Raw genomic sequence first — 288,358 nt, 5'->3', positions numbered from 1 at the left:
TCGAGTGGCCGTGTGACCGGAGGGACGCGCGAGAAAGACGGATTGGAAGCAGGAATGTGAACGAAGAGGAAAAAATCGCAGATTGGAGGCAAACGGAAGTTATCCGATAAACATGCGGGTAATGGGTGAATGTGGATTCGACCCAGGCCTTAGAAGCCCCCCAAATTATTTCCCTCTGGCTCCTCCGTTGAGCAGCAGAGTTTTTATAGCATTTTTGACATCACAGTATCAGTGTACTTAATTACAATATGATTGATTCATAGTATATGTCGCAGTTAGAAATTTCAGTACTCATGTCACCTTTTTAGTGCAACTAAAACAAGGGGCTCATACCACGTTTGCACATGTGTGTCACTACAGAATAAGCAATGAGTATGTCACCTTTTAAGAATTCCTTTCTGACAGAATGTATCTGGCAAAAAAATGCTATTATACCATTATCTTCTGAGACAAAGCTCTGAATTCTTGCTTTCAATACTCAATGTAACTAAACACAGTTTCTCAAAGTTACTAAGTGTACGCCTGTACTGGAAAAAGGGTTTGGGCCCTAGGATCTAGGTCTGATTAATAGACTGCAGATACATAGATTGACCAGACTAGCAGATAACTGAGCTGTACCTAGGGTTGTGTGAATTTGCAAGTTTTGCAAAGGCTCATGGGACATGTGTCTGAAAAAGAGGTCACCATGACTGGGAGAGGTGGTATAATACAGGACTGGGCTAGCTGAAAAGACTGGAGAGAGAAGAGCTGCTGCTGCTGCTTGGAAAGCAAAGCTTGTTTCCAGGCTTTGGAGCTAAGAACATCATAGAGCTGAATTCTTCTCCCTGGAAGGTCTGCAGTAGCTGGGAAGAGCTGAAGAAGCAAGAGCAGGAATTGCTGGCAGCTGAACTCATTGACTGCTCGAGACCAGCACCCTAGCACAGAGCTGCCCCACTTCATCTTGCTAGGAGAAAAGGGGAACTGCTACTAGGGCAACAAGCAAGCCCCAGGATTCAGACAGCAACTTCACAAGGAGAGTCCTGCTGTGGCAAGGCCTTCTAGATATTTCGGACGCTGTTCCAGGCAAAGCCTCTGGCCAAATCTACAGAACTGCCTGCACACTTTACCCAGGGAGTGTGAGTAGGACTGTACTCCGGGGTCGCTGGTTACTTATCCAGTATTGATAACTTTGGGAATGTTTTCATAGTTGTGTTAAAATAAATTGCATTTGTATTTGAATTGGTAAACATATTGAACCTGGTCCCTGGGACTCTGGGGGTTACATAAGCAATTGTGGCCTGCTTATAACAAACCCACAAGAAATCACTGCTTGTATTAGGTCCATCAGTATACAATTAATTGTTATTATAGGCCCGATTCCAGACGGTCCTCTGCAATCCAAAACGTTGCACGGTGTCGTGCGTCATCGCGCGGAAAATGTGAAATATCGCGTTTTCTCGCACGAGTTTTGCGCGAGGTCACGCAAAACTCGCGTGAGAAAACGCGATATTTCGCGTTTTCTGCGCGATGACGCGCGACAACGCGCAACGTTTTGGATTGCAGAGGACCGTCAGGAATCGGCCTAGGTGAGCTTGGCCATGGTATCACTCGGGAGGGGGTTCATGCACACATAGACAAGAGATTGAAAACATATTAATCAGAGTTTAAAATAAACTGAAAATACAGATGATGGTCTGTATCTAATTAAAAGTTCTTTTGAATAAGCCTGTTCCATATGCTGCTGTCAGGCTAAAGAGAAACTAGAACCTTTTGAGAGAGCTGAACTTGGCTTGGAAAAGAAACAAATGTTTATAGTGTTTTCCTTTTTATCTTGATAAACAACTTTTGCAGATTTCTCATATTGTTTCAAAAACCTGCAAACCCTGATAGGTTATGCGGGACAGTGGTACAAAGGAAATATCAGCCGTTTTCACACTGCTTACCGGCCACGGAACATCGTGCCAAGCTCCTGGAATGACAGCGTCTTCCTGGCGCGATTTTGCACGAGAACTGCCATTCTCGCGCGAAATCGCGCCAGGAAGACGCTGTCATTCCAGGAGCTTGGCATGATGTTCCATGGCTGGTAAGCAGTGTGAAAACAGCCATCAGGGAAGTAAAACAGCTATCAAATCGCTCTCTTAAGAACTATTGCCTGTCTCTTGCCTAACATAAGCAAAACAGGCAGAGATTGATCTCTGCCTCAAGAAAGTTCCAAATTAAATGTCAACGGCAGGAGAGAAGACAGAAGGAACAGAGAGAGAAGAGAAGGGGGAAATGTGAAGAAATCACACTTATAGCTTCTCGCTGCTATTATCCGTCAACATTTATTTAGCGTCAACAGTTCTGGGACCTGCTCAGAGCCCTAAATTGACAGTCTCAGAACAAAGAAGTGATGCTGCAAGTTAACGAAAGAAACTTTAATTTGGAGCGAGGAAAAACAGTTGGCCCTCAAAGCAATTTTGCCTTAACACTGAGTCAGCCCTTTGTGCATCTAGCAGAGCACGGATTGATTGACCGGTCTCATTTCTCGCCAGCCTTTCTCATTGAGACTCAGTGCAGATGAGAGTCAGAAAAGTATGCCATAAACAGGGCTTTTTTTCAGGGGGAACGTGGGGGAACGGAGTTCCGGAACCTCTTGAAAATGGTCACATGGCTGGTGGCCCCGCCCCCCTGATCTCCAGACAGAGGGGAGTTGAGATTGCCGAGCGGCGTGGAGGGCAATCTAAACTCCCCTCTGTCTGGAGATCGGGGCGGGGCCACCAGCCATGTGACCATTTTCTCCGAGGGCAACCCACTTAGCTCCACCACCTCTTTTCCCAGAAAAAAAGCCCTGGCCATAAAAATAGTGTAACATATATTACAAAAGTAGAATCCAACACACTAAAAAAATCTGCCTAAAACATTTCACAGACATTCCATCTATGACTCTAGGCCCTTTATAAAAATGCCCTCTGGAACAATTCCACCTTATGCATTTTGCAGAAAGAAAGAAGTATAGGGCACATATAACACCAGTTCTGTGCCAGCTGCATTGGCTCCCAGTAGCGTTCTGGATTAGGTTCAAGGTTTTGGTTTTAACCTATAAAGCCCTTAGCGGACTGGGACCAGCATACCTGAGGGAGTGTCCCTCCTGTATGTACCCTGGGGAATGCTTAGATCAGCAGGAAAACATCTACTGGTGGTCCCTGGTCCCAAGGAGGCTTGGCTGGCCTCAACCAAGGCCAGGGCTTTTTCGGTGCTGGCACCAACCTGGTGGAACTCTCTGCCCACTGAAAAAAGGATTGGCAGAACTTACTGTCCTTCCACTGGGCCTGCAAGACGGAGATGTTCCGCCAGGCATATGGCTGAGGCTGAGGTACAGGAGGGCTTCCTTGCTTGTCTCCAGTTGGGGCAAGATAAAAAAAAATCCTCACCCCGGTATTCCACTGAAATATTAATATATTCTGCCCATTCTCACCCCATGGAATGTTTTGTTTGGGGGCTGAGCAACTCGGTTTGCCACCCAAATATATTGCTATTGTATTTTATGGTTTTAATGCTGTTTTTATTGTAATTTATTTATGTTGTAATTCACTCTGAGCCAGTTTGCAGGGAGAGCAGAAAATAAATCTAAGGAAGGAAGGAAGGAAGAGCAGCAGCAGCAGCAGCAGCAGCAGTAGCAGTAGTAGTAGTATTAGTAGCAGTAGTAGTAGTAGCAGTAGTAGTAGTAGCAGTAGTAGTAGTGTGGGGATAGGTGGCAGCTTCAGAAGACTGTTCAAATGAGCAAAGCTGCTGCAGAGGAGCATAACAGTAGAAGTGGTTCTGCAGTGTAAGTGGGTCCTACTCCATGAAGGTCTTTGTAGGTGATAACTAGAACCTTGAATGAACCCAGGAACTAACCAGTAACCCCAGGAGTGACTGCAGAGTAGAGGTAATATTTATACTCTGCCTAACTCCTTATAGCAATCAAGGTGTAACTGCAGCAGCTTAATTTTAATCATGTTTTTGTTTATTCCGTTCTATCTGATGGCGGTGATTTAGGCCTGCTCTTTGAAGTCTTTTTTTTTTTTTTTGCAGGAGGGATTGAACTTAGGCACCTTCTGCACACAAAGGATGCCCTCAGCCACTGATTTATGTTCCTACCCACCTGGCCGCTAAAACGCTTTCTGTATTTCAATTGCTGTGGCAGGAAGTTTTCCCCATAATCTCACCTATAGGGAGGATAAGAAGCATTTTCCCCTCTGTTGTTTTCAGATATTCCACACCTTAATGTCATGGTGACTCAGTTTGGAGTTTGGATGCGGGGCCCGCTTGTGTTACTTGGTGCCCTGTAATTGTGAAGCTCTTTACCGCTCCATGGGGCCAGCTTTATTACAGTGCTGGAGCATGCATTGAAGATGCCAATTTGTGTGGCAAAACACGTTTGCCACTAGAGGGAAAACAAGAATACCAAAGTATACAAGGATCTATTTTTTAGCACAGCAGTTGGCTACAAGGCAACAGTTCTGATTGGCCGTGTCGGCACCCAAACACCAATAGCTTTGTAGGCCTCAGGAGCCTTCATTCTACTCAGGGCTCATTTCAAGGGGGAATGCACAGGAATGCAGTTCCAGCAGTTCCATGACAGGTGGCCCTGCGCACCTGACTCAGCCATTTGGGCCCGTTTCGGCCTGGATTAGGCCCGAAACGGCCCGGATCGGGCCTCTGACGGGTGGTGGATCATTCTCCCGCTCAGCAGCGGCCTGATCCTGACCATTTCGGGCCCCTTTTCAGCCATTTTCAGGCCCTTTTTGCCATTTTGGGTCCAATTTTGGCCCTGAATGGCCAAGATTGGGTCCAAAACAGCCAGGATAGGTGATGTCAGGGGGTGTGGCATATGCAAATCAGTTATGCTAATGACACAATTCCGGTGATGGCAAGGAGCATGACATATACTAGTGAGTTATGCTAAGGAGTTCCTCCAGCTCTTTTTCTACGAAATGACCCCTGGTTCTATTCAAGCAATACATAACAATAAGATTGCTAAAATGCAAAAAAAATCTAAAATTTTCTTCCGGTATAGGAACTAGTTAACAGCCCAGAGATAATTCAACTAGATTTTATTTATTAGGGCACTTCTCTGCGACTTTTCTCCCCCAAAGACACCTGAAGACAGCTTACAGAAATTTCCAAAGCAAACCCAATTAATAATATAATTTAAGCAAGGGAGACAAACAAATCCAACACATCCCTGCTGTGTCCTCATTCACTGGACCGTGATTTCCCCACAGTCCTAAACCCAGACCCTGACCCAAACCCGGGGAGGCCGGGGAAAGTGGGCTCAGTTCTCAGGTGACCCTGCCTGTACGCTTCTCCGGGGGCACCTCCTCAATCCTCTTGTGACTTGTTGCCAGTAACTTGCAGCCTCCTTGCCTGGTTGCAATTCACTGGCATTGGTGGGGTTGACCTTGGCAGCGGTCCTGGGCCAGGCCATGACAAACTGGTGGCCCGGCTGCATCTGGGCGTTCTGCTGGGATCTCCATTGGCTTAGCTCTGCTCTACTCCATTGGCTAATGCAGCAGTGGCTCCTCCCCGCTTTTCCCTATTATCTCCCCTGGCAGCAGCAGGGCTTCAGAATGGTGGCAGAGATCTCCCAACATCATGTCATGATAGCTTGGTTTTCCCGATACACGTTACAATGTTTAAAGTATTTTTGTTATCATGCAAACTTCAGGACAGACCCAGGTTTGTTCCAACAAACTCGCAGTCTGTACCTAAATCCAGTGTGCAGATTTAATGATCCACACACTGAAGTCCCTGTTTAAAATTAGATCTCGGTAGGGTTCCCAGGTCTCCTTACCCTCGCGGTGGGAGGGGGAACCCAGGACTCCCCTTTTTCCTCCTTGCGCACACGCAAAGTGCATGAGTGCTCCCGGTGTGGTGTGATGACATCACTTCCTGGAGTGATGTCATTATGCAGGCCCCAGGAGGGCTGCTCTGGGCTGAATTGGACCCCAAATGGGCTGATTCTTTAGGAATACTGGGAGCACACCCGGGAGGCCTGTTCGCCTTGCCAGCCAGATGAGTGGCGGGGGGCAGAGGTTGGGAGTGGGGGTTCCCTCGCCCCCACCAGGGACCGGGCAGCCCTACATAATGTCATTTAAGGTCTCTCTCATCCTAGCATCCTACCATAAACAAAAATCTCTCCAAACCCAAGATGCTTAATTCATGTTCCATCTCTTTGTCTTTTATCAAGCAGTCCAAAGGGCACTGGGCTGGAACTCAGCATAAGTGGATCCTATTACTCTAAATGCCATTATAGTTAATGGTGCCGCTTCTCATACAAACATAGCAGCTACGACAGAAGGCAGATGCTGAGAACAGTGAGGGGGGAAGGGACTTTCATGGCCTGGGGGAGAGAACTATAGTTTCAATACCGCCCCCCCCCCCCACCACCACCAGATTCAGAGCAGATATGAGGTTGCTGAATCATTGCTGCTCCTTCAGCAGGATGTAGGAGGGTCTGAAACAGGCAGTGAGGGTTTCAGGTCGGGAGCCATGGTCTGCGGCGGAACAGCAGGATTTGAGTCCAGTAGCACCACAAGATTCTCAGGGTATGAGTTTCCGAGAGCCAAAGCTCCCTTCTTCAGATGGAATCTAAGAGCCAAACTACAAGTGACGCCTTACACAGGTTGGACACTTGTCAGCTTGCCTCAAGTTTTGATGGGAAATGTAGGCGCCCTGGTTTTACAGCTTGGCTCTCCATTACAGCTGCAAGACCAGGATGCCTACATTTCCCATCAAAACTTGAGGGAAGCCGACTAGTGTCCAACCTGTGTAAGACGTCACTTGTAGTTTGGCTCTAAGGTGCCACTGGACTCAAATCCTGCGCTAAAGGTTACACCCAAGGGAGAGCTGGAAACATGAAACTGCTGCTGCCGGCCACATCTGTGCAATTCCCTCTTCTACACAAGTATTATGGATACTAAACTCTCTTTTGTACCTCGTGCTTCCCGCCCCCCCCCCACATTTCCATGCCAATAGGTAGGCATGTCTATGACAGTAATCCCTCACCTTTTGAGAACAGGGAATGGGTGTCATCACAAAATGGCTGCCATGAAAAATGCTAGTTATATCTGTGTGTGTGGTGCCCTCAAGTCATAGGTGACTTACGCCAACCCCTGGTGGGATTTTCATGGCAAGAGACTAACAGAGGTGGCTTGCCATTGCCTGCCTCTGCAATCCTGGTCTTCGTTGGAGGTCTCCCATCCAATTACTAACCAAGGCCGACCCTGCTTAGCTTCTGAGATCTGGGCTATCCAGGTCATGGGACTTGTTATATCTGCTGCCTGCTATTCTAAAGCATGTCAAGGCTTTTCCAAAGCACCTCCTATTACAACCAAGTGGAGAAAAGCTAGGATTGGCTCTTTGCCGTAGGAAAGAGATGCTTTGGCAGAGAAGCATGTGAGCACAAAAACACACTGATGAGTGCTACATTGCTGTCAGTTCTCTCTCTCTCTCTCTCTCTCTCTCTCTCTCTCTCACACACACACACAGCAGAGCTTTCCTTATTTTTTCAATGTCACATTCATGTTGCGATTACATTTCCCTTTTTTTTCTGCAAATATAAAGACAACGGAAGAGAGATGGGGTTGATTAACAGCTGAAGAATTTACAGCATTTCATTGCCAAATATAGAAATATTCTGAACTGTTTAATACATCCATGTACAAAACAACATCCCAAACACTGGTGTTATTTGTTTAAAAAACAGCCTACCTCTGTCTATCTTTATTTTAAGACCAGACACACATATGCAGTCAGCCAAAAGGAGCTCATGGCAGCCATTAGAGAATAAATGAAATCCAGCCCAAAGTGAGAACAATGAGGCAAGTCGATCATGACTAATTTAAGTCCCATTAATCTCGACAGGACCTCCATCGCATCCCCTTTATTGAGATCAGGGCCACAAAATTCAATAAAACAAACAGGCATTTTAAAACCACACAAAAGAGCCCCTGACAAAGATCAGAAAAGCAGCAACAGAAACTGCCAGAAGCCTTCCTTAGGAAGCTCAGGGCCTGGTATGAAACCAGGGATAGACCAGGGAACCATGTATCGTGTAGTTAGGCCCCGAGGCCAAACAGACCCCTCTAGGCAGAACATTCCGTAAAGAGAGTACCATTATTGAAAAGACCTGATCCTCGCCATCTCGGAGCAGTGGCTTTCTGGAAGATCTCAAAGAGGGAGAAATAGTTGCATGACTAGGGTTGGCAATCGGTAGGAGATCGGAGGAGACAGGAACTTAGCAGTTTGGGGGGGGGGCATGAGCATCATTCCTGCGTGATGATGTCACTTCTTCCAGGCTGTGCCAGAAGAAGTGACGTTATCATGCAGGGATGAAGATCGCACATGCAGACCCCCTCCTCTGGCCACCTCCCCGCCGATCAGCTGAGGATCAGCAGGCAGACGCAGGAATTCCTGGGAGATTGCCTGCCAGAAGCAGGCACCTGGGAACCCAAATTGTACCTCCTTCAATGGCCATCCCAAAAATCACACTTTCCAACCATGTGCCTTTTGTACTTTTTCAGTGGGTCCCCCTAAACTAAAGTCTATGTTCTGTTTGGTGCATGTAATAAAACAATGGCATTTTACAATTCATCTGAGAACCTGTAAGCATGCTGACCCATGCATTATATAAGTCGAGTTGCTAGGCATCCAGTTTTCACCCAGACACTCCGGTATTTTGGGGGACTGTCTGGGGAAAATGTCCCCCAAATACTGGATGCCTGGCCCGGCCTCACCGCCACCCCCCCCCCGATCACCTAGCCTGGTTGCTCAGCCTCCTGCAGCTATGCACTGCCACTGGGCTAGGGAAGTGGCCTGTGGCTGTGTGGCACCACCCAGGAATGGCTGGCCAGCCGGGGGAACCCAGAAGTAGGTTGGCAGATGACATCATTTCCAGTAGTGATGTCATTGCGCCGAATGGAAGTGCGCACATGCTATGTGCATGAATCTTAAACAAACAAACAAAAAGCTTGGTGCCACTCTCCCCCCCCCCCCCCGGACTCTGGTATAATGTCAGACCCCATCTGGCAACCCTAATTATAAAGTCCATGAGGCCGTAAAGTTGGCAACTCTGAGCTGGGCAGTTCCTGGAGGTTTGGGGGAGAAGGCTGGGGAGGGCAGGGAGCTCAGCAGGGAGGCGATGCCCTTCACTCCATCCTCTGAAGATGCCATTTTCTCCCGCTGGAAGTGATCTTGGTCACCTGAAGATGAGTTGTAATTCTCAGAGAAATCCAGGCCCCACCGGGAACTTAGGCAAAACCAAGGGGACACAAGTCCACCGCGAGCTCCAGTGAATCACGCGTCAATTTCAGCATACAGATACTCCTTTTGTAATTCTTAAAGCGCTCAGTGCTAATAGGAATCACATACCATCTAACCACAAATGATCCGAATTATTTCATAAGCGGCATACCCCACTCAATGTACACACCCGTAAAGCCTATATGGATGCTCGTAACACAAAGAGAATGCAATTCACAGGCATCATTGTGCTAAATTAATGCATTACAAAACCTAAAATGTGCAAATACGTTGGCACACCCGATGGAACTACCAGTGGAGGAATTGTTGATGAGGTTCATAAGTGTCTACGTAAGACTGTTCATCTCTGAGGAATCCTGTGTAAAGTGCTCACCTGCGTCAAAGGTAAGTAATTACCTTTATTTGCATTATTTGCATATCCATTCTTGACCAGTCTGCGTTGTTTCCACAGGTATCCATTAGTGCTGGGCACACAGCTCTCCGAGTCCTGTTCCTCTAGCCACACCCCATATAGGGGTCCCACCTGGAATTTATGCATGCATCTGATGAAGAGAGCCGTGGTTCTCGAAAGCTTATCCTACAATTAAGTTGGTTAGTCTTAAAGGTGCTACTGGACTCTTTTTACTACCCGGAACTTAGCAACCCTATGTGGCAGATACATGGCTGCTATGAGGACTTTGATCAGATGTGCACCTGAAATTCTGGGAACTCAAGGTAAGCTGAGAAAAGAGGCTTAAGTCTCCTTCATCTGCACTGCTTTCCCAACCCCAAGTAGTTCTGGGGAGCCACTACTTACCCCATTGGCAATTTGAAGCTCCCAGGAGCTATTTTAGTTCTGGAAAATATTGAGGGGGGGGAGACTTAAGTTCCATCTCCCTCTCTATTGTGGTGCCAATCTGAATGAGGTCAAAGTGCGCTCGGGAATTAAGATTTAGACGATCGGAAGAGAAACCAAAGTATACTCAAATTAAATTCCCAGCAGGAATGGTTGGTTACAGGAATTCCCAGCAGGAATGGTTGCTAAGAGCCAAGCCACAAGTGATGAATGACACTTGCCTGGCAAGTGAACAGACACACGTGTATTCCTCCTTGTTCACTTGCACTCCACTTGCACTCCACTCGATCATGTATGTATTCCTCCCTGTTCACTTGCGCTCCACTTGCACTCCAACTTGATCACTACGTGATCAAGTTGAGCGCAAGTGGAGGGCAAGGGAATAGGGAGGAATACACGTGAGTCTGTTCACTTACCGGGCAAGTGTCATTCGTCACTTGTGGCTTGGCTCTAAGTTCCAGGTAGTAAAGAGTCCAGTAGCACCTTTAAGACTAACCAACCAGAGCACATCTGTAAAAAGTCTGCATAGAGGACAGGTGGATCTTGCAGTGCTGAAACCATCCCAAGGTCACAAGTAAGCAGCTGGCACTTGGCAGGAAAATGGGGGGGGCAGGAACATTGGGGGGGGGCTCTGTCACTTAACCCATTAATTCTCACTGCCATTAGCAAAGCCTAAGTATGAACAGAACAATAATGTTTGAGCTGACCCCCTTCCACACACACACAATTTCTTTTTTGTCTCCCATTCTTCTTTCTCCCCTTTTCTCCACTGTCCAAATTTGGATTGTAAATGCTTTGGGGCAGGGGCAGTGTATGTTATTCTGTAAGGTTCTGTGTATACTGATGGCATTACAGGTTAGATAGATAAATAGATCTAATGTTTTTTTTAAAAAGGACGAGGTTTACAGCATGTTAAATGACCCTCCCCTTATTATTGTTCTCTCTATTGCTCCTGGGTGAGGTCTAAGATTGTGATTATCAGCCTTAGCACATCAAGAAAGAGGTCAGCATAAAACAATGTTTAAGACCCTGGTTGGCAACCAGTTTTTTTTTTTAAATAGAGGCCATATTTTGAATTGAGAAAGGACAGAAAGTCCAGCATGATTGGTTCCAGCAATGGGCTTGCTCCTAGGCAAAGGCCTCTTGAATATAAACATCGTTCTTCTGTGCAACTTTGTAGAGGCTTTGGCAGGGTTGTTAGTTTAGGCACCTTAGCTGTTCACTCATTATACTACTTGCCTGCATTTTGGCTTTCACACTGCTGTGAATAGGTTCCCTTGCAAAGGCAAAGGGCTATTTAACCACCAAGTTCCTGCATGGCAAAGAGCCCTTTGCCAGTGCGCCTGTTTGTGTGGAAGTATCCCAGGTGAATAATATTGGGATCAGGTCGGGGGGAGGTCTTTGATATCTGAGTCTATGCTGAGAGCCAGTGTAATGCTTTGAGGGGCTGGCTATTAATTCACTTCATTTATACCCCATCATTCTCCCTAGCGGAGACCCAAAGCAGTTTATATCGTTCTCTTCACCTCCATTTTATCCTCACAACTACCCTGTGAGGTAGATTGACCAAAGAGTGTGTGACTGGCTCAATATCTGAACTCGGATCTCCCAGATCCTTGTTGAGAAGGCTAACCACTACACAACACTGCCTCTCACTTGCCTATCCCCAGGGGTTATTTTGTAGAAAAAAAGCTGGAGGAACTCATTAGCATAACTCATTAGCATAACTCATCAGCATATGCCACGCCTCTTGCCATCACCGGAAGTGTGTCATTAGTATAACTGATTTGCATGTGCCACACCCCCTGACATCTCCTATTCCGGCTGTTTTGGACCCAATCCTGGCCATTCAGGGCCAAAATTGGGCCCAAAATGGCAAAAGGGGGCTGAAAATGGCTGAAAAGGGGCCCAAAATGGTCAGGATCGGGAGCGGGAGAGTGAACCACCACCCGTCAGAGGCCCGATCCAGGCTGTTTCAGCCCCAATTCAGGCCGAAACGGGCCCAAAATAGCCGAGAGTCAGAGGGACAGGGACACCTGACATGTGACCTCTTTGGGGAACTGCCAGAACTGCGTTCCTTTGCATTCCCCCTCGAAATGATTCCTGCCTATCCCTATGGTAATAACTCTCATCTCATGATACTAAAGTGTTCTTATCCTTTTGGAAAACAGAACATCTCCCAAAGAAAGACTCTGGAGCTGATTCTTTTGTGCTTTTTTTTACACACATACACAGCTCTCTCTCTTTTTTAATGATTCTGAGCTTAACATTCTTTTCAAGGAACGAATGAGAGAGCTGCAGCGCTCTCTGAATCCGAGTCCTGAGTCAGAGGTTTTTGCTGAACCCCTTGCTTCATCTCTCTTTATTTGGTTAAGCAGTGAGCGAGCAGAAAAGCCAGCCGGCTTCAAAGCCTCCCGGCAGGCCATCCATCAGGCAGGTATTGATTAGTGCCAGGGAAGCAGCCATTTTGCGCAGTAAGCTGTTATTCTTTACCCTGAGAAACCCTTACGTAGATGTAAATTGGCTAAGGGTACCTTTTGTATGCTGTGGGACTAAGTCAAGAGCGGGCGTTCGCCTGCCTAATCACAGAGGAGTGGGGGAGGAGAGAGACTGAACATTACTTAATATTCCTATAGAACACACACAGGCTGGTTGCGTATGCCGTGTTTGCCTCTCCCCACCAGCTGGCCAAAAGCATCAACCGTTCTCGTGCCAAACAGATTTTGTAGATAGAATTTATTGGACCCTGTACAAAAATGGAGATTCGGTGTCCTTCCTTTTGCCCGCAGGAGTACCTGTCTCAAGCCCATAAGAGATTTTCCCTGGGATGGCATGTGGTGATTAACAACACCGGCCCAAGCAGGGCTGCCCCCTTCTGAGCCTGCCGGCTTCTAAAGACCTAGGATGCAGTTCTCCTCAGGACGGCACTATTTTTCTGTGCACCTGAAAGTGCGAAAAGACCTACCACAACCCAGTTGTGGTACAACCCAGAAGTGACAAAGGTAAGACCAGAGTCTTTGATAATTCCTAGAGATACTCTTTGAGCTGAAACAGATGTGACGAGTTACCTCAATTCAACCTGGGTTTCCTTGCCTCAAGGTTTGACGGGAAGTGTAGGCATCCTTGCAGGTGCATCACTGCATTTCTCCTTCCCCTGCTTGCGTGGCCTGGAGCTACATAGCCGCACGTGCTCTGCCTCCCCCCCCCCCCGTCACACTGAGCGTCACTTCATCTCCCCCCCCTCCCTCATCTGGCCCAGTCCCCGCAGTTCTGGGCTGCGCGGCTTCTGGTGGGGGCCAGGTGAGTGAGGGGGAGATGCAGCATGCTCCAGGAGCCTTTCCTCCCACTCTCCCAGTGCAGCCCGGTGTCACTCTGTGGGGGCTGGGCCAGGTGAGGGGGTGGAGTTGCCTCCCCCCGTCGCACTGAGCGTCACTTCATCTCCCCCCCCCCCTCGCCTGGCCCAGCCCCCACAGAGCAACACCAGGCTGCACCGGGAGAGCAGGAGGAAAGGCTCCCGGAGCATGCTGCATCTCCCCCTCACTCACCTGGCCCCCACCAGAAGCCGCGCAGCCCAGAACTGCGGGGACTGGGCCAGAGGGAGGGAGGGGGGGAGATGAAGTGACGCTCAGTGCGACGGGGGGGGAGGCAGAGCACATGCGGCTATGTAGCTCCGGGCCACACAAGCAGGGGAAGGAGAAATGCAGTGATGCATCTGCAAGGACGCCTACACTTCCCGTCAAACCTTGAGGCAAGGAAACCCAGGTTGAATTGAGGTAACTCATCACGTCTGTTTCGGGTCTTTGTTACTTCCAGTTTGTACCCAGTGTCAGGCTCTGGATGACAGAATACAGCAGACAGATCCCTGGTTCATCGTAACAAGACACAGGTCCTTGGTTAAATGACTTTTATTCAGAAATCAGATCTTTTCCATATTCAGGTCCAAAGGTTTACTTAGGAGTAAGGTAAGCAACTAAGTAGTTCTAGTAGAAGTTTGACAAGAATGGCAACATGGGAGAAACACATCTCTTTTCTACCCAACTTTCCTTCCCCCTCCCAATGCCCAAACAAATCATTGTTGTTCTTTTCTGTGTGAGAACATTTTGCATGTTTGTGCTATCATGCCATGAAGAGGGAAGACATATCACAGTCCAGAGGAAAAGTTCAAAGTTGTAAACAGACAGCCACCTGTGAACATTTGAGAATCCACTATAATACTAGCAACAAGGAATTGAGTTACACCAGGCTTATGATTACAATAACTGGCAGTAGAACATAATTGTTACAACTGGCATTAACTGGCACCTAAGCATATAGGCATCAGAATTCATATTGGCATGGATGAATGGGTACAGTCAAACATGACACCCAGAAGTGACTTAGTGACATCGGCATGCCACTGTTTTTTAATCTAATTTTTCTCCCAATGCTACTCCAAGTAGCAATAGGCAACGGAGCTTGCTGGAAGAAGAATTCCTGTCATCACAGGAGTCCTGGCAAACCGAAAAATCAGGCACAAGAGAGATTGTGTGTGTTGTGTTAAAGAAGCAAGGACTCAAAAAGGAATCCCAACCTAAAAGTCCCACCTTTTACTAGGTTCTTCCTATCAGGCATGATGAACTGCAATCACTCCAGCCCTCCAGTCATGGGTCCTGGTATGCACTTGGCTGCAAAGATTCCATTATGTGCTCTAGTGGTACTGGTCTGCACTCTGGATATGCTCAGAAGGATGCCTCTTGGAGCCAGAGGATGAACATGGGAGACCATTTGGATAACAGGAAACTGAATTGATTGATAACACCTTCTCAGAAGGGGCTTCTTGCTTGAGACCTGCTTATGTTTGGGGTGGGATTCTTTCACGGACTCGTGTAATTCCTCTCCTTTAATTAGCTATGTAAGAATGAATAAATTAAATCTGGCCCTCAAGTCAGAGTTGACTTATGGCGACCCCTGGTGGGGTTTTCATGGCAAGAGACTAACAGGTGGTTTGCCATTGCCTGCCTCTGCAACCCTGGTCTTTGTTGGAGGTCTCCCATCCAATTATTAACCAAGGCCAATCCTGCTTAGCTTCTGAGATCTGACAAGATCAGGCTCTCCTGGCCTGGTATAATATTTTGTTGACTTAATCTATGTTTAAAATGTAATAGCTATGCTTTAATAAAGGATTAAAGTGGAAGCAGAGGTTCCCTAATATGATCACTTGTATACAGACCCATAAGGAGACTAAAACGTTGTTAAGGCATGCCTTTTGACAGGAATTAAATGATCTGATATAGGAAAGCTAATTGTCTCAGGCTTCTAAAGTGCATGTTTATATCTGAACCAGGTGTGTGACCAGAGTCATCCAGAACAATTACAAGAGGGTGGGAGAGAGACAGAGGCTTCTCTTATGAATTGCACACAAAGGGAATTCCTGATTCACATATCAGCAAACAGAAAATGGATTGTTTGGCACTGGATGTATGGAGCTGGTCTAGATTGTTAATCAAATCTTAAAAACCTAACCAATAAACATCCTGGTATGCCCTGATCTTGTTATACCCAGATTGTCTCTGAGAACTAAACCACACGAGATGAATTACACAAGGACGCTCAAATGAAGGGAGACGCAATGTTAGTTGGGAAGTATAGTTTGTATTTCACCTCTCTCTACAGAGCCACAAAGTTTGCTCTTTGGAGGGTTTGTTAATTTCCTCTTTGCCTCCCCGAAGACTCTGTCAATTACTAACAAACCTCTGAGGAGCAATCTCTGCTGGCTCTGTGGAGAGAGGTGAAATTCAAACTACACTTCCCCGCTAACATTGCATCTCCCTTCACCTGAGTGTCCTCGTGTAATTTGTCTCATGTGGTTTAGCTCTGACCCACCCACCCTCCAGTAAAATAGCTGCCTTTGGAGAACCTTCTATTCAGCTCATCATTTGGGTAGCCTTGGTCATGTTACCTTACCAAACATATCAAATCCAAAAATTTTGAGCACCTTCTGATCTCCAAAGGTCATCCCTGACCTAAGACCTTAATGGCACTCACTGAACATGGAGTCACCAAGATGAAAGGGGCTTCTTAATAACAGAAGAGTCTAAAGATGCTTCTAGTTATGTGGGAACAGATTGAATCTCGGCTCCGGAACTATAGAGGGAGTTACATACACAGAACTCAGCAGTGAGTCTTTTCCCATCTGGGAATCCCTGAATTTATAAAAAAGATTAGGATACTCCCTTTCTTTCAGTCCAGTATAAGACCAGTGCCCTAGGCCTAATTTATACATCCAAGGTCCATGCCCTGTGTAATGTGTAACAACCAGGTGTGTGTGTGTGTGTGGTAGGGTTGCCAGGTCCCTTGAGTCCCCCGGTGGCGGGGACTGGGAACCTTGCACTCACCCTCCAAAGTCATTGTGTGCATGTGCAGCATATGCACTTGTTCCTGGTCTGTGTGATGATGTCACTTCTGGGAAGTGATGTCATCACGCAGGTCAAAGGGCATGCGCTCCCGTTGTGGGGCATGCGAGCATGCTGTGGGGGTGCCAGGTAAGTGGGATTGGGGGGATGAGGTGGGAGCATGGGATCCCCCACCCCAGGTGGGGGAATGGCAGCCCTAGTGTGTGGTGTGCCCCCAGAGGGCCAAATAGAGCCCTCAGAACCATTTATCATTAGGAGAACAAAACTAGGTGGAAGGCTGAAGCCATTTCTGCACATCTTTAAAGGGACAGCCAACTCACCAAACGTGGGCGACTTTTCAACTTCACTCCAGACATCTATGTTTTCAGAATGGTTGCAGGCTGTTTGGCTTCCGTTTTCTTCAGCACCTTTTCTGGCCTGCAACTGTTTTGAAAACATAGACGTCTGGAGAGAAGTGGAAAAGCCACCTGTGTTCAATGAGTGGGCTGTTTCTTTAAGGACATGCGGAAACGGCCTATGTCTGCCAAAAGCCTGCTTCAGATCAGGCACCATGCACGTGGGAACTGAGGAGAACTCAGTGATGCGCCCCTGAGACAGAATAATACCAAGCAACTGACTCAAATTATAAAGGGGATATGCACCCTCCACCCATTTTCAGTACAGCTTTTGGACAAACTATGGCCCTTTTCACACTGCTTTCAGGCCACAGAGCATCGCGCCAAGCTCCCGGAACGACAGCGTCTTCCTGGTGCAATTTTGCGAGAGAGCTACCGTTCTTGTGCGAAAACATGCCAGGAAGACGCTGTCGTTCCAGGAGCTTGCCGTGATGTTCCGTGGCTGGTAAGCAGTGTGAAAATGGCCTATGATGTTTTTTGGACTGCATGACAACCAAAACATCCCTAATGCTCTGAGAGGCAGTGAACTGTGTTAACAAATCCCTATTTCCATTTTTGAAGATCACACAAAACAACTTCAAAGATCAAATGGTGAATAATGACATTTTTGAAAATCCCTCCCACCCTGCATATTCTGCCTGCTGGAATTTGTTTGTCCCGGGACTGGCCTAATCTCAATAGCTAAAATGTTCTTCCTCTTGTCGCCCTCTTACTGTTTTTCAGTTTCCAGATCTCCCCCCACCCCCATCTCCTGTGGGCAGACTGAGGGCCAAGCTACAAGTGACAAATGGCACTTGAACGGCAAGTGAACAAACTTACGTGTATTCCTCCCTGTTCATTTGTGCTCTACTTGCACTCCACTTGATCACGTAGTGGAGTGCAAGTGAACAGGGAGGAGTACATGTGAGTCTGTTCACTTGCCCTTCAAGTGCCATTCGTCACTTGTAGCTTGGCCCTGAGATGCATTTGGCACCATGAACAGGAAACCAGAGCTGATCTGTTTGCCAGTCCCATCTTGCCCTCCCCCCTGTATCTTGCCCCCACTGTGGTGGCTAGCACAAGGCCATCTTCTCCCACACACAACTTGAACCTGACAAACGCATTGAGTTGTAGCCATGCGCACAAAATGGCATCTTCGTTGGAAGGAAGGTGATGGTGTCACAACAAAGGAAACAAGGTCGTTGCTTAATGGCACTAAATTTCAGGAGAGAAATAAAACCATCAGTTTGTGTAATGTCTGAACTGAGCTCCCGTTTGTCCTTGGGCCTACCCTAAACTCCTGTATCTCTAGGGAGATGAAGCAACAGCTAAAGGGATTTTCAGACATTACAAACAATGAGTACCAAAAGCTCATCAACCTTATGGAAACAAGTGTGCTCTACCTGTGAGTCTTACAATACACATGGTCATCATGTTGTGTGAACAAGAGCAATGTGCATATTTACTATTTATTTATTTAGTATTTACCCAAACACAAGACTATCCCACCCACCCCTGATGTGCCATCAAAAGAAAGAGGTCATCTTACATTTGTATAGAAGTTACAGTTTTGTTGTATGTGTGCATATAAAACTGTTAAGGTCTTATATTCTCGGTTGTCTTCCTTTTGAGTAAATACTGAACTTAATACCATGGAAGTATGTGTAGACTGAGGCACTGTGCTTGAAAACATACCACTGGATGGTGGTGGGGAACCAGTAAGATACCAAAATGTCATGTCCTGTTCTATTGTCTCACTCACCCCCTCCTTTCAGGCGGGTTATAGCTAGTGCAAGGGCCAAGAAGTGCAGCATAGAATTCAAGAAATGATTGCCATTATAGCACAAATATGGGTAAGACAAAGATGGAGAGGAGACTGTGAAAAGTCATGGGGCGGGCAGCGTGAACATGAGTCACTCTAACAAGGACAGTGGCGCCCTACCTTGCCATTGGGGTCAACCAAAATGTCAAGCAATAGTGAGTAGTGCCTTGAACTGGTTCCCTAGAACCAGTTCCCTAGAACACTTAGATTGGGTGTGCAAGTGGAGCGCAAGTGAACAGGGAGGAATACATGTGAGTCTGTTCACTTGCCATTCAAGTGTAATTCGTCATGTCTAGCTTGGCCCTCAATCTGTAACCATTCTGGATGTTACCTATGGTTCCAGTGCTGGGTCAGATGTGGTACCAGTTTGTGATAAACAGCAAAGCTAGAATGGGTGCTCACTGGCTAGAGCAGAGAGTCTGGCAGTGAGTGCCATTTTTACTTTGGCAGACCTGCCGATACCAGAAGTCATTCTAATCAGGACACAAGTATCTGTGCAGTGCTGGCTCAGCTGTGTGATCTCCTGTGAAGGTCATATCCGCAGCAAGTGATGTGCTTAATAACTGCTGGAGCATATCCTATGCAGGTCTTGTTCGGGAGGGAATCCGCTGCCTGCTGTGACAGGTACACAGTAGAAGGAGCTGCTGATGGCGTTGACACGGATGCTGTTGATGGGAGCTTGGAGGACGTGCTGAGAACCAGGGATGAAATATTCATGGGCCGTATCCAGTTCAAGGCACTGCCTGACGGTTTGGTCGGTGGACAAAAGCCCTGATTCAGTCAAGCACACCACAACGCAATCAGCATCTGGAAGAGGCTGAGCAGGATCATTTGCGCTGGTTCTGACCCCATCCTCCATGATCCAGTTCTTCTACACAGCATCCAAGTGGTACACATCAGATTTATATGCATGATCTAGAACTCAGAACTGCAGAAAATCTGGACAAATGCAGGGACATCAAGGGTGGGGCCAATGGCTTGACTCCTCTCTTCTCCCTATGTTGACTGCCCCCCGTTTTGTTCAGTTGCACCTGTGAGACTAACAAAATTAGTGGTAGGCAGGGCTTTTTTCTGGGAAAAGAGGTGGCAGAACTCAGTGGTGGAACTCAGGACTGCACAATGACGTCACTTTGGGTCAGCTGGAACCAGGGGGGAGTTTTTTAAAGATTAAATCACCCTAGGTGAAAATGGTCACATGGCGGGTGGCCCCGCCCCCCGATCTCCAGACAGAGGGGAGTTGAGATTGCCCTCCACGCTGTGGCACAGAGGGCAATCTCAACTCCCCTCTGTCTGGAGATCGGGGGGGCGGGGCCACCAGCCATGTGACCATTTTCAAGAGGCGCCGGAACTCCATTTCACCGCGTTCCAGCTGAAAAAAAGCCCTGCTCCTGTCCAATTACTAACTGAGACTGATTCTGCTCAGCTTCTGAGATCTGATGAGATCAGGCTCAACAGACCAGATTCTAAAGGAAAGCCAGCCTAAGGGCTGGATGGACCTTTTGGTAGCACTGCAGGACTGCTACAAATAAGTCACTTTAATTTCAGTGACATGACGAAACTGCATCAGCTGAGAACGAGAAACCATTTTTTTTCTTTAGTGTGAAAATGCCTTTCACTGGGATTCTACATAATCTGTTAAAATGTCATATATTACAACTGTGATGAGTCTCAAACCTTGTAGAGGTGAAAGAAGAATCATCAAGTCAGAATGAATGACCTCTATTTCTTTAGGAAATAGTATTAAATTCATATAGTTTTCACTTTCCTGTCCCCAAACCCTACCATCCCTTGAATAATTCTGACCTCGTTCTCGAACTCCATGACCTTGTGCTCAAGGGGTCTCTGTCGTCCCACTGGAAACATTTTAATCTTCCGTGTCTTCTTGTTTCTTTTCTAAACTGGGCATTTCTGCTCTTAATGGCATTGGTGTTATTACATTTATCTTTAAATTATGCATGAAGCCTTTCAGAAATAATCATGGTGGAATCTGAATATTTCATACAGAGTCTAAATGTTTCATGTCTGCTTACAAAGTCAAACTAATAAGGAGAACGGGCAAACTTGGTTGTCTTTGGTATGTGGTGCTCCTCTGCCGGGATAAGAGCTGTCTCTCACATTTCATCAGCCATGTTTCAGACTCCTTCTTCAGAGTTGTTTGGGGCGGTCATCTTTTTTTTTTTTAATTTTATTGGGTGAGTAAAAATTAATATTACAGATTTGCAATGAAAACCCTCACTTCCATATTCTCCCACCCTTTTCCCTCCCCCCTTAATCTAAGACTTCCAACAGTTTCCCAACCCACTGTCTAAATCTACTACTTATATCCCCTTTTCTATTCTTAACTATCTTAACACACTAGTAAAATAGATAATATATATTAGATTAAACAAAACCTAACATCAAACTATCAGTCACATTATGTTTCTAACTTATCTCCTCTCTTCTCTTGTAAAGATCAGAATCTCCTCCTTTCTGCAAAATTAATAGTTATCTAACAACCATAATTGTCCCTTTATGTCCCACTTCTTTTCCAAATACTGTTTTAGTTTACCCCAGTCATTAAGAAATTCTTCTGGATTCTGTTCTCTCAACTTTCTCGTCATTTTATCCATTTCTGCCATGTACAGCAATTTTTGTATCCAATTTTCAATAGATAGTACTTGGGGCGGTCATCTTTTTGTCACTTTCCTTACCCACCCTTAGAAGTCAAAAAACCACTGGGCAGAAAACAAAATGACCCAGCAAGAAAAGATAACATGTATAGACGTTCCAATCCTATCACATTTACTCGGAACTGAGTCCCATTGATTTCAAGGAGATGTTCTTCTAAGTACGCTAGGACTGCAGCCATCATTTTATAGACGGAGAAACAATTCAGGTTATAATAACAGGCTATGATGATTATGATGAAGCTATTAGCTATTACTCCTCAGAGGCAGAGGGGCAGGGGTCATTTTGTAGAAAAAGAGCTAGAGGAACTCATTAGCATAACTCATTAGCATATGCCATGCCCCTTACCATCCCTGGAAGTGTTTCATTAACATGACTGATTTGCATATGCCACACCCCCTGGCATCACCTATCCCGGCTGTTTTGGACCCAATCCTGACCATTCAGGGCCGAAATTGGGCCCAAAATGGCAAAAGGGGTGAAAAGGGGCCCAAAATGGTCAGGATCGGGCCACTGCTGAGCAGGAGAGTGATCCACCACCCATCAGAGGCTCGATCTGGGCCATTTTGGCCCCAATCCAGGCCAAAACGGGCCCAAAATGGCTGAGAGTCAGATGGGCAGGGCCACCTGTCATGTGACCTCTTTGGGGAACTGCCGGAACTGCGTTCTTGCATGTTCCCCCCCAAAATGAGCCCTGCAGAGGAGTATATAACATATCTTACAGTGCAATTCTAAGGAGACTTTCCTGGGAGTAATCCACATTGAACAGACTTGAGTAAACCTGCTTAGGATTGCTCTGTTCCTTTCACTTGTTTGTCCATGATTAACAAAGCCTTGGGAACAGGGTTGCTTGCCTCTAGGTGGTGGCTGGAGATCTCCCGGAATTACAACCAATCTCCAAGCAACAGCGATCAGTTGCCCTGGCTGGAGAAAATGGCTGCTATGAAGGATGAACTCTATGGCATTATAATCCACTGCGGCCCCTCTCCAGGCTTCACCCCCAAAATCTCCAGGAATTTCCCAACCTGGATCTGGCAACCCTGCTTGGGAAGCTACTCACTGTGTTGGTATTACAACCATGTTACAGGAGGAAAACCTAGAAGAAAACGTGCAGACTGTTTTAAAAATAATTTTGTACTGTTGAGTTCAAGAAAATATTGACCCACTGATGGGTCATTCTTCTTCTAAAAGACCCTTCCAGTTAAATTCCACAGACCTCCTTGACGGTTTTGCTGTTTCACCCTTCTCCAAGAATTTAGCTCTTTCTAGGCAGACATCTTGAATTACTGCAGCAGAATTTGCTGACTAAATCTTTAGCTTGAGGTTCTTGGCTTGGCCAAAGCAACACATGAGTCTTTTATTTATTCATTTATTAGCATCCAGGGGGAAAAAAGAATCTGTAGAATGATATATGTTGGTTGCTCCATGTTGCGTTTCTCTTTATTTCTGCTCCCACTCTTCATCTGTTTTGTCTGGTAAGACTCATGTGTTGCCAAGATCCAGTTCATATGTTACTTAGACTGCAGTTGGGTACAGGAGATGGAGAATGCCAGCAAGGTTTGTTGGTTAGATTAAAAACATTTAGATCAAGTTTAAAAGGTGCCTATCCCCAATAAATTAGGCAGCATGTTTTTTAAAAAGTTGAGCTTAATTTTAATGCAAGCACATTTTTAAAAAAAACTAAGGGTGCTACATTTCATTTTCAAAGAGACATTCCTCCTTCACTTGTGTAGTCAGGAACACTTCTGCTAAGACTGCATTGTGATATTCATCAATCAGCATCTAAAAAACAACAGTACACTTATTTCCAAAGCTACAAAACCATCAACCATTCCATTTGCACTTCACAATGCAGAATAACAACAACAACAACAACATTCGATTTATATACCGCCCTTCAGGACAATTTAATGCCCACTCAGAGCAGTTTACAAAGTAGGTCATTATTATCCCCACAACAAAACACCCTGTGAGGTGGGTGGGGCTCAGACAGCTCCAGAGAGCTGTGACTCGCCCAAGGTCACCCAGCTGGCTTCAAGCGGAGGAGTGGGGAATCAAACCCGGCTCTCCAGGTTAGAGTCCCGCTCTCTTAACCACTACACCAAACTGGCTCTCAATAGAGAAATGGCTTGTATTTTTTGTCACTTTCTCCTGTCCCTGGAAGTAAATCACCATCTTGTTAAGTCTATGGACACTTTTAGAACTTTGACAATGGACTAATGGGCCATCACAAAATGGCTGCCATGGGAGGGGGGTCATGGCCCATTACAAAATGGCTGCTGTGGGAGCTGGGGCCAATCACAAAATGTTGAGAGGATCCAACCCAAGCATCTTCCTATGATGGAGGCAGCAGTGGGGAAGAAGGAAGAAAGCACCAAAAACACATCAGGAGCACCCTGTTGAGGCTCACAGCTCTATGTAATATATAAAGTGACCAAGTAACATAATGTATAAAAGGAACTGAATTTCAGTTGACACCTCAATGGTAGAAAATGGGTTGTATCAGAGAGAGAATGGAGATAGGAAAATGACTTAACGTTGGCAGAAGACAACCTCATGGCCACATAGACAAAAAAGAACCATTTCAAATGAGTTTTGATTTCACATTTGTTTGTAAGGTAAAGCATCAGTTGCAACTAGAGATGGGCATGAACCAAAATACGAACCAAAATTAAACATGAACCAGGCCGGTTCATGGTTCGCAAACCACAGTTCGTCAGATCTCATTTCTGATGAACCGCCATTAACTTTTAGGCTGGTTCGTTTGGTTCATTTTTTGTTTCGTCGCTGCAGACAGCCTGGTGCCAATCAATCAGTTTCCTAGGCAACAGGGGATGGACTTCCTGCAGACCTTCTGCTGACCCAGAAGTGATGGTTTTCTGACCTGGATGTGACACTTCCACAAACCAAACGGACCGGTTCGCGAACCAGGGGCAGGTTCATGAAAGTTCGTGGTTCGTGAAATTTGACGAACCACAAACCACATGGTTCAGTTTTTTTCTGGTTCATGCCCAACTCTAGTTGCAACTATTCCAGATCAACTGCTTCTCATGGAAGAAAATCCAGCTACAAAATAATAGGTTGGCTGTATCTCTTCTGCAGGAAGGTGTGGGACGGAAGAGTCTGTCAATGGGGCCTGCAATGCGATAATAAGATAAGCATGTACTTCATGCCGTCTCACTGCTTGCCCTGGTGCATATTAGCCATGCGTTCTTCTCTCTCGGCAAGGCATAGATTCCAAGAAGTGGTATAAATTTTGATTGACCTTTGCGTTAGAGCGAGCCTTAATGAGAATTCATGCCACAGCGAAGCTCAATCTAGACCTGCGGCTTGAAACCCTTTTACAAAGTCCAGTGAAACATTGCTGCATGCTGGGATTTTAATAGCTGCTTAGGCTATTTGAACATTCAGTCACTTTTTAAAGGGAAGGCACATATTAGAAAGGCAACTGGGGGTGGGATGAGGACTCGAAGTCTCAGATTTAATTCCCTAGGGAAATGAGAACGATTGATGCATGAAGTTGATGCGTGGCCAATGATGTCCTGATCAGATGGAAGACTGCCGTTTTTACAAAACCAGTAAACAGAGTAATCCAATTTTCCTGCTTGTTCCCATAAAAGGCATCTTGGCAAAACCACAAAAAATGATATCAATCCTCTAATGAGAGAGAGAGATGAAAAAAAATTATATGGAATCACAAACTGGGCAGCGGAGTGTTTAACGGAAATATTCAGAATGGCAACCACAAAATGTTCAGGAATAGGAAAAGCGCCCCCTTCCAAACCCTGGATAAGTACATTGGTAATTCACTGGAGAAAGGCTCCTCAGGATGGGACCAGATGAATTCCCTTAATCGCATGTTCTTTCTGTCTTTTAATGTAAGGCTTGGCTGTAGACAATAGACCGAGTGGTATGTTTAGGGTGGTAGCTGGAGGCATGTAGATATGAGTATCGGTCTGTTGGTTTCCGGTATAAGGTGGTATTTATTCTTGCATTATGTAGTTGTACAGTGGTGTCCAGGAAGTGTACCTGTTGTGTAGAGTGGTCCAGGCTTAGGTTGATAGTAGGGTGAAAGTTATTGAAGTCCTGATGAAATCTCTCAAGAGCTTCCTTCCCATGGGTCCAAATGATGAAGATGTCATCCAGGAATCTTAAGTACAGTAGTGGTTCCAGTGGATGGTTCTCTCTTTTCCAAGGGACCTGGAGTTACAGAGACATAAGATGAACCACGGGCGTTTATATTTCTAGTTGAAGTCTGCCATGATCTGACCTTCTCCCCAGGAGGCCCGAGGTGGAACCTGGCACCATCTCTGCCAAATGCCTTTAACAATACAATCTGATGAACACTTTCCTGGGAGTAAGTCCCACAAAACAGACCCAAGTTAGGATTCAGAGGGCTGAACTCAACATTATCTCTGACCCAAGTCTGGTACACATTACATCAGGGGACTCTTGTTTCTGCAGGGCCAGTTTCTGCTCTCAAGCAGGGGCAAAGAGGCTGCTGTCTCTCTCCCATCCCGTGCCATTTGCTGGACGTGGGAGACCCTGTTTGCCTGCTCAGGAGTCCACATGTTGGAGTCACGGATGATGTTTAGTTGAGCCCTGAGTAGATCGGCTCAGGATGGCACCATAAGCCTGCAAGGCGTTCTAGCGAGAATGCTGGAAAAAAAGGCCTCAAAAACCATTTTTCCTTCCCTCTTTTCAAAACATTTTTTTTAACTTATGGAGCAATGGAATGTACAACAGATGGTTCACATGATTCCATTTCAGTTTTCAAGAAATACCTTGTGCTATGCCTTGCGCACCCGTAAAAGATTGCAGGAATATATAATCACTTTCACTTAATGTAGGCAGGAGTAATTTTAGCACTTCTGCTTGCTCAAGGATCGTTGTGTGTGTCGAAATCTTCCAGGGGATCCAACCCAATATAACTGAGGTCCAAAATGTTGGCTTGCCTCCAGTTTCAGGGATCATGTACCCCTAATATCAGTCACTGAGCGCCTTTCTTGAGGAATCTTGTTGTCCACTGTGGAAATCGTGGTACTGGGCTAAATAGAGCATTGGTGTGCCCCAGCAGGACTGTTCTTATGTTCTCAAGATAAACTCCTGTACGTTGGTTTTTTTCCCCTCCTGGTTTAGTATATAGCAAGCCATTGTAACGTAGCCATTGTAACGTAGTGCCATTGTAACGTAGTGGTTAGTGTGCCATTGTAACGTAGAGGTTAGTGCGTCAAACTAGGATTTGAGAAAACCAGGGCTGTTTCCACACGGCTCCCTACTGCTCGTAACAACCCGGAAGATCGCGCAAAAAACACGGAAGATCGCGTTTTCTCGCGCGAGAAAATGCGATCTTCCACGTTTTTCTTGTGATATTCCGGGTTGTTACGAGCAGCGGGGAGCCGTGTGGAAATGGCCATAGTTCAAATCCTCACTCTGCCATGGAAGCTCGGGCCAGTCATACGCTTTCAGCCTGATCTACCTCACCGAGTTGTTGTGGGGATAAAATAGAGGAGATGGGAAAGATGTAACCCACTCTGAGTCCCTGCTGGGAAGAAAGGTGGAGTATAAATAAAGTAAATATATTAATAAGCTACTTTACTTCAATGAGCATGTGCAAAAAAAAGAGCTCATGCTTCATCCATGTGCCTGTCCCCTTTTGTGTTCACGCTTCTGTCCTGCAGTTCCCAGATCTGCCCACCGTACACAGTTATTAAATAAGTCCAGACCCATTAACCCACAAAATTGTAATGTATCTGTGGGGTATTCTCTATTCTTCTGTGTATTCAATTGGAAATCATGCCAAGATTTTGGAAGAGCTGACTTCTGGAGCGTAATATGTGGGTACAACTATCTGCTGCTTTTCAATTACTTAAACCCAGGCACATTTCTGCATTCTTCTCTCCAGCACAAAAGAACAAAAATAATTCCCTCAGCAAGAGTCTTTGTTCATGCTTCTCCTCAGAACTAGCCTTAAATCAATATGGGATTGAATCATTAAAAAAAACCCCAACCTAGAAAACAAACTTCTGCTAAAAGGATAAGCAAAATAAATGTTTTTTTCCACCTCAGACAGATTTTGAAAAAAAAAAAATATGAAAAGTTCAGGGGCTGACTAGGGTTTCACACGCACCTGAAAATGGCCCTTTTTTGCCCAGCGATCTTGGGAAAGATGGTGAGAATCTACAGCTGCTTGAAGCTGCTCCCATTAAACTGTGAAGGAACAAGGGGAACGCCAAGTCCCTTTTTGGCACTGGATGCTAGAGATTACACATCAGACAGGTCAATTAAAAAGAATAGGCACCTCTCCTTCCTTAATATTGTGTCCTGTGGATTCTATACTCTGGGGAGAGCAATGGCCGGTAAGACAAGCCATTTACGAAATGCGGAGAGCCAGGCCGTTTCCACACCACTTACCTTCATCTGGAACGCCGTGGAACGTTGTGAAAAAACACAGAAGATAGCATTTTCTCACACGAGTTTTGTGCGACATTGCGCAAAACTCGTGCGAGAAGACACTATCTTCCATTTTTTTTCGCGACGTCCCGGATGAAGGTAAGTAGTGTGGAAACGGCCCCGGTGTGGTGCAGAGTATAGCATATAGAAACTCCAGTTTAATGCCCCATAATACCCTGATTTCAGCCCAGTGGCACCTTAAAGGCCAACAAGATTTTCAGGGTGTAAGCTTTCGATAGTCGAAACTCCTTTGGCTAAGGGAGGGGTGGGGATCTCCATTCCAGCCGTTAGGGGGAGCACTAGAACTGTCTGCCCAGGCATGATTTTCTCACAGCCCTCCCTGCCTCTCTGGGCATGGGCAAAGAGCATAAAAAGGAGGCCTGCGCTGTTGCTTGCTTGACTCCATTTCAGGGCTGGATTTTGTTTTTTTATTTTAGTCTTGTGTCTGCTGCTGCTTCGATTTCTGCTGCCTGCTGTAGCTTGCCTGGGAAGACTTTCTTCTTGTTCTGTGCCTGGATATCTTCAAGATTGGTTTGTCCACAGGGAGGTTTGATTTAAAAACTTATTGCAAGTTTTTCTTTGGTTTTGTTGAGGTATGGATAGCCCAGGCAAGCCCGAGCTTGTCAGATCTCAGAAGCTAAGCAGGGTCGGCCTTGGTTAGAAATTGGATGGGAGGCCTCCAACAAAGACCAGGGTTACAGAGGCAGGCAATGGCAAACCCCCTCTGTTAGTCGCTTGCCATGGAAACCCCACCAGGGGTCACCATAAGCCAGCTATGACTTGAGGGCACTCTCCACCACCAAGCCTCTATTAAAACGACAAGAGCCTGACCTAGCTAGTCCAGGTGAGCCTGATCCTGTCAGATCTCAGAAGCTAAGCAGAGTTGACCTTGGTTAGTAATTGGATGGGAGACCTCCACTGAAGACCCAGGTTGCAGAGGCAACCCACCTCTATCAGACTCTTGCCATGAAAACCGTCAGGGGTTGCCATAAGTCAACTATGACTTAACAGCACTCTCCACCATCACCAGGCCTCCTTTCTTTCTTTAAAAAATCAGTTAAACAAATAGATAAAGAAAACACAAAAAACCCTGCAGTTGCTCCAGGTGTGCCAAGCTGACTCCCATAAAGTCCAGGCTTCAAGCCACAAACCAATAGCCATTTGGCTTGTACCCAAGGCTATGAGCCACAGGCCGAAAGCTATTTGGCTCATGTCTCTAACGCTGCCCAGACTACCTAATTGCAGGAAGAGGAGCGGGGAGTCAGGCTGGAGGGACCGTAGGTCCTCTGAGCTAGCTGCCAGTAAGCCTGTAGGATGTTTCTCTGACCACGTTTCTGCCTCTTTGTCACAGAGCAAGATAGAGTCGCCAGCTCCAGGTTGGGGAACTCCTGGAGATTTTGGGGGTGGAGCCTAGACAGGGTGGGGTTTGCAGAGGGGACAGGCCTCAGTGGGGTATAATGTCATAGAGTTCACCCTTCACAGCAGCCATTTTCTCCAGGGGAACTGGTCTCTGTTGCCTGGAGATCAGTTGTAATTCCGGGAGATCTCCAGCTACCACCTGGAGGCTGGCAACCCCTCCCACCCTCCTCCTGATTATTCATTAACCTAACCCAGCGTGAAATTATTTTTGTGTCCAGATATGTCATTGTAAAGCCTGAATATAAAGCAAAACCCATTCTTTCACGGAAAAATAAATCTCAATCCTGTCGCACAAACTCATTTAACAATCTGGGTGTTCAAAAGAAGTTTCACTATATAGCATTTTCTAATTTTTTTTAATCATAAATATTAGCTCTGAAAATTCATCCACAGACTTCAGTTCAAGTATTGGTCTATTCTAACGTCTTCCAGAGTTACTACCGATGTTTTTTTAATATTATTTACAGTTAAATGACATTTATGCAATCTGAGCCATATACTGCCTTTCTCTATATAGCATTATGATTTTAATCTGGATTTTTTTAACCAAGCGTAACAGGACCTCACTAAACAGTATGCTGGAGTTCAGGAATTCCCAGCATTTAAAAATATATATATTTATAGACACATGGGGCCCAGATTTGGGACTGTGGCACAAGGGGCAGGGAAGTCTTTGCACCTTTCTCAAACAATTGTGGGGTACACTATTTGACCCACTGTGAAAACTTATGCCCACAGGTATCAATAGACATGTTTTCACAACAAAGCAAAGAGTTTTCCCTGGGACATTTTATTTTTTCCTTATTTTATATTTTATTTATTTAAAAATTCTAACAACAACAATTGCCCTTCAGGACGGCACTGCCGACTCAGAGCAGTTTACAAAGTATGCCATTATTATCCCCACAACAAAACACCCTGTGAGGTGGGTGGGGCTGAGAGAGCTCCAGAGAGCCGAGACTAGCCCAAGGTCACCCAGCTGGCTTCAGGTGGAGGGGAATCGAACCTGGCTCTCCAGATTAGAGTCCTGCGCTCTTAACCACTACACCAAACTGGCTCTCAAGGCACAGTGATGTCATTTCCGGAAGCGACATCATTGCGTTGGCCACGGGAGCATTCCTGTATTTCGTTTGGGGGCGATTTGGGCTGCAAACATGCCGAATAGGCCCCACACAGAGCTTGGGAGTGCTCCTGTGGCAGGTGCAACAACATCACTTCCGACAGTGACATCACTGTGCAGGCACACATGTGCACACTTCACGCATGTGCAAAGAGGACCTCGCCACTGGCATGAGGTAAGTGCCAGCCCCCCCTCCCAGCAGGAGGATATAGGGACCTGGCAACCCTAAAACTAAAAGTTTCCAAGGATGGTGCCTGGGCCGCCTCACCTCCTCATGAAGGCTGTGCCATGAAGTGGGGGCAACCCCAGAAAAATCATAGGCCTTCATTGAGGTCAGGCAGGCCAGCTTTAACAAGAAAACAACCAAGAGGCAGCGATCTGAAGACTGGCGTAGAATAAAACACATATGGGAGAAGAAGGGAAGAAGGGAATGGGTCTCAGGTCATGAGTGATGGGCTTTAAATGCCATAAGCATGTTGGAGGTTTTAAACGTGTCACTGACTGGGTTTTAACTGAACTCAGGAAGATGGCATGGGTGGTTCATGGCTGCATAAAACCCACTCCCTTTATGCCATAGCCCAAATCTAAATTGGGGCTCCCTGGGAAGAGACTAAAACAATACAGGGAACTCCTGAGTCGACACAGGATTTCTCACATATTGTCTAGTTAGGCCATAAGGCCCGCTCTGAAGACACCACTCATTTCCTTTAAACCAGCCTCAGGATATTGACAGTTTGCTGTAGTGGTTAAGAGCAGCAGGACTAGGGTTGCCAGCTCCAAGTTGGGAAATTCCTGGAGATCTGGGGGTTGAAACCTGGAGAAAGTGGGGTTTGGGGAGGGAAAAGACCTTGGCATGGCATAATTCCATAGATTCCACCCCCTAAAGTAGCCACTTTCTCCAAGTGAACTGATCTCTGTGGCCTGGAGACCAGTTGTAATTCCAGGAGATCTCCAGCCACTACCTGGAGGCTGGTGACCCTAAGCAGGACTCTAATCTGGGGAGCCAGGTTTGATTCCCCACTCCTCTGCTTGAAGCCACCTGGGTGACCTTGGGTCAGTCACAGCTCCTTCAGCCCCACCCACCTCACAGGGTAATTGTTGTGGGGGTAATAATAACGTACTTTGTAAACCACTGAGAGTGTGGCATTATGTTGTCCTGAAGGGCGGTATATAGATCAAATGTTGTTGTTACTGTTATTGTTAAAAGGATGGTTGCAAAGCCCAACTATCCTAATAAATCTCTCTCTCTCTCTCTCTCTCTCTCTCTCTCTCTCTCTCTGTCTGTCTCATACACACACACACACTCCACATTTTCTCATTTGAGAGCAGTTGCCACCTACCCTGCCTGGAAAACAGATGCTCTGAAAAGGAGGCAACTGTCCAAAGACGTCATAGGGAAGGAAAAAAGCAGGCATCTTCCTCGAAGGAGCAGTTGCTTGAAGATTTGACTGTCAGGCAGCCTAAAGAGCAGCTGTCTCTCTAATACTACCATTCCAACACTTTCAGTACAGCCATTCCTTCGACTTTGAGCTCAGCAGTTATAAAAATCTATATTGTACTGCACAAAGGGATTGGGGTGGTGACTCGGGGGCCTAACTCAACATGAGCTTTTTTAAGAAACTGGGTCTGGGTTCCCTGGATGGAGCATGAATGCCGGCAGAAACAAGCAAAAGGAGGTAAAGGGGAGACAAGGGGCTGGCGAGACACAGCCAGAGAAGGAAAGGAAAGCCAACAGTGGTGGTAGCACTTAGGGTTGCCGGGTGTCGGGTATTCACATGGGCAGTCCGGTATTTTGAGGGACTATCCGGGGAAAATGCTCCCTGAATACTGGTCACCTCCCCTTCCCCCCCGTTGCCCAGGCGAGGGCCTCGTGCGCAGCACCTGCAGGGAGTGGCCATCAGCCTGAGCAGCCTCCACAGCGTTCCTGCTGGCCTCCGGAGGCTGTGCGCGTCTGCAGAAGCAGCCAGTCAGCTGAGGCACTAGCGCCAGCAACGATGTCACGGCCGAAGTGATGCCATCATGCTGGATTTGGGAGCACATATGCACTATGCGCGCACCCAAGAAAGAAAATTAAAGTAAGTGCCAGAGCCCCGTCTGGTTTCTTTGGGGAGGCCACTCCATGAGATCTCCAGCCACCACCTGGGTGCTAATGCAATGCTAATAAAAACTACACTGGTACAAAACACTCACCTTATTCCTTCTTTCCTTGAAGCATAAGGCCTCCTGTTAAAAATGCAATAATACCACTTGTCAAATGTAATTTGTGAAAATGCAAAAGAGAAGGATGGGCCAAGGAAAAGAAAAGAGTATGAAACAGGACATCAACATGGGACATAAATTATAGATAACAGATAAGGTTGCCCCCAGTGTGTGTGGAGGGGCTGGTCCTTACCAGGCGTCATTTTCTTTGTGTGCACACTTTGTACACGTGCTCCTGGCTGGCGCTCAGTGACGTCACTTCTGGAAGTGACATCATCACACTGCCCGTGGGAGGCTCCCACACTTCATGAACGGCTGATTCTTTAAGAGTCCCAAACAGCCCTGCACAAAGCACGGGAGCCCTCCGGCAGCTGGAAGCATGTGCTCATTTGCCCAGGATGCCTGATAGCGGCGGATAATTGTTGTTCTAATTGAATGACTTAGCAGAATTACCCCTCCAGCCCACCCCCAACAAAGTCAAGCGCAGTCACAAATCACACAGAGAAGCAGCAGGCAGCCTCCTGCACCGGTGGTGACTTGCTGCTCAAAAAAAAAAATCTCACGTTTTTTAATGGCCCAGCAGGCATATCTCTGGTCACATCCTGGCGCACGCTTTGGGAATTAGTACTTTAGATGGAATAGGGAGTCTGGGGAGCGATAATGCAAAGTTCATTCCGATTTACATCTGGGCTTTTATTTCGGCTGTCTGCTCACAGTTCTGACCTTATGCCCAGTTCCTCCCCTCTGCAAGCCTTGCGGCTGGTCCTGAAAGCCTGCGTCCCCAGCAATTACAACCAGTTATTGGAAACCCTAAAAACAGGAGAGGGCTTTTGAAATTCAAAGCATACGTTGCGTGTTGCTTTTCCCTTCTGTGAAGACAAAGTTCTTGGTGGGAGAGAGAAGAGAAGGATGATAAATACTCCCGGCCATGCCTCTTGTTAATTAGGTTGCAACTGGGGGGGAGAATCAATTTCCCCACCAGCTGGTCAACACAGCCCTGCGAAGGAAGGGACCATTAACACACCACAGCAATGGAGTCCTCCATATTCAGTTAGACCGAAGGTTTATGTATCGGTCCTGTCTGAAGATTCATGACAGCCACCGCGGAACAGCATGGAGAGAGCGACCACCTACGTCCTCAGGTAAATGCTGCCAAAATGTAATTTGAACTCATCGCATTCCAATACCTTTTCTTTGGCACCCTGCAGAATTTTGCTTTTCTGTCATCCCAGATTGCATTCGTTCAGTTTGCTAGTCACAAATCTCAGCAAAAAAAAAAAAAGTTTTGGATTCTCCCCTTCTCTCCCCCCCACCCCCACTTTTGGTTCCTTGGAAACAATTGCAATTGCTAACTGCCGCCCACCACAAAAGTGTCTCAGTTGCCTGAGAAACACAACGTGGGCACACGCTTTGGTGAGTGGAATTCGTTTCTCCTTCCCCTCTGCCTGATTTCCACTGAACAAAGTTTTCAGCCAGGGCTTTCAGAACTTCTAACCCACTTCACATATCCCACCAGGCACCAGTTATGCACTACGGTCAGCTGGGGAGGGGAGGGTCTTTGCCGGGACTCCCGAAATGGGGGTTGGGATAGAAACAGGGCATGGCTGATGAGCTGCATCGGTTCAGCCATCCACAGCTGAACTGGGCCTCTTCTAGTTGACGTACCAGTCTAGCATTTTGGCCTAACTCTGTTCAGTTGCAAAGATTCTTTGTTGCCAGTCCATGGTCAAACTCTGTGAGCAGTGGTGGTGCCAGAGTTTCTGGCACCCGAGGCTGCTCCTATGTGCATGCACAGAGTGTGTGTGAGTGCATGCACCTGCGCCTGGACTGCGTGTGATGTCATCACGCAGCAAGCCACCCCCATTGGTGCGGCGGGCGGCTGGAACAGAGTGCAGAGGCTGCCTGCCCTCCCAGTCGGGCGCTGTGGGTGGCTGGGGAGGTGAACGTTTGTCCTCCCAGCCCTCCTGCACCGTTGTTCCGCATGCCACCCCGGATGCCTGCCGCGCCTGGCCCGTGGCTGCTGTGCCCGGCCAGGGGTGCGTGTTGGCGGCAGCAGCAGCAGCGCGGGGTGGGGCGGGAGGGCTGGCAGGCTGCAGCAGCTGCGGGCCAGGCACAGCGGGTGGCCGGGGCAGCATGCAAGCGGCTTCCCATTCCTCCTGCTTAGCCGCCAGCACTGCTGCCGCAAGCTCCACAGTGCGCCCAGCGCCCCCTCCAGCGCCCCCTCTGGTGCCTCAGTGCTCGAGGCGGGGGTCGGATCTGCCTCAATGGGCGCACCGGCCCTGTCTGTGAGTGCAACCCTACACCCATCAACCACAGGGTGGGGGGCAGCTAACAGGGAGCTCTGACAAACCTCAACCCCTAGCTGCTTCCTCATCTGCTCTAACCTCCAGTGCCATTCAGTAGGACAAAACCCTCCTATAGCTTACCAATGGGATTCTGTCACTATTTTTCCTCCCCAGCGCCAGCACTTAGATCCCAGAGGCATCCGGCTCACTCACAGCTTCTGGAAACAGATTGATACATCCTTGGGACTAAAAACCACACACTTCAGTCCCTCTGCAAAGCCTCGGTTTGCACTGGAGTATTCAGAGAGGGTTTAACCCTTCAACTTTGCTCATTTTCGCTGTACAAAAACTGGCTTATCTTTTCTCTTTTGAAATGCTAATAGGAAAGCAGGAGAGCCAGTTTCAGTTAGAAAAGTGTAGTAAAGATTGAGGAGTGAACGCCCCCATCTTCAGGTGGGGATTGGAGATGTTCCAAAATTCAAAATGCTTTCCAGATGACAGATATCTTTTCCTCTGGAGACAACCACTGCTTTGGAGGCAGGGCTCGATGGTATTATTCCCCACTGAAGTGCCTCCTCTCCTCAAACCATGCCCTCTCCAGGGTCCACTTCCAAATTCCCAGGAATTTCCCAAGCGGGAGTTGATAACCCATCAGCAAACTGACCGAGAGATGTGATCTTAGTTTGGTTATGAGCCCCTGCTCTGATCCAGGCAGGGCTGTGTTGATGTTCTTAGGGGCTTAACCAGGGCTTTTTTTCTGGGGAAAGAGGTGGTGGAACTCAGTGGTGGAACTCAGGACTGCACAATGATGTCACTTGGGGTCAGCTGGAACAAGGAGGGAGTTTTTAAAAATTTAAATCACCCTTGGTGAAAATGGTCACATGGCCAGTGGCCCCACCCCCTGATCTCCAGACAGATAGGAGTTTAGATTGCCCTCCACGCCGCTGGCACGGAGGGCAATCTCAACTCCCTTCTGTCTGGTGATCAGGGGGCGGAGCCACCAGCCATGTGACCATTTTCAAGAGGTGCCGGAACTCTGTTCCACCGCATTCCAGCTGAAAAAAAGCCCTGGGCTTAACGACCAAAGGTTTTCAGAGGCAGCCAGAGAACTGGAGCCAGCTTGGAAAGCATTGACTTGCAAATAGATCTTGTACTACCAGGTCTTTTTGAGCACTGTGGTGCTTTTAAAATGACAAATGACACAGGATGGGGTGGGGGGAAGGCTTGGTGAGTGAGACGGCAGCAGGGAGACTTGATGTTCTTGGAGGAGGTTGTGACCCCAGCTAGCTCAACAGCAGCGTCATGCAGTCCCTTGGCTTCCTGGCAGAAATTGGCCTTGAAGACAGAAGACAAAGTGGGTACAGGCTGATATTTATGCACAGTGTGTAACTCCTGATTTGTGAACTTACAAGCTTGGCAGGAGAATTCCATTTTCCATATTCAGGCAGGCAATTTCTGACTCTCAAAGCTGCACTGATATTCTTCATCCTTGAGACACTCAGGTTAACAAAAGACCTGCCAAGATTTCCAGTGTGCATCCATTTACCTTGCCTTGTTGCGAAACGGGAAGCAAAAGAATCCATTTACAAAAGCAAGAAACACTTTCTCAACTCTCTCAGTCGTGGAAGGGATTTCTTTGTCTCCGGTATCTTATGTATAATGGCTTTCTTGCAAGCCCTAAAAATGACCCAGAAAACAATATTTGTTAAAGACAAAGAAGGGGATTTCTTAGGAACACGTCTGTCCACTGAATATGGACTGGGCTGATCTCCAGCTTTCCTCCTTTGCCTGTATTTATGCCAAGAATCAAAGGAGTTTCGGCCCTTGGCCCATGGCTTGCCGCCTGAGTCCTTGAGGCCAACAGGATCCAGAATCTGCTGGGATGTACTTTGTCTCTCCCCCCACCCAGTTTGTTCATTTAAATTGTACTTTTAGGTCCACACTTGAGACAGAAGTGAGGGGTTAAAAATATTTAAGTATATATCCAAGACAGCAGCTCAAAATCTGAGGCAGAGAGAAAGCTATCTTAAAGAAATCCAAACGGTGCTGGAATGATTGGGCAGAGAGGGAGAAAGGTGGCCATTTTATCCGGGCCGTTTTCACACTGCTTACCAGCCACGGAACATCGCACCAAGCTCCCGGAACAGCTGCATCTTCCTGGCGCGATTACGTGTGAAAATGGCAGTTCTCGCACGAAATCACGCAAGGAAGATGCTCTCCGGGAGCTTGGCGCAATGTTCTGTGGCTTGTAAGCAGTGTGAAAACGGCCCTGGTCCTGTGACAGTCTTTCATGTTGTTCCCCTAGCAGATCTCGTACCCTTGTCCTCATCCCTTCCCAGTGGGAGGGGGAGACCCAGCATTCACCAGCAGGAGGTCCCCAGCACCAGCACCAAGACATCGCTTCTGGATTTGGCCTCTTTGTGACCAAAATTGGCCCCCGCGAAGTGTGGGAGCACTCCTGCAAGAAATTCGATGAGGTCACTTTAGGAAGGGATGTTGTTGCGCCCTGCCGGGAGTAAGCCCGCCACGTTCTTGCCTGGGTTGCCTGCCAGTGGTGGGTGATCAGCGGGCAATGGGAGAAACCACTGGGAGATAGCCCACCACTGGTGGGCACCTGGGAACCCTAGTAAGCAGAAGTTCAGCAGGAGAAACTTGGCCTGGAAGGTTGAGGTTGAGGTGGAGAAAAGCTTCAGTCAATCAGCGCCTTCTCATACTTCCCACCAGGGCTTTTTTTCTGGGAAAAGAGGTGGTGGAACTCAGTGGGTTGCCCTTGGATAAAATGGTTACATGGCTGGTGGCCCCGCCCCCTGATCTCCAGACAGAGGGGAGTTGAGATTGCCCTCTGCGCCGCTTGGCGCGGAGGGCAATCTCAACTCCCCTCTGTCTGGAGATCAGGGGGCGGGGCCACCTGCCATGTGACCATTTTCAAGAGGTTCCGGAACTCCGTTCCCCCGCATTCCCCCTGAAAAAAAGCCCTGCTTCCCACCATTTTGCAAATGAGCATACGGACATACCTCACGTCAAGAATGTCTGTGCTGTCAGCCATTCAGTCTGTGCTGTTGCCACGGGGGCATTGCTTTTGGAGCACAAATTCTCCCTCCCAAAAATCAGTGTGTGTGCATTGCATGTGTTAAGCTGGACTCTGAAACCATCTACCAGAGGGCAAACATCCTCAGAGGACATCCACCCACCTCAAAACGCGAGTATTTCAGGGACTACCAGGATGAGGAATGAGTTAAAACAGCTTTCTTATCAATAGCAACAAAACTCTCTTGTACATTAGTCTCTAAGCCTTGTTCTAGAACAAAGTAAACTAATGGTTGTTGTGGATTTTCCGGGCTGTATAGCCGTGGTCTTGGCATTGTAGTTCCTGACGTTTTGCCAGCAGCTGTGGCTGGCATCTTCAGAGGTGTAGCACCAAAAGACAGAGATCTCTCAGTGTCACAGTGTGGAAAAGATGTTGGCAGGTCATTTATATCTACTCAGGAGGGGTTGGGCTGAGTCATCCTGTAAGAGTTTCCCAGGGTGTGGAATGCTAATGGAGGGAGGCTTCACTGTATCCTGAGGAGGTTCTTTTGCATATGGATTGGTACTTGATGTGCTAATCTTCTCTGCAGGGCTATTGTCGGGTATAGAGTGTTTTGTTAGCCTGGTGTTTTTCAGGACTGGAAACCATGCTCTATTCATTCTTAAACGTCAGGAACCACAATGCCAAGACCACGGCTATACAGCCCGGAACATCCACAACAACCATCGCTCTCTGGCCGTGAAAGCCTTCGATAAAGTAAACTAATGTGCTCTTAAGGCAAGTCCAAAAACGACCAGTTCCTTAACATTGTTAAATGTTAGGTATGTTAATAAATTATATTGCAATGGCTTCTGTGCCCCAGTGGGTGCTGGCAGGATTCCCTGGTAGCAGCACCATTGCCCGCTGTGTTTATTTTTTATCCTGCTCTTTTTGCCCCCCATTTGCCACTCTCAGAGTTGCTGACTTTGGCAGCAGATTTCTGGATCTTGGACTGACATCTGGGTCCAGTATGGGAGCTATGCATCAAAATGTCGTCTCTCTTTCCCAAGCCATCCTCTCGTCAGCATTAAGCAGCCTGGGCAGCAAGGACTGCATTTTCTCCTTCCAGTGACCCCTACTTTAGTCGCTCATCACTGTCCAAATTCTGCCGCAAACGAAGCACGAAAGCTCGTCAACTATGGCCAAGCCACTGACATCTACACAGCTGTAATAAGTCACTGAACAGAGATTTTCCACAGATGCCACAGGCGTCCATTTTTTTTTTAAGTATGCAATCATATCATGCAACTTCCTGTCATAAAGGCTTAAACTATGGCTTCTTTCGCGGCATCAGTATCTCCCCAATTTTTCAAGCATTTGGCCCTGTATCTTCAAAATGGGTTTAAACCCAGTTTTTTTCCTTTGGTAGGCACCAGCACGGGGGTGCTAAAAGACGGAGATGAATTCAGTAATGGGCAAAGCTGATGTGATAGCAACCTGAATCATGCTGTGGTCTAAGAGCCAAAACAGATGAGAAGCCAGATGCGTGGAGGACACGTGTCAGTTTCCTGCAAGGTTCCACGGGAAGTGTAGTGAGAAAGAACCTCTGCCAGGGAGAAGCGGGAGAGAATCCCTCTTTCTCTAGGAGGTTCTTTCTCTAGGCATCTCATCTAGTCTGCTCGGCTCTGTCTTGCCACCGTTGGCTCCCCTTGCTCCCCTAAAAGCACTCTGCCGCCGGAGGGAGCTGAGTGTGCGGGCAGCAGTGAGAGGGAGCCAAGAGGATTAGATGAGATGCCTAGGAAAAAAACCTCTGCCAGGGAGAAGAGGGATTCTCTCCCTCTTCTCCCTGGCAGAGGTTCTTTCTCACTACACTTCCCATGGAACCTTGTGGGAAGCTGACGCGTGTCCTCCACAAATCAGGTGCCTTGTCCGTTTTGGCTCTCATTCATGTAAAAATGGGGGGTGGGGGAGGATTCTGTTTCCATAAAAAGAAGTACACAGCCTGGTTCTCTTCCAGTATCAAATCTGGCCTTGGGAAAATATGCTTCAAATAGAGAGGAGGTGAGATACGCACCAATACTTTGAAGAAGAACCATAGACACACAAGAGGCTAGATAGTCTCCATTCTTTAGACACTTTGGAATCAGAACTCACTGGCTGGCAGATCTCATCCCCATGAACATAATGCAAACATTCAGAATCCTGTGGGCTAAAAAGCTCATGTCAAATCATCATGGACTTCTTGAAGTTGATTCCTAAGGTGGCAGGTTAACAACTTGGTGAAACACTTCACAAGGAAACTACAACAAGCTGCCTTTTCCCCTCCCCACCTTCTTCTCGGGGCCAAGCTACAAGTGATGAATGACACCAGACACTTGTCAGCTTCCCTCAAGTTTTGATGTAGGCGTTCTGGTCTTGCAGCTTGGCTCTCTGACTGCTGTCCAATGGACTTTTCAACTGTCACTTGTCCAACATTCCGCCAAGCTGCCTACATTTCCCATCAAAACTTGAGGGAAGCTGACAAGTGTCCAACCTGTGTCATTTGTCACTTGTAGTCTGGCCCTCAGTTGCATTTGGTTACCGTCATCAGGCCACAAAGATGGACCAAGATTAAGCCACAAGGGAGGAAAAGAAGATGCTATCCCTGTGGTCTGAGATTACCTTCTTTTTTCCTTTTGGCAGTTTTCCTCTCGTGCAGTGTTTGCTTGCCTCCCACTCCTTCAGTAAAGCAGAAGTACAGTTGAGCTTTTGCTTAGCATGAAGCCTTTGAGACTGGAGAGCTCTTGAGCTCAGCAACTACAGATGCAGCAAGATGAGGAACATTTTATATGTGGAAAGAAAGGGGATGTTTCTTCTGAGTTCAGGTAGATGTGCCACACAGAAGGAGGCCTCTGTGCCTTTAATACTTGTTAGAAAGGAACACCTCCCCCTTTCCCAATCCCTGCATCTCCAGGCTAGCTTTATTCATTGGGTCTCCATCGGCAGGGCAACACAAAAGCCCTGCCAGGAACAAGAAAGGAGACCAAAATGCAACTCACACTTCTCAGGTTTGGTTTTTTTTGTTTTGTTTTTTGGAGCAAGGTCTTGGGTTCTTTCCTCTTTGCCTCAAGAATAAGCTAATGGCAGAGTGAAACCAGGATGTGGTTGAGAGATATTTCCAGCATTCAACCAGAACAAGTTGTGCTTGGACTAAGTTAGAACCTGAAAAAGTATAATATCCAAAGAGTAGAAAACTTATTTTGTACCCTATACTGCAGACCCTTTAAAAATGAGATCAGCATAAAGGAGATTTCTCCTTCCAAAGCAAGGTGTGCATGAGATAAACCCAAATTTGAAAATGTTTGATGGGTTTGGCTGTGGTTCCAGCCTGCATGTGCACACCACGGCAAACACATATTTGCTACAATGTAATACGAGAAGCAAAAAACAATACATTTTTATTTTGTTTGCTGTTGAACACAAGCAACTGCCTCAAGATATTAGAACATTCTAGTAAGGACAGCGAACACCCTCCTTTTGGTTCCCCCCCACCCCAAGTTTTCAGCTTAGATTGTACCATTTCTTCTTGTCCATTCCATATTTATGGCATTTTTGTTTAAAATTGGAAAGAGTTCAGTAGCACCTTTAAGACTAACCAACTTTACTGTAGCATAAGCTTTCGAGAATCACAGTTCTCTTCGTCAGATGCAAGGTGTTGCATAGTTTCTCACTGTAGTCTGTGCAGTAAGTGGATTTAAGTGGGTTCTTCACATACAGTCCCTTGGGTAGAATGTCCATTTTTTTGCATTTAGAAAGGAAGATGATGTCTGTTTGTACTTGTGGTGCCAGTTTCTTCATGAGGTTGATGGATTTCCTCTCCATTCAGCTGAATGCGGTACTTTCCATGGTCATAGATCCAGAGGAGTTAGCCGTGTTAGTCTGTAGTAGCAAAATCGAAAAGAGTCCAGTAACACCTTTAAGACTAACCAACTTCACTGTAGCATAAGCTTTCGAGAATCACAGTTCTCTTCGTCAGATGCATCTAAAGTTGGTTAGTCTTAAAGGTGCTACTGGACTCTTTTTGATTTTGCTACTACAGACTAACACGGCTAACTCCTCTGGATCTATGACCTTGTTTAAAATTGTAGATTATCATGCTTACAAAGAGGCAAGGAACAATATTAACCCTTTGACGGAGAGATCTGAATTTAACTAAAAGCAGTTATTTTTTAAAAAGAAAAAAACCTCCATTTCCAGCGTTACCAATGAGAGCTTTTAATATGAGAAGCTCAGTGGCAGAGGTACATGCAGGAGGTACCAGGTTTAATCACCAGTATTGCCAGTTAGGTAGCAGGTGATGTGGAAGACCTTAATAACATAATAATAACATTCGATTGATTTGCTGCCCTTCAGGACAACTTAACACCCGCACAGAGCGGTTTACAAAGTGTGTTATTATTATCCCCATGACAATCACCCTGTGAAGAGGGTGGACTCTATGGCTTTATACCCCACTGAGGTCCCACGCCTCCACAAACCCCGCCCTTCCTTGGCACCACCACCAAATCTTTAGGAATTTCCCAATCTGAAGCTGGCAAGCCTAGCATGTTCTGACCATCTGAGCCAGTTGAGACAGAAAGGCGGAAGGGGGTAGTAATTTTTTAAAAAATCCAAAGAAAAAGAAAAAAAGGCGGGGGGTGTAGCATTCATTTTCAGGAGCAGAAATGTAGCCTATTACCATAGTCGATTGAAAGATGAAATCCTGCCCTCAAGTCATAGTTGACTTATGGCGACCCCTGGTGGAGCTTCCATGGTGAGAGACTAATAGAGGTGGTTTGCCATTGCCTGCCTCTGCAACCTTGGTCTTTGTTGGAGGTCTCCCATCCAATTACTAACTAAGGCTGACCCTGCTTAGCGTCAGAGACCTGACGAGATCAGGCTCCCCTGGGCTATCCAGGTCAGGGCATCGTACAGCGGAACTTTATCTATTTATTGAAACATTTATTAGCCACCTTTCTTCCTTATGGAACTCAAGACAGCTTACAAGATAAACAGAACATAAAAATACAGTTTAAAATCATAATTTAAAGCTACCGGGACATTAAAAAGTGGCTAAGCAAACACCACCCTGAATAAAACAGGGTGGTGTTTGATTCATCCATTCATCCATGCCATTCATGTTCTCTGCTCTCTGTTGATTTGGTCACACTGAGTACCTGTATGCTGTCATATCATGCTCATATAATGTACCCATTATAATCATGCCATCCTCGGCCTGCCTGAAAATGGAAGTATTAATGCTAAGAGAAAATAGTCAGCTTATTATCTCTAAAAGTATGCTTGACCTTGCAGCTGTATTGTAACTGTTCACAAGAGACAGAGGGAGTTTGGTTCCTTGTAAACTTCTGCCTTTCTCTGTCCAGACAAAGCTATTGTGTTTGTCATGAGATTTTTAGGATTTTCGTGCCTAGATGCTAACTGCTCAAGGGGGAGGGGGAAATCATGCTCCTTATATCAAAGTGCCTATGCTTGTATCCCCATTCCTGCCAACTTACCCATCTACGGATGTACCCTTGAACTTACTGGATCTCTAAAATAAAAGCTTTTCATCCAATGCTCTGGAGTGCTTGCTGGGTGAGGTTTGGGGATCTATCTGCCATGGACTGCCATCCCTAGAACTGACACAGTCACCAGCTGCCTCCTGAAGACAGAGAGCGAGGGGGCCAGGCACACTTCCCTGGAGAGAAGTTCCATAAAGAAAAGATAATCGTGTTTGATGAGACCGTCAGGAGGGCCTTAACTCCCAGGCAAGCATGACCTTAACTCCCAGGCAGGAATGTACAGGAGAAGACAGCCCTTGCTTAGCTTTTGAGATCTGACGAGATCAGGGTCTCTGGGGCCATCCAAGTCAGCCTATATGGTCAGTATTTTTCCCAGCAGGGGCCTACTCACACTTGTATGCTACATGATAGCTCTGCTGAATGGGTGAACAAAGCACACACACACAAACAAATCACCAAATTTTGTCTGTAGTGTTAGACCTGTAGCAATTCATTTACACATACACCTTATCACTTGATGTCGCAGCAGTCATCAAGGGACAAATGCACCGGTGTGAAACAGGCTTCACTAAAATCCTGTGCTTTGTGCATCAAGCAGCACAAGGCAAAAAAAAAAAGGAGGGGGGTCTGTCCTCCAGTTTGCTTTAGGGAGCAGCCACTTTTTCACATTTCAGTCTCGTGTAATGTACTCTGAGCCACTGAGATGGAGAGAAATTCGAGGGATCCATGGAAAATGCTTATCAAAGCAGTCTGCTAGAGGGAGAAAAGAGGGAACGCAACAGTAATACTGCAGTGGCATTAACAGTGGTGCAGAAAGGGTAATATCTTGGGGGGCTTAACAGCCAGATTCAAAATGGCTAAAATCAAGACTGTCTCTCAGAGCTGGCTGATCTGGAGCTTGGCTTCATTTTTGTCAGGGCTCATGAACCTTTAAACATGGTGCTAGAAGCAGGGGTGAAGCTTTTAGTGTTGCATCAGCATGCTGGGAAACGGGAGCGAGAGAAGGGAGAGGGGCAGAAACCTTCCACTGTGCTCCAAATGTTAAGAGCCCTGTGGCCGGACAACTCAAAAAACCGCCTTGCAAGAGGTATGCTGGGAAGGGGGTCAGCATGAGTGGAGGGAAAGACAAAGCGGCATTCTTCCACCTTTCACAGCTGGGCAAAAGGAGAAACTTCAACAGCTGAAGCCTGTCGTTTGGGTACGAAAAATCTTTCTCCTGTTGCCATTCTACCTTCTATACAACCATTCAAGGTTCAGCGGCCACACGAGGCTGTCCCGTACTGAACCAGAACGTTGGTGTATCATGGTCGGTATTTTCTACTACGACCGCTGAAGCCTTTCACGTCGCTTATTATCTGATCTCTTTTTAACTGAAGATTGAACTGGGGGACTTCTGGGCATACAAAGGAGATGCTTTATACTGAGCCATGGCCCCACCTCTAAAAGCCTTGACTGCCTTTGCCTCTGGGCACCCTAGAACGAGCAAAACCTTATCAGTCCCCAAAAGAAGTATCAAGAAGTATCCGCTTCTCTTTCAAGAACAGCTTATGCATCTCCTTCCTTGCGAGAACAAGTGCTACAGCGTGATAAACAGACTTAAGAACAGGCTTTATAAAATAAAACCTAAGGGTGATCCATGCATGGAAACAGGCTTAGAAAACTCCGCTGATATATATTTGTGAATATCTGCATCACATTCCTCATCTGGGTCCTCTCAAACTGGCTAAACCGATCTACTGATTAAGACTGATATGCACTTTCTGATGGCAGCCAAGTTATTGCTGGCTTCTAATTGGAAATCACCCAAAATTCCCTCCTCTGATGGTTGCATAATCATGCTATGGGATTTTTACATTCAAGAAAAGATTTCGGAAACTATTAATCAAGCTCTCCTCTGCCCCAAAGAAACCAACTTTGTGTCTAAATGGTTCCCATTTTTTGAATTTTTAATTGTTAATGACATTCATCCTCCTAAACACTTATCCTTTTTTTTGGTTTCCCTAAATCAATGCAAGATGTATTTGGTACTAAAAGACTTGTTATTTCTCATTAATATTATAAATATGTCAATATGTCAATGCTTTAGACTTATGAGATGACTTTGTCATATCTGCTGGTTGATTGTATAGTATTGTTGCATTGTTATGTTGTTGTTATCTAACTAAGTTGAATAAAATTAAAAAAAAACTGATATGCATGTTCCCAACTGAAGTTGCAGGAAGAATGAGATCTCCCCTACTGAACCCTGAAAATTACTGCAGGATCTTGGGCCAGTCACTATTTTTTAGCCTAACGTGCCTCAAATCATGTTAAGCAGGGCTTTTTTTCAGCAGGAACACGGTGGAACAGAGTTCCGGCACCTCCTGAAAATGGTCACATGGTCAGTGGCCCCGCCTCCTGATCCCAGACAGAGGGGAGTTGAGATTGCCCTATGCGCTGCTGAGCGGCTCATAGGGCAATCTAAACTCCCCTCTGTCTGGAGATCAGGGGGCGGGGCCACCAGCCAGGTGACCATTTTCACCGAGGGCGATTTAAACTTTAAAAAACTCCCCCCTTGTTCCAGCTGACCCAAAGTGACGTCATTGTGCGGTCATGAGTTCCACCACCGAGTTCCACCACCTCTTTTCCCAGAAAAAAAGCCCTGATGTTAAGGATTTAAAAGGGAGGGGTGCTAACCATGTATGCTGCTCATTGGATGATGGCTGGGGATAAAACTGTGATCTGTAAATAAAACGGGATTGGGGACCACTGCTGCTCACACCGCAGCTGGAATCAGATACTTCCAAGTTGCAAACTGCAAATCCATGAACAGCAGAGATCCAAACAGTAAGAAATGAATCAAAACTGCCTTTTGCTCTTTCTCTTCAGTGTAGCCCTTCATCATTGCATTCTCATCATCTTGGCTCCTTGTTTCTTTACTCTGTCCCCCCAGGAAAACTAAGCAATTGGCCATTACTGTGAGAGTTATATGTTGTTTGGTAAATGGATAGTAATGCTTAGCGGGGTGGTGCTGGTAAAGCAAGCCCCAGGAGACTTTCAAGCGTGTTAGAACTCTGCTGTATGTTTCCTTGCAATATGAGTCATTAAATAGTAAAGAATCCAGTAGCACCTTTAAGACTAACCAATTTTTATAGTAGCATAAGCTTTTGAGAACCACAGGTCTCTTCATCAGAAGCATCAGCTTTCGAGAACCACAGGTCTCTTCATCCGAGGCATCATAAGCTTTCGAGAACCACAGCTCTCTTTGTCAGATTCATCTGACGAAGAGAGCTGTGGTTCTCGAAAGCTTATGATACATTTGACAAAGAGAGCTGTGGTTCTCGAAAGCTTATGCTACAATAAAGTTGGTTAGTCTTAAAGGTGCTACTGGACTCTTTACTATTTTGTGACTATAGACTAACACAACTAATTCCTGTGGAAATATTATTCATTGAGGGAGTGGCATGTTTCATGAATGACTGAGCCTGTTGATCCTAGTTTCATCAGCGTATCAATTATACCACACTGTAGTTGGAAAAGTGATTTTAGTAAGTCATATAAAACTGTGTCTGTCTTTCTGACTGTCTAGGTTACATGACAATAGATGTAAAATCTTCAGTGGTATTTCTCCCTTGTGCAAACATATTTGTTCATTTAGACTAGGAAATAAGCTTGTATTCTTTGTGGTTGCTGTTGGAAGCATCACTTCCCCAGTAACTGGTGGGTTATTCTCTGTGTGTGTGTGTGGAGATGAAAAATATGGACGCAAACAAGGGTTTAAATGAAAGGTAAAGATATGTACTGGTAAAGAAATGTTCATATCCCAACTCTGTGTTATAAGTGAACTTAAAAGAACGAATGGAAAAATCTGATGTAAAAGTACATACTTTACTTTGAGTAATTTCTATGGAAATGGGTCTACCCAGTAAAAAGAGCCAACATGACAACTCCGCATGATTGTGTCCCAGTGCTGTTTTGAGTCTTGTATTAATGAACAACAAAATCTTCTTTGGACGTCAATGGCGGCATGGTTTGCGACAGGTTGTGTTTTCTATCTTCTCACATCCATCACCACATGCTGGTTAAGCACATTAAGCCTAGTTTGACATGAACACGTTTCGGTACAACTCACACATCTGATTCATGTCTTGCGCTTATACCTCACGACAGACCCCCAGAAGAATACATCTCATCAGGCTGTCACCTGAAAGACACTTTCCTGGCAGTCAGCCCCACATAAGATGGCAAGTGGACCTGCTTCCCTGATCAGAACTTCTCGTTTTCAGTGTTCTCGCACTTCCAGTTCAAGTCTGTGCCCCTTTAACGGACTGTCACAAAACTACCTGGGAGTGCGCTTCCTGGCTGCACCAATGCGCTGTTCTGCTTTGAGTTGGCAGGAGGTTTTCTGGCTGAGGCTTCCTTGTGGCTGTAGCTGTCATCCTCATGAGTGATGAGAAGGGACAGCTGTCCAAGGAGCTACTGATATTTCCATTGTACTGTGTGACAAAGAATCTGAGTCCTGCTTCAACGACATTACACCTTGTGCTGTTTTGCTATTTATTTACCTTTTCACCTAGCAACGTGGCCTCTTGGGACGTGGAGGACCTCTTTAAAAACCTAGCAGCACCACAGCCCAGAGGGGGAGATGGGGGTTCATGTCTATTCAACACATTGCACAGCTGAATACATCATGCTCAGCAGTATCTTCTCCAGTGTGTTCCTTCCACCTGATGAACGCTTAGTTAACTTTCAATGGAGACTTGGAGAGCACACCAGTATAGCCTTTTGCTCTATGAGAAAGCTGGAACTGATTCTGAAATGGAGGATGGTGTGTTGATAACTTACCACTTTCCTAAATCAAACGATGGCTTTCTTTTCAATCGAAAAGAGTCCAGTAGCACCTTTAAGACTAACCAACTTTACTGTAGCATAAGCTTTCGAGAAACACAGTTCTCTTCGTCTGACGAAGAGAACTGTGTTTCTCGAAAGCTGACGAAGAGAACTGTGTTTCTCGAAAGCTTACACTACAGTAAAGTTGGTTAGTCTTAAAGGTGCTACTGGACTCTTCGATTTTTCTACTACAGACTAACACGGCCAACTCCTCTTTCTTTTCAATGTTAGGCACGGATTTTGTTTTTTATCCGGACTTTTTACTTGGAGGATGTTTCTGGGAAACTGAAGCAAGTAAACAGTTCTGCCGTTCTTTGGGCACAGCACTGCAGGGAAACTGTAAATAAAGACTGCCGATTCCAGCCAATGAAATACATTTGGTTTATTTCGTTTCTATTTTTTTTTACATATACATATATCATATACATATGTGAAATCCTTCACTGTTTGTTCATTTTCATGAACATAAAAACCCATTCAGAAGGCTTTAGGCTTCGTTGCACCAAAGCAACATTATTCCAACTTATAAAAAAAAAATAAACTGTTGTCAATGTCATGAACATGTACACAAAGAGGAAAAAAAGTCTACAATATCTCACAGTTTTATAACATCAGGCAAATTGTTGTCTGCATACCATAGAGGGGTGACTCCAGCAATGGTAAAACAGAAGGGAGTGGATTTATATACAGACAAATAAAAGCAAATGTAAACTTAATCTCAAAAAAATATTATTTTGATGATATAAAAACAATATCCACATAAGTGAGTCCCTTCTCCATACAGAAGAGAATCTTCATAAGTGCCTTCATTTACTATTAAATTGCCTTTCTAGTACCTGTAAAGAGGGAATAGACTACCGATCTCAAGGGAATTCAGTGGTACCTCTAGAGAAAAATTGACAAAACGGTTTGGACCCTTTTGCTACTGATATGAATGAAGTAGGTTGTGCTTTGCCTCTAACGTTCCCATAGGGAGAAATTAAACTTGTTGGACAGAATCCCTGGCGCTTCTCCTTCCGTAAGTGATAGCCCCAGGCTCCTGCCCGACAGAACATAATCTACTCCATACTTAAGAAAAGATTGGTTGTAGTAAAAATCAGCCAATGAAAGGTTGGTGTGGAAGGTCAAAGTTTGGAAAAGCGAGCAAGGGCTTTGGATCAAGGTGGATTGAGATTGAGGAACCTACATCTTTAAGTCTTGGGTCGGAGTTCCCAGACCCAAGTCACAGAACGAGATGGAAGCTAGTACACCCTCCAACCTGACCTTGGCAGTTGCTTAGATTTTAACCTAGGATACAGAAGGGTAGTTATAGTTACTCCATTCAAAAAGAATCTGGAGAAATTATTTTCACAAGAAGAGATTTCCACCAGTTTCTTTTCCCGTAGGAACAACTAAATCAGTCTTCCTATGATGCCTAGCTTTTCTATTCCCCAACAGTCTATAAGCTCGTACTGGCAAAGAGAACCTGTTTTGGTGGCAACCCCCGTATGAGAACATTGGACTTCAAACTTTAGACCGTATGACGACCGTTGCCAGAATTGGAGGGGAGACCTCCACGCATTCCAGGTTTGTCTCTCTGATTCTGTGGGGCTCCGAACAGATATGACCAGTTGACACAGCCTCCAGCACCAATACCAGTTCCTTCCCTAAATGCCGCCTTCTGCCATACCATCAGTTTCCTCTAACCTTAACAAAAGCCCGAGCTACTGTCTTTTGAGTTGGGAGGAGTTTATAAAATCATTGGAGAGATCATAAGTGATATTGCTCATCAGGAGGGAATATGCAAGAGAAATGTCCTCCCTTTTAGTTGTGCATTTATCTGTTTGCGGGCTTCATCAAATCCAAAGTTGAAGAGGAACGTTTAAGAGAACGGGAAAAGATTATCCTCCTTCCCTGACTTCAAGAACCATTGGTTGGTCTGGGAAAAATGTAAAACGGAGTGTTGTCTTTCCAGAATCACTTGTAGTCAACAAGACCTCGCCATTCAGGACATGTGCCTTCCAAATCTAGAGCAATCTGGGTCCAGCCCAGCCAACCTAGGCCTCAAACACAATTTCGGTAGAGAAATTAGTTAATGCTTTAAAAGTTCATTAAAGAAAGAGAAGCAGAGCACACAACCCGTGGCAAGATTCCCTGTGAGGGACTTCGATCTCATAAATGTGTGTATATATAATTGCTGCATTATCTTAAAAACTACTATGCACACACTCAATGGATTTATATAGGCTACCCTTGCTAACTCAGTAATTTTAAATTCTCAGCAGAAACAAACCACAGCTTTATACAATCAAATTTTACGGGGAAATGCCACCATCAGGTGACAGAATAAGCAAGAATGAATGAATGAATGACACAAGAGTTATTATTGTGGGGTGACATTTCCCTGTAAAAAACGATCAATATAAACACACACTCCTCAAATTTCTCTAAGTTCTCCCCAGAAGAAAGATCTTTATTTGCTTCCATTTTAAAAAGATATCAGACAGATGTCCAAAAGTCTTTCAATCTGGAGAAGAGGAAGATCTACTCTGGCTCCATCTTGTATCAAATACGGAACTGTGCAAGGATTGTCTTTGTCTTGCCTGTTTGGCCTGGCAACACCTCAAATGCAGTATACTATCTCTGAAATCTCGACTTCTGGATATTTTTGTTTTGTTCAAGATAATCCAAATTTTGGATGCCTAAGTATTTGCACCTAAGTGTCCATGGCCCCCACATTCAAAACCAAAGGAAAAATGTGGGATATAATAATTCTTAGCATCTATATAATGCTCAAAGCCCTACAATAGAAGCATTTACAGGAACCGCAAATAGCAGCTCAGAATTCTCTTCCCTCCATTGGAGATGAGGGATGCGACTGACAAATGGGGAGCCCCCCAAAGCATGTCACGGGGACAACACTGGAAGCAGGAACCAAGGTCACCCAACGGTCTTCGACGGCAGCATGGGGAATCTGGGTCTCTCAGATACCAAACCCACACTCTATAACCATGTTACAAAAATTCTCACATTCAGCTCTACATGCTTGCCAAAGCAGTTTAAAGGGAAAATGTGCTGATGAGAGATTTGATCAGCCACGTACGTCAACGAAGCCGTGACAAATACGAAGGGAAATTTAATAAAGTGAGGATTTCTAGACAGGTCAGTTGCTCTCCCACGTCCGCCATGGAGTGCGAATATTTAGCCTCTTGCAAATAACGTGATCTAAAACGGAAATTATGTGGCTTTTCTGTTCCACTCAGAGTTGCTTCTAAGAATGGATCACACATCTGGCTCAGGGAAGGCACCCAGCGGTGGAAGTCGGGTGGTTGCTGGGCAACAAAAGCAAACAGGTTTGTTGTACAAATGGCTTCCCGAAACCCCCTAAGCTCAGGGATGCCGTTTCCACAATTCAAGGAAGGCGAATGTAAAGGACTCCCGGCTTATTGATCATGCGGCTAGAGGGCCTTTTGCTAATAAACCAAAAGTGCGTGAACGTTTTATTTCCTTTCCAAAATGAAATATGGTCTGCAGCTGAGCTGCCCTAAAATCTCAGTATAGTAAAATTCACGTTACCGATGGCTTCTATCCTAGGAAGTGCCAACGGAATGCAGGTTTCCTCCCCAACCCTCCCCCTTGCCCCTTCTGACCCCCAGAAAAGGTTACCCCTGGGGTCGCTGGACCTGGGTGGATCAAGGGGCTGCAATAAGGGAGAAAGGAGCAATCAGGTGGTGGAGGGGGCGATCTGACCCCCCCCCTTTCCTGCTCCTCACCGAAGCTCCCTGTGCCCTGCCTGGCTATTTGTCCATCTTGGTGCCAGAATGCTAAGAATAATTTCTCTGGGTGTTGAAAGGATTGTGGGAGTCAGAGAAGAATGTGGGGAAATATGCAAAGCTTGCATGGGTGCTTCAGACATCGGTTCAGAAACGGGGGGCGTTGGGAGCAAGCAGCATTGAGCACTGCTTTCCAACCCACGGCTTTGCAGGAGAAGATCTGGATGTGGCCTCCCACAAGCCTCAGCATCTCCTCCCCAGCAATTGTTAAAGGAGACACGGAGGCCACCTTTCCAGTAAAGTCCACGGAACTTCCAAGGTTGCCACCATGCCTTTATATGGTGAAAATCTCGTTTTTTTAAAAAAAAAAGGATAACAAAATAGCAGAGCTTGTGTAGTTTAATGGGTAACTGAAAATCCTAAATTATGGCTGAATCCGCACGCCCTCGGAACGTCCCAGCATTGCGCTAAATGTTTGCTAAACACTCGGAATCACTCGGAAGTGATTTCTAGATCATGCTAGAAAGACGCTATACTTCTTGGCGTTTAGCGAACATTTAACGCAATGCTGGGATGCTCCAAGGGCGTATGGATTTGCCCTATGTTACGCCCTTCTAAGTCCACTGCCTTCAGTGGGCATAGAACAACGTAACTTGATTTAGGATTTTGCTGGTAGAGACTGAGGCTGCATTCCTAAAACCAGTCAGGTAGACTTGGATAGATTCTGAATAGGATCTCAGTATGAGCTTCCAAATCAAGAAGTGCTCAGTACAAACCTCACCTCTGCTATGAACTTGCTAAGCGATCTTAGGCAAATGGCTTTCTTAGCCTTAGCCCTCAGTCTGCAATATGGGGATGAAAATACTGATCAACCTCACAGGGCTGTTGTAGAGATTAAAGAAAGACGACATACATGAAGCGCTTTGAAAACTTGAAAGTGCTATACAATCATTAACTGTTATTACTGTGGTTGCCTGGAGGCCATTCTTAATGGCCCCAGGTGACCAGGGGAAGTCTCCATTTACGTGCTCCTTTGAGGCATTTCATAACCAGGTCAGGAGTTAAAAATGTACAGGGAGTTAAAATGTAGGTCTCTGTGACATTTAGGTTTACATACTTTTTTTTAAAAAAAATGAGTTACTTGTAATTAGAAAATACAAAGCAACTATTAAGATACATTATGCATTGAAAGCAGGAGTGAACCGAGAACTTAAAATAGCCCTGGAGCAAGCCCAGCTGAATGGCTTCTGCAGTGCGACAAGCCAGCTCTGTTCTCAGCCCAGCAGGGCCCGTGAGGGGCATTAGCTCAGCCAGTGCTTGCAGCCTCAGACCGGTGGCAGTGCAGGAGAAGGCGACTCGTGGCGAGCTGACATTGATCACGGTTACTGCAGGTCAAGCAGGTGGCCCTTGAAGCCCTGGACGAGCGGCTGGAGCTTGGCTCTGCTTGATACTGGCGGCCAGCGTCTCTCTAGGGCAACAGCCCACCTGTAAGTTAAACGGCCGGTTCCCAACCCCGGTCAAAAGTGCTATATTTTATTAGGGAATTCTTGTGAAGACTGAGTTGATGATGGGAGTTTAAAGCCATGAACGGGGAGGGAAGACCAGGCAGGGAAAGGCTGTGCTTTAGCAAGCTGCCCCCAGCCTCAGACACTGCTTAAGTGTCGGGAAGCTTCCAAAAGAAGAGCCTTTCCTGTGGGCTCCAGCACTCGCCGTCCTCTAACTGTCGGGATTCGCAGCAGGGGCTCTCTAGCAGCTGCCAAGCTCTATACCGCCACCCGTGCCTGCCCATCCAAACGGAAGGACGTCAGCCATCAGAAAAGCAACCTCTGCAGCCCAAGGGAATGCGAAGTGCCCCCAAACATGCAGTCTGGCGGTTACAGATTGACCTGCCTTTTGCTATGGCTGTGAACAGCAAACGTGGAATGAGCAAAAAAATGAAAGGCAGAGAGATAAAAAGCGTGCAACACGTAAGAGCTCGTTACAAGGGGGGATACGAAACTAATTGTATATTAAATTAAATTCTAGATGTTCCACATGTTTGCAACGTGCCAAGAGATCTTGACAAATGGTGAATGAGAAATTGGGGGGGGGGGGGGAGGAAACTGCCTGAGCTGTCTGAAATATGCTAGTCCCAGTCCAGCTCTAGTCAAAGGTGTTTGAGAGACCAGTCGCTTCAGATGAGATGTGCATCCAAAGACGTCTGGATAACTCCCGAGAGGCAAGGATGCCCATCCTCGTCTTGGCCACCTATCTACGTCAGCCGTGCAGGAGACCAGCGGGACTATGGCCTGTTTTTCAAGTGTGCACTAAAGATGCACACCAAAGGCACCCCCCATCATTCAGCCACATGCTAGTGTGAGCGAGAGACAGCGCAGGTTGGGCCATGCACACAGGAGCAGGCTGGGTTCTCGCTGGCTGTGTTAGCCGCGGGGCAGAGCTAGCGCAACAGTACCTCCTCATGTGCCCTTTGCCCGCTCCCACTTTAGGCAAAGAAAAGCACTTGAGGACGACACTGCAAAGAGGGCAAATCCTGCCGGACAGGCTCTGACAGAGATCCTTCGCGGGAGGTGCACTGCACCCTCTCGGGGAGAAGGGTCCTTGCAACTGACAAGCATTCCCCGCACACACACACCCCTCTGGCCATCACAATGGCAGACATTTTGCTCGTATTAAATAATCAGGACTACTCTAGACTTGTTAAAATACACAAGAGCAGACACACCCAAGTGCAGCCTTTCCAGTCCCCTTGCAGCACTGCCATCTGCAACAAAGCTCCTTCCCAGCTGAGTGGCGTTCATTATGGGTCTGCGTTCTGAATTAGAGTGCACGGGAAGCGCATTCCAGCTTTTAATTGTGCAAATGAAACAGCCATCTTGGGGGTGGTTGGAGGGCTTTGAAGCGCAGGGAAGCGATCAGAAGGTTTCCAGCTGCTACCCACCTCCTTGGGAGAAAGGGATTGGGATGGAGCACAGCGTTTCAGCCGGGAAAAGGGAGAGGGGAGTGAACAGATGACTCGGGATTTCTGAGAGCTGAGTTTCACGCACAAGCAAAGTGGCACCGGAGACATTTCTCTACGGACCAGCCCTTGGGCATAACGCTCTGCCCAAGTGGTTGGCTCCTTCGCTCTGTAGCACCACAACAGACTGAGGCTCAGCTCCCGTTCTGTCATGAGCCCACCCAGCCTCCCAGGGATGGACAATTAGCAGCCACGGGGCCAACGGTGTGCCGTTCTGCCCCCTCCCGCCATATATCCTTTAACCAAATTTTAAATCAAGGCGATTCCAACTGTGCAAAACAGGAAGCAGTCTTCAAAAATCTGTGTGTACGAGAGACCTCTTCGGAACTGTAATTTCCCACCCCATCTCTCTCGCTGGATTCTGTGCGGAATAGGGCAAGCTCATGTGTTCCCAAAGGGCAAAGCCCATCTTCACCGTCCACCTTGCGGGAAAAGCCCTGGAACGAGTGCAAGAGAGCAGAGGTGACCTGCAAAAATAAAAGGGCCCAGCATCAAGCCAGGCTGAGTGGCACCTACTGTGCTGCAAACCAGCAATGCGGGGTCTACTCATCTCAAGACCCCGCCAGCCTCACCAAAGTTGGGTGTTGGCTCATCCATTTTCTTCTCCTTCAGGTCCGAGCTGAGTAGCCCCTGTAGCAATGGTCGACTTACTGGGGCTCGGCTCGATCCCAGCTGTAGGCAGCCCTCTGGGAACTCTCCCGACAAATTAAATGGCTAGTCCACCCTTCAAAAGGAGGTCTCTCTGCCCCTTCTTTCTCACACTGTGCAAGTCATTCTCAATGAGGAGTACGGATCATACCAAGAAAAATGCCAAGAAAGACAGAGCTCCTCTGATGGTAACAGTTACCTGAAAGCCAGACCTTCACAGCCAGGCTTTCTCCAAAAAGTCCAAGAGTTTTGTCCTCCTCTGCATCTGGGAACCATAAAGATGCAAAACTTTAGTGTGCATTCCTAGAGAACACACACCCCTTGCTGCCGTCTCTTCTCCAAGGTATTAAATCATTTGGAGGCGCTGTTGCCTGAGACAGTGCAAAACGAAATGCTTCGCCCTCCAAGAGGAGGAAATGAAATACAGCGATGGTTCAACTCAAGAGAAGGAATATTGGCTGGGCTGCTGTGCCGTTCTGTATTTTTGCTGGGAGGAAGGAGTATACTAGCTACCCACTGATAAACAACTCCTATTTACTTTTTAGGATAGAAACAATTTGAGAAGCTATACTACAGTCGCTCTGAGAATAACTGCTATTTTGGAGTTTGCAAACAACACACAGAAAACAGCCATAGAGGATTACAGCCAAGCAACACAGAAGGCTCTTGAATAATTCAACTTATTCCTGCTTCGGCTATGGAAAATGGTGTAGAGAATCTCAACACAATACGATTGCTTTTGCACACTTTCATAAAAAAACCTTGCTTCCTTCCTTTCTTTTAATTGATTTAACATTTCTCACTTCTCCCCTACCTAAAAGTATTTAGGATCCTCCCCTCCAGTTTTTAACGGCACCTTCACTTTTTGCAGTATCCTACCCAAGATACAAAACACAAAGAACATCAAAGGCAAGGTCACCCCATCTTTTCGTATGATGCTGATCAGTCCCGTCACTTTACCGCCCTCTCTGTCTTGTAACCGGACCGCTCGCTGGCTTTTCTGAACCATTTGTGAAAAATGAACCGCTGCGGCACGAGAGCACAAATGAGCAAGCCCCTGTCTCGACAATGCCACTCTCCTTGTTCATCAATTCCCACACTAACTATCAACGCATCTACCCTAAAGCGAAAGCCAAGAATGCCTCAAAAGCGTGAGGCCGGTCTCCCTAAGAAGAGGGTTCCAATGCCAAGGCAGGCCTCAACTGCTGGCATTAAAATGAACTGCATGCTACTCCGTCTGCCGACGCTACACATACAGAGCTTTTACCATAAAGATATGGACACAGCAACATCATTATCTGAGCGCATAGAGCGTCTCAGTTGACAGGAGCTCTTGGTTTACTAACAGAAGTTCAGGACAGGTTCCACTCTAGCCTTTTCTCTATGGCAAGGAGTGCGGATCTTGTTCCTTAACCCCTCCCCTGATTGGGCTAGTGGACTGACAAAGGTCCCACCCCCGAATCAATGGCTTTTAAGAACAATGTGTCTCCTCCTCCTGGAGCGGTCCATTCTGAGGACCTCTGGAGCTAGCTCGTACTATTTGTAAGCATTTTCATACCCTAGGCTTCCTTCTCTGTGGTCCTGAATTGTCCCACAATTGTAGTTATTGGGGAGTTATGGGGAGTTATTGTTGTAGTTATTGGGGAGCAAGGGGATTAGTCCTGGAGCCAGGCAAACTTAAGAGTGAAAATTAGAAGGTGATGCCCCTTTGTCGAGATAATCCTCGAGAAGCCATCCAAATGCAGTTTTACCCTGGGCTAGGAAAACAAATGGCGTGTAGGAACATGAATAACCCTACAGCTGTTTCTCCCTGTGACTGGTCTGCACTCCCTTGGTTGACGGCATGAAACAGACAGGAGGCGGTGGCATATCTGTGACAGGCAACGTTGTAGCTGCAGGAATCTACTGGCCGGCACAACAGAACTAGGCTTAGGAAGAAAGACTCCATAGCTCTAAATTCAGCTCTTTAGGCATTCTTCACGTTCAAGAGCAAAGGGGAGCGCGTAATATACTGTACCTTTAGTTTTCTAGCACTGAAAGGAATATACCCAGTTGTAACCCATGTGAGGATCATAATGCCCATGGGGGGAAATATATATGAAAGCTGTCTGTACAGCACACACAAGAATACACACTATTGAGAACTGTACAGATAAATGGATGGATTCAAAGGATCATGAGTAGAGCGGAGCTCCTAGAAAGAACTTCCCCACTGCACTAGGGAGCCCCTCCAAGCTCTGGATCGGGGGAGGGGGCTCAAAAACAGCAGATGGGGTAGAAGGGAAGGTGGAATCAGCAACGATCTCTCCTGTTCTGCCAAGGGAAGTGCTGTTTTGCTAGCTTAAGTGCTGTTACGCACCTCTGGATCCGACCCAAGGTCACGTTGCTGATAAAAACAGAGCGGTCAATTGTTCAGACTTAACACATCAATGAAACGGAAAAATAAAGACCAGCCTGGGCTGCAACCGCTTGTGATCTCCAAAGGAGAAAATGGTGTTGGCCTTCTTCTGTTTCCACATCCCACAACAGTAACCCTGCTACTTCATTTTTTTGTCCTTTATGTTCACCCTTTTCAGTTCCCTGTGGAGCTCAGGTTCAAGGGATCACAATAAAGGTCTGATTTAATAGTCTAACTATCGACACGGCTGCCGTCGCTTGGAGTTACCAGGCTTGGCAGACCTGTCAGGTCTACAGTTCCTGGCATCAGCATTCTGTTACCTAGTCTCTTGCAGTCAGTCAGTGCCACTTGGGCAGACACAAGAACTTGTTCACAAAGCAAAAAAGTCCATTTGCTGAGTCCTGTGACTCTCCTTGCTACTGAAAGCAGCTGATGACTTGAGAGGTGAAAATTACAAGCCAGAGGAAGAAGAGAAAAAGATGGGGGAGAGAGAGCGAGAGAAATCGATGTTGGACTTTCTGCCCGTCTCACTCCTCGTCTCCCCTCCTTTTTTCCTTATTTTTTAAAAAGGATTGGATCAATTGCTCTATGATAAATTAACTAGGCAAACACAAGTTCAGAAGCTGAAACATCTCCAACGACCTGTACAGAAACAACAAAATGTACAATTGAAAAATGTCACTAACACCCCATTCAGGCAGATGTGTTAATTTTCGTTTGTTTTCGCAATGGACAGGTGAGCAAAGGGAGTGCTATGTTATTCCTCTAGCCTGCCTCAGGTGCCTTAAGTCACCTTCTGCTTGACGCTTGGCGTTTCGGGTCTATAGTCCTTCCGCTCAGAGACATTACGCTTCACCTTGGCACTAACTGGAGACTCCTGGTTTAATGAAGGACTCGAATGGCATTTCTTCAGTCCTGGGCCGTCGTTGTCGCCACAGCTCAGCAACTCTTTTCCTCCTCCGTCTTTGAGAAGGGACACATACATTTCATAGCGAGTTTTCTGGGAGGAGGAGGAAGAAACCAAGACAGTTCTCAGCCAGATATTTTGAATTTGTTTAGAAAGCATTAAGTCACATTTCCAAAAATAAGGTGGCTTACGAAGTAAAAAATGATAATGTCATTAAAAATAATTAAAATTAACATACCACTAAAACCATTAAATTTAACATACTGATAAAAAGATCCATAAAAAACCAGCCAGAGCATAAAAACAGCACAAAAAGCATTAAAATATTTAGCAAACTAAACTGATCCTTATAAAATAGTCCCCTAAAAGCAGACTGGTAAAACCAATTTTATAAAGACTAATTAAAAGCCTAGGTAAAATGAAACTTTTTGGCTGGTGCCTAAAAGAGATTAAATCCCTAGGTTACCAGTGCATTAACTAGTGGTTAGTGATCAGGCTAGGATCTGGGAGACCCATGTTCAAATTTCCACTCTGCCATGGAAGCTTGCTGGGTGACCTTAAGCACATACTCTCAGCCTAATCTACCTCACAGGGTAGTTGTGAAGATAAAATGGATGAATGATGCTGCTACTTTGGGTTCCCACTGGAGCGAAAGATGGGGCATAAATGAACTAACTAAATAAATAATGCAGCAGTTCTCATTCTTGGGGAAACACCTGCAGGGGAAGTGGAAAGATTCAAGGAGAGAGAAGATCCTGGGGCTGGTGAGATTGGTTGACTGCCCTCAGGCTAAGAATCTAATTTGGAGAACTGGGCTTGATCCCCCGCTCCTCCACTTAAAGCCAGCTGGGTGACCTTGGGTCAGTCACAGCTCTCTTAGAGCTCTCTCAGCTCCACCCACCTCACAGGGTGATTGTCCTGAGGATAATAACAACATCCTTTATAAACTGCTCTGGGTGATCGTTAAGTTGTCCTGAAGGGCGGTATATAAATCGAATGTTGTTGTTGTTGTGTTATAGAATCCTTAGCGTTTCACCATGGACCTGAGGCGCCTGATCTCACATCTTCTCCCTTTTCCCAACCTGTTTTGTGAAGAGATGCTGTTTTGTTCTGATGAAATGACACATGTGTGATTTGGGGAGCAGGGAGCAGAGGCTGCATCTCCTGCTCTCTTTTCTAAGGCCAGGGTTGAATTAGTTCCCCACTTCCGAGATCTCTGCAAACACTATTCACTTGACCGCACAGAAGGATCTCTTCACCCCTGACTATGGAACAGAAGGTCTTGGGGCTTTTTTGGGGTGGGGGAACAAAGGGTGCAAGCTCAGAAAGCTTGAGGGGAAAAATCTGGTCTAAAGCAAAATGTAAAACAAATGTGGAGGTTTGTCCTCAGGCAAAACGTGTGAACAATTTCAAGGGAAGCCCAAAGAGTTTTTGATAAGGAAAATCAAAAAGAGTCCAGTAGCACCTTTAAGACTAACCAATTTTATTGTAGCATAAGCTTTTGAGAAACAAGTTCTCTTAGTCAGATGCATGGTACAGAAACTGGTCAAATATAGAAGAGGAGGGGGGAGAAGGGGAGGAGAGAGAAGATGCAGTTAGGGGGGGAGAGAGAGGGATGTAACCAAAACATTCCTTTGCTAGTAAATGTAAACATCTCCTCTTGGTATGGAGATTAATTGGCTTGTGTGAGGCTTCAAAGGAGTTTGCCGTGTTGGTTTGTAGCAGCAAAACAAAACAACCAGACCATCCAATTCCAATGTAGTATAAGCCTTCAATAACCACAGCTCTCCCCGTCAGATGCATCTGACAAAGAGAACTGTGGTCCCCGGAAGCCCATGCCAGGTGCCACTGATAAGGAAAGAAACGTTTCCTGGGGAATGGGAAAAACTCCATCAATTCTGATGGATTGGAAGATCCGTTCTTGTTGAAAACACCACGCCATCGAAGCTTAAATTCTTTAACATGGCAGAACAGCAGCAGCCAAAAGATGAGGGCCTCCCCCTTCACCCTCCGTTCTGCAGACTCGACAATGTGCTCCGACGGACTACCAGAGCCCCCAGACTCCAGTGTGAAAATGGCCAGCCAAAAGGAGCATCCTGGGTATGCAAACAAGTGATCGGGAGGGGAGGGAACGCACTTTAGCGAGCACTGAACGGCTGAATTTGTTCACCGTGCGGAATAGCGTGCGGCCCTCTGATTTGGGGCAATTCTATCTACAGCTTTGCATAATGCCTTGGTGATTAATTCAAATACGGAGTGATTAGCTGGAACTGAGGAAAAGAAGGCCTTCAAGACATACAAAATGCACACTCGACTAGCCTTGCCAAATGTTTTATTTAACAATACGTCTCCTGACCCGTCCCCACAGAACCAGCGCTAACGTTGATGAGATTCTACCAATTGCCCACACACTCTTCACAAAGGAGGCAAAAACTCCATTATCCAGGTATTTGCGTTCCACAATGAAGAGGGGAAAACAGTGCGTTCTTTTAATTCAAAAGGGGGAGGCATTATTATTCAAATGCAGCAGTCTTAGCAAAGAACAGAAGGGGGGAAAAATGACTGTGTAGCAAGGATTCCGAAGAGATCTGAAGACCCAGAAAGAGCATGGGGGGGCAGGGCAGGGGGACCAACTTTAAAATTAAATGCAGGGAGACAGTCATGTACTTGGTATCTCTGTACTTGCAGTTCAGCAGCAAGGAGACAAATTCATTAAACCACTAAAAGGTGTCACTCAAAAGCAATCGTCAGATGAACACTGATCCTGCTTTGTTTGGACTGAATCGTGCTTCATCAGATAATGAATCCGCCAGAGCACAGAAGAAAGAGGAGAAGGAGCCACAAATTCTGGCATGTCGTGCAGGGATCTGAGGGTCCTCCGGTGCTGCTGTTTGCACTCTGGTCTGTCCGAATTTGGAGCATCCGTCTGCCCATCCTCTCAAACGAACTGGGCCCAGAAGAACCCTGGAGTTCCTCAAGGAGAAAATTCCCTGTACAAGCTTCCCTGGGAAACAGTTTGCCCACTCTGACTCCTTGTCCCAGACAATGCACAGCAGCAGGTGAGCAAGGGGTTAACACTCTACAGCAGAGACCCTCAATAGGGCACCCCACGGGTCTCACGGTGTTTCTTGGAACACTCTGAGCGTTCTCGAGTGTTCTCGAGCCCTGGGGATAAAATTCAAAAGATCTTGAATGGAACAAAACCAGAAAGGGAGCTTAAAGTTACCCTCTACCAACTGACTGACTAGCAAAGCGCTGAGGTCATTTTGGGCAGGTGCATCCCAACTGGGCTTGGCTACAGACACCCGCCTTCCCGTGTCTCCAGGATTAGAAACCTCTTGCTCTGACCATACACAGGGAGCAAACCTTCTCCCTTCTTTGAAACCAAACTGCACTGTTTTGTGACGGAAAGAGCAGATCCCAGCTTTCTTCCACCTCCTTGGTGCAGAACAAGAACCCAGGCGGCATCACCTGTGTGTCTGTGGGGAGAGCCCATTGGGAAGTCGCTGCCTCCATTACTGGAGGATACTTGGCTTGGAACCTCACAGCCCTTTGTGAATGCTCCTGGCCTCTGTGACAGCCATTTTGTGTTGGTGCCCGCCATCTTTTCTCAGTAAACTGTCCACAGACTCAACAAATCTGGAAACTCCTATCCTACTGCATGTTCTGTATTCATATGAGGCAGTACAGAGGTCCAGCAAGCCTTGTCGGTGCCCCATGTGAACCAAGAATGTTACTCCAGAACATACTCCACAATCCTGTGCAATATGGAGGTCTTCTATAGAAATAACAGCACCTCTGCTTGAGAACAGCAGTTCTAGAATGGCTTCAGTTCAGTTCAAAGCAGCAGATAGGGCTACTCTTGTGCATGCTGCTGTACATATGCTGTTCACCTAGGAATGCATTCTTGACATTCCCTCTCCTTGCACCAGTAGAAGGAAATGATGTGTAGAGTCACGGAAACGCCAGTAGGAAGAAACAGGAGGGGGAAACAAATGTGTGCCAGAATTGTGCCAGTGCACTTATGTCACTTATGGTAAAAACCAGAAGTGACATAGTGGACACTCTATCATTTCACAAAGAGTTTATGGTAAAACCCTGGAAGTGACATAATGGGAACACATAGAGTTTTTGTGAAATACTAGACTGTCCTTTATGTCACTTCTGGTGATGTAACTGCGCCAGTGCAATGCTGGCATGCTAGACCTCACCTTCCAATTCCTCCCGGGCTTTGGCACTGCAGCCTGGCAATTCTGTGTCCCCCCCCCTCCACACACATACGATGTGGTTTTGCCTGTAGATTACTTAGTCAATGCAATATGGGAGTACAGGCCTGACTCACAACAGTCAGCTCCTGACCACCAATATGTGACAAGCTCCTGTTGTCCCTGCCATTTGTAGATTGCATAAAGGAGGTTCTCCAGCCAAGAGAACAAGCAAGGGTCCCCAATCTTGCTGAGCCTCTAGGCATTTTTGGAGTTTTAAGAATACTGAGTGGGTACCACCACTGACTGCTTGCCATGTAGGTCGGGACCAATCAGGAAAAGTTTGGGATACTCCAAGGCAAGCACCCTTCTATGATAGAGGCAGGGCTTTTTTTCTAGGAAAAGAGGTGGTGGAATTCAGTGGGTTGCCCTCGGAGAAAATGGTCACATGGCTGGTTGCCCCGCCCCCTGATCTCCAGACAGAGGGGAGTTTAGATGGCCCTCCGCGCCGCCAAGCAGCACGGAGGGCAATCTCAACTCCCCTCTGTCTGGAGATCAGGGGGCGGGGCCACCAGCCATGTGACCATTTTCAAGAGGTTCTGGAACTCCGTTCCACCGCGTTCCAGCTGAAAAAAATCCCTGGATAGAGGCATAGATGTTTCTGATTAAGTGCTCCCAACAAGACACAAAGGGGATGCTTCTTGGGCTCTTCTACGGCATGAAAGCCAGGAGTGCCTCCCTTTGCTTTGGGGAACAGATACTTTGAGGAAGAAGAGGCACCAGGAAGTACAGTGGCACCAACAGGCGCCATGCTGGAGAACACCGTTCTAGAAGAAGCCAGCTACAGAAAACCAGCCCTGAAGCTAATCACTGGAACCCCCTTAAGGGGCCTGCTGGAGACTGCTATATCTGCGCAGGCTCACAATCCTGGAAAGACTGAAGGAGGCAGGCAGTAGTAGAAAACACAACAACAACAACAACCTCTGATTTCTCATGGTTTTCTTCTTAAACCACCCAGAACAACCTTGCTGGAAGAGACCAACAGTCCACGGATTCCAGCATCCTGTTTTAAACAGTGGCCAGCAAGATGCCCTTGGATGCTCTCAAACAGGACACGGCACTCACAGACTCTTCCCCCTGCTGCTTGTCAGCAGACTCTGATATACAGACATAGGCTGATTCTGCACACGTTGGATAATGCACTTCCAATCCTCTTTATAGATCATTTGGAACGGATTTTTTCGTGTGCGGAACAAAAAATCCACCTCAAACGATTGATGAAGTGCATTGAACGTGCATTATCCAACGTGTGCGGAATCAGCCATAGGCTGCCTCAAAAGATGGAAGTGAACACACAATCCTAACATCGATTCATTGACTTCATTTATCCCTCCCTTTTCTGCCCCAAAGGAACCCAAAGTGGCTTACAATATTGTCCACCCCCCTCCATTCTATCCTCCCAATAATGCTATGCACGCATATCCACCTGTTCTCACAAGCACTCTTGGCTGGAATCGCACCGACTGTCAGTGCTTGCACATCAGAAACACAACATCGTGGTCCGGTTACAGGTATCTCTCTGAGCAGATACGACAGAAGAGATTCCTCCCCGTTCCCATGTCTCCAAGACCTGCTCCTTCCAACTACAATCTAAGCATGAGGGCCAAAAACTTGAGCAGAAGACCTAAGAAGGAAATGAACATGGAAATTTCCCACATAGTTTCCGCAGCCTGGATCTGCTCCTGCGTTCTGCCCGTCAAAGAGAAAAAAAGCAAAGGGCTTGTGGTGGGTGGGCAGCTGCCTGTAACTCCGCCCTGCGGGAAGGCAGCGCAATGCAACCGTGCCTGCCCTCCAAAGCCCTGGCATTCCCTTTGGCTTTAATGACAGAAGGGGGCTGGGACCCCGTGGCGTCTTTCTCCCTTGGCTTTTCCACTTATGGAAGTTTACCAGCATGCAGTCACACACGCTCAGCTGTCGGAAGTTATTTATGTGTTAATCTGGACAACGCCCAAGGAAAATTTGCTGAACTGGTTATTAAAATGTCCTTCTTAAAACTCTCTGGCTTCAGGGGAATGCCCGTGATTTCTCCAGAGGTTGAGCTAGCGGCTGCTGTCCCCAACGTACCTCGAAGTCCAGATAATGGTCTTTCAGTTTGTAGTCCTCGACTTCTTTGCCTTTCAGTTTTTTGTCTGGCGGGTAGGAGCGATGCTCAGCCAGCTCGGTGGAAATCTGCTTCAGTTTGGCTTCGTGTGATTTTAGCTGATCGTCCTGGAGAAGCAACAGAGCAGACGAGCAAGAAATTCTCCCTGTGAGTGGTAAATACTTGAGGAAAGAACCAACATCTGTTTGCTAATGTGAACATTTCATGTTGTGTTTTTAATCTTAATAAATCACTTAGGAACTGTTCAAATATGGAGGACTGTTCGCGATCAAGAACATTCTAGATGGCCAGTCAAGAGGCCTGTTTGGTCATCCTAAACAGAGTTACACCCTTCTAAGCCCACTGAAAGGACTGTCTCCTCCCGTATGTCCCTGCGTGCCAGTTTTCAGCTTGCCGCCTTCTGGCTGTTCTCTCATTAAAGAGCCAGCTTGGCATATTTATTTATTTATTCATTCATTTTCTCCATCTCAGCCCCACCCACCTCACAGGGTGATTGTTGTGGGGCTAATAATAGCATAGTTTGTAAACTGCTCTGAGTGGATGTTAAGCTGTCCTGAAGGGCGATATATAAATGGAATGTTATTGTTATTGTTATTATTATTTATACTCTACCCATTGCCCCAGTGGGGATTCAAAGTAATTATATCATTCTCCTCCTTGCAATAACCTTGTGAGGTAAGTTAGGGTGCATAGGGGACTGGCTCATTGAGCTTCCATGGCAGAGAGGTGCCAGTGGCAATGTGGTATAATGGTTAGTATTGATCTAGGAACAGAAGAGGAGTCAGTGTTATACCCTGCCCTTCACTACCCGAAGGAGTCTCAGAGCGGCTTCAATCATCTGCCCTTCCTCTCCCCACAACAGACACTCTGTGAGGTGGGCGGGGCTGAGAGAGCTCTGAAAGAGCTGTGACTGAGCCAAGGACGTCCAGCTGGCTTCACGTGGAGGAGTGGCGAATCAAACCCGGCTCTACAGATTAAAGGCCTGCCGCTCTTCACCACTACATCAAAGTGGCTCCCTCTACACTAGAGCTCAGGGACACTGACCTGAGTTCAAACTCCATTCTGTCATGGAAGTTTGCTGGGTGACCCTGAGTGAATCACACACTTTCGGCCTGACTGACAACAAAGCATTATTGTGACAATAAAGAAAAGGGAAGGGAGACCGTGGTGATATTTGAAGGGTAGGATACCAGGCAGACAGATAGTCCTGATTTGGGGGTAACTGTTCCTGGAAAATCCCTGTCTCTAGTGTCCTGCTAGCGTGAGTTGCCAGAATTGTTATTCTTCAGGGTTTGGCTTCCTCTCTCAAGTCATCATTTTAGAGTATGGATGCGTCACATATCTAGTGCACATGTAAACACATGAACACCACAGCACCACATAGAACTGTGGATGCTGGTCTGTGACAATTCTGTTCTTCTTTACATAAGAGAACAAATACTTCCATTGTTTTTAAAGGTATGCAGGGCATACTATGACAGAACATGGATTTGGCAGGCACGGTAGAGCTTTCAAGCAATCTGTCACATTGAAGATGGAGGCTGACACAGTGATATGAGCAGGGCTTTTTTCCAGCTGGAACGCAGTGGAATGGAGTTCTGGCACCTCTTGAAAATGGTCACATGGCTGGTGGCCCCGCCCCCTGATCTCCTGACAGAGGGGAGTTGAGATTGCCCTCCACGCAATCTCAACTCCCCTCTGTCTGGAGATCAGGGGGCAGGGCCGCCGGCCATGTGACCATTTTCTCCGAGGGCAACCCACTGAGTTCCACCACCTCTTTCCCCAGAAAAAAAGCCCTGGATATGAGAATATGAATGCTATACGAGCGTCTCTATTTTTCAGGCACAAAAGGTTGGAGTGCTGAGATAACGGCTGGGGTGGTGTAAGAAATAAATTAAGGAGCATGTGAGGCCATGACATGTGTCCCCTTCTCCTCTTCAAACTGCAGTCTGAAGCTGAAGGAGCGCAACCTCTAAACTGAGTTACTGTAGTCTATGCTTATTTGGAAAGAGGACCTGGGGCGTAAAAAGAAAATTGTGATTCAGGCCACATCACCTAAAACAGCAACCGGACAGGGTTGACAGTTCACATTTCATCCTTTGCAGAAAACGCTGAAACCTACTGGCAAGTTCTTTAGCTGACAGATAAAAGCCGACAGTTCTCAGCTTGCTCCTGAATTTATCTCCTTTGAAAAGGCAGCACTTCTTCCCCTCCCTGCCTTTTGGCTAAAAACAGCTCACATCCTTTCATTCTTTGTCTCTTCTTTCCACCAGTACAGAAACTAGAGTTTCCTCATTGTGCAGCTGAAAATATAGCGCTGGATAGTAATGTTTGCATTATAGCAAAAAGAGAAGAAAAAAAAAGCCAAATGAGAAGAAAATAATGACTGGTGGGTGGGATTACCACAGGGTAAAAATACAAACCATGTCGGCCCGGTTCACAACAGCAATAAGAAGAGAGAGAAAGGCCCCAGGACACAGTAGTGGCACTACCTCTCTCTGTAAAGACCATTCTCAACACTCTTATCATGTTCTTGACCGCAACAAAGAAACAGAATCCAGGACACTGCCTGAGAAGTGTAGTGACCGAGTACAATCTATGGGACCCAGGTTTAACCCTTCACGCTGCTATGGAAGCTCCTAGGTTTCATGTAGTGGTTAAGAGCAGCAGGACTTTAATCCGGAGAACTGAGTTTGATTCCTCACTCCTCCACGTGAAGCTAGCTTGGTGATCTTGGGTCAGTCACAGCTTCCTGGAGCTCTCTCAGCCTCACAGGGTGTTTTGTTGTGAGGACAGCACGCTTTGTAAACCGCTCTGAGTGGGCGTTAAGTTGTCCTGAAGGATGGCATATAAATCAAACGTTGTTGTTATTATTGGTGACCTTGGGGCAGTCGCTCTCTCTCAGCCTAACTTACCTCACACAGTTGTTGTGAGGATAACATGGGGAAGGGAGAATCTTATCAACCACCATGGGCTCCTTGGGATAATATATACTAGACAGCTATAAAATCGTTAGCATAAAAACCACTGAGATATTTAACCATGCAGCCCTAGATTAGAAGCTGAGAGCTCTGACATGCCTGGGGGATAGGGTGGGAGGCAGAGAGGAACAACCGGCTTTTGGCTGCAGCACGAAGTTGCACAGAAGGACTCATCGCTGGATTTGGAGCTACAAGGAATCCAATTATGTAATCCAATTATGAGATACCAAGTGATGTGCAGGCACATACATCATTTAGAGAACCAAAGAAAATGCTTTCAAAATGATATCGTTGCTCGTCCGTTGTTAGAACATGTAGAGTGTAGTAATCAGAGTACTGGACTAGGATCTGGGAAACCCAGGTTCAAATCCTCGCTCTGCCATGGAAGCTCACTGGGTGACCTTGGGCCGGTGAAACACTCTTGACTAACTTTCCTCACAGGGTTGTTATGAGGAGAAAATGGAAGAGAATGACGTAAGGCGTTTTGGGGAGACAAGCAGGTTTACAAATGAAGTAAATCAATGAAGAGTGGTTGGCATCCTAATTAAAATAATTTTCTTAAGAGCAATTCATATAACCTCCATGAATCCATAACCTCCACAACTCCATTTCAGTCTGGGTTCCTTCTGCATAGCTAGAACTTTTTAGCTGATTCATAAAAGATAATCTTCCAAGTCATATAACCAGGGCTTTTTTTCAGCAGGAACATGGTGGAACAGAGTTCCGGCACCTCTTAAAAACGGTCACATGGCTGGTGGCCCCACCCCCTGATCTCCAGACAGAGGGGAGTTTAATCTAAATTCCCCTCTGTCTGGAGATCAGGGGCGGGGCCACCGGCCATGTGACCATTTTTGCCGAGGGCAAGTTAAACTTTAAAAAACTCCCTCCTTGTTCCAACTGACCCAAAGTGACGTCATTGTGCGGTCTTGAGTTCCACCACTGAGTTCCACTACCTCTTTTCCCAGGAAAAAAGCCCTGCATATAACCCTTGCTTTTCAGCAATATATAACAACATACCCCTGCATCCAAAAACCAAGGGGAGGGGATCTCTTTTTTATGCTATTGACCCTGAAATCCATTCTATAGCAAGCTGTACCGATCCCAAATCTGTCTTGTTCTCTGACCAAGCCTTTCCATGGCTGTATTCTATGCAGTGGAGTAGCAGCACACTTGACACGTGGTTTGTGCTGGGTATTAATCACCTGAGATAATTTGGTTGTGGTGGCAGGTAACAGTGGGCGGCTAAATTTCTTCTGGGAACCTATAGCAGCTGGAAACGGTGGGGCAGAAAAAACAGCTGCCACGCAATTGATCTTACTGATCCATGACTCCATTTCTTCTGGGCTTCTGTGAATGGAAGAGGGAAAGAAAACAGAGCTCAATCAGGATGCGTGCACTGCTGGCTCCAACCTGCCGCACCGGCTTCAGTGACGGCTCTAGCGTGATAGGTACGGCCACAGGTTGTACTCTAGCACCCCACCTCAGACAGACGCAGCACCGCCCAGAAGGTCTCCCACCCCCTTCCTCTTTTCTACAAGCCATCTTGAACTTTGGATGAGGGGGGATATAATTGCATAAATATAATAAACCTTTTTGACTATGCATTTAATGCATTTATGACTTATCTTTCCACCTGTTTTGGGGTCCACAAGGTATCTAACAGCCGTTAAACAGGAAAATCACAGACAATAAGAAAAAGTACTCTGAGAAACAACCAAATGCTTTGAAAAACAAGCACAAAATGTTCTTTTAAAAACTCATATTCCCTAAATGCCCGTATACGGACTCCCAATATTTGTTTAAAGAGCCTGCTCCTGGACTATTTTAATGATTTTTAAAAAATTATTATTGATTTTATGTTTTTTGTGATTTTAATGTATTTTTTAATGTTGTTAGCTGCCCTGAGTCCATCTGGGGGGAGGGTGGGGTATAAATCGAATAAAATAAATAATAAATAAAGGCCTGATGAAAAAAAAGTTTTCACTCGTTTTCTAGAAGCCAGAAGGCAGGCAGCAGTCTTAAGAGGGAGAATATTTCACAAATAAATATAAGGTTTCTGGAGAGGCAGCATAAAAATTTCTAAATAAATCATTTTTTAAAAAAAATTCCACAGAGTCTCACCACTGAAAAGGCCCTGCTCCTTTGAATTGTCAGCCTCGCCTCACATGTTTCACAAACAGGTTGCAGAAATTATGGAATGTCCTTCCCTCACATCTTGGGGTGTGATCACCCAAAAGATCTTAGTTGGATATCACTGATCTGACGTGCTAGTGGCAGCTGCTTTGCTACCACTGCAGCAGTGCCTTTCAAATGGACTCTCATCTGTACGGGGCTCAGTGCAAAAATTCGGCTAGTTGTACAATAACCTTTATCTTTGGCACTTGTCAGTGTCTTCTCAAGTGAACTAAGGGCTGGAGCAGACCACTCTCTAGCCAGGAGGAAATGATGCTTCGGGGGTACTGCGTCAACAGCCCATTCCAGCGAATGCTGAAGGCCTCAACACAACTAGTAATAACAGCTGACATCTCCTCAAAGTCCACCTTCAACTTCTTGAGGTCCATCAGACTCCAGCAGTGAACCATCCTAACCAGGGTTTTTTTCTGGGAAAAGAGGTGGTGGAACTCAGTGGGTTGCCCTCGGAGAAAATGGTCACATGGCTGGTGGCCCCGCCCCCTGATCTCCAGACAGAGGGGAGTTGAGATTGTCCTCCACGCCGCCAAGCGGCGTGGAGGGCAATCTAAACTCCCCTCTGTCTGGAGATCAGGGGGCGGGGCCACCAGCCATGTGACCATTTTCAAGAGGTTCCGGAACTCCATTCCCCTGCATTCCTGCTGAAAAAAAGCTCTGATCCTAACCAATCTCCCCTATCCCTGTAGAAATTACAGTTTCCCCAGTAAACCTTCACCAGGAAAACAATCGGACCACGGCAACAGCGTGGTAACAGGGTAACAGCGTGGCAACCCACAGATCTACCTCTTCATACTCCATAGAGAACATTAGGTGAAATGCATCATCGGCAATATCTACGGGGCCAAATGTACTTGGGAGACAAACACCCAGTTGATAAAGCAGTTCTAAACTCCTGAGCTACAACTGACAAGCCAATGTCAGCTAGAATGCTGCAGTTCTCCTGGGCCACACAGGGCTTTCCAGCCCCAAGGGTCAGATCCTACGATCTGCTGCTAGAAACCACAGGTGGAGTCAGAGTGTTCCCGCCTTTTCCCTCCCCTAACAGTGAGCACTCAAAAGACCATGCTGGAGGGAGGGAACCACAATGGACAGAAAGCCTCACAATGCCGTCAGCTGCAGTGACGAGGGGAAAGCCCCACTCTGCCAGTTATGCCAGCAGAGCCTCTTGTACCAGCAGAAATTGTACTGGTGGAAGAGGTGTGCGTATGTTACCCACTTTCCCCTTCTCATGGCCCTTCTCACAGTGCACGGCAGAATAAAAATAAAAATTTCAAAAAGCCTAACAAAAGGAAACATACGCAAAAATGGGTAGTTTAGGTGGGTAGCCATGTTGGTTTCAGTAGAACAGCAGGATTTGAGTCCAGTGGCGCCTTAGAGACCAACAAGATTTTCAGAGTGTGAGCTTTCAAGAGTCAGCACTCCCTTCTTCAGACACGAATAGGAAAGAATGGGTGTGATGTCAAAAATAAAATGTGTGCGATATGTCAGTTGATGTGTAGTTTGCAAGCATCATAAAAGGAAGTGAATGCAACCTACTGGGCTTGAAAAAGCAGGACTCTCCAATCAGCCGTCTTGAGCTTCAGGACATTCGGCTTCTTCTCATAATCTGTTGCCTTTGATGCTAATGCATGGTGCACACTGACTGCATTTTTGAGATCTTCCTCTGATAAAGCCTTCTCTGGTTTGTATTCATCCTGCAGAAATCCAATTTAAAAAAAATGATTCCATAATCATCTTATTTCCCCTCCTGATTAAACTCCAAAGGATTTAATATATATATATATATATATATTTTAAAAACCCCAAGACCTTACTATGAAAATGTAGAAAAGATCAAGAATCCAGTAGCACCTATAAGACTAACAAACTTTTTTTTAATAAAGTTTTAATTTATTTTTTAGATAGAAAATAGGGAATAATAATAATAATAATAACATTTGATTTATATACCGCCCTTCAGGATGACTTAACACCCACTCAGAGTGGTTTACAAACTATGCCATTATTATCCCCACAACAAAACACCCTGTGAGGTGGGTGGGGCTGAGAGAGCTAGAAGCTGTGACTGACCCAAGGTCACCCAGCTGGCTTCAAGTGAAGTAGAGGGGGGGGGTAGAAGGAAAAGAGAGAACAACAACAACAACAAAAAAGAAGTTACATATCTATTACATTGCACCATTCACTCTAATACATGTCTTAGTATTCTGCTAATCAGCTATTTGCAAATTTTTCCATTTGTCTTCTATAGTGTCCATAAAGGACCACATCTTAGTTGAAAATTAAATTTCTCCAAACTTATCTTGTATCCATTTGTAAAAAGGCTCCCAAATGTCGTTATAGGTTGTAATGTCCGATTCTTTCAATAAACTCGACAATTGGGCTTCAGTTAGGGTAAGAAGCATCTTTACTCAGAGGTACCTAGTGTAGTACTTAGATACTCCATACTTGCTCCAAAGCTCCAGACATATTTGAAAGGTGTTGTATACTTATGAAAGAATTACCAGCATTTGGAAGGTTCAATGAAGCTTAAAGGAGATAGCTCTATTATTATTGTTTGTTAATAATCATAGCATATGCTAAAGAATACTATAGACTGTTGGAAGCCTATAAATCTTACACAATACACTTCCAATTGTCTTGTTTCAGCTGAGAAAAATCCTATTTTTCAGAGGTAAATGCACAGTCCCAATTAGAGTAACAGCTGGATTTTAAAAAAATTCTTTTGTATACATTTGTAGCTTTTTACAATAGTTAAAGCTGAAGCCTACCATAAGCAGTTTAATCAAGCGGACTCCCTCTCTAGCAATACAGCCCGGAAAACCCACAACAACCACTGCTGGTGGTTGTTTTTAACAATTAATGGTAAGCGAATTGTATGATTCTAAGTTATTCTGGTCAATGGCGGTAATAAACAGTGACCTGATCAAGTGGACCCCCAATGCTGTATATATAAAAGGTAAAGGTAGTCCCCTGTGCAAGCACCGAGTCATTACTGACCCATGGGGGGATGTCGCATCACGACATTTTCTTGGCAGACTTTTTACGGGGTGCATTGCTTTCCCCAGTCATCTACACTTTATATAGCGCTGTAGTTTTTCTTCTTTACACTTTACAGTTATGGCGACACCTAAGCATAATGTGTATTTTTCAAAAGCATTCGCTGATTCCTTGTCCCCCCCACCTTGGCCATTTCCAGATGGCTTACCTGCCTCCGGAACGTTGCGCCATCTTGTGAGGAAAATGCGAAATATTGCAGTTTTTTTGCGCGAGAAAACGTGATATTTCGCGTTTTCCTCGCAAGATGGCGCAACGTTCTGGAGGCAGGTAAGCCGGAAACAGCTTCCCCAAAGACTTGCTGTCAAATGTAAATACGATGCTTTTACTAACTATTGGCAAGTTCCTTTTGTTCTCCCACCGAGGACCAAGCCACGTCACGCTGCTTTACGGGTCTCCTGAGTCCTGTCAAACAGACGTGTGCTAAAACCCCATAGCATATAAATGAATAAACGGCCCTGTTCTGTTTTTCCCAGGGACCTGCTATCTGCCTGGAAACATATACGTAGCCCTTCAGTACACACCGAGTTTCTCCACTTGGGAAAAATGTGTCTTCCCAAGGCCATATCATCTTGGAAAAACAGTATGTGCTGGGGGAAGTGGGCTTAAGGCTCCTGCCCCACATGCTGGGATCCCAATCCAAACTGGGATTTAAAAACCTAAGTGTCAACAGGAAACTCCCTGTCCGTACCTGCTTGACAAGGCAGGGCAGACTCCCTGAACCGTGCAATGTTCGTTTAGGCCCTGAAAAGCCAGTCAGAGCTAAAATCAAATTTTACCTGAACGGGAGGGGGAGGGCAGGAAGAAAAAGCATTTTTTTAAAGCCTCCCTCACATACACCCCCTTTAATTTATTGATAAATTATCAAGATGAACACTCCCAAACTGAAAAGGACTTTCTGTTTCACTGTGCTGGTAAGCTGTTTTTCAAAAAAGGTATTTTTGGTACTGGTAGGAGGTAAAGGGGGAGAAGAAACAATGAGGGGATTTTTCTTTTGTGGGTAAGGAAGAGATTGTGGGCTAAACTCCTACGTTTCAAAACCCTACCTAAGCCTCAGAAGCTTTTTAAGAATGCAGGGGAGGCAAGTCACGAGGGAGTGGCACGTTGCTGGGGTTGCCAACTTCCACATGGAGCCTGGAGATTTCCCAGAATTCCAACTGGTCTTCAGATTATGGGGGATCAGTTCCCCGGGAGAAAATGGCTGCTTTGGAGGGTCCAGTCTATGGCATCACATCCCTGATTTGCACTCTCTGCCCTCCATAGGCTCCATCCCCAAATCTCCAGGAATTTCCCAGCCCAGAGTTGGCAAACCTACACACTGCACATTCTCAGAGGTACTTTTCTTCCCATATTCCAAGTCTCACCCTTGCTGCTGAAGAAGAGGCTCTCAGGCTAAACCTTGGTAAGGTCTTGACCCCACCCCCCCCGCCCCAATATGAAGGGAAAGAATACACAGAGTAATATAGACAAAACTTCAGGCAAATTGAAGAATAGAGAAAACTTCAGGCAAACTGATCTCTGTGGCCTGGAGATCAGTTGTATTTCTAGGAGATCTCCAGCCACCACCTGGAGGCTGGCAACCCTAAACAAGGATACCTCACTAGCTACCATACTAACTTGTGACTTTCAAGGAGTTTCAATGGAAAGAGAAATAAAGGCTGTCCATATAGCAGCCGACTACCATACAAACATACACTGCATTGGTCCTCAAAGACTGAATTATCCTTAGATCCAACAGTTTATTTTAAAAATGCCGATGACTCTGAAGACCATTCCTTCACACAAGAGTACCTTAGCAGGCAGCAGAAGGGCAAATATCCTTTAATCCTGGTCTCAAATGCCAATGGTGAATGTTTTGCTTAACTGGCCTCTTCAGAGAGAACCAGTTTGGTGTAGTGGTTAGAAGCAGCAGGACTCTAATCTGGAGAACCAGGTTTGATTCCTTGCTCCTCCACTTGAAGCCAGCTGGGTGACCTTGGGTCAGTCACTGCTTCTTGGGAGTTCCCAGCCCCACCCTCCTCACAGGGTGATTGTCGTGAAGATAATAACAACACAGTTTATAAAGCGCTCTGAGTGGGTGTTAAATTGTCCTGAAGGGCGGTATATAAATCGAATGTTGTTATTCAAAGTAAGCTGTAGGACCTTTTTTTGTTAAAAATTGCACTACCACCACTCTAAATCAAAGAATTCTGGAAATGATATGCAAACCACCCCTTGACCAGTCCACAAGTTACCCACTCTTGCAGGTTTCCTGACATTTTCAATGCAGACACTGCAGGTCAAGTGTGCATCAAATCAATTCCAAATCCATGTGGACCCAGGGCAAATTCAATGCAAGAAGGCTTGCGGCCAAAACCCACGAGCAAGGTAAATCAAAGACAGCTTCACGCTTGCGGAGTGGGTTCAACTACCATGTTATGCCTTCTGTATCAAATCAGAAATCAAGACATTTATCAGAAATGCTTTTGATAGGACAGGAGATAATTAAGAAGGTGTGTGTATGCTCATACGTGTGAGGGAAACCCTGATTAACCCACAAATGATGGTACAGCAAGCCAGCTAAGCCAATAGGGGAGAGGGCTCCTGCCCCCGTCCAGATGTAGGAAGCTCAGATTCATTATTTATTTACTTCATTCATACCCTGCCTTTCTCCCCTGAGGAGCTCCCAATTGACTTACATCATTCTTCTCTCCTCTGTTTTATCCTCACAACAACCTTGTCAGGAGTGGGTGTGACTGGCCCAAGGTCACCTGGAGAGATTTTTCTTTTCTCTACTCTCCAAGACAAGCTGCTCCTGCTGAAATCCTCTCTCCATGAAACTGTCAACGGTATGAGAGGTCTGTCCTCTTTGTATCATTATACACAATCAGGCACCCATTGTTCACTGCCAAGCATGGGAGAAGTACTTTTTTTCACCCTTGTCTTATTCCTGTGGCTTTTTACATGCCACAAAAACTTCCCCCTCTATACTTATGTGTGTTGGGCTTGTTAAAGGCATCAGAGTAGGTCCAGTTGACAAAGGCAGAAACTTTTTGAACAAGTGAATGTGTGACCAAATACAAAAGAAGACAGTATTCTTCTTGTAGTTTTAATGACTGTGAAAAAAGGGAATCTTGGCAAAGCAACGGTCCTACAGCAGTATATGCACCCAGGGCTCATTTTGAGGGGGAACGCGCAGGAACGGAGTTCCGGTAGTTCTCCGAAGAGGTCACATGTCAGGTGGCCCTGCCCACTTGATTTTCGGCCATTTTGGGCCCTTTGTGGCTTGGATTGAGGCCAAAACAGCCCGCATCAGGTCAGTGCCAGGTGGGGGAACCCTCCCCTGCCCGGCACCAACCCAGTCCTGGCTGTTTCAGTCCTGATCCGGGTTCAAATGGACCCAAAATGGCCACTTTCAGCCATTTTGGGCCAAAAACAGCCAGGGTTGGTCCCAAAATGGCTCAGATCAGGCCTCTGACGGGTGGTGGATCCTGACCATTTTGGGCCCCTTTTTGGCTGTTTTCAGCCCCTTTTTGCCATTTTGGGCCCAATTTCGGCCCTGAATGGCCAGGATTGGGTCCAAAACAGCCAAGATAGGTGATGTCAGGGGGTGTGGCGTATGCACATCAGTTATTCTAATGATACACTTTCGGTGATGTCAAAGGGCGTGGCATATGCTAAAGAGTTATGCTAATGAGTTCCTGCAGCTCTTTTTCTACGAAATGATCCCTGTATGCACCAATACTAAAGATTCACATCTGGCCCTTCTATGACATACTGATTAGGGTAGTCATTTTTTTAAAAAAAACTGGCTCTGTTAAGTTTCTGGTAGCAGCCTGATACACACAATTGCACATACATCTCCTGGTGTGACTTCAAGCACTGGCAAAATATTCAGATCAACCATCAGGCATCTCCAGAAGTAAAACCACAGTGCAGATTGCAACAGTTTGGAAAGATCCCCAAACCCCCGTCCATCTCAATGTGGCACAGGAAAATATGAGATGATTATGTTACGGGCAAAATTAGCAATCACATTAATCACATGCCATTCAGACAGTCCATATTCAAATTTTGTTGAAACACGGTACCCAGTAACGGAGTACATGGCTAGTATGGGCCTACCGCTAGGTGAAACATATTCTTTTGACCCCCTCATATTATAAAAATATTACAATTGTATATAAGTTTAAAGGTATTGTGTTCCTCAGTTGAATCTCATTTTGTACTTGCCCACCTTGTATATAGTTACAGTTGCATGTTTACTTTTTTATATTGCTCAAATAAAGTTTTTTTTTTTAAAAAACACTGTGCCAAGAGACAGTGACCGCCTGGTGCTTGGTAAGACCACCACATCATGGCATCGACAGCATGTTGTAAATGACAGTCCCTGCGTTCTGCCTGTCACATTCTGGCATGGCCAAACCAGGGCGGAAATATGCAGGTAAGCTTGTGCGGGTTCAGTTTCCAGCAGCTCCCGAGGAGTTCCACAAATGCCGGAAGCAGGCGGCCACCTGTTCAAAGCTGCAGAAAAGGCCAATTCTGCCCTCCTCTGCCCTTCTGTCAGAGACCCCCTTGCATAACGGCTCCCTACCAAGGCCAGGTCGGAAAGCCCCCCCGCAACTATCCAACTGAGATGGTAATCACAGATAATCACAGTGAAATACTGAACAGTAAATAATATTCTTAATAGTGGCAAGTTGAAATTGCAGTCTTAAAAGGGAAACCACCATAAAAAGGGTATTTTACGTCATCGTCCTACCAATATTTTATAAAGTGACATGTGCAATGCTAAGGATTATACCATCCCAAAATAATGATCATCATAACGTTCTTTTTCTATTGATTCTATTGCTTCCCTATCAAGGCCCTGTAACGAACAAAGGCAATCCCCGGTAAGTACTGAAACACAGAATGGAAAAACCACCCGGGGATAACAGAACGAAATTCACATGTATTCACTTGAAATAATGCTTAATTATGTTTAAAGTGACAGTGCTCTACATAACCAATAATAAATGCAATGAACACAAAGGAATACAATATTTCCAAAGACTGTATCAGGGGCCTAAAAGCCCTGTTCCATCCAACTCAGGGAACAAGGACAAGCACTCCGAGTTCATAAATGAAGGAAATTCGTAATTGCAATGTTCCAACTATTTGGAAACATATTTGGAACATTGCAATTATGAACTTCCTTCATTTATGAACTCGGAGTGCTTGTCCTTGTTCCCTGAGTTGGATGGAGCGGGGCTTTTAGGCCCCTGATACAGTCTTTGGAAATATTGTATTCCTTTGTGTTCATTGCATTTATTATTGGTTATGTAGAGCACTGTCACTTTAAACATAATTAAGCGTCATTTCTAGTGAATACATGTGAATTCTGTTCTGTTATCCCCGGGTGGTTTTTCCATTCTGTTTCCCTATCAAGGCCAGCATAATAGGTAATCTAAACACGGTATCCATAGGCTCCAGCTTGCTAAAGCTTGTGCCGTGATGAATTTAGTCATTTTTAAGGTGCCGCAAGACATCCTGCTACTTTAGATTCAGGAAAATGGCCTGGCTACCCCCTCTGAAAAAGAACATTATTTCATACAAAAACATTGGCATGGGGGAACAGTTCAAATTATTAATAGCTTTGGATTCTCTACAATGGAGACGTGGTCTATAGAATGAATCCTGCTCCCAAACCCATTTTCTCAGGCACCCCTGTCAAATTTTAATCAAGGTGTGATTTGCTCAGAATTGGGAAGGATTTTCTTATAATTCCTAAATCTTGAAACAGATCACATGGCATCTCTATAGGATGTCATATGCCTTTTCCTGACCATACGTGTTCTGTTGTTGTTAGGTGGTGCCTAATTTCTTTACGGAGCCTGACCAATTTGTACCTTCCCAAGAGGCTTTCAGATGAGCCAGCCACAACATCCAGCTTGGGACACAGTTTGTTGCTTTTGCTTTGTATGGGTTCTTTTATATCGTGCTCTTTCCCGTTATAAACTGCTTTGGATAGAAAAGCAAGATTAGAATATTTAAATAAATAGATGTGCTTACATGCCAGAGATCAGAAAAGGAACCCGAGCCTGGCAATGCCCAGGAGGCAAATTTAGATATACCAGGCATGTCAGTTCTCTCTGAACTTGCGTAGGATTAAGCGGTTAATTATGAGGGTTTCATCTGGCTCCTTCAGGCTGCTATGTGCCCATTTATTCATAGATCATCTCCACCCCCCATCCATATTCTGGAAAGCAAAGCAAAGCAAAGTGTACAGCAGAGAAATTTCCTTGGCCTGTTCTGAGCTATTAAGAGTGAAGTCTGTTCCTGTCAATCCAGCCCCATCCCAGGTTAACAACAACAACAACATTCGATTTATATACCCACCTTCAGGACAACTTAATGCCCAGAGTGGTTTACAAAGCATGTTATTATTATCCTCACAACAAACACCCTGTGGGTCGGGCTGAGAGAGCTGTGACTGACCCAAGGTCACCCAGCTGGCTTCAAGCAGAGGAGTGGGGAGTCAAACCTGGCTCTCCAGATTAGAGTCCTGCTGCTCTTAACCACTACATTAAACAGAAAGTTGAGGGAATGAGATGGAATATGGAGAGCTGACTTATACAAGCATAGAAACCACTAAGACTCATTGGGGAAGGGATCTCATTTTGCCTGTATCCCCGCCCCTCCCCCCCACTATTTCCTCTTACCTTCATTGGCAGCCCCCAAAGGCTCTCCTTTCCCCTGCCTCCAACTCAACGACCCACCTACCTTTATCTCCCCCTTAGTCCAGCTTTCTTTCTTTTTCTCCTTCCCTCCCCCAACTCCTTTTCTTCTCTCCCATTCACCTAATTCTATTTTTCTCTTCTCCCCACATCTTCTCCTTCCCTTCTTCTTTTCTCTTTTCCTGCTTCCTTCCCTCTTTCACTTTTCTCAGTCACTCTTCTTGCCAGGCCAGATTGGCCATTATGACTACCAGGTCCAAGCTGCCAAAGTTGTGCAGTAGTGAGTGGCCTTGGGTGAGTTGTGTGGTGGCCAGGTCCAGCCAAGGAATCAAGTTTCATGGTACTGAGTTATCCAAGCAAGCTGCTTAGTGGCTGTCAGTCAGCGTGCCCGGGTGAGTCACATGGTAGCCCAGACAAGTTGTGTTGGCTACCACTATGCCTGCCAAGTTACTGGCAGTGAGTTGCCTGGGTAAGCTGCACAGATCACATGGTAAGGAGTATCCTGGGTGAGTTGTGAAATAGTTGCTGACATGCCTAGCCCTGGTGAGTCTGCTATTCATCCGGAGATATGGCAGGATGAGGCCCTTTCCAGGCTGTTTTGCCCTCTTAGTCCATCCTTCACCCCCTCCAACGGTCAAAAACTGACTTGGACAGCACAGCAATATTGGTGTGGTAGCCTAGCAACCTCCCCAACGGCCACCAAGATCTCAGAACAGTTTTGCAGAATCCCAGTGGTTGTTCATTTCTTAAAGGTTCAAATTTTCTTTGAATTTTTTGAGGGAGTTTTAATCCCATTTTTCTGCAAACCTGAGGCTTTCCTTTGGTTTGTAGAAAGATTCTTCCCCTATGTCCTTGTCTCCACTGTGTGAATGTTTTGATCTACATACTATGGCCCGGTTCCGAATTAAATATATGATGCACCATTTCTGAATTGTTATTCTGAGGTCTTAAGACACTCCAAAGTTGAGATGTTTTAAGTACTGCAGATAGATACTCTCCTCCCACTCCCTCTATGTCTAGAAGAAAAATCCAGACCCTGATCGTTTCAAAAGTGACAGACAAGGCTAAATGGAGTCTGTCTTGTCCCCTGTACTCATGTTACAGTATCCTATCCTATCCTCTGCCTATATATTTGCATCTCCCAGATACTAGTTCAACATTCTAACCATAACACCATGCTGTCAAAATGTGTGCGTACACATGACCTTTTTGAAAGAGACATAGCACAGTGTCGTGGTTAGAGTGTTGGACTTGGACCTGGGAGATCCAGGTTTAAGTCCCCACTCTCCCATAGAAGCCTGATGGGTGACTTTGGGCCAGTCATGGATTCTCAGCCTCACCTCTTTACCCAATGGGGAGTCCAGTGGAAGTCCAATGGCCTGCCTGAGGAAGTCAAGAGAGCCCCCGCTTTCTTGGCTTTGCACAAACGATGCAAAACTGACTTATTTAAAAGGGCTTTTTACTTAGATAGGAGGTCTGTATTGTAGGGAGGTGATCGCAAAGAGACGCTTCACTAATGAGATAGGGACCACAGACTTCACAATTATGTTGCCTAATCTACTGCCTGTTGCTTTAAGTATGACCCTACTAGGTAGTTCTATATTGTCTCATGTCAGTCCTTGAGTTGCTTATGCTTTGTTTCAGTGTTTCTTCAACTCTGTATCAGATTTCTCCTAATGTTAGGTCTTTGTAAACTTGCATTTATTTACCCTATGGTATCGTTTATGTAAATGTCCTTGATATCGACTGTACTAATCTCACACCGTGTAATCCGCCTTGAGCCTCAGTGAGAAAGGTGGACTATAAATGCAAGTATATAAGACATTGAATAAGACCTTAGGTTTTACTTTTTTTCCTGATCACTTTGACAAATTTTTTTTCAGGCCAAGCTTCCCGAAAGCTCCCTCCCCTACAAGCTGGAGCTCACTGTGCCTTCTGACCAGCTCATCTATGTGCGAGCATTAATTGTTGGCTTCGGCACATGGCCCTTCCCTGCCCCTCTTCCCGGCTCACCTCCTCTATTCAGCTATTCCCCGCTCACAAGATGTATTAATACACAACCTTTGTGACATTAAGCGTGGCATTTGTAGGAGGCAACATGTCTGGTTTGTTCTGCACGCTGCATCCTTTCCTCTGCCTTTTGCCTTTTTCAAAAAAAGATTAAATCGTTCAGAACGGAGAGCGCATCAGATGCAAAGCCTGCACTTGTGGCTAATATAATTAACGAGATCTTGATCTCTAGGGGTTTGGTAGCAGAGCTGATTCAAAGCATAACATTTGGAAAGGAAAGTAACAGCACTGGAGGAACTAGCTTTGCCCAAGTCGTACATCTCGCCAATGGAAAAGTGATGCATTTCTTCGGATACATTGTGATGAAAGAGGTCTTTGGTTGGGGGTGGGGAGGGAGGGGGGACAGGCTTTTAAGGTATGGTTAAGATCACAGATGGATTGGTAGGCAGGCAGGCAGAATGGATCCTCTAGCCCCAAGGACGTATCCGGTATATTTATGGGTGCACTCCTTTTATTCTAGCGTCCAAGGGAGGGTATCAATGTAACATGAAAACAACAGCACATAGTTATTATCAGGGCTTTTTTTCTGGGAAAAGAGGTGGTGGAACTCAGTGGGTTGCCAGCACGGGGGAGTTTTTTAAAGTTTAAATCGCCCTTGGCAAAAATGGTCACATGGCTGGTGGCCCCGCCCCCTGATCTCCAGACAGAGGGGAGTTGAGATTGCCCTCCGTGCCACTGAGCAGTGCAGAGGGCAATCTCAACTCCCCTCTGTCTGGAGATCAGGGGGCGGGGCCACCAGGCATGTGACCGTTTTCAAGAGGTGCCGGAACTCCGTTCCCCCGCGTTCCCGCTGAAAAAAAGCCCTGCTTATTTTCAAGGAGAGAGAGCAGTGCAGGCTGAGACACCAGGCGAGAGAAAAGATAGATCTTAGTAACAGCTGCTTGCAGTAACATTACGTTGCACCGTGAGACAGAGAGATGGCACACGTGTCGCTGAAATGAAACCTTAAAACCTACCCCCAGGCATCACATTCTTCTGAAAGCCTTCCACTCCAGGCCCCCGCCCGGCAAATGGCCAATTATCCTACGCACAAGATGGCGGGTTACTCTGCCTCTGAATACGGCGAGCAATATTTTTTCGTGGTGTTCTGTTTTCTTGGTTCATGTCCCACTCATTAGGTTCCAGCTACCTGGGGTCTTAAGCCTTGCCAGTTTCTCCTTGTCAAGAGATCTTTGTTTCTCTTAGACCAAACAGGTTCCTCCCCTCTACCTCCGATACCATTTAGGTAATATCTGTCCATAAATAAATAAAAGCAATTCCCTCATCTGCTCAATGTGCCCTTTATTAAAACGAGAAGACCAAAGAACGGATGAGTGACCATGACGAAAGTGTGGCAAAATCTGACACCTTGGATGGTTTTTCAATGCCATTCAAAGCATGTCTTTATGCTTATGTCCTTAAAGGCCTCTATTAAAAATTAATCTCCCCGTTGCCACATCACTGGAAAGCCTCCATTTTTCAATACTCTATTTGAAAAATAGTGGGTTTTTTAAGGGATGGATTTTGGATTAGCAAGCACGCACATCAGAGCTTTCTCTCTCAAAAGAGGATGTTGTTGCTGTGACAATTGGGATAAAAGTGAAACAAAGAAACCTGAATGCAATCTGTTCATTGTCAACTCTAAACAGGGCTGGGATTATCATCTAGAATGGAAAACAAAAAAGTTTCCTGTTTCCTTGAGCCTCTGCATCGGCTGCTGTAGGTTTTCCTCAGATGTGAAACATTTGGCATCTGTTATTAACATTCAGGATCCATTTCAATGACTAGAATAAAAATACTAATTATTGTCTTGCAATGTTACAACTGTACCTAGAATCAGGCAGTATATATGATGCAAACTTTATAACTCTTCTATACCAGATTGATGTCCATGGCTTCGTTCAAAGAATCCTTGGAGCGTTTTATTATTTTTGTAAAAACATGTTGCCCGCAACTCTCAGCCTAGAAATCTCTTGAAGAGTGACAGTTGGTTAAGGTGCAGGGCATCCTCTACTTGACAGAGCTTCAGTTTAGAACTACAATTCACCAGATTTTCAGGGGAAGAGAAATGAACCTTAAACAAGTTTAACTCTATGTAGTCAGAGCAAAACTGCAAGCCATTTGTTTACTTAAAAGTTCTGGAGGGGGGTGACTTAGTGGCAAAGCATCTGCTTTGCATGCAGAGGTTCAATCCCTGGAATTTCCAGTTTGAAAAAAAGGATCTAGCAGCGGGAGAGGCAAAATACCTCTACCTGAGACCAGTCAGAGTAGCCAATACTGACCTAAGAGGGCTAGACTGATTCAATATAAGGGAACTTCAGGTGTGCTACGATTGTGGTCGACCCGATTTCTTCAGAGCACATCGAGGCCGATATGCAAATTCTTCAATGACAATGTAAATGGACTTTCACAATCCTTTATACTAAATGGAGAGCACGGAAGTATACAGGATGGAGAAGTGGCTCTGGAGAGTGCCCTCAAGTCAGAGTTGACTTATGGTGACCCATGGCAGGGTTTAATGGCAAGAGACTAACAGAGGTGGTTTGCCTCTGCAACCCTGGTCTTCGTTGGAGGTCTCCCATCCAATTACTAACCAAGGCCCACTCTGCATAGCTTCTGAGATCTGAGGATATGGAGTGGTGGACGAAAGTGCTTTCTAGCTGACTTAGGGCAACCCCCGGTGGGGTTTTCATAGCAAGAGACTAATAAAAATGGTTTGCTGTTGCCTGCCTCTGCAACCCTGGTCTCCCATCCAATTGTTAACCAAGGCCAACCTTGCTTAGCTTCTGAGGTCTGACAAGATCAGGCTCACCTGGACTATCCAGGTAAGGGCAGATAAGTGGTTACAAAATGATTATTCTTGGCAAAACCCACAAAATATGGGAGTGTTAAAGCAGCATAGCACTTTTCTTCAAAACGCTCCTCACAGTTGCTGTAGGCATTCTGCATGGAGAACATGACCCGCACTTCCTCTTCCTATGCTTCTGAGTTCCATGAGGCAGGGGTGCGTGGGAAAGGAAACATCCTCCCAACACGGAAGTCTTTCTCCTCTGCTTCCCTGGAGACAAGACCCGGAGGGCTCTTGCTTCCTGTCTTCTCATGAAACACCCAAAGCAGGTGATTTTGAGGGGTGGGGGTGGGGAATGGTATTTGCAAGACAGCTTGTTATTCACTTGGTGCCCACAAGCTGCTTAGTCACTGATGTGCCAATAAGAAAGGGCTGAAAGCCGTTGCTTTCTTTTTCCTCTAAAGAGAGATCAGGGAGCGTTTTGTTTTTTGCAAGAAAAGCTCTTACCTTTTGCAAATAAAGCACAGTTCCCTTCAGCACAGCATAAAAGGTTTTCCAGCCTCTTTTTCCACGTGGAGCTACGGAAAGAAAATGGAGGGGGGGGACACACATAAAAAGCTGTGTAACTTAACAACTAAAAACTGTGCTCTGTCTGGGCTCGTCAGATGTGTAATATCTCCCCTGAATAATGGATAATTTAAATGTAAAAGGGTAGGGGGAGGAGGGGAAGCCAGCAGCAGCACATAAACCCTGTTTGTTGGTGCCTTGCCCTTCTCGGAAGAAAGGCTTCTAATATTCTTCCTTTTTTCCTAGCTGCTCCTCAGTTTGCTGGAATCATTATTTTCACCAGGGCTCATTTCCAGGGGGAACATACAGGAACGCAGTTCTGGCAGATCCCCCAAAAGGTCACATGTCATGTGGCCCCGCCCACCTGACTCTTGGCCATTTGGGGCCCATTTCAGCCTGGATTGGGGCTGAAACGGCCCAGATTGGGCCTCTGATGGTGGTGGATCACTCTCCCGCTCAGCAGTGGCCCAATCCTGACCATTTTGGGCCCCTTTTCGGCCATTTTCAGCCCCTTTTTGCCATTTTGGGCCCAATTTCAGCCCTGAATGGCCAGAATTGGGTCCAAAACAGCCAGGATAGGTGATGTCAGGGGTGTGGCATATGCAAATCAGTTATGCTAATGACACGCTTCTGGTGATGGCAAGGGGCGTGGCATATGCAAATCAGTTATGCTAATGAGTTCTTCCAGCTCTTTTTCTACGAAATGACCCCTGATTTTCACCAAAACCACTTCTTCTCCAAGTAGGGCCCAGAGAAGGTTTTTTGGGTGGGTTTGGGGCACATGGAAATTGTGTGCAGGGAAAGCCACCCTCAGCCTATCCCAAAGGAAGAGCATAATGAGACAACGAAGACGTATTTTGTAATCCACCTTGAGCCTCAGTGAGAAATGAAGTTATTAATACATAAATAAATACAAACACATACAAGCATGCCACAAGTAGGCTGTGCAAGAGTGTGCCAGGAGTAAAATCCTAAAAGTAAAGAGTCTGGTGTAGGAAAGGAAAGCTATCAGAATATACATCCCATCTTCAGATATCTGGTGGAAATGGAATGGAACCTTCTTACAGCCTATCCTAGGCAAGTGAAATGGGCCAGATGGGAAACAACCAGGGCTGGTAGCAGGAGGCCAAAAACATCAGAGGAGAGAGTTTTCTTCCTAGGTTGATCTTTGTCTGCTGAAATTACTCCTTGAAAACCCTCAAGTGCATGTTGACAGGGTGAACACGCCCTCACTTCTCCCTCTGGCCTATGGGAAAGCTGCACAGAAGGCCCTTCGCTCCCTCTTTGCCTCTGAAAGCCTCTCCCTCACAGAGGAATATGGAGACCAACCCTAGTTCTCCTCTATCAAAAGATACTCACTCTTCTTTCCGTCCATATCGGCATGGATTTTACGTGCCAGGAATCCCGTTTTATACACAGCAGCATTTGGGTCATGAGGAATGTCAAGGAATGGGTTACCAGAATTGCCGATGCGGTTGATGGCCTTTGACTGGTTTGCATTGTCCTTCTCGTCAGTACCATCGGAGGGGGATTTTTTCTTTTCTTCATCGTCTCTAGAGCAAATGGTGAAAAAGAAGGGGGAAAGCCACGTTCACCTGGCAAATCCATCACTTTTTTAGGTGTACCACAGACAAGGAACAGAACAAGGTTTTACTTCTAGGTTCACAGACCAAATAAATGGAGTAACATTTATGGCTGGTTCACACACTACGAAATCCACATGGCAATCACAAGGACTTTGATCAGACCATCAAAGTCCATGCTGAAAACTCAATTCTCAGGTGTTTAGGGCTTGATTACAGAATCACAGAGTTGGAGGGGGCCATACAGACCTTCTAGTCCAACCCCCTGGCCAATGCAGGATGAGCCTAAAGCATCCCTGACAAATATTCATCCAGCCTCTTCTTGAAAATTGCCAGTGAAGGGGACCTCACCACCTCCCTAGGCAGCTGATTCCACCTTTGTACTACTCTGGCCTACTCTGATTAGAAGCAGGACCCTGGAACTCGGGGAGCAGGTATTTAAGCTTCCCCTTACAACTTCTTCCCTAGGTAGCTGCTTATTTGTCCCTTTGGGAGAACGCGACTACATGTAAGTTGCCCCAATGAGGCAAATGGTGGCTCACCAGGGACATTTTAGGTCAGGAAACTGGAGCATGCTGGAGGGAGGAGACTTAAGCCCCCACAGCATACCTGTCAAAGACATATGGACTTCCTAATGTATGAATTAGCCTTGTTGCATCCATGATTTTACATACATTCCTGTGGTCCAAAATGAACCAAGGTATTAATGTATGCCTCATTTTAAACCACAAACAAATACTCGCTTTGGTGGGATGGCTCATATTTCTATTTAGGGATATGAATCAGAACTGAAACTTTTGTGCCATTCTCCTGGGAATAAAATTTTGCATCCGTTGGCTTCAACAGTCACATTTCACACCAAGAGAATAACATCGGGTTTATCTGTGTAATTGGGAGGTTTAGATCAAGGTTATGCGCATTCTGCATCTCAAAAACATGCATAAACATGGAATCTAGTATCAGGGGCATATTAAGAATTTAATCCTTCTGTTTCAAATAAAAAAGAGGGAAGAGAGAGATAAATTTAAGCATCCAAAGGTTGAGAGAACAGTTGCCTGCTTGGTACAGGGTGGACATTTTTTGGAAGTGGTTCAGAGGTTCCAGACAGCCCCCGTCTCTGCCCAATGGTTTTCTTTATTTTTAACCAAACTTGCCCTGCTTCTCTGCGCAATCGAAGAGGTTTAAAGATCAGGTAAAAAAAAATCACAACAGGACACTAAAAACACATTATAATAAATATAATTAAACAATACAGTCCGTATCTATCTATTCTTCCCGTGAAGCTTAATTATCCTCCCTGAAACCCCATTTGCAGATCAGCTAGAAAAAGCTCAGTGAAACAAAAATGCTGTACATAACTGAAGAGGGGACCTTGTTGGGTAGATCATTCCACAGCTTAACCTGAAACCCTAACTGTATTCCCAGCTTGTTATGTTTTGCCTTTATTGTCTTCTTCCCCTATCAAAAGATAAACTGTAAATTCCTTAGGGGCAGGGAACCTGTGTTGTGTTGACATTACCCTATTAGCACTGATAGTATTTAAGAAGTAGCAACATAGCCTGTTGTGGCAGAAAATACAACTGGATCGAGCAGGGCCTTGGGAGGGCCTTAGTAGCAGCAGCCTCTTCACGGTTTCCAGAGGGCCACTGTGGTGCCGACGACTCACTTTTTTTCTGGGTGCACCTGTGCAGGCGACTAGGATAAAAAGTGAGTCGTCGGCTACACAGTTTGCCTTTCATATATTAGGATTGGAGAAGGGGGGACAAACAAAACTATCTCATGATGACAGAAAGCATGCTGCAAGCAGCTACTTAGAATACAAACACAGAAGAAAAACCTAGCAAATAAAAGTAGAGATGGATAACATTCTCTATGATCGGTACTGCAACTAGAAAAGTAGGAAGAAAAAGAGATGCTTAAAAAGGAGCACTGAGATAGTGGTGAGTGTTTTGCGGTTCTCACTGATCGTGCCACTTGCTCTGATCATGGGAGAAAATTTAAAGTTGCTATGATTAATATAGAGACAGTTGGATTTCTGGTCTTCCTTGTGCGTGCAGAGAATATAAACTATATTGAGCCTAAAAGGGAGGGCTTTGTAACATAGTGAAATTCCATTATAATTGGAGAAACTTCAGCTTTCTGTGTGCAAGGGAATATGTTATTCCTGTAGTCTCGGGGCACAGTCTTGACACAGGTGAACTGGTCATGACTATTGGAACAGCAAGAGGTCTAAAAGCATAAATTGTGAAACAAACAAAAAATCATTCAGCAGCTCTCTGTATAGCATTGGATCAAGGACATATTGGCAAGGTTTAATCCTGCTGTAATCGCAGCAGGCAATTTAAAAAACTCTTGTTTTGAGCAGAAAAACAAGAACAGTGAGACTTCCAGAGAGTATCTTGTCAGATTGGTAGTTCTTTTTTATCCTGGATTTGTTGGCAAGGCACCAGTTCAGTTCGTTCCAATATCACTGGAAGCACATGAACCAGAGAGAGCAAAGGGCTGTGTGTGTGTGTTTAATCAAAATGTAAGAGCCATCTGTTTCACCCATGACAGCTGAGCATTATGTTTCCCATACTGCACATGGTCCAATCTAGGGCACGGGTGGAAAGAGGCCACAGTCGTATGAATTCATGAAACTGCATTATACTGAGTCTATCAACCTGCTGGAGACTCCTCCGACTGGCCTACCAAGGTCTGCAGGCACTCTTTCCCAGCCTTGCCACCAGAGCTCTCTCTTAGGTAGGGTTGCTAGGGACTTAACCCATGTGCTTCTGCATGTGCCCTCCTACTGCGTCATGCACCATCCTCATATGCCCCTATGCTGCCAGTGCATGAGATACCGCCGCAAGTAGCTTTTGATGCAGCTGAATAAAAGCAGTGAATGCGTCGTCTTCTTTCCTGTGTGCTGAAATCAGTCACAGTCCGGCCCAAAATTAATGGAACTGCTGGGGGAGAGCTATTTTCAGAATGCGCCTTCTGGGCACAGCTTTCTTGGTGGCAATTCTGTCAGCTTTGGAATGCTGTGATTGATGAACAGTAATCAGCCGTATGCAAAATGTCCTTGATTCCAAACTTTAAAAAAGATAAGAAGTAGTAACTTATGCCAAGTTCTATCCGCTTACACTCATTTTCCCCCAAGCCTCCTTTCACACTCCCAGTAAAAGAATCATAGACTCACAGAATCATAGAGTTGGAAGGGGCCATACAGACCATCTAGTCCAACCCCCTGCCCAGTGCAGGATCAGCCTAAAGCATCTCTGACAAGTATTCGTCCAGCCTCTTCTTGAAAAGTGCCAGTGAGGGGGAGCTCACCACCTCCCTAGGCAGCTGATTCCACTTTTGAACTACTCTGACCGTGAAAAAGTTTTTCCTAATATCCAGCCGGTACCTTTGTGCATGTAATTTAAGCCCATTGCTTCGTGTCCTACCCTCTGCTGCCAACTGGAACAGCTCTTTGCCCTCCTCCAAATGACAGCCTTTCAAATATTTAAAGAGAGCGATCATGTCCCCCCTCAACCTCCTCTTCTCCAAACTAAGCATTCCCAAGGCCCTCAGCCTTTCCTCGTAGGGCTCAGTCTCCAGACCCCTGATCATCCTTGTCGCTCTCCTCTGCACCCTCTCGATTTTGTCCACATCCTTTTTGAAGTGAGGCCTCCAGAACTGCACACAATACTCCAGGTGTGGCCTGACCAAGGCAGTATAGAGAGGGGCTATGACCTCCTGCGATTTCGATGTTATGGCCCCTTTGATACAACCCAGGATTGAATTAGCCTTTTTTGCCACCACATCACACTGACTGCTCATATTCTGTTTACAGTCCACTCTTACCCCAAGATCCCTTTCACATATACTACTGCCCAGAAGTGTATCCCCCATCCAGTATTTGTGCTTCCCATTTTTGTGGCCCAGATGTAATACTGTGCACTTGTCTTTGTTGAATTGCATCCTATTCACAGCTGCCCACTTCTCCAGAGTATTCAGGTCTTGTTGAATTTTAATTCTATCTTCTTGGGTGTTTGCTACCCCTCCCAATTTGGTATCATCAGCAAATTTAATGAGCAGCCCTTCCACTCCTTCATCCAGATCATTGATAAAAATATTGAAAAGTACCGGGCCCAAAACCGAGCCCTGCAGCACCCCACTGGACACCTCCCTCCAATCGGATGAAACGCCGTTGACCACTACTGTTTGAGTGCGGTGCTCCAACCAGTTCCCTATCCACCGAACTGTCCTATAGTCTACTCCACAGTCTTCCTGTTTGCCCATCAGAATGTCATGGGGGACCTTATCAAAAGCTTTACTGAAATCCAGATAAATCACGTCAACAGAGTTCCCCCGATCCAGTAAGCTGGTCACTCAATCAAAGAAGGAAATCTAGTTGGTCTGGCAAGATCTGTTGGGAACAAAACCATGCTGACTTCCCCAGATCACTGAGTGGTCCTTCAGATGCTTACAGATTGATCCCTTTAAAATTTGTTCTAATATCTTCCCAGCAACAGAAGTCAGACTGACCGGCCTGTAGTTTCCCGGGTCATCCTTCCTCCCTTTCTTAAAGATTGGGATAACATTTGCTCTTCTCCAATCTTGTGGCACATCCCCAGTCCTCCAGGAGGCCTTGAAGATGATGGACAGGGGTTCTGCAAGTTCTCTGTAAAGTTCTTTCAGCACTCTTGGGTGCACCCCATCCGGCCCAGGGGATTTGTATTCATCCAGTGCAGCCAGATGCCTCTCCACTACCTCTCTGTCAATGTCAATTAGCCACTCAGGTGTCCTGCCACATTTTCTACTATCTCTAGATGTGCCTGAGTTCTTCAGGGAGAAAACAGAGGCAAAAAAGTCATTAAGCCTGTCTGCTTTTTCTCTGTCCTGCATCAGAGTTTCTCCATCTACTCCCAACAGCGGTCCAATTGCCTCTTTTACCTTGCGTTTGCTTCTCACATATCTGTAGAAGTCTTTCTTAGTGTAGCGAGCCCTCCTGGCCAGACCCAGCTCGTACTGAGCTTTGGCCTCTCTGATGGCTGATCTGCAGTACCTAGTAACCATCATATACTCCTCTTTAGAGGTCTGTCCTTCTCTCCATTTCCTGAACATTTCCTTTTTCTCCCTTAGCTTATTCTGGAGCTCTCTGTGCATCCACATCGGTTTCTTGGAGCCCTTACCATGTTTCCGTCTTGCTGGGATAGTGAGGGCTTGAGCTTGCAAAAGCTCGTGTTTGAGAAGGGCCCACCCTTCACTCGCTCCTTTCCCTTCCAGCACACGCCCCCATGGAATGACTCTCATCAAGCCTCTGAGTTAATCTAAGTTGGCCCTATGAAAATCTAACCTACGAGTCTGGCTACGAACTTCCTTGGCTCCCCACAGCAACTGGAATTCAAGAAGGACATGGTCACTTCCCCCTAAGGTCCCCACCACCTTCATCTCATCTACCAATTCTTCCCTGTTGGTTAATATCAAGTCTAGTATGGCCGAACCCCTTGTAGCTTCCTCCACCTTTTGAAAAAGGAAGTTATTGGCCAGGCAGGTCAGGAAATTGCGTGATTCATGACGCTTTGCTGAGCCTGTCTCCCAGCACACATCGGGAAAGTTGAAGTCACCCATAATTACAAGGTTCTGATGTCTGGGTACTCTGCCAATCTGTTCAAAGAGAGCAGCATCCATTTCTTCTCGCTGGTCAGGTGGTCTGTAGCAGACTCCAACAATAATACCCTTTGTCCTTCCTCCCCTTATTTCTACCCATATACTTTCCACCGGGCTGTCCGCCCCACTCTCCATAACTTCTTGACAATCAAGCCCTCTCCTCACATACAACACCACTCCACCTCCTCTTCTACACTTCTGGTTTTTCTTGAACAACTCATACCCATCCACTAGCACATTCCAGTCATGGGAATCATCCCACCAAGTCTCAGTAATTCCTACTATATCATAGCCCTCTGTTTGCAATAGAAGCTCAAGCTCTTCTTTCTTATTGCCCATACTTTGGGCATTGGTATATAGACACTTGTAGCCTTGTACCTTTGTTTGACCTTTCCTACCCAGGTGGGTCCCCACTGTGTTCACTTCATCACTGAAGTCGCCATGTCGATCGTCTCCTTCCCCTTGCGGCATCAGTTTAAAGTTCTCCTGATGAAGTTCTCCAGGGTCGTTCCAAACGTTTTCTTCCCTGCCCTTGAGAGGTGAAGCCCATCATGTGCTAGAAGGCCTTCTCTAAGAAAACCTATCCCATGGTCGCAGAACCCAAAGTGCTCCTGCCGGCACCACCATCTCAGCCAGCGATTCACCTCAAGTATGGTCTGCTCCCTGCGTGCTCCTCTTTCTGTGACTGGAAGGATAGAAGAGAATACCACCTGAGCCCCCAATGTCTTCAACTGCCTTCCAAGGGCTTCAAAATCCTCTTTAATTCTTGCAACAGTATTCGAAGCCGTGTCGTTCGTTCCCACATGAATCAGCACAAACGGGTACTTATCAGCAGGCTTGATGAGTTTTGGCAGCCGGTCGGTAATATCCTGAATTCTGGCTCCCGGCAAGCAACACCTCTCTCGGAATAGGGGATCTGGCCCAGAGACATGGTGTTCCATACCCCTGAGCAAAGAGTCCCCGACGACTACCACCTTCCGTTTTTTTCCACTTCCATGTGGCCCCATGTCTTCTGCACTCCCTCTTCCAGATCTTTGAGGTTCTCCTTCCACTGTCACCTCTGTCACCATCTCTAGCACTTCAAAGCGATTCTTGAGCTCAAGTGAACCAGAGCATCTTCTTCGTTGATGCCTTCGGGTTTGTACTGTAGATCTGAGAGGAGGCTCAGAAGGGAGATCGACTCTTTCTCCTCCTTGACTTTCCTCTTCTTGGCTGTGCAGAGCCCCCAGGCTGTTGTCAATAAAATCCTCTCCCTCCTTGATCTCCTGAAGGGTGGTGATCCTCTCCTCCAGGCTCTGAACCTTTTTTTCCAAAACTCTGACCAGCTTACACTTCTGGCAAGTGAACTCTGTCTTCTCTTCTGGGAGGAAAACAAACATGGCACACTCCATGCAGGTGACTGCAAAGGGGGCTTCATTAGACATGATTGCCTTCCAAATATACCTAGAGTACTAGCAGAACCAGTATACTAGCAGAGTTTCAGATCCCCCAGGCAGATCCCCAGGCTAAGAACCCTTTGGCTCTCGCCAAAGGCTCACGCCTCTGGCGAGGAGGAGCCTTTTGTTTCAAAAGGTGCCTTCCTGCCTAGCCCAGCAGGGCCCCAGGACACTAGGGGGCGGGGCTTGTAACCACGAGCAACAGCAACCAGCTGCAAACAACAGCAATTCACTCAGCCCCCAACAGCCTCACAACAGCAATTCACTCAGCCCCCAACAGCCTCACACAGAACTTAACCAGAACCACTCTCTAGCAAACTACCCAGAACCACTCACCCTCAGCTTCTCACACAGTAGCTAGGAAAGGCAAAAGGCAGAAAGACAACAAACCCTTACCTTCTAGCTTCAGCTCTCCAAATGTTAAGATGCTTATAGAAACATAGAGTTGGAAAGGACCCCAAAGGTCATCTAGTCCAACTCCCTGCACAGTGCAGTAAATTCACAGCTACCTGTCCTCACTTCCCCAGTGATCCCTTGCTCTATGCCCAGAGGAAGGAAGGCAACCCCCCCCCCCCGCCCCCGGACAATCTGGCCTGAAGGAAATTTCCTTCCTGACTCCAAAGTGGTGACCAGCATTGCCCAGGGCATATAAAAAAGGACTGTTAGCTTACTGTCGACCGCTTTGAGCAAATACAAAAGGAGTTACATAAATGATTTTGATTACTAATAATAATATTCATCGCCATCATCATTATCTAGCTATAGCCAATCAATTGGATGGGTAGAATTGAGAGTTGTACAATTGTGTGGGGGACCCTAACCTCAACTCTCCCTGCCTTGCATTTCCTTTTCTTTGCCCTGTTCCCTCATCTATGGAAGAATAACAGGGGTCTGTGCAATGCAATGCCTAGACTATCCTTTTGACAAGCATCATTGCCATCAAGGACTTTCTAGGAAATGCCTGTCAGGTTGGTTTAAAGCAGTGCCGTCAGTTCCAAATGAAGGAGGCAAATCCCACCTCAGACCGTCCCTTTCTCAGTTGCTGATTACATTCCCTGGCACTGCCTAAAATGCGAGAGCTGAGAAGAAGGCACGAATGTTACCCTCTGCTGTGGAACCAAGGAAGACTTCTCCAAATTGACACTTAGACCCGATTGTTGGAGGGTTGACAGTACTAATGAGGTGTGGCAAGAGACAGTCTCTCTGGACTGGCCCACGATAAGCCAGTCGTCCAGAGAGGAAAATACAGTGCAACCCTTCTCCCTGAGGTGGCCGACCACTACTGACAAGACCTTGGTGAACACCCAAGCGGTGGAGGAAAGGCCAAAGGGAAGGACCTTGTTCTGGTACCTTTCGGATCCGCATTGGAAACGGAGGTATTTTCTGTAACAAACCAACAGTGGTTTTCCAATAGGGGTAAAGCATCTTTTAATGATAACATTCTGAACTTCCTTGGAACAATAAACTTGTTTACAAAATGGAGATCTAAGATGGGGCAGGAGCCCTCTTTTTATCTACCATAAAATAGTGGGAATAAACCTCATTGGAACCGGAGGATGGAACCTATTCTACTGATTGTTTCAGCAACAGGCTTTGTATCTCCCTCACCAAAACTGCTTGAGGCAGGGAGGAGTTTGTCTTGGGGGGGAATGTTCGGAGGAATAGATTTGAATTCCAGAGAGTAACCTTCCCGAACGACTGACAGTACCCATAGCTCCTGGGTAATTTCCTCCCATGCAGGTAAGGGCAGGGATTGACTGACAGGGAGGAGGGAGGACGACTTGGCTTCAAAAACTTTTTGTGGTGGAGCCTGACTGCTCTCTGGGGGAACTGGAACCATCCTTGGACTTATAACAGTAATACCTCCATTGAGGCTGGTTGGATGGAACCATGGAAGCTGCACGTTGCTGGTTCTGAGGGAAATGTTGGTTGGAGACGGCAACCGACAGTATCTGGGGTTGTTGTGAGGATAAGGTCTTGACGGGAACCCGTGCTAGTAAGGTATGACCAGGATAATGCCCATGGGCCTAGCAGTCACCTTATCATTCTTTATTTTCTTGAGGGCATCGTCAGTGGTTGAGGGCATCGTCAGCTACCCTCAAAGGGTAGCTCTTTAATCCTTAATCTATGGTGTGGAGCTAATGCAGTGGTTCTAAGCCACACATGCCTCCAAATTACTATAGCTGAGGCCATAGATCATGTGGCGCAATCCCCAATGTGTCTCGCAGTGAGAATTTGCTGTTTTGAGAGCTGAAGGGCTTTCCCCTGGAGTATCTTTGCAAGACGCTGTTTCTCATAAGGGATGAGACTTAAGTAAGGACTGATCTTGTCCCAAAGGAACAGCTGGTATCTGGCCATAATGGCCTCATAAGTGCCAATAGGAAATTTAGGGCTGATGAGGCATAAACCTTTCTCCCCAAAATATCAAGCTTCCTGCCCTCCTTATCTGTGATAATTAGCATCCCATAGAAGACCTTTGCTTTGCAGGGTTTCTGTAACGATGGAATTAGCAGGTGGGAGATTGAACAGGAACCCAGTCCCATCTTGCTTGGTTTTATATAGGTTATTTAACTTCTTTGAGGTCACCAACGCAGATGCTGGAGTTGACCAAACCTCTTTTGTGACATCTATCATTCCCTGCATAATTGGGAATGCCACCGGGCCCATTGCCTCGGAGTGGAGAACCTTGAAGACTGGAGGCAATGCAGTTGGAACTGAACAAGTTACTTCAATTTCCAATGACCTTGCCATTCTGATTAGTTGTTCAGAGCAGAGGTGAAGGTCTTCAGTGGGAGACACAGCAGAGTCCTCTATGATACACTCAGGAGGGGATGGCTCGGATGCCAAGTCAAAACCGGAGTCAGAACCGTCGTCGGGATGTGTTCGCAGATCACGTGTTGGCTCTGCAGATTTGGTGTCTTCAGGAAGACTTGGAGGAACCGAGGGTGACTTTGTCTTCATGACTGAAGGACGAGGCTCAGGAGGGTAGTAGTCATCATGCAGGTAGTATTGAGGCGGCAGATAGAGACCCAGAGATCCTTCCATGCTGTAGGCATAGTAATGGTAAGGAGACTCATAAGGGTATGGAACCCATGGGTGTCTGTGACTTCTAACAACCTCGAGACAACTCTTGGTGTCAACTGGAGCCAAAGAAGTCACTTCCTTCTGTGCAGGTTGCACTAGAGAAGGTGGTAGCGGGGATAAAGCTATTCCTAGATCCATGAGGCCTGGAATTTCACCCGCTAAAACGGCAGGAACCGAAGCCAATTTGCGTCTAGGAGTCGACGAGGGCGTTCTCAGAACTGCAGGCAGACTGGACGCTGTGGAGGCGGATGGAGCCAAAGCTGAGGACCGCTCTTTCTTTTGTGGTTTCAGAGTCGGGCGTTTTTCAGTATGCCTTGACTTCAACTTGGCTTTCTTTGACGGCAGCTTGGATGAAGACCGAGATGAGTCAGAATCTTTAGGAACCGGTTCGTATTGTTGGCGCTGGAAGCTGAAATTGGAGGTACCGAGGAGGCCCACTCTGCGTGCTGCAGTCCTTTATTAGTGGCCTTTGAAACCTCGGAGTAGGATATATCTTGGAGGACTGACTCCCACAGAGCCGCTTTTAGGTGCGATACCCGTTCATGTAGTGAATTGTTTGCACACGCCATAGCGCACGGTATTGTGTGCCTCGCCTAGGCACATGAGGCATTTCTCGTGCCCATTGGATTGGGCCATCTTGGATCCCCACTTGAGGCACTTCTTGAAGAGTGTCTTCAAAGTCATCACCTTCTTCTCACTTTCTTTCTTCTTGTTCAAAGCATGTCCTTCTTCAGCAGCAGTTAAAGAAGAACTGAGGGAGGGATTTACTTGCCCCGCCTTTTAAAGCTGCACCCACTCCAAAAGCACGTGGAAAGGCCGGGCGAATGTCTCCAAAGCTTTTGGAGCTTTGATATGTCCGCGGCTGGCCTGCTTATGCGCAGTTCCCATGTGGGACTGCGCAGAAGACATGACGATGAAGTGGGTGCTTTATAACGTGAAAGCCAGCGTGATCCAAAAACTCACATACTCCTACACCAGCATAAAAAAGACAGTCCTTCTTGTATTAAAATGGGCACAGCATTGCTTAGACTGACGTGGTTATTCTGCAAGCGCCTCCACACCACCAGCACAATTCTCTTTGGTTTCAAGGAGCATCAGCATCATAAGGAAATTAACTAAGCCAGGACGACAAGGGGAATGATTAAAGGGCCCTGGCACAGACTCGACTCCTTATGTTTTTCTTTGAATTCCAGCCATTCACTTCCCCAGAGAAGCTGAAGAGGAGGTACACTAGCCTTTCGCAAGTAATTATCTTTGATATCAGTTCGTTGTCAAGCTACCCTTAGGTAATCAAGAGACAAACACTAGACAACCAGCCAACAGGAGGAAACCCAACCCGAGACGAGTTTCTGCCCAGCAGTTCTAACACAATGTCCTCACAGATAAAAGGCAGAAATCTAAGCATGTGTTTTATTCATGTCACCATAGATTAACTGAGGATTTAATTTCTCTTTTGAAGATGAAGTTTCCTAGCCAAATAAAAATGTCTCCCACCCGTTACAAGCAGCTTTTCATCGTTAACAACTCGGCGGGCTTGCTGGAGTCACGGCAGAGATGTGGCTTGCAGGATAACATAGAATTTGCTGACACGGCCTCCTGTTACAAAAGGGCTTGTCTGCTATTTCCTGGGCTGGGTACAATGACCAGAGGCACATATGCCACCAACTTCTTCAACTGTGCAAAGGCAATGTGGTTTAAATTCTATTCATATATTCCATCGAAATGCCGTTAAAATACGAATACTGCTGTAGAGCGGTAACTCCCCATTAGCTGCAAGAACACACTAGTGTATCAAAAGAAAAACCAGTTGGATGCATCTCTGCCCACTGGAGCAGAGAGATTCCATGCAGCATCATTCCCACTGCGTCCCGCCAAGGAAAGGGCAATGACATAATCCAAAAGGGAAGTAGTCAGGGTAGATCAACATTCCAAGATATTGGCTGATTCCGCACACGTTGGATAATGCACTTTCAATGCACTTTAGCTATTGTTTAGAAGTGGATTTTTTGTTTCACACTCGAAAAATTCAGTTCCAAATGATCTCTAAAGAGGATTGGAAGTGCATTATCCAACGTCTGCGGAATCAGCCATAGTTTCAGCTATATAATGAACAGGTGTGATGGAATCTCAGAAGCATTACAATTCTTAGAAAGTATTCTCTCAACCATCAGAGAATGGGGAAGCGGGAGGGCAGCATGACACAGGACACTATTAACCGGATTAACCCACAGTTGCAAGAAGGAGACCTGTCCCTTGTTCCTAAGAGCTGCTCGGGAATTTTTTTTTGTAAGCGTGAAAGAATAGCGTGCCTCCAGTATCAAACTGAGAATAAAACTGTAGACCAGCTATCAAAAATATAGGAAAGCCAGTTTGCTAGGTTCAAAGAGTTTTATGTAAATTATTTAATAAGGTAGGCTGATACAGTAAACGGGAAGGGAGGGCAGAAGTGAGCAAACAATGGCTTGGTGGAGGTAAGATATGAACAGGAACGTCTTCATTCTGAGAGTTAGCCAAAGCAGGCTAAACAGGTCTTCTCAGAAGTAAATTCTGTTTTAGTCAATGGGTCTTACTCCCCGGAAAGCATTCTTAGGACTGCAACCTTAGGTGCCATGCTACACTTAACAGTACTTATTAAATGCTCTTTGTATGGACAGTTATCAACTTACGCTGTGTAATCCACTTTTGAGTCTCAGTGAAAAAGGAAGACTATACAGTAAATAAATAAATGCATCCCAAGCAAATAGATTAAAATGGGTAGCCCTGTTAGTCTGTCTGTAGCAGGAGAGAAGAGCGCAAGAGTTCAGTAGCACCTATAAGACTGACACACTTTGTAGTTGGGTATGAGCTTTCATGAGTCACAGCTCAAGTGACTCAGAAAAGCTCACATCCTTCCACAAATTTTGTTAGTCTTATACAGGGCTTTTTTTCTGGGAAAAGAGGTGGCGGAACTCAGTGGTGGAACTCAGGACCGCACAATGACATCACTTTGGGTCAGCTGGAACAAGGGGGGAGTTTTTTAAAGATTAAATCACCCTAGGTGAAAATGGTCATGTGGCCGGTGGCCCCACCCCCTGATCTCCAGACAGAGGGGAGTTGAGATTGCCCTCCGCGCCACTTGGCGTGGAGGGCAATCTCAACTCCCCTCTGTCTGGAGATCAGGGGGTGGGGCCACCGGCCATGTGACCATTTTCAAGAGGTGCTGGAACTCCATTCCACCACGTTCCTGCTGAAAAAAAGCCCTGGTCCTATAAGTGCTACTGGACTCTTGTGCTCATCCCAAGCAAAATTATACCATTTAAGCCAGTGGCCTCAGAAGGGCATACCTCTGCTTACGAATGCACTGTAGGCCCTGTGAGTTAATGAAGACTGCCTAATAAATGGTTGCTCGAAAGCTTGGAAGCTAAGCAGAGTTGGCCAGAGTTAGCAGTATTTGAATGGAAGACCATCAAGGAAGATGGGGCTGCTATGCAGAGGAAGGCAACGACAAACCATCTCTGCTCATCTCTTGCCTTGAAATCCCTCGATGAGGATGCCACCTGACAACCAGTTTGGTGTAGTGGTTAAGAGTGCCGGGACTATAATCTGGAGAGCCGAGTTTGATTCCCCGCCTCTCCACTTGAAGCCAGCTAGCTGGGTGACCTTGGGTCAGTCACAGCTCTCTCAGAGCTCTCTCAGCCCCACTCACCTCACAGGGTGTTTGTTGTGGGGATAATAATATACTTTGCAGACCCCTCTGAGTGGGTGTTAAGTTGTCCTGAAGGGCAGTATATAAATAAAATGTTGTTATTATTGTTATTGTTATTAATAACAGTGCTTGGTGGAGTGCTGGCGTGGACTTCAGCAACTTCTGGAATTTGTTCTGTATGCTGCCTGCATACCAAATAAGATACCACAAAAGGAATCTTTTTTAAAAAAAAAAACCCTCATTAATTACACACAATATACTTACACTGCCCATTCAAGCTTCTCATTTTTGATTGAATTGTAGAGAGCCTGTAAAAGGAAAGCAAGAAGAAATTACTGGTTGTAGCTTGACCGCAGGAGATTGCTGGTTTGGTTTTTTCATTTTGTTTTTAATCGAAATGTCACAGGCAAACTGCCTTTGATCACAAAGTCATCCACACTTGGCAATGCCTCCCAGGATAAAATTAGGACTCCAGAGAGAAGGAATATTCATCAGTAGGGGTGTTCCACCTAGACTTAACAGAGGCCAAAGCACAGTTTCATGTATAGTGATGCTCTAAACCAAAACAGTAACAGTTTAATATAAAAGATTTATCATAGCAATAGTTGACTGGCAGTTTCAAGGCTGTCTCCGGCTCTTGGTAACACCCATCTGGACCCCAGTATAGCTGCTAAATCAAAGTCACTTCTTTTATTATGCACCTCCATAGCAGCTTTCCCTAGACCTCAAGCCACAGGCAAAGGGCTCTTTAGCCTCTCGCCCTTCTGCAGAGCAAACAGAAGCAGAGGCCTTTGCATAATAGGTCTCCCATCATAATTACTCCTTGGATGCAAGCAAAACTCACAGCAGTAAACAGCTTCTAGAACAAAGCCAATAGAGGCTAAAGAGCCCTTGCCGCGTCTTGCCTAGAGTTCATGAAGCATACTTAATTTTCCCTGTTAGTAACCATAGTGACTTGACAAAATAGGATATCTCAAAGTAGCCGGTCTCACAAGCATATGCCATCTGAGCAAAGCCTTCTGAAGGCACCACCCTGCGAACAGGTGAGATTGGCAAATGCCCACACTCGTGCCTTCTCGGCTGTGGCTCCCACCCTGTGGAACTGCCCACCTGAGGAAGTCCGGGAGGTTCCCAGGTTTCTATCATTTTTTAGAATGTGCAAAACAGAAATGTTCAAGAGGGCAATTTTATAAAGGGACTAGAACTGCAGTATTATAACTGCAGTATTAAATTGTGTTTATTTACCCTATGGCATTATTTATGGAAATGTCCTTGACAGTACTAATCTCACACTGTGTAATCTGCCTTGAGTCTCAGTGACAAAGACAGACTATAAATGACACAAAATAAATAAATAAATAAATAAAAATTATGGAACAGGAGGATGCTTTTAGAAGGGAGAAGGATTGTAGTCTATTGCAATGTTTATTACATGTACCACTTTGCTTTTACTGCACTACAGTCTAGCTTTCTAATCCACGTTCTGTATTGTGGTATGCCAGGCCTTAGAAAGTTTTTTGTTTGCACGGTTTTTTAACTGTAATAATCCCGCTGCACTGTTGATTGGAGGTCTTTGCTGTCAGATTGAATTTTTTAAATATTTTGTGAACCCACGCTGAGAAAGAGGGGCTATGAACAAAGCAAATAAACAAACTTCTATGAGATGTACATAAAGTCACTGCTGAAATCTGAAGGGCGGTTGAATCGGTATAAATCGGCTTGCCCATTTCTGGAAAAGAATCCAGTATTGCCCTCTGTTATTATTCAAGTTCATGAAGAGAACACTGAGAAGGTGGCTTCAGTCAATTCCCAGTTTCCATGTGGCTACATAATTATGCAGTCAGTCAATTTCCATATGGCCAGGCCAGCAAATCAAAACTAAACTCTACTGGGGCACACTGGATGGGTGTAGCTCCTCATACCTCCATAGTATTGTTGAAAAGTAAAGAAAAAGAACATCAGGTCTGTTATCAAATCACTTATTTAACTCTTTATTTGCTTAACTTTGTATTTTTAACTTGATGTGATCCGCTCTGAGCCTGCTTGTGGGGGAGTGGACTACAAATTTAATAAATAAATAACCAAATAAATGAATAAATTTTGAAAAGGTAGGGTTTTAATATCGAAAAGAGGTATCAGGGTTTTTTAGTACATAAACAGACATTAACGGTCTTCTATCCGTTAATCTTTGAATTTCTTGAAGCTATCACAAATCGGTTTGGCATCCAAGCTCAGGAAAGCCCATTTGCCCCCCAAACCAGTGCAGAGAAGATTCCACATCTCCTCCCATGCCAAGACACCTCTCCGACCCCAGTTCCTCTGAGGTGTAAGAGAGTAGAGATGGGCATGATCCGCATTACGATCGAAAAACACCCACGATAATGGCGATCGCACGATCACGATCTGGCGGATCGTGATCGGCCACGGCCAACGATCCAGCGATCGGGAGAGGCTCGGATCGGGGCGTTCGGGCTCGGATCAGGGATCCAGACACTCAGGCGCCAGCAATCTATTCCCCTGGCAACGAAGCCAGGGGAATGCCTGAGCTCTGTTTGCCCACCTTCTGTTGCCCTGGAAACCCGAATGGAAGCCCAGCTTGCCTTGATCAGCAGGGCTTCCTTCCAACCATGGAGCAGCAAAGCAGTCACAAGTTGGGAGAAGACACCCAGGGGAGGGAGGGGGAAGGGGGTGTTCTGTAGCCATGGGCACTCCAATCTCATCCCTGCAAACCCTGATAGGCAGCTCTGACGGCCAAACACAGACCTCCTGTGTTGCTGAATGGGACCTGAGGGGAGGCAGCTTGTTGCCGCCTCCCCGTGCCCGCCAGGCCCGGCGGCCGCCATCATCACCCACCTTCCCACATAATACCAGCGTGCCCCCGCTTTGGCCTCCACGATCCACAGGAACGGGAGATGATTGACGCGAGTCGTTAATTTGGGATCGTTGTTGGCGCCGATCCACAATCCGCTGGATCGTTAAAATTTTTTGGATCGTGCCCATCTCTATAACAGAGTTCCTTCGTCTTTCTTGGTTTGTTTCTACTCCTTAAAGAATGCAGAGTAGTTGCCCGCCCATTCCAACGCTGAACATTTCAGAGAAGAATTAACAGCAACATCATCTCCACAGAGAGTGGAGATATGCCAAAACCCACCCACCCACCATGGTTCTTCATCCCTTTACCATAAAGTGAGAATCATTAGAAAGTTATATTAAGATCAATGGATATCAGGTACAGATAAGTAGAGGTACAGATAAGTAGAGTCAAATATTTAGATATGTATACCCCACTTTTCTCCTCTTATGAGGATCCAAACAGTCTTATAGCATTGTTCTTCCCTTTTATTCTGACAACAACCCTGTGAGGTAGGTTAACCTTAGAGTGACTGGTCCAAGGTCACCCAGAAAATTTTATGGCAGAGCAAGGATTCGAACCTGGCTCTCCTTGATCTTCATCTGACACGCTAACCACTGTATCATCTTGGCCCTCAGAGGCACTCTGATTTCTAGCACATCAGCATCTCGAGAAATGATGAGAATCCTGCTTGGATCTAAAATGGCAAGTCTCAGGCAGTCGCTCCTCCTGTCTCTCTCCCACATGCACTCAAACACACATCCATGCCCAACTTTATCAATCCTAGCCTCACCGCAATACTGGACTGCCCTAGAGCTCTCTTTTGCTTTTCCACCTGGTTGTTTTCCACTACTAAGGATCACCGCAACACAAACAACTGCAACACCTCATTCCAGCCCACAGAAAGCTACAGCCAAGCAAGGCAAGATCCATGATGAACCACTGAGAATCGAATACTTCCATGGCGATTCTGAGGTTTTTTGAGAGAATGCTACATTAGGAGGAGCCCTAGAGACCAGTCTGGGCATCGCAAGTATTACGCTTGCCCAGTCCTGAATCTCTCTAGTTAGAAATTATGTTCCACAGAATAATTCAAAACAGTGCGGCGACACTGTCTCAAAAACATGCCACTGTTCTTTAATCACAAAACAGAAAACGACAAGCTAAGGTTGCAAACTATTAAGAAAATCCATTCATAAAAAGAACTGGGACTTCCCACCATCCAAACAGATTTACCTCTGTTTTCCCAATGCTTGAGTGCCATTGGAGTAACCTGGATTTAATCTTATCACAGAATGCTTAAGCAGCTTTGATTTCAGAGGCTTAAGCACGCTTCAGACTTGCATACCCATGTGGTATTTCACAACCCTGTCAAAAATCAGAACACCTTTCCACTAGGAGTGTGCGATTTGGGATTCCAGTTCAGAAAAAACACCTGAATCAGACCTGATTAGGAAAAATTCGGGATTCCCAAATCGGGCTCAGCATTGCTGGCCCGATTCGGAAATACAAATCAACGCTTTCCAAAGTGATTCAGATCGCTCTGGAAAGCTTAGGGTCATTAGCAAACAGCCAGAAAAGTGCTGCTTGCTTTCAACCTTCCCGCCCCGTCGCTTTCTTCCCCCTATGGGAGGGGGAGGAGGGTTCCCTTATTTCTGACTCTTTTTCCCGCTTCGAAAATTCCAAACTGAATCTCTTTTTTGTTGTACACCCCTACTTTCTACTACAGGGCTGTAATAACTTATGATCCACCAAGATGAATGTAACATACACAGCCATGTACAGTGGCCCATCTGGGACTTCAAAAACAGGGAAAGGAGGCATGAGAATCCAGCGTCTGACAAGCCACGTTAGGTGACTGTGGGTTGCATTTGGTTTGCAGGTCTGGTCTGTGTAAATTATCAAAATGGTTTTGAGTAAATTAAAACCTAGGACCTTCATATTGAAAGAAACTCACACTAAACAATAACCATATCCATATGCTGTTTTGCAGTTTGTCTAAATTTCTATAATCTAATAACATAAAAGTACAAAATGCTACTAGGAATTACCTATTCCATTTATCCTGTCTTTTTTCTATCATGGAAAATATGGTGGTATGGATGGGGTCCCAGCCCGACTCACTCTAGGGTCACTTCAATAAGGTTCCTGCATCATGTGCTCTTGGGCCTAATTATGCCTTAAGAAGTGCTGTTTTCTATGTGCGCCTTATCTTCCAGCTTTTTCTAACTTCATTCTATGCTGTTTCTGTTTAACCTGCGTGATCTCTAAATGAAAGAGTAAGTTCAAATATCAACGGCCAGTGTGAGCTACCATCTTTTCAGGCTGGCCTCCACTCCTCTGCCGTTTATACCAGACACAGAACGATTCAGCTCGCTAAACTTTCCCCAACACTTTTATCCCCATGCCAAGAAAAGCTTAACCTGCCAAATTTCTGCATTTCGGGCAGCTATGAAAGACCTAGGAACTCTGCCGGGGGTGGCTGCGGGAACTGGCAGTCCTTCCTGCCAGGCCTTTCCTTCACTTCCCAGAGGAAAGAGAAGCATAAGAAAATATGGCAGGAATCTCCTAGACCTTAATCTTGGATTTGAGTTGGGTAAACGCCACATTCTTGCTGATGCCTCAGTCAGATGTCTGCCTGGGTGTTGGAACCTTGCCCTGAATACATAATAAGAGGTCATTCATTTTTTCCTCTTTTGATGCTTTCAATACTGGGTACTTAGTGACATACGCTCCATGATTTGCAAAGATGCTAAGTACTTGCAGCAGTCATGATAGAAATAAGTTGATAATAATTATTTGCTCCACACGACATCTCAGTTTTCCTACAACAGACCTCAGCTTTTTGTTTTCCCTTCCAAAGCAGCATCCCCTTCAGATATGAACCAAACCTGGCGCATTATCATTTGGGTTGCAGGAGCTCCATGAACTAGAGTTTACCAAATATATACCCAAGACTCCAAATTCTCACTTAGCATAAGCCTTTGATGATGTCTCTCCTAAAATAGGATTGAATTTTACTGAATTGTGTGTGTTATGTGCCATCAAGTCACTTTTGACTTACGGTGACCCTATGAACGAATGACCTCCAAAACTTCCTATAATTGACAGCCTTGCTGTCAATTATTGAGTCAATCCATCCCATTTTGGGTGTTCCTCTTTTTCTACTGCCTTCCACTTTTCCTTGTGTTATTGTCCTTTCCAATGAATCTTGTATTCCCATGATGTGACCAAAGTATGATAGTCTCAGTTTTGCCATTTTAACTTCTAGGGAGAATTTAGGTTTGCTTTGATCTAGAACCCACTTATTTGTCTTTTTGGCTGTCCATGGCATCCGTAAATCTCTCCTCCGGCTCCACATTTCAAATGATTCTGTCACTTTTCTTCCTTGTCTAACTTTCACTTCCATAAATAGTAATAGAGAACACCATAGTATGAATTATCTTGATCTTGGTCCCCGGCACCACGTCCTTATCCTTAACGATCCTTTCTAGTTCCTCCGTGGCTGCCCTTTCAAGTCTCAATATCCTTCTGATTTCTTGGGTGCAGTCTCCGCTTTGGTTGATGATTCAGCCAAGGAACAGAAAGTCACCAACAATTTCAATTTCTTCACTGTCAGCCTTAAAATTGTGTAATTGGTAGTTATTATTTTTTGTCTTCTTGATTTTCAGCTGTAATCCTGCTTTGGCACTTTCTCTTTTTCAAGAGTTTACTATTTTCTGCCAGTAATGTGGTGTCATGATCTGCGTATCGCAAATTATTAATTTTCCTTCTACCAATTTTCATCTTCTCTTTTTTCCTTCTCTTATATTCTGTATACAGGTTGAACAAATAGAGAGATAATATACATCCTTGTCTGACACCTGTACCTGTTGGAAACCACCCATATTCTGTCCTAACAATAGCCTCTTGACCTGAGTTGAAGTTGTGCATCAACACAATCAGATGTTGTGCCACACCCATTTCTTTTAAAACTGTCTATCGCTTTTCATGATCCAAAGGCTTTGCTGTAATCTGTAAAACACAAAATCATTTTCTTCTGAAAGTCTTTGGTACGCTCCAGTAACCACCATAAATTTGCAATAGGGTCTCTAGTGCTTCTTCCTTTTCTGAATGCAGCTTACACATCTGGCATTTCTCGTTCCATGTATGCTAAGAGTCTTTAAGAGTTGAGCATCACTTTGCTTGTATGGGAAATTAATGAGATGGTCTAATAGTTGCTGCAGTCTTTGACATCTTCTTTTATTTGAACTGGAAAGCAAACTGAGTGTTTCCAATCTGTGGGCCATGTTTTGTTTTCCATATTTGTTGGCGTATTTTTGTTAAAATTGTTGATGGACTCTGTGTTGCATGTTAAAAACCTTTGTAAAAGGAGCTCAGAATTTGGAGGGCATGAGGTTGAACAGGTCTCATTTTTTTTTAAGAGTGGGTGCTGAAGATCTCTCCACAACGAAACAATAAGATAAATTAACTTCAGAGTAAAATCTCAAGAGACTTCCTCACACACATATGCAAAGGCAATACTACAGAGATATCATTGCTAGTGAGGCACAGAATCTTGATGCATTCTTATTTCCAGGGCGTTTTTTCTGGGAAAAGAGGTGGTGGAACTCAGGACCTCACAATGATGTCACTTTGGGTCAGCTGGAACAAGACGAGAGTTTTTTAAAGTTTAAATCACCCTAGATTAAAATGGTCACATGGCCGGTGACCCCGCCCCCTGATCTCCAGACAGAGGGGAGTTTAGATTGCCCTCCGCGCCACATGGCGCAGAGGGCAATCTAAACTCCCCTCTGTCTGGAGATCAGGGGGTGGGGCCATTGGCCATGTAACCATTTTCATGAGGTGCCGGAACTCTGTTCCACCATGTTCCTGCTGAAAAAAAGCCCTGCTTATTTCTATTCCCAAGATTTTATAGCATTTCAAAATCACAGCATTACCTATTTGACAATTGGAAATAGTGCCTCTGTTATGCCACCTTCAACTGCTATAAATACTATCATTTACTGCATTACAGTTGATTCTCGAAAGGATAATTTCAATGGGAACTTAACTAAGCATCTAACCTGTTTTGTTTGGCTCTCATTTTTGGGGATAAGATTTTTTAAATCAACGCATCAGGAGACGTTATTACTCTTAGAACAAATTGGGGACAAAGGCCTAGAAATTACATTACAATGCAGCCAACAGGGGCAGTTCCAACTTCAGTGAAACAGAACAGCAAAATCGGTTGGCTTTAAGTAATGCCAACCTCAGGATGGTGTTTTGACCTGGGCCTCAAGATACTACAGATAATGACGCCTCCAATTCTTGCCTGCTGCCCTCCCGCAGAACGATGCAAAACATGACATGACGCAGAAGGCCCCTGAGGCTTCAATGGCCTGCCAAGTAAATGTCAGGGTCTCTTCTAATCCTCCTGGACTGCTTGCTCTATTTTTACCTGGAAACTAACAGTGCAATCCTAAGCAGGTTTACTCCAGTCTATACCTATTGATTTCAGTGGGCTTAGACTGGGGTAAATCTTCTTAGGATTTCACTGTAAGACAGACTTTCTCTCCCTCTCTAGAGGCAGGCCCCATATGCAACACCCTGATGCAGAACTGCAAGCTGTATTGAAAGAAATGAACCACGTGTATACAGTCTCCCCATTGGTCCTTCTGAAGTGGCTGTGCTTTTAGATGTTTCCATGCACATGTACTGCTCCATCATTCTTTTCCATTTTTCTTCCAGTCAATCATGTCTTCATGTGACGATCACGGGTTCTTTCATCGGGGTTTCTGTTTCGTGTCCCTCATCCTCTCCTACCACCCCTTATTCAAGCAAATCTCCTGCTGGGGTTTTGCTTGCAGAATGGCAGTGGGCTCCCCCCGTCACTGTGATCTTGCAGCTGCTCTCTTGTTATGCGATAGCTTGACAAGCCAACCACTTTTGCATTGCTGTTACACAATGGCGGTTTTCACACTGCTTACAGGCCACGGAACATCGTGCCAAGCTCCCGGAAGGACGACGTCTTCCTAGCGCAATTTCGCATGAGAACGGCACCAGGAAGACGCTGTTGTTCCGGGAGCTTGGCGCGATGTTCTGTGGCCAGTAAGCAGTGTGAAAATGGCCAATATATGGTTTTTTATTCAATAATGTAGAAAATGGATCATTTCTGTATTCAGAATGGATGATAAAAGTCATATAAACACAGAAATAATTAAAATGATCATACCATTTTAAAAAGCTTCAGCTAGTAACATGTATCATTAAACCTTAATCAATGTCTCTATACATGCTGCAACTTGACTCAGATCATCTATACTAGTAAGATTTTCTAGCTTTCAAAAGATAATCTTTTAATTTGTCCAGCCATTCTTGTCTATTCGGAGAAGACTTCTTTTCCCATTACTAGGAGAAGACAAAATGTGCTTCAGAAAAGGCATACAGTGAAAATTCACTGGTTTTAACTGGAAGTTTTCCTACATAGTTCCACAAAAACATCTCTGGAATTAAAATTCCAGTGGCATATTGTACGGTTTTAAAAGATCAAACCCCTTAGCTAATAGCCAAACTAAACTAAACTAAACTAAACTAAACTAAACTAAACTAAACTAAACTAAACTAAACTAAACTAAACTAAAAAATAAACTAAAAAAGAAGAAGAAACATTTGGGCCTGGTGACTGAAAGCAAGTAAGGTTGGTAGTAGGCTTCCCAGTTGCCCGCCGGTGGCAGGGCTTGCCCCACTGCAAACCCCTTGATGATTGTCTGCTACTGGCATGCAACCTGGGAAAATGTGCAACAAGTGTGCTCCTGACGGGGTGCAACAACATCACTTCTGGAAAGTGATGTTATCATGCCAACCACAGGCAAGCTCCCGTGCTTCACTGGGGCCAATTTTGGCTCCAAATGGGCCAGAATTGGTCCTGCACAAAGTGTGGGAGTATGCCCATGGCCGGCATGATGATGTCACTTCCTGGAAGTGATGTCATCACCCCCCACCTGGAGTGCATGCTTTGTGTAGGCATGAGAAGGCTACTCCAGGTAAGGCCTGGGTCCCCTCTCCTACTAGGAGGGTATAGGGAACCCTAGTAGGCAGCCACGTGAGTCTCAAGGGGGAGAGCATTACACAGGCTAAGTGCCACCACTGAAAAGGCTGAGTCCCTGGTTGCCACCCACCTCACCTCTGTGGGCAAGGGCAGAGAAAGCAGGGCTTCAGCAGGGAGGAACTCATTTTGCCCTGTTTCCTAAAGGATGAATGGTACATCTTTCTCGTGAAAAAAGAATATTGCTGGGACGTGCAAATGCATATACTGGACCGGGTTGGGGGGGGGCGGTAGGAATAGAAGCAGCTGGTCATGAAACATTTTGCTTAAGCTCCAAGACCAGGCCTCGGAGATGGCAAAGGACAGGGTGAGATGGACAAGATTACCCAGGGCATTTTTCCAGTAAATCCTTTCCCTTTCACTGTAGAGATAAGACTGGTGTCAATTTCATTCCAAACGGCCAGCTGCAACACCATAAATGGGCAGAGGAAGCGATGAGCAGGAGGCTTTCTGAGCATGAAACTGGACGCAGGGGAAAAAATCCTGAGTTATTTGCAAACTTGCCGGGGGGGGGGGGGGCGCACACACAACTATTTCAGGTTTTCCCAAGCCAGTTTCAAGGAAAATTAGGTTTGCTCGCCTCTAGCCAGAAGGTTGCATATTGCATTATACCACTGTGACCCAGAAGGCTGGCACTTCTCCCCAGACTCTTTCGCAGTTGGTAGGCAATCCTGTTAGCACCATGATCAAGCCACCGCAGTCGATGCCTTCTGAAGACATATATGGCTTTCATTCTCTTGGCCTTCCTCATTGTATCTACCCCGGCCATCCTTATGATGATGCCGCACAGGCAGTCTAGTTCAAATGCCGTTCGCTTTAAACAATGCCAGGTTCATAAATAAAACAGACACTCCAAAAAAAGAAATCTGTATTTGTTCTGATTCTGGGCTAGGGCAAGTTCTGGCAGGTATTCAGCCGCACAGTTCCTCTTATTGGACAGCATTTCCATTTGCGGAACAGAGGGAGGTGATTTCCACCAATTCTCCCACTGCAGGCAGCTCCCCCATGCTATTCCTGAGAGTCCACAGATCCTACAGGAACAATATTTTGGGGAGTAGGATGATCTGCAGCAGGAGGGAGAAGTGGGAAAGCCCCACTTGGAGACATCTGACTTAATAAGATGGGAGTCCACGGTGCCTTGTGGTTCCAAATGATTTTACAAGCAAATCTTCTGGTTGCAATAGCTGTTAGTTCTGCTACACAATCCTTCCGGCAGAGATGCCTACAGACAATTCCACTCAATCACACAACTGCCACTCACGCTCTCTTCCCTGTACGACTGCTCTCCAGGGAACCAACATGCAAGACCAAGCCTGTTCAGCATCTTAAATGGCAAACAGAAGGTCTGCTCATTAACTGCTGCTACCATCAGGGCACTGCCGTCCCTTGGAAGTTGCACACACACACCAACCCCTAGTACAAGCTGCGAGAGAGCCAAAGGTCTGAGACAGCCCTGTTCAGAGCATAATCTTGTTTTACAAAAGCAGGAGTCAAGCAACTTAATTTAATTTATTCTGCGGATTGCTCTGCTCTTCTTTCACAAATCTCCGAGTGGCCTTGGCTTGGTTCTTAACCAGCTTAGCTTCAGCAGGAGAAATGGCATCCCGTGTCTTCTGACAACGCTTTGGGCCAATCTCGTTTGTGAAGGATGAGGGCAATCGATGCCATCCAGCCGTGCCTTCAAAGTGAAATCCTAAGCAGTGTTAACACCCTTATTGATGCCAATGTGCTTAGAAAGGCATGCAACTCTGCTTAAGATCGCACTGTTGCCATAAAGTCATACAATCAGTTCAACAGGTCACTCCACGAAACAAGATTTTTTTAAAAAGCTTATTTTGGATTAGTAGCTGGAGATAAAGTCGTTGTGACTGGAGGCCAGCGTACAGTGGCTGGAAAAACCGGCAGCACCATCCTAAGTAGATAGTTTCAGGTTGGTCTGCAGCAGAACAGCAGGATTTGAGTCCAGTGGCTCCTTAGAGACCAACAAGATTTTCAAGGTGTAAGCTTTCGAGAGTCAAAGCTCCCTTCTGAAGTATCTGGAGAAGGGAGCTTTGACTCTCAAAAGCTTGCACCCTGAAAATCTTGTTGGTCTCTAATCTTGTTGGTCGCTGGACTCAAATCCTGCTGTCCTAAACAGAGCTACACCCTTCTAAGTCCATTGACTTCAATGGTCTTAGAGGGGTGTAATTCTGCTTAGGATGGCACTGTTAAGACTGCAATACTTACCCAGGAAATAAGACCCACCAAAAACAATGGGACTTACTTCTGAGGGTTGCACTGTAAGGAAGTCCTTAGTTCAGATTTCTTCTCTAGGCAGCCTCAGCCCCCGTCCCTCCAATATGGGGATAATACGGCTGATCTACAAGTGTTAACTAGTTTACCAAAATTACTGAGATTGTGAATAGTCTCTGCACTTTTCTTGATTACATTTGAATTTCACAGATTTATATCCTGTATTTTCTGCATTTCATGGCTGTTTAAACTTGCTGTTTACAATTTTTTATCATAATCTCATGAATGTGTGTGCGTGTGTCTGTCTGCCTCTCCATCTGACAAAGCGAGCTCTCTAGTCCGCAGAAGCTTAGCTAGAATTAAGAACGCATTGGCTGAAGGTGTCACGGGACTCCTCTTTTTAATGTTACTTATCACCTACGTCATAGAGCTGCCGTAAGGATTGCTGAGGATAATCAGTGTACAGGAGGGTAGGAAGGTGGCTTTGGGCCAATCTCGTTCGGATCTTGGAAGCTAAGCGGGGTTGGCCCCAGTCAGAACTTGGATGGGAGACCACCAAAGATGGGGCTCCTTTGCAGAGGAAAGCACTGGCAAATCACCCCTGCTCTTCACTTTGAAAGCCCCTTGATGTGAAAGGGGGGGGGGGGTCACCATAAGTTGGTTGTGACTTGATGGCACATAAGTGCTAAGTACCATAAGAGTTTATAGCAAACATGTTGATATTTAATGCAACACTGACTTTCCCCCCTAGGAATTGCCTACTGTATCTCTCATATTTCTGTGGCAGTTATTAATTCAATACTATGCTGCTCAATCAATAATGACAGCATTATACATTGTATTCCTGTACACTGTTAGTCTCGTCCAGCAGACATATCATACTTCTTGCAGGCAGACATAATCCTTAGCATGAACCAGGCTTGGACAACACTGCTTAAGATCTCAAATGTATGGTGGAAAACAGGGTTGTACTTACCTGTAACTTTTGTTCATCTAGTGTTCTTCTGCGCAGTCCCACATGGGGACTGCGCAGAAGAACACTAGATGCACCGTACTCAAGAAGGCTGCTCTGGGCCTTCTCCCCAGAGAGCACATATAGGGGCACACTGCAAGCAGTGGGTAGGATGAAATTGCTTTAACCATGGTTGAGGTAAGCCATGGTTTGCAAACCCATTTCAAACTATGGTATCCCATCTTGGTTTCCAGGTAACCCTCAAGAATTCAAACGAAATACTTATCCACAGGGAAGCAATATTTCTGAACAAGATTTCTGTCCATTTAACTTTAATGGAAGACGGACGCTCTTGTTTTGCTCCCTCATTAATTGCAACTATAGTGCCTCAAAAGATACCAGGGCCGTTATTTCCCCATCACTAGTTTCCATTAACTTATTGGAGTAGTCTTCAGCTCACAGATTGGGACCCTTAGGTGGGACACGCCGTCTTACCTGCAGAGTCATAAGTCCTCAGAGAGCTGCCATTTTTTGTTGCTTTTGGGAAGCACCTATTGCTTATGTATGTGCATGGCCCTAGCCGATCTTTGCATGCACACTAAGAGTCTCTCCATGAGACATCTTATACGGGGACGCTCAAGTGTAGAAGATGCAATGTTAGCTGGGAAGTATAGTTTAAAAAGACAAGAGCTGGCAGAGATCACTCCTCAGAGGGTTTCTTAATTTCATCTTCGCCTCTCTGAAGGCTCTGTCTTTTTAAACTACACTTCCCGGCTAACATTGCATCTCCATACACTTGGGCATCCCCGTGTAAGATGTCTCGTGTAGAGAGACTCTAAGAGGAGCAATGCAAAGTCACTCCAGCAAAGAAGACTCCTCTTTTAGCACAGGAAAGCTCCTTTGCCTTCTGTCTCTTCACCAGGCCAAGTCATTCCTGCCCCTTCCGTCAGTCTTCCAATAGGCCACACGTCCTTGCAGAGCAGAGATCTCTCTCCACCACCGAGATTACTTGTCACATGACCTCCTGGCACATGGCTGTAGCCCAGTGGGTCTTATGATGCTCCTTGGGTTTCAAAGGTGGCTGGAAAGGTTGAGGCTGACTGCTCTACTAGACAGCAACAGAGCTTAAGCTCACTTTATTCCCTGGATCACGTTCGCTCTTCTGGCACTCAGGAAAAACATACTTTTTGGCTTCACTTGATTCTCTCCTTTCCTATACTAATGGCGATGTTAATTCCATGACTTCATACAATGACTTCATTTAAATATTGTAATAAATACCTTTGAATACATTTATCTAATAAATACATTTTAAATCAAGCATGATGTAGTGGTTAGAGTGAGGAAGCAGGATCTGGGAGACTCAGGTTCGAGTCCCATGGTGTGGAAGCTTGCTGAGTGACTTTGGGTCATTCTCTCTCTCGGGGCCAAGCTACAAGTGACGAATGACACTTGAACGGCAAGTGAACAGACTCACGTGTATTCTTCCCTGTTCACTTGCGCTCCACTTGCACTCCATTCGATCACGGTAGAGGAGTGCAAGTGGAGCACAAGTGAACAGGGAGGAATACACGTCTTTTCACTTGCCGTTAAAGTGTCATTTGTCACTTGTAGCTTGGCCCTTAGCCTAGCCTACCTCACAAAGTGGTTATTAAGAGGATAAAATGGAAGGGGGGAAGAACAGCGTTGTAAGCCACTTCGGGTCAAATTGGGGCGAAAAGTAAAATAAAAATAATAAAAATAAATAAATTGAGAGGCACATTCTTTTCCAAATTAAAAACGGAGGCATATCTTACTCTTATGCCTAAAAGTTTTGCTGTTAAGAGTGTGAAAGGGCAGGAATTATCCCCCTAATAGTAAGCAACTGGTGGGGGTTGGAAGTACCCCCCCCCAATTCCCACTAGGGGCAGAGCTGAGCCACTGGGAGGCCAACGGCTTCCCCCAAATATGTGGCAGTGCTGTGGATGGAACCCTTTTGGCAACTCAGCAGGGGTCCAACAATACCGATGTGGCCGAGTAGAGTTACAGGGACCAGAAGGGCAATTGCGGGGTTAAAACAGGGAAGAAAGGGGCTAAAGTAGGGAAGGCTAGATCTACTAACCAATCGGCTCTCCAGCTCTCGGGAGCTCTCCGCCCTCCTGTGAGCATCAGGAAGCTGTGGGTGTCCTCCTCTTTAGGCTGGCCTTTAAATGTCAGTGAGGGACAGATTGGTTTCAGGAGGTGGAACAGCCAGCCAGGGGAGAGGAGGAGGAGAAGGAGGCAGGGTGCATCTCGAACCCCTTCCCCTATTCAACCCTTAAAAGGAGCAGGCAAGCTCCGTGCCTGCAGGGGAGGCATTCGACTGGCGGAAGGCAGCCCAAGTGTGGAACCAGACAGTGACCTCCTTTATTCACTTCTTCCTTACAGCCATATCCCACCCACTCCAATAAGCTCAAACATGCATATAGATGGGGCCATCCATTCCCCCTCACAACAATCCTGTGAGGTAGGCTACGCCGACAAGATCTCCGGACAGCTTCATGCCCAACCAGGCATCCAAACCCAAGTTCCTCCAGTCCAAACAAAATTTAAATTCCACAGCACGCTGTCTCTCTCTTGAGAGTCTGCGCATGAATCACAGTCCTGTGTACATTTTCTCTGAGGACAGGTAATTCCGTTCTGTCCTTGCCTTGGCTGAATGAATAGCTCACACCCAATGCAAAGAAACAGCAGGCATTACTTTCTTGCAGTGAAAGCTGATTGGAAGGTGGCAAAAACAGAGCAGTCAATCACGCAGAGACGCAGAGGTCCCCGTCCTGTGTGGGTGAGTGCTTTGGGCTTAAAGAAACCATACATTAATTACATAATTCAGCTCTCAGGACACACTAAATGTTCCCCCGTAGCTGAAAGTTTGGAAATACTGCACTAGAACCACTATAGCTTCGGAAACAAGAAAGCATCAACTCATTCCGATTTCTCCACCACCCTCTTCTCTGAATGGCCATTCAGCTGAGCTCTTCCAATACATAACGGAGCTCCTTCATCTGACCTCCAGTGAAGTAAGCTTGAAAAATGGGGCACCTTATTTATTTATTTAATCACATTTCTAGACTGCCCTCCCCTTCAGACGGGCACAGGGCGGTTTAACAACAGTTTAAAACAGTAAAAACATTATAAAAACATTAAAACATATCAAAACAATTAAAATTGGCGGGTATAAAATATTAAAATACAGCATTTTCCTGCATGGGTGGTGGAAGGCCTTCAGTGGTATGGCCGGTGAGAGGACAGCCTAGCCCCCACCAAATGCCCGGTGGAACATCTCCGTCTTGCAGGCCCGGCGGAAAGATAACAAATCCTGCCGGGCCTTAGTTTCCTCAGACCGAGAGTTCCACCAGGTCGGAGCCAGAACTGAGAAGGCTCTGGTAGAGGCCAGGCGGACCTCCCTGGGGCCAGGGACCATCAGCAAGTTCTTAGTGGCTGATCAAAGCGACCTCCGGGGAACATATGGGGAGAGGCGGTCCCGAAGGTATGCTGGACCCAGTCAGCATAGGGCTTTATAGGTCAACACCAAAACCTTGAACCAGACCCGGTACTCAACCGGTAACCAGTGCAGCTGACGGAGGATAGGTGTTATATGAGCCATGATTGGTGCTCTGGCAACCACCCGTGCAGCTGCATTCTGAACCAGCTGCAGTTTCCGGATCAAGCCCAAGGGAAGCCCTGCGTAGAGCGAGTTGCAGTAGTCTAATCTGGAGGTGACTGTTGCCTGGATCACTGTCGTAAGATCATGGGTCGATAGGTTGTTGTGACATTTTTGCAAGGCATTTTTGCAGATAAAATTTCTGGTGCGCGTGCCAGTTGTGACTGCACAGTTACAGCGGGAGGCTACTGGTGTGTGGTCTTACTGCAGATGCATGTAAGACTTTTGGACTAAAAATCCACTCAAACATCCCGCTTTGATTCTCAACCCATGCCCCTCTTGGCTTCTAAAAGTGGCCTGGGGGGGATTGATTGACAGATTCGGTGCAGGAAAAAAGCTAACAACTCTTTGATAGAAGGGAAGGTTTGGTCTACCTTGAGGGAGGTGGTAGTAGGACCTCATTTTTTAAAAAGCCTTTCCTGGATCTTCCTGGATAACTTTAGATGAGTTGCAAATATCCCCTTCTTGGGCAAGCTGCTCAAACAGGTGGTGGCAGTTCAACTCCGGGCAGTTTTCAATGAAGCCGATGAGCTGATTAAACATAGTTTTAGGCCCAGTTTTGGAGCAGAAATTGCCTTGGTTGCACTGATGGAGGATCTTCACTGGGAGAAAGACATGGGGAGGGCAACCTTGTTTATTCTCTTAAATCTCTTAATGATTTTTAGATACGATCAACAGTGATATCCTTCTGGACTAAAAGGCTAATTTGAGTAGCGCAGACACCATATTCCCGTCTTGTCTTACTGACCAGTTTCAGAATGTGGTACTGGAGGATTTCTGTTCTACTCTGTGGTGTTACAAGAGTTACTTGTGATTCCTTGTACTGTTCAACATCTACATGGAACAACTAGGAGAAGTCATCCAGAGATCAGGTGTCAAAACTCACCAATTGGAAGATAACACACAACTCTACCTTCCCTTTTCATATGAGTCAGGTGAGGGGCATTGAATGACCTAAACGGGTGCCTGTAGGCAATAATGGGCACACAGGTAAAGGCAATAAAGTGAGGAATAATAAACTGAATCCAGATATAATGGAGATGTAGTTAGTCAACAGTAGAGCCAATAATATTGGCCAATAATGATGATGATGATGATGATGATGATGATGATGATGATAGCAGCAGCATTTCTAGACCGCCTTCTGGGCTAGTTTCCCATCTGTCTTCAAAGGCAGGATCGTGCCTTTGAAGACAGATGGGAAACTAGCCCAGAAGACACAGACACCAATACTTACTGGTTGACTGTTTTCAAGCCCAACTCATGTTCTGGCCTCGGCTAGTTGTCCTGAAGAGCGGTATATAAATCAAATGTTATGAAATGGTATGTTGTTATGAAGTAGGCCCTTAGAGGATGATGGTAACATCAGGTAGGCTCGTATGGGAGCAGGCAGTTCTTGGGATTCCTTGGTCTTAATTTATTTAGGGCTTTGAAGGTAAGAACCAGAACATGAAGGGCACAGAAATGGGTGGGGCTGAGAGAGCTCTGAGAGAGCTGTAACTGAACCTCAGTATCTGATCTGGAGGTGTGACTGGGACATGAATATAGCCAGATTTCACTTTCCAAAGAAGGGCACAGCTGACACGTCTGACAAGGACTGTTTGGTGACCAACCTGGTAATTTTGTGACCCCTAAGTCACACTTTGTTTGCTCATCCAGGTTTACCAGGACTAGGACGTTCTGGAATGGATCCTCTGAGAAAGTTTCAGTTTTTAGACCTGTCAAACTGTAGTTGAATCTGTACTTCTGAAGGCTTTTATTGTAGTGCGGAGGGAAGAATGACATTGAAATTCACCTTGGGTAGTACTATCGAAATAAATAAATCCCAGACATACTTCCTAGACGGAGCCATATTAAAATTGAGAGGTCTCATTCCCATGTACTTTCAGTTTCATATCGAAAATTGTCACTTGGATGGCATCCAACGGCAGTCAAAAGGGCCTTGCGCCATAGAGATGGGGTGGGTTAGAACAACACTCCTATTATTAGTAAAGTCCTGCCTACCCAAATGTGGCCTTTCAAGTTAGTAACAAAAGTTCAGGGCTGCATGCCACTCGTTTTTCTCAGCTCTATGATTAGAACAGCCAACAGGTCCCAAAGTGACAACTGTCTGCCAAGTCTTTCACCCGTCAGTACAATGACCACGTCTGCAGCTGCTGGTTAGTCTAAACTGCCAGTCGCTCCCTCTGAAGCCCTTCAGAAAAGGCCAAGTGGTGTATTAGTAGAAAAGAAGGGCTGCACCAAGGTAAAATGATGGCGGGGTGGGGGTGGGGAGGCAAATGGTGCAAACGGAAGAATTCCATGTTAAGGTTGATTCTATGGCATTTTTACAGTAACACACACACACACACACACACACACACACACACACACACACACACACACACACACACACACACACACACACACACACACACACACAAACTGCTGAAAGGAGCCTGGCCCACCAAGTCCTGCATGGCCATCTGTAAGTTAACTCTAGAAAGCATTGTGCCTGAGGACAAACCAGGATTTTCAGAGGTGTTTGGCTTCTTTTTAAAAAAATGCTCCCAGCGCAAGCTTTTGTGAGTAACTAGGGGTGTGCAATTCGGGATTTGAAGAAAAGGGCAGATTTTTGCTGATCCAGCTAAATCTGGCTTTCCTGAATCAAATCAGAGAATCCAGGATCCAAACCGGGACCTGGAAAAATCCAGGTAAATCCAGGAAACATAGCTTCAGCCTCTGGCTAGCTCCTTCCTGGGCTGCTCCCATTTTTTCCCAAGATGCGAGGGACAGGATGGAGTGAGGCACCTTACTTTGCCCATCTAGCAATGGGAGGTGTCTCTCACTCATTTGGAGTGGAACAGGTTACTCTTTTTTATTAGATCTTGTTTTAAACCATCCTCTCTTTGCAACGTCAGTCTTTTTCTCCCTCTCCCTTCTCCTCAGCTCCACTTTTCCGTTGAGAAGATAAAAGCATTGTTCTAATGGATGTATGTCTCAGTTCATCTGATGAAGTGAGCTCTGGGGCTGGAATAAATTTTCTTTAAAATGCCACTGCTGTTTTATTCTGCCACTGCAGACCAGCTCGGCCGCCTCTTTGGGATTATCTTCTCTTACTTAACAGGATTTGAATCCTCGTAAATGTTACTCCTCTGGCACTTTAAAGACGGATGAATTAATAGTGGAATAAACTTTTGTGAGTCGCAGCCTGCTTTGTCAGACGCGTTCGCTGGTCTTTAAATATATCACACACTTGGTTGTTTTGGCTTTGGCTGCGGCAGACGTGCCCTCACTCTCTCTCCAGAATATAAATGAACAGGGCTGCTGAAAAATCTTTTTCAAAAAACTTATATCTTCGCTTTAATGGCTGTCTCCTGAAGCGGTAACGGAAACAGATAGTGGGAGTTTTGGAATCTTGACGGAAAAAAATTCTTGTAATTGGACAAGAAAATTAATTATTTTTAATTGGAAACCAAAATGCCTGAAATTGCTACTGAAAGCCTTAGGAAACGGTTCCTACCGGCAGGTGGGTGGGTGGGTGGATTACTCAAGATCTGGGGAAGTGTGGGGATGGGCAGGGGTGGGGTTTGTGTTTTTGGTTTGGCTTTTCAGCTCCCCCCCCGCCCCCCAGGGAAAACAAAACAAGATATGCTGGTAAAGACAGAATGGCGCTCAGCCCCAAGCGAATCATTCTTCCTGTTCAGATGTCTCTCCACCGGCAACTGTGATGAAAACTAATTGTGGTAATAATATGCTTAAGGATATGGATAATAAGACGGCTTTCCATTGGATGATTAGAATGTATAGGAAAGGGGACTTTCTACATGTTCAGAAGCATCTGCCTTTCTTATTGATCTAGAGATCTATTGATCTAGAGATCTGAGCTACACCCAGCACTGAAACCACATTCTGGAAATTCTTCCTGGAAATTCTTCTGTTTACTCAACATTTATTTATTTAGATACTTGTGCTGTGCCCCACTTTTCTCTCCAATGGGGGCCCAAATCAGCTCATAGCATCATTCTCATTTTATCCTCTGAACAGCAACCCTCCGAGGTAGGCTAGGCTGAGACTGGCTCAAGCTTTCATGGCAGAACGGAATTCAAACCTGGGTTTCCAGGCTGGTTCTCTAAACGTGTGTGTGTGTGTGTGTGTGATGAGCTGTCAAGTCGCTTCCAACCTATGGCGACCCTATGAATGAAAGACTTCCAAAACATCCTATCATTAACAGACTTGCTCAGATCCTGCAAACTAGAGGACGTGGCTTCTTTTATCGAGTCAAGCCATTTCGTTTCGGGTCTTCCACTTTTCTAAACATAAACATACACACACACAATGATTTTGGAGCTAAGCAATAATTGCTTGCAACACTGCTCACTTAAGGGCCAGTTTGCCACCGATGTACATTTAACAAGAAGCAGCAGCCCACCTGAGATACGATATACCACTCTGTATATTTGCCTTTCTTTTAAAAAATTATTTATTACATTTTTATCCTGTCCTCCTTCCGAGGAGCTCAGAGCAGAATACATTATTTATTTATTTAATTCATTTTTATTTCATTTATAGCCCATCTTTCTCCCCAATGTTTCTCCGTTTCCTCAGCACAACAACCTCGTGAAGTAAGTTAGGCAGAGGACGTGGGACTGGCCCAAGGTCTCCCTGCAAGTTTCCATGGCAGAACTGGGCATCAGTTATTCTCACAATCATAATATGAGAGAGGCTGAAACCGTCGGACAGGTTTGAGGTCACCCAGTGAATTTCATAATGAACGGCGATTTGGAACCTGGGACTTTCTCGGCCCAGTCCCACTTTTCAGTCACTATGCCATGCTGGTTCTGACATCCACACACTATGTTTTTTGGAAGAACACAACAAAAGCCCAGCGGCATCCTGTGGTTTTGCCCATCTAACAATAGCTGGGAGCGTCTCTCACCCCCTCAGAGTAAACTGATTACTTTTCGGATTCAGTCTTGTACTGCACCAGCCACTCCTTGAAACACTCCCCCCCACCCCAGCTTTCTGTTGTGTATATAAATTAGTCTAATAGACTTACACTCCAAAGCATCTGATGAAGTGAGCCCCAACTCACAAAAGCTTATGCTGGAATAAAATTTGTTCATCTCTGAGGAGTCGCTGAACTCCTGTTTTGTTCTGCTACTGCAGACTAACATTGCTACCCACCTAGAATTTACTGTAATGTATGAAGTGCTTACTAGTCATCACGCTACTTATGCGTGACCATGCATGTTTATGACATGGAATCCCTGAAGCCACTTCACACAAACACAGAGAAAAACTAAAGTCAGTCAGTCAACCTTTACTGGCATTAGTCAGCACAGTAAACACAGAGCAAAGTACAGAAACATAAAACATAAAATTATTTCTGAAAACTTTCCTGATGCAGTTTTATAGCCATATAAAGAAAACAGTGCTACCTTCTTGGTAATTTTAGGCAGGGAGTCATTCAAAGATGATGGACCTTTAGGGGAATCTGGGAGGTTCCTCATATTAACTAATTCTAAATATTTGAGGCGCATGTCTGCATATAGTCGGCAATGTTTATGACATGGTATCCCTGAAGCCACTTCAAAAACACAGAGAGAAAAACTAACGTCACAGCCTACTGCAGTTCTTACTGGTTCTTTAGGTCTAAAATCAGTTTTTCTGCTTAGATTTCTAGCACTAAGTATGCAAGCTTTCCACATTAAAATGCCAAGGGATAGAGAACAACATCAGTCTGGTTCCCTAGAGAGGCAGCATAAAAGTTTGCTAAATTAATAAACTTTACAGCGAACCGTAGCCAATGGCAGATTTCAGTGTTTCCCACCAAGTTCAGACTGTCTCACCTTAGTTATTTTCTCTCTCTGCGGTTTCAAACTTGCTTTCTCAAAACAAAAGGGCTCCATATACACCTCTGTAAACACCTGAGAAAGCTAACAAGATGAGCAATTCACGCAGCAAGGTGAAAATATCGAGAGGGAATGGAAAAAAGCACAACCAGGTGTGAATGGAAAAATGACATTTTAACTAATTATCTCAGCTGGTTTATCTGCTGAAAAGTAAAATAATTTCAGTCAACAAAATGCATGTCCATTATCAGTCCTTAAACACCAAGGAGCTTATCAGCAGGAAATCTTTATTTAATCGGCGGCTGGCATCGCAGGAAGCTTTAAAACCTGTTAAGTCAGCCTGTGAGACGTAAATATATCTCGATCTACTAAGAGGGCCTGGTGAGCATGCCGAACTTTATGTTTGCTCATAAGACTGCCTGGAGACAGTAACTCATTCCTCATCCTTTTAAGCAAGTTTCATTCAAAAGGACAGAGGGGAAAAGGCTATTACTAAAAGAGATGTGACACGGGTGTGGGGAGAGTCGTTCACAGGAGATAGTTACAGCCTAGTTCTTTTCTCAAGGCTAGCGGGGAATTTTTTTTAAAAAAAATCTATACTCCATTTTTCTCCTTAGTTGGGACCCAAAACAACATCATCCTATCCATCCCCTTTTATCCTCCTAACAGCAACCTTGTGAGGTATGTCAGATTGAGAGAAAGTATGAAACAGAGAGAGACACACACACACACACACACACACACACACACACACACAGAATGTGAATGTTACTAGCCCAAGATCACCAGTGAGCTTCCAAGACAGATGGGAGAATTCAAACCAGAGTCTCCCAAATGCTAGTCTGACACTCTAACTATTATACCACACTTCCTCCATTCTATTCATTGCTTTATCATTCTAATACTCTTTTACTCTCTCTTTACTGTCCCAGTACCTATGATCTGCAAAAGACAACAGCAAGCATTTCCTGAATTCTATCATTTTAGGCTGTACATATGTGTATGTTGTTCCCTCTATTCAGATGTCATGAACTCACAGAGACAAGTTTGTGACAGCCACAAACATGTCCTGTTCTCATTCTAATGTGTTCTCTTCTTATCTCCCTTGCAACTGAAGATTCCCCAACAAAGAATGAATTATTACAAATACAGTCTGATGTTTTGAGTTCTGCTAAGGAAGGAGAGATGGAAACCAAGAGCAGAGATGTTTGTACTTTTTACAAAAAAAGGTAAGAATCAATCCAAATTGTGCTTATGTTATCTAGAGTTTATTGGAGCACATCTAAAGCACATTATACCTGAAAATAATTGCATTGCCTTAAGGACACAATGGAGCACAATCAGCCAAAGTTAAGCATTTTTAAGCTCCACTGATTTCAGTGAGTAAGATTTAAACATTACATGAATACTTCATTCCGGCTGGAAGTAAACTGTTGCATCATACAACTGTGGAATTCACTCTTCTGCATAACTATTTTTAATTACTTTCAGAAAAAAATTGTGATGTTGTAATCTTTGGCTAGTATGACACAGTGGCTAAGGGCCTGGGGCTATGAATTAGGAAGTCACTTGTTCAAATCTTTCTTCTGCCACAAATTCACCACCCACTTCACAGGGTGATTATTGTGGGGATAATAATAACATACTTTGTAAACCACTCTAAGTGCACTTTAAGTTGTCCTGAAGGGTGGTATGTAAGTCGAATGTTGTTACTGTGTGTCGTTCTTTCAACCTCTGCCCTGTATCTGCATTATGAGGGTAATAATATTGACCTATCTTACGAAGTTGTTGCAAGGATTACCAGAAAACAACAAAGGAAAGCACTTTGAACAGACTCAAGTGCTACATATGTTAGGTTACCTCTTACCTCTTTCTTTTAAAAATTAAACAAAAATCTGGCCCCTTAAACACAAACAGAATTCATTCTAGCATAAGCTTTTGTGAGCGGCTCAGATTATTCAGAGTGGATTTCCTGTGAATCCTTCAAAATTTGCCCCGAGAAGGTCAGGAATGCCCCCAAACTTCTATCATTTTGCAAAATGTGCACAACAGAAACTTTCAGAAGGGTGTTCTTATAAAGGAATTACAACTGTAGCTCAGATCAGTTCAGGTAGGAGAGGGGGTTTATTTTTATAAAGAAAGATTATTATAGTCTGCTGCAACCTTGCTTTTACTGCATTGCCTTGTACCTTTGTAACTCATGCGGTTCTTTTCTTTTCGTTTGTCTGCAATGTTTTCCAATTCTACAATCCTAATCCTACTGCACTACTTATTGGGTACCTTATGCCGTCGAACAGATATTATATTATAAATTTGTAATCCTCCTTGAGTCTCAAAGAGAAAGTCAGATTATAAATTAAATAAGTAAGTTCTGGGGTACCTCTCTTCAACCCCTTTTTATAATAAAATTCTATGCCAAAAATTGAAATCTGAGATTTGTAGGGAAAGGAATTCTGCAACCAACACCACATTCTTCAACATCCTAAAACTGCAGTGTAGACTGATTAAGGGGAAGGAGAAGGAACTCGGGTTAGGAAGCAACAGACTGAATCAACAAAATGGTAGGGGAGACTGATATATGAGATAAGAACATCGCTTGTCAGAGTAATATTTCTGTGATGCAAGAGGGGAGGAAGTCCTTACAGAATCCGTATCCTGGCTGTTGAGAAGGTTCCGAATTTTTCCCCCTGCAGCATTTTAAAAAGTTCACCAAATGAAGATTTCTGTTGTTAATCAGCCCCATAAGAATGATTCATATAATAAAAGGAGTCAGTCCTTCACTATTACTGCTCGTAAACTGGATCTGTTAAAGCCTCACCGGGGCAAAAGGCAGAAAACTGCAGAGAGACAAGATCATCGGACCAGAGCACAGCCACACTAGGTCGAAAGAACAGACTTGTGTTAAAGACTGCACCAAAAAGGGGGTGGGGAGGCAGTGTTACGCTCAACACCACCAGTTGGTGACTTTTATAAAGCAACAGCCTGTGGAAGTGGAGCTGAGCTTTAGACTGCAAAGCATGGGTATGCAGTTTTTTTATTACTGACACACAGTCTGGGGGATCTTACGGCTCAGAATCCTGAACAAGGCCAGCCTGGTTTAGTCTCTGCTCGTGACTGACTGTTTGATGCAGAGACTGAAACTGAAGCTTGCTTTGGATAAGCACAATAGGTCTTTTACTCTGTACGAGCCAAAATGGGTTTCTGGAGGGGACGCAGAATCCATGGATTTACTATGCCTCTCTCTCGCACACGCCCCTCTAGCTGACTAGGCAATTTGATGGCCCAGCGGTAAACAGCTATCCGTGTTAGGAATGGCTATACTGAGCACAAATATTGTAGAGTTGTGTGTGCATGTGTGTGTGCGCGTGCGCAAGCGCACAAACACGCACGTGTGATATGATTGTTTGGTATTTTTAAATGGGATGAGGGGGAGTCGGGACATCTGGCATCTGTTTCCAGCTCTGCTACTGACTCACGGTATGATAATGGGCTCACCATTATTCCTGCATCCTGTGTTCGAGCCACAATCTACCTTTGTGATTAATCCTGATGTAAAATCAATCTTGCATCTAAACTGAATATAGTAAATTCTTCTGGATTATGCTGATCTGTCTTAAGCTCCAGTGTGGCCAACTGGCCAGGATTTTACTTGCTCAATCACAGTTTTATTCTCCTGGCTAGAAAAAAGGAAATACAAGCTAGGGAGGAAATTAAAATATTTTTCAGTGTTGTTATTTCCCTACTATAAGATATGCCTGTTTTAATCAAAAAGCTTTGAAAAGGCAGCTTCCAAGATCAGAAATGGAACCTTGCACATTCTCAAAAACCGGTGAACATAAAGGAACACACACTCACACCTTTACTACATTCAAGAAAAGCACTCTGTACATGCTTAGAGATGCTCTAACTAAAGAACCTACAATATCTGACAGCAAAATGCAGCAGTGCTGTAGGTAGGTCAACAGGGAACGGGATGTGCTTATGTTTGTATTTTATGTATATCATTCTCTTAAAAACTTTGCTACGTCAGTGTGCTCCAATAGATACAGCACGAGAGATTTGAACTCTAGGATACTTGTGCACAAATTCTGGGTACAACCATAAACTCACTAGTTAGCCTTGGGCAAATTCCTCTATCCCAAGCACCACACTTCAGTAATACAAGAAAAGCAGTAAGCTAATTGACCCGTTCAGCAGAGATGACAAAATACATTTTATAAAGCATTTTGCAGTAAAAACTCGAGAGATTTTTTTTTTTAATGCTGCTGGGGTCCTGGCAGGAAAAACAAGAGGATGAAACAAACGAACAAGAGATTTTGAAATTAAAATTTGATAACCTCATGTCCCATTTCATAATCCCACGCTTAACTTTTGTTTAAAATGGAAGAAGGATGTCTTCCAATGCAGTCCAATAAATGGGGCATACAAGCTTACTTTAATCTCAACCTGATTTGGGATGATTAAGTCATAACCAGCAGCCTCTTGGAGAGGGAGGCAAGGCCGCGCCCCGTATCGCCTCCTCGCTGGTGAGAAATGACACCTGCCTACTCACCCCTTGCTGAGCAAAACTAGCAAAATGCCAACATTGTTTTGTGTGACAGCAATGCACCGTCCACTGGGAGGGGTGGGAGAGGCTGGACCACCCAGAATTTGGGGTGGAGAGGGCAGGTCTTCATCTCTCAGTAACTACAGCCTCAAACCAGGCCTTTCCTTTGCCCGCTGAAATGCTTGGTAACCATTCATTGACAGGGAAGAAAGCAAAGGGGTGCAGGGCCAGCTTTAGGAAGTCTAACCTTTGGCGTAACGCCCAGCTCTGGCAGAGATAAGACTCGCACCTCTGTGCCAGCCACTCTCTGCCAGAGCACTTGTGAAGTGTTCAGTCCCTCGTTGGGGGTGGGGGGGGGGAGGCATAGAGAAGAGGTGGTTTTTTTAAAAAAAAAAAAATCCAAGATTTTCATGTATATCATTGGGGGAGATTTCTCCTCCCCATCATCTGGGGTGTCTCTTTCTCTCCATCCCTTCTGGCCCTTGCAAGATACATACTTTGCTAAAAAGGGGAGAGATGTTGATGGACCACATTGAACGGGAAAGAGAGAAACCGAGGCAGTTGAGTGTTTTAGCTGGCTGCGCTGAAGGTCATGGCATGAGTCCCCTTCCAGTCCACCTTCCAACCAGATGATATCATTTTGATTTTCTTGACCATTCCAAACGCTTTAGCTGTTTATTTTTAAGCACTGGAGGTCAATAACCTGCACGCTGCTCTTTTACATTTTCATTCTAAGCAGCTTTGAGAATATCTGCATAGAAAAGGCAATACAAAGCTTAATTATCATGAAGCCTACGTCCAAGAAAGGCGATCTTCCAAGCAATTGCACAAGAAGTAACTTTATACACATGAACGGTCCCATAAAATGTCGACCTCAGTGCTTAAAGACCGGGGTGGTTCACATCTGCACAGACAGCACGTGAACTCTCTTTGCTCAACGTCTCATGAGCCAAATGTGTGAACTGCCCATGGGGGGTGTGTGTGTGTTGATATTGGAGCATGGCAAACATTCAGTGTGGGGTGATTAATCTGCAATGGCTCATTCGCACAGGTAAACCACCCCCTGGATGCTAAAGGGAACGAAAGACCAGCAAGCGTGTCTGAACCGGCCCTAGGAGACAGACGCCCAAGAGCAAGAGCACCAAGAAGCAGCAAGTTCTCACAGCTGCTCAGAGGCTGGCGGAGAGGGGCGGTGGAATAGGTGCCAACGATACCGAATCAAGGGGTGGTGTCCAGAAACCAGCATGATAGTAACAGGAGTTGTTTCTAATCTGAGATGCATCAACTTGGTCTGTTAGGATCATCAGCTGGAATGGTCAGGATTTCATCAAGCCATTCAACCATTCTAGAGCGGTTTAATTTGATCGTATCTTTGAAGCAGCTGTCAGCTAGCCAGATCTCAGCCACAGGAGGCAAAAATGCTAACTATTTGAGGCTATGGGATGTTTTGTCAAAATACTCGGGGGTGGGGGTGGGGGACGTTCAATGAAACAGACCCTTACGAACATGCCTGCAACCCTGAGAATGCAAACCTTTCCTCCTCCCCATCAAAAGGGGTTTCCATGTGCTTCTTAAAGAGCTACAGGGTTTTAAAACATGATGGTAAAATGCAGGCGAAACCAGGGGAGTTGATATGCTCAGCAATCCTTTTTCAGCCAGCATTTGTGCAGTTCTCATATGGTAGCTCCCGCAAAGGAAGCATGGTGCAAGGGGCCAGCGAGAGAGAAAGAAAAGAGAAGGTGTACATAAGCATCTTGGCACATACAGACGGGTGGAATACTTGGATCTTAATTTCCAATGGTACAGAATCTCTGGAGGCAGTTCTTCAGAATTCTCATTCTCGAAAGGTTACTGCACCCCTGGCTTCCCACGCTAGAGAGAGAGAGAGAGAGAGAGAGAGAGCGAGAGAGAGAGAGAGAGAGAGAGAGAGAGAGAGAGAGAGGAGAGAGAGAGAGAGAGAGAGAGAGAGAGAGAGAGAGAGAGAGAGAGAGAGAGAGAAACAGGCAAATCTGGGCTCAATCCTGTCTACATTCTTAGTTCCTTTAGACAGATCCCAGATGCCCTGTCTAGACTTCTCCAGCCACTCTCAAACAAGCCAGGAGGCTTTGCTTCACGCCGTGCTAAATGTACTTGCCTGCATCATTTTGTTTTTAAAAAGATAAGCAGAACAGAATGCAACACGACAGCTTAAAGGCACTCCAAACAGCTCCCCAAAGCAGGTGGTTAAAGCCAGCTTGATGATCCTATCTACAGTGCCAAACACAGTACACAGATGACAAATTAAAAAATAAAACACAACTACAATGTAATTCACGTAAACACGCACGCCGAATGTGAATAATGAATATTTCGTGACAATATTTAGCCATGCATTATAAAAACATCACCTGAATCATACAACCCACCCACACAGACACGCACCGAAGGAGAAAGAAGGGGAGAGGCAGATGAATCTGGCATGCAGGTTTCTGCACATAAATTCTATCCCATCCCATGCAATGCAGGTAAATTGCCTCAGATCAGAGCAGGGACTAGTTTGTGGCTTAGATCGAGCTAGGAAGTTAGCAGCATTGGCTGCCTTCCTCTGCTCCGGCTGTGGAAGCAGATCCACCCAGCCCAACACCTTCCTTCAAGTCTCCAGCCTCCTTTCCCTGGGTTGATTTCCTCCCCCAGCATGGTTTTTAAATTTTCAAAAAGGGGCTATTCTGCCCAAGGCCTGATATCATTGACCAACCCACCCACCCCGGCTCAACAGAGATGTAGACATCATCTGTACATTTACCTTGGCGTCTTTAGCAGAAAACTCCGTGGAGTTGGAAATTTTCATAGACTTTGAGCGGTGGGTTTGCCGCCAGACGGTATCCTCTCGTGGGTATTTCACCGAACCTGTGGCTCTCACGCGGACCTTGCTGGTACTCTGAACACTATTAACTCCAATCATTTCCACCAAGTCAAATAAATAAATAAATAGAAATACAAAGGGATGGAGGGGAAGGGAACGGGAGAGCCGGATTAAACCCTGGTGCACAAATCGTCTTCACAAGCGTTCAGGAGGAGAGGAATCTCCGAGGAGCTTCGATTGCAGCAATTGGTGTTTGCTTAAAAAATGCACCAAAGCCTGTCCAACACCACCACCGCACGCATGCAGGGCATCTTCAACTACACTGTTTTGAGGCAGCCTGATTGTTCCAGGCACTTGCTCACGTCACTGGCTGCAAAATATAAAAGGATGGAAACCCCACCCCTACTCACTAGCCTGCTGCTCGGCACATATATCACCCTCCTTTTCCAACACACACACACACACACACACACACACACAACATGAGCAAGACTCCAGAGTGTCAGTTTCAAATACCGGAACTGATGGCAAAAGGCCAAAGGAAAAGCAATTCATTTTCAACCACAGAGGGGTCACACTTGTACTCTGGCAACACCACGTCAAAACAATTTCACCGGGTGTGATAACAGAAAGATGCTAGGAACTAAAGCCTCGAGGAAGAAACCGCCAGGTATCAGGAATGCTAACGGATTCCAAAGCATGTTAGGGAAGGGCAGCCTTTTTAAGAAGCGCTGCACACACAGCATGTTTACAAAGAAGCAAAGAAGAAGAGCTCGGGCAGCCCAGCAAACTGAGCCAGGAAGCCCCAGTTCAAATACGACTTCTGCTTCGTGTCTTTGGGCACACCACCATCACAACCGCCGCCCCCCCCCCCTCAAAGCCACAAAATGCTGCTCATGATTTATTTTACAGGTCTGATTATATGCAAAATCACTACGTAATTTTTAAAAGCCATCACCATACTTGCCGCAGAGTGTATGAACTTACTACCAGGTAAGCATAAACCACCTTAGCATTTACAACCCATCTTTAGCTGTACAGCTCAAATTGTGTTGAAGGGCTGGTTAACAGGCTACACAAATCAACTCATTAGATATGTTCCTTTTGATATCTTGAGTGCATTGAAGGAGGCACAGGACGATGCAGTTTATCTGCTTTCCCACCAGGAACACAAATACAATCATGCATGTTACTGCAAGTGTAATCTCCAAACTATACGTAAGACTTCACGCGGCAGCTGATTCTGTTTTTAAAGCCACAGAAAGTTAACAAAAAGCAAAAAAAGTACAGGACCCTCGTAGGATGTCAGTCCAATCCAAGCTGTTTCACCAACCAAAGCAACCCCCTGCACAGATGGAATGGACTTTACCCAATCAGCGCTTCAAAAGGCAGAAGGGGAAGTTCCATATAAGGTAAAGGTGATGTTTACCTAAATGTTACAAAGCCCCCCCCCCCCCCCACACACACACCATAATCACTGCTAGCTCCTGGAGACCCAGAACATAGCAGATTGCACGTTTCCATAGCAACCAAACTCAGATGAGAATGATCTCTAGTACGCCGAGCACACAGAGGGAGTGGCAGCGGGTTGCAATGGTGGAAGTAGGTAGAAGGCAGAAAAAGTTTAGCAGCAGATGGCTGGAAAAGCAATTCGAAAAGCCAGACACTTTTGGGGCTTCCACTAACTTATTTACAGGGATGGGCCCCTAATTTTAGGTCACTATCCCTAGTAAATCATTGTTCTGGTGTTTCAAAGAAGGGATCGGGATACTTTTAAAGAAAGGTTATATTGCATATACCCACACTGATCTGGGTGTATACTGCTGCCTTTTCACACGTACCTTCCATAACTGCCTCTGTGTTTCCACGGCTGCTATTTTGTAAGAAATACAACCAGATCCACTGTCAGTGTTTTTGAAAGACAACCATGCAGTTAGGTTACTTCCGAAGCTGCTACAGGCAAGGTTGTTGAATACCACCAGCACCTGTTTCCGAGACCTTTGCTAGAGCAATTTGGTGGATACTCAGAGGAGTACCAAAAATGCCTTCAGAAAGTGCTACCTGCCAAAGGCCCTTTGTCATTATCCCCTGCACAGCTGACAGAAATATGGTAAGTAGAGCACAGCTTTAAGCAATATATAATGAAGGGGACGGGCACACACATGTTCAGGCCTTGGTCATTCATCCAATGAGCACAGGATATATATACAATAACAGCTTGATTTTCATTCCTGCAGCATTGGAAAGGTATGAAAGTCAAGCGTGCATGTGAATTTTAAACATAGGCACATGAAAAAAGTTGATGATGTCCGATGGGACTGAATAACCAATTTCACCAATAATGCCCTCATCAATGACTCTCCAGCGCAGAGGGGTGGCTTTAGAGCAGATTATCCAACTGAGAGTCTCTCTGCATGAGACATCTTACACGAGGACGCTCAAGTGTAGAGAGATACAATGTTAGCCGGAAAGCATAGTTTAAAAAGGCACAGCCAAAGGCTCTGTCAATTTCACCTCTCTACAAAGAGCAGGCAGAGATTGCTCCTCAGAAGGTTTGTTAATTTCCTCTTTGCCTCCAAGAAGAGGAGGTGAAATTGACAGAGCCTTTGGGGAGGTGACAATGAAATTAACAAACCCTCTGAGGAATGATCTCCCCCAGCTCTGTCTTTTTAAACTATGCTTCCCAGCAACCCAACATTTGTTCGCAGCCTCATGGAGGTTGCAGTATTTGCCAGAGGCGGCTCTGGCAAAAAAATGAGAAAATAAAACTCACAACGTTCCTTTCTTTCCCCTTTGGCTACAATCCGAAGAATAAAATGAATGAATAAAATGGGACTTCTGAATAGACCTACGCAGGACTTCCCCCTTTGTGCTTCTCCAAAAGAGCCTCCTTCATGATGCAGAGGTACAAAGCAAACCACAGGCAGCACACCTGTGGATATGAGTGCAGGGAGGCGGTGGCGGCGGCGGCGGCGGCAGCAGCATTGGCCTCTGGGCCCTCTTTGTTGGCCCTCCAAGACACCCGGTTGGCCACTGTGTGAAATGGGCCATGGGTCTGATCCAGCAGGTTCTTTTTATGCTCTTAAAGCAACTTTGCCCTGAAATTGACAGGCCGGGTTATTCATGTGATTGACAGAAGTTGGTCCATGCTCAAAGAGTAATATGCCCTGAGAAAAATGGAGTAAGGTCAACTTCGGAGTTCCTATCTTTTAAAGTCATTTGTATGGTTAGCTTCTTGCCCAAGGACTTTTTTTTATTAAGACTGACCAATGTTGTTTGCTGTGGTTTCTATGATTTTTATGGTTTTATTTCTGAGCGGCCTCAGACAAGTCTCTGGAAAGTCTGCATACGCATTGTCTAAATAATATTAAACAAACAAATAATAATGCCGGCAGTCTCTCCTTCTAGCTGAGTCAGTTTCTTCGCCCACAGTTGCTAAAGGAGTGCTACAAACTCCCTGTTGGGTAGTAATCGTTAACATTTATACTGTGCTTTCGGTGTTCAAAGCGCTTGATTCAGTCTTCCCTAAAGAATTGGTAGCAGGGATGAAATCTGAACCAGCAACTTCATGGATCAAGGCTCATTCTCTAAACCACTAAGCGACGCCATCTGTTACAAGATCGGAGTCTATGCAGAGGGTGGGCCGACGCCAACTGAAGGTTACTCAAGAGCCCCCTTTGAAGGGCGAGTTGTAAGGACTCATATAGAAGTGAGAGGGATTTTTATTCCTCATTTCAGACTTCCTCGCAAGAGCACAGGATTGGTGAGTGCGCAAATAAGGGAGGGGGGTCAAATGCAGAGGAGGGATTCTTTCTTTCACTGAGAGAAATGATCTTTCAGATTTCCTTCACTTCCATATTTTTAAAATTTTATTTTATTGAATTTATATTCTGCTCTCATTTTGTGGACCACAAAATGTAATAAATACAAAAATACAATAAAAACATGATAGCAAATTAAAACATCCATCTATTAAGGCAGTCACTTATATTGCACATCCATAAGACATTAAGACTTTCCCAAATGCTGTTGCCTCATTTGCTAGTTTTCCGACTGCATCTCCTTACTTTCACAGATATTCCCCCAATTCTATTCCTCCCCCCTCCACCAAAGTGGTGGTGGTGGCTAGACAGTGGCTGCTTCCACACACGTTGGATAATGCACTTTCAATGCTCTTTTGTGTGAAAGAAAAAATCTACTTCCAAAGGATTACTAAAGTGCATTGAAAGTCCATTATTCAATGTGTGTGGAAACGGCCAGTGTCAGACTAAGAAGTCGGCAACAGAGGTCCAAATTGTTGGCAGAATGCCTTACACAACGTTAACCACGCATCACTGTTTAAAGAGTAAGAAAAGTTTATTTAGGGACGACGTACTTGATAGTGAAAAGGTGAGACAGAGACGGGCATCTGCCTGACTACCTAACTAGGAGAGAGAAAGAGAGAGCTGAGGAGAAGCAGGATATTTCCCTGAGAATACTTATCTGGAGACAGGACAAGGAAATGACACTGAAAGAAAAGAGAAATGCCTTCTCACACTCCTATTGGACTAATCTTTGCTTCCCCCTTTTGGGTCTCCTCTTTCTCTTGTACACCAGACATTGCCACTTCCAACACAAATCCCCACTCCGCCACAGAACCTTGGTGGGTGACCTTGACCTAGTCATTTTCCCTCCGCCTATCCTACCCCACAAGGTTGTTATAATGAAAAAACAGAAGTGAGGAGAACGGTGTTGTCAGTCACCTTTGGGTTCCCATTAAGAGAAAAGAAGGGTATAAATAACTAAAATAAAGGACACACTTCTCTATTCGCTCTCCCCCAATGTGTTCCAAACACCCATTTCTAGCAACTCGCCCTGTCCAGGCTTTCTTCTGTTCTATTCTTTCATTTTTTTTGAGATTCCTCAATCCCTTTTCTCTTCTGTCCCCATGCTTTTATCAGCCCCATCCTCTTTACCTGATCTCCAGGTCACACATGTCAGACTGGATACTCCCCTTCCCTCAAATAAGATGCTGATGGTTTCTTAGAAGGAAGGGAAATATGTTTCTGTACAGGACCAGCGACATTCTTTACTATGTTCATATTTCCAGAATGCAATACGAAGTGGGGGCTACCAGGAGTTCTCGGCTGGAGCAATCTAAGCATTCCCACAGTATCCCATGTGTCCTGTAAAGGACTTTGGCTTGCTCCACTGACAAGCAAACACATTACAATGGTTTAACATATCCTTCAACTCTGTTCTTCAGAGCAAAAGAAATTTTCTCTCACATCTACACTGTCAAACACCAATCAGTGATCCATCAGGGGCTCTCTGTGACAGGGGCTAAAAAAGGCGATATAATATAGCAACCTGCCACCTGAAGAATGAAGGAAAGGACAGGTGTTAACACCCCCCTCCATTGCTTACGTGGACAGCCTGGGGATGGTTATTTTCCATCTTCGGCAGCGGAAATAACTATGCTAAGAGAAGTGACATTAATTATCAGTGGTGCTATTCCCCCCGGATTTGGAGGGACAGGTTCTTATTTCACTGGGCTTGAATCATCTCCTCTGCCAAGCCTCCAAACACTAAGGAACTTGGCGTGTCAGCACGCTTCAGGTTCACAGATAACAGACCAAAAGCATTGTTAGTCAGGCTAAATACTGTTGGAATTCCCATGTTCAGTCAAGTATTTGCCTAATAGCCAGATGGTGCAAGCAAACAGGGATCTGTCTGCCCCAGGAGTGTCCACGGGCACCGAGTCAGTATTGAAGACATAGTCAAATGGCCAGGGAACAAAGAGACCTTTCGTCTGATCTGCTAAGTACTTTTATGCACATATGAAACTGGCAAAGAGTGCAGCTTTGCAGGAGATGCTCAACCCTGTGGTGCTTGAAAAAAAAAAAACATGGTGGGAGACCACTTCGGACCCGCTCTCTCGGTAGCCCATCTTATCTCATGGTCAGCAACCTTTATAACTAAAGAGCCAAACCATGTAAAACTTCAGAGTGAGAGATCAACAGAGAGCCGGTATAAGAAAGGCCGTAGGCATCACTAAAATTATACATCTCCTTTGTATTCCTATTTGACATTTATTTAATTTTCTCAATACGCATCCCAGCCTTTAGGCCCAATTAGGGCTTCAAGGTGACAAACAGCAATTAAAAACACAGTAAAAGCCAACTTTTTAAAAACAGGACATGTATCTATAAGACCAGCAATTAGAAACAGGCAAGGAGGAAAGTCAGTAAAGGAACGCAGGACAAAACCGAAACGTCTACTTCTTGGGTCTCCTTGCTTAGCTTATTGGAGGTGGCAGGTTGATACTAGAAATCTCCTCCGCAGAACGATGCTCTGCATCAGTGCCGCTTTCCCTTTAACACAGTTAATTATCAACCCGGCTGTCAAGTTTTTCTAGATATTTTTGCTTGGTATTAGAATGATCTCTGCTCGAAAGGTGCATTTCACTGACCCAGGCATTTTGCCTCCAGCAGAGCCGGGTCCGACTCTCAGCCACGCTGATTTTTTCCCCCCAGTGCCAAACAAACACACACTGCTTTGCTGCTGAAACCTCCAAGGAGTTAAAAAGATTAAACGGAACAACTCAAATAAGGACAAAAGCAAGCAGTGATAACGAAACGATAAAAAGTATTAAAATAACAACAGCATTAAAGATAACAACAACAACAACAATTGTGCTTATATACCATTCTTCTAGATAGATTAGTGCCTCACCCAGAGCGGTGAACAAGTAAGTGTTATTATTATCCCCGCAATACAGCTGGGGAGCTGGGGCTGAGAGGAGCGGCTTCCCCAAGGCCACCTGCTGAGCTCATGGCAGTAGTGGGATTCGAACCAACAGAGTGCTGATTCGCAGCCGAACCACTTAACCACTGTGCTACAGCAGATGGCAAGAACAGCAGCCGTAACAGCAAGCTGGAAAACTGATCCTTCAGCAAACACAGTTTTTAACCAGGGGCCAGTAAGCCACTGAGGAGGGCACCATGCAAGTGTCATGAGGAAAGACATTCCTTAAATAAGGAACCACCATAAAAAGGGCTCATCTTTGACTGACTAGCCTCTAAAAGTCAGGGGCATCAAGATGAGGGTCACAGAGTCAGAACTTAAAAGAATGAGCCCGTTCATATGGGAGAAGGTGCCATTTCACTCCTATGTTCTTTGGCACCTTTTAAGCTCAACAGCAGTTCCCCTAAGTGCCCCCCCCCATCAAATGTGAGGAAAACAGCAGAAGTCACTGACGATGGTGTGGCCAGATGCGCCAGCCTACATCCAAGAGTACTGGATGAAATCCCGTCGCATCAATGGTCCTTCCTTGCCTTACTGATAGAGACAAATTCATGAATGCTGGTCTATTCTAAGCTAGTGGCCATCACCACATCCCGTGGTACTGAATGCCAAAGTTTGTGGGTGTGTGTATGAAAACATCCCATTTGCCTCTTAACGCACTGCCTCACAATTTCATTAGATGACGCCAAGGTCTAGCATGAGAAGAACAGGTGAAAGATTTCCCTCTCCTCCCACCAACCCTATTTTATAAACTTCTGCCAGGTGATCTCTTGCTTACTGGTGTGTGTGTGTGTGTGTTCTTTAAGAATCACAAGTGCCTGAGCCTTTCCTCCAAGGGAAGGCGCTCCCAACTCCCACCCTTTCTAGCTTTACAAATATATTTTACAAGATGGAGCCACCAGAACTGCACACCGTGTTCCCAATCTGGCCCCACCACAGATTTTTATCATGGCAATGGCAGTACAATACCTGTCCTTCTGTTTTTAATTCTAGTCCTATTTATACCATGCTTTTCTACCCAACAGAGACCCAAAGCTATTTCTAACATTACCCTCCCTCTTCCATTCGATCCTAAGCAGTGTGATGAAATAGGTTAGGCTGAATGTGAGTGACTCTCCAAAGATTATCCAGCAAGTGTCATGACAGAGTGAGAATTCGAACCTGGGACCCAGATCCTAATCTAACAATTACACCATGCTGGGGTACCTATCTTAAAAAAAAAATACCCACAGTCTGTTACTATTGAACAAGCCGAAGTATTTTCCTTATACACAGTCAGGACTGTAACTGAAATTGTTATTCATAATCATACTGCTACTTAGTAACACCAGAAGGCTTTTAAATATATCTTTGCTATCAAAAGAACAGAGAACACTCTCTAATTATCAGCTTAGATTTCCTATGAAGTTACTGAACAACATCTTCTGGGTATATTCATTTCTCGTATTGTTGAAATTAAAAATCCAATTTAAATCCTGGGTTTAGTTATCCTACCTGTGCCTACTCGATCCGTGACACAGGCTCAGAACCTTTAGGCCGTATTCAGTTCTGATCACACAACCTGCCCCGCTGGGCACAAATGCAGTTTGTTTTTCAAGCCCAAAGGTGCTCCCCTCCTTCCACCCGCCTTGTACAGTAGGATTCCTGGCATGAAATAAATTCTGGGTCCCTGTCACATAAAATGTAGGTGAATCGGGGTGTGTGTACCTCCCCCAAACCAGGGAAGAATCCCATCATCTGGAGAGTAAAAAAACCTCCAATCCACCTAAGCACCTGCATTCGCACGTTATCGGGAACCGGAGTCTGTTTCTAAACCAAGAACTGTTAGTTGCGTTCCAAGAGCGGGAGCGGGAGCAGCACATCATGGCCGGTGTGGTTTAATAGTCAGAGTACCAAACTAGCATCTGGGAGACTCGGGTCCGTCTTGCACTGGGACTTTAAAGCGTTTCAGTATCAGTTCTGCTTCCCATATTTGCAGGAGTTTCACACTTGCAAGGTAGTCAAGGAACGCAGAACCGATGTTTGTCTGTGGTATCCCTGATTTTTCCCCCTGTGGACATACTGCAATCTTATTTTGAAGCTGCTGCTGGCCGGATCAGGGCTTTTCTTCAGCTGGAACGTGGTGGAACGGAGTTCCAGCACCGCTTCAAAATGGTCATATGTCCGGTGGCCCCACCCCCTGACCTCCAGACAGAGGGGAGTTTAGATTGCCCTCTGTCTGGAGATCAGGGGGCGGGGCCACTGGCCATGTGACCATTTTCGCCGAGGGCAATTTAAACTTTAAAAAACTCCCCCCTTGTTGCAGCTGACCCAAAGTGACATCATTGTGCAGTCTTGAGTTTCACCACCTCTTTTCCCAGAAAAAAAGCCCTGGTCATCTTATATATTTGTTTGCAGATCTGCATAATCTGTGACCCACCATTCCCAACTCAGCCAAGTAGGGTGGCCTGCCACAGTGCCTGATAATGCTTGATGCTGTCCCTGTTGCTGCAGTGCCAGATAAAAACAGGGTTTCTCACCTGTAACTGTTGATCGTCGAGTCTCTTCTGTGCAGACACACATTGGGACTGCGCAGGCGCAGGCCAGCCGCGGAGAAGATTCTTTTAGCTTCTAGAAATGTGACGGGGACATTCGGGCCCACCGCGCATGCGCGCCGGTGTTCCCGCCAATTTTGAAGTACAAGTACCCGAACGTCCCCGGCATTCCCTCAGTTCACCTGAGCCGCCGGAGAAACAATGGAGTAAACCAAGCACTCACAGCGGGGCAGGCGGGAGGGAATGTGTGTCTGCACAGAAGAGACTCGACGATCAACAGTTACAGGTGAGAAACCCTGTTTATCGTCGTCGTCCTTCTGTGCAGCCCCACATTGGGAGAATAGCTAGCATCTCACCAATGGGGGCGGGCGTGAGTGTCTATGTGAACAGAGAGTGCAGAACAGCCGTGCCAACAGCGGATTCACGGCGTGCATTCACGTCTATGGAATAATGTTTAATGAAAGTGTCAGCGGTAGACCACGTTGCAGCTTGGCAGACGTCTTGGAGTGGCACTCCTCGCAGGAAGGCAGCAGAGGCAGCTTGTGCTCGAGTAGAATGAGCAGTAATCGACAACGGGCACCGAACTCCAGCTTGCTGATAACAAAGTTTAATTGCAGACACAATCCAGCGAGAAATGGACTGGGCAGAAGCTGGCGAGCCCTTGCGAGGGCCAGAGTAACATAAAAACAAGGCAGGAGACTTCCTGAAACACTTGGTGCGATGTAAATAAAACAATAAAGCACGTTTCACATCCAATGTGTGTAGAGTACGTTCCTCTGGGGAAGAGGGTGTAGGAAAAAAGGAAGGAAGGACCACCTTTTGACGCAGGTGAAATTTTGAAACCACCTTGGGCAGGAACAGCATACTAGTGTGGAGCATGACCGTACCGGGGAAAAATTGCAGGAAGGGGGGGTCACACCTCAGAGCAGACAACTCCCCAACCCGCCTGGAGGAAGTGACTGCAACCAAAAAGGCCACCTTCTGTGTGAGCAGAGGCAAGGGACAGGTAGACAGGGGCTCAAAAGGGGAGAGCATCAGACGGGAGAGCACCAGGGTCAGGCTCCACTGAGGAATAGGATGGGCCCTAGGAGGAAAGGACTTTAGTAGGCCCTTCAGGAACTGTTTGGACAGCCAATGTGCAAACACAGTCCTCCCATCAATCTGCTCATGGAAGGCAGAGATAGCAGCCATGTGCACCTTAACACTGGAGAACGCCAGGCCCTGGGAGCACAGGTCCAGGAGGTACTCCAGAATGACAGGCAGCGGGCAAGTGAAAGGGGAAACCCCTTTGGGGGCTAACCACCTAGAGAAACGTGACCACTTCCTCTGGTAGGACAACCTGGTAGACGGCTTCCTGGCATTCAGAATCACATTAAGCACCCTAGTAGAGAGGCCTAGTCTGGGGCGCAGAGGAGCCAGGCAGTCAGATTTAGCACTGCCACATCGTGATGCCACACTCCGTCCCTGAGTAGCAGGTCTGGGGCGTGTGGCAGCGGGAGACACCGCCCCTGTGACAGGGAAAGTAAAAGGGGGAACCAATCCTGGCGAGGCCACCGAGGGGCAATCAGGATACAATGGGTTCGGAAGGCCCTGATCCTGGAGAGGACCTTGTGAAGGAGCGGGAAGGGCGGGAAGGCATAAAAGAGCCCGGGAGACCAGGGTATCTGGAAGGCATCCCCCAGTGAACGATGGCCAATCCCGGCCCGGGAGCAAAACAGCGGGGCTTGTCTGTTGTGGGCTGTGGCAAAGAGGTCGACCAAAGGCGTGCCCCATGTGCGGAAAACCTCGTGGAGATAAACCGTGTTGAGGGACCACTCGTGCTGGGGCAAAAACACCCTGCTCAGCGTGTCTGCTGCTGTGTTGTTCTCCCCCGCAATATGAATGGCCCTGGGCAGGACGTTGTTGGCAATGGCCCAGTTCCAGAGCGTAGTCGCCTCCTTGCAGAGCTTGAGCGAGACCGTTCCTCCCTGCTTGTTGAGATAGTAACAGGCCGTGGTATTGTCCGATAGGACCTGCACCCGCTTGTTCCGAATGACATCTGCAAAAGAAGCAAGGGAGTAACGGATCGCTCTAAGCTCTAACAGGTTAATGTGCATGCTCATTTCAAGGGAGGACCAAACACCTTGAGCAGACAGGTGTCCACAACGCCCTCCCCAGCCTAGATTGGAAGCGTCCGTAAAGACGGTGACCTCCGGCAGGAAGGGACCAAAAGGACAACCCTTGGACAAATTCTCAGGGTCAGTCCACCACACCAATGTCCGCTGTATCACCCTCGGGACGGAAAACCCACGGTGTTGACTCATAGTGAGGGGGTTGAAAACCCGAACAAACCAATTTTGTAGAGGCCTCATGCGCAGGCGTGCAAAACACACCACCCCTGTGGAGGAGGCCATAAGGCCTAACAACGTTTGAATCAGGAGGGCAGTTTGGAACCGGTTATGCACGAAGTGGCGGGCCAGGGAGGACAGCCTGCTCAAGCGGTCCGGGGGTAGATAAGCCCGGCCCAGCAGAGAGTCAAAGTGGACCCCAATGAATCTAATGCTCGTACCAGGGGACAGGACCGACTTCCCCAAATTGACCACTAGCCCCAGACCGTCTAGGATGGACAAGGTGAGGGCGATAGAGGCCCGGAGGGAGTCAGAGGAGGGACCCACCAGGAGCCAATCATCCAAATAGGGATAAACAAAACAGCCACTAGACCGTAGATGTGCCACCACGGTGGCCATACATTTAGTGAACACCCTGGGCGCCGAGGCCAGGCCAAAGGGCAAGGCCGTGTACTCATAGACAGCGCCTCCACAGGTAAAACGGAGATATTTCCTGTGGCCCTCAAAGATGGAAATGTGGAAGTAGGCGTCTTTGAGATCCAAAATGGCCATCCAGACGCCTGACTCTAAGAGTTCCAACACCCGCGACAGGGTAAGCATCCTAAACTTCTCCACCTTCAAGTAGGTATTAAGGGCCCGAAGGTCCAAAATGGGACGAGACCCCCCATCTTTCTTATCCACAAGAAAGTATCTTGAGTAAAACCCCCAAGGGGAAGTAGAGACATCGACCACCCGGACAGCACCTTTGGCAACCAACTCCAAAACATTATTTTGTAACACAACATTACAACAAGAAGCACAACGGGGTGGGTGCGAAAGAGGGGGTGCAGTGGTAAACGACAACTTATAACCACGGGCCACAACAGAGAGGACCCAGGTATCCGTAGTAATGAGTCGCCAACGGGGCAAGAAAGGCCGTAGCCTGTCCAAGAACAGGACATTAACAGCGTCCTTGGAGACCAACTGGGAAGCGTCCTGGTCTAGTCAGAAGACCGTGGGCTTCTGCGCTGAAGTCGAAGGCTTGGGCGAAGGAGGCTGCTGTCGTCCCTTGGACCGGCCGGAGCGTCTCGAAGAGTGGCGCTGCTGGCCAGAGTAGGAACGGTGGCCATAGGATTGACCGGAGGGGAACCGTCCTTGGCGCTGGTGGAACTGCTGGTAGGGGGACTGATAGGACCGGAACCTGCCGTACCGATATCTCGGACCCGTCTGCGGAACCGAAGGCGCAACCCCGAGCGACTTGGCCGTCTGCTGGTTCTTCTTCATAAGAGAAAGGGACTCATCCGTTTTCTCTGAGAAGAGCTGAGGACCTTCAAACGGAAAATCCTCGACCTTGGCCTTCTTCTCGGGGGGCAGGGCAGTAGATCGAAGCCAGGCGTGCCGACGCAAGAGCACTGAGGATGCCATCGCACACGCCGCGGAGTCGGCAGCGTCCTTGCCAGCCGTCATCTGTTGCTTCGACAAACGGAAAGCCTCAGCCTGGAGAGCCTTGACCAAGTGACGGCGATCGTCGGGGAGGTCAGAGAGATAGGACGACAGACGCTTCCACAAGAAAAGATTGTAAGAGCCCATTATTACTTGGAAATGGGCGATCCGGAACCCCAGGGAAGCCGAAGAATACACCTTCCGACCAATTCCATCCAGCTTTCTCCCCTCCCGATCCGATGGAGCCGAAGAGGAGCCCCGTCGGAACCGAGCCTGACCCTCCTCGGCCACGATGGAAGAGGGCTTCGGATGGGCAAAGAGGTAAGGGCAATCTTCCTGTTTGAGGCGATAATATTTCTCAACCTTCTTGGCCGTAGGCGGTACAGAAGCAGGGGTCTGCCAGAGTGCCAGGGCATTGTCGACGAGATCCTCGACAGGAGGAAACGCCACCGAGGCAGGAGAGCCCGAATACAACGGCTCCAACAGCTTACTCTTGGGTTTGGAGGTCGTGGAGGCGACGTCGAGCTCCAGTGCTGCGGCCATTCGGACCATCTGCTCTGCAAACACCCTGTAATCGTCATTAGGGGACGATGAGCGGAGCTCCCCCACAGCATCATCAGGGGAAGGGTCAGAGGCCGCGTCCGACGAGTACTCAGACGGAGACGCCAAGCCCTCATCATCCTCGGAGTCGGAGAAAGCTGCTGGGGTCTGCGTCGGAACCGACGGGCGGTCAGCCGGAACCGAGGTAGAAGGCTGGGGTGCCGAAAGATGGCGACGCGGCTGAGTGGCAGGCGGAGCTGGAGGCAGAGTTGAGGGCGCCGGAACCGTGGCCAGGGGCACCGAAGGACCAGGCAGAAAGGGAGCGGACTGCTGAATCCAAGCCACAAAATCCTGCCAGGAGGCCACGTTCCCTAGGCCCGGGACAGGCTGCCAAGGAGGCAGAGCAGCAGGCAACGGAACGGACCGGTGAAACGGCGCTGGAACCGAGAAGACTGGCTGCGATGGAACGGAGACCTCCGTCGGAACCGGAGCACACGGCAGAGAGCGCTCAAACTCCTGGAACGCGTCCGAAAATCCACGGATCGACTCGCAGTCGTCGGGAATCACCGGAGGAGGTGTGTGAGGAGGCGACGGGGTATGGAGGAGACTCCGGACGTCCTCAGGAGGAGGGGCCGGTCCAGGAGAGGAACCAGCCAACGAGGCCGGGGCCGGCGACAGAGCACGGCGCTTGGTCTTTGACTTGGCCTTTGCCTTCTTCGGCGGGGGCTCCGAAGAAGCCTCGGTGGCCACAGGCTTCGAAGAAGGCTTCGAAGAAGCACGTTTCTTCGCCTTTCGACTGGACGGAGCACTCACGGAACCGGAGGCGATCGAACCGTCCGGAGCGGACGCCTCCGTCGGAGCCGAGACGAGCGGTTCCGACGAGTGATGAGGAGCCGGCGAGGGGGCGACAGAGCTGGGCTTGCTCCCGGACGACCCAGAGGCTTTGGGCGGTAGAAGGTTGGCGTCCCAAAGAAAGGCCCGGAGCCTGGCCTTGCGGTCGTTCCGCGCTTTCGGAGTGAAGGCCATGCAAAACTTACAGCGCTCCACGACGTGCCCCTCGCCCAAACAGATGAGGCAGAGGTCATGACCATCAGAGTGGGTCATTTTAGTGCCACACTGTTGGCATTTTTTAAATAAAGCGGAATGGGACATAGTGGAGGCGTTTCCCAGTCAGAAGGAAACGGCAACTCACAGCTAGAAGAAAGTCCGAAGACACAAGCGACAGCTGAAGAACCTTTTCGAACGGCGGCGAAAAAGGAACTGAGGGAATGCCGGGGACGTTCGGGTACTTGTACTTCAAAATTGGCGGGAACACCGGCGCGCATGCGCGGTGGGCCCGAACGTCCCCGTCACATTTCTAGAAGCTAAAAGAATCTTCTCCGCGGCTGGCCTGCGCCTGCGCAGTCCCAATGTGGGGCTGCACAGAAGGACGACGACGATCCATGAGATCTAGCAACTGTGACCACCGTATCTGACTGCTGGGCTGTTCCTGCCTTGGCATGTCACAAGTTAAATGAGCCAGAAGGACTCCGCTCTGAATTTATTATTAAAACATGCTTAAGGATGGAGACTTTCAGGAGTGTCCTTTAATATGGGACATCAGCCTTGTACTTTTAATACTGGTACCATCAGGGCTTTTCTTTAGCTGGAATGTGTTGGAACGGAGTTCCGGAACCTCTTGAAAATGGTCACATGGCCGGTGGCCCCTCCCCCTGATCTCCAGACAGAGGGGAGTTGAGATTGCCCTCCGCACCGCTGAGCAGCATGGAGGGTGATCTCAACTCCCCTCTGTCTGAAGATCAGAGGGCGGAGCCACCAGCCATTTTTGCTGAGGGCAATTTAAACTTTAAACCTCCCCCTTGTTCCAGCTGACCCAAAGTGATGTTATTGTGTGTTCCTGCGAGTGTGAACGCACTTTGCGCATGTGGTACCAGGGGCACCACCTCCTGCCAGGAGTTGCCCCCTGTGCTGGCAACCCACTGAGTTCCACCACCCCTTTTCCCAGAAAAAAGCCCTGGGCCCGATTAATGTCAGTGCGAACTTTATACTCTTCTTCTGCTTCTCTTCTTCCCCCCTCTCCTTTTCCCTGGGAGCTGATTGGTCTGTGCGGAATTAACCACTCCCACCCTCTTCAGCTCTCCAAACTCCTTTTCCACCATTTTTATCAGTAAAGCGAGGAGCATTTAGAAAACTTTTCCTGACAAACTACACAGAAGCAGCCCCAGGGAAAGGAGTGGGCTCCCCCTCCACGTGTCTGGCAGAGAAATGTAAGAATTCGAGTCTCTGTACACGAGACATCTTACACGAGAAGGCTCAAGTGTAGGAAGATGCAATGCTAGCCAGGAAGCATAGTTTTAAAAGACAGAGGCAAAGGCAGAGCAGGCAAAGATCACTCCTCAGAGGGTTTGTTAATTTCCTCTTCACCGGAAGTGATATCACTGCGCAGCTGTAAGAGGAGAACGAGGTAAGGGCCAGGTCTCCCCCACTCCTGCCAGGAGGGTGAGGGGTCCTGGCAACCCTACGTAGGACACCAAGAAAGTGGTGGGTTGTCAATTTGCCTCCCAAACTAGAGAAACCTCATAAAACAATTTGAAGTAATAAACAGCTTCTGAAGTAGAAGTTCTCGCTACTAGCTATGCTTCTTCAGTGCATTGAACTGAGCCTTTCCTAGACATTAACTCAGCTGCCGGGGTATTATAAGAATCTAACAGCCCACAAGATCCTGGGACAGATGGGGCTGTTGATGGGAAAGCGGGGAGAGGAGAAAATACAATGCTATCACAATTCTTAAGACAATGTGAAAGGCTTGTGGGAGGAACATGTGAATCACAGCCTGAGTAGTACGATTGTGAACTGTCTGTAAGAATAGCAGACGGCCCACAGAGTTGTGTATCCAATCACATGCAGACTTCCTGAAGCGGGGCTTTCCAGCTCTGCCCTTCTGCCACGACTCATTGAGGTCGCTGAGGTTTTGTTTCTGGAGGTAGGCATACCCTCAGGAACAGCATATGGGGCACTGCAGGTTTCGGCAGTGAGAGGGGGCATCAAGCAGAAGTCTCCGCCTCTGCTTCCCCCAATGGAAATGCTATTCCATCAGAGGAAATGTGTGGTTGGATACATGACAATGATCTTTGTGAGTCCTAACTTGGAAATTACTTCATAGAATATCACTGTAACATCACCAATAGCAACCATAAAAACACAGTTCTCATATACTTAATAAAACAGAAATCAAGTGGCGTCTTTAAGACTAACCAAGTTTATTCCAGCATAAGCTCCTTCCAAGTCAAGACCGCACTTTTTCACATGCATATGAAGTGGGAAATAGGCAAGCCCTACATTTTTTTCTTGGAATCAAAAAATGCAGGTATGCGTATCTGGAGACAGATCATTCCAGAACCTTGGAGCTAACTACAGAAGAGACCTTGCGCCTTCATGTCCTTATCCTTGGCCGTCGTCACACGGCCATAAATTTTGCGCCACACTAGTGACATCTCCCGCCGAATGCCCGCCTTATTCCATTCCAGTTGCAAGATGGTCATTCTCCTTCCCAAACGGGTCACTATTCATTTTCTCAATATCATCCGCTTCTATGTGAACGCCCGGGATCGTCTCTGAACACTTCGCAACGCCAAAGCACTCACTTCCCCGCTCATCCTTCCTACGTTTTCAATTGATTTTCCCGCTCCTCACTCCCAGAAGCCCTTTCGCGATTGGCAATCATGCACCTAATTAATTTTTTTTAAAAAAAATAAGCCTTATTGCGCTATTGCGATCTTCTGTAATGCTAGAATAAATGCCCGAAGGCACTTTTCCCATCCTAATTCAAAATGCAAAGTAAACATATTCTCTTATTGTATGACCTGCATTGCCCCCTCTTGTTTCTTGTGTTCTTAAATTTATAGATCGGCTGCCTATCACGCTCAAGTTTGCGGTTGGACTAGCACAATGTTGATATTGCAAAAATATACAGAAACATTTTTTTTTAAAAAAGGGGGGAACGTTATTTTTTCCCCATATCCAGAGACACTTCGATTTGACGTTGGAGAGAGCTTCTGCCTGAACAACTGGAAGCGCAAGCATACGTGATGTGATGGGTGAATCCGTTCTGATGTCAATAGCAACGAAGACGCTATTTGGTGCAAAACTGACGGCATAAATGGCTGTGTGACGACGGCCCTTATCTCACCCCAATGATCCTTAAGCACAGGCTTTGGGAAAAAGCCTTCCCTGAGGTATGCTGACCATACAGGGATATGCCTAGAGAAATGACTTAAGGTAAGACCGTACTTTGGTCACATCATGAGAAGACAAGATTCTTTGGAAAAGTCAATAAGGCTAGGAAAAGTGGAAGGCAGGAGGAACAGAGGAAGACCTAAAACGAGATGGCTGGACTCAATAAAAGAAGCCACGTCCTCCAGTTTGCCGGATCTGAGCAAGTCTGTTAATAATAGGACGTTTTGGAGGTCTTTCCTTCATAGGGTCGCCATACTTTGGAGGCAACTTGACGGCACACAACGCACACGCAAACACCCCTCTGATCTTCCGAATGCCTTGGATGCTTCCCAAGCCATTTGTATAAATTAGGCTGATCTGGATATCTGAATTAGCGGAGATGAATGGAACTTTATACCCAGATATGTTAAATCATGACCCTGGCTGTAAACACCTGCCCTCCATTGTGAAGGGAAATCCTATCTGGCTTTTGTGATGCAGAAAGGGGAGAAACCCTACCTTCCATGCTTTTATAACAGCTCTACTTTCTACAAACAAAGGGAATGGAACCCATTATTACATTTTTTTCCAGCCCAAGTCAAGTGACAAAACAAAAATAAACATTAATTTTAAAAAAAGCCCACACTAAGTAACATGTCTGAACAGTTTTATTACAATAGAGAAAACATTAATGATAACATATGAGTTTGTGTACTCCTCAAGGGAAGATTACATTTAAAAGAAAAAGGAAAAAAAATCGAATGCCTTCTAGAGCAAAAAATGATTCTGCCAGAAGAAACGTAAATACAAGCACTTCGGCAATAACAGCTACCAAATTGTGGCCCATCTTTACAAGAGTGTGATATCAATTTCTGAGGTATTTTACTAGTCTGAGGTTGATAAAACTGATAAATTTTGATGTCTCCCACCACTTCCAATCATAAAGAGAGAAGTCACTGATACCCGATAGCAACTTTATCTTCTTTGCTTGGCGAAATAGCCGAACACTAAAATGGTGTCCTGTAACGGGATCAGAACATGTTTCATGCATTATATGGAAATGGCTGATATCATTACAGCCTTCTGCTGCTATCTCTTTTGGCTTTCCTTGAGCATGCATAGTATCATCTCTAACAGCACAGTGGCCATATTGTTTTAGTGAATTAACAAATCTACTATTTAAACATGATTAACAGCGCATTGCTGTTAATGTTAATTCACAAGCAAGTCCCACTGAGTTCAAGGGGAATTATTCCTATGTAAGTGTAGGCAAATGTTGCAGCCTTCACTGAATAATGAAGAAATCATACTTCTAAGCTATGAGGTTGGAACAATATTTACCTAGTTATCTATTTGGACAAATGTAAAAGCATTCTTCTTAAAAAGAAATTCTAAGCATGCAGCAAACTCCTTTTCTACTCACCCTTCAAAATATGGAGATGACGCTAAAAGTTCAAAATTTGGACAAGAAAAATCACGTGACAGGCTGTGAGGCGAAGAAACTAGGGTTGCGCCATTCCTCAGCCAACTGAATTTTTTGCCTCAGTAGAAGCACCACCAATGGAAAAGGAAGGGAGAGCAATTTTGCCTAGTTTGTCTTCCTCACTGCAGCTCCCCTGACCATGTAACAAGTCTCCAGAAAGTAAAGCCAACCAGATAATCCTCCTAGGTACCACAGTCTGACTGGCAAAAAAAATAGTAGACAACTGGATAAAACATGATTTGAATGCGCTGATGGAGTTTAGGCAAAATGAAAGCCATCCGGCATCCCGGGACCTATATAAATCAGATGGAATGAAAATAGGGTTGTACAGACCTGTTACTTGTGTTCATCGAGTTCTTTTGTGCAGGCACACATTGGGACTGCGCATGCGCAGGCCTACTGATGGAGAAACTTTCTAGCTTCTTTAGAGCTCTGTTAGGGGCCGCTCCCCAAGGTCATGTAGAGCAACTGTTTTTCCCACCTAAATGGTCCCGTGACCACCAGTGGAGCGACCCTCTCTCCCTCAGTTCTCCTGAGCTGCCATGAACCACTACTAGCTACCATCAGAGAGTTTACAGCAGGGCAGGCGAGAGGGATGTGTGCCTGCACAGAAGAACTTGATAAACACAAGTTACAGGTATGTACAACCCTGATTCTTCTGCGCAGTCCCACTAGGAGATTACCAAGCTACACATAATGAGGCAGGGTGAATCTCTCCAACTCAGTTTTATTATACCAACACATCAGTAACAACTTTGCAACAAACGCCACTCCATAAATAACTTTATCAAGTATATACAACAATTTCATAAATAACTTTATCTACTATATACAGCATGAAGTAACCTGGATGTAGCGTACATTTTCATCAAAATGTGGAGAAATTTCAACCTGGTCTTTAAATAAAGTGATATCCTCATTATGCACCTTGTGTCTCAGTAGTTTTCATTTTGTCTTTTTTTTTTAATGCAAACAATGAATGTAAGGCTGCTTTAGCAATTGCCGCATCTTGAGATGTATTGACATCAATTGCGTAGTGTCTGATAAAGGTATTAGAAGAAGACCAAGTTGCAGCCCTGCCTATGTTTGCAACTGGAACCCCTTTCAAAAAGGCAGATGAGGAGGCTTGAGATCTGGTTGAATATGCTTTAACTAATAAAGGACAAGGCACTTTAGCTTGTTTGTATGCTGCCTGGATTGCAGAGACAATCCATTGGGATATAGTTTGCTCTTTTACCCTTATTGTGCCCTCCAAAACATATGAACAAATGCCTATCTTCCCCGAATCCTTTCGTCCTGTCTAAAGAGAAAGACAGAGCCCTCTTTAAGTCCAGGGAATGAAGAGCTCTTTCCGCCTTTGCCTGTGGGTTAGGGAAGAAGCCTGGGAAACTAATGTCCTGTGTCATATGAAAAGCTAATACGACCTTGGAAAAAAACTTAACACTTGGCCTCAATACTACTCTATTAGGGTGGATTCTCAAAAAGGGTGGATTAGCCCGTAGAGCCAAAAACTCACTCACTCTTCTAGCTAAAGTTATAGAGACTAGAACCCCCACTTTCCATGACAGCAACTGCAAAGAGCATGTTGCCATGGGTCCAAAGGGAGGTAACATTAACTGTGATAATACCAGGGATAATGACCACTGGGGGGGACTGGCTGTATCATTGGAGGGTATAAATTGAGCATTCCCTTTAAAAATCTTTGGGAAACTCGGTGAGAGAACACTGTATTCCCTTCTGTGTGTTCATGAAAGAGAGAAGAGGTAGCTAAACCTTGTGACTAAGTGACATAAATAGTCCAAAATATTATACAAAGGGCAGTTATCAGGTGATAAAACCTCATCATATGTCCAACTGGAGAAGCGTTTCCATTGTGGTGTATAGGAGTGCCTAGTAGATGGTCTCCTAGCATTGAGGAGTACTCCTTGAACTTCTTGTGAATAATTAGCCATCGAGAGAGTATTTGCCATCTCTTCAACTTTGGTTCTTGTTTTTGGTGGTAAGGCAGTCGAACAAAGTCAAGCACGGCACCTCATCTGGATGGAACTTGCCACTCCCTTCCCTGATGTCTCTACGGTACATCTGCTAGCATTCATCTGTTGCTTTGCCACATGAATAGCCTCATTCTACAATAGGGAAAACATCGCCTTTTTGTCTTCAGGAAGCCCGATGACATATTCAGAAAGCTTTCCCCACAGATATAATTGATATCCACCCATGATGACCTGGTAATTACCAATTCTTAAATTAAGCACTGGGATGGAGTATTGGCGCCTTCCATAACTGTCCAGTTTTCTGCCGTCTTTGTCTGATGGGGTAGAGTGTGAGCCAGAGTGTTGTTTTTGGAACTCTTCTGTCACCAAGGATGATGGCACCAGATGTTTGAAGAGCGACGGCCAAGTGGCTTGCTTCACTTTGTACATTGCCTCTACTCTTTTTGAGGTTGGTGGCATCTCCACTGACATCTCCCAGGCTCTTAGGATCACCTTGTCTAGGTCTTCCACAATTGGGAAAACAGTAACTGCTGGAGCACCACTGTAGAATCAGCTCAATAGTTTGCTAGCAGCTTCGGGAGCAGAAGAAGACACATCCAACTCAAAAGCCTGTGCCATTCTGGACATTTGTTCCACGTAAAGGTGCAGGTCTTCATATGGGGGAGCCGAAGAGTGGCGAACATTCTCGTCAAGTGACGGTTCCGACATCTCAGATCCAACCTCATGAAAGTCACTGGTGGGTCTTCCTCTTCTTCCTCGGAATCGGGTTTGTGTTGAAGTTGAGCTGGCGGGGGAGGCAGCGACGCTTTTCCAGACAATGTTGATGGTCTTGGTTCTGAAGTCTCGAACCCATGGGGAACACCAGGCCAGTAGCAGTGGTATCAAGGCAGGACACAGCAAGCCATATGGTGCTGGTGGTGAGATGACTCCCTCGGACCTGACACAAAGTGGAACTCGGATCCATAATCACTGTGTCTGCTCGGATCGGTTCCAAGGAGTTTGCTTGCGTGTCCTAGGTATAGGTTCTTCTGCTAGTCTGGTCTCGGGAGCAGATTCAAACCCATGTTCCATCGTCCAGACTGTTGGTTCTGTGGCAACAAGTTAAGGCTCTACCTCCTGTACTTCTCTTTCAGAAAGAGATTGCTCAGGGTAGTTGAGGTGTGGTGATGGGGTTCTCGGAACCAAGAAAGGCACCTTTTCCTTAGGTAGATCTTGTTTCGCTCGACTCCAGTCTGTCTTAGAACTGGAGAAAGAAGAGTGTTTGGACTTCTTACTCTTCTTTGCTGGTGGTTCGGAGATGGGTTTCAATTCTGAAGAAGTCTATGGAGTCGAAGTCTTTATAAACAATCGGGTCCAATCTTGGAACAGATTGCACCGATGTCATGGATCTGGCTCTCGATCTCTGATTCACAGTGGCTATGGGCTTAACGGATTTGAATCTGAAGGTTGCTGATGCTCCTTAGAGGCATAACTTTTCAATGTCAAAGAATCAGAGCATGAGAAAACTTTCTCCCACAGAGCAGTCTTCAATCTCCGGGCCCTCTTGTTCCTCGCTTTAGGAGTAAACTGTTGGCAGATCAAACATGCACCAACTTTATGCCCTTCGCCCAAGCACGACAGACACAACTCATGTTGGTCAGAATGCATCATTTTCGTCCTGCACTGGGAGCACTTTCTAAAGGATGCCTTCTGCGACATAACGGCAGTTACTCACTTAACAGGATGGCTTAACCGACATGGTTCAAAGCAGTAGCCAAAACACCAAATTGAGATGCAAAGACAGAAGAATAGTCAGGAAAGATCTGAAGTTCAAGATTTTGGAGATCCAAATTTACCAAATTGAAAATGCTAGATAATAGATTAACCAGGAACAGTCCGAACTCAAGATTTAAAGAAAAATCCGTCCAAAAGATAATCTAACAGTAATAAGAACGAACAAGCTCAGAAGCACAGTTCCTCTCTTTGTGACGGCTAAGAGAGAACTGAGGGAGAGGGAGCGCTCCCCCGGTGGTCATGGGAACATTTAGGCGGGGAAAATGGTTGCTCTATGTGAGCTAGGAAGAGCAGCCCCTAATGGATCTCTAAAGAAGCTAGAAAGTTTTTCCATTGGTAGGCTTGCGCATGCGCAATCCCAATGTGTGCCTGCACAGAAGAACGACAATGAACTTAATGGTCTACATACCAGTCACACTTTAGCTATACTACTGCATTGTCTTGGGTGGGTTCATGCAGCTCTTCCTAGCCCTTTCAAATCACACAGCAGAGATTGCTGCTCCCAATCCAATGCAGAATTTCTGTTTGATCAAGCATCAACTGGCATTTAAATGCATGTGCCTTGGTGAATCACAATGTAGTTGGGAAGCTTTGCATTGAGTTCTCTATACAAATGGAGGAGGCAGCTTGTGGACTCTTTCCTGGCAGCCTTCTTATGTGGGATAGAATATGGAATGGATGATTACACTATTACATCATCTCACATGTAGATTGGTGCCTGCAGTGCATCGATAATGGCGGGTGCATCATCAGAGCAACATTCTGATTAGCATACAGTGACACAGGTGGCTGTTATTGTTACCATGCAAACTTATTTTTCCCTTAATACTGTTATTGGGCTTAGACTTTTATCCCAAGTGAGTGTGGGGTCTCAACTACATAGTACAGATTCATGGGCTCAGGGTGGCAATTACCTGAACCGCAGAATCAGGCTGTCCAGCCAGGAGGTGGTAACCCTTAAAGTATAACAAAAGCAAATGTGCTATAGGGATGGACTGGGAAGTTCATTCCAATCCCTGTTTAACTTATTACCCTCCCTCCGCCTAATCTACCTCACAGGGCTATTGTGAGGATAAAATGGGCCAGTCCTTTGAACAGACGTAAAATATTTTCTGGACAATCCTGAAAGTATACTAGAAATTCAAATCTCTCTAGATGTATCAGTTTGTCTTCTTTCTCCAGAGATGAACAGAACACATTCTGTGGTTAAATATCCAAAGAACCAAAATAATATACTGCTGCGTTTTAAACTCAACTGCGTTTTACCAATCCCCTGTGTTAGAACCAGAGAATCAACTGTAATTGGGTATTGAACTGTAATAAGAGAAAAGTTCAGAGAAATTATTGGACAATTACTTGACTAAAAATTGGCTGTTCAATTATCCATGTAGATGTGTTTGCCTTTAAAAAGAAGTATTAATAAATTGATAATAACCAGAACGAATCCATGCCACTTTCCTGAATGTAAGGCAAATTGGCTATTATGTCCTCTTTCCTCATAAATCTGAAACTGTATTTGCAATTAGGTTTACAATTGTTGCCTCTGTGTAAGAGACAGAGAAATCCATGGTTGGGTGGAATGAAGAAGTACCATCTATTAAAAATTGTATTATTCGGAATGCATTAATCCCAACACAACAAAAACACGATCTCCCAACCAAAATCCCCGCCTTATTTCTTTTTCTTATACAAACATCGTGAACTGAAAATCTCTTTTGGTATGCCAGGAAAGTAGGTAACTAGCAAAACACTCACTATCACAAGGCTGCTCAATCCATTAATTGATTGCCCTTTGAACGTGGCACACCATCTTCAATTCATCACGTTGATTCAAGTACTAATATCTGTGCTATACAATCAAGCCGTGCTGAACTTCATGGGACGCAGCGGTCTTGCCTGAATTTCATTCTCAGGAATAAAGTCTGCTCTAAAAGTGCAGCATGGAGTACAGAGCAGAGAACAAAGCACCAAAGCGTCCATTTGTAGGCACTTTAAAGCTTGGGCAGGCTGAGAAGGACACAGTTGGTCAGCTGCACAGTCTAAGCTATGCTTTGGCAGGTGCTTCCTGTTTCCTGTCCGCGGGTATAAAGATTGGAAGTGGCCAGAGGTGCAAGTTGAAGGACAAGAGGCAAAGACCTTCAGCTTGTGGCCGTGGACAAGCTGGCCCACTGGATTTGGAACCAGCACAAAACAGACTTGGATATTCTGTTTGCTTTCATATTTAACTGTGTTTTTGTGTTGTGTTGTATTGTATTATGATTTCCTTTACGTTGGTGTAAGCTGCTTTGGGTCCCTTTGGGGAGAAAAGTGGCAAATGAATATTTATAACTAAATAGCATCACACAGAATGAGGAGGTAATATTCTGGGCTAAGCCATTTCAGACTTCACATGGATGGATGGATGAATGGATGTTTCATTATAATGCAGTAAGTTCCTAAACCAGCACAGGTTGGAATATAAGCTTATTAATAACTAGCAACAAATCGGGCATTCCCGCCTCCTCCATCACTGATCCTGGCCGGATGAAGGCGGGGGCGCGGGGGGAATGATCCCAGCCAAGTGAAGGGGGAGTGGGCATTGCCACCTGCTCTGCACCTGATCCCAGCTGGGTGAAGGCAGGGGAGGCATTTCCACCTGCTCTGCTCAAGATCCCACCTGGGTGATGGCGGGGCATGGGCATTGCCACCTGCTCTGCTCCTAATCCGAGTTGGGTGAACAGGGGATGGGCATTTCCACCTGCTCTGCTCCTGATCGCAGCTGGGTGATGGTGGGGGGTAGGCATTGCCACCTGCTCCACTCCTGATCCCAGCTGGGTGAAGGCGGGGGATGGGCATTGCCACCAGCTTTGCTCCTGATCCCAGCTGGGTGAAGGCAGGGGGTGGGCATTGCCACCTGCTCTGCTCCTGATCCCAGCTGAGTGAAGGCGGGGGATGGGCACTGCCACCTGCTCTCCTCCTGATCCCAGCTGCGTAAGGGAGGCAGGCAGGCATTGCCACCAGCTCCGCTCCTGATCCCAGCTGGGTGAATGCAGAGGGTGAGCATTGCCACCTGCTCCGTTCCTGATCTCAGCTGCATGAAGGTGGGAGGCAGGCATTACCACCTGCTCCTCTCCTGATTCCAGCAGCTGACTGAAGGCAGAGGGCAGGCATTGCAACCTTCTCCGTCCTGATCCCAGCTGGATGAAGGTGGGGGGCAGGCATTGCCACCAGCTCCACTCCTGATCCCAGCTGGGTGAATGCAGAGGGCGAGCATTGCCACCTGCTCCGTTCCTGATCCCAGCCTGGACTTCTCACCGTGGCATGCTTTCTGGAGTTCTGGCTGCCTCATCTGGGTTTCCCTCCACAGCAGCACCCTTTGGTGGCGCATCAGGGTAGGAAGTGAGTTGTCTTGAATACGCTTAGCCTTTTATATAGTAGGATGTGCTAAACTTCTAAATGTAGAGAGTTTTTATATGTAGATAGCACTCAAAAATAGGACGCCCTGCTTTGAGAGAACAGCTCCCTAACTGCAAAATACAGCTCTTGCAGATCTCTGAAAACTTCTCCAACTGCAGCTAGGTGTTTTCAGAAGGTGATGGAAATTTCATAGGGGATACATTTGAAGGGAAAGGCAAGGAGGAGTTCTATGTGCTTTTTGTATGACAGCCTTCTGAGCCACGTGTTGCAGCATTGTGATAACAGCATTGGAGCCACATTCATCAGAGGACGTAGGGGTAAAATGGCAGTTTGATAAAGGACAGAATTGATGGCTGTAATTGTCTGAGAAGAAAACCCAGTTCCTGACTATTTCTTGAATTGCTTCTGGGACAGGAAGATCTTCTAGAGAAGAGGGTTCTCGCCCAACCAATGCTCTCCTCTCCTACTTCCTGCAAAACCAAAGCTGGAGAGCGAGCAGGGGAGAACAAACATGCTACTACAGCACCAGAAGGGACTTTGCCCTAATCCAGGAGGCTTCCCTGTCCTGGAGAGGTTCCCCTGAGACAGAAAACAATAACCCTACTCATTTTAGCCTTGTAATCTTGCTTTTTAATGTATCCAAAAATCCCTACAGATTTAAGCATCTCATTACAAAAAATACAGTCCCAGGTCCCTCGCGCTGTATCAATTGGGGCTTAATTGCGCTGTGACAAATACCCTCTTGATTAAAAACTAAGCTGCATTGATCAGAGTTTTAAGGGACATCCAATCACATCAGTCGGGAAGAGAAATGTTTTAAAGCTGGTCACATAGGATCACCCCTTGTCCTTTAAAAGACGTGATGACTAACAAAAACACAGATTTATGAAATAACAATTTCCAAAATGTTCTTGCGAGAGTGGGGAGGGGGAAGTGAAAGATACAGTATAAACTGTATTTCTATTCCTCCTTTAGCTTAGTTGCAGTACAGCACCTAAAATTCTCTAGCACAATCAGTGGGTGGACCTTCAGAGGATGCGTTTGGAAATTTGTTTTGTTCCCCCACAGTAGTAGGAGTAATATGTCACAGGGACAGGGACACACGTGACACTGTCGTAGAGATTTCCCAATTCCCAAAGAAAGGTTCTGATCTCTTTCAGAACACGCTATTTCTGAATATGCCCACATGCACTTTTCTAAAAAAAAAAAATGCACTGGAGAATCTTGAAGGCAGCTCAGAATGCGTCCCCTCGTCCTCTGCAGTGGCTCGGTATTTCAAGCAGCAAATCTGACTGCAGCCAGTCGAGAGTGGATTGAAGACCGGGTGTATGTCTGCAACCCAAAATCAGCATTGGGACGCTTGCTTTCTCTTTACTACGGTCAACAAAATATCTAGTCGTCCCAGGCAGACATTACATTTTCCATCCTCCTTGCATACAATACTTACTTACACAGAGAATGTACAAAACCTTTTACTCGCTAGCCTACAGTAACACTTGGCATTCAGCACTAAATACCAGATGCTTCGACAAACAATTGAGTAGAGGGATCGTTATCTTCATGTCCTTTGTGTCCCAGAAACATTTCTCTACCCAGACATTACTGTGAGTAGGATGCTAGACTAGCTAAACTTTGGTCTGATTCCAGCAAGCAAAATCTGATGTTTTTAATTAGCAGTGGTAAGGTCCATTTTTAAGAATTTATTGAGTGCAATTGTCAGTTCTAGGGATGGCAGCCCATGGCAGATAGTCCCCCAAATCCCTCACAGCAAGCACTCCAGTGCATTGGATGGAAAGGTTTTATTACAGAGATCCAGTAAGTTCACGGGTACATCCACAGATGGGTAAGTTGGCAGGAATGGAGATACAAGCATAGGCACTTTGATATGAGGAGCATGATTCCCCCTCCCCTTGGGCAGTTAGCGACTAGCTGTGAAAATCCCAAAGTCTCATGAGAACACAATAGCTTTGTCTGGGCAGAGAAAGGTAAAAGACTACAAGGAGTCCAACTCTCTCTGTCTCTTGTGAGAAGTTACAGTACAGCTACAAGGTCAAGCATACTTTCAGAGATAACAGGCTCAGCATTAGTACTTTCGTTTTTAGGCAGACCAAGGATGGCAGGATTATAACGGTTACAGTATATGAGCATGACATGAAAGCACACAGGATATTAATACATTGATCAGATCAATACAGAGAGCAGAGAATGTATGAATGGCAGATATGACCGTAATTTTAGAGACCGCCTGTCAACCAAGGAGATCTCCAAGGAGGCCAACAACACAGAGCTCAGAAAACATAAAACAATGTAAACAGCGATCCCCCCTCCAAATCTTTAAAGAATGTCAGCAAGTATCATCCATATCCATCTAATTCAAGTATCCACCAGAAAAGAATGGTCTTCATCCCAACCTAGAAGCCTTGTCTAGAAGACTAGGATCTGGGAGACCCAAGTTCAAATCCTCCCCACTTTGCCGTGGAAGCTCACTGGGTGACTTGGGGCGAGCCACTCTCCCAGCCTAACCTACCTCACAGGGCTGTTATTGTCAGAGGATAAATGGAGGAGGGGAGAAAGATGTTGTAACTAGCCACCTTGGGTTCCCGTGGGGGAGAAAAGCAGGGTATAAATAACCTCTGAACTCAAAAGGGAAGAAGTTGCGCAAGGAGAGATGGGGTCTGAAAAGGTCTCTGCTGAGTCCTAGCCAATCCATGCAGACTGATTTAGGAGGAGACGGTCCTTCAAACCCTCTGGGACTGAGTCATTTATAACTTTAAAGGTCAAAACCAGCGCCTTGAAATGAGTCTGGAAACAAGTTGGGAATTAAGCAGAATGAAATATTCATGGAATTAAAGCCCGTAACACTAAATATGCCTCAGTGACCAATACGCCCCTACCCCTCAGTAGGTATTCAGGAGCCCTTGGGGATCAAGCATTCATTATGCAGAACAGAAACAAATAAAACTATGAGCATTTTATTTCACGAAGATACAGGAATCAAAGAGAGGCTAAAGGCAAAACCATCTTTGGGGGGCCTTGACTGCTGTACTTAAGTAAGGCTGATTTGCTTGAAATGAATGGCTTGAGTTGGGGAAGAAATGATGAGCGAGGCACGCAAATCTTTAGTTTCTATTATGCATTTTCCTCATTTGGAATTTGGCATTTACCATCTCTTAGCAACTTTAAGTGGGCTCCAGTAAGTGGCTTTTATTTAAATGTCTGAATATGTAATTCGGATAGCAACAGGCGATAAGAAAACAGCCTGCAAGTTTCGTCACTCACTGAAACGGAACAATAAAATGGGCAGCAAAACTTCAACAGGAAAGAAGAAACCTTAAGAATGAACAGAGCATGGTTTCCAGTTCTGAAAAACACCAGGCTAACAAAACATTCTATCCCCGACAATAGCCCTGCAGAGAAGATTAGCACATCAAGTACCAATCCATATGCAAAAGAACCTCCTCAGGACACAGTGAAGCCTCCCGCCATTAGCATTCCACACCCTGGGAAACTCTTACAGGATGACTCAGCTCAACCCCACCCCTCCTGAGTAGATACAAATGACCTACACCTTTTCCACACTGTGACACTGAGAGATCTCTGTCTTTTGGTGCTACACCTCTGAAGATGCCAGCCACAGCTGCTGGCGAAACGTCAGGAACTACAATGCCAAGACCACGGCAATACAGCCCGGAAAACCCACAACAACCATCGTTCTCCGGCCGTGAAAGCCTTCGACAATACAGGTTTATTTCATCTTTGCCTCCCCGAAAGCTCTGTCAGTTTCACCTCCCCTTCTGGATATTTGTTCTGCATTGCTTACAGGGGGACCTGAATCTCGGAGACCCTGGACCAAATCCACGTGTTCCCCCGCCAACAGGGAACCGGCTATTCAAACCTCTTGTTTCATGAAAGCTTCTTCAGGGACTTCAACATAGGTCCAAAACCTTTCTCTAGCTCCAAAGAACAAATCTGTATGTCTTCAAATGAGAAGCAATGGCCTAGCAATAGCATGTCAAAATAAGGCTAAAAGTTGAAGGGGCTGGGTGGGTTTACTTATTTCCTTCATTTATAACCACAGTGGCTTATAACACTCTCCCTTACTCCATTTTATTCTAACAACAACCCTGTCTGGTACGTTAGACAAAGGTCACCTGGCAAGGTTCCATGGCAGAGGGTGGATTTGAGCCAGGGTTTCCCATATGATCCACTTTTTTCCTCCACTTGCAGTGGATCTCCAGGCTCTGAGAGCCAAGCTACAAGTGACGCCTTACACAGGTTGGACACTTGTCAGCTTACCTCAAGTTTTGATGGGAAATGTAGGCATCTTGGTTTTACAGCTTGGCTTTCCATTACAGCTGCAAGACCAGGATGCCTACATTTCCCGTCAAAACGTGAGGGAAGCTGACAAGTGCCCAACCTGTGTCAGGCGTCACTTGTAGCTTGGCTCTCAGGCTGAGGTCTTCCCATCGCCTACTACCTGATCTTTTTAATCGGAGATGCCAGGAATTGAACTTGGGAACTTCCGCATGGCAAGTAGATGGTCTACCACTGAGCCATGGGCCCTCCCCAATCCTAGTGGACACTCTGACTACAGCATAATGTTGTCTCTCTACTTAATGTCCCTGACCTGGATAGCCGGATCCTGTCAGATCTCTGAAGCTAAGCAGGGTCGGCCTTGGTTAGTAATTGTATGGGAGACCTCCAACAAAGACTGAAGTTGTGGAGGCAGGCAATGGCAAGCCACCTCTGTTACTCTCTTGCCATGAAAACCCCTTCAGACTCCAGGGGTTGCCATAAGTCAGCTATGACTTGATGGCACTCTCCGCCACCACTACTTAATGAATCTTTGGGTAAGAAATTTCACTGAGAAATTTAACTAGTGCTCATTGGCCATGCTTAAGATAGCAGGGGTACCTAGAGCAGGAATACCTCCAATTTTATGGCATGTGAAGGAACATACAAGGAGTAAGCATTTCTTCAGAAGGCCAGACTGTTTAGGGTTTTAATTGGGTCAAGGCTGGCCCTGGGAATTGGATCCAGAAGCAAACCGGGACACAATGTGGATCCTTAAGGACAGATCTAATGTGATCCCTACAGCTGGACCTACTGAACAGCAAGCCTGTTCAAATAGGAAAAAAAATATATAAATATACACCGCAGTCTTCCCAGTATGACTTGCATTATATAACATGAAAAAGAATGCCACTCTGACTTTCTCTTCTAGCCATCTGAAATAAATGGACTGGATCAAACACAATGTCTCTAATCCACTTTAATCAAAGGTTTGTTTTGCAAGATTTGAGTGGGGGGAACATCCAGGACAGGCAGAAAACCAAGAGCACAATAAACAAATCTTAATTAACAGTGCAGGAGACTGACAGCAAAATGAGATAAACACCCCCATTGCAGCTTCCAAAGGGAAATTGCTGGTAAGGGTAGAAAACAGGAAGATGAAGTAAGAGCTCAGCTCAGTTGGAAATCAAGAACTCAGGGACGAACACCTTCTACTTCCCCAAATCTGCTCCTAAACAGGATTTTTTTTTTTTTAATATATATATTTTTATTTCAATTATTAACAAAACTGTTTACAATATGAAATACAACATGGGTAAATTGTTAAAAACTACATAACAGAGAAGGGTAAAACATGGAAAGACAAATTCAAGTTGAACTGATATATTTTGGATTATAGATTCAGGATTGTTTGGTATATTTTATTGGGAGGATATAGATTTTCTTTAGAAATGTATTCAAAAAAAGGGAACCATTTTTCCATAAAATTTGTTGTTTGGGGGAAATTTTCAGCTTGATAGATTCCATCATTGATTTTTTCAAATAAAAAATGGTCCCATATTTTAGAATACCAACTGGTAATTGTTGGTACAGTATGTGATTTCCATTTTAAAGCAATTAAATTTTTTGCTGCCATTAAGAAGACATTGATGAGGTCTCGTCGAATTGGTGGGATCTCTATATCATCCCATTGATTCAGAAATATCAGCTCAGGTTTCTTTGGTATTTTGTAGCCAGTTAACAAAAAGATTTGGTGCAAGATTGTATTCCAGAATTCTTCTATGTAATGACATTTCCACCAGCAATGTATATATGATCCTGTATCCCCACATCCTTTCCAACATAAAGATGAACTGTGAGAATAAATAGCTGCTAATTTTTTGGGTGTAAGATACCATCTTGTTAATATCTTATAGGACTGTAGTTTAATACTAATTGTTGATGAATTAAATATTTTAGAGGACCATAATATTTCCCATTGTTCTTTTGATAATATTTTGTCACAGTCTTGGTGCCATTTTGACTGATATGTTAAGGTTTTAAGTTTAAGGTTTTGTAGCAAAATATTATAAATTTTGGAGATTACTCCTTTATTTGAAAGGCCTTTCCTATCTATAATTTGTTCAAATGCAGTCTTTGGTTGTTTCATAATGTCCTTTAAGTTTATAGAAGAGGCTAGATTCTTTAATTGAAAATAAACAAACCATGATATATTACTATTAATTTTTTGCTCCAATTCTGGTTTATCTAGTAAGCCTTCTCGGGAGGCAATATCAGTTAGCCTTGTTATGTTGTTTTGGCTCCATTTTTTAGTGAATGCGGGTGAGAGACCCGGTGGAAACCAATCCTGAAAAAGAAAAGAAGAGAACCTGGAATATTTGGGGGTGATTTTATTTCTATAAGCATCCCATACTTTTAGGATAGCTGTAAAAAAGATGTTTTGTTTAGAGTTTGTTGGGCGGACGTGTTGTTTATTCCATAGAAGATCCTGAATGGATTCATTTTGTTGTGTGTTTTGTAAAAGGTTGATCCAATCCATATGATCTTCCTTCTGTATTATAGAAATTACATCTTTTAATCGTGCAGCTTTTTGATAGAGATCAATATCTGGGAAATTAAAGCCTCCTTGTGTGTTTTTTAATCTTAGTGTTGTAAATGCAATTCTTGGATGTTTATCTTGCCACAAAAATTTATTGAAGAAGGTTTGCCATTGTTTTAAAAGTTTTGGTGGGATTAATATTGGAATTGTTCGAAAGAGAAAAATTAACTTGGGAAGTGCAAATGATTTAATTAGATGGTATCTATCATACCATGATAATTGTTTTTTATTCCAGTCACTTAATTCTGCTCTTATTTTAGCCATTTTATCTATGTGATTTAACTTTAGTAACTGGTTGAGGTCAGATGGTAGGATTATACCCAGATATGGTAGTTTTTTTGGTTCCCACTGGAATTTATATATGTGTTTAATATTCAATTGAGTTGTAGTTGTTGTGTTTAAAGGAAGTATGTTCGACTTGGTGTAGTTTACTTCTAATCCTGAAATTTGACCAAATAAACTTAAAAGATTTGATAAGTGTTGAAGCGATAGGATTGGGTTTGTGAGGTATAGCAGCATATCATCTGCAAAAGCACTGAGTTTATATGTTTTAGAGTTAACTGCGATTCCTTGAATTTGGGTGTTCTCCCTGATTGCTATTGTCAGTGGTTCTAAGGCAATTGCAAATAAAGCAGGTGACAAAGGGCAGCCTTGTCTTGTTCCTCTATGTAGATAGATTTTGTCTGAAGTGTTTCCATTTATTTTGACATGCGCTGTGGGTTGTGAATAGATTGTCTTTATTATACGTCGGAAATTTTCTCCAAAGCCCATATGGTATAGTGTTTCATCTAAATAACATATTTCTAAGGAATCGAAGGCTTTTTCGATATCTAATGATAAGAATAGAGCTTCAGTATGTTGATTTTTGCATATAGACATTAAATTTAAAGTTTTATAAATATTGTGTGTTAAATCCCTGCCGGGCATGAAGCCGGTTTGGTCCTTGTGTATATAGTGAGTGATAAATGAATTAAGACGTTCGGCTATAACTGAAGTAAATATCTTGTAATCTTGATTTAAGAGAGAAATTGGGCGAAATGAGGCTGGGGTTTTATGATCTTTGCCTTGCTTCGGAATTACTATAATAGAAGCAGTCGACCATGAAGGAGGCTGTATTCCTGTTGTTAGTAACATGTTACAAGTTTCAGTAAGGGGTTGTAACAGAAGTGGGGCAAATTTTTTATAAAATTCTGCAGGAAATCCGTCTGGTCCTGATGTTTTGTTGTTTTTTGATTTTTGTATGACTGCTGCAATTTCTTGTGCGGTGATTGGATTCTCCAGTTTTGACTGATGTGCTTTTTCTAATTTTTTAAGATTTTTAAGTGATTGCAAAAAATGGGATATGTTTTCTATTTTTGGTTTTTTTGATGTATATAGTTGATTATAGTAATCTCTGAAGATATTAATTATGTCTTTTGATTTAGTGTATATTTGTCCTTTTTTGTCTTGGATTACCCTGATTAATTTTGCTACCTTCTTTTCTTTTATTCTCCAAGAGAGAATACGTAAAGTCTTTGGTGTATTGAACCAATGTTTCTGTTTTAAATATATGAGATTTTTTTGAATATTATCTGATTCTATGGTTTCTAAAAGTTTGCGTTCATTTATTAGTTTCTGGTATACTTTTTTACTACCATTCTGTTTATGTAGGAATTCCAAGTGTTTAATTTTCCCTGTAATTTCTTGTTTTTGAGCTTTCTTATCCTTGTGAATTCGTGATGTTAATGCTATTAGATGTCCTCTAGTGACAGCTTTTAAAGCGTCCCAAAAAATATGTGGTTTTGTTTCTGGTGTTGTATTTTCTTTCATGTATTGTTTGATGATATTCTCAATTTCCTTAACATGATTTGAATGGTACAGCAGTGATTTACTAAATGTCCAGTGTTTTTCAGTTTTTGTTTCTGACTTAAATGAAATGGTGCAAGTAGTCCAAGCATGATCTGAGTGGATTATGTTACCAATTTCGGTTGAGTTTACCTGATTAATTAATTTTTCTGAAATTAAAATAAGGTCAATTCTGGTGTAAATGTGATGTCTAGGTGAGTAGTAAGTAAAGTCTTTTTCTGTAGCATGAGTTTGTCTCCATACATCAATCAGATTGTGATTTTTAATCAATGTTGCCAATTTAGTATTGTGACATTTCTTATTGGATTTTTTATAGTCTGACCTATCTAATTTGTGATTCATTATGAAATTAAAGTCTCCACCCACAATCAGTTCGCCTTCCTGAAATTTTTCTAGATTAATTAATAGTTCTTCTATAAAGGTTATTTGCCTTTGGTTAGGTGCATAGATGGATGCCACTGTAAGAAGGTGATTGCCTACAGTTCCTTTTACAAATATATATCTACCCAGAGGATCAACCTTTGTAGCTTTATGAAAAAAAGGAGTATTTTTGGATACTATAATTGCAACCCCACGTGCTTTAGAAGTGCCATATGCATGGTATTGTGTCTGAATCCATCTGTCTTTCAGTGTTAAAGGATTACCAGCACGAATGTGTGTTTCTTGAAGTAGAGTGATATCTGGTTTAAGTTTAGCTATATGTGTAAGTATGCGTTTTCTCTTAATTGGATTCCCCAAGCCTCGAACATTATAAGAAATTACTTTTAGTTCAGAACACATATTGTAACTTCTCCCTCCAATTTCTTCTTAGAAATAAATTATTTTTTGTGTTAAAGAAATAGCTTTTAAACAACTTATTTGGTAACAGTAATGCTATTTAGTATATAAAATCTGAACGATAAGACAATTTTCTGATGACAATACAGCACTTGTTATAACTTTAAATTTTGATTATACTTAACTGTGTATTGTAAACAGTAATACTTCTAATATCCGTAAAGTAACAATATAAACTTGAAGTAGTAATATAACTTTCTAATAACAGTAAAACTCTTCTATAACTCTCAACTTTGTTTATAACTAATTATTTGATATAAAATAGTAACACTCTATAATATAGGAACAATAACAATCCCTATTATCAATAAATTTCTGTTTAACTTGAATTCGATTAATAAGCCAAAAGGGGAAAAAAATAAAATTAAAAAAAAAAAAATGAAAAAAATAATGGAAGAAACTGAAACTTATCCTATATAACCCTCTATAATTCAAGAGATAAACTTCTCTCCTGAATTACTGGAAAATTCCAGAATATCTGGGTAATTCTAATTTGGAAGCTAATTAAATTACTGTATTTTATAATCTGCCCCCCCGAACCCTTTGTTGATATTTTGATGCTATGAATGGCATTTGTTTCAGTCATTGGAATTAGAGCTTCTATTATTTCTAATGCAGAGTTTGAGACTTCAGTTGTGCCTAATCGGTATCTTGCTTCCTTTTTGTGGAGTTGAAGGATATGATCTCTTTCTTTTGTTAGATATGTTGTCTAACTCCATAGGCAGTTCCAGGTTAATGCTCTGTAACAGGCATAATCCAGTTTCTTGGTCTTCTGCTGTGTAGGTCTCTCCTTGTTGTTTTACTTGGAGTTTAGTAAAGTTTATCCATCTATAGTTGATTTTAGCTTTCCTTAAGGCCTCTGTTACTGGTTTAAGTTCCTTTCTTTTATTTAAAATGTCCTTTGGCAGATCAGTTAACACCAGGATAGAAGCTCCTTTGTATGTAAAGGTGTTTTGTGATCTTGCCACCTCCAAGATTTTTTTTCTTGTTCTCCAATCGACAAATGTTGCTACAACATCCCTGGGACTTCTCCTTTTGGGATGATTAGGGTAGCCAAGGCGATACGCTTTGGAAATTAGAGGGCTGATGCCCTCTTCTAATTGAAGGCATGTGGCTAGCCAGTTAGAGAGGAAAGAGATTAAATCTGCATTTATTATTTCAGATTCTTCAATCCCTCTAAATTTTAAGTTCTGCTGACGGTTTGCAAGTTCAAGGGTTTGAATTCTATTTTGCATGTAGTCATTCTCTTTTTGTAAGTCTTGCACATCTCTTTGCAAGGCAATGCTAAGATCCATTGCATTTTCAGCTTTTAGCACTGCTTTGTTAATGTCTATTTTAATTTCTGCAATTTGCTCTGTTAAATTGGAAATTTTTTGAAGGATATTAGACTCCATAGCTTGAAGTAAGGCTGGTAAGCTTAAGTCTGATGAAGAGTTACTTACTCTGCTTTCCTCGGCAGCCATTTTGAGTGTGTCTTTTTCAGCTCTGATTTCTGCTGCTGGTGTTTGGGAGACCAGGAAAAAATCTTGAAGCTTTTTAGCAGCCTTACTGTTTGCTTTCTTCTTTTCTGTTGTTTGTTTGTTCATAGCATTCATTTTACAGTTGTTAGGTTGTTTAAAGGGCTCAGGGTGAGACAGAGCTCAGCTTTAGGCGGCCATTTGCTTTTGCTGCGAAGCCACGCCCCCCCCTCCTAAACAGGATTTAAGGGCAACTGGAGACCTGGCCTGGAATGTTCAGTTTGCACAATTCACTGGTTACATTGCCTTCACAACAGGTGACAATTCTCTGTGTAGTTTGCATTGCCACTGCAAATGCAGAGCCTTCTCAAGGACAACACAGCACCCACGGGGAGTTTTCCATGCACTTCCCTTTCAACTTCCGCAGCTGCCACCCCTCATTCCCCACTAGAGGGCAAATGGCAAGTGCCCAGAAGTGAGACAAGAAAAACGATGTGCTTGGGGCCTTTAAAAATGTGACTTTCCTGTCCACAAGGCACACAAACACGTTTAGGCTGCAAGCTTTCTGAAATGATGATGACAGACAAGATTTTGGAAAAATCAGGGCAAAGTAGTGGAAAACCTGGAAAGAGGATGATTAGGGAGAAAATTAATGGAGGTAGTACAACCCACCCATCCCCACCGCCAACCAGAGCAGAACCTCTGTGTGGAGGCAACCTGGGCTCATTTCAAGGGGGAACGCACAGGAACGCAGTTCCGGCAGTTCCCCAAAGAGGTCACATGTCAGGTGGCCCCGCCCACCTGACTCGGCCATTTTGGACCAGTTTCGGCCTGGATTGGGGCTGAAACAGTCCAGATCAGGCCTCTGATGAGTAGTGGATCACTCTCCCACTCAGCAGCGGCCCGATCCTGACCATTTCCGGCTCCCTTTCAGCCATTTTCAGCCCCCTTTTACCATTTTGGGCCCAATTTCAACCCTGAATGGCCAGGATTGGGTCCAAAACAGCCAGAATAGGTGATTTCAGGGGGTGTGGCATATGCAAATCAGTTATACTAATGACACACTTCCAGTGATGGCAAGAGGCGTGGCATATGCTAATGAGTTATGCTAATGAGTTCCTCCAGCTCTCTTTCTACGAAATGACGCCTGGAGGCAACTAACATTTAAAGCACTGTTTTAAGAACATGTGGCATAATTTTGTGTAAACCCTATTTCCCCTTTTCTGTTTTATAGTTCCGGTTAATTTTATTAAATTCATTTTTTCTTCAAAGGGGGGGGGGCTGTTTTCCTCTGTTGTGGGTGCTTTCTTTTGTTGCTGTACATTTTTGTTGGTTGTTCTTTGTGAGGGAGGGCAGTTTTCCCGTTGTCGGGACTTGCTCTTTCTTTATAGAAGTTTGGTTGGTGGCTTTTTGCTGGATTCTGTTTTCTGTTGGCATAGAAGTTGGTTTGATGTTCAATTGTTGTTTGTTATTTTTCTGTGGAGAGGGGGCAGTGCTTGTTGGGGTGCTCGGTCCATGCGTTTCTGCAGTGGGAGTCATCTTGCAGTTTTTTTCCCCACAATAGGAGCAAATAGAATAGCTGGGGGCAGGGCTTTTTTTCAGCAGGAACACAGTGGAATGGAGTTCCGGAACCTCTTGAAAATGGTCACGTGACAGGTGGCCCCGCCCCCTCATCTCCAGACAGAGGGGAGTTAATTTTGCCCTCTGCGCTGCTGTGCAGAGGGCAATCTAAACTCCCCTCTGTCTGGAGATTAGGGGGCAGGGCCACTGGCCATGTGACCATTTTCTCCGAGGGCAACCCACTGAGTCCCATTACCTCTTTTCCCAGAAAAAAAGCCCTGTCTGGGGGCATCTTGTTCAAGGGCCCACAGAATTGGACTTCAGAGTCTAATATCTCTGAAACTTGGGGAGTCTTTAGAGGACAGTCAGAAGTAGGTTCACAGCAAATTTAGTGGATTTTGCTTACAAAATGCCACCCCTAGCCCTGTGGATATCCCCTATAGTTTTCTCCATAGAGAATAATGGAAATTGGAGGGGGCTGGGGGTACCTTGGGGAGCATAAAATTTCCTCCCAGGGTCAAATCTGTATAAAACTTGGGGGGGGGGGGTGATTAGAGGTCAGTTAGGAGTAGGTTCCCTGCAAATTTCATGAAATTTAGTTTAAAAAACGACACATCCCCCCCCCCCCCAGGCCACCAGAAATTTCTGAATTGAGTTTCCCATGCATCTGACAAAGAGAACTGTGATTCTCAAAAGCTTATGCTACAGTAAAGTTGGTTAGTCTTAAAGGTGCTACTGGACTCTTTTCGATTTTGCTACTACAGACTAACACGGCTAACTCCTCTGGATCAAGTTTCCCATGGGAAACGGTAGTTGAATTTTACTGAATTTGCTCTGTATTACCGAACTGAACTGGAGAATGAATTTGGTATTCCCTTAATTCTGAATTTTTTTTCCCAGTTGTGTTACCGAACCGAATCAACTGAATTTTTTTCCTATGCACACCCCTACTCTTGATACATTAAGGGGGAGGAAGCATTAAAATGATGCTACTCATAGAACATTAGGAGCCCTTTGGCGCAGAGTGGTAAGGGGCAGTACTGCAGCCCAAGCTCTACTCATGACCTGAGTTCGATCCTGGCGGAAGCTGGGTTCAGGCAGCTGGCTCAAGGTTGACTCAGCCTTCCATCCTTCCGAGGTCGGTAGAATGAGTACCCAGTTTCCTGGGGGTAAAGTGTACATGACTGGGGAAGGCAATGGCAAACCACCCCGTAACAAAAAGTCTGCCAAGAAAACGTTGTGATGCGATGTCCCCCCATGGGTCAGGAATGACTCGGTGCTTGCACAAGGGACCACCTTTACCTTTCACACAGAGAACCAAATAGTTTATGGGGATTCTCTGGAGCTTTGAAGTGCACAGAAGTGACAACTGGGAACGGATCGAGTCCTAACACTTGTACTGACCCATTTAAACACATGCACGCCATTCAATCAGCAGTGCTGCGAGGGCATCCTGCCGCTGAAACTCAAGTGCTTTTGGTCCCCGGGTTTAAAAGACTGAGTACAAATTGGCTCTAAAAGGCCTCCACTGAGAGGAGACCCGAGCATAAATCCTGATTACAACAGCAGATTCTTGGCTGGCTGCTCTCAGTTTCCGCCCACACTGTCTGGAGAGAGTCCTCCCTGGACTGTCGAGCCCACTAAGCAGCCTCCCAAAGCAGCAGAACGTTCAGAGCTCACAGTCAAGGGCAACAGCAGTGACATGCAACCCGGATGCTCCCCCTCCCTTCTCTTTATCCACTGCGAACAAACAATGAAAGTTCCCCTGAAGCACTAAGTCTTTGGTGCGGTTATGTCTGCCGATGAGGCAACTCTGCCCATGATCCCCTGGTGCGCCTTTTACTCCCAGAACCATCTCCAGAACACTGAAGTGACATACGTCACTGCAGAGGATCATATTTGCCCCTGGTTATGCTGCTGTCTTCCCTGCCTCCCTCTTACTTATTGCGCGCACACACGCACACGCACACACACGGACACACACACTTTTGACATAGATATCTGTCCTTTGGGGTTATGTAACGTTGTAAAACACCATGTACGCTGATAACATCGTAATAATAATCACCGTGATTGTCTGGGTGTTTGCAGTTGTACACTCTACACAATCCATTGATGCGCATGTACACATAAAAAACAAATCTGGCCCTCTGAAGCCACCTACAATCTCCCCCTCCCGCTCTCAAACAATCACGCAGCTTCTTTTCTACAGACACAGAGGCTAGTGCAGACACAACGTATGTCCTTTTCCAAAGCTGGAGTAAGAAACCAGGAACAGGCAGCAAGATCACAAATTTCCTTTCTTCTCTCCAGGAGGGAATTTCTTGTTCCTACCAGCAACATGGTGAAGTGACAAATTAGCAATAATGTTGCAATTAAAGCTGATCCAGTTCCTTGCTTAACCAGAGTTAGCTATCCACCTCCAAACCCTGCCTTAAAACCCAAGTTTAGTAGGAAACCTGGATTAGCCTTAGTTGCAGATCTGTGCTGAAATCTTACAATGAAGTCTGGTGGGGGGGATTAGCAGGACAGAGTATGGGTAAAGGAAGTCTGCTGAACATGCCCAGTTGCTTAACTAAAGATATTTACTGCCTGACCAACGCTGGCTGCTTTCAGACAGGGTTGTGACCCCCCCCCCCCACGACAGTAGTAGCAAGCCCCAGGAGAGCAGATGGGAAAGTGACCACAAATCCCTGTTCTTGAACAGCGGCTTCCCCACTCCTGCTCCTCTCCTTTCCCTCCATCATGCCTATACAAAAGCACAAAGACAACAACAATCTTAACGAGAACGGTGTGCAACCTTCCCTGCTGGGCTACATTTTAAGACTACAGCATGGCTGAGCACTGAACATGGGAAAGGCCCTTTAAAGGCAACATCTGAACCATACCACACACCCTGCCTTGTGTTTCTGATAAGATTTATTTTCCTCTCGATGTATTATTCAAAGTATATTACTAGTTGCATTATACTGTTATCTTTGGATTCCGATTCTGAATCCAAAACAACTCATCTGGACAGAGTACGTGCACAGACTGCGTTTCTTTATGTGTTTCCATCCCTTCTTTATGCCCTGTGATCGAAAACATGAATGTTTTTCCAAGAAAGAGCAATATGCACAAGCAGGCGAGCGGCTCACATCCAGATCTGTGTACATCACCTTTCATCACATGCAAATGAAGTTGATCATACTCAGATACTCTGCATCGGGTCGTCTTCGACTTAACTAACCATTTTTGTGCATGCTGACTTGCACGCCATCAGTAAACCCAAGTAATAACAATGAAGTCAGCAGAGGCTTCAGACAGGCAAAGGCAACGTATGCTTATCTCTATGGGGTTTAGATTTGTTTTTTTAAATGCTATGAGAGCATAGAGCATTCACATCTACCTACACATATTCTAAGCTGTGGGGATTTTTTTTGCCATAACCGTATGCGCAATAAACTTGCTAGGCATCTGCCACTAGTGACATATGGTTTGGGATAACTTCCTGAAGAACTAGCCGTACTCATCTTGAAACCACTGAAGGTTCTTCTGTATTCTAATATGATCTAATTTTGAGCGCACAGAAATCAGGGCAGAGAAGCTTAAAGATGGTTGGACTTGAGGAATAGAGGAAGACTGAAAAGGGGGAGCACCGTTTCAGATTTGGGCAGGGGGCCCAAATTTGGATACCGTAAAGATTGAATTGTAACGTCAAAAAGAGCTTTTTTAAAGAGCATTGAATGCGGTTACATGTTTATACCGCATAATAAGTATAGGTACACTAATACTGGTTTATACAGACTCTCTCTCTCTCTCTCTCTCTCACACACACACACACACACACACTTTTTTTTTATCAGTTGGGATCCAGGTTGATCTGCAGCAGAAGATCAAGATTTGAGTCTAGTAGCACTTTATGTAAGGGTGCGTATTGCCATCAAATAATATCCAAGTTACGGCGAGCCCTGGAGAGTTTTTCAAGGCAAGAGCCCAACAGTGGTGGTTTCTCATTGCCTGCCTCTGCGTAGCCACCCTCGTCTTTCTTAGTGGTCTCCCATCCAATTATTAACCAAGGCCAACCCTGCTTAGCTTCTGAGATCTGATGATATCTCAGAAATCTTGTTAAGGTGTATCTGAAAGTGAACCTTACTTTTTTTTAAATCAAAAAGGAATATGTGCATTTGGTATTCATAGGCCCATTTTATTCTTAATAAACGGACAATGATTTTGAACCAGTGAACTAGAAAGAGATCTCGGCACTCCTGACAAAGAGCCACGTGGGTTTAAAAACAGAAAATAGGCAACAGACTTTTCAGCCATGGGTTAATACAAAAGCCATTCATATATTTAAGATATTATATCCCATCTCACAATAAGGTTCTCAAAGTAGCTAAAAACATTTCTATAAAAATAAATTAAAATCAGTACAACCAACAATAATACAAAGTTTATCAGCGTTGAAAATAACAGCAGGATCCAAGCTGACAGCAATGGGAGCAATACCTGACCAAAAAGACAAGTGTGCACAGAATCAAACAGAACTAAAACATACAACTATTGTGCAAAAACTGCCATTGAAAGCTTAGGAAAATAAAAACCTGAGCAGAAAATAAAAACCTGAGTAGGTTTCTATGTCCTTGGACTCCCCCCACATATAGAAAAATATTTGTATGTAAAATAAAAGAAGAAAACAGCCCGCTCAGAACTGAGCATGCTTTTTGCTCTCTGGGTGCAACAGAAGACTAACCCAGGCAGTTAATTTTCATTTTTTTTTAAGGGAGGAGGGTAGGTCTGTTGGTCTGATCAAGTACTAACAAGTTATAGCCTCTTCTCATTCTAATTAATCAATGCTTAAGAATATCTATGGGACCGCCTCTCACCATATGTTTCCCAGAGGGCCCTTCATTCAGCCAACCAACACCTTCTGGTGGTCCCCGGCCCCAAGGACATAAGTCTAGCCCAGAGGTGGCCAAACTTGCTTAATGTAAGAGCCACATAGAATAAACCTCAGATGTTCGAGAGCCGCAAGACAGTAAGCATTGAAGTGACTTCAGAGGAAGAGGCGGGTTTGGGGGAGTGCTGTGAAAGTGACATCACAGGAAGGGATGGGGTCTCCTTTCCCACTCTCTCTTTTCTCCTGACAACCTCGGGGAGGGGGCTTGCAAGCTTGCCTATTTCCCCCTCCTCTGCTAAAATAAACTGTATGGCCACGGCGATGCTCAGAGACCTCTGGGAGCCACAAGATATGTCTAGAAGAGCCACATGTGGCTTCCAAGCCGCAGTTTGGCCACCCCTGGTCTAGCCTCAACTAGGGCCAGGGCCTTTTCAGTCCTGGCACCAGCCTGGTGGAACTCCCTCTCCGTCAAGACTAGGGCACTGCGGGACTGGTTACAGTTCCACCGGGACTGTAAGATGGAGATGTTTCACCAGGCCAATGGTAGCGGTTGCAACCTGCCCTCTCTACTCCAATGAACTCCTGATGAGGTCTATTAACATCATACATCTTCGCCTGGATTTGGTTTTAATTTTTATATCGTGTATAATATAATGGATTTTATATTGTATTTTATGTTATTCTAATATTATTAATGTTACCCGCCCTGAGCTCACTTGAGGGGACGGCAGGCTAGAAATGCAAAAAACCAAACAAAATTAAATTAAATTTCAGGGTAGATAAACCACCATTTTAAAGTTTTCTGGACTTGTGGGTACGGGGTGTGAAACTAGGTTTGGAAAGGTGGGCCGTGACCGCCGACACCCGTAATTTCTGCCCTGAACTTCCCCTCAGAGCATAGGGAAGACAGCACTAGACCTCTCTGCACACGGCCGCACCGGACCACAAAACCCAACACTGATGTTCTCACCTGGAGCATAAGGGGATGGATGGATTCGTCCCCTCCCTCCTCCCTATCTTTTTGGAGGGGACTCAGTCCGCCTCACAAAACTCCTTCCGGAGTTCTAGCTTGAAACCCTTTAAGAAGACTTTACACTTAACCAGCCAATCATCACAACAGAAGGGTGCTCGGCCGCTGTCAGCCTAACCCCTTGGTTTGGGGTACTTTACCAAAGACATTTTGCTAGATGCTTGGTTCAGATGTAGCCTGCCGTACCGGGGGGGGGGGACTAGGGAGGGAACTGTGACTCAGAGATAAAACCCATTCCACGCTTCCTGCTTTATTATTAATTACAGGTGGGTGTCTCTGGCCCTCCAGGAGATAAGATAGCGCAAAAACAATTATTCAAGGCTACCACAGTGGCAGTGCGCCATCTGGTGGACCTGTCCAATATTGAATGACTCCCAAAAGGGGAAATTGATGCTTGGGGAAAGAGAGGCTCAAGGAGGAGAGCAGAGAACGTCTTGGAGAGGGGCTCCTCCTAGATGTCTTTGGGAAAGCATGGGTGCACACACCTGCCGCCCTGCCGCCTCCCTAAGTGGCGTGAAGAATGCAATTTAGGAAAAGCAACACACACATCTATTTCCCAGCGACAACAAATTATTGCCAGACACACTTCAAGAGCTTTGACCTTCACGTGTCAGGCTTTGGGAAGCAAATATATTTTAGTTCTGATGTTTATGCATCTGATTTATGAGGGGGGGGGGGACTGGGGTTTTTCTAGTCTGGGGGTTCACATAAATGTGGTAGCAGCTTAGAGGGCATGTTCTAGCCACCTTCCCAAGTTAACTTTGCAGCATGCTTCCTTCCTCTGCCAGAAAAATAACAGCAGAAGTTCCCAGTGTGTTGTTATTATCCTCAAGACAATCACCCTGAATCAAACCTGGCTCTCCAGATTAGAGTCCTGCCGCTCTTAATCACTACAATAATCCTTTGAGGTACATTAGGCTGAGAGAGAGAAGCTGGTCCAAGGTCAGCCAGTGAGCTTCTGTGGCAGAGCAGGGAATCAAATTTGGGTCTTCCAGATCCCATTGTGGCACCCTAAACACTACCCCATACCAGCTTATGTTGCACACTCCCCCCCATGCCACTGCTCTCATGTTTCCTAGAGATGCAGTGACGGTTTTAAAAAAAAGATTTCTTCCACATGGGACAGGGATTCTCATGAGCATAGTTTAGGAAAACGCCACACTGCAGCAGTTGCGAAGCCATGGAGATGAGAACGGAGGAAGAGTGCCTTCATGTAGGAAGGGGCACAGCTGAGGATTAGCCCATTAATAACACCAGCACAAGCTGCTCACAGAGACAGAGATTGTAATTCAAAACAGTGATGGTTCCAGCTTCTGCCCTTCCCATCCCATGTTTCAGCAGTCAGGGTACGTTAAAAAAAAAATAAAGGCCACAAGACCCAAAATCCGAGGGGACCCATGCTATGGCAGGAGAGGCTAGCCTAGAGGGGCATTTAATCTTCACTCCAGCTGGGGGATATTAGCCAATCCATTGAGGAGCAGCTGACCTGAGACCGCCTTGTTAAAAAAAAAAAAAGACACAATCCGCTGGCAGAATGATATAAATCTGGGAGAGAGAAAGGAAAGGAAGCTTCCTTTATTACACTAAGTGGGCAGCTTAAACACACTGCGGAGATCGATCTAGTCAATAAGAGCCTGTAATTAGAGAGTCTGAGGCCATTCCACTGCACCTCTCCGAGACAGCCTTTGAAACGAGCTGATTTGTCAATGTCGGCTGAAGCCGGTTCTGTCACAAGCAACCGGAGCCAGTATCTTTTAAAAAGAAAAACATACTAGAAGACGTTCTTGCATCCCCATCCAGGCCTGAAGCCAAGCAAGAAGCGGCTCCAAGCTAGGAAACTGGGGGAGGGGGATGTTTGGTGTAGTGATTAAGAGCGGCAGGACTCTAATCTGGAGAGCCAGGTTTGATTCCCCACTCCTCCGCTTGAAGCCAGCTGGGTGACCTTGGGACAGTCACAGCTCTCTCACAGAGCTCTCTCAGCCCCACCCACCTTATTCTGGACTGATTTAAAACTTTTATAAAACCAGATGGAGAAAGGAAAGTTTGTGTCTTAAGGAAGACTGCATTTGCATCTACCCTTTCGGGTGGACATCAGCATTTTCCATATTGGAAGCACATGGGTCTTATACCTTATTTCCAACTGTGCACCTAGATATGGAGGAGATCTTCCACTGCGCAGCACACGCATCTCATGCTTCTGGCTCCTTGAAAGACATTGGCCTTGCACAGTCAGATGCACAAAGCAGGAGAGGAAGGTGTGCTCCGCAGTGCATGTCCACCTCCACAACCAGCAGAGAGAAGCACGGAAGCAAAGAAGCCGTAGGATCCAAGCCAAAATGCCTGTACTCTTTTATTTGGAAATAAATGATTGAACGGGTGACTTGGAAGAGGTCTAAACATTATGCAGGATGTGTAGAAAGAGACATTCTTCGCTCAGAAACCCCAGCAGGCAAGAAACCAAGAACCACAATGAAGCAAGGCGGCGAAAGGCATGTCTCTTTTCTACCTAATGCTAAACTTAACGAATTTGCTAACGCAAGATGAGGTCACAGCCACTAAGCTTTTAAGTGGCTCTGTAAAAAGACTAGACACATTCACAGAGGAGAGGTCTATCAGTGGTTATGAGCCATTATAGCAAACTAGAGCCTCCATATCCAGAGGCAGTATACCTCTGAATGTTAGATGCTAGGGACAAGCATCAGGAAGAGGCAGTCACCTTCATGCCTTCCTCATAAGCTTCTAGCTGGCATTATTCAGAAATAGGGTTCCCAGGTGCCTACAAGTAGTGGGCAAACTCCTGGGGGTTTGTACCTTTGTCTGCCAATCTGCCAGCGATCGGTAGGAAGTGGAAAGCCCTCCCTGGAGGTTGCCCACCACTGGCAGGCACCCTGAGAAAGCGCGCGCATGCTCCTGGGGGATGTGACGACATCACTTCCTTAAGTGATATTGTTGCACCGGCTGCAGGCGTGCTTCCACAGTTTGCGGGGGGCCAATTCTGGCTTCAAACGGGCCAGAATTAGCCCCGCACGAAGTGTGGGAGCATACCCATAGTCGGCATGATGACATTACTTCCTGGAAGTGACATCATCACGCAAGCACCAGGAGCACGCACGCATGCACGCATGTGGAAGGCAGAAGGTAAGTGCCAGGTGTCGTCCCCCCCCTCGCGCCGGGAGGGTAATGGGACTTGGCAACCCTATTCAAAACAAGAATGCAGAATAAATGCAGATTTTCTCTGATTCAACCATGAAATTCCTAGGAAGGTAAATAATTTCTAGGCTGTTCCAATACCTTTTTAAAGGCTTTTAGCTGAAGCAATACCAGGAACCAATTAAGGGTAGAAATGAACAGCTTCCTGTGGGAATCAGCAGCAAAACCCTTACTAACTCTGTGACCAGGGCTTTTTTTCTGGGAAAAGAGGTGGTGGAACTCAGTGGGTTGCCCTCGGAGAAAATGGTCACATGGCTGGTGGCCCCGCCCCCTGATCTCCAGACAGAGGGGAGTTGAGACTGCCCTCCATGCTGCTCCAGCAATCTCAACTCCCCTCTGTCTGGAGATCAGGGGACGGGGCCACCAGCCATGTGACCATTTTCAAGAGGCTCCGGAACTCCGTCCCCCCGCGTTCCCCCTGAAACAAAGCCCTGACTGTGACAGAGTTGAACTGCACCACAGTGTGTCTATCTACCATCAAAAAGCAAAGCCTTTTGAAACATGTAAGTAATGGGTTCGACCCAGAAATCTGTGGATGCAAGAATCAAGGGCCTTTCCCACATCTCCCTCCCCCTAATAGTCCTTTATGATCCCAGAAAAGTTTATTCCGCAGGTTGTGGGACAGACATGGACTAATAAACCAGGGAAGAGGCAAAATTGAAATTTTTGCCTCTTCCATCAATGCAACTCGACTGATGGAATAGGGGGCATTTTGCCCTCCTCGCATTGCAGTCTTTTTGAATCACATGACGATTTAAATCCGCTCAGGTCCCGTGTCCCTGGGAAGAAAACTTTATTAAATCTCAGTTAGTCGCAGTTATGGTCTTGTGCAATTTATGCATGCTGAGAAATCTCGCCCGTGCACACATCCAGCTACAGAGAAGCCTTGTTGGAACAAAGGCAACAAGCCAGCATTTGTCAAAGACTTGCGAGATCATTTGTGAGTTAAGTCCTGGGTTAGCAATCGAAACACGGTTCAAATAAAACCGTGGTTTGGCACCATGTCTGAACTGGGCCAAGGAATGTTAATGATGTCTCAAGGGCACATTCCCCATAGTTTACACAGTGCCTCCACGAGGAACAACAGGCCAGGCAAACGCCCTGTGTGAACATGAGTGCATGCCTGGGGGAGTGGGGTGTCCTCAGCAGACCACAAGAAAAGGGTTCTCTCGAGGTCAATAAAAAAAACTGAAATCCCTGCCGTAGAGCATGCCCCAGAAACTGCACTGACTCACAGGAATTCCTTGGCAGATAAGCAGGGGTCATTTCATAGAAAAAGAGCTGGAGGAACTCATTAGCATCATTCATTAGCATATGCCACGCCCCCTGACATCACCTATCCTGGCTGTTTTGGACCCAATCCTGGCCATTCAGGGCCGAAATTGGGCCCAAAATGGCAAAAAGGGGCTGGAAATGGCCAAAAAGGGGCCCAAAATGGTCAGGATCGGGCTGCTGTTGAGTGGGAGAGTGATCCACCACCCGTCAGAGGCCCAATCTGGGCCATTTCGGCCCCAATCCAGGCTGAAACGGGCCCAAAATGGCTGAGAGTCAGGTGGGCGGGGCCACCTGACATGTGACCTCTTTGGGGAACTACCGGAACTGCGTTCCTGCGCGTTCCACCTCAAAATGAGCTCTGCAGATAAGTCAAGGTGGAAAGGATTCATTCAAAGTGAAAGTTGGGAAACCACTGCTCTGGGGAATACTGGCTCTGAACAGGGTTACAGTAGATTTTATTAGATATGTTGATGCCCCATCCATGCACCACAATGCTCCAGGCTGCAAAGGCGGAACTCCCCAGTGTTCTCCCAGCTTGCTACTGTCCCAGCCCTACCGAGTTTCACAAACAGAATTGTATTGGATTTTCACACCATCTTCAGGACCCATTTTAGAGGACAAACGGAAGGTCCTTTATAACCCTTTTAATTCTGTTTGTGTCTTGCATTTCATTAAGGACAAATGTTTCAAAAGGCAGAAAAAAAATCAAAACACAAATATTCCTTTTGCTGAGGCAACAGGGTTTGGGATTTTCATTGCAACAAGATGCCGTATTTTTTATACTTTGTCTACTGCCAAACAACCACACTAACAACTAGCGCTTCCTGCACAGGAAACCAGACAAAAGAAATGAGGCATGTTCCTATTACTGCTGACAATAGGCAAACACTCGGCAATACAAACTCTAGACTTCAGAACCTATTCACATTCGGCCGCTAGCGCAAATTAAGCGAATACACATACACGGGGCACGCAAGAGGAGAAAAGCAGTAATATACCATACAGCATGCCCTGATGTTAAATTATATTTTCCATTCAAATGTAAAAACACAAAGGCACCTTCCTTCTCAAGCTCTCTGGGAAACCATAAATGCTCAGTTCCGCAGCCGGCTCGACGTGTCCAGTCCAAAGCCTGGCTGGCTTTCTGCCTTCTCACACTGTGCAAGGCACTGGATCCGCTGCAGTGCAGCCCATGTGCAAAGGCAAGCCACTGCAAGCACGCTCCCCAGTCGCCTGGGAGTCATGCACACAAGTGGCTGCACCCAGTTGCCGATGCTGCGCACACGGTCCCCTTCACCGGAGTGGGAGACCATGAGCACAGCCCCGATCAAGAAGGCAGGAGCCAAAGCGGGTCAAGTTGGCGTTCAGGGATGGTACTGTGGTTCTTGGGCACTGGCACCACTTGAGAGTCCTCGACAGCAGCAGTGCAGGTAGCATCAAGGAATGCCTACGCGTCCTAACTCCCTCCCCTTCAGTGCACTGCTGCCACTGCCCAATTACTGGCAAGGGGGATCAATGCTTCCCATCTCCCATGGAAACAGAATGGCTGACACACACATTGCAGTGGGCGAATAGTTTAAGACATGCTTCAGCCCATCTCACAGCACACTGTCGTATCTGGTACATGGTCTGAGAGGCTCTGAACCAAGAGGAGTAGCACTACCAGTGCGGCGTGGCGTAGGGGTAAGGATTTCGAACTAGGGCCCCAGAAACCTCGGCTCAAATTCCCACACTGCCAAGGAAACCCGCGAGGTGACTTTGGCCCAGTCGCATGTTCCCAGTCTAAGCTACCCCTCATCGGGCTGGGACTGTGAGGATAAAATGGAGGAGAGGACAACAAAGTACAAATGTGTCAAAAGGCAGGAAAAATCGAAAGACAAATGTTCCTTTTGCTGCCTTGAGTCCCCGCTGGGGAGAAAAGCAGGGTATAAATGTGGAAAAGGAAAACAAATCAATACCACCAGGGCTTTTTTTTCAGCTGGAACACGGGGGGACGGAGTTCCGGAATCTCTTGAAAATGGTCACATGGCTGGTGGCCCCGCCCCCTGATCTCCAGACAGAGGGGAGTTGAGATTGCCCTCCAGCGGAGGGCAATCTCAACTCCCCTCTGTCTGGAGATCAGGGGGCGGGGCCACCAGCCATGTGACCATTTTCTCCAAGGGCAACCCACTGCGTTCCACCACCTCTTTCCCCAGAAAAAAAGCCCTGAATACCACAATTCTAAAATATAAAATGATGTCACCATCCACAATGCAAAACGCTTGGATCCCGCTGAAAACGGCTGCTGTCAGAAAGATTTCCCTCTGTGGGTCATGGCTTCTCTGCCTCCCCACTCAGTCCAAAATGCCCCAGAAAATGCTTCTCCAGAACAGAACGGGGAGTTGGAGGACTGCCATGAGGAAGGGGAGAGGGAGCCACCCTACCGTCAAGAAACAATTACTCTCCACCAGAAGCAGCAAAAAGAAGCACGAAAAACCGACAGGCAGCTTGGTCAATTTGGGAGCGATCGTTCTCGCTGCTGACTGGCAGCGTTAGAGTTAAGGTTGCATTCCGACAAGAGAAAATAATTTAGTGCCTCACCTTCAAGAGTTCCCTTGGGAAATCTTGGCCTTCGTTCATTCCCTGAAGGTTGGCAATGAATTCTTGGCAGGACATCTTTTTGCCAATGTTCTGAAAGATAAGCGACACAGAAATATTAATGCAAATTAACAGAAAAGAGAGAGATGCTAAGGGATTTTTTTTTTGTAAAGGATACAGTAAAAATTCTAATGCACTCTCTCTCTCTCCCCACCCCTTAGGTTAAAAAGCAAACTAGTGAGCAGAAATCAGGGGGTTAGAGACATTCTTTTTAAGTGTGTCTGGTTGATGCAACTATAAAACAGAAACGGGCAGGAACAAGCCATCCTACAGAGGAAAGGAAGAAAAAAAACCAGTGGGCCCGCAACTCCTACAAAGATAATGGGTGACGATGAATCTTAGCAATTGCACAGGCTTTTCAGCCCCAGCTCTCAAAGCACTTTAGGGCAGTGGGTTGCATTCCAAGAACATTAAGGGCTCACGTTATAAAGAAAAGCTGGAATCATTTTGCCAGAGCAACGTTTTGAAACCGATCAAGTGAACAGAAAATAAGTGTTTTTTTTTTTAAAAGGAAGAACTTGTCTTTGCACAAAGAAAAATGCCAAATTGGAGGGGGGAAATAAGCTTTTAAAGTTAATTTTATAGGGTTTATTATCTTCGAACTGGTGCAGAAATACCCTTCACCACAGTGAAAGATCAGCTCATGGGATAACATTCTTCCTCTCCCTGAACAAATTCTTCAGTCTTGTTTTAAAGGTGTGTTCATCCATTAATGTTCATTAACAGGTGAACCAAGCTTCTCACTTAACAAGGATTTCAAATTAGGTTTACAAGCTGGTTTCAAGTCTTGATATATAGTTGGACCTTCTTCACTCACACAATCAGGGGTACGGGGGCCCATGCCCCCCAAACTGCCAAGAACAGGAGAGGACAATAACTGCTCTTACGGAACCAAGCCACCTGCATGGACCTTTCCCATCTACTCAGCACCCAGTCAGTAGGACCTGCAACACCTGGATGGGAAATGTCCCTGCAGGTGGCCCATGTGATTGCAATCGCCATACACACTCTCCAGTGATGGAGAACCGTATGCCACACGGCAGAAACGCCCACAACACCATGGATCAGACAGAGAAAGGGCCCTGGCTAGCCTTAACCATACTTAATATTGCTGCTGGCAAAAAGGTTCACCGTGGTTAATGCAGGAACAGGGAATTCATTTCCAAAAGGACAAGAGTTAGAGAGAGACTACGCAGGCCAAGTTCTCAACCCAATTAAAGGTACTGCCACACAGACCCTCTGTGGCAGATACCTGAATGATTTACCATGTATCAGCATGGGGCATCTGTGACAAGTTTGATTTACAACAATAGAAGTAACAAGCGGGTACAGGTTCTGATAAATTGGGGATCATAAGAAGATTTCAAGACTTCAAGGGTCTTGCACTACAAAAGAAACTCACAGCAGAGCTGGGAACTGCAGCTAATTTTTCAAACAGGTAAGTACCCTACTCGATTGTGGAAGAATCTACATGACATCTCATGCGGTTGGCATGCATATTATACGTAGCATGAGCCACTTCGGGTTTATTTCAAAAGCACTAAAAGGTAAGTGGTATGCAAATATTCTAAAGAAAGGAAGAAAGGGTTTATTTAGTAAAATCCTGCTACATGCAAACAGACAGAAGAGCTGAATTACAGTCGGGTGACAGAGAATGATGGTTAAATTGCATTCCAAGCTACATTCCAACTTACCACCTAGAAAAATAATACAATTGGGGGGAAGGGTGAAAAGAAAATATATATACACACTAGTTAAACAAGGACAAGAGACACAGAGATACAGGAAATAAGTTGTTACAGTTGTTATGGCTGGTGCTATGAATTCTTCGCACTTAATAAAACAGGGTGGCAATAAATAAACAGATAAAAGAGAAGGAATATCATTTCATCTTCGGAAGCAATCTCAGAATGTTGAAGCTGAAGTCTCAATTATCTGTCACATCTGTACTATGGGCAAAACTAGAAGCCAAACTAAGCAAGATGCTGGGAGACCTTTAACCATCTGAATTACTGCTGCCACCAAATCTTTCTTAATTTCTGTCTTAGCTTCAAAAGAAACTCATTTGCCACAGCCAAAAAATGATCAAAAGTCCCTCGCCTTGATGAAAGCTACTCTCCTGTTTGAGCTGTTCTGACGCTCTCTCTCTCTTCTTCTTTGCCCTATATCATCAGCTGCTCACAATGCTGTTTTATTTCCATGGATGGAGCAGCCCCGTGCGATCTTGTTTACGAGCACCTGCCATTTCATCACATGAGACACAACATCAGGACATTGCTGGCGCATGCGCCACCAGAGTCAACAGAATTAAATGGGATTGTGAACAAATGAGGTCACAGATAAGGAGGGGAAAAGGAGAGCTGCACTGAAAGGAGGTGAAGAAAAAGCACCTGCAAAAAGGGCAGGAACTCATTGAAAACGGGTAGCACTGCCACAACTTGTCATCTCCGGCCTCAGAATATGAGTTTAGGTGGCTTATAACGTCCACCACTGATAAGGAGATAAGCAATATCACTCCAGAGTTTTTCACTAGGCCGGGGAATGTGATCTACAAAATCTACATTTCGCAGATCCAGAGGAGTTAGCCGTGTTAGCCTGTAGTAGCAAAATAGTAAAGAGTCCAGTAGCACCTTTAAGACTAACCAACTAGTCTAACCTGACGAACGGAGCTGTGGTTCTTGAAAGCTTATGCTACAATAAAGCTGCATCTGATGAAGGGAGCTGTGGTTCTCAAAAGCTTATGCTACAATAAAGCTGCATCTGACAAAGGGAGCTGTGGTTCTCGAAAGCTTATGCTACAATAAAGTTGCATCTGATGAAGAGAGCTGTGGTTCTCAAAAGCTTATGCTACAACGAAGCTGCATCTGATGAAGAGAGATGTGGTTCTCAAAAGCTTGTGCTACAATAAAGTTCTATCTGATGAAGAGAGCTGTGGTTCTCAAAAGCTTATGCTACAATAACGTGGCATCTGACGAAGAGAGCTGTGGTTCTCGAAAGCTTATGCTACAATAAAGTGGCATCTGACGAAGAGAGCTGTGGTTCTCGAAAGCTTATGCTACAATAAAGTTGCATCTGATGAAGAGAGCTGTGGTTCTCAAAAGCTTATGCTACAATAAAGTTGGTTAGTCTTAAAGGTGCTACTGGACTCTTTACCACCATGGAAGGTGAAAGGGAGGAGGAGGAGAACACCAAGGAGTGACAGAAGATCTCTGCCTGCTGCAACAAAGCAGAGAGTAAACAAGTGTGATTGGGCTCACGGGAAGCACGCAATATTTATGAGCCTTTTCTCGGGGGGGGGGGGGTGATATTCTTTCAGAGCTTCAGCTGTCACTTGTAAGTTGCCAGACCCCTCCCAATTGACCTGCAGGGAGGTTCATCCATCTTTATTTTTCATAAATACAAATGCAAAGTTAGGCAAATTGTCTGAATTCAGTTCTAGCTTGATGGTAATGCCCATATCTATCTATCTATCTATCTATCTATCTATCTATCTATCTATCTATCTATCTATCTATCTATCTATCTATCTATCTATCTATCTATCTATCTATCTATCTATCTATCTATCTATCCTTTCTTTCTTTCTTTCTTTCTTTCTTTCTTTCTTTCTTTCTTTCTTTCTTTCTTTCTTTCTTCCTGTCATTTAAAGTCCGCCTTTCTCACTGAGACTCAAGGTGGACTACATAGTGTGAAATCATTACAGTAAATATCAAGGACATGTCAATAAACAACGCCATAGGGTACATAAAAGCAAATCTACAAAGACATAACATCAACAAAAATCCAATACAGAGTTGAAGAAATGCTGAAACAGAGCAAAAGTCATTCTAAGACTGACCTTAAACAACATAGCACTATCCAGTAAGATCGTATCTAAGGTGATAGACAGTACAGAGCAGCACATATCTGAAGCAACAGATAGGCTGTAAGGCAAGAGATAGTACATAGTGGTGAAGTCTGAGGTCTCTAACTCGTTAGTTAAGTGTCTTTGAGACTCTCTCTGTACAATACAGCTCTCCTATTTGAATAAAAAGCCCTCTTGAATAATGCAGTTTTGTATCATTTGTGGAAAGCCAGGAGGGTGGGGGGCTCTCCTGACGTCCTCAGGCAGGTCATTCCACAGGGCGGGGGCCACCACAGAGAATGCCTGTGTACAGGCAGCTGTTGATTTCGCCCATGTGCAGGGTGGCACCTGCAGGAGACCCTGTTCAGATGAGCAAAGCTGCTGTGGAGGAACATAGGGGGAGAGGCAGTCCTGTAGGTATGCCGGACTGAGGCTGTGAAGAGCTTTGTATGTGACAGACAATACCTTGAATTGATCCTGGTAACTAATAGGTGGTCAATAGAAAGACTGCAGAATGGGAGTGATTTTCATGTATCTGCTTGCTCCTGGTAACAGCTGAGCTGCAGCGTTCTGCACCAAACGGTGTCTCCTAGTTGATTTAGAGGGGAGACCTATGCATAATGCATTACAGTAGCCAAGCCTTGATGTTACCATAGCATGGATCCAGGTGGCCAGGTCAGCCATGTCAAGGTAGGAAGCCATCTTCCAGGCTAGAGTGAGGTTGTACAAAGCATTTTTTGCAGCTGCCTTAACTTGCTTTTCTAGCAGTAGCGCTGGACCGAGTATAACCCTAGGCTCTTAACAGGGTCAGTGTCAGTCCTTGGCAGGTAGAATCCCCAAGTTCTCCACAGCAGACACACAGGTGTATTGGTTGAAGTAACTTTATTAGAGATCCATCAAGTTCAAGGTGCTCAGACAAGTGAATTGGCAGAAGTGACGTAAGTGGGGTTGGTGATGTTAGTTATATGGAATGTTCCCGCCATCAGGATAAGGGCCGTTAGAGGTTTTGGGCGCGAATGAGCCAGGGGGGTTGCCAGGGAAGAGCTAGGTTTAGGCTAAAAAGAACAAAGAATGAAATCATCTCAGTTCCCGAGAAAGATACATTTCGAGCTGGCCGCAGCCAGCCTTCAAAGACACTTGCTGGAGGCAGCGGGGAGAGTAAATACTTGTGAGATAACCTACTGCCTTAACATCAATAAGAAACTTCTTACGCCCTCAGAGGACCAGCACATGACACACTCATGGCAGATATGCAGACAGGCATATATGACAGTTAGATGAACTTTATCAAAAGCGAGGAGTAAAATGTCTTTCAAGATCTCTGCCTTCCCAACAAGCATCATTTCTGTCTTGCCTGGGTTCAATTCAATTGGTTAGCTTTCAGACATTTGTTCACAGCTGTCAGGCAGCAACCCAAGATTTCTATTGCATCCTGTGGGGACTTGGATAGCAAGATATAGAGCTGGCCGGGGCCCCCCCCAGGCACGTGCGCAAGTGCGCACACCGGCCTGCGTGATGACGTCACACATGACGTCATCACGGGAGCGTACGTGCCGCCGCCGGCCCAATCGCTGCGGCGGGCGGCTCTGATGGTGCGCAGGTGGCCTCTGAGCTCTCCCGCTCGGTTGCCTGCGCCGCCACAGATGCCTGCCCATGGCAGCTGCGAATGGCCGGGGGCATGTGCTGGCGGCAGCGCGGGAAGGATAGGAGGCTGCAGCTCTGTGCCGCGCACTCCCACCCCCCACGCCTCCTCCGGCACTCCCTCCAGCACCCCGCACCTGAGGCCACCGCCTACCTGGCCTCAATGGGCGCGCCAGCCCTGACAGCAGCATGCCTTCAGCAGACTAGAGTAAGAGGCAGCATCTTGCCAAAGACTTCCCAAAAAGAATTCTGGCTAAATGGACATTTGAAACTCATCGCTGCACCAAACATACTGCGCCACGCTTGCGTGATGTTTGGACTTCAAAGACAAGAGCCAAACAGTCGTTGGACCTGTTCTGAGCGTATCGGGGAAAGCTATGCCCGCACTGCCTGCCACCTAGTGGTCATCAATTAGCACGACAATTCTGCAAAGCAGACAGGTAATATTAGCACTAGATATTCAAGCAGTACAGAGACCATTACTTCTATATAGCAAAAAGAAACCACCTGTCCCTTGATCACCATGGTACTAATCGTTATCTGGTGTTGGCTTGTTAATAACAGTACAAAACCTATTTGGTGTGTGTGTGTGTGGGGGGGGGTCTCCTAGCAAGGTAGAAAATGCTGTTGTTTTTTCTCAACTGTAGAGCCTGGTCCCAACTGTATGCAAGCAAACCCCGTGAAGTTTACTAGACCAAAACATACCCTATTTCTGGTCCAGTCCATTTCAATGTTGCCCTACCCCAAGTATGACATTTCTGAAAGGGAAAGGTAGCCTCGGGGAGGGGGGTTCCCATTGAAAAGGTTAGATGTGCAATATATAGATAACCCATTCTTTCTTTTTATTATTTGAAAAGAAAAAAATTGAAAGCTGTTCTTTAAAAACTGTTCTGTTCAAATTGTCTTAGTAATCATATGGCCACTGTCTGTACCAGCAACAGCCACCACAGAACTCCGCAGCACGGTTACTAGCACCCTTCTGGAAGCATATTGCGTCTTTTCTAGTGCATAGCTGGAAGGACTAACTACAACATGGGTTGGGCAGAAACCTTAGAAAATTAGGGACAAAAGATAAATCATTTGTATCTCGGACAAAGATGGCTTTCTAGCACAGCCACCACCAAATCTTTGAGAAGTCATCCTCTGTGTCCGGCCTCTATTTGTGCACAGAGGTGCAAAGCATCCAGCCAGCCAGTTCCCTATAAGAACAGCAGCAACACGACTAGGAACACCAGAGGGGTGGAGAGAAGCTTTAACGTCATGTGCCTGCGCACCTTTAAAAGAGCTTCAGTCCATTGGTAGCCAAACAGCTTCATTCCCCCCCCCAATATATTCTAGGCCACCTGGAAGATCAGCTGACCAGAAGAAGGGATCTATATCCTGAATAGAAATAAATGTTCTGCTTGAAGCCCTGTAAGCCAGACCCCAAATTTCTCACCCCTTTTACTCCTGGGAGGACTGATTGGAAGGGAGAGTTGCAGGCTTATCAGGCAGACAAAACCTGGACAAAACCATCTTGAGCAAGGAAGCCAGGGCACTCAGTCCCGGCCCACTTTCCACTGCATTCCCTGGGCCTGGGGGTGACTTACCACCACAAGAAATCCTTAGGCTAATCTTCTGCCCTTTCCAGACTATCCTTCCATCTATTATTTATACCTCGCTTCCCCCACCCCCCAAATTGGAACTCAAACCAGCTTGCAACTTAGTTGTTTCTATTTTATCCTCCAAACAACACCTGCAATGTGAGTTAAGTTGAGAAAGAGTGACTGCCCCAAGGTCTATCAGCAAACTCCCATGGCAGAGTGGGCATTCAAGCCGAAGTTTCCCAGACACTAACCACTACACCATGCTGGCACTCCACTGCTGCCATCTACCTGCTATTCTTGATACCAAGCTTACCCCAGTTCAGACCTCTCTTAGCCCTCACTGACATTCATCTTGGACTTTGGACCTTTCATGGTCATGGTCCTCTTGGGCTTTGGACCCTTGGTTGTCCCTGAAACTCTTCACCTGCGCTCCATCCTCTGCTTAGATCACCTTGAAGCCTTTTTGGGTGCTACCCTACCCTGTAATGACCCAGGTAGTGCGCACCTAGCAGCAACGGATACAGACAACTGAAAGTGTCTCGTTCAATTTCCAACAAGACCAGCTCTAAAAAAAAAAAAAATCACTTTTGGGTAGAATACTCACGTGGCCATGGAGGTCCGTGTTGAGCAGCATCATTGCACACGTGAGGCAGTGGACTCCATCTGCGGGGAAGAGGGGAAAAAACACCCCAAGCATGACATACAGAAAGCAACACAGCAGGGAGGGGGATAAGCCACACAACAAATCACACTTCCCACTACCCACATCTGCTCATGAAAAGCATGATTCATGTTGAGACGGGACCCCCTGCAGCCTAATTAACACAGTCTCCTTTCAAATCCGATTTGCTTCTGAAGAGACGCATGCCATCGGCCAAGAGAGAAGACTCAGGAAATTAAGGCGGGGGGGGGGGGGACGTAGCTGATTTTCAGTGCCATCCTAAGAAGCATTACTACAGACTAAGCCCATTAGACAGGAGTAACATTTAGGATTGCACTGTTTGCCGGCTGAACAGAAAACACATCCCTGCGCCATGTTCCGAAGAACTGCTTCTCAGATGTCGAGGGCTCACATCTGCTCAGCCTCAGAAGCAGGCCCTCATTTTCACAGCCTGATTCACAGCCCAGTCTCACGTGAAGTCACTGCCTATAAGAATTACTGGAGTTTCACTGGCCCCGTCGACGCCAGTAACTCCTTCACAGAACCCGACGTAGTGCCCTGTCTCTTTTGTCCTTGTTCAAAGATGGCCTTGTCCCTTAAGCCATTTTAGTCCCTTAACTGTAACATCCTGCAATTGAAACTACACTGACAGCGCAATCTTAAGCGGAGTTGCTCCGGTCTAAGCACACAGATTTCAACAGGCTTAGATTAGAGTCACTCTGCTTGGGATCCAGAGGAGTTAGCTGTGTTAGCCTTTAGTTGCAAAATAGTGAAAGAGTCCAGCGGCACTTTTAAGATGTACCAACTTTATCATAGGATAAGCTTTCGAGAAGCACAGCTCTCTTCATCAGATGAAGTTGGTTAGTCTTAAAGGTGCTACTGGACTCTTTACTATTCTGCCTAGGATTGCACTGTGAATTTTGTACTAACTGTGCAAGTTCACCTACTTGCTTCCACCAGATCCCCAGGACCACCAATAACATTCAACTTGTAAGATGCTGAGCGCAAAGACCTGTCTTTTGATTACCATACACATGAAGGGGACTGGCTATTACTACTATTACATCATGGCAGTGGCTGTTAAGAACTCTCCAGCCCTCCAGTTAAGATCTGCCCCACAAGCCCTGCTCTGTGCTTCCACCTGCACAGGTGAGGCTGGTAGTGACCTGAGACGGGCCTTTTTCAGTGGTGGCACCTCATCTTTGGAATGCCCTTCCCCACGTGGCCCAGCGGCCCAGCTGGCACCTGACTTTTAGGAGCCAACTCAGAACATTTATATGACCCAGGCTTTTAACTTTTATCCTTTTTCAGTTGGTTTGTAGTCAGATTCTAGCTTAAGAACTGTTTTATAGAATTATTTTAGGATGCTCAGTGGTTGTTTTTACGCCCATGGCAAGCCGCTACCATGGCTTGTTTTTAATATATAATTGATGTTGTTTTGCTGCTTACACAGGTCTCTGGAGAGGCAGTGTTTAGATATTCTGCCCCAATAACAGCCACTCTGGGTCAACTTACTGCATGGTCTCCCTCTTTGGCTCCTTAAAGTGAACCTCCCATATGCTTGGCTTGCCATGTCTCCCCAGCAAATGGGAGGTAGGGACTTACTAGGTCTTGGAGGGGCTCAGTGGGCCAGTGGGGGAAATGGTGGAAATGGGGGGGGCATCATCAGCATCCTGACATGCTGACATCACTTCCTGTACATCCCCAGCGCACCCAGAACTGATGTCAGCATATCAAAACACTAACAATGTTCCCCCGCAATTCTCCCTGCCACCGGCCAGTTAAGCACCAACAGGAAGCCCAGGTCAACACTGAGGGAATCCTCCATCCTAGACAGGGGAATATGCCATACACAATGATCTAACCTATCACACTTTTATCCCACCCTTCCTCCAAACAGCTCACAGCAGTGATCCCTTGATCATTACTAGAACTCTGTGAGGTAAGCAAGGTGCAGAGAAAATAACTCCTCTCACATCACACACTACACTTCATGATCTGAACCCAGGCCTCCCCAACCTTGGTCTGACACACTAACTGCTACACTACACTGGCTCTTTACATATAAATTGCACAGAACTGGGCTTAAAGATGCAATGCTACCACTGTCAAATGTGGTTTGAGCCTTAGCAACTATGTTTATCTTATATACTAATAGCCAAGTGGCCCTGATCTGTGGAGATGTAAATGGAGAGACTAGAGCCAGAAACGGACAAGACAAATCTTTCTACACACCTGAAAAATGCCCCAGGTTCGCAGAAAAATCTGAAATCTAAAAAAAATACATCGGGAGGTTTAAAAAAAGGAGCACCTGTAGTTTTAACCAGATGCCTTCAATGGCTGTTGCTAGGCAACCATAACTGTTTAGCCAGTATTGCAGGCTTGGTTTATGTCAGTAAAGGGTAGGAGAAGGGGGCAGGGCTCTTTCCATGGCAGTTTTGGGCTTTGAGAGAGGACTCACTGCAGCCAGGCCCAAAAGCAACCAACAGGTGAGTCCTGCAGGTTCCCCACCATGCAACTGGGACTGGTTCAGCCAGCACTATGCCACTGGGCCATTGGGGAGAGGCTACCGAAGAGGGGAAGGGGGAAGGGGGAAGCTGGGGATGGGAGCAGACAAAGGTGGGTGAGAAGGAGAGAAGCAAGCAGGGAAAGGGGAGAGGATATGGAGGAATCTAGGAAAGGGAAGGAGGATATGCGGAGGAGGGGAAAATGAGATGCCCCTTCAAATCTCTACAAATCCTTCATTTGTTTATGTCGAAACTCACTATGCTGAATTTGTGTCACAGAAAAGAAGAGACTTTCGGACACGTAAAGCAAAATGTGAGAAATCATAGAAGTGAAAACAGGGCAATTTAACACCAATTTTTAAATTATTTATTATTAAGACTTCTCCTTTCATCATAGAATGGCAAATATTAAAAATCTGCTTGATATGTACGCAACTTCAAATTAAAGTAATAATTGTTTTAAAAGTTAATTTCATTGTTTCAAAAACACCGTTAACTGATTTATTTTCTTTAATTAGCAGAATACTTATGCTAATTCTCCTGTTGGATAAAGTATTCTCCTATTAGATAAACAGGTAGCCCAGGAGTGCCTTTACCAGCTTGGGCTGGCTAGCCAGCTGCAGCCATTCTTGGACCGGAAAATCTGGCCACTGTGGTGAATGCCCCAGTAACATCTAGATTAGACTACTGCAATGTGCTCTACATGGGGCTGCCCTTGTTAGGAAACTTCAACTCATACAGAATGCTGCAGCCAGGATGCTGACTGGAGTGGATCATAGAGATCATATCACTCCAGTCTTGGCCTATCTACACTGGCTCCCAATCTGTTTCCAGGCCCAGTTCAAGGTGCTGGTGGCAACATTTAAAGCTCTATGCTGTTGGGACCAGCATACTTCCTACTTTCATACAAATCCACCCAACCACTGTGATCATCTTCTGGGGCTCTGCTTCAGGTACCCCCAACTTTCTGAGATTAGGCAGGGGGCAACCTGAGAGGGCCTTCTAGGTCGTGGCACCAAAATGTTGTAACTCCCTCCCCTTCCATCCCTGCCTTCTGCCAGCATGTGAAGGTGAAGACTTCTTTGATTTGTTTGTCGTCCCTTCAATGACCTCTCCTTCCTGCCCTATGTTTTATACGCTGGGCTTTTTAATACATTTTATTCTGGGCTTTATCCATTTTTCTGATGTGTTTTTAACCAATTTCTGATGTGTTTTATAAGATTCTGCTTTTAATTGTTAGCCTCCTTGGTGGCCCTGTTTGGGCAGAAGGTCAGGATATAAGTATAAATAACCTTTTTGCTGTTCTAATAAAGTTAATGTTTTATCTGTCACCATGTTTTGACCAGTCAATTGGCCAAACATGGGTTCAAACAAATTCCCAAACCCTAACAATAAAAGAGTATTCCTGCCCAGGGCTTTTTTCCTGGGAAAAGAGGTGGTGGAACTTAGTGGGTTGCCCTCGGAGAAAATGGTCACATGGCTGGTGGCCCCGCCCCCTGATCTCCAGACAGAGTGGAGTTGCGATTGCCCTCCGCGCCGCCGAGCGGCATGGAAGGCAATCTCAACTCCCCTCTGCCTGGAGATCAGGGGGCGGGGCCACCAGCCATGTGACCATTTTCAAGAGGTTCCGGAACTCCGTTCCACCGCTTTCCAGCTGAAAAAAAGCCCTGTTCCTGCCTCAATAGTTTGCTCTGAGCTCAGGTTCCTTTGGTCCCTTCCAGTGAGGGTTGCCTGGAGAAAACCAGCTTGTGCCTTTAGGAGGTGTGGAAACGGGCAGCTGAAGTTTGCCATGGCATGGAGGTCAAAAACATTGCTTGGTAAACGTCATCCCATTAAAGCTCTATGAAAGGGCCAGGACAGTTTTTTTCTAGCCCTGCTGCAACCCTCCTTCCAATCTCAAGTGGACCTCAAAGAAATGGAGTGAGTCACAGTATAGCCCTAAATAGCATTATTGCACCACGTCCTAATGGACATAAAATGGTGCTACACTGCAAGTAGCAACCACAAACAGGCATCTGACGTGATCCAAGTTCTAACTGGGGAGTCAGTGGGGTGGGCTTTCAACAAACTGGTGTCACCTAAGCCCGTCTTGACAAGTGCAGCATCAGTGGTCATGGAGAGGCCACAATAGCCAAGGTACATGATCAGCAACTTTATGTCTCGGGGAACTGGACCACTTCCAAATGCAGGCAAGAGGGCACATGCTCGGGCAACCTGCAATTCTGCAAGGGGTGAAGGTGAATAGCTCATTCAAAGCTTGCATTAATGATGGAGTAAAATTACCTGATGTGGAGATGACTTTTGGGTTGCATTGGTAGTATCTATTAGAGAAGTGAACTAGAACTCTCTCTCTTTCCTGAGTTTCTCCAATAAGGGAAAAGGCTTTGAAGAATGCCCTGGAAAGATGGTTAAAGAAAAGATGTTAAACCTGTGAAGGCATTTGTGCTAAAGCTGGAAATCTTTTTCCCCCCAGCGATCTGAAGGCCATTTGTAAGAGAAATCGCTCCTGGTGAGGTACATAGTCTTCCCATATTCAGCTCTGGTTAAATAGATCGTGCAGGTTTTTGTGTGGTTTCCAAAGCCTGCACAACTTATTACAACCAGAAGCTGCAATGGGACCAAATGACACCACCAGAACAAGGTCTTTCTCAAACGGTTTCCTATTCTCTCAGTAGATTCACATTGTCTGTCTCCTGCCCAAGGTTCTATTGATAGTCCAGGGAATGATGTCGTAAGACAACCCCCCCCCCAAAAAAAAATGTTAGAAGCCTTGCCTATCTTCCTGTTCTAATTTTAATCATTTGAGAGGGATGGGACTAGCAGCAATTGCTATTTTTTCTAAATACAGCCACTTCACTCCAGTTCTCGTACAGGCTTTGCCAGATGCCAGGCTTGCTTTAAAACCTGCCTTCTAGCAGACGGAGCCCAACCTGAAAATACACATTACTAAATCCAGTAATCAAAGCAGCTGTGAATTTTTTTTTAAAAAAAGATGCAGCTGTCAGGTTGCCTCGTTCTTTCAACTCTCAACCCTCCCCTCTCATCTTCCTTATTTATTTCTCAGAGCAGGGCTTCTCCTCTCTGGCTTTTCAATCTCCAGATCAGACAACTACACAGCCAGCATTTAAAAAAAAAAAAACCCTCTGGTGAGACAAGGGAAAAGAATTTCATTTTTTCCCTCATCCATGACAAAGGGAAATCACACTATTAAAAACAAGTCACAGCCAATGCAGCCTGGTTCACAACTGTTTTAAGGCAGGCTATTTCTGTATTTCCACAAAAGAACCAAGACAGGATGACTTGGAACAAATGCTGGCTTCCACAGAACGTGCTTTAACTCCCCCAGACCAGCTATCCTCACAGAGGATGTCTCCACTCCCGTCACCGTGGCCAGGGGAATATATTTTCTGGCCCTCTCGCTTTTTAAAAAAAATGTAACATCCAACCTGATGAAGAGTCTTGGTGAGCTGGAAACCTTGCACAATGTTTTGGGGTAGTTGGGTTGGTTATAATAAAAGCTATTACACGTGAATGCTGTTGACAGTTTTGTGCGGTGCTTTCCACGGTCGTAGATCCAGAGGACTTAGCCGTGTTAGTCTGCAGTAGCAAAATAGCAGAGTCCAGTAGCGCCTTTAAGACTAACCAACTTTATCGTAGCATAAGCTTTTGAGAGCCACAGCTCTCTTAGTCAGATCTGATGAAGAGAGCTGTGGCTCTCGAAAGCTTATGCTACAATAAAGCTGGTTAGTCTTAAAGGTGCTGTTGGACTCTTTGCTACGTGGTCAGTTTTGGATACTGAGAAGTGTGGCAGAGGAATGACATTCACCCCTCCCATCTGACCATTCTGCCCCAAGGCCCAGCTCGTCCACACGTCTACAACACACAAGCTTTGCAAGATTACTGCATACCTGAGGGAGTGATCCAAAGACATGCCTGTGAAATCAAAGAACTTAAGGTACTCCTCGGCTACAAGTCTGCTGAATTCATTACTAGAGAGAGAGAGAAAGGAATACAAACAAATGAACCGTGTCATTAAAAATGAACCTTCATTTAATCTCATCATTTTCCAGACGTAACATTTTCAGGTGAAAAGCCACAGGCCGGCACCTACTTTTTGCCCAAGTGCTTTGCGACATCAGACCGCTTGAATCTGTCCAGCTGATAGAGGCGTTTGGCCAGCCTCCGGGCTGCCTCAATGTTGCCGCCGGTGGTGCCGTTGACGAGATCGTGACTCAAGTGTTCCTGCCCCTCTTTTTCCAAAAGATCATCGCTGCCCATGTCTCCGGTGGCTTCTAATGGTGTTGGGCCATCCAGTCTTACATTGCTAGGAAACAGTAAGAGAAGTGAGGGGAGAGAGAGAGAAAAGGATCAACATTTATCCATGAAGTCTACATTTCTAACAGCAGAGAAAGGAATTGGTTACAAAGACTGCGTCATGCAGACATTTCTCCCAAAGCTGCTAAAGACAACAAAAAAAGGGGGAGAAAAACCTACATCATTTCAACGGAGATGCTTAAGAGAGCATTAGCACGTCCAAACAATCCTCTTTTAGATACAGTATTTTTGCAGATGGGCAGCCGAAACTACAGCCTCAATATAATGCCACTTTGCCAAGAAATCTGCTGCAGAGAGAACGTTCAACTAGGTGTCACTTAAATGCAGGATTGCAGCCTGAAGTGGTTTACAGGACAAATATTTTTAAATGCTGAACCTCTAAGTCAGTTCTTCAGTGCTGAGGTTTGGAGGGAACGGGACGGGAGAATAAGGATCCCCTCGTATGCCTCGTAAGTTCAGAAGTTAGTTAAAATCCAGGAAGCGATCCTACTGAGAGACAGTGTGGCACACCAGTTAGAGTGGTGGAGCAGGATATGGGAGACCCAGGTTCGAAAATCCCCACTCACCATGAAACTCACCGGGTGACCCTGGGCCAATCACTCTCTTTCAGCCTGCCCTGCCTTGCAGGATAAAACAGAGGGGAAAGCTCCTTACAAGAAGGGTGAGGTTGAAGGCACTAAATAAATAAATAAAAGTGCGTGCAACGCGCTTAAGGAATTTCAAAGTGAGATCTAAATGCAGTCTTAAAACAAAAAAAATCCTTCTTGAATTGAGAAGTCAAGACCCACCCATTTTAAACCAAAGGAAGCTCTTTGCAGAAGCTGCTGTGACAGAAATGACTCTGTATTGTAGCCAACCACCATACACACCGCTAAGGAGATACCTAGTAAAAATGTACCAATCCAAAGGCAACTGCCTGCACCTCTTCCTTTTGTCGTGATGGCCTGCTGAGATCCCACTTTCGCACTCTAAGCATTAAGAAAAATGACCAGTCCCTGCATAAACAAGCAACGAGAAGAACTACATTATACTCTGCAGCCATAAATCTGGCTGGTTATTCCAGCCCCTCACTCCATCCCCTGCTGTTCTCCACCACTAATCTCCATTTCTTCTTCCAGGTATTCTTCACTTCCTCTCCCCGCCCCGCACATACAGTTGCCATATGCTGGGTCAAACTGTCAGCCTACTACGGTCAGTATTGCATGCTCAGGCTGGAAGCGCCTCTCCAGGGTCAGGCCTCAGGTAGAGGTCTTTCCCATCACCAATTACCTGGCACTTTTTTTTTTTTTACCTTGGAAGACCTCAGCAACTGAACTTTGGACTTCCTTGCATGCAATGCACATACTTTGCTAGTGAGGCACGGCCCCCCCCCTCCATCTGGCATTTTCCTCTTTCCCACATGATTCTGGACCACTTAATCTTCTTCCGCCCTTCCTTTCCTAGGCCCCTCGCCTCTTCTTGGTTATTCCTTTCCTAGCTCCCTGCTTCTATTACTACTTCTTGTCTGAGCGAATTTGCTTTCCCTTTCCTTCTCCAAGGTGAGACAGGCTTAGTCAATGGAATCCTCAGACTTACTACTTGTTTTTGAGATGTTGGGGCAATCTAACCAACCATGGTCAGAAATTTCATCTCCACCCTGATGGCCAGACTCCTTTATGGATATGCTCCATAAAGCCAAACTAAAACCACAGTTGGTGGAACAAGGAGGTTACAAAAGCAATACTAATAAGCACTACCCAAGCTGAATCTCTGTAGGCTTTGAACCAAATGAGGATCCTTCAGGGAAACTGATCAAAGTTAGGGATCCCAGGTCCACCAGTGGGGGCAGGGAATCCCACCACCACTCACCTCACTGACAGGAGGGAAGGTGGGGAAACAGGCCTCTAGGGCACGCTCCTAGGGTGGCATGACGTCACTCCGAGGAGCGACATCAACGCACCGCCCTGTGTGATGACATCACTTCCTGGAAGTGATTTCATCATGCAGGCCCTGAGAGCATGTGTGCATGAGGAGCAAAGAAAGAATGATGAATAGGCGAGTGCTATCCCCCCTACCCCACCGCCAGGAAGGTAAGGGAGCCTGGCATCCCTGACTGAAGTACTATTCTTGTCGAGATTACTAACTATAACCAGTCAAATGTTTAAGCTTGCATTTCCTACTAGTCGTTCCAGGGGACAGCAGTGGTTCTCTCCCTTCTCTGTACATCCTCAAAAGAACTCTAAAAGAGTGCAACTGGTGCGAAATGACTTAGTGAGCTTCAAGAATAAGTGAGGGTTTGAACCCAGGTCTCCCAAATGTATTTATTTTTATTTTATCAAAAAGAAAATACATACAAAGACTTGACATTAACACTACAGAAGAAAAAGAGAGAAAAAGAAACTTAGCTGTAAGTCCATTGCTATTGCTGTTCTCAGCTCACATTTTAACTTTGACCTAATGCTACATATTTACATATTGATTTATATACAGCACAGAATTCCAGCCCTTACTATTTTCCTCTGGTTTAATCCTATTCCAAGTGTCCGGGAGCAGGCAGGGTGCCCCACCCCATCCCAGTCGATGCCCCCAAAGTGGCAGGGCCATGGCCCAATGACTGTCAGAGGCTAATGCCCTTCCTATGGCTCAGCCGGTCCGAGGGGAAGTTGGCTGGAAGGCAGGGCTGTGCCAGTCATGCCCCTGCGCCCCAACTAGCTAGCAGAAACACACAGGCAGGACACACTGCGGGCCCAACCCAGCCAAGGGGCAGAGATCCAACCAGGGAGCTGACTGGCCAAGCGGGGATGAGGGGCAGGATCTCAGCTGGAGGGAGGTGGAAGAAGCCTCCAGTTGGCCCCGGTAATAAGGGGTGGGGCATGGAAAGGTTGTGAGGGCCTATTTAAACCCTCTCAGCCTCAGATCCAGGAGGAGGTGGCAGGGCTGTTCCTGTCTCAGAGCTGGCACGGAGAGAGGACCAGAAGAGACAATCAGGGAGCACCCCAGAGGGGATGGGAGAGGATGAAAATGAGGACAGGGGTGGCAACGGCAATGGCGACCGGGCTGCGCACAGCCCCCCCCCCCCACTGCACGTGTGAGTCTGAGGGGCCTCGATGCTCAGAGTCCACCTCCGGCTGGGAACCAGGAGGAGGCTCCAGCTGCCAGGCTGAGCTCCTCCCTTCTCTGCTCTGGTGCCCCACTCAGCCATGCCAAGCCACCTTTCAACTGCGGCTCTTTCCTGCAGGGGCCCAGCTCAGCCCAGGCCTCTCACACTGATGCCAAATAGATGGTTCCCGTATCTTCAGCGAGATGTTTTCTTTCCCACATTGGCTTTCAGGCTGTCACTTTTTCCGCACACACGACGAACCATACCTTCTGCAGGCACATTTCTTTACAAGGCTGTTAAGAACCTTGCTGCTGTGAGTAAACTGCTTATGAGATAAATGGATTTTAACTCTTTTTAAAAAAATGACAGCCTAAAAGAGCAATTGAGGGCTGCATGGATCTCTCTTCTACTGTTTCCTCTATAACTTTAAAAATTTCACACCAAAATTTCTTAACCATTGGGCAGTGCCATCAGATATGACAAAGGAACCTTTGGGGGGGGTTGCATCTCCAGGAAATGTATTTATTTAAAATAGTTCGGCACTGCTCTTCTGCCATACTCTCAAAGTGCCTTCATATATACAGACAATGTCACAAATATGTAAACCCTGGAAGAACACATGATCAGCGCTACAACAGGAGGTCAATTTCCAAAGACCCTTTAAAATAGTTCAGTCTTGCAGTCTGAATAGTCCTGATAACCTGGATATTCTCAGAGCGTGGAAGCTAAGCAGGGTCAGCTAAGGCCAGTACTTAGATGGGAGACTGCCAAAGAAGACGGGGGTTACTGTGGAGAGGAAATCAATGGTAAAGCACCTCTGCTCTTCTGCTGCCTTGAAAATCTCATCGTGCTGGGGGTTGCCATGAGCTGGATGTAACCTGATGGCACGCAATCATTATTATTAAAAACAACAGGAGAGTTTATTTTCTATACTTCTCTAGGAAGCCTATTCCAAAGAACTGGAGCTCCCAGCGAAAAAGCTGAGCAGAAGTCATCCTCAGTTTCCTCAAACTGGGACGGTAGGCAGCCCCAAATGTGAAGAACGCAGCATTCTCAAAAACTCACCTAGGGAAAAGAGACCCCGACGATGATGCAGGTCCCAGACTCGTGAGAGTCAGCACTCTGAACTCAGCTTGGGAACGAAAACAGCCAATGTTGATGCTTCAAGGTCTCAATAACACGGTACTGTTCACTGGGGCAGCCACATTTTGGACTAAAGGAAGTTTCAGGGTGGCCTTCAAAGGCACCCCTAGCTGTCATTCCCAAGCATTATGGCCAAGTGCTCTGAAAAAGGTTTCACAGGAATCGTCCGACTCCTCTCGCCTCAAACCCCACACTTGAGAAGCCTTCCAGGAAGCACAAAACAGAACCTGCAACACCTCTCTTTAATGAGCCCAAACATTCAGACTAGCCAGTCAACAACATGCCGAACGAATAATTTCATGAAGTAATTTGACCATCTTGGTCACAGAACGAATATTCACTTTATGTTCAGCCTAATTTCATTCAGTAAGCTCATCTGTCTCAGACCCCACCCCCCGCCAGCTCCAAAAAAGATGCAGCGGTAAAGGGAGGGACAAAACTGTTGAGGGGGAAACGACAAACCACGGTTTTTTAACTGGCTATAGATTCTGCTTTGACAACTGAGCAGGGGGCCACCTGGAAATCATAGTCATAAATGGATTCCACAGTCTGCTCTGGAAACAAGCCACTGAGACATGATGGTGGTATAAGTAGCAGTCACCAGAGGCATACGTCTTACAAGAAGCCATGTCCGTGTTGCGTATTCAGGTAGGGGAGCTGCATTAGATGGCTGCAGCAAAAACAAAATATGGCATCTTCAAGACTAAAAGATATATTGAAACATAAGCATCAAGTGGTTTCTAGGCTCTGTTTATGAGGAGTAAGCAGTCATAACAACATTCCTGAGAGATTACAGTTGGTATAAATACACAACTGTAATGTTGTGTATTTTTTTTTTCCTATGAGCTTCACTTTGTCCTCAACCACCACCATTCGCTCACTATTATCTCTGGTGCCTTTCGTTTTCAGTCGTCTGCCAATCTGTTAAATAGCACTGCAAGGAGTAGGCTAGCCTAGAATCTCTCCCCAGGTTTGGCTGCTGTTCTTTTCTGCGCAGAGGTTTCCTCTGTGGTGGCAGTCATAAAGGGTATTCTATACATACATCTGAAATGATACAAGACTGGTTCATATGGGAAAAGAGGTGGTGGAACTCAAAACCGCACAATGACGTCACTTTGGGTCAGCTGGAAAAAGAGGGGAGTTTTTTAAAGTTTAAATGGCTCTCGGTGAAAATGGTCACATGGTCAGTGGCCCTGCCCCCTGATCTCCAGACAGAGGGTTTAGATTGCCCTCTGCGCCACCCCAGCAAAATTCCCCTGTCTGGAGATCAGGGGGCAGGGCCACCGGCCATGTGACCATTTTTAAGAGGTGCCGGAACTCCGTTCCACAACTTTCCCGCTGAAAAAAAGCCCTGGATATGGGCATGACAGCAAGACAGATGATAGAATAGACATCACTATTTTGGACTACGAGGATCTTTTTTTGAATGCTCACTTCCGATTTATCAACAGCAACCCATACATGGGCTTTCTCTGTGGTGCCTCCCCCCCATGGAACAGCCTGCCTGAGGAGGTCAGGAGAGCCCCCACCCTCCTGGCTTTCCGCAAACAATGCAAAACCGAATTATTCAGAAAGGCTTTTTACTCAGATAGGAGGGTGGTATAGTAGGGAGGGGCTCTCAGATGCTTTGCTAATGAGTTAGGGACCATAGACTTAACCACTATGTTGCCTTACATTTTATATGTTGCTTTAAATATGTACTCCTATCTGGAGTACCAGGTTTGGTTCCCCACTCCTCCGCTTGAAGCCGGCTGGGGGACCTTGGGTCAGTCACAGCTCTTCCAGAGCACTCTCAGCCCCACCTACCTCACAGGGTGATTGTCTGTGGATAATAATAACACATATACCTGTGCTTCATGTTGTCTAATGTCAGTCCTAGAATTGCTTATATTCCGTTTCAGTATTTCTTCAACTCTATATTAGATTCTCGCTAATGCTATGTCTTTGTAAACTTGTATTTATTTTACCCTAAGACATTGTTTATGGAAATGTCCTTGATATTGACTGTACTAATCTCACACAGTGTAATCCACCTTGAGTCTCAGTGAGAAAGGCGGACTATAAATGACATAAATAATAATAATAATAATAATAATAAACTTAATTAACATTTACTACAACAATGAATGGACTTGGGGCACCTGATGTGCCAACTAGCATAAGTGAAGTGAAGTGAAGCCAGAGTTGAACGCATCAGTGCCCACGTGGGAAGACACTTGGACTAAACTGGGCGAGCTGTACTAGTGATCAGAAGGCAAATTCACAGCATCATACACCAATGGTGAACAAGTTCACTGGCTTCTTCCCCAAAGTCTCTCTTCCCCTAAGGAAAGATCCAATCCTAGCTTCACTGGAGCGGGGGGGGGGGGGGGAGGCTTCAGAAGAGGCCACCTTTCCAGCTGCAGGAATCACCCGTTTGGAACCAGCTGCATCCACCACAGGAGAACTGCTTGGCTTAGAGTCTCTCTACACAATATTTTTGACACGTGTTCTTCACGTGTTGTGAGACACAATGTTATCCGGGAAGTGTAGTTTTAAGAGATAGAGCTGGCGGAGATCACTCTGGAGGGAATGGATTCTCTCACAGACCTCCACCACCTCTGACATCTCCCTTTCCGGAGCCTTTGCCCTGATGAGGCTCAGTTTATTCAAAGTTTTAAGCAGCGAGGGTGGCTGGGTAAAAGCTCCGGAAGGGGAGACAGTTCAGCACGCCAGAGGCAGTGGAGGGCAGAGAGATAATCTGTCTCCTCCGGAGTGATCTCAGCCAGCTCTGTCTTTCAAAACTATACTTCCCAGCTATCACAGTGTCTCCCGACACTTGATGGACACGCGCCCTGGCGTCTCATGCGGAGAGACTCTGACTCAAGTTCATTCAATGAGCTATATGGCAGACTGGGGAACTGAGATCTCCTCAATTCTTAGTCTACTACTCTGACCAGTACACCAAACTCTTCAAACCCCCCTAACCTTGAATTGGTGGTTGAGAGTGCCCTCAAGTCAGAGTTGCCTTATGGCGACTCCTGGTGGGGTTTTCATGGCAAGAGACTATCAGAGGTGGTTTGCCATTGCCTGTCCCTGCAACACTGGTCATTGTTGGAGGTCTCCCATCCAATTACTAACCATGGTCAACCTTGCTTATATCTTCTGAGCCAATTTTACTTAGCCCCAGCCACCCATGACATTCATTTTGTGGTAGTGTCCACCACTTGTCCCCCAAATTCCAAAACTGCTCACAGCCTCACCTCTCTCCTGATCAGCACAAGTTGGCATTTCTTTGGGTCAGCTCCCCTTGCCCTCTTAAGACATCAATGGGCTTAGACTAGAGTAACTCTGCTTAGGATTTCCCTGTAAGTCTCCAAAAGGCCCTTTATAACAACAACAACAACAACAACAGTGTGCTTATATACCACTCTTCTGGACAGAGTAGTGTCCACTCAGAGCAGTTAACAAGTCAATTTTATTATTAGTCCGACAAAACAGCTGGGGGTCTGTGGCTGAGAGGGGGAGCTTACCCAAGGCCACCTGCTGAGCTCATGGCAGTAGTAGGATTAAAACCAGCAGAGTGCTGATTTACAGCCCAATCACTTAGCCACTGTGCTTTGCATCTGGAATTGGGGGCTGAGTTACATCAATCCATCACTGTCTTCATGCAGCATCAAGGATGAGGATACGTACCTGACGGAACCCACATTCTGGCAGTCCACGCCAACTTCTCCATGTTTTCGCATCACCCCCAAACAACCTACAAAGACTAATGTGTCCATCTTTTTCTGTTTTCCTTCCAAATTGGCAAGGCGGCTAGCTGACAAAGTCCCTTGGGTTTACTTTCCAGGAAACCCCAAGGTGTCTTTTTTTTTACACCGGGGGGGCTCTAAGGAGCAGAAAAGCCCTCCTCCATCATTATCACACTAAGGTGGCTTGGATCTCCACCTACTATTCACACACCAATACAACCGGAAGAACAATCCAAGATTCTTCCACCAGGGCATGATGCACAAATTACATCACAAGGGAATCCTGTTCCTTAGAGGTGTGTGACTTCTTTGGACCCACATGTGTAAGTGAAATCTAGAGATCCACTCAAGAACTACTTAGGTTAGATCTACCATCAAGGAAAGATTAGATGCACTTTCAAAACCATCCTCTACTTGGGATAGATGCTATAGTGGCAAAAGCGACTCTGTGTCAAAAATCCTTCTGCATGGTCTTTAGGAAGAATTGCCCATGGCATATATATAAAAGCAGGCTAATGGTAAAGAGAAATGGGCATGCAAAAGAAGGAAAGTGAACCTGAATCAAGTATTACAAGAAGGGAGGTTGAGGGGGCTGGAGAAAAGAGCTGAGGATATGAAAGGTTAAACGTCCAAGCACCCAGAAGCATTTGTTCTTATTTTTCTATCCTGCCAGTTAACCCCGAAATTGGACACAATCATCTCCTAAAACAACCTTAACAAAAGATTAGCATCCATAACATAAACACATTGGCTTGAATCCAGTGGTGTATTTCTGCACGCAGCTACGCATTACGTTGGCCTCCTCTCTCTCACGTCACCGTTTTGCAGGAGCATTTGGGGATGCAAGAAAGTCACAGAAACACTGGCTGCTTCCACACACATTGGATAATCCACTTTCAATCCTCTTTAGTGAACGTTTGAAACTGATTTTCCATGTGTGGAACAAAAAATCCACTTCTAAAGGATTGCGAAAGTGCATTGAAAGTGCATTATTCAACGTGTGTGGAAACGGCCACTCTATTCAATCCAAGCCATCCAATATGCCTTGAGTCTCAGTGAGAAATGCAGGCATTAAACAAACGGAAGTAAAATAATAAATAAGATGCTAAAAGTATAAAGTTAAAGATGATCACCAAACCCCATTTGGGTAGCTTTCTAGACTGAATTTTGGTGTCTGCTTCCTATGAGAGTACCAATGAGTGGTCCAAGAGGGGTTCTCATGAGTGGGATTTTTTCTGCCCAATTTTCCCCAGTTACTACAAAACCCGCAAACATTGGAGATTTAAGGGGGGGAAATCCCATAAATATACTTTCTACACCCCAAAATCCCAGGGAGTCCCAGGCGAAGGGTGCCCATGTGTTGCAACATACAACAAAATGATAACAACTTATCAAAATTCCCCATATATAGGAGAACCCAGCAGATTTGTCTCTAGCAGGCCTTAATATTTGCCATAAGTAGATGATGAGTAAGAGCTATGCAGGAAATTAAGTGTATTTGAGTGAAGCAGGGTGATTAAAACTAATCTTTACACAGATGATGACGGGCTCTCTCTAAGAGATCCCATGATTTAATTAAACCACGTTCTAAGATGTTTTGATTTATACAGTAGAGACTCAGGGAATAAATGAAATAGAACTAGAGCTGAACTCTTAGACATTTATCTCAATTCTGATCTAAAACAGGAGATAAAGATGCTTTTTATCTTGTCATGGATTGAAAAATGTATTCATTATTTTGGAATTTTTTATAACTTCAGAGGCAGAACATTGATTGGAAAGCAATTATATCATAGGCTAACATTAAAAAAGACTGACAGAAGTCTAAAAAGAAAAGTCTCGGTTCAGCAGAATTGCTGGCTTAAAGACAGGTGGTCCTAATCCAAAATCTTATCTGTACTGGAAAATGTTCTTGTAATTATTTCTGGCAAAAAGCAAGCAAGAAAACTCCGATGTCGGACTTCATAAGAAGCACAGTGAAATTCTACAAAGATCCAAAGAGGAAGAGTTTGCATGCCACTAATTTAGGATATAATCCTAAGCAGGTCTGCTCATAAGTTAGTCCCATTTTATTCAACGGAGCTTGCCTCCGGGAAAGTGTTTTTAGGAATCCAGCCTTACCAAAGATACCTCGGGAAGCTTAATAGTCATGAAATAAGAGGATGGATCTGCTTATGGATTAAAGATTTGTTAAATAAGAGGAAGCAAAGAGTAGGAATCAATGGATAGTTTCCACTATGGAGAGAAGTAAGCCGTGGGGTCCCACAGGGGTTATCTGTAATCAGGGCCGATTCCACATGGCTTACCTGGGCCGATTCCAGACGGCCCTCTGCCTCCCGAAACGTTGCGCGTCGTCGCGCGGAAAACGCGAAATATCGCGTTTTCTCGCGCGAGTTTTGCGCGAGGTCGCGCAAAACTCGCGCGAGAAAACGCGATATTTCGCGTTTTCCGCGCGACGACGCGCAACGTTTCGGGAGGCAGAGGGCCGTCTGGAATCGGCCCTGAAGCGGGAACGTTGCGAGACATTGCGGAACATACTGGCAAAAACGCAAAAGATCGCGTTTTCTCGTGCGAGTTTTGCACGATGTCGCGCAAAACTCGCGCGAGAAAACGCGATCTTCCGTGTTTTTGCCGGCATGTTCCGCAACGTCCCGGCTTCAGGTAAGACGTGCGGAATCAGCCCTAGTCAATGTTATTTAATTAGTTCATAAATGATCTGGAACTGGAGACAAACAGCACAGTGGCCAAGTTTGCAAATGACATGAAACTATTAAAGATGAAAATGAAAGCTGAAAACAAAGGGCTCCAGGAGGATCTCAACAAATTGGGTGAGTGGGCAACAATGTGGCAATTGTAGTTCAACACAGGCTAGTACACAGCGGAACAAAAAAATCCCAACTTCGAGTATGTACTAATGGGACTTTAACTTGCTGACATTGAGAGTCTCTCTACATGAGACGCCTTGGTGAATGTTTGTCAAGTGTAGGGAGGCGCACTGTTAGCTGGAAAGGGTAGTTTAAAAAGACAGAGCTGGCAGAGATCACTCCTCAGAAGCTTTGTTAATTTCATCTTCACCTTTCCAAAGGCTCTGTCAATCTCCCTTTCCAATTTAAAACCATGTGGGATCATAACCAGAGGGCTGCAAGGAATGGAAATGGGCTGGAGCTGCCTTCCAGAGCCAGGCTTGGACCTGGAGAGGTTATAATGGGCTGAAGTGTCCCTTCTGGCATTTCACAGCCCCTTCACACAGCCCCAGTGTATAGCAAAGCCTTTGCCCTGCCACTGGCTCTGTCTTTTTAAACTACCCTTCCTGGCTAAGATTGCATCTCCCAACATGTGTTCGTCATGTATCAGATGCCTCACGTAGAGTGACTCTGAAAGAGACCTTGGAGATGTAGTGGACAGCTCAATGACAGTATGAACTCAGTATACCATAGTGGTAAAAAAAGAAAACACTATGCTGCAGATTTAGGAAAGGGATTTAAAATAAAACAGCCAATATTATAATGCCCCTGTATAGATCTAGGATGCAGCCTCATTCGGAATACTGTGTGCAGTTCTGCTCACTGTATCTCTAAAAGGACGTTGCAGATCCGGAGAAAGTACAGAAGGCAACCAAGATGATTAAGGGGTTGGAACACCTTTCCTATGAGGAAAAGCTGAAAAGATTTCAGTTTAGAAAGAGATGACTAAGAGGGGACATGAGAGAGGTTTATGAAATTAGGCATGAGGTGGAGAGAGTAGACAGAATAAACTTTTTATCCCATAATATTAGAACTTGAAGGCATCCAATGAAGCTGATAGGCATTAGATGCAGGACAGACAAAAGGAAAAACTTCCTTATGCAAGCAATTAAGATGTGGAATTCACTGCCAGAGGATATAACAACTGGCACAGGCATAGATATCTTTTAAAAGGGGGTCATGGAAGATAGGGTCTGTCAGTGGCTACTAGCCATGGTCACAAAAGGGAACCTCCACATTCAGAGGCACTCAACCTCTAAATATCCGTGCCAGGAAGCAAATCAGGCCTCGGCCTCTATGGCCAGTTCATGGCCCACCATAGCAACTGGTTAGCCACTCTGTGAGATGAGATTCTGGACTAGACACACCACTGGCCTGATCCCACAGGGTTTTTCTTATGTTCTTATTTTGTTTGTTTGTTTGTTTGTTTGTTTGTTTGTTTGTTTGTTTGTTTGTTTGTTTGTTTGTTTGTTTGTTTGTTTCAAATTTGTATTTCGCCCTCCCCTCAGGGCGGATACCAACATATTAAAAATACAATTAAAATACAGTTAAAAATTCATGTACATTAAAAACAACACATTTAAAACAGGATGGTAGACAGCCTTCACGGGGAAGTTAAGATTTATACACCCCTTTTTCCCGGCCGGCGGAGGCCCAGCCTCAGCCATATGCCTGGCGGAACAACTCTGTCTTGCAGGCCCGGTGAAAAGATAGTAAGTCCTGCCGGGCCCTGATTTCAGCAGACAGAGCATTCCACCAGGTGGGAGCCAGGACCGAAAAGGCCCTGGCTCTAGTCGAGGCTAGGCGGGCCTCCTTGGGGGCAGGGAACACCAACAGCTGTTTGTCCCCTGATTGGAGTGTCCTCTGGGGAATATATGGGGAGAGACGGTCCCGTAGATACACTGGTCCCAGTCCGCACAGGGCCTTATAGGTCAATACCAGAACCTTGAATCTGATCCGGTACTCCACTGGCAACCAATGCAGCTCGCGTAAGAATGGCATTATATGCGCCTTATTTGGCACTCTCATAACAACACGCACCACTGCATTTTATGGTATGTGTTGGCACAGGACAGTCCTACGGTCTTGCTTGTCATATAGCATATTGCTATAAAGAGGTTATACAAAAACGAGTGATTAGGAAATGTTCTAACCATTTATGAACTCCACACTCCAATTCTGGAATCAAAGGAAAAATAAGAATCTCTCTCCTTCCGCTTTGACGTTGTTTGTAACCTAAAGCTTAAAAAAAAGCAAAGCTGCTCCTTCCAATCAATAAAATACAAAAGAACAAGATGCCAAGATGCTGTGAAAAATAGACATCATATTGAAGAACTGAAAAAGACAATACTTTCTACTTTGAGATTCTATCAGCATAAATATTAGTCAGCGGCACGGAAGATGTTTATCAAAATTTAAGAACTTTGACGTTTAACTTCTTGAGGGCCAAAAAGTTGATCATCAAAATATCACTGTTTTTAAACGCTGAAAGAGCCCGTGTAAACAACACTGAATGATGATGGGGAGTATATTAAGCAGAATAATAATTATCCTGACTGGGAAACAGTGGGCATAGTAGGATCTGGTGATGGAGAGAGCCCTCAAGTCAGAGCTGACTTATGGCGACCCCTGGTGGGATTTTTATGGCAACAGACTAATAGAAGTGGTTTGTCATTGCCTGCCTCTGCAACCCTGGTCTGCATTGGAGGTCTCCCATCCAATTACTAAGCAAGGCCAACCCTGCTTAGCTTCTGAGATCTGACGAGATCAGGCTCACCGGGACTATTCAGGTCAGGGCTGTAGGATCTGGTAAGGCTCTATATTATAGAAGAAGAGTGCAAGCGCAATAAGCTTGTCAACGTCCAGGTGACTTCCTGAAATTACAACTGATCTCCAAACTACAGAGATCCATTCCCCTGGAGAAAACAGTTGCTTTGAAAGATGGGCTCCATGGCACTGTACTCTGCTAAAGTCCCTCCAGAGTCCAAACCGTGACCTGCCCAGGCTCTACCCCCAAATCTCCAAGAATTTCCCAGCCCGGAGTTGGCGTTCCTAAAGCACAAGGATTTCCAAAGCTTGTTCCCATAAAAGAACCCATCGTTTGTTGTTACATGTGCTCCAGTACATTCTAGCGGGAAAGAAATCTGACCATAAAAATCTGGGTTCAAACTTGTCTCACACTGGGCCAACCACTCTCAGGCTTCTCCTTCTCCTCCAGGTCATGGTAACAGCCAGGGCTTTTTTTCTGGGGAAAGAGGTGGTGGAACTCAGTGGGTTGCCCTCGGAGAAGATGGCCACATGGCTGGTGTCCCCGCCCCCTGATCTCCAGACAGAGGGGAGTGTAGAGTGCCCTCCGTGCCGCTCGGTGGCGTGGAGGGCAATCTAAACTCCCCTCTGTCTGGTGATCAGGGGGCGGGGCCACTGGCCATGTGACCATTTTCAAGAGGTTCCGGAACTCCGTTCCCCCACGTTCCCCCTGAAAAAAAGCCCTGGTAACAGCAAAAAAAAAAAAAAGGGGGGGGATATTCCCATGTACACTTTGCAGAGGTCCTTAAACAAAACAAGCCATTTTCACACGCCTGTTAACACTTCCGGAAAATTGTGCAAAACTCGCAGCACGACGGCATCTTCATAGCGTGATTTCCCTTTAATGGTGCAATGATATCGTGCGATTAAATGGGAAATCACGCTACGAAGATGCTATCGTGCCATGAGTTTTGCACGATTTTCCAGAGCTTGTAGACGTGCGAAAATGGCCAATGTATAGGATATACATGTGACGATTCTGTGGTGGAAAAAATCTCCTGTAATGGAAACTAGTTTCTTTTGATCTGTATTTCTGAGAGTAAGAAATGCCCACCACCCAATATAGCATCCCGTTTCCAAACAGTGGCTAGACAGCTGTCTCAGGAAAGCCTGCAGGCATTAGGGTGGGGCACGTGAAAGCTGGGGAGTCTGGTCAGCTACTAGGGACCTCTGTTTTCATATCTATAATCCAGAGCTGAAAATTTTTCAAATTCCTAGGGGTAAGCCATGCACAAGACTAGATCAAACAAACCCGGCATTCCTAGGGGCCATCATTATGAACTGCAAGAGAGTAAAGAAACCTGCCATGTAGATATGGTGTATTAGAGCCATGATAGTGCAGTGGTTACAGTGTCAGACTAGGGTCTAGGAGACCCAGATTCAAATCCCTAGAGTGCCTACTTATTTATTCATACACACCCCACTTATTTTCTCCAAAGAAACCCAAAGAATGTATTGTCGAAGGCTTTCACGGCCGGAGAACGATGGTTGTTGGGGGTTTTCCGGGCTGTATTGCCGTGGTCTTGGCATTGTAGTTCCTGACGTTTCGCCAGCAGCTGTGGCTGGCATCTTCAGAGGTGTAGCACCACTTTTGGTGCTACACCTCTGAAGATGCCAGCCACAGCTGCTGGCGAAACGTCAGGAACTACAATGCCAAGACCACGGCAATACAGCCCGGAAAACCCCCAACAACCATCAAACCCAAAGAAACTCATGACACGATTCTCCTCATCTCTACTTTATCCTCCCAACAAACATTGTATGAGGTAGGTTAGGCTGGGAGCATGTGACTGGCCCAAGGTCAACCAGCAAGCTTCCATGGCAAAGTGGAGATCCGAACCTGGGTTTGCCAGTCCTAGTTTGACACTCTAACCACTACACCATGCTGGGTCTTGGGTAGAGCTCCCTGTTCCCCACCAGCGGTGGGCGAATTCCTGGGGGTTTACCCTGTAGCAAGACCCCTGGAGATTGCCTGCCACCGCCAGGCGCACAGGCTCCCGGCTGCTGCAACAACGTTACTTCCAGAAGTGTTCCCATGCTTTATATGGGGCCAATTTTGACCCCAAATGGGCCAAACTGGCCCTGCGCAGACTGCAGAAGAACTCCCGCTACAAGCATGAAAATGTCACTTCTGAAAGGGACGTCATCACGCAAGCACCGGTAGAGCATGTGCGCAGAGAGAAGCAAGCAACAGACCCCTCCCCTCACCACCTATATATCTCCAGCCAGTTTCTTCACACCTTCCATGCATCTGACAAAGAGAGCTGTGGCTCTCGAAAGCTTATACTACAATAAAGTTGGATGGTCTTAAAGGTGCTACTGGACTCTTTGCTATTTTGCTCCTGCAGACTAACACGGCTAACTCGTCTGTATCAACAGACACAAGGTAAGTGCCAGGTCCCCCCACCTCCCACCAGGAGGGTACAGGGACCTGGCCATCCTAGCCATGGGTCAGTCACTCTCAGCCTAACCTACTGCACAATATTGCTGTGGTGACAAAAATGGAGGAACAGAGAACAACGTGCACCACCCCAAACTCCTTGGATCGGATAAAAATGCACTAGAGATGGGCTGATTTGCAGTCCAACCAAAAACATGTCAACTAAAAACAACTGTTCAAACCCTTCGTATTTCTCATATTCCTCAATTTGATTTTTAGCAATGAGGAGGCCAAAGGTTACCACCCTCTGCAGTAACACTGCATTTTGGGTCCCAACCAGAGCATAGTGCTGTGGTATATGGTGTAGTGCGATCTCTTATTTTTAAGACTGAACTGCATAAAAGTTTTATCTCCTGTGTTTAAAAAAAAATCACTGCCTGTCTTTATTTCAACACATTCACCCAATTAGGTCATAACACCCAACTACACACAGAAAATCACATGCCCCCTTCTTCTCCCCACTGGGGATGCACAACAGCTGAGAACACTGCCCCCTTCTCCATTTTATCCTCAAAAACAACTCTGTAAGGTAGGTTCAACAAAGAGTGTATGACTAACCCAAGGTCACCCAGCAAGCTTCCGTGGCAGAGCGGGGATTCAAACCCAGGTCTCCCACATCCACTACACCACACCAGCTTTTTATCACACACTGCCTTCTTACTATCTTTATTACACATGCACAAGAACATTGTATATGACAATCAAGCTACAGGATTCACGTAAATCCTTACACGGTACAGATTTATGCATCATTTATTTCCGAATCAATTTAATTAACTTTTATGACCTTACGCCCCTTCTTCCCTATACAATTCAGTTGGAAATAATCTCTCTCAGTGTTTGATGGATAGCACTACCCTAGCTTTATATCATTTACTGCCCTTTGAAGTCCTACACAAGACAGGCCTTCAAAGCCTGCGTTTGAAGAAGCTTGTTCCTCTGTGAGGTGAGTGGCCCGGCAGCTCCCACACAATGCCAGGCAGTTGTGCAACACACTCACTTCACGCCCCAAAGTGGTAGCATCAGTGCTTCACTGCCATCCAACAACCAACTCCATGAAAACCTGTGAAGGAGTCATGAGGGGAGGGAAAGCTAGGGTTGTCAGCCTCCAGGCAGTGGCTGGAGATCTCCTGGAATTACAACTGGTCTCCAGGCCATGGAGATCAGTTCACCTGGAGAAAATGGCTACTTTGAGGGGTGGACCTTATGGAATTATGCCATTCCAAGGTCTTTTCCCTCCCCAAAACCCCACTTTCTCCAGGTTTCTCCAGGTTTCACCCCCCAGATCTCCAGGAATTTCCCAACTTGGAGCTGGCGACCCTAGGGAAAGCACATCCCAACTTATTAAACTGCAAAAGAACAAAATAGTGAGTTTCAGTTCTATATTCGATTTTTCCCAGCAGGCAGATTATTCGCATTCACCGCTTCAACCAAAAAACCAGTACGGCATACTGAACAGGGCTTCAGGGTGAGGTCTGGAGAGACATCCTTGGCCTAGCCAGGAGTTCAAACTAGCTGGTTTCCGGTAAGTTCAGGCAATTCACGTGGAAGCAAAGTCTATTTTAACTATAGTTAGTCTGTGAACCCCCAGCTCACAGATTTACCTTCGAAGATACTGTTTTCATTGCTTTCACTCCACAGCCAGGAAGGCAGTGCCAGAGATCAAGCCGGGACTAAACCAGAGTTTCTACCCTGTACACCGCACAAAAATCATACTTAAGACTAACTGCAGTTAATAAACAGGCTTTGGATCCTGATCTGATGTGCCTTAAGTATCCAAAGCTAGCAGAGTGACCTGCAGTCTGACAAACTGTCACGCTAACCGGTGACGGTTTGATGAAACCACATTCTTGCCGGCGGTCTGAACTGAGCCACTGTCTCTCAAGCTAGTTAACCCCCCTCATCAAGTTGTTTGTAAGGATTAAGCGTCCCTCCCCACGTGTGCTCTCTGTAGGAAAAGCAGTGCAAAAATTAGCAAGGAGAGGAGAGAAAGAAATGCTCTCTTGAGCCCCTGAGAGTGCTCCTCGCCTAGAAGGCCGCTGACTGAGGATGCCAGATATGATTCATAATTAAAAGGGGAGGTGCTCTGTACTTATATGCAAAAGAATTTTATTTCATGGCACAAGTACACTGTCAAGTTTAATTAGACGTTTATTTAAAATAAGATTACGTAATTCTGGTGAGTATCTGCATTGGATTTCCACCAGATCTGGGCCGTTTTCACACTACTAACCTGCTTCCATAACGTTGCGAAACATCGCGCAAAAAACGCGGAAGATAGCGTCTTCTTGCAAAAGTTTTGCGCGACATCGCACAAAACTCTCGCGAGAAGACGCTATCTTCCACGGTTTTTGCGTGACGTTTCGCAACGTTACGGAAGCAGGTTAGTAGTGTGAAAACGGCCCTGAAATGTAGAAGAAAAGGGACCTGACCAAGAGGAAGAACACGCAGGGTGCTCATGGAAGCCTTTAATTGTTTAATGTATTTATTTCATTAGTGAAAAGACACACTAATGCGCCCTGGCACACAGTCTAAAGATGATTACTTTACTGTAACCCACAAATATTATAAAATCACTATACCATCAACAATGCCCCCTAATTAATTTTTTTTAAGGAACAGTGTCGTTCTAATAAGCATTTATTATTTGCAAGCAAATTCCCATTCTTAGTGAAGATTAGAAAGGGTAGAAAGCCAATCTTTATAGGATTAATTTTATTACTATCAAAGCCATCCTCTGTACGAAAGCAGGATTAAACCACTGGGGTAGGCAGTATACTTTACCAGGACTGCAGTTTATCAAAGCCTGCAGCCCAACTTTTTTTAAAAAAGGGCTTGGGGAAAACGTGGGGATTTAGTCGTATTTCATTACATCAAAGTCCTCTTAGTAAATTTACGGCATGCATTGCAAGGTGGAGTCACACACACAAAAAACACAACAGGTGCAACACTTGCTACTGTGGTCAACAGGCACTTCTTTGCAGTAAAAAGAGAAAATACTAAGGAATTCTAGGAAGAAATTGATTTGCATGATAAGGAAGAGTATGCCTCTGTACTTTACCGCTGGGTCAAAGTTCTGTAATCGTATCATAGGAGTTCAGTGGAATTATTGGACTAGAATCCACTTCAGATGAAGCCAAGGTCACATTTCCAGTAGGAAACAAAATGTGGGCCTGGAGAGTTTTGCAGACAGCTAAATTATCAATTTTTTTAAACTGCAACCCCAAAAAAGTAAGATTTGAGTCCAGTGGCACCTTAGAGACCAACAAGATTTTTCAACTGTATAAGATTTTGAGAGTCAAAAAAAAAAATTGGCCCCCCCAAAGAAACTGAATGGATTCGAGAATATGTTTGACTCAGTCAAACATACTTGTCTCACAATGCACTGTTAATGTGTGGGCAGATCTGAAATCAGCTCTTGCCTTAAAAATCCAAAATCTGATTTTTAAAAATAACATGATCATTTCTGTTCCAAAGGCTACTAACTATGTTAGTTTATTGCGAGGGGGGCGGCAGAGACCGAAAAGCTAACAAATACCTTTTCTAGCGTAAAACTTTCTGCAGCCTGAAAATAGACTTAACATCCCCATTAAAATGAGAGAGCAAGTTAAATATCTGATTACCTGGTTTGGAAAATAGCCAGCCTGCAATTATATCCCGGTATCAGGACATTCTCTCTCATCGGCACTTCTTTCTGCTTTTATGCATCCCCCTGGGGGTGGGAATCTAAACTTGAAAAAAAAATTAAGGACTTCCTCTGGTTCTTCCTAGTTCCCTACCTTGACGTCCCTCCAAGAGACCAGCTTCAAACAGGCACAATATACAATGAAATCACCCCTGACTCCCTCCACTAACATTCCCTTTAACCATTTCGAGACTGGCTCCGAGCGTGGCTCCAGCGATTTCTGCAGCTGCTTCTGGATTAATTCTGCCATGGGGAATATGCAAAGCAGCTGCTCCCACACACAGCCTTCGGGATTCTTTTCCAATAGCTTTTCTGGTATATGATGTGTCTTGGGGGGGGGGGGCAGATTTCACAACTGGCTTTGGTGAGGGGAAAATCCAGGCGCAGAAGCAAACAGATCTCTCCGCTTTACAAACAGGTTTATTTATCAGCTGTGCTACCCAACAGTTTCAGTGGTTTTTGCATTGTTGCTGATGGCTGGAGCCGCACTGATTGACAGGGGAGAGGTTTGAAACACTGCAATTGTTTGCTCCTGTCTTTCTGGAGGCAGAAAGCTGAGAAAAGCAGAGGGGGGGGGGCGTGATAGACACGACTAATGGATAAAAGGCTCGAGGCTGTTAGGTTCTCTGCCGGAATGCATCAGCCTAACCAGTCTCTCAAAGGAAGGCACATGCCACACAACCTAAAAAGCCCTGGGTTTCACAAAGATATGCCAGTCTCTTCACCTAAGGACTTTGTAATACTTCACTGGTTATGATCCATAATATTCTTCTCTCTTTTTTGGTTATTAGGACCTTGAGTCTTTTTTTCTTCTCCTGCTCAGGGTAGCGCACCTGCCTCTCCGCCCCTCTATTTTTGACCAGTACAATTTTATTTCCTTTTCAGTCCCTTCAGCCATAAATTGTAAATAAGACACAAACGGAACGTAGCCATAAAACAACACTAACATTTTAAAACACGTGCAAGGACTCTAGCGACAGCCTCCAGCCAGCCCGCGTCGTTCGAAAACAACAATTTCAGAATAATGTAATTAGTAATTAGTGATGTAATTAGTAGAGCACTGAACATCAGAGTTGACAAGGGATCTCAATATGTCGCCCCTAGCTTCAATAAACAAAGGACAATGTAACAGCACATGAGAGATGATCTCCGTTGCTCCAGACACACAAGTATAACAGTACATTGAGAGCCAGTGTGGTATGATGGCTAAAATAATGGACAAGGATCTAAGAGGCCCAGTTTGAATCCCCACGCTGCCATGGAAGCTTGCTGGGTGACCTTGGGCCAGTTACATTCTCTTAGCCTAGCCTACCTCACAGGACTGGTTTTTTGAGGGGGAGAGTGCAAGAGATGCAGGATTATGTAAGCCACTTTGGGTTCCCATTGAGAAAAGGCAGGCTATAAATGAAAAAAAATGAACATGATACCCTCTTAAGTGGCTCTGGCATGGATAGCCCAGGTGAGCCAGTTCTCAGAAGCTAAGCAGGGTTGACCTTAGTTAGTAATTGGATGGAAGACCAGGGCTGCAGAGGCAGGCAACGGCAAGCCACCTCTGTGAGTCTCTTGCCATGGAAACCCCGCCAGGGGTTGACATAAGTCAGCTATGACTTGAGGGCACTCTCCTCCACCACCCCCTCTTAAGTAACCCTCCTCCTACGGCCAAAACTTCTACCCAGATCAACTCTTTCTGTTCTTTCAAAACCCAGTCCTCTGTGAACTCTTACCTCCCCCACCCCAAACCACATCTTCAAAAACAGAAGCAAGGTCTAACAAGGGCTTCACATTCTTTCTTGGTTGGTCTTGCCATCCCCCTCTTGATGACATGTAAAGAATGTAAGCACCTTGGGGCAGAGGCCCATCAGGTTTCTAGGTCGTTAACAGGCTCCCTAGCCAGGGGGAGGGGGGAAGCATCACACACCTGCCTTGCTCTATAAATAGATAAACAGAACACACGCCCTCTTCCATGAAGAATAAAAGGTTACCGGGCAGAACAAACAGTATTCAGTTAAATGAACTGACCTTCTGTCTCCACGTAAGGTAACTTGTAATATCTACCACTCATAGGACCATCTCTGCCAGCGCTCAGAAGGAGACGCAAAGCAGTCCCACATCTAAGGGCACCCCTGTTGACATTTGGGGAGATTTCTTTGTCAGGGCTGGGGAGGGTTTATTGACTTACTTAAAACTGAAATCCAGTAGCACCTTTAAAAACTAACAAAATTTATTTCCACGTAAGCCTTTTCAAATCAAAGCTTACTTCATCAGGCGCATGGACTGTATCATCCACAGGAAATATATGTTTAGGTCACAAGCAACAAAATGGTGGGAGTGGGGAGATGTTCTGAAGAGAGGCCATTTAGAAATAAATAACCAGTCGGAAACTACAGTTGGTACCACACCCAACTCTTCATAGATAGGCGGAGTAAGATAAACATAACATCTGAGTGAGATCAACATAAAATCAGATCTAATCGAGGAAGTTGCAGTGAGAACACGGTAAGCAGAATTAACACCTACGAAGGGGAAGGAGTCATGCCGCGTTATTAGCACTCAAAATGAATGAGGAAACCCAAATCTTTATTCAGACCTGGGGCGGGGACCGTTAAACCTCATAATGAATCTTAATTCGGTACAATAACCTTTAGATCAGCAGTAGTATCTCCTGGAAGATCAAAACATTCCTTCACCAGTTTTTGAATATTGTGCTTTTTATGTCAGGGTTGTGTCTGTCTTTCGTTTGGCAGAAGGACAGTCCATTTACCCAAAAACACAGAGCGCAGAAGGGCATTATTGACGAAAGTATATATTACACTGGAGGATAAGCAAGCGGAAAAGCCAGAGATGATGCAACTGCTGATATTAGATCCTGTAACAGTATTGCCTGAGTGTATACTGAAATAAAGGGTGTTGCACAGTCTCTCTCTCTAATGGACGGTCCATGCTTATTCCGAGAAGCTGAGCCTTGCTTCTGAAATACAGACTATAAGCTCGGCTCAAACATGCCCACTGCAGCAAGGTGCACACATCAGAAGAATGTGCTGCACTCGCTACAGATCACTCCGACGAGAAGCTCCTGGTGGGTTGCGCTCCCATTCGTTTGGGAGAAAAGGTGCCGTTTACCAGTTGCTGCAACCACTAGCCACCGCTTCCAATGGTTAAGGCACCTGCATAAACCGTTCTGTCTCAAGGCAGTAGCCAGTAAGCTGTGCAGTAAATGAGAGAACGAGAGATAGTAGAAAGCTTTCACCAGAAATAACAGCCTCTCTCTCAACTCTTTGATGGATGCTACCCCTGACTTGGAAGCAAGATCATACAAGGAAAGTACTACACTTGGGAGAGTTCCCTTTTTCAAAGGCAACAACAACAAATCAACCCAGTCCTTTTAGGGGGGATTACACCAAGTACATTTCGCACAAAACCCTGCATGCTGGCTGGATTCCAACCAGGCAGGGCCTCTCTTTGCCTGGGCCCTGCCCTGCACCACCTCCCTTTAAAAAAGTATTACTTTCCAATGTCACAGCAAGTACAATAAAAGCCACGCATGCTTTGGGTTTGGACTTACTGAACGCAGCCAAGGTCAGCAGCTGATAGGCCGGCTGAAGAGAAGCACCTAGAGACAAAGGAGCCCATGGGGACTCCCCGAGCCCACATGCTACTGAAAAAGCTTTTTAATTTCGAGGCCATGTGACTGTCTCGCTTTCAGACACAGAGCAGCCCGGCCCAAGCCCCCTCCGAGAAACTCAGCTCCTAACAGCTGTACCACATGGAGAAAGGCTTGTCGTCGTCCCCCCCCCCCCTCCCCGCGCCTTCATTAAAAGGATTGGATAACACTGCTGTCATGCACCGTTCCCTTGTCGATCAGCTGATGCACGGTCAACGTTGAGAGCTTGGCTCTTGTTTGCACCAAAGCCGCTGGGGCTTCATAAAGGGTCCCCCGCATGAAAAGCTGGCTCTTGGCCTCTGACCCGTGATCTACCTGCTTTGTTTAGCTCTTTGGTTCCAGACTATTCCTGTGGCAAAAGGGATGCAAAGCCACCCGTCTCCTTGCCGATAAGATTCTTCTGCGTGGAGACTGAGAATTGGTTCGCTCGCCCCTGTTGTGCTTGGGATTTTGGAGGACCAGCTGGCTCCAGCAATCTGGCCCCTCGTATGTCAGCACAAAATGTTTTGCTCGACACCAAACTGTCCAACTTTCCCTAATGCAAAAAGCTCCAATCAAGATGGGTAGCCGTGTTAGTCTGTCTGTAGCAGTAAGAGAAAGAGTCCAATAGCACCTATAAAACTAACAAAATTTGTGGTCACTTATGAGCTTTTGTGAGTCACAGGTCACTTCTGAAGAAGTGAGGATCAGCAAGAGTGCAGTAGCACCCATAAAACTAACAACATTGGTGGTAGCGTATGAGCTTCATGAGCCACAGCTCACTTCTTCAGAACACTTCTCACTTCCTACCACAAATTTTGTTAGCCTTATAGGTGCTACAGGACTCTTGCTCTTTTCTACTGCAAAAAGCTCAGGTTCAGGAAGGAACCATTTTCAAACTCCAGAAAGTAAAAAAGGACAGCCAAGGCGAGGTTAGAGCAAGAACATCTACACACCTAGGGCAGGCATCAAATTCTACTCCCAGCTCCCATTTTGAAACCTGGTACCAGACACGTTTCACAAAAGAAATCATCTAGGGAACTGAGTAACAGGCTAGAGGGAAACAACGGGCAAGAGTGGAAAGAGACATAAGGACGAGGGTGGACTTTTAAATCCCTGCTGTAATAACTAGCAGGGGGTGCATACTCCTGGGTTGGAGCGAGCTGCCTGATGCCCCACGCTGCTAGAAATGCATATTAAGGACTGACATTAAATAGTTCCCTGTGTTCTCTCACACTCTAGCGTGTCCAAGAAAGAAAATCTAAGAGGGGGGCATTGTAGAGGATCAAGAGGGAGAAGGGGGTTGATTTTCAATGGCTCTGCAGTAATTAGGGGCAGGATATAAAGTTACCCCCCTCCCAGGACACCCCTTTACTTTCTGCCATGTGACAGCATAATTCACTCCCACGGGAAAAGTAAAAATCTAACCTTGTTTCTCTAGTGCTGTGTGGCCCGATCCCAGCTGGCAAGAACCCTAAAAAGACGAGGACCACAATATGGCCCGATTCAGATCCAGGTTCAATGTCCCACTCTGAACCTCTCTACACAAGCCCTCTTACACGAGGATGCTCAAGTATAGGGAGACACAATGTTAGCCAGGAAGTATAGTTTCAAAAGACAGAGTCTTCAGCCTTCAGCTCTGGCAATTTTTCCTCTCTACACTGAGCTGGCAGAGATCGCTCCACAGAGGGTTTGTTAATTTCATCTTCAGAGCTTTCAGGGAGGTGAAGATGACATTAACAAACCCTCTGAGGAGCAATCTCTGTCATTCTGTCCTTTTAAACTACACTTCCTGGCACAGTTTTAGACTGGAGAGGTGAAATTGACAGAGCCTTTGGGGAGGAGAAGTTGAAATTAACAAGCCCTCTGAGGAGGGATCTCCGCTGGGTCGATCTTTTTAAACTATGCTTCCTGGCTAATGCTGCGTCTCCCTACACTTGAGCGTCCTAGTGTAAGATGTCTCCTGTAAAGAGACTCTGCCACCGAAGCCTGCTGGATGACCCTGGGCCAGACACAAATGCTCAGCCTAATCTTCTTCAGAGGGTTTGTTGTGAAGGAGAAAATGGAGGAGGGGAGAAGGATGTAAGCTACTCTGGATCCCCATTGGGGAGAATGGCAAGGTATAAATAAAGTTATATAAAAAAATCCAAGTCCAAACTGAACTCCACGCAGCTGACTGGTGACACCTAGTGGCTGCTTGGCACATTGCTCGGGCTTATTTCATTTGCTATCATGCACAGCTTTACCTATCCTAAGAGTTTCAAGTAGGCTGCACTTGCGCTAGTCAAACTCAACCGTGTCACAGATCATTTTGCCGATTCTTATTGGATCCCTATGTAGATTTCTGGGTTTTAGATCTATAGACAGCCACTGTGTGGTAGGCTGTTTGAAAGGCATCTGAACTTAGCATTCCAACGCAGCTGAACTGAATGCACACGGCTCAAGACAAAGAGCAGCACTGCTAGGTTTGTGCACGTGGCATGGTCAGGGGAACACCTGTCAGTCAAAAACGCTGCCATTCAGGGATCATTTTAATGCAGCTGTCACTGTTTGCTCTGCAGAGCCTCTGCTTTGCACACAGAAGGTGAAGGGCCAGCTCCCTGATGTCTCCAGTTTCAAAGGGTCAGGTAAGAGGTGATGTGAAAGATCTCTGCCTGAGTCCCTGGACAGCCACTGCCAGTCAATACTGACCTTGATAGACCTTGACAATACTGACCTTGATAGACCAATGGTCTAACTCAATATAAGGCAACTCTGTGTTCAAAATGTGCACTATATTTTCTTGATTTTTTTGTCCCTTCTCATAGGTCTCCTGGAAATGCACCACTCGCCTGCTCATCTAGAGAACTGCTTATCTACAGAGGTTACAACACAGAGACCTATCCAGGGCTTTTTTTCAGCGGGAGCGCGGTGGAACAGAGTTCCAGAACCTCTTGAAAATGGTCACATGGCCGGTGGCCCCGCTCCCTGATCTCCAGACAGAGGGGAGTTGAGATTGCCCTCTGCGGAGGGCAATCTCAACTTCCCTCTGTCTGGAGATCAGGGGGCGGGGCCACCGGCCATGTGACCATTTTCTCCGAGGACAACCCACTGAGTTCCACCACCTCTTTTCCCAGAAAAAAGCCCTGGACCTATCTACTTTCACTCACTCCAACAGGAAAATGAAAATCCAGTGCTCGGTGGCGACACTGCAGCAGGGCAAAACCTGCCCACAGCTCCTGTCACTGCATGGCCTGATCCTGACTAGGAAGGATCCTGCAGGAAGCATGACGAGTCGATGAGTTGCCGAGTCCTACAGCCCATCCTTCCGCGCACGTCCTACCTGTCATAATGGCAGGCCTCTGACTAGTATTCATTTATAGCACACTCAGTACAGAAATGATGCGTACTAAAAAGTGACTCCGTTTGCACAGTTCTAGAGAATGCAAGACTTTTAATGGGAAAAAAACTGGGTTGCACCTACCCGTAACTGTTGTTCATCAAATGTTTTTCTACGCAGGCACACGTGGGAACTGCGCATGCACAGAAAACACGACAATGAACGGACTTTTGTGGATTTCAAAAGGGGAGGAAAATCAACTCAGCTTAATGACAACATGGAAATGAAACGTGTATTTAGCTGATGTTCCAATTTCCAAGCCAAACTGGTTCACCGACTTCCCCGAGGACAAGAGTCATTCCATTAGTACTGAAGCTAAAAAGCATTGGGGGTTTTTTTTGGCCTATCCAAGTCCTGTATCCTAAATGAAGTATTTATCGGAGTGCTTCCGTGCCTTGAAGCTGTAAATCGCAGCACAGTGAAGGCCTACTTATTTGTAAGCCATTTCCCTCCACTGTACACTTAAAAAGAGAGAGAAATTAAATTTAGGAGCCTTGGTTGATATAAGACACAGGTTAGAGTATACAGAATTGAGGTTCTTTTTAAAAGCACATTCTACATTTACTGACAATTCTAGCCCTGGTGGTTCAAAGCAGACCCTGGGATTTCATCTGATCAGTCAAGGGGTTAGTCACAGAACAAGTAAGAGAAACACCCTGTCCATGGCAAGGGTGTCCCACTTGCCCACCCAGGGCCGGATCTAGGGTTGCCGGCGCCCAGGGCAACCCAAGTCTGGCTCCTCGCACACGTCCTCCCAGCGCTGCGTGATGATGTCACTTCCGTGACGTCATCATGCAGGGAGGAGCGTGCTGCCCACGCAGCTTGCCGGCTGCCCCAGCATGCCACAGAGTAGGCGGAGGCAGCGCAGGGGGCTGGGAAGCCCCCCGCACCATTCGCCTGCCCTGCAGGACAGGGGGCACGCAGCAAGCCGGCCGCCCCCCCCATCCTTCGGGGCAGGTGAATGGCGCAGGCAGCCTCCCAGCCCCCCCACTGCCTTTCACCTCCCTGCAGGACAGGGTGTGCGCAGCAAGCCGGCCGCCCCCCGTCCTCTGGGGCAGGCGAATGGCATGGGCGGCCTCCCAGCCCCCCGCACTGCCGCTGAGCACTCCCAGCGGCTGGCAGCTGCGCCTGGCACCCCCTCTTTGGCGGCACCGGGGGCAGACTACCCCTCCTCCCCCCTGCCCCCCATTGATCCGGCCCTGTGTCCACCCTCAGTGTCAGGCTCAACCAATAACTGGTTATTCAGCAGGCACTCTTCAGGGGTACAGGACCTGTAACATCAGCAATTCAAGACTAACTCTAAAGGACGGTGTAGTGGTGGCCTGGCAACATTAACAACAGTAGATCTAAATGTGGAAGTCTAAGTTTTAGGCAGTCCAAAATACTTTCAGATATTATTAGCCAGGGGTAAATATTTAGGCAGTCTTTCATTTGTAAACATTTATTTATCTCCCAAACTCTCTAAAGAGCAAAGTAAAGGGAATGTGCGGGACCAGCTTTTCACAATTTTTTGAATTCCTAATGTGTCAATGTTCCAACTCCCTGATTATACTTTGCAGGGACTTTGCTAGGACAGGGCCAGGTAACCTAGGAACTTGTAAGAACGCAGATGCCCAGGTTGCCAATCATGCCTCTTTATCAGAAGGCCACTCCTCAGACAAAGCGATCAACAAGGCTGGCTTAAAACTCTTAGAGTTATCTTCCACCTTTAATCTCTACATCTTAAATGGGGCAAAATTTGATAACTCAAGTGGCTCTTATACCCTCTTCTCCACCTTGCATGCCAGCACAATTGACTACATAGCGGTCTCCCCCAACCTATTAATTAGTGTAAATTACTTTGGAGTAGGAGACAATGCTACAAGTAACCACCGTCCCCTAAATCTTGTACTAAAATGTGTGTGTGTGTTATGTGCTGTCAAGTCGCCACCAACCTATGGCGACCCTATGAATGAAAGACCTCCAAAATATCCTATCATTAACAGACTTGCTCATATCTTGCAAACTGGAAGACGTCGCTTCTTTTATTCAGTCAAGCATCTCATTTTAGGTCTTTCTCTTTTCCTACCCCCTTCTACTTTTCCTAGCATTATTGACTTTTCCAGATAATCTTGTCTTCTCATAATGTGACCAAAGTACGACAGACTCCGTTTTGTCATTTTAGCTTCTAGGGAGAATTCAGGCTTGATTTGATCCAGTACCCTCTTATTTGACTTTTTGGCCATCCATGGTATCCGCAAAACTCTCCTCCAGCACCACATTTCAAATGAATCAATTTTCTTCCTGTCACCTTTCTTCACTGTCCAGCTTTCACATCCACACATCATAATGAGGAATACCATTGTTTGGACTATCGTGATCTTGATCCCCAGAGAGACATCTTTATCTTTAAGGATCTTCTCTAGCTCCCTCACAGCTGCTCTTCCAGTCTCAATCTCCTTCTGTTTTCCTCATTGCAGTCTCCCTTTTGGTTGATGATTGAGCCAAGGAATAGAAAATCTTGAACAATTTCAATTTCCTCATTGTCAGCTTTAAAATTGTGTGTGTAACTCCTCAGTAGTCATTACTTTTGTCTTCTTGATGTTCAGATGCAAACTTTAATTATAGGATTTTTCTAGTCCCAACGTCTGAACCCACCAAAGATCCATTTGTAGGCATCAGAAGACGTAGGTGAATGGAGCAACTTCAAGACAACATAGCTCAGGCTCTTGAATCCTCAGATCTAAACACCAGGCTATGCAGCGGACTGGATGGTAAACCAGTGAAAACTCTAATCTGTCCTTTCCCAGGTGGCTGGACACTATTTTGGAGGCTCTTTCCCAGCTACCTCTTGGTTTTGAGTTTGCAGCCCAGATGTGGTATATTTTGGATAAAACATCTCCAAACTTCCCAACCTTAAATTCCAACCTAAACTGTTGCCTGACGCATGATTTTCAACCTGCTCCACCCATGGTTCCAGCCTTGCTGGAATTGTGACAGTGTGACATAAAAAGATTATTCATTGGCAATGCGATGCTAATTTCAGACTAAGAGCCATCTTCTTTAGATTTCATGATACTGCAAAGCAAGCAATTTCTCCTGCAGGAACCTAACTGTTTCCCAAGATAGTAGCTCAGTTTCTCAGATAGTAGCAGACAAGTAGCAAGTGAATACGCACAACTCATCAGTTCCCTGAGACCTCTGCACAAGTTTGCATAGATCATGTGGCAGAGAGTTCCTGGGACCATGCCTTTTAAGCTATAGTAGAGAATCGTAAGTTTGAATGTTTCCCAAGAGACTGTTCTCCCTGAAAAAACTAGTGTGTCAGGGATACTGGTATCCCATTCATTATATTTAAATCTAGCTATTACTAGAAGAGATTCATAGAAATGAGGTGGAAAGCTTACGTAACAAGCAAAAAAAACACTAGCATTGCGTGTTAAAAAATCCTGTTTTATCCCCAAGTAATTAATGACATACACTATACCAATCTAAATGTACACAAGTAGCTTTCTAGGATTCCTGCTTATAAACGGAACTTAGGGCCCAGCTATGGAGATAAGTTGCAGCTTGAATTTTCAGCAGCTCCTATTAAAGGAAGGTTGAAGGAGAGAGGTAAAAAATATCTGGAAATACAGTGAGGTCCCCAGACCCCAAGACAGATTTAGCTGCTATTCAACCCTGTGGGGAAAAATCAAGTGCTTGGGGATATCCAAAGAGAGGTTGCAAAACTTCCATCTGTCACTGCTAGGCCCAATCTCTGTTACAGGGCTTGCACGCCGTGCTTGTTCAAGATACGAGAGCAAGACAGCTCTCTTTCATTCCCAGCAAGTGTGCCTCACCTCGCCATTTCCCAGCTGCTGCTGACTTTTAAAATAACTTTAAAGAGAAGGGAACCTTTAATGACTACTTCTGTATCTTTAAATTGCTGAAACTGTCGAATTTTTGAAGGCGGCTGCCTGTCTCTGCCCAACCTGGCTTGAGACCTACTTGAGGTGGGTTGCCTCACGGACTGCATGACCCTGGGCCGTAAGTTTGATACCCCTGCGCTAATGCAAGGAGAGAACACTGTGTATGGGATCACAGCGCATGGCCTGCCGCAACAATACCACACAATACGAAAGATAAAATTGGTTTCGTGTTTTTCTGAAAAATATTTCTAGAGTATAGTGGTTGCCAACATTAAAAACATTTTTTTTCCTCCCTTCTTCTCCTTTTGCATTTTTAGATAAGAGCATCGGGAGCATTTTTATATTGGTTTCTGGATGTGTGGGTGTGCCTGGTTACCATAAATACTGCACAACCGACCAGTGAGGATGGCCTTGGGGCCGAAATGCATACGGTCTGTTTTGGCGTCGGTCACTGGACTGTATCATCGCCTGTGTACAGAGAGGGGTTCACCTATTTTTAACCTATGTACGTAGCCTGCTATTCAGGCCCTATGTTTTAAACATGTTTTGAACTTGAACGTTGTGTACATTGATAATAAATACCTATTTGGAATATATTTTAATATGTGACTTTGTAACTTGACCCTTGTGTTTTCCCCCTGCTTGTTTAGGTTGAGTCTGTGGGGGCTCCCCACCCACCCCCTTCTCTTCTTCGTTGTCTGCGTGGCCACGGGCCACCCCGGCTCTAATGGAAGGAGACGACGCTGTGTATGAGATAACAGCACAGTGTCATACGCAGTTCCCAGAAACCATACACCCTCTCCTCCCACCAACCCATAATCGTTGCTGCTACTTCGGAAAATTTACTTGCGTACGTTTTGCAATTTCCCCCAACTCAACGGTGTTACTGGAAAGCCAAGCACACTGGTGAATTGAGGACTTTTAAAAGCTCCATCAGCACAAAAGATATGAAGCCATGGGGAGGAAAACACCTTACCTTTCTAAGTGAAAGGCCTCCGCGATGTCCGACTCCTTCATATCTCCTAATCCATTGGAAATCCCGCCACAATGGCCCTTCCCAGCCTCCCCTTCTGGAGTCCTTTCTACAAACTGAGCGTCCTCCTTAATGCGTTGTTGGATCAATGGAGTAAGAGGCATTTCGAAGCTGAAGTAGCTATCGGGCTCGGAATATAAAGTCTCCAGCGACTCAGCGCTATAATATAGAGAGGCATTGTCTAGAATGCTTTCAAACTGCGAGCTGTACACATCTGTTGAGACTTCGGAGTTCTGTTGCCCAAGGACATCTTCCATTCTTCCACTGCCCGCTTCTTCCTCCTCCGTTACCCTAGGAATTAAAACCAAAGAAAGCCGCTTCAGTTTCTGTTTTAAGACTTGCATGTGGGCAAGAGTTTTACACGCCTGGGTCGCAATTGTGTTTGCTGCAGTGCAGAACAGACACCTTCGTCCTCTTCTCTGCACACCACCCCCCAACAGAATAGAAACAACAGTGGGTCTGGACATTGTGATGTGTATGAAGAAACAACATCAGCTCATTGTGTTCAGTGAAAAGACACACTCTGTGCCTCTCTGTCCTCGATTAGCCTTCAGAAGCTTCTGGGTCCACCCTTCCACTCTCCCCACATCACAGCCAATTTACAAAACAAAGGGAGAGATTAGGGAGTGAAAGACAATAGCTTTTCAGCGAGTTGAAGGTGGTGTGATAAAGGCTACTTTTCACACACACTTTTCTTTTCACATAGCATCAAGAGGTTTTGCAGGTTTTTAAAGCACTCCAAAAAGGGGGGGGGGAGAATCGTGAGCAGAGGCAGTAACAGGAGGAGCGGGCCCACCCTAGGCAGTCTCTGAATCCCAGTGCCAGCAGGGGAAGGCCTGGCCTTTCTGCTCTGTTGTTGGCCTCCAGAGTAACTAGTTGCCAACTGCCTGAGACAGGATGCGAGACCTGGTGGACCGGGAGTCTGATCCAGCAGGGCTTCTCGTTTTTATGAAATTCTACCATACCTCAATCACAGGGATATTGCTCATGTAGGTGGGGAAGGGGTAAGAGCCCCGTGGCGCAGAGTGGTAAGCAGCAGTACTGCAGCCCAAGCTCTGCTCATGACTTGAGTTCGATCCTGGCGGAAGCTGGGTTCAGGTAGCCGGCTCAAGGTTGACTCAGCCTTCCATCCTTCCGAGGCTGGTAAAATGAGTACCCAGTTTCCTGGGGGTAAAGTGTAGATGACTGGGGAAGGCAATGGCAAACTGCCCTGTTTTCTGCCAAGAAAACATCGTGATGTGACATCCCCCCCATGGGTCAGTAATGACTCGGTGCTTGCACAGGGGACTACCTTTACCTTTACCTAGGTGGGGAAGGGAATACACAAGAAATCCTATTATAGATGAAACGGGCAAATGCACAAAGAGGAAACATAAAGAGTTTCCTTCTACCTGCCCCTCCCATCAAAGTTGCATTATTTATTTGTTTGTTTATTTATTATCATTTATAGTCCGCCTTTCTCACTGAGACTCAAGGCAGATTACACAGTGTGAGAGCAGTACAGTCGATTTCAAGGACATTTCCATAAGCAATGCCATAGGGTAGTTAAACACAAGTTTACAAAGACAGCGCATTAGCAAGGATCCAATATGGAGTCAAAGAAATGCTGAAACAGAACATAAGCAATTCTAGCACTGACATTAGGCCACAGGTAGGACAGGCAGCTCATAGGAGCACTTATTGAAGACAACAGGTAGTACTTAAGGGAACACAGTGGTGAAGTCTATCGTCCTTCATTACTGAAGCCTCTGAGAGCCCCTCCCTACAATACAAAAGCCCCTTTGAATGATTCAGTTTTGCATCACCTGCAGAAAGCCTGGCGAGAGGGAGCTCTCCTGATCTCCTCAGGCAGGCCATTCCACAGGGTAGGGGCCACCACCGAGAAAGCCTGTGTACGGGCTGCTGTTGATTTTGAGGGAGTAGATATACTTGTTGTGTCACTGGAGTGGCATGGCAACAGTTCCCCTCTGGTCCCCATCCCATGCCGTTCCAGTAATATCTGCATACATGAACAACAGTCTGTTTGATGAAAAGCATGAACAAACATTCATTGGTCAACAAAACAGACAGTGGCTGATTCCGCACACGTTGGTTATGCACTTCCAACCCTCTTTATAGACTATTTGGAATGGAGTTTTTTGTGTGCAGAACAAGAAATCCACCTCAAACGACTGATAAAGTGCATTGAAAGCGCATTATCCAACGTGTGCGGAATCAGCCAGTGTTTCCTTCCCTTGCCACTGCCCTGAGTAGAGCTGAGACTTAAGCTGAAATGGGGCCTGGGAAACAGGCAAAGAGAATGGTTCTTTCCCCAGTCCAATATCAAGTGTCGAGTGACTCGGAAGAGTCCTTTCGCTGGCCCTTGCTTTCTTTCTCCTCTTCTCACTTATCAGAAGCTGGTGCTGGCAGCTGCTGTGGAGGCAAGAAGTCTATTATCTCCTGCCCCAAAAGCTCCAATGCTATTTCAAGCAGCGCTTGAGGCACCCTGGGAAGACAGTCCTGATTAAACCCCTCCCAACAACGTACAGGGCAATCCTAAGAAGAGTTATTCCAGTCGAAGCCCATTAGGATTGTGCTGTGAGTTTCCCAGAGTGATGTCATCACGCCCCCCCCCCCAGGAAAAGCATGCTGCCCCGCTGCTGCTGGAGGGAAGGGAGCGCATGGCAAGCCAGCCGCCCTGGAACACGGTGCAGCACGGAGTTGGCGGCGGCAGCGCAGGTGAGTGAGTGGAGGGCTGGAAGGCCGCCCGTACTGTTCCCCTTCCCTGGTGATAAGGCAGCTGGCTTGCTGAGCACTCCCTTCCCTCCAGCGGTAGGTAGCGCAGGCGGCATGCTTCCAGGGGGCACCCTATGCTGCTGCCAGCCGCCCAGTCAGTGCGGCAGGCGAATGACGCAGCGGTCTTCCAGCCCTCCATTCAGCTGCCTGTGTGGCCACTGCCAGCTCTGCGGCACACCGTGTTCCAGGGCGGCCAGCTTGCCGCCCCTTCTTTGGCGGCGCTGGGGCCAGGGTAACCCCTCATCCCCCCCAAAGATCAGTTCCCCTGGAGAAAACGGCTGTTTTGGAGGGTGGACTCTATGGCATGATACCATGCTGAGGCCCCTCCCCCTCCATAAACTCTACCCTTTCTAGGGTCCACCCCCAAATCTCCAGGAATTTCTCAACCCAGAGTTGGCAACTCTAGGCTTCTCAGATGACAGATGACCCTGTTTTTGCATTCTCCCAAGCAAGTAGTGAAATCTAGAAGCCTTACAGTGCAATCCTAAGAAGAGTTACTCCAGTCTAAGCCCATTGATTTCAGTGAGCTTAGACTGGAGTAGCTCTCCTTAGGATTGCACTGTTAGTGGGTCCCAGCATGGTTGCCCTGCCTGCATCTTAGCTTAGCAGGCCACAAGCTATGCAGTCTGTGGCAGTGGCCATGGAATGGTAGGGAAGGAGCAATGGAGGTGCAAAAGGCTGTGGGGCAGAAATAACTACAGTATTTGGTTTTCTGGGATGAGGTCTGCTGAGAATAGGGTTGCCAGCCCCCAAGTTGCAGCTAGAGAGCTGGAATTACAATTGATCTCCAGGCCATAGAGATCAGTTCCTTTGGAGAAAACAGCTGCTTCGGAGGGTGGACTCTATGGCATTACACCCTGCTGTGAACCCTCCCCAAAGCCCACCCTCTCCAGGCTCCACCCCACAGAACTCCAGGAGTTTCCCAACCTGGAGCTGGCAACCTGAGCTGAGAACGAAATAGTGCAACAGAAAACAACGTATCTTCTGTTTTTCAGGGCTGGCTTACCCCACCCAGCACAGCCTAGAACTCTGAACATGAACAGAATATTATGCAAATAAATACCTATACAAGGTGGCCCACCTATGTAATAATAATAGCATTCGATTTATATATCACCCTTCAGGACAACTTAACACTCACTCAGAGTGGTTTCCAAAGTATGTTATTATTATCCCCACAACAATCACCCTGTGAGGTGGGCAGGGCTGAGAGAGCTCCAGAGAACTGTGACTCGCCCAAGGTCACCCAGCTGGCTTCAAGGGGAGGAGTGGGGAATCAAACCCGGCTCTCCAGATTAGAGTCCTGCCGCTCTTGACCACTACACCAAACTGGCTATTCATATATATATTTCCTCTCAAGAAACAAGCACTTTGTTAGCAGCTGGTTAGGTTGAAAGAGCAAAAAAGGGAGTGACTGGGCCAAGATCATCCAACAAGCTTCCGTGATAGAGTGAGGTGGGATTCAAAATGCTAGTGTGCCCCCCTTTGTGCTCAGGCATCCCGGTTTTCATACCTGACTCAATACTTGCTCAGGCTTGGCCACATCAATCCAGCCATGGCCACATCAATCAAGGAGAGATACAAGCAGGGCTTTTTTTCAGCGGGAATGCGGTGGAATGGAGTTCTTGAACCTCTTAAAAATGGTCACATGCCCAGTGGCCCCGCCCCCTGATCTCCAGACAGAGGGGAGTTGAGACTGCCCTCCGCACTGCTGGAGCTGCGCAGAGGGCAATCTAAACTCCCCTCTGTCTGGAGATCAGGGGGCGGGGCCACCAGCCACGTGACCATTTTCTCTGAGGGCAACTCATTGAGTTCCACCACCTCTTTTCCCAGAAAAAAAGCCCTGGATACAAGTAAGCATACTTGTGATTTCCCTCAACAGCTAGAAAAATGGAAGCCGGGAGTAGGCTCATTTCTCGCTTGACATTCGGACAGAATCCTGACTGCACATTTTTTCCTCGTATCTCTGGATCTGAAAGGGCCAGAAATTACTCTTTTTTAGGTGAAAACTTGGAATATGAGGATACCTGCGTTTGAAGGATGCTGTTTAGGCACGTGCACTTTATGAATTGTTTGTGAAATATGTTCTCCCCTTTGGGATCAGCACTTTAGCACTAGCACTTTGTCGGTTCATTGATATGTATCCCATATGAAATGGTTTGTTCAATATGAAGCACTTTAAGAATTGACCTGTAGAGTTACTTTGGAAGTACAGTTACGCTTGTATGAGCCACAACCAGGGCTCATTTCGGGGGGGAACGTGCAGGACCGCAGTTCCAGCAGTTCCCCAAAGAGGTCACATGTCAGGTGGCCCTGCCCGCCTGACTCTCGGCCATTTTGGGCCCGTTTCAGCCTGGATTGGGGCTGAAATGGCCTGGATCGGGCCTCTGATGGGTGGTGAATCAGTCTCCCGCTCATCAGCGGCCCAATCTTGACCATTTTCAGCTCCTTTTCAGCAATTTTCAGCCCCTTTTTGCCATTTTGGGCCCAATTTCACCCCTGAATGGCCAGCATTGGGTCCAAAACAGCCAGAATAGGCGATATCAGGGGGTGTGGCATATGCAATCCAGTTATGCTAATGACACACTTCCGGTGATGGCAAGGGGTGTGGCATATGCTAATGAGTTATGCTAATGAGTTCCTGCAGCTCTTTTTCTACGAAATGACCCCTGGCTACAACAGAAGGGTCTAAGTTGTACATTGTTGTTAGTAAAATATCCACCAATTGTTATACGACTTGTCCTTATTGTTATCATCTAAAAGGGACCTTTAGTAAGTGTTTGCAAGTTCTTTTTTGCCTAGTTACTGTTTACCACGATACTCTCTCTTCTTGGTTTGAAACGCATCTCCCATGGCATACAAACTCCTTGTCTCCAACAAATTTCTCCCCAAGTGTTTTATCTGACTCATGTGTGTCTACTCCATTGTTACAAATCTGCAAAGGAATGGTCTAACCATGAAATACCAGGCCATTCTAATATTCTCACAGTGCAATCCTTTGGTAGGAGGAGTGAGCCCCAGATAACAGACCTGAATAGGATTCTGAGGAAACTCTCCTAGGCTTGTTCTCTAACTGCCCCTGAATTGGTTCTTCCTCTTCCCTCCCACCCTGCCAACCCCCGTCTCTATTTAAACCCAAGCTCCCCACCCCATCTACTGGCTACATAACAGAGGAAGTTTTCCTTTGCGTTTTTGCCTGCAGTCAGGAAGCCCCGCTGAACGTTCTGCCCAGCTTTGGAATAATCTGAATAAATCAAAGAAGCAATGCCTGGATGTGTTTAGCATATCAAAAAGTAGCCTTTGACTGGCCTTGCAACAGATTTTTTTTTTGGGGGGGTAGTGGTGGAGGAGGAGCTTTGCCTTCGCTATGACAGAGATACGCAGAGAAATGCAAGAAAAGCAATGTTTCAAAGAAGCTCTGTAAAAGCTGGCAACTTTTTCCTTTTTTAGGGCATAAATCCTTCTACTACGATCTCTGTTTTAAAACAAAAAAAAATAAACACCATCTTTAAATTCCAGGGCTTTGGATAATAGAATGTATAAGGAGGTAACAGTTCTTTGTGCAAAACCTGACTTGAATATTCACCGCGCAATTATATGTGCAACGGGACAGATGAAAGTATCTTCACCTTTATGACAGTCCTCAGCGGGAGGGTTCAGCAGAGCTGCCCCTGATTAAGGAGCCCACCTATCAAAACCCAGCACCCACCATCTCAGAGGGAAACTATACGAGATGCCTGGGCCGCAGGTCAAGCGCTGCAAGGTTCCCTGGGTAGTGTAGTCTTACAAACAGCATGTTTGATGTGATTCTCCACCAGGGGAAGAACGATGAGAGGGATTCTCTCTCTCTTTCAAAAAGCCTTGGCTCAGCCTTTCCTCTGGGAGCTCGGGGGACTGGACGTAACAGGAGGTAGGAAATCCAGGGTGGCTTTTTGCAAGAGAGAATCTGTGGTGCAATTTTTTGCTGGGGAGAAGAGTGTGTGTGGGGGGGGGGGGAATTCTCTCTCTCTCTCTTGCAAAAAGCCACCGTGGATTTTCTGCCTCCAGTTACATCCCCCCCCCCGAGCTCCCGGAGGAAAACCTGAGCCAAGGCTTTTTGAAAGAGAGAAACAGAATCCCTTCCATCACTCTTTCCCCGGCGGAGAATCACATCGAGCAGCTGTTCGTTGTAAGACTAGGGAAACTTTGCGGGACCCAACATGTGAAGAACATGTGTCTGGCGTCTAGTATAGTTTGGTCCTCAGATTTTGCTCACTGCAGGACTTTCCAATGGTACTCCTCAGTAGCTATGGATGTTGCTTCATTGGGGTCTGAGAGAATGCCCTCTCCACATGAGCCCAAAGCACAAGTTACACCTCCAGGACAGCTATGAGGCTTTTCAATCAGACACTGTTTTTTTAGTACCCCACTGGGAACACAACTCCCAAGGTCTTTGTGTAAAGCGCCATCAAGCTGCAGATGAGTTTTGGCTGCCCCATTGGGTTTTCAAGGCAAGAGATGAATACAGGCAGTTTGCCATTGCCTGCCTCTGTGTAGCGACCTGGACTTCCTTGGTGGTCTCCCATCCAAGTACTAATGAGGGCTGACCTGGCTTAGCTTCTGACATATGATGAGATTCTGCTACCTGGACCACCCAGGTCAAGGCAACTTAGAGTTGCCAGTCCAACCTCCACCCCCACCCCCCTCCCCCACTTACTTGGCTGGTAGGGGAAAAGGCAAGGGAACTCACCTCCCAGAGCATGCACTCCCACACTCCACAGTGGGCCGATTTGGGCCCCAAATGGACTGAATCGAGCCCATGCGGAGCCTAAATTGGCCCGCTGTGAAGCACAGGAGCTCTACAGGGCCCTTCCAGCAGCGCTCCCCACCCTCTGCAGCCGGTCAATTTCAGCCTCAAATGGGCCTGATTTGGCCCCAAATGGGCTGAAATTGGTCCGCTGCAGAGCACGAGAGTACTTCCAGGGGCGACACGAGGCCTAGCACAATGATGTCACTTCCTGGAAGAGACACCATCGCACAGCCCAGGAGCGCGCGCACACAAAGCACGAGCGAAGGCATCTAAAAAGGTGAGTGCCAGGTCTCCTGCCTCCCACCCAGAGAGTGAGGGGACTTGGCAACCCTAAGACAACTCCAAGGTGCACAGGGCCAAATGTGCTTTGGGACCACAGTACTTGGAACAGGGAGGCTTCAACCTTGCCCCTCCATTTTGTTTTCCTAATCCAAAGCCGCCCTGAAGGGCACTATTTGCTGTGCCGAAAGCTTGTAAACCCAGAAGCTCCTCCCCCGTGAGCTAAGGTCCACCTCAGAGTTGCATTCCCAGTGAGGAACTCATAAAACATCTGATCCACTGTCCTCCCAGCCAACTTCAACATGACTCCCCAAGGTTACAGGATGTGTAGACAGGGCCTGCATTGAAGGCTTTTTGCTCACTGAAGGCATGTTTTAAACATGAGGATCTCACTCTTCTCAGCTACGGCTCCAAAAACTAGGAGAGCTTGACTATCATTCTCCTTCAGGGGGCTTGACAAAACGTATTTATTCTATCAAACTTTTGAGCCACAGTATTTGAAGAAACTTATGTTTTCTGCTTTTATGGTTCACCATAAATGTGTCACGGGTGTATACTGGGTGTGGGGGGACAGGAGTGTTCTATAATGCAAATTTTGTCTTCTATTGGGTGATGTTCTGTTTTGTGATTTTTACCGTTTTATTAGGCCAGGCTCTGCGCACTTTGTGAGGAAAATGAGGAAGTTCTAAGAATAAAATAGCCACATCTTCTCTGCCTTTCCGCCTCAGGGGCAAGTCAAGTTAGCCTAAGCCAAACTGCCCTCAAATCTTCTAAAAGCTGAAGCTGGATATGGGTTCCCTCCCACACCGGAAGAGAAGCGTATTTTACCTGTCCTTCCCTAACACAGATTTCCTATACCGAGCCCAGCGCTTCTCTTCTTCTACGAAGACTTCATCCTCTCCACCCTCAGTCAGCGAAGCTAAAGGCCTAAAGCTCTCCCACGATCCACTCCAAGAGCTCTCAGGCAAGCGAACCAACGTGGGTGAGGCTGCGGATGAAGTGTGGTCATTTGGTATACTGGAGAAACTTCTCCTTTCTACGCTATCGACTTCCAAGGGTCTCGTTCCCTTCTCCTCCTCAGCTTTTTGTATCCAAAGGATTTCCACCCCTTGAAATTCCACATGTTTGCTGACAGCCATCTCTTTTGACAGTCTCCTCTCAGAGGTCTTGTCCGTTTTGTCCGGAGCATACACAGAGAATTCACGCTCAAAGTCTGCCCAGGCGCCACTGAGAATATCAACTTTGCTCTCTGGCCCTCCCGATGGTCTGCAGCCACGTGTTTCAAATCCTTCGTGGGCCTCCTCAGTGCTGCCACCAGAGCCCTGGGAGGGCTCGGCCTGTATTTCCACAGTTAAGACCATGGTGGAATCTTCTTCGGTGATCCAATACAATTTTTTCTCAGCTGTCGCTTGAGACGGAAGAGGCATTTCTGAGGGTTTTTCTTGGCTTGCAAGAACTTCCTCTCTGGCCACCTCCTCATCTGCTCCGCCAACATGCCTCTCCTTTTCCATCTGCATCTCTGAACCAAAAGCACTATTCTCTCTACCCTGCGCCTCTTCATATTCTAAGTCTTGAGAGACTGTCAAAACGCCCCCCCAGTTCATCAACCGATCGCAACGTTTCTTCCTCTTGGGGGAATATACATAACCCCTGAGAAAACGAGGCCACATCTCCTCCACATTTACCATTCTCAAGAGGCTCGTGCAACAGCAGGTCATTTGGCTGGCCATCTGGAGCGCACATTATTGCCTCTCCGTGAAGCGCAGATGACGTTTCCAAACTTTTGGCACCTTCGTCCATGGTCCCGTATTCCAGGAATTCATTGGTGACACGTGGGAGAACGGCGCTACCTCCATGGCCACCTGCAAAAACAAACAAAAAACATGAGCGCTTGCTCCGTTACCCATATTTTGACTGCATTCCTGCTGCATGGAAACAGTGTTCCATTTCGGTCTCTCCTCGCATGAGGTCACTTCTTATTTAGTCTTTTGAATCGAGCTTGTTTTTACTGCTGCTCTGAGGTTTGGGACAGTGATGTGTTTCGGGAGAGGCAGCTGCCAAAGCAACTCCAGACTGAAAAGCATTCAGTATTCAATATTGATGACATCTATAGCCAAGGAGGGGCGGTTTCTCTCTTTCCACTAAGTTCTTGATGGAGATGCCAACAGCAAAGAAGAAGCCAGCAGCAGAAAACCCGGGCTTTCTCTTTCTGCTGGCCTTCAGCAGCTAGCAGCACCAGTGAAAAGTCGTTTCTGAGTCTTCTGAGGACAACCTCCCTTTCTCTCCTCCAAGATCTCTGCATAGGCTACAGGGCTCTCGGTTTTTTATCAGCTTATGCTTCGATTATCAGCGGCACATTTTCAAATTGCCGTTTGTTTCTCTTACTTGGCACAGAAAATTGAAGCATTTGAGAAGCAAGACAAGTCCGACACTGCGTTGTACTAAAGGCTTGCAGGAAAAATAAGCTGGGGCAGATCCTGGACCAAATACATGCAGATGTCCTATATTTTGCAAGCATCCAAACAGCGACAAAATCAAACTTTCCTCATCATTTCCTACCTCTCAGGAAAAGGTCCACCTGCCAAAATTCTGGAATGGTTAGCTGGTAAACCAAACCAAAATCTGTGCCCTGTTAAAAAGTTTGTACTGTGGAAAGGCCCATCAAGTCAAAGTCTATCATATATTCCAAGCGGTTCAACTAATATGGGCAAGATATGCAATAATATTGGCTGGGGAATAACACAGTTAATCCAGGAAGCACCTGTGGTACCAGCTACAGTTCCTTCGCAAGTATCTCTAACACGATGGAGGCTCCTTCTCTGATCTGAGATCCTACACTAGCAGGGTATGTTTGAACCACTTATGTGGGGCTAATCACAACGAGACAATTAGATGGAAATGTTTTATGCATCTGGATCCCACAATAGCCTATTATCTCACCATGGGGAAGGGCATTCCATACTGCAAGATGTATACGTGAATCTTTGTTAAACGTACGAAACCAGTTATTTAAAAAAGATTGGGCTATGCTCAGATTGAAAGCTGACCAGAAATTCTCCCCTATTTACTCTCGTTTATCCTATCAGAAAATGTTCAAACTGGCTAAATATTTCTTTTATTTAACAGTTCCAAAATATTGACGCTCTTTCATTTTACTTAGATACTGTGTACTACCTTCCACTGAGATGAAGGGCCGTTTTAGCAGGCTTCCCCTTAGAAAACATTATTGTACTCAGGGCTTTTTTTCTGGGAAAAGAGGTGGTGGAACTCAAGACCGCACAATGACGTCACTTTGGGTCAGCTGGAACAAGGAGAGAGTTTTTTAACGTTTAAATCACCCTCGGCGAAAAAAGTCACATGGCCAGTGGACCCCCCCCCCCGATCTCCACACAGAGGGGAGTTTAGATTGCCCTCTGCGCCGCTCGGCAGCATGGAGGGCAATCTAAACTCCCCTCTGTCTGGAGATCGGGGCGGGGGGGGCCACCAGCCATGTGACCATTTTCAAGAGGTGCCAGAACTCCATTCCACCACATTCCCGCTGAAAAAAAGCCCTGATTGCACTTATTGTAAGGATCAAGTTGACTCAATGGCCCATATCCTTTTTAGCGGCCCCCGTTATAATTCACTTCGTAACCAATATATTACTCCCTGGACTGAACATCTACAGAACATTTTTGAACAACAGAAACTAAAGATGTTGCTATCTGGCAAGATAAGAAGTATACATGTTATTTAGCCATATTTATCTATACAGTAATACATTTCTTATAAAATACGTGGATGTATGGCTTGTGGGTTGTTAAGTTACAGGGAAAGGAGAGGAATTAGGTGATAGTAAGTGCAGGTCATGAACAAAACAGTGTGAGATAGTAGCTAGAGTGAGATTAGGATCTGACAGAACTAGGTTATTGGGTAACTTGTCTCACAGGATGGTTCTTGGACTAGAATTTGAAAGAACTCGGATTCAAATCCCTGCTTGGCCAACCTTACTGTGACCTTCGGCTAGTCACACAGTCTCAGCCTAGCCTATCTCACAGGGTTGTTGTGAGGATAAAATGGAAGAGAACATAAGCCGCTTTGGACCCCCATTGAAAAGAAAGGTGGGATATAAATGAATAAGCAAGCAATCTTACAAAAACCTGCAGGCAGCCCTGGACAAAGCTACAATTCCATTTCATTTGAGCACTACTGAAGCAGAAGAGCTTCAGTAGTGCTCAAACACAGTAGTGCTCAGACACAAACAAAACTAGCAGTACCAGGCTAACAGTGAAATCCTAAACCGACTTACTCCAGTCTAAGCCCATTGAAATCAATGGGCTTAGACTGAATAACTCGGCGTAACTGTAAGTGATCCCATTCGCTCCTAGCACTGCACTGAAGCTGAAGTCAAATTCGATAACAACAGAACATGGGTTTGTTTGTTTTGGTATCATATTTCACAAATGTTGAAGGAGAAAAAATGCATCCAGAGCTACTTGAGATGGGGGCTGGATTCTACCAGCTGCACTGGTGAAAACGGAGCTATTTAGGAAACCGACAGGGCGGCTTGCTGAAAAGAAGATCAATGTCCAGTACTACTTGTTGTTCTCACACACAATACTGGTTTCAATTCTTTGTAAATGGAAGCCACAGAGCATCTCACATGAGTGTCAGGATAGAAAAAGTAGAGAATCCAGTAGCACCTTTAAGACTAACCAACTTTATTGTAGCAGAAGCTTTCAAGAACCACATGGCTAACTCCTCTGGATCAATGAAGATGGAAAGATGCAGTGTCAGTGGTCAGAACACCACTAATTAAAGGACCCTAAAATGCCATCCAATCCCTAGACTTTCATGAGAATAATAATACTTATGTAACGGAGACAGTACTTCAACAATCCCTAGCTGCTCCACAAGCAGGGGGGCCACAAAATATGGGTTGCCCTTGGTAGACAGCCAATTAGCAGCCTGTTAGCACGTCGGTCGCTTCCATGTATCTAAGAGCCACTTGCTGAGTAACGGCGACTAGACAAAGGAACGGTTGTTGCTTAGGGAACCCTGTGAGTGGATCTGGCTTCTGGAGGGTATGTGGTCGTCAACAGCATACGAGACAACTGGCCACCTTCTACAGAGGAAGCCATTTGTCCCGGGGATTTTGCATCCCGCACTGTCATTGCCATTCCACTCCACACAAACGAAGGAGCATGCATATCACACACACACACATGCTAGAAGTAAATGGGGGAGCATTTTTCTCCAGACTGTAGGCTCTGATAAGAGTTCTCTCTTTTATTACCACCTCTCTTACACCCAGGATAGCCCAAGTGAGCTTGATCTCGTCAGATCTCAGAAGCTTAGCAGGGTCGGCCTTGCGTTAGTAATTGGATGGGAGACCTCCAGCGAAGACCAGGGTTGCAGAGGCAGGCAATGGCAAACCACCTCTGTGAGTCTCTTGCCATGAAACCCCTGCCAGGGGTCACCATGAATCAGTTATGACCTGAGGGCATTCTCCACCACCATCTCTTGCACCCATACTGCTTTCTTCTTCGAAACACTTATCCCCCCCCCCCCCAGCCGAAGAAGAGTCTTGAGCCAAGAAAAGGTCAAGGCCTTCTACTAAGTACCAGCTAGAGATATTTCCAAAAATTTCAAAACTAAGTATGCTTTTATTTAAAAATGGAAGAAAACCAGTAGAACTGGGGTATGAGGAATATTTATCAAATCTAAACATACCATATTAAGAACATCAAACTGGAGGGGATAACTTACAGTGCAATCCTAAAAAGAGTTACCCCAGTCTAAGCCCATTGAAATTAGTACACTTAGACTGGAATAACTCTTCTTAGGATTGCATTGTTAGTGCTGATATGGGATATCCTCACAGCCCTTCTATTTCCCATAGCGTCATGCCATAAAGCTTGTGTGGATGCACATCATCGAAAGAGGGGAGAGAATTCTTTTATGCCCTTTGAGGACTCACACATGGAAGGATTGTTCCCGTTAAGTAAACGAGAGCAAAATGTTTGTACAGCGATGACATTTTTAAGTATAAATGTCTTCGTTTGATTCAAACAACAATTTCAACTATACTCAGTCTCAGGAATAGGACTGAGAGTTTCTGCATCTTGAAGAGCTCAAGCCTATCTTACCTTTATGTCTACTGGTAAAATAGAGCAAAAAAGTGACATTAAAAAGAAAAATCATTAACATTGATGTAAACAAAAGGGAATTTGTTATCTAGGCTTAGAAATATTATGTAGATCTCAATGTTAGCGAGAAGAAAGAGTGCCGGGACTCTAATCTAGAGAGCTGGGTTGGATTCCCCACTTCTCCCCTTGAAGCCAGCTGGGTGACCTTGGGTCAGTCACTTAAGAGTGGCAGGCCTCTAATCTGGAGAGCCAGGTTTGATTCCCCACTCCTCCCCTTGAAGCCAGCTGGGCGACCTTGGGTCAGTCACTTAAGAGTGGCAGGCCTCTAATCTGGAGAGCCGGGTTTGATTCCCCACTCCTCCCCTTGAAGCCAGCCGGGTGACCTTGGGTCAGTCACAGCTCTCTCAGAGCTCTCTCCATTCCGGGAGACTCGGTAGCCCAGGAAGTCTAATTCTTCCTTGTGGAAGTCACACTTAGACAATTTGGCATGCAGTTTGTTCTCAGAAAGAATATTCAGAACCTCCCATACCAACTTCATGTGCGAGTCATAGTCATCTGCATAAATTAGAACATCATCAAGATAAACAACCACTCGTTTGTACAGGTATTTATGCAAAACTTTGTTAATCAGGTTCATGAAGACCACAGGCGCCCCCTGGAGGCCGAGTGGCATAACTAGGTACTCAAACTGTTCCAGAGGGGTGTTAAAAGCTGCCTTCCATTCATCCCCCTCCTTAAGGCGCACTCTGAAATAAGCATCTCTTAAACCTAGTTTTGTAAAGATTATCCCCTTAGCCACCACCCCAAGCAAGTCTTTAATAAGGGGAAAAGGGTAAGCATTTGACATGGAAACCACATTGATTCCTCTGTAATCACTGCATAGCCGCGAGCCCCCATCCTTCTTCTTGCGAAACAATATTGGGGTAGCATCGGGGGAGTTTGCGGGCCGAATGAAACCTTTCTCCAGGTTTTTTTCAATGAACTTGCTAATGGAATACAGCATCCCCTTGGGAAGGTTGTGGCGGAACGGGCGCTGGCTCTGAGTCCGGGAAACTGAGCTGCCGTCAATGGCCTGCTAGCCCCGCTATCCGCCTCCCACCATCCCTGGTGGACGTGGCTCATTTTCTTTGTCGCTGCCACCACTCACTGAATTGTACACCGCCTGACTGAGGGGCAGTGAGACCCCTCTGGCTGAATTTCCCTACTGGGAAGTGAATTCCCCAATCTTTGGGTGGGCCCTGGAGAACTGGCAACCCACCAAGGTCTGGCCTGATCAGTTCTCCTGGGCTCCCTCCCTTCCTGTAGCGTGCCAAGTTGGGGGGGGGGGGGTTACGTAGTCAGAGCACCACAAGGTCCTTTATATTCCAAAAAAGTGTAATTTACTAACTATATACAGAGCACCATATACAAAGCAGGTAAAGGCACCACACACAGGGGTAGACCCCCCTGTTCAGAACCCCTGGAGCAGAAAATCAAACTGAAGAGAACCGCCGTCTGCTTTCCCTGCCACACTGCTCCCTACTCTACCTTAAGGGGGGGGGGGGTCTCAGGGAAGAAGGTTCACTCTTTTTATTCCCTTTCTGCTGCCTCCCAGGCCCTCCACACTTAGGGCCTAGGCAACCGGGTTTCACCCCGCAGCAGGAGCCTCTCCTCCTTCAACCAAGAAGGAGCCTAACTGACCTTTTTCCCCTCAGGATCGGCTGAGTCTCCCCATTCCGGCTCCACCCCTTGTTTTTCCCGCCCTTTCTTGGCCCGGGGCAGCTGGGAGTTGTAGTCCAGGAAGAAGGGCGCCCCACACCAAGACTCCTGCAGGCCCCTCCCTGGCCCCACAGCCCATCAACCCTCAGGGGGAACATTTCCTCCCTTTTCTTTAAAGACAGATTAACAGCAACTGGCACTCATTTCACCCCTGGAAACCATTTCGTTACAAAGGTCTTGCCTGGGGATCAGTTCAATGGCGCAGTCTTGTGGCTCTGTAAAGCCTCAAAGACCCGGCTTAGCTCCTGGTACTCAGGGGGGATTTCCCTGACTTCCTCCCTCGTGAGACACACAGTTTCAGGCATGGAGGGGGTGGCACCCCACGTCGGGTTCCACACGTGTCTCTGACAATCCTCATCCGGGAAACACAATCAACTCGTCTTCCACTGTATGTACAGGTCATGGTCATAGAGCCAGTGGATTTCCAGCACCGCAGGAAATTTCGCAGTAGGGCTTACCACAAAAGCTGTCTCTTCCCAGTGACTCCCCATCCCCACCGGGGTCAACTCAGTCTCGTAAACGCAAGGGGTTCCCTTCATGGGGGTCCCGTCCATTTGCTCAAACCTGAGAGGCTCTGGCGGCTTCACCAGGTCAAGTCCCAGTCCCATGACTAGGGCAGGAGTGATCAAATCTCGACTGCACCCAGAATCAATCAAGGCTTGAACCCTGATACGGGTCCCTTGTCGCGGGTGCACTAGGGTGATAGGGAGAAAAAAAGAGTTCCTTCTGGCCTCACCAGAGGTGGCACCGGCTCCTCTTGGACCTGCTGGCTGGTGCCCTTCACAGCAGGTCTCCGCCATTTCCTGCCAGCTGTGCCCCTTCTCCCTTGCTGCTGGATAGTGTGCTGTCCCTCGAACTCTCGGGTCCTCCCCTCGCTCCTGCCGCTGCTGCCTCCTCACTGGCTTGCGATGCTGCTCCTCCTAGCTTAGGGCGGCTGGGCAAGCCTCACTTGGGTCCCGTCTTTCTCTCGGGGAGAGCCTTCTTCACGCCGGGGCATTCCGTGGCGAAGTGGCCAGCGCCCCCACACTTTAGGCACGGCCCTTGTTTCATTCCCCTCTCCTTTTCAGCCGGAGTGGTTGGCCCTTTCAAATGAGGCTTGTTGCCCTCTCTGTATCCTGCAGTTCCTCGCCATTGGCCTGCTTGATGTTGGAGATAGAGTAGTTTCATGACCTGCTCTCTATTTTCAATCTCGCATGCCAGTTGGCTCCACCCCAGCAGGGTGTGCGGGTCATCTTGGACCATGGCCTCGGCCACCAAGTCTGGGTTCAAGCCAGCATGGAAGAACTCAATCTTCATCGACTCGGTCCAATCTCACACTTTAGATGCATCCACCCGGAACGCTGCCGCGAACTCTCGCACCAAGCGGTTTCCCTGCCTCATGCGCTTCAGCTTGGTTCATGCCCTCTCTTCCTCAAAGGGGTCCTTGTTCTGCTCTCTAAGTGCGCACATGAAGGCCCTCACGTTCTGGAGTTCCGGGGCTCTGGCCGCATAGAGAATCACATACCATTTCACTGCTGCTCCCCCTAGCTGGCTCACCTGGCTGGCTTCATCTGGGAAGGTAGGGCCCCATTAATTCAAAAACTCTGCCACCTGCACTAGGAAGTACTCCAGTTCCTCAGCGTCTCCATCAAAATGGGCTCCTAGCTTGTGCAGCCCTCGTGGTGGTTGAGGTTGAGGCACCAGGACCGTTCCAGCCAGGGCTCCGTCTGGGAGAAAGGGTTGCTTTAGTTGCCACACCGGTACTTGGCCCCCTTGATCATCTGGAGGAGGGATAGGCTGCTGCTCCCCTTGCGGTTGGACGGGTGGTCCGGCCGGCCTCCTTGGTCTCCCAGCTGCTCAGGTTGGAAGGGAGCCTGCATCTTGGATATTGTCCATGAAGGCATGGATGTCGCACCTCAGCTTGGCCTGGAGCTCTTGCACCAATGAGTCGTTCCCAATGACTCCCTCCAATCTAGTTCCTTGTACTCTTCCTCCTCCCTCTCGACGAGTCCTTCCCCCAGGAACAGACTCTGTCTGTACAGTTGGCTCTGCCAACGATCCTGCATTTCAATCTTCCTCCTGGCCGACACCACATGAGGGGTCCATCCCAGAGGACTATCTTCCAGCCAGTCTCTGTAGCTGCCATCCCTTCGGGGAAAACTGGTGCGGAGCTGCACTCCAGCTTCAACCAACGCACACGCATTGGGCTCATGCACTCCTTGTCCCCTTCGGCTGCTATGGCCCAGGTGTCAGGATTCTGCGGCTGCTCAGGTCCAAGGAGAATGATTCCTGGCAATCTGTAAGGATCTGCCAAGCAACTCTCAAAAAGACTTCACTACAGGCAGTAAAAGAACTTTATTGAAAAGCTGCTAGTATCATGAGCTTACTACATCCTTGCTAGGAATAATGTTCACATGCAAGCATCAAACATATATAGGCATCCAGAGCGCAGGCAAATTCTACAATCCGCCCCCCCGCCCCAAGTTTAACGTCAGCTAAGCTCATCGGGAAAGTATCTAAGTGGGAAAACAGCAGAAATGATGTCTGGGATTTTCAAGGTTGTGGTGTCTGTACCGGCGCCTCTTCCCAGACTAAGGAGAAACGGCCCTGGTGCAGTTCAGAGGAGCACACAGAGGAGCAGGAACAAATGCCTCCCTTGCACAGTTTCATATCACGGGTCCAAAAGACAAGGCGAGTAACATTTGCAGTCCTATCAAAGAATAGCCTCAGTATTTAACCATAACCATAACATAAAGCATTAGACTACAATCATAACAGCAGGGTATTGCTGGGTGTGACAGGGGACGCTAAGCACCTGATATTATGTTTCTCCAATCCTACTTTTCCACAAAGACAGATTCAGGTGGGTACCCATGTTAGTCTACAGTAGAAGAGCAAGGTTCAAGTCTAGTAAAATTAAGCAAGTGCAACTTTTCCCATTTGGCTCTCTCCATGCTGGTTAAAGCTCCACCTGAATTCTATATGACAAACTGCTTTTAAAGCAGAATTCTGGTAATTTTTTTTTAAAAAAGAGAAAGGTAGCAATCCTAGTTTAGCTGATAGTTGCAGGAACAAACTCTAGTCGAAGGAACATGCTACAGTTCCATTCCTGAAGCTAGACAAGCCTCTTCCAGTTGAATATCTGGGTGGAAACACTCCTGTAAATCCCATTCTCACGGAGCCTCTGGCAGGAAGGGAGGGACCCAAGGTTTAAATTATGACAAGATTTGTTTTCAGTACTGGGACGGGGACTCAACTCTACAACTTATGAAGTAACGTCAGTGACCCTATGCATGCATAGAATTCCTCTCACTCTCACCACTGAGTGACTCCAGCCAACCTCAAAACACAAGAATTACAGGCAGGATGAGGCTTCTGGGGAGAGTAAGGCTTCCTGGAAGTTTTCAGCTCCAGTGCTTCTCTTTCTAGAAATTAAAGACTGGAAGGATGCCAGGAGTGAAATGTAAACAAGAAATAAGTGTGTGGTTCAAATATGCTGGAACATCAGTCCATGGCTGCAGCATCAAAAGGTGGCATGCACATAGGCCAAAGCAGGGCTTTTTTCCAGCCGGAATGCAGTGGAATGGAGTTCCAGCACCTCTTGAAAATGGTCACATGACCAGTGGCCCCACTTCCTGATCTCCAGACAGAGGGGAGTTTAGATTGCGGCGCAGGGGGCAATCTCAACTCCCCTCTGTCTTGAGATCAGGGGGCGGGGCCACCAGCCACGTGACCATTTTTCCTGAGGGCGATTTAAACTTTTTAAAACTCCCCCCTTGTTCCAGCTGACTCAAAGTGACATCATTGCATGGTCCCGGAAGCGTGTGCGCACTTTGCGCATGCACACGTGGTACCAGGGGCACCACCTACCGCCAGGAGTTGCCCCCTGTGCTGGCAACCCACTGAGTTCCACCACCTCTTTTCCCAGAAAAAAAAACCCTGGGCCAAAGATACTGCACCACTGGAAAGCGAAACGTTCATATCACAGTGCTTCTCCAGGGAACTTGTTCACACATTCTGCTGCCAGGTATCAAAGAGTGTATCTCTCTGGCATGATGACCAAGAAACTTCTGAGCAGGACGTGAGAATGAGGGGAGCCACCGCAGTCATATGTACCGTGATTCCCATTCAAACCTGCTTTACACATCACCTGCTGAGATTTTTACTCTCATAGGCATAAGGTTCAATAGCACGTAGCAGTACCCTTGTGCTGCCAAATGGATAGCGTGTATCACACCCATTGTGGCTAGGCCCATTTTTTTGCAACTACCGTGTGCTCCCTTCCACACACTACATCCAAACCCTGCTCCAAACCTCTCATTGGACGCAGCCAAATCAGTGGGCATGGAGCTCAGCGCCTCCTTCTGAGGAACTACAGAACTCAAGTTTTTGTACCATGATGCATCAAAAAGGGGCAGCTAAGAGATGGAGCATGTCGTCTTCTTTAAGGTCTGTTCACGGATGCTGCTTCTGTTCGGTAAAACCAGCTGTAGAGGCTAGATTCCCAAGCAACCAAAGGCCCTGCAGTTAGAAGAAGAGCTGCTAAAGCCATTCAGGCCACTTGGGGCAGATGTTGAGGATGAGCCAGAAGGGAGGGCGGAGCCTTGAAAAGCTCCTCCTCTTATTGTAATTGTGTGTGTGTCAATTAGGTCTAAAGGGTCCATTTGCATGCAAATTTTGTCCTGGGGGGGCGGCTCTTCCTGGGCCATCCACAAAAAGCCACCACAGCTACAAATCCAGAAGTCCCATGAAATTTAAGCACAAGGTGTCCTGAAGCAGGTCACCCTCAGACCCCGCCAAGTGTCTACAATAATATTTAATAATGGTTTGCCATCAAGCTTGAACCATAGCTCATGGCAGCCCCAGGGTTTTGAAGACAGCAGATGAACAGAATAGTACAGAGTCCAGTATTACTTTTAAGACTAACCAACTTTATTGTAGCATAAGCTTTTGAGAACCACAGCTCTCTTCATCAGATGCAACTAACAAAGAGAGCTGTGGTTCTTGAAAGCTTATGCTACAATAAAGTTGATTAGCCTTAAAGGTGCTACTGAACTCTTTACTATTTTGCAACTACAGACTAACACGGCTAACTCCTCTGGAGATGAACAGAGGAGCTTTGCCATTGTCTTCCTTGGTAGTCTTCCATCCCAGTTCTAACCATGGCCACCTTTGCTAAGCGTCCAAACTCTGACGAGACTGTGCTAGTCGGGTCTGTTCGGGCAACTACCTGGCATAAGGGGATAGGGATAACCACCCACCTAGTAGGGCTTTTGTAACAGCCGCACTTTGAAAGTTCTGTGAACCACTTCCAATGATTGATGAGCGCCTAACAGCACGGAGAGGCCTTTGTTTCAACTAAATAAGAATCCAAAGCTTTCCCCCATTCGCCAACAGAAAAACGAAGAGCAAATGCATTTCTACACACACATCCCTGCAGTTTCCATTTGTATACACCACTGAAGGAAGAAACTAAAGCCTAGGTTGCCAACTCCAGTCTCGGAAATTCCTGGAGGTTTGGGGGGGGGAAGGTTGAGCCTAGGGTTGCTAACCTCCAGGTGGTGGCTGGAGATCTCCAGGAATGACAACTGATCTCTGAGGCCCAGAGACCAGCTCCCCTGGAGAAAATGTCCAATTTGGAGGCTGGACTCCATGGCGTTATACCCTACTAAGGTCTCTCCCCTCCCCCAACCTCACCATCTCCAAACTCCACCGCCAAAATCTCCAGGAATTTCTCAACTTGTAGTTGGCAACCCTAGTACAGCCTGTGGAGGGCGGAGGGCAGGATTTGAGGCAGGGAGGGAGGGAGCTCAGCCGGTCATAATGCCACAACGTGCCTTCTTCAGAGCAGCCATCTTCTCCCGGGGAACTGATCTCCGCAGCCTGGAGAGCAGTTATAAGTCCGGGAGACGGCCAGGTCCCACCTGGAGATTGGCAACCCGTCCCAGCCCTGCCTCCGCCGCCGTTTCGCTCCCGCCCCGCACCTAGGCGGGCTTCACATTACGCATTATCATGCTAAAAAGATTCGCGCTCTTGCTCGAGCAAAGCCCCCCGGCCGGGCTCCGTTCAACGGGCAGTGCTTTAGGACCGCCGAAGCCCAGGCAGGGAAACTCCTCCCGCGTTCCCCATCGAGCCCCCCGGCCGCAGGGCTCGTTAAAGCGACGGCGATGCCGCGCCGCCACCCCCCCCCCCCTCCATGGCGCACCGGCCCCGTTGGGTAAGGGAGGGCGAGACGGCGAGGCTGCTCCGTCGAAGGGAGCCAAACACGCCGGAAAGGGGCAGGAGGCGCCCCCCCCACCCGGTTTCTCCGTTGCCCCCCGGCCTAAGTTTGGATCCAGGCGCTTGTGCCTGGAAGGGACGGGAAAGCCGCGGGCCCGGAGCAAAATCTAGCCCGGAAGCAGCTGCCGGGCTCCGGCGCATCGCACGGCTCAGGCACGGAACGGGCACGCATCTGATCCGCCTGCCATGTCCATAACCCAATCAGTGAAACGTTTCCAGCAACCAGCGCCCGGGGTGGGGGTGGGGGGAGTCTATCTTAGGAAGCAAAACACATCACTAAACCCAAGACTATCTTGTTTTGTGTGTGTGTGTTTCTAGGACACCCTCCTGCACAAACAGATACACACATTTCCTTCAACAGAGGCTGACTACTCACAGAGATTACTGTTGCTCCAGCAGTTACCCATTTGGTCAATGCAAACACATAGATCATCAGTTTATCTAAATCCTAAGGATACCCGGCTTAATTCAATTGCTGCCCTTCTAGTCAACGGGGAGCTGCACAGTTTCAAATTTCCTGGCAGCAGCCAGCCCGCCTGCCGCCCTGCATTGCACACAATGATGTCAATGGAGGCATTCGGAAATTGGAGTGAAGAACTGCAGTCTCATGCCAGGCTACAGCCGAAGAGAAGAAGCCCACCTCAGCAGCTTCCAGAGGAATAGCTACAGTAAGCTTTTTTTATTTTTTAAAAAGACAGCTATAATTACTGCGAGTTAATTTTATTCCATGTGAATGTGACAGAGAAGCCACATAAAAGTAGTGGCAGTTCCATGTGCATTTATGATGTCAGGTACATGGCAACGGAGGCATAAACGACGGAAATTTATCATCTTAACTCTTTTTCACGAATCTACAAATGAAAACAGGTCCCTTATATTTTAATTGAGGCCAGCTCTGTGCTTATCCGAAGATGCCTTCAAAAATGGATAAATAAATAAAGATGCATCTTTTTAAAAAAAAGTATAAAAATTGTATGTTTCAGATTTAAGGCATGCACGTACAGAAACATTCAGAAGAGACAGAGATGGAAAGATACAAAAAATAACCAGTGCTGGCCAAAAGAAGAGCAATTTTCATTTTTCAAGTTTTTAAGGTTCTAGTCCTTATGGCTCCAAAATATTCTTGAAAAGTCTGCAAAAGCCGTATTTGCAAGCCATTTTAGGACCCAAAGAGGTGGCTAAATCATGCCTAGCAGCTAGAGCAAGGCTTCGGTGTCACACACAGCTCTTTGCCCGTCCATGTGACTAGCCAAACCAGTCTAAATAATACAAAGCAGTAAAGTGTGCAGATAAATTATGCAAAACAAGAAATATTATGCAAGCCTTCCCGATTTGCATTATTTGTATAGGCTGCAAAATTTCTTTGGCAAAGAATTTTAGCCATGTTTAATGCAGAGCACACAAAGTCCTGTAAACAATATTGTCGCTAAAAGAAGAATATAAGGTAAAAACGACAGTTTACCGAAGAGCAAGATTTGCATCCAACAAGTTTTCTACAACAGAATGTACGGGCCAGATAATATAAGCAGAGCAAAGGAATCTCAAATGTCATGTAGCAGAACAGGGAGGGGGGAGAAAAATTCTGTCTGTGCATTTTTATCCCACTCAAAGGAGCTCAGGGCAGCAAGCATATTTCTTCTCTCATCCCTTTATCCTAACAACACCCCTGTAAGATAGGCTAGGCTGAAAGCGGTGGTGGAATTTGCCATGAAGTCATAGCTGAGTTATGAGTTTCATGGCAAGAGACTAACAGAGGTGGCTTGCCATTGCCTGCCTCTGCAACCTTGATTTTCATTGGCGGTCTCCCATCCAATTGCTAACTCAGGCCGACCCTGCTTGGCTTCTGAGATCTGACAAGATCAGGCTTGCTTGAACCAGCATGTGGCGGATAGGTCCATAAATGGCTACTGGCCATGGAGACTGAAGGGAGGCGCCACAATGCAGAGGCAGCAAATCTCTGAATATCAGTGCCAGGAGACCATATCAAGGGAGGGCCTCAGCCTCTACGCCCTGCTGTTGGCACTCTAGGGCAACCAGCTGGGCTCTGCATGAAACAGGCTGCTGGACTAGGTGACCACTGGCCTAACCCACCAGGCCTCTTCTTATGCCCATAGGGTATGACTGGCCCAAATTCACCCAGCAAGCTTGATGGCTGAGGGCTTTCCCCACAGATTCCCCTACGCATACTCTCAGCTGCACTAGAACTGCAGCTACCTGGCCTTTCCCGCAGTATTGCAAACCTGAGTGGAAGAACACAGGTGAGATAAGTCTCCCTTCTGCAGGTAAATGTAATACATTGTCGACCTGACTAGCCTACCTGAATCTGTGCTTGAGTGTGACTTAAGGGCATAATATAAACTTTGCTGGATCAAACCATTGGTCCATCAGCATCCAGTCTCACACAACGTCCAACCAGTTACAGCGGGGGGGGGGGGGGCAGAAAAAGGACACTGGCACCTGTATATGGAGATTTACTGCCTCTGAATGTAGAATTTTATTTATTTATTTCATTTATAGCCCGCCTTTCTCACTATGACTCAGGGCGGATTACACGGTGTGAGATTAGTACAGTCAGTATTAAGGACGTTTCCATAAGCAATGGCATAGGGCAAATAAACACAAGTTTACAAAGACATGCATTAGCAATAGTCCAATACAGAGTTGAAGAAATGCTGAAACAGAGCATAAGCAATTCTAGGGCTGACATTAGACAACATATTGTCTATTGTATTTTAGGCGCGTTTTAAGTATTTGGATACTTGATATATTTTAAAAAAGAAAAACACAGGGTAGGCAAGGTATTTAGGTATTACGCACAATCACTTTCTAGAGACCTCTTCCTACAAGTTACTAAGCAAGGGCTTCTTCTGCTCACGGCCAGTGGCACGTTGGATCAGCCAGCGATTAATACTGGAACCATCATTTATATTTCTAGAACAGAATCAAAACACACATAAAGCTTGATGTGTGGGATATGAGGGTGTGTGTATGTGACGTATTTCTTTAGTGAAACATCTTTCAGTACATCTTCCATTATTGTGGTTTCTTGTTAAATAATTTTTTTTAAAAAAAGACAACATAGAACTAACCAATAGGATCATACTTGGAGCACATACTTAAAAGCAACAAACAGCATGTAATGCAACATGGTGGTGAAGTCTGTGGTCCCTGACTCATTCGCGAAGCATCTGAAACCTTCTCCCTACAATACCGCCCTCCTATCTGAGTAAAAAGCCTTTTTGAATCATTCAGTTTTGCACCATTTGCAAAAAGCCAGGAGGAAAGTCTTTAGCCACCATGGCTAGTAGCCCCCGATAGACCCATCGCTATGCTCCATGAAGGAAGCTGTCAGAAGCTGGAAGGCTGCCACAGACAGAGCGCAATCCTAAGCTTTGAAGGGCGTAACTCTGTACTGTCTGTCACATTACGGAGACAGAACAAAGCAGAGGAGAATCCAAATTAGGTTTTGGCTGGGAGACAACACAGGTGCAGCCCTGGCTTTTCATGTATCTTCAGCACAAACGCTCTCCCTGCTGCCTTCATGTTCCTTTCATCCACTGCAATCACATTCCTGTAGGCTTCAAAAGCAAAACCATGGAATGTTGCAGACTGGAGTTCCTAAAGTTGTCTTGTTTTATACCCTAAAAAAAACAACTACAACCTGCAACACAACATACGAAGAGTATCTGGCCAAATTACAACCCTCTCATTCCCTCCACTCCCCCTAATCGGGTTTGGTTTGCTACCGCATCCATCTTTTCAAAGGTAATGATGCATTTTTTCTGGCTCTTGAACAAAAAAAAAGCCTGTCCTTGAGTTAGAAAATAAGTTATTACACTGGCTGCCGTCTTGACGTTCTTTAAAACAGGTGGGGTGGAGAGACGGAGGGAGAATAAAGCCCAGTGGGGCTCCTTCCACACACAGCCTCTTCTCCCTGTAGTTCTGGTAACTGAGATGAATGCAGAGGCACTCGCAACGGCAGGGCTCTTTTTCTGGGAAAGGAACTCAGTGGTGGAACTCAAGACCGCACAATGATGTCACTTTGGGTCAGCTGGAACAAGGAGGGAGTTTTTTTGAAGTTTAAATTGCCCTCTGCAAATATGGTCACATGGCTGGTGGCCCCGCCCCTTGATCTCCAGACAGAGGGGAGTTTAGATTGCCCTCTGCGCCGCCGAGCGGCGCAGAGGGCAATCTAAACTCCCCTCTGTCTGGAGATCAGGGGGCGGGGCCACCAGCCATGTGACCATTTTTAAGAGGTGCCGGAACTCCGTTCCACCGCGTTCCTGCTGAAAAAAAGCCCTGCACATCGGCAATGGAGGATCCAGGTGGAATTTTCCCTGCACTTCCATTGCCTCCCGTCTGCCTTGTGGCTGTTTTCCCCCACCCCCAGTCTTTTTTAATCAGTAACTGACAGATCGCTATAATATTACAATAATGTATTGTAACGATGTACTAATCTCCCAGCTACTTTTTAAAAAAAAGCAGTTCTCAAACACTTTTTGTTGAATTATAAGGGGAAATGTGCAACCTGCACTTTTCCCCCTTATAACTCTACAAGGAAAAGAGCTCGCCTTCCCGTTCACATGGCATCCAAAGAAGCGCTGACTGTGATTTTTCTAAAAAGAAAAAAGTCACACCAAGCCAGGTTAATGACAGATCGCAGCAAAGAAGGTGAAAACTCAGAAGCGGGACAGATAAAGGATATCATATGGATTTTTTTTGCAGAGCAAAACATTCATGTGGGAACAGCCTGGGTGGCTTTGCGACTTGCGAGAGGTGAAGCCATCTGTTCTTAAGTGTGCTTGGTTTGGCATCTGGTGAGGCAGAACTTGCGTACTAGCCCAGGCTCTGGCATCAAGAAGCAGGGATGGAAGGAAACACAAATGCGCGGCTCTCTTCTTTACTTTTCCCCTGTACAACTCCACTCCCAACTGAAGCAAGGGAGAGGCAATCCATCTCCCTGTTTCCTGAAACTGCTGTGTCTAAAACTGGATTCTCAAAGCTTACCCTAAATGTTACCATACACCGGACAGGCAAAGTTACTGGCCATTTAGGACCAAGTGAAACAAAAGGATTTGCATAATAACTGTGTATCTATTTTAACTACAGCCACGTTGCAAATACCGAAATCTCTCTGTGCTGATTGGCTACAGTACTTCTGCAGCTCTTGTCAAATGCTCTCCGGATTTGTTCCGAGCCATTTGTTATCTACAAAGAAGCTGTCGGTTCCACTTCTGGCAATGATGTCCATGGATGCAAAGAACCAGAGACTCCATGGTTTATATGAGAAGAGGGGAAAGTAGCTCAGCAAAGCGAACGCAAAAGTAGTTCATCAGAAGCGAATGGTAGACCGTTTTCGGGATAACCAGCAAAATGTCTACTATAAACCTTTCCCCAGTCATTGCCTAAGTCATTCTCTGCATCACCAACAAAATCGGGAAGCCTGCACAGGCGGACGGACTCAGAATCTGCAATGGAGGGTGATTTGGGAGCAGCTTCATTTGTAAGACAGAGTGTATTACTTTACGATATTAGCCCCACGTACGGAATTGTGAGCAGATGCTTCCAACGAGAGAAGAATCTGTTATTAACTGTTTAGCGTATGAAGCAGGGGTCATTTCATAGAACAGCTGGAGAAACTCATTAGCATAACTCATTAGCATATGCCACACCCCTTGCCATCACCGGAAGTGTCATTAGTATACCTAATTTGCATATGCCACACCCCCGACATCACCTATCCTGGCTGTTTTGGACCCAATCCTGGCCATTCAGGGCCGAAATTGGGCCCAAAATGGCAAAAAGAGGCTGAAAATGGCTGAAAAGAGGCCCAAAATGGTCAGGATCAGGCCGCTGCTGAGCGGGAGAGTGATCCACCACCCGTCAGAGGCCCAAACGGGGCCGTTTCAGCCCCAATCCAGGCTGAAATGGGCCCAAAATGGCCGAGAGTCAGGTGGGAGGGGCCACCTGACATGTGACCTTTTGGGGGAACTGCCAGAACTGCATTCCTGTGCGTTCTCCCTTGAAATGAGCCCTGCATAAAAGATTAAATTTTTTCCCAACTACCATGATGTTAGAGAGGGGGGGGTTGAGCCCCCACAAGGCAATTGCCGTAGGAACAACGAAGGTTCATTGGGACAGAGATGCCATTGTGAGTAGAAAACAGTTCTGAGGGAAGTTCACTGGTTGACCGTTGGCTTCATGCAGTCTGCGACAGGGTTCCTATTATACTAAATCAATAGGGACTCGCCGCTGTTTGGTTTGTTAGGACAACAGTGATTTCAGCTACGTTCTTTCCCCCTATCAAATTAGATGCAGGGTTCAAAAATGTGTTAACAGCTGTGGAGTGGGAAGGGAAAAAAGGAATGTTTTTGTAGGAAAGGTATTAGGAGGATCCAAGTTAGGTAGATAGTTCAGTAGGGACTTGAGGGTTTGACACATAGCCAGGGTATGGGCGCTGTTCCTTTCAAAAAAATTTAAAATAAAAATCTATCAATTCAATATTTAGAAGTCTGTACCTCTCACACATCTGGAATTGTAAATATGTCCTCTTCCCAGACCTGGCTCTGATACGTCATTACATTAAGAACAGATGAAAGTTGGAGAAAAAAAGTCTCTCTTATCAGTTAAACAAACTTGCTATTTGTGTGTGTGTGTCCCCCATATCTTCAATATTATAACCTGCCTAGGGATTGTATAAACATAAGGAAAGCTGTCCCGGTGAACATCTCTGTCTCCATAAGGATTGGTTGTCCAATGAAATGTATCTTCGCACAACTCTGAAAATTATAAAGGGAGGAGGTGGCTGGCAGAGTGAGGCACCCCTGTTCAACCTGAGGGACTTAGAAATTTTTTTTGAATGACAGGTGTGGATTGTTTTAGCTCATGATACTAACTTCTGGGCTGCAAGTTCCTACAGAGTCATGTTTTTGCTGTTTTTTGGAAGGTTCTGCTGTAACCCGGAGAGCCACCTTCCCTTCTGTGCGTACACACCCCTCACAAGAGTCCTACCTTCTTTCTTCCCCTTCTCCCACCCCAGCACAGCCTAGCCCACTCTTTCTATCTGGCCCTCCAGTACAGCACACATGTCCAAAAGTTCTTCTTTGCCATCTCTTGCCTGGCTGTTGGACCAGCAGGGAGCCGCCTGCCCACCGCTGAGGTAATAGTTTTGGGTCCTCCTTTTACTGACACGTGTTCGCAGCTCTAGAAGGATTGATGGCAACTGTTCTAGGTTTCCCAAAGATCATTTCTGGGTTTCGTGCCAGTGTCAGCAGCCCGTGTACGGGCCAGATGCTTCCCTCCCATTTCAAATGTCACACCATAGTAAAGGAAAGTATGTCAACTTTATTACTACATGGGGATGGATTATTTGAGAAAGTGAACATTCTGCTATGCTCTCTCCAAGGGACAATTTGCCCACTCTAATCACATGCTCCCCTTCTTTGTTAATAGCAAGTTAGCAGACATAAAGAATAATTTTCCGGAATTTATGTATGTCACAGACAAAACAGGAAAAGGTCTTTCTTGCAACTGTTGTTTTAGACAGGGTGGCAGAAAAGTATGGATTGTTGGTGTCTAGTATATATGGCCAATGCTATAATGATGGTGCCCAAGGAGAGAACGCCATTGTTCTGGGGGGGGAGTACTCAGGTTTTCTTTGTAATTTGCTGTCTCCGCAACTGGAATTGTGGGCTAATGCATGCAACGGACAGTTCTGGATGGCGGAAAGAATTTTTTTTAATATTACATCACATTTATTATCTTTCTGGCGCGACAAAATTCCAGGAAGTGGCCTTACAGCATTCACCACAACGTACCCTGCAAACTCTATCTCAGACATGTTGGAGAGCTCACCTAGAGACTGTCAAATCCATTTTGCTGCAATTGTCACAACTAGATGATGAATTAGAGGAGCTTCCTCACAGTACACATCTTGATCATGACGGGTACACACAGGCAAGGCAGCAAACAGTGAAAAGGTGTACTTTATAAACGAATTGTTAAATGTATAAAACCAACAATTAAAGATTTGGATTATGATTTTTTTTTGCAGGATTAAATTTGTTACATCAAAAATATAACTCTTGATTTAAAAACTGAGCGATGCATGACTTATGGTTACAAATAAGGTTTTTTTCTCTTGCGCTAATTCCGCACTCGTTGGATAATGCACTTTCAATGCACTTTATCAATCGTTTGAGGTGGACTTTTTGTTCCGCGTACAAAAAAATCCATTCCAAATGATCTATAAAAAGGATTGGAAGTGCATTATCCAACGTGTGCGGAATCTTCATAATGAAGATTAATTATGGATTAGTTATGGCTGCTTTGATCCATTGCTGAATGTTAAAATTAAGTTTCCCTTTCTACGGGATGTTTCCAAATGAAAAGCCTCACTATAGTGTGATTGTTCAGTTGTGTAGGCAACTGGATGGATGTGGACTGGCCGCCTCACTTCCAGCGATGAGACTGGAGCAACTTTTCTGCAGACCCTAAGACCAAGTTTACTCCAGAACAATATTTGTATTGCTTTTACACAAATAATGCCAGTTTTATTCAAAATAAAACAATGGAAGGCATATTTTCTTCTCTCTGGTTTTATATAAAGTAATAAAAGATAACCAGGAAAGAAAAAAAAATGTGTATTTTCTCTTTACCAGAGTAAGCAAATTGAAATGGAAAAGTGAATGGTTAAAGAAGAAAGGGTGTAGCTACAGGGGAGGAGCCAAATGGAAGGGGTGTGGTTAGAGGCCAATGGGGTTGTAGCAAAGGGGAAAGAGGTCCCAGTTCTACTCTATCACCCAGGGCCTATGAAAACCTGGAAAACCAGTCCTGTCTGGATCAGCCACACCATCCCGACATACCATCCTAAACTCCAGCTAAACATATTTTGCTGTAGAACTCTCACAAAAAGAAGCTAGCTAGCACACATGCACTAGAAACGGCTGCCCAAGGAGGCTGGGAAGAAGTAAGGGAAGAAGGGAAGACTTCTTAATTTAGGAAATGTCCTTCTCCTCACAGAGGGAAAGCTACAGGGAATCTGCCACTAACAGTGTTTTGTCCCACCTAGAGAACTCCTGTGGCAAACAAGCTTGAATATATGAAGCTGCTTATAAAGGCTCAGATGTTTAGTCTGCTTATACAAATCAAACCTGCAGTCTGTCAACATACGTACATAACCTGCTGTCAAGTTGCAACTGATTTATGGTGACCCCCCCCCCCCCCGAAAAGGGCTTTGAATGCAAGTGAGAGGCAGTGACGGTTTGACAGTGCCTGCGGTCTTTCTTGGCGGTCCCCCATCCCTGTTTAGCTTCCAAGGTCTGACAAGATTAGGCTATGCCACGCTGCTAGGGTTGCCAGGTGGCAACCTCTGGGAGGGAGAGCTGGTACTTATCATAGTTTCCTCTCCCATCCGCCCACCATGTGATGATGTCACTCTCAGGAGGAACATCATCGTGCAGGGGGAAGACGCAGACATGCTTCATGCCAGGGCTGATCTTAAAAGAGTTGGTCCTTATCAGGGCTTTTTTTCTGGGAAAAGAGGTGGTGGAACTCAGTGGGTTGCCCTCGGAGAAAATGGTCACATGGCTGGTGGCCCCGCCCCCTGATCTCCAGACAGAGGGGAGTTGAGACTGCCCTCCCTGCTGCTCCAGCAATCTAAACTCCCCTCTGTCTGGAGATAAGGGGGTGGGGCCACCAGCCATGTGACCATTTTCAAGAGGTTCCGGAACTCCGTTCCCCTGCATTCCTGCTGAAAAAAAGCCCTGGTCCTTATGCAACGACATTGCTCCTGAAAGCACGCATGCAGCTCCATTTGCCTGGGCTACTGCCAACTGCAGGCAATCTCTGGGCAGCTTGCCTCCCACCAGAGAGGCAAATTGCCGAGAGTTTGCCCACCACCAGTGAACGCCTGGCAAGCTGACATGCTGCCTTCCCTTCCTCCGTCCATCAGGCTCAGCATTTATTAACACACACACACACACACACACCCTTTTCCTACCATCCACAACAGCTGCAAGCATTTTACACAGCCCAGGTATGTAGGCAAATTTAAACCCAAGGTCAACTCAGTTTCAAGAACAAAACATCAATAACACCTTTATGCCTTCCACTGCAGTAAAAACCCCACATCATCTTTAAATGGTAAAGAGTCCAGTAGCACCTTTAAGACTAACCAACTTTATTAGCTAGTCGTTTGTCACCAAAGACCCAGTATTGCCTCCTCTGGCTGGCGATGGCTCTCCAAGGTGTCAGGCAGTTTCCCGGGACTAGCTATCCAGGAGCTTGGAGCTGAAGATGCCCAGATTAATGAAGCAACAGCTGCAAGTGTGAATAAATAGTACCAAAGCCTCAAGGTACTTACTTGTTTGTGGAGAGACTGAAGCGAGAGATAGTAAATTGCTACTGATTGCTAGAGAGAAAAAGCATGTTTTAACATTTTTCTCTCATTCCCTATTGCTGCCTCAGAACTAGAAAATAAAGAGCAAAAGTGCCCTTAGCATTCTGCCCCATGAATTAAAAATCCTCTAAAGCATTAGTTGTCAAATACACCATTTAAAGCTTCCAAGCCATAATATCAATAATCCAAAACATATAAAAGACTGATAGGACTTTAAAACCAACGTTTTAAAAATTTTAAAAAGTACTTTACTGTTGGGCTTCTACCTGCCAATAAACTTGTTGTTATTGTGAAGATAGCTCAATGTACGATACTTGGAAAAGGCTACCCCCCAAAAATCCTTATTTAGTGTGCCACGTCCTTAATCACATTTAACCTTCCTGGCAGTATATGAGCAAATACTTTGGTTGCTAAACCTTAGTAAGTAGGGCTGTAAGCTTTAATCAAGTAATCAGTGACTAAGCACCTTAAAGATTTAATTGCAGATTAAAATCCACCCCAGAATTAATCGGTCAGGTACTCAACAAAGAAAAGATTCTGGGTCTCTGCACTCTTACAAGACCTGCAGCTAGGGAAGCCTCGTAGACACAGCAGCCCCTTCCTTCCTGATTCAACTTCAGCTAAAATGAAACTTTAAAATGCCTTTGTGTTTCAGCTGGGCTCATACAAATAGAGCAAAACAGTAAAGAGTATAGTAGAACCTTTAAGACTAACCAGGACTCTTTTTTCTGGGAAGAGATATGGTGGAACTCAGTGATGGAACTCAGGACCACACAATGGACCACACAGGACCACACGTCACTTTGGGTCAGCTGGAACAAGGGACTTTTTTAAAGTTAAATCGCCCTTGGCGAAAATGGTCACATGGCTGGTGGCCCCGCCCCCTGATCTCCAGACAGAGGGCAGTTTAGATTGCCCTCCACGGCGCTGTGCAGAGGGCAATCTAAACTCCCCTCTGTCTCGAGATCAGGGGGCGGGGCCACCAGCCATGTGACCATTTTCAAGAGGTGCCGGAACTCCGTTCCACCACGTTCCCACTGAAAAAAAGCCCTGAGACTAACCCACTTTATTGTAGTGTAAGATTTTGAGAGCCACAGTTCTCTTTGTCAAATGCATCTGACAAAGCCAGGGGAACTGATCTCTATAATCTGGAGATCAGTTGTAATTCTGGGTCTTGCCTGGAGGTTGGCAACTAGGATTGCCAGGTCCCCCCCCCCAGGGCCCAATCCAGGGACATGGGAGTAATGGGGGTGCGGGGAGAACTTACTGAGCATGCAGGAGCAAGCTCCGGAGGTCTTCTTTGTTGCACTGGGACTGATGGGCTCCCAGGCCCATTCCCCACACCTCCCCCCCCCCCGCCGCCAGCTAGTTAAGTAGTGGGGGGGGTGGAGGCTGGGGGAATGGGATCCCTGTTTAGGGCTCCCAGGTGCCTGCCTACGGCAGGAAAACTCCCAGGGATTTGCCCCCCTGTCCGCTGATCGCCCAGCGACTGTCAGGAGGGGGCATGCTCCCGGAGATTGCTCAGTACCAGCAGGCACCTCAGGATGGCATGTCCGCAGGACCGTTTCCGCACTTCATTTGGGGCCGATTTGGGCCCCAAATGAACCAAATCGGCCCTGAGCAGAGCACAGGAGCACTCATGCGGGCGGTGTGGTGACATCACTTCTGGAAGTGATGTTATCACACTGGCTCTGGGGCGCACTTTGCACATGGGAAAGAAGACCTCACGCTCTGCACAAGGTAAGTGCCAAGTACTCCACCCTTCTGACGGGAGGCGAGGGGTACCTGGCAACCCTATCCCTACTGGCAAACCTAACTAGGAAAACCTAGAAGTGGGAGAAGTAGTTATAGTAAACAACAGTTCCTAGAGCTGCCCAACATCAATGATGGTTTTCCCCAGCAATGTCACGGCGCACATGATGTCAGTTTTTTTCCTGCCGCCTCTTGGTCCTGTGGTGGGCAACACAGTGTGCCAATGGGAGGCCTCCTACTATGGCCAAAGACTCTGCAACCCAGCTTTATCGCCTAGTGACACAGAATGGTATCTCCCTATCCCCAAGAGGAATTTGTTTACATTGGAAAATAGGGTGAAAGTACGTCAAATTTTATACTGGAAGTACTGACAATAATGGTATTAAAGTTGTAGTACTCCATTCCTCGGAAGAGAGAAGCCAATTTTATTGCCTTCCTCTGCCCTCCAATTCCTAGAAAACTGAGGGGGGTGTTAGCCAGGTAGGCTGGTTTCTGTATCTTTACAAGACCTGATGGACTTCCAGGGGTCTCCAAAACCCAGTATGGCTGATTCCACACACGTTGGATAATGCACTTTCAATGCACTTTATCAGTTGTTTGAGGTGGATTTTTTGTTCCGCACACGAAAAAATCCGTTCCAAATGATCTATAAAGAGAATTGGAAGTGCATTATCCAACGTGTGCAGATGAGAAACACAAGTTTAAACAATTGATCAAATTAAAGCCTTCATTGACTGACCAGTGGGGGACAGTTCTAATCACTGGAACCAAAAGTGAAGGAAACGCCAGTTTAAGTTTAATAATAATAATAATAATAATAATAATAATAATAATAATAATAATTACTACTACTACTACTACTACTACTACTACTACTACTACTACTACTACTACTATTTTGACAGTGTGTTGCTCTAATTCAGCATTAAAAAAAAGGTGAAAGAAGGCCTTTCCTTCTCATGGTTTATCTTACACTTCCTTCAGTATTGCTGAAAGGCCACATGGGTTATGAACTAATTTATTTAATCCAATCAAGTTAAAATGCAGGTAATTATATGATGAAAAGTTCTTGAACTGATGGTCAGCTCTCCCACTGAGCAGTCTAGCCTTCTTTCTACGTGTGATCCAAGTACCATGTGAGTCATGTTCTACTATGCTAAGAGAGGCTGAATAATGTTTCAGTCCAAAAAAAACCCCATTCCATAAACAAATATTATTTTGCAATCCCCGCATGGCACGAGCCAAGCTGTGCAAGTCAATAAGCATTTCTTATGAGGCACGTCAGAGTTTTCCTCACGCTGAATGCCAAAGTTATAAAATTTGCGCTGATGAATAAATAGCCCCTTTCTTCTCCCTTTCCTCCGAATAAATGTACTCTTGGTTTTCTTCGCCTAGACTTCTTTCTTCCACGTCCAAGAAAGGGAGGGGGGAGCAGCAGGAGAGGAGAGACTTTTTCCACAGTTGTCAAGTTTAGCCAAATATTCAAACAAGGACTTAAACCAGAAAGAACTTCCCCACAGGCAGCGGAGGAGAGGACTGTTGATGGAACAACAGGAACCTTTACCTTGGCCAATATGGGCCAAACTGCAAGTGACGCCTGACACAGGTTGGACACTTGTCAGCTTCCCTCAAGTTTTGATGGGAAATGTAGGCAGCTTGGCGGAATGTTGGACAAGTGACAGTTGAAAAGTCCATTGGACAGCAGTTGGAGAGCCAAGCTGCAAGACCAGGATGCCTACATTTCCCATCAAAACTTGAGGGAAGCTGACAAGTGTCCAACCTGTGTCAGGTGTGACTTGTAGCTTGGCCCTATGATGCCAGACCCTTCTTTTCACACGGAAGTAAAATGCTTACCAGTCACCTCTTTGCTTACATGCTCCGTTTTAAGATGGGAAACATACAATACCACCCTCAATTCCCTCAATAACAATAATAATAATATTCAATTTAAATACCGCCCCTTCAGGGCAACAATACCCACTCGGGTTTACAAAGTATGTTGTTATTATCCCCACATCACCCTGTGAGGTGGGTAAGGCTGAGAGAGCTCTGAGAGAGCTGTGACTGACCCAAGGTCACCCAGCTGGCTTCAAGTGAAGGAGTGGGGAATCAAACCCGGTTCTCCAGATTAGAGTCCTGCCGCTCTTAACCACTACACCAACTGGCTCTCAATGAGTAGTACAGAATTACTGTTGTCCATGATGGTCATCCTCCTCTCTGTCTATAGGTTTTTGTAACAATGAGCCATCACTAGGGTTGCCCACCTGCAGTTAGGGCCAGGAGATCTACTGAAATTAGTACTGATCTCCAGCTCCCCTAGAGAAAATGGATGCTTTGGAGAATAGACTCTAGGGCATTATACCCTGCTAAGTTCCCTCCCTTCCCCAGGTTCTACCCCCAAATCTCCAGCAATTTCCCAACCCAGAGTTGGCAACCAGAGTTAGCAATGGTGTTGTTGCGATAGGGCTGGATTAGAAGCTCAGAGTACCGGGTTCAAATCCCCACTTTGCAATGGAAGATCACTGGGTGATCTTGGGCCAGTTGTACTCTCTCAGCCTAACATTCCTCTCAGAGTTGTCATTGTGAAAATAAAATAGAAGAGGAAAGAATGATGGTGTAAACTGCTTGGGGCCTCCAACGGAGAGAAAAGAGGAATATAAATATCTAAAATAAGTAAATTAAAATTTTAAAAACTGGCTTGAAACTGATGCACCATGAACAATACACACACAAATACACAAAATGAAAAACAACATGTATAAAACGCCTAACAAAATAATCAAATTTAATAAAATTAGGTAGTCCGTCTGGGTTCCCCCCCCCCCTGCCAAGAGCTACCATAAAACACAATCTCAGAATAAGGGCAAAGCCTGTATTTTCCCCATAAAACGTAACCCAAGTGGATGATTATGGACACAGCCCCTCCAAAAGGATCTTACCTGTTCAAGATCTTGTCGGGTGCTCACCTGCCATACTCAACAAGACCCTGTGTAATGTTTGTTTGTGCTCTGATGCTACGGGTATAACTAAAGGCTGAAGCTATTGCTTGACTGTGAGGTGAAAGTATGCAAGAGGGGAACTGTCTCTACTGTTATCTGTATGTTCTCCAGGGCTTTTTTTCTGGGGAAAGAGGTAGTGGAACTCAGTGGGTTGCCCTCGGAGAAAATGGTCACATGGCTGGTGGCCCCGCCCCCTGATCTCCAGACAGAGGGGAGTTGAGATTGCCCTCCGCGCCGCTCCCGCAGCACGGAGGGCAATCTCAACTCCCCTCTGTCTGGAGATCAGGGGGCGGGGCCACCAGCCATGTGACCATTTTCAAGAGGTTCCGGAACTCCATTCCTCTGTGTTCCAGCTGAAAAAAAGCCCTGCCTATACTTCTGCCTGAGCCCGGGAAGAAGTGCTGGCACGGAAACTCATGACCTTGAGACTTTTCCTACATCGACTCTGCTCTTTCCCACCTAGAGGCTTCCTCTTGAACTTACCTGTCCGTTACCTCAAGGGGGAGGGGCAGGATTTGAAACCTATATATGATTTGGTGCTTGTAAAGAAACGCCATTCCTGTCAAAGTTGGAGTAAGCGCTGAACTGGTAGCTTATCAACAAAGTTCTTTATCTCATGCAGTGAAGTACCTTTTTGAGAGTTACCTGGCAAACCCTTACAGATCTCTGTAAATAATACAAGGGTAAAGCAGAAATCTATGACTTTTATAGGGAGCCAACAGGGTCAAGAAAATCAAACCAACAACAAACATACCAGAAAGCCCAAACAGGCTTTGAGAACTCTTAAAGAGAGATCAACATTGAAAATCATTTTGTGTGTGATGGTTAATAAAAATATTTTAAATATATTTTTATATACAGATTAGAGTAAGCATTTTGCCTGTACTTTACAGATGGTGTCATTTGTATTTTCTGGGTCAGTGTAAACAAGTTTCTGATGGAACGCAAGCCGGGCCTGGTTTGAATGAGTCATCTGCGGTTACTGGCCTGTATCCTACTACTCTGGCAAGAAAAATGGGAAGTCTTCCTCCAACTTAAGCAGCTGTTCCACCAGCAGAAAGTTGGAGAAAGGTGGCGCAGGCTGGAGGATGGCTTCACACTTTGCTGACTCATTCCAATTTCTGAATTGCCCTATGCATGCTAATGTATGCTGAAGCATTTTGAAAGATCCCTGTAACTTGTTTTACAAACGTTCGTGTAGATTAAATGGATGTTTTAATTTTGAGACTACTCATATTCACGTAACCACTAATGAAGTCTTTGTGGTGTTAAAATGTGTCTGGTTTCTTTTTTGCTGTGTGTTTGGCAAGTTATTTTTGGTTTTGTATATACATTAAGTTGGGGGTTTTTTTGGTAAGATGGTTTACGTTGCATCAGTTTCAAACCTGCTCTTTTTTCGTTTTAAAACTTGGTGTATTTGATAGTTTAAAATTGTCTCACAGCCTTTTTTTTTTTTGCACATTTGTTTGTTCGGTTGTATATAGATTTCAGTTTCTCTTTTTTAAAAGTTGTATACTTCAAAACGGGTTTTTTTCTGGGGAAAGAGGTGGTGGAACTCAATGGGTTGCCCTCGGAGAAAAGGGTCACATGGCTGGTGGCCCCGCCCCCTGATCTCCAGACAGAGGGGAGTTGAGATTGCCCTCCGCGCCACTGAGCGGCGCGGAGGGCAATCTAAACTCCCCTCTGTCCGGAGATCAGGGGGCGGGGCCACCAGCCATGTGATCATTTTCAAGAGGTTCCGGAACTCCGTTCCACCATGTTCCTGCTGAAAAAAGGCCGTGCTTCAAAAACTGACAAACCCTTTTTGATCAGGAATGGTGACCCAAAAAGGCATGTATGTCTTAAGAATCTACATTCCTAGCACATTTCCATTTCTACTGTTGGCTCAGTTTTATGGTCTAATTAAATAAGAAGAGAGGCTGGGCTGCCGTCCGTGTCTCCTCCCACACTTCTTTGTATAGCACAACTGAATGCAGTGTCTGATATCTGCGTAATAGCCTGCGGGATCAGGCCAGTGATGCGTCTAGTCCAGAATCCTGTTGCTATGGAAGGCCAAGAACGGGCCATAGAGGCCCAGGCCTTCCCCTTGATGTTGCCTCCTGGCACTGGTACTCAGAGGTTGACTGCCTCTGAATATGGAGGTTCTCTTTAGTCAACAGGGCAAGTAGCAGCTACCGAAAGAACTATCTTCTATAAATCTGTCGACCCCTTTTAAAGCCTTCAATGCCTGTGGCCATCACTACGTCCTCTGGCAGTGAACTCCACATCTCAATCACTCGTGATGTTCATTGGATGCCCTTGAATTCCAGTATTTTGGGATAGGCAGAAAAGTTCTCTCTGTCCACTCTTTCTATACAGAGGAGTTAGCTGTGTTAGTCTGTAGTTGCACAACAGTAAAGAGTCCAGTAGCACCTTTAAGCCTAACCAACTTATTTGTTGGTTATTCTTAAAGGTGCTACTGGACTCTTTACTATTTCTCTCTATACCCAATGCATAATTTTATAAACCTCTATCACGTCCCCCTTTAATCACCTCTTTTCTAAACTGAAAAGTCTTTTCAGCCTTTCCTCGTAGGAAAGGTCCTCCAGCTCCCTAAATTACCTTGGTTGCCTTCTCCTGTACTTCCTCCAGCTCTGCAATGTCCTTTTGATACAGTGGCCGGAACAGCAGACAGCATTCCAAATGAGGCTGCACCATAGATCTATACAAGAGCATTATAATATCGCCCATTTTATTTTCAATCCTGTTCCTAATAATCCGCAGCATAGTTTCTTTTTCAACCTGCCACACACTAGGTTGACGCTTTCATCGAGCTATCCATTATAATGACCCCAGTAATGGCCTCAGCAAGTTCAGACCACATTAACTTATACTTGAAGATGGGTTTTTTTTATTCCAGCACACATCACCTTTCACTTAATTACACTGAACTTTCACTTACCTACATTGAAGTTCATTTGCTGCATCGTTGCCCACTCACCCAATTGGCAAAGGTGATAAATACCTGTGGAAGCCCATGATGCAGTGTTGCCTCCACTGGTAACTTAGCTAATTGACATCTGAGTTGCAAAGACCTTAAACTTGCACAGAATGCGCACTGAAACCTCCCAATGCAATGACTTTTGTTCCAGAGCAGGATGTGGCTTAATGGGCCAGAACTGCTTACATGTCTCGAGTCTTTCAGACCTAGACTGTGGCTCGCCACACTATCATGCAACTTATCTATGGAAGTTTTCTGGAGGTTTGATAGGCGACCGCAGGTGGAACAATCAGTCATTTCCCAGAAGACTCACCCCTCGAGTAACCCACATCCTCCCATACTTTAATAAAAAAAGTAGTGTTAAACATAAAAAAAAATATTTTATGAGAGCTGGTGCAGACAGAAGGAGGGTACGACCTTAGAATAATTCACTGGAGGGGGTGGAAATTAATTCTTACCAGATTCTGAAGTTTTGTCATTTTCTGATCCACCAAATAAAAATTCGTACTTGGCCTTGGCAACACTCTGGGAATGAGCAGATGCGCCATTAACCCAAACAAATGTTTCTCCCTGCAAACAAAAAAGATAAAAGCCACACAGTTCAATGAAACATTCCACTGACAATTCTTGTCTCAAAGCAACAGAAGTGTTGTTGTTGTTTTTTTAAAAAAAAGCACACTGGCCTTGAACACTGAGCAAAGGGAAAGATACTTGGTCCTCAAAGACACACACACGCACGCACGCACACAGAATGGGGAGGAAAGACTGTTTTTCTCAGCGGCAAAAAACCTTTTCAGCAAACTGAATCATTACGACTATTGAGACTTTAATTCTTGTGCATAAGCCCCAGACATCAGGACCCCAATGAACTCAGCACAACTTCCTTCTGAGTAAACACACATCTGATAAACCTGCAAATCCTTGCCCTCTAGATCATTCTTCTGTACACAATTCCAAAGTGTACCAAATCACCTGGGAGAGAAACAGTCAACGCAATCCTAAGCAAAGTTCCTCCATTCAAAATCCTATTGAGGTCAATGGGCTCAGAAGGGAGTAACTCTGCTTAGGACTGCACTGTCTGTCTCCACACAAGCCACATCTAGAAACCTCATGCCCTCAGAGGAAGCACCAGTCTGCAACACAGGAAAAGAGACAATTTGATCTAAGATGCGGTATTCTACTTAGAACGCTGAACAGCAAAAATGCTTTCCCCCTAAAAGTGTAATAAATAACGTAAGACGAGTTCATGCTTCAGCAACAGACTGCCCCAACACTCAAAAACTATTAAGCCTAAACAAAGCCACAAACTTTGTGGGTGGGAGTCCTATAAAACAGTTGCTACTAGCGATTTAAAGATTTGCGCAACCAGAAGTAATCCACAGGTTCTGCACTACAAAGCCACCCACATTGAAAGGGTCTTTCAGCAACAGGGCCTGTATCATTACCAAAGATGGCATCCCGGGGTTAAGTTTATGCAACTCGGTCACAGGTCTTCTTAACAGCTCACAGAGAAAGCACATGACAGATTATTTCAAGGGCTTCTGCTGATTTTAATCATCTGTGTTTTGTCAGAAGAAGTAATTAGCTGCGTTAGAATACACTGCAAGCACTTCAAATCTCTTCTGTTACAGGCAAGGGTCAAATAATAAAACAAATAATTAGCATGCATATGGCGTGTTTCAAAAGTTCAAAGCATTTCACCGACTTCATCAAAAGGATGAAACTGCCTTCTTACTTAATCAGGCCATTGAATGAACTACCCTGGGTCTCAGATGGGCAACAGCACTTCCAGAGACTTTCCCCAGCCTTGGTACCAGAAATCCATTTTTAACAAGGAGCCAAGGGATTGAACGAGGCATCCTGGCACACAAAGCATTTGCTCAGCCCAAGTCTTGAGCGCCCCCATCTCAGAATTACAGATTTGGAAAGTAGGTAATGGTGAGTGCTGAGGCCGAGAGACCTGCTCGAAGCACTGATCTCCAAGCCATGAATGGGACCTTCAAGCAGGTCGCAAGTCACAACAGAGCCACCATTTTGTGTGTGTGTGATGCTTTTTAGAAGGGCCTGCTTTGCTAAAGTGCACATGTCAAGCATGATGCCCCAGCTCTTGCCTCTCTCTGCATGCATGTTGAGGGACAGCAAGGCCAGGTCGATCGGAGATGGACACGGTTCCTCCATGGCTCAAACCCTTTGGCACATCTCCCTGGTGCTTGGCACGCATTTCCTATCCTCAGCTCTGTTTCCCAGAGTCCTAGCTCTGATGCTAGGACGTTGCCTCATCCTTAAACCACAGAAACGGCACCAGAGGCGTTTTTTAAAAATTCAAAAATAAACTAGCTAGTTTATCTACGTTAGAGCGGATAGGTGAGGTGAACTCAGGAGTTAAAACTTTTTGAGGTAAAATTCAACAAATACGTATCTAGTTCACTGACGCAAAGTTCAGAACGTGCACAGACTTCAGTTCTTATACTTTTCACTGCTACTTAAGGCTTCTGTTTTTAGGGTTTGTTTTTCCTCCTGGCGTATGCTTTCTTTTTAATATTCTCTTTCTCTTCTGGGGTTAGAAAGGCTGGTACCTACTTTCTAGTACTCCAATTCCCTTCTCTTCAGACACTGGTACTTTCCTTCAGAGTGTAACTGTATCTGAAGGTCTTCACAGACAGTTTTCAATCACACCTGACCAGGGATCTCTCCACTGTCACAGCTCTCTCTCTGTTTAACTGGGAAGGGAATATCTCCTCTCCTTAGAAGATCTACCCCTCTCTTTTGGCCCCTTTGGGAGTTTGCACCCAAACCTCCTGCCAACTTTCCCAGTTCTCCTGCCCATTTTGAAAGCTGCTTTCTCTGAGGACTCCATCTCTCAACTCTCCTCACAGAACCTCTCTCTCCGTAGGGTTTCCAGGGATTTGCCCCCAATCACCCAGCGATTGGCGGAAGGGGGCAAGCTCCCAGGGATTGGCCACCACCAGCAGGAACCTCAGGAGTGTGCACCATGCATGTGCTCCCAACAGCGCGGTGACATCACTTCTGGAAGTCGCATGATGTCATTGCACCACCCACAGGAGCGTTCCTGCACTTCGTTTGGAGTTGATTTGGGCCCTAAACTAGCCAAATCAGCCTCACGCAGAGCACGGAAGTGACATCACTTCCAGAAGTGACATCTTCATGCCAGCTCCAGGGCGCATGTACGCATGTGAAAGAAAACCTTATGCCCGGCACAAGGTAAGTGCCAGGGACTCCACTCTCCTGACGGGAGGTGAGGGGCACCTGGCAATCCTCTCTCTACGCCCGGACTGGAAAAAACCCTCCTCTCTCAACTCAGGCTACTCAACTGATGGTTTTGGAGTAACTCAAAGCTCTCTGACTCTGAGAGAGGTCAACTCTTAACAATTTAGAAATGTGTGTGTGCACAGCCCTTCCAGGCTTCTCTAAAACATGCAGGCCTTCACAGATGCCAAGTCAAGGTCATAACTTTGAGTCTCCTTTTCCTGTCACATGACTGACATGGCATGAACAGGACGCCACACTCATTGGGTCTCCATAGCTGCCTGAAGTTTACAAGATGGGCCCCAGGCCCACGAAAGTTGAAGACCTCTTGCTTAGAGGTTCAAAGCTACACATGACACAAGACCTTCAAGAGAAGGATCTCTGCACTCTCTTTTGAAAGGCAAAAGCGTTCTTGGAGGTGGGCAGGATTCAGCGACATGGTTGCTTAAGCAATCTAAAATGGCCGCTGAGATCGCACCAGATAGTATCATAAGATCCCAGCAGTTCTAACCTTTAAGTTTTCAGATTTTTCTACAAACCTAGCCCAGGATGGCAGCATTCCTTCATTTTTTTACACATGAGTATTAATCATATGATACGCCTCAAACAAAAGGTTTGAATCCTCATTCTGTCATTGAAGCTCGCTGGGTGACCTTGGGCCAGTCACACACTCTCAACCCAACCCCTCACAGGGTTAAAATGGAGGAGGGTGAGCCACTTTAGGTCAAGCAGTTGAGTAGTTCACAGCAGTTAACAATCAATCACTAACTTTCCATTTATTTCTTACTTCATTTATATTCTGCCTTTCTCCTCAGAGGGGACCCAAAGTGTTTCCCCTTCCTCCATTTGATCCTCACAACCGCTCAGAGAAGTAGGTGGAGCGAGCTGAGTGTGTGGGAATGGCCCAAAGTCACCCGTGAGCTCCCATGATCAAGTGGGAATTCAAACCTGGGACTCCCAAATCCTAGCCCGATAAGAACTTTTAGAAGGGCTTGGCTGGCTGAACGTTGACCATGCATGCGCAAAAGCTCATTTAACATTTCAAGCCAGAAGAGTAATGGAGGGGGGAAAGGGACAGCACTCAATGCATAACGCGACTGAGTATCAGAAGTCAGAAAATTCATACACTAAACTGGGTAATTATAAACTTTGGTTAGGTAGCAATTATATGTTCTTTCGTTTCAGGCGAAGATGAGTATCTCCATGTGAGCCAATTCAACAGCTGGGGATATTGAGAAGCCTGTGCAATAAGAGAGATATCTCTTCGTAAGAGGGCAGGCAGGTATGCATTTCTTAGGGAGATGCTCGAGGTATGCGCTGCACAATGCTCCATGAGAGCCAGTGTGGTATAGTGGCTATAGAGTTGCTACGGTTGCCGGGTCCCCTTAACCTCCTAGCAGGAGAGGGGATGGCCCAGCACTCACTTTGAAGTTATGAGAGGATGTCACTTCAGGGAGTAACGTCATCACACAGGCCGTAGGAGTGCTCCCACACTTCACACCGGGCCCAGCACGAAGCACAGCAGCACGACCGGGGCCTGCGCAATGACATCACCATCGCGCTGCGCTGGGAGCACGCCAGGGAGGCCCATTCCCTGCCTTTCCCCCTTGGCCAGGTGAGTGGTGGCAGGGGGGAGGTGGGGTTTAGGAAGGGAAGGGACCTCAGCAGGGTATAACGCCACAGAGTCCACCCTCCAAAGCAGCCATTTTCTCCAGGGGAACTGATGTCTGTTGGCTGGAGATCAGTTGTAATTCCAGATTTCCAGCTACCACCTGGAAATTGTTAATTTTCATTGTTAATTTTCTGTATGCGTTATATATGTAACTATACATGTATTATGTATTATTTCAGTGACTGTGACTCTTTGAAAAAGAATAATATTGAAATGGGCCAATGAGGATCTAGATATCCCATTAGAGTATTTATGAGACGCTTCACACTCTCCACAGCTACCTAATAAAGAACCTTCGTGTCAAGTCTTATTTCCTCTAATACCATTATGATACAAGTGCTTTTTGGACTTTCTTCACTGTTGGACTTATATTTGATTGTTGGATATGCTCTGTAGACAAATACTGTTATATGCTGCTATTCATGCACTTTAATATTTCCATGTGCAATATGATTACTCTTTGAGGACTAGCACCTTAACTATTTGCATCATGTGTTTCCAGTGTGTATATCCTTCACCAACTTGCAATAGCACTTTAAGAATTTACTCACTTTGGGTACAGAGACCTTATATGACAGACACAGAACTATACATTTCTATATTAGATTATTTTCCACAGAAGGATTTATCAAACTAGGATCCGGGAGACCCAGGTTCAAGTTCCCACTTTCCCATGGAAGCTGGCTGGGTGAACTTGGGCTAGTCACCTACTCCCTGCCAAGTGGTTTGGGAGGATAAAAATGAACAAGGAGAAATTGTTGAAAGCCACTTCAGATCCCCACTGGGAAGAAAAGTAAGTAAATAAAATCCCATGCTTTCTTCAGTAAAGGATAAAACTAAACTAGGTACATGATTTTCAAGTGTCTAAATGTTTTGAGGCCGCTGCCATGTATCTGTTTTATTTTATGTCTTTTACATTGATGTGATCCGCTCGGGCCATTTCCACACTACTCACCTTCATCCGGAACGCTGCGGAATGTTGTGAAAAAACCACGGAAGATAGCGTCTTTTTGTGAGAGTTTTGCGTGACATCGCGCAAAACTCACGCGAGAAGACGCTATCTTCCGTGCTTTTTTCGCAACATTCCGCAGCGTTCCGGATGAAGGTGAGTAGTGTGGAAACGGCCCGTTTGCAGGGAGAGTGGACTATAAATTTAATAATAAATACAAATAAATAAAATTCATCAGATACAGAAAACATAGATTCCAGTAGCCACTATAAGACTACCACACAGGTCTAAAGCAGATTACATTTTGTTTCCCATAGTAGTCCCGTCAGGTAAAGATCCAATCAATCAACCAAAATTAGAGGATTTTAATAGTTATGGGTAAAGAGTAAGTCAAGGGATATTTTTGAGGGACACAAAAATTCAATGGCGGATGTAATCTAATTATAATACGTGAAAAATTTAGTAGGCTCCTCATCTAACACTGAGAAAATGATTTAAAAAAAATACAAGAGACTGTGATAGCCTTTGCCAGCAATGCCAAATTAAGCTTGAAGGAGACTTGCCTTATCAGTGGTGATTTCTGGCTTGTGCGCATGTTACGCAGCCAAGAGCTAGTGTGGTACAATGGTTTGTGGAAACAGAGCTGAGTCTCTCCCCATGGCCCACCCATCTCATTGCTACACTCAACATCACCACAGCACTTTAGGCTTTTACATAGAACATAAATATTCCCTCACACAGTAAAGAGCTTTTCCATTAGGCTACATATAATAAATATTTTAAAAGGCTTAACTTTTTGAGGAGCAATTGCTGGGGACAATCAGCTAGCCAAATTCTCCATGTTTAAGTGAAGACTATACATCCCCCCACCCACCCCGCCCCCAGATCCTTGATGCCTGCCCTTTGCCCCTCAAGAACTCAAATGAACCTGCAGCTTCATTGAATACCGCATCGGAAGTCAGTCCAGCAAGAATCATTTTCTCAGTTTGTAATCAATTACAGAGAAAATGGGAGGAGACTCTTGAGAAGTTGTATAAGGGCAGTCCCATTAAAACAGAACGACACAGTATGACTCAGTTGCTTTCAAGACATTACAAGAAAGAGCACTAGAGTAAAGCTGAAGCTATTTAGCAAAAGAGATGTCACCAAACTTCATACTGCGCAGGATAAACATTTTATGTGGTTACTGTCTGTCCATCCACTCCCCCAATCCACATTTTGCAAGAGGGTACGAGTAGGAAAGGAGATAGATTTTCAAGCTATAGGTGAAATGCACTCTCTCTACACGAGACGGGGACGGTCAAGTGTAGGAGACACGTTAGCCAGGAAGCGTAGTTTAAAACAATTTCACTTCTCTACAGGAGGGTAGTTTAAAAAGAGCAGGAGATCGCTCCTCAGAGGGTTTGTTAGTTTCATCTTCGCCTCCCTGAAGACTCTGTCAATTTCACCTTCCAAAGATCAAATTAATAAACCCTCTGAGGAGCAATCTCCTCTGACTCTGCCTTTTTAAACTACCCTCCTGCTGAGAGATGAAATTTAAACTATACTTCCCAGCTAACATTGTGTCTCCCTATATTTGAGCGTTCACGTGTAAGATATCTCATGTAGAGACACTCTGTGATGGATGTGCTCAACACCATCAGGGCATAAGACAATATTATGGGCTATGATTCAGCAATTAAAGAACTTTGATTTACCATTTTGATCCGGTGGCCGCTTTATTGTAGTAGACAGAGAGCTTACAATGAGCTTCTTAACTACTGCGAGACAGTGTGTCACATTTTATTGGAAATCCTCTGTAGCCCCTAATATTAATGACATATTATGAGAACATGGAAAATTGCAGTCATTTCTAAAAGTGACAAATCAAAGTAGAACTATAAAATGAAAAAGATATAAGGGGTGATAAGTTTATGGAAAAATAGAGCTTTCTTTGTAGCACCATGGAACAATAATATTAACAACGGTCTTTTTCCTTTTGAAAACTCTGTAATTAGTGTTTTTGTATTGTACGCTTCCATCTTTTTTTCTTGTTAATACAATTTTTAAAAAATTAAAAACATTACAGACAGAACTCTCAGAAAAATTCTAGATGGCTAACCATCTTCGTCAATAGCACCAAACTAAAACAAGAGTCCAGAGGCACCATAAAAACGAATCAAATTTATTCCAGCAAAAGCTTCAGTGACTCTCAGCTCATTTCATCAGACAAACTGGAAAATACGTAAAAGTGTCAACCTAACGGAGACACACTCATGTGCACGTAACTCACAAGAGCTTCTGCTGAAATAACATTTGCTGGTCTTTGAAGTGCCCCTGGGTGTCTGTTTTATTTTTCTCTTAGAAAAAAGACACACTGTCCTCCAAGCCAAGAGAGTTTGTCAGCGCTGCGGCAATTCCAAATCCAGCCAAGGACAGTTCACCTATCATTCCTCAGTGATAGGCGAACTGCCTCTTCTAATACTGTGTATCAGAGTTACTATGTGACCGAATCAATGAACACAAATCTGACACAAGAAATTGCAGTACTCAGAAACCAGTGGCTGCAGATCTGAAACTCACTGTGACTTCAAAGGGAACACACAATGTGAAAGTGCTGAATTAGAACTCATCCCTTTCCATCCTCCTGGTTTAAACTGAGACTTGGGTTCTCTCGCTCATAATTTCTAATAGGACCTACTTTTTTAGAAACTTTTAATAGACAATTCTTAACATGTTGCATCATACCATAACCCCATACTGATGTCAGTTAATTCTCTCATGCTTCAGATTGCTTCTTCCTTAATTTGTTATTTATTGTAATTTACTGTGCTTTTGTTTATTGCGCTTTGGGAGAAAGGGGATAGGACTTCTGATCTCTCTCGTCATCTGTCACACGTAACAGTCTAGCCAAGTCCCTGACAATCCCACTTGATGTATAACACCCGGGCCTCTCTTGGCTCATCTCCTCCCCCTTTCTTCCTTCTGTTCTGTAGCTGTCTGGGTGAATATGAGGGATTTGGTCTACTTTCTTCCCATTGCATCTGAAGAAGTGAATTCCAGGACACAAAAGCTTATGCTGAACTCAGTGGTGTTCATCTTTAAGGTGATGTTGGACTCCTTTTTTTGTTTTGTCTCCACCCACCTTATGATTTACACCAGAGAGAGCTAGGGCTCCTTCTTATGTCATGACGAAAACACAAACCAAGGTAATGGAGAAGTTTCAGGCCATGCGGGAAAAGCCCGTGCTGCAACTCCTTCCCATACCAATGTTACCCCCCCCCCCCCATTTCTAGATGAGAAATGCTGGTATGTGAAACCACAGTGTGGGTTCCTCCTGAACAGCTCAGCACATTTTATGTGACTCTGGGGGCACAGGAAAAAACCCATCTACAGTGGCTCATATACAGCCAGAAAGACTCCCTGGTTATCGCCACATTGCTAAGGAAGAACATCCTCAAGGCTGAGAAGAGGGTCTATGGAGCCTTCATTTGTTCTCAGAGTGCAAACTGACTGTACACAGCAAGGCCTTCGTGTTATTACAACCAAAACACAGGGTGGAATGAGGGGTGATAAGCACACTGGAAGAAGACGTCTTTACTCAGTTTACACCACATACAGAAAACAATAGAGCACCCCCCAAAATTCCCTAACACTTTGCCTCGGCATTGTTTCAGCTCCTTAAGGGATTTCGGCTGTACTCAAATTTCTACTATCCATGCCTGACTGCATTGTTTATTGAATGTTGCAGCTACTGATGGGATTGACTTACACTGGGTAATCTGCCTGGAGTCTCAGTGAGAAAGGAGAACTATAAATAACGTAAACAAATAAAGTGGTTTACCATTTGCACAATACTAACCAGGGTTAGCTGAAGTGACACCGCTTTCGTTGGTTATGAAAGATCCTCTGCCAGGGTCACCCTCCATAACTGCTGCTGCCCAGGAGCTACCCTTCAAGGATTCCTCCGCTCCCATCCCCGTTGGAACAGTCGATTCTCTTCTGCCGATGTGACTGTTGATTCCCGAAGGGGTGTGCATCTTAGGGCCAAGCTAGAAGTGACGAATTACACTTGAATGGCAAGTGAACAGACTCACATGTATTCCTCCCTGTTCACTTGCACTCCACTTGCACTCCACTTGATCATGAACAGGGAGGAATACGTGCGAGTCTGTTCACTTGCCATTCAAGTGTAATTCGTCACTTCTAGCTTGGCCCTGAATCTGGTGTTTCGTTGTTGAACTTTCTGCCCCAAGTGACTCTGCTATCAACTCTGCTATGGAGGGTATTGCTCTCATCTTCAGTAACACCCCCCCAAACCCCTCACCATATTAAGGTGTGTATTGAAGAGGGGAACAGTCAGGCCTAGTACTGTGAAAAAAGCTACAATTGTTATGCCACAATTTTAAAGAGGCTCCGCAAATACGACAACACTGAGAAGCACAACAGCTGTTCACTCCTTTGGCTACGGCATTCAGTTCATGCAAGCGATCTGCTGGATGCTGTCAGAATCTGTCCCCCCCACCCCTTTAAAACTCTGTCGTCATTTCAAAAGTGAATGCAACTGTGTTCTGAAAGCCTTGCTGTATTACTTCCTGTACTCTCAAAAAGTTTTCATCTTGCTGGTCCAAAGTTGGAGGGAAAGAACTTGGTCCCAAGAAGTGTGGAAAAGATGCCAAGAGGCGTAGCTACTATTTTTGGTTCTACTGCTGGCCTGCTGTAAAACTCTGGGACCAGCCACATCCCTTTTTGCAGGCTAATCGGGATCCCAAGTGTAAACAGACCTATGCCCCCTCCACACTGCAGCCCAGCACAATTCATCTCTCAGGAAGTTGTTGGACAAGATGATTATCTATGTACACAATAAATCATTCTTTTCTTTCTTTTTTTACATAGGAGTCGCTTCCTAAACCATTTTTCCCAGAAGGAGCTGGGCAGCCAGGCTACAATTCTGCACCCAGTTAAATATGACTCAGTCTATGTGCAACCCTGTTTTACTTGACCGTTTCCTGCACTGAGACTGTGTATCATGTACAGAGACTAACAGTGAAATCCCAAGCAGAGTTACTCCAATGTAAGCCCAGCCAAGCTCCCATATGTACTATGAAAATCCAAACGTGGACCTAATAATTCAGTATATTTTATCTCACTGTTGCTCCAAAGAAGGTCAAGGCAAAACTCAGCAGTTTCCCTTCTTCCATTTTATCTTCACAGCAACCCCACAAGGTGGATTAGGAGGAGAAAGCAACCGGCCAAAGACGGCCAGTGAGCTTCATGACACAGTGGCGATTTGAACCTGGTTCTCCCAGATCTAGCCTGATGTTCTAACTGCTATGTCAAGGCGCCTGACTGCCATAGTATGAATAGGTGTTTATGGAAAAATCAGCTTCCTTTTCATATAATAGATCAATTTTAGAAAAAAATAAGACTTGTTTTTTAGAATAGGTGGTAGTAATTTAAGGAAAACTAAAAATGCCTATTGTTGCACTGGATTAAAGCTAAAGTTAATATTTTAGAATGTTGAACAGAAAATGCTGAGCAGCAAAAGTGTAAGAAAAACGGAGAATGGCTACTGTCGAAGTGGATCAGTTTTAAAGACAAAATTTTAGAACGCTGAATAGAAAATGCTGAGTTTATGCAAGTAATTAGATGGAGAGTAGAACTAGCCTGTAATCATGTGCTATACCTTTTGCGCTTTATTTTCATATAATTGATCTTTATTTTGTTTGTATTACACCATGCCCTGTTTATGACTCTTTCGTTGTTTATCATCCACAACAATGTAAAATCGTGCATGGTTTACTATTTTTAAGGTTACTATAGTACTGTTCACTCTGTTCTTCTTTTTAAATAATTTTTTTTAAAAAAAAAGATTAAAAGGTGCCTCTCAAACCGTACCGTTGTAATGCTTATGGAGATTAATTCACACGCCCATCTGAAGTAAGATACAAATGCTATACTGTATTAAGAGTTTTATTTGGCTACAAGCAAACTCAACAGACACTGGGCTTTAGCACGACCAAATATTCTCCTGGATGTGCGGGATTTAACTGAGAGGGAGGGACTTCAGTGCCGCAAACGGTAGCCAAGGGACATGACCCAAAATATCCAGGAGCTGCTTCACACTCTGTGCAACAATCTCTGTTTGCCATGGCTACTCAGTTATTGCACTAGGATCCCCCCACCCCCAATACAGTAAAAGGCTGCCATTCTGGGAGATGTAACAGGAAGCATTGCTTGGTCACAGGACCCCAGCAAATGTCCACTGCATACTGCCATGAGAAATGACTGCGTAACACCTGTGCAGCCAGCCACTCCAAGATGCCACCCAAGAAGACCACCAGAGAAGTGGAAACACAGGAAGTTTTTATTTTTAAAAAACCAGCAAAGCTACAGGCCTAGAAGAGTCAAGTAGATCCCAGAAAAGAAGATCTACAAAACCAGGGTACTTCCTGCAGATACAAAGGTGATTCCCCTCCTGGATTCTTCAAAAACACCTCCTGCTCCAAGAAGGGAAAGCCAGAGTTGGCTCTTTGCTTTGAAGAAGGGATACTGTGTAGAACAGACAAAGAGGTACCAGGAAAACTGATGATACCCACTGGGGAATCCCTGTTGTAGGGTGATATACCGGTAACTGTAAAGGAGTTGACATGTTATGCACTGCTGTATTATGCTTTTCAATTTTGTTCTTTATGGTTTTAAATTTGTAAGCCACACTGAATCCTGAAAAGCCGGATTATTTTTTTAAAAATTGCTCTCTCAAAGTTACTGAGAAACTGTGGGTGCTACCTGCAGATTTTCCCTTTTACCGCTGTAAAGAAAAAGGATCAGAGATGTCAATTTTCAGGTTTGCTTCCTACTGTTCGTCACTTTAAGACTCGGATTAGAAATCTAGAATTCTATCTCAGGATGGGGTGAGCAGTATAAGACAGCTTTGCAAGTGGGAGAAGGAGCTGCTTAAAATCCTGACTTTCCATCCAAAATTTTAAAAAATCTAGATGGGTAGCCATGTTAGTCTGTCTGTAGCAGTGGAAAACTACAATAGTCCAGTAGCACCTATAAGACCAACAAAATTAGTGGTAAGGTATGAGCTTTTGTGAGCCACAGCTCACTTCTTTAGATCAGAAGTGAGCTGTGGCTCACAAAAGCTCATACCCTACTACTAATTTTGTTAAGTCTTATAGGTGCTACTGGACTCTTGCTCTTTTCCATTGCTAGAAAAACCTGAATGCCTTTCAAATATGTAGATCATTTCCCCCTGCCCACCCCAGAAAGGGTAGGATCCCAGTTAACGATCACTGCTTTGACAGCCCTGCATCGCTCACAGGGGTCTGTGTCTCCCAAAAGCTAAAAGCAGCAGCCAAAGCATCCGATCTAAGCCAGCTCTTAAACACCTTAATATGCCTTTCAGGCTACCAAGCATTGTCCAAGGAAATTGCATATTGATTTTACCCCACATTATCTCTGTTCAACAATTCCTTCAAGAAAGGTCTTTCGCTCCATAGCCATTACGGAAAAACATTGTCCATCATGCCAAACCTTTCAAAAGCTGTTCCAAGAACTCTTCAAGTTCATCACAGCGATGTGTTAAATTGAGTCTGATTTCTGGGTCTAAAAATAGGTTCCAGGCAATCAGATGGAACAGAAGAGCTCTCATACACCACTCTAGTTTGCATATGACGGGAGTGATCTAGGACAGACGGATTCTCTCAACCAGCTTGGGGGGTTTGGTAGACAGTATGGACAGTGACCTCCAAGCAAACTTAGCCACTTAGGAAAAAATCAGTTATCCAGGTATTTAAAAACTTTAGGATACTAGTTGTACGTTCCTTAGCTAAACACATCAATCGCTTGTTCTTAAGTGCTTTTTACAAATATATGCAATACAACACACATAAAGGCAAGGCCTGCCCAAGTTAACGAGAAAAGTTTTAATCCATTCGAGATGGTGACAGAGCGCTTAGGAGTCAGGCGGGCCAGCTTCTGGGCACAGCAATCTTGTTGAACGGGGCAGAAGGTATACGAAGGTGGAGGGACTCAGAGAAGAGAAAGCCCGAACTGCAACCAAAGCAAATCAGATGCAAAATATGCTGAAGAGCAACTTCACTATGGCTGTTGGAACAGTTGCGTTGCAAATTCAGAAATGCGTGCACTTTTATTTTAGCCGATACAACTTATCAGAAGGCTGAGGACCAGGGAATCACAGCCACGTAACAACTTAACACAACAGAGGCTGCAGCCATAAACATGAACGACGCTACATACTTTTTTCTTTTTTTTGCATGCTCAACAAAATCTACCAACACTATCACATGTTGTGCACCACCACCCAGCAGGGCAGGGCAATATTATGATCCTATGTTGCAAATTAGGAGGAAGGCATTGAAGAATTAGTATTTTATTTAGTGCCTCGCCTTTGCCTCCCGCCCTTCCTCCAAGAAAGTCATGGAAGCATACAGGTTTCTTCCTCTTCCATTCTATACTCCCTACAACCCTGTGAGGTGGGTTAGGCTGAGAGGAAGTGACTGGTCCAAGATCACCCAAGTAAGTTTCACGGCAAGAAGGGATCTGAGCTGGAAGTCTTCCCAACGCTAGTGCAATATTCTCTCCCCCCTGGCTTTCTAGAAGATAAAATACAGCACGTTCAAGGCAAGCTCGTGATTTCAAAGATTAGGTGAGCTTTCAACAGAGCTCACTGTCTGGCCCACAACACTATTCAGAAGGGCTTTTTTATTGCATTCATATTCTACTCCGCTCCCGAGAAGCTCCATCTCTATTTTCTTCTCACAGAGGAGTTAGCCATGTTAGTCTGTAGTTGCAAAATAGTAGAGTCCAGTAGCACCTTTAAGACTAACCAACTTTATTGTAACATAAGCTTTCGAGAACCACAGCTCTCTTCATCAGATGCATCTAACGAAGAGAGCTGTGGCTCTTGAAAGCTTATCCTACAATAAAATTGGTTAATCTTAAAGGTGCTACTGGACTCTTTGCTATTTTGCTACTGCAGACACGGCTAACTCCTCTGGATCTACGACCATAGAAAGCTTACGATGCATCTGACGAAGAGAGCTGTGGTTCTCAAAAGCTTATGATGCATCTGACAAAGAGAGCTATGGTTCTCAAAAGCTTACGCTACAATAAAGTTGGTTAATCTTAAAGGTGCTAACACAAATTTTTGTATCATCAGATACAAAGAAGAGAGCTTCGACTCTCAAAACCTTCTATATTCACAATCTTGTTGGTCTCTAGGGTACCACCGGAATCAATTCTAGCACTTCTACTGCAGACCAACACAGCTATCTACCTGAAACACAGAGAAAGGATTCAAGCCAAGATCCGTCCGGTCTCAATCAGAAACCTGACACACAGGGGCAAACTAAGTGCATTTTAACACACTAGTGCCTGACACATACAAAACAACCAATACTTGACAATTGTCTCAGAGTATTTATTATAAAGCCAGAGCATAGTTATGTCTCTCGTTCATTCACTCACATACTTTTAATGGATGGAGTCCTCTTTAGGTTGGACTTTGTTTTTAAACTGGCCTCTGTTTGTACCATTTCTTCGACCCCCCCCCCCCCAACAAACACAAACACACACCCTTTTTGTTCCCTGCAGCTTAGAGCATAAATACGCCTGCCTAACGGTTGGACTTTTTATTGCAGCTGATGATGAATGCACAACAGCTTATGCAGGAGTAAATCATGCAGGTCTTTAAGGGGCCACCGGGAAAATAATCCAGACTATGCTATTCCCCATAACTATGTAATGGATGTGTATGTTGGAGACAGTGAAGAAAGCTGACAGGAAGAAAACTGATTCATTTGAAATGTAGTGCTGGAGAAAAGTTTTGACGGCCAAAAAGACCAATAAGTGGGTTTTAGATAAAATCAAGCCTGAATTCTCCCTAGAAGCAAAAATTACAAAACTGAGGCTATCGTACTTTGGTTACATTATGAGAACACAAGATTCTCTGGAAAAGTCAATAATGGCAGGAAAAGTGGAAGGCAATAGGAAAAGAGGAAGACCTAAAATGAGATGGCTTGACTCAGTCAAAGAAGCCATGTCCTCCCATTTGTGGGATCTGAGCAAGCCTGTTAGTAATAGGACCTTTTGGAGGTCCTTCATTCATTGGGTCGCCATAGGTTGAAGGCGACTTGACAGCACATCACACACAGAGAGACTAAGGGCCAAGCTACAAGTGACGAATGACACTTGAACGGCAAGTGAACAGACTCACGTGTATTCCTCCCTGTCCACTTGCGCTCCACTTGCGCTGGAGCACAAATAAACAGGGAGGAATACACGTGAGTCTGTTCACTTGCCGTTCCAGTCTCCTTCGTCACTTGTAGCTTGGCTCTGAGAGGGCTCCCCACATCTGGAAAGTGTGTACGCACACACCCTTTCTGTTGCCTTGCCTGCAAAGTATAAATATCCCCTCCTTTTTAAAAACTTTTTATTTTTTCAAATTTTCGTTTTTTCTTGAATACAGATAACCCTGAACAAAAAACAAACCTTGGAACCGTCAGAAACAACAATTCAGTCACTGTAATAGAATACAAGCTCAGTGCAAGGGTGATAACAAAAAAAAATTAGACTCATAGCTAACGCAACTAAACTAAAGGTATTCATATCCGCATTAGGTATTTGGTTAGTGTCATATAAAAAGTTCAAAAACGGCAGCCATTGTGTAAAGAATGCCGACTGGTATTGAGGCTTATCGATAGAATGAGGACAGTCCATGGTGAAAATATCCCACACCACTGATGATGCCGCGCGTTGGAAGTCTATTTAGTTTCCAGCAGGAAGCCAGAAACATTTTTGCTGCGGCAAGTCACATAAATATTAAATTTTTTCGAACCATTGGTATGGCGGGATCTACCCAAACTGTTTCCTAAATACCCCTTCCTAATGGCTGGACGCCTCATTGCAGCCGATGAAGTGAAGGCGCGGCAGCTTGTGCCGCGCTGGCCTCTGAGGGGCCGCCGAGCTCCTGCGGGAGACTGACCGGGCTCCTCGCGTCTGGAAAGCGCACGCCTGCAGACACGCACAGGGCGATTCTGTCCCTCGCCCGGAGGCGCCGAGGCGGCCGGCCGGCGTTTCTGTCAGGAAGCCGCGGCGCTGCCAGGGCGTCTCGGGCGACCCGGCGGGGCGCGAAGGCGCTCGGCTTACCCCACCGCCGCTCCCGTCCATCTTCCATCTCCCGGCCCTCCTCCTCCTCCTCCTCCGCGGCGCTCTCCCGCGCCCACCTGGCCGCCGCGCGGGCGCTCTTTGTCCGGGGCGGCCGCCCCGCGGGTGTGGAGCGCGCCGGGCCGCGCAGGCATGGGCGGCTCTACGCGGGGCGGCGCGCGGTCGCCATGGCAACGCGCCCAGTAAAGGGGCGGCGGAGTCGGCGCCGGCCAAGCGAGAGGCGGCGGGTGCGGGAAAGGGGACGCGCGGCGTCTGGGCATGTGCGAGCCCTTCGGAGCGGCGGCCCGCCTTGAAGCGTCTGCGCATGTGCAGTGCGGGGACTTGAAGCCGCCCGGGGAGGCCGCCTCTTGCCCGCACCTCCGCTGGAGGCGCGCGCGTGGGACAGCCGCCTTTTACTGCCTCCTTTGCATGCAGAGAGGAGCCCTAGCTGGGTAGCCGTCAGAGCTCAGAAGCTAAGCAGGGTTGGCCTTAGTCATCTCCAGCACAGACCAGCGCTGCAGAGGCAGGCAATGGCGAGCCGCCTCTGTTAGTCTCTTTGCCATGAAAACTCCACCAGGAGCCGCCACCAGTCAACTATGACTTGAGGGTAGGATTTCATTTTTTTCAACCCTACGTAGGATTGCACCCTGACCTGGATAGTCCAGGTGAGCCTGAGCTTGTCAAGTCTCAGAAGCTAAGCAGGGTCAGCCTTGGTTAGTAATTGGATGGGAGACCGCCAACGGAGACCAGAGGCAGGCAATGGCAAACCACCTCTATTAGTCTCTTGCCATGAAAACTCCAACAGGGGTCACCGCAAGTCAACTCTGACTTGAGGGTAGGTTGCCAGCCTCCAGGTAGTGGCTGGAGATCTCCCAGAATTACAGCTGGTCTCCAGGCTACAGAGATCATTTCACCTGGAGAAAATGGCTACTTTGGGGGGTGGGCACTATGGAATTATGCCATGCCGTGGTCCTTTCCCTCCCCAAACCCCACTTTCTCCAGGTTTCACCCCCCAGATCTCCAGGAATTTCCCAACTTGGAGCTCGAGCTACTTGAGGACATTCTTCACCACCGCCACCATGTCTCATACAAGATACTTGACACTCTGGGTGCTTTACAACCATGCAGCCCGCAGTAGACTGCAGTAAGAGCACATAACAGTTGCGGAGGGAGGGGGGGGGAATCTAACCTGGATAGCCCAGGCAAGCATGATCTCATCAAATCTCAGAAGCTAAGCAGGGTCAACCTCAGTTAGCAATTGGATGGGAGACCTCCAACAAAGACCAGGGTTGCAGAGGCAGGCAATGGCAAGCCACCTCTATTACTCGCTTGCCATGAAAACCCTGCCATAAGTCAGCTATGACTTGAGAGCACTCTCCACACCCACATAGGTACCAAGTTTGGTTTCCCGTCGCCTGCCAGTATCATCCAAAGCTTTCTCCAATACACGCAGGAGAAAACCCCGGTGGGCAAAATCCTACTCTCAAGTCATAGCTGACTTATGGCAACCCCTGGTGGGGTTCCATGGCAAGAGACTAACAGAGGTGGTTTGCCATTGCCTGCCTCTGCAACCAAGGCCAACCCTGCTAGCTTCTGAGATCTGATGAGATCAGGCTCACCTGGGCTATCCAGGTCAGGACAAAATCCTGCCCTCAAGTCATAGCTGACTTATGGCGCCCCCTGGTGGGGTTTCCATGGCAAGAGACTAACAGAGGTGATTTGCCATTGCCTGCCTCTGCAAACCTGGTCTTCCCTGGAGGTCTCCCATCCATCTACCTGCTTAGCTTCTGAGATCTGAAAAGACCTGGCTCACCTGGGCAATCCAGGTCAGGGCATAGGTACGT

The 288,358-nt window shown here is 45.8% G+C and overlaps 1 protein-coding gene across 1 annotated transcript; it reads right to left on the bottom strand.

Moving 5' to 3' along the window:
• Positions 1-57,969: 57,969 nt before the first annotated feature.
• On the bottom strand, positions 57,970-238,850 carry PSD3 (pleckstrin and Sec7 domain containing 3). The gene is made up of 14 exons (XM_054986834.1): positions 238,030-238,850; positions 229,302-229,649; positions 197,563-197,775; positions 197,360-197,440; positions 195,735-195,847; positions 190,888-190,946; positions 183,156-183,245; positions 101,359-101,402; positions 87,026-87,219; positions 85,607-85,677; positions 72,047-72,204; positions 69,523-69,667; positions 65,303-65,446; positions 57,970-59,066 (listed from the first exon to the last, which is right to left on the bottom strand). Exons 1-14 carry the CDS (start codon positions 238,803-238,805, stop codon positions 58,851-58,853), a joined length of 2,652 nt encoding a protein of 883 aa, XP_054842809.1. The 5' UTR covers positions 238,806-238,850; the 3' UTR covers positions 57,970-58,850.
• Positions 238,851-288,358: the final 49,508 nt, after the last annotated feature.

Source organism: Eublepharis macularius, chromosome 8 (assembly GCF_028583425.1).
Source record: "Eublepharis macularius isolate TG4126 chromosome 8, MPM_Emac_v1.0, whole genome shotgun sequence".
Taxonomy (NCBI): Eukaryota; Metazoa; Chordata; class Lepidosauria; order Squamata; family Eublepharidae; genus Eublepharis; species Eublepharis macularius.
The sequence above is the reverse complement of the archived record's forward strand: the minus strand, read 5'-3'. Positions and strand labels throughout refer to the sequence as shown.

Excerpts from the sequence above, each read along its gene's own strand:
- PSD3 (XM_054986834.1), bottom strand. The coding sequence starts at position 238,805 with ATGAACTGGGGGGGCGTTTTGACAGTCTCTCAAGACTTAGAATATGAA. Across the intron at positions 197,776-229,301 it reads GAGGCCTTTCACTTAGAAAG|CAATGTAAGACTGGATGGCC; the intron begins GTAAGGTGTTTT and ends ACTGTTTCCTAG. Across the intron at positions 69,668-72,046 it reads GTCCTGCTTTTTCAAGCCCA|AAGCCCAGAAGAAATGGAGT; the intron begins GTAGGTTGCATT and ends TTCCATTCACAG.